Source organism: Salvelinus fontinalis, chromosome 19, assembly GCF_029448725.1.
Source record: "Salvelinus fontinalis isolate EN_2023a chromosome 19, ASM2944872v1, whole genome shotgun sequence".
Taxonomy (NCBI): Eukaryota; Metazoa; Chordata; class Actinopteri; order Salmoniformes; family Salmonidae; genus Salvelinus; species Salvelinus fontinalis.
The window spans coordinates 7,669,491-7,915,475 of record NC_074683.1 but is presented as its reverse complement, the minus strand read 5'-3'; the positions used below and the strand labels follow the sequence as shown (position 1 = coordinate 7,915,475).

The window sequence follows — 245,985 nt, the reverse complement described above, 5'->3', positions numbered from 1 at the left end:
ACAATTGTCTGGGGAAAAAACTCAATGTGTCACAAAGCTTCGTATCCCAATCACTACCGCTGTTCCCTAACACACTGCCGCCATTGGTTCGTTAAGTAGTCGTTCCTCATCGTCCGTTGTCATCAAGCTTGTGTGGCACCCAGCACATGGTCCAGGTCGAGTGCAGAAACCGGCATGAGCAGGGAGCAGTTCAGAACTGTAAGGGCTGTCGTTCTCCTCATCCTCAGACGAGGAGAGGAGAGAAGGATCATCAGACCAAAATGCAGCATTCGGGAAATAAACCATCTTTTTATTTAACACGACGATGGCAACACGAAACAAAACACTTTCAAATATAAAAAACAAGAAAACGACGTTGACGAAACCTGAACATAAACTTACATAACTAAACGTAAACTCACGGACAGGAAACAGACGACATCAAAATAAACGAACAGCCAAACAGTCCCGTATGGTACATACATACGACGACACAGGAGACAATCACCCACAAACAAACAGTGAGAACACCCTACCTAAATATGACTCTTAATTAGAGGAGAACGCAAAACACCTGCCTCTAATTAAGAGCCATACCAGGCAACCAAAACAAACATAGAAACAGATAACATAGACTGCCCACCCAAAACACATGCCCTGACCTAAACACATACAAAAAACAACATAAAACAGGTCAGGACCGTTACAGAACCCCCCCCTCAAGGTGCGAACGCCGGGCGCACCAGCACAAAGTCCAGGGGAGGGTCTGGGTGGGCAGTTGACCACGGTGGTGGCTCCGGCTCTGGACGCTGTCCCCACACCACCATAGTCACTCCCCGCTTCTGTCTTCCCCTCCCAATGACCACCCTAAAACTAACATCCCCTAAATGAATGGCCAGCACCGGGAGAAGGGGCAGCACCGGGACAAGGGGCAGCACCGGGACAAGGGGCAGCACCGGGACAAGGGGCAGCACCGGGACAAGGGGCAGCACCGGGACAAGGGGCAGCACCGGGACAAGGGGCAGCACCGGGACAAGGGGCAGCACCGGGATAAAGACCAGCACCAGGATAAAGACCAGCACCGGGATAAAGACCAGCACCGGGATAAAGACCAGCACCGGGATAAGGGGCAGCACCGGGACAAGGGGCAGCACCGGGACAAGGGGCAGCACCGGGACAAGGGGCAGCACCGGGACAAGGGGCAGCACCGGGACAAGGGGCAGCACCGGTACAAGGGGCAGCACCGGTACAAGGGGCAGCACCGGGACAAGGGGCAACACCGGGACAAGGGGCAGGTCCCGGCTGATATACTCAGGCAGATCCTGACTGAACGGCTCTCGACGCTCATGGCTGGCTGACGGCTCTCGACGCTCATGGCGGGCTGACGGCTCTCGACGCTCATGGCGGGCTGACGGCTCTCGACGCTCATGGCGGGCTGACGGCTCTCGACGCTCATGGCGGGCTGACGGCTCTCGACGCTCATGGCGGGCTGACGGCTCTCGACGCTCATGGCGGGCTGACGGCTCTCGACGCTCATGGCGGGCTGACGGCTCTCGACGCTCATGGCGGGCTGACGGCTCTCGACGCTCATGGCGGGCTGACGGCTCTCGACGCTCATGGCGGGCTGACGGCTCTCGACGCTCATGGCGGGCTGACGGCTCTCGACGCTCATGGCGGGCTGACGGCTCTCGACGCTCATGGCGGGCTGACGGCTCTCGACGCTCATGGCGGGCTGACGGCTCTCGACGCTCATGGCGGGCTGACGGCTCTCGACGCTCATGGCGGGCTGACGGCTCTCGACGCTCATGGCGGGCTGACGGCTCTCGACGCTCATGGCGGGCTGGCGGCTCTCGACGCTCATGGCTCGCTGGCGGCTCTGGCTGCTCATGGCTCGCTGGCGGCTCTGGCAGATCCTGTCTGGTTGGCGGCTCTGGCAGATCCTGTCTGGTTGGCGGCTCTGGCAGATCCTGTCTGGTTGGCGGCTCTGGCAGATCCTGTCTGGTTGGCGGCTCTGGCAGATCCTGTCTGGTTGGCGGCTCTGGCAGATCCTGTCTGGTTGGCGGCTCTGGCAGATCCTGTCTGGCGGGCGGCTCTAGCGGCTCCTGTCTGGCGGGCGGCTCTAGCGGCTCCTGTCTGGCGGACGGCTCTGTAGGCTCATGGCAGACGGACGGCTCTGTAGGCTCATGGCAGACGGGCGGCTTTGCAGGCTCATGGCAGACGGGCGGCTTTGCAGGCTCATGGCAGACGGACGGCTCAGACGGCGCTGGGGAGACGGATGGCTCAGATGGCGCTGGGGAGACGGATGGCTCAGATGGCGCTGGGGAGACGGATGGCTCAGATGGCGCTGGGGAGACGGATGGCTCTGGCCGGATACGGCGCACTGTAGACCTGGTGCGTGGTGCCGGAACTGGAGGCACCGGGCTAAGGATAAGCACCTTCCTACTAGTGCGGGGAGCAGGAACAGGGCACACTGTACTCTCAAAGCCCACTCTATACCTGATGCGAGGTACCGGCACTGGTGACACCGGGCTGAGGACAAGCACATCAGGATTAGTAGGGGGAGAAGATACAGTGTGTACAGGGCTCTGGAGACGCACAGGAGGCTTTGTGCGTGGTGCCGGAACTGGAGGCACCGAACTGGATACACGCACTACAGAGAGAGTGCGTGGAGGAGGAACTGGGCTCAGGAGACGCACTGGTAGCCTAGTGCGTAGTATAGGCACTGTAGGTACTAGGCTGGGGCGGGGAGGTGGCGCCGGAAATACCGGACCGTGGAGGCGTACTGGCACTCTTGAGCATTGAGCCTGCCCAACCCTACCTGGTTGAATGCTCCCGGTCACCCGACCAGTGCGGGGAGGTGGAATACCCCGCACCGGCCTATGTAGGCGAACCGGGGAAACCATGCGTAAGGCAGGTGCCATGTATGGAGACGCACTGGAGACCAGACGCGTTGAGCCGGCCTCATGACACCTGGCTCAATACCCCATCTAGCCCTGCCAGTGCGGGGAGGTGGAATAACCTGCACTGGGCTATGCACTCGTACAGGAGACACCGTGCGCTCTACTGCGTAACACGGCGCCTGCCCGTACTCCCGCTCTCCACGGTAAGCCTGGGAAGTGGGCGCAGGTCTCCTACCTGCCGTTGGCCCACTACCTCTTTGCCTCCCCCCCCCCCCCCCCCCCCCCAAGAAATTTTTGGGTGTTACTTACGGGCTTTTTGGGCTTCCGTGCCAGACGCGTTCCCTCATAACTCCGGTTCCTCTCTCCGGTAGCCTCTACTCTCCTCAGTGCCTCCAGCTCAGCTTTCGGACGGCGATATTCTCCCGGCTGTGCCCAGGACCTCTCCTGTCCAATATTTCGTCCCAAGTCCAGGAGTCCTTGTTGCCCTGTCGAGCTTTCCCTTGCCGCTTGGTCCTAATTTGGTGGGTGATTCTGTAAGGGCTGTCGTTCTCCTCATCCTCAGACGAGGAGAGGAGAGAAGGATCATCAGACCAAAATGCAGCATTCGGGAAATAAGCCATCTTTTTATTTAACACGACGATGGCAACACGAAACAAAACACTTTCAAATATACAAAACAAAAAAACGACGTTGACGAAACCTGAACATAAACTTACATAACTAAACGTAAACTCACGGACAGGAAACAGACGACATCAAAATAAACGAACAGCCAAACAGTCCCGTATGGTACATACATACGATGACACAGGAGACAATCACCCACAAACAAACAGTGAGAACACCCTACCTAAATATGACTCTTAATTAGAGGAGAACGCAAAACACCTGCCTCTAATTAAGAGCCATACCAGGCAACCAAAACCAACATAGAAACAGATAACATAGACTGCCCACCCAAAACACATGCCCTGACCTAAACACATACAAAAAACAACATAAAACAGGTCAGGACCGTTACAAGAACAGATGTATTCAACCACATATGTTCGGTCTTCATTGGTGGGTTGGTGGCTGCCTGTGACGTGGCGGCGGCAGCGGTAGCAGCAAAAGTCCAGTGGTAGTCTTTCTCCTCCAGCAGCAGCCCAGAAGTGAGCTGGATGCTGCACTATAACCAGGCAGGTAGCTTGTTAGGTCAATGAGGCACAGGTGTGTTAAACTTGGGCCAATACTCGTCTCCAAAGAGTCCAGCCATGGAGGATGGGGTCTACAATAAATCAATTAAGAAAACAAGGAAGAGAAACACAAATTGCAACTTTAAAAGCCACTCCAAACTCAAAATACAGTACATTAAATACACACAAAAAGGGCTGGTCTCCAAATAGGGGAAAAACAAGGGAGGGAAAATGTGACATCTACATGTGAGTCTTCTGCATTTCGGATCGAATATAACCCTTCAATCGAATAAGAGGCATTTTGTGGTTAGCTTGTGAGACATGTAGCTTCATGTTTAGTAGTTGTGCAATATTCAGGGACATTTCTACTTAAGTGAAACTTATGTAAATGTAATATCAGCAGTTTAAGAGTGAGTTCAACTAAGACAGAGCATTTGAGCAAGCCTATACTCAGTGATGATCCTAAAGAACAAAGTATGGGGGTTCAAAGGACCTCCTGGCCTGTCCACTGGACCGCCTGGCGTGTCTTCACAGTCGTCCAATGTCCCTCACATACCATAGAAGCAAGTTTGTAACATCTACACAGTCCAGTATTTTTCCCATCATTAATACCTACGCAACTAACAACAAACGTTCTAACAACTTTAGAAAACGTTCCCTTAAGAGTCTCATTAGGTCATTAACTAACGTTTTCATAGGAATGTTACTATTATATGCAAGCAATGTTTCCAAGAGACCATTCCCCTAATGTAAAATAGAACTTACCCAGAACGTGGTTACCATGTTTTCAGAACTTAAGATATTAATGTTCTAGACACGCTTCATGGGAACTTGGCAAAAACATGAATGTGTCCAGTTTTCTGTGGGTTAGGAGAATATTCCATCAACTATACACAGACAATGGTTTGCCATGTTCGCAGAACATAAGATATTAATGTTCTAGACATGTTTCATGGGAATGTTGCAAGAACATTTAGAAAAACGTATTGCACATCAAGTCTTGTTGTCGAGCCACTGATTGGTAAACCACTGATCTACTCATAGCTCTTTGTCTGTTGGCAAGGTTAGGGATAATCACACACACACAGTGCTTTTAACATAGTGTTTTCAATTAACATATTTGACATATATGATTACATTGTGCATGTTCATTTATACAGTAATCATTATTCAACATGTCCTCACCTGGGATTTGAACTCTCTTGGTTCACGGTACTCTGATCTTCCTGCAACGCCACCATGTCCGTGTCAGTTAATCTGTTAATCTGACTATTCTCATCATTGATTTTATTTACTTATTTCAGCAATTAAAGTGTTTTCTGTAGAGTTGTTGAATGTTGCTGGGGCATATTAATCTGTGTTAATGATAATCCTGAATCACTATGAGCAATAAAATATTTTCTTGAGTGTACTTTGAAAAGAGCAAAAATTTACTTCAAAGTGCAGCCACCATATTGCTTACACCTATCAAGTTGTTTCAGACCTACACAAGTGTCACGATCGTGTGGGGGATTGACGGACCAAAACGCAGCAGTTGGAAAATAAGCCATCTTCTTTTATTTTAAAAGATGACAAAAAATAAACACGAAACACTTTAACAAAACGAACGTGAAGCTACAAACGTTGTGCACATACATACAGGCTACAAACGTTCTACATAGACAATTACTCACAACCAATGAGAGCCTATGGCTACCCTAAATAAGGCTCCCAATCAGAGACAACCGAAATCAGCTGTCTCTAATTGGGAACTCATTCAGGTAACCATAGACTCTCCTAGATAACTAAACATACATAGACAACGCTAGACATCTACACTCAACACAAACCCATATACTACACCCCATAACCCCTTTACCATATAAACACCCAAAACCAACAAAACATAAACATTCCCCATGTCACACCCTGACCTAACTAAAATAATAAAGAAAACAAAGAATACTAAGGCCAGGGCGTGACAACAAGTGCCTAGGGAGGATGGTTTATGGTTTCTTCTGGACAGGGATTAACTACTGTATTCTGGCCCAATAAACACAAACCCTATAGATATCCCTTATTTGGGCAATGGTCTCTCCCCCTTCCATAGACTTACAGAGTAATTATGATAACTTCCGGAGGATGTCCTCCAACCTACCAGAGCTCTTGCAGCATGAACTGACATGTTGTCCACCCAATCAAAAGATCAGAGAATGAAACTAGTACTGAAATCATAAGCTACAGCAAGCTAGCACTGCAGTGCATCAAATGTGGCGAGTAGTTGACTCAAAGAGAAAGACTAGTTGAACAGTTTTCAACAAATTAATTTCTTCAAAAATGAAGGAGAGGCAAGAGCGAGAGAGAGTAATTTTTTCACTTTCAGTTTCACTTACTTAGCTAGCAAATGCAGCTGGTTAGTTTAGTTACTCAAACAGAGGGATACTATGTTAGCTAGCTGGCTATGATTATCCAACACAACACTGGAACTCTTCCAAATCAAGGTAAGCTTTTGGTTTTATTAATTTATTGCCACTGGGGCCTGCTGGTTTAACTGCTTACTGACCATACACTGTAATGTTACTGCATGATTGTAGCAGGTTTACTAACACATTAGTTCTACTGGCTATGTTGACTAGGATATTACTTTAGGGGACAACGATGTACGCTGTGTGTAGCGGTTATGATATGGTTTGGCTTGGAACTGTTTTTTTTCCTGGTTACATATAGCTGATGTGTTGTTCATTGAAGTCCACATACGAAGGGAAAAGGTGAAAGGAGAAGAGTGCAAAGAGGCTAGAATGAATACAACGTGGCTGCTATGAAAGTGAACTGTGTTTATGTGTGATCAGGGGTGTATTAATTCTGCCGATTCTGTTGAAAAACGTTTCTTAAACAGAAGCAAACGAAACAGGGATAAAAACAGCTACATTTATCCAATAGAAACTCTTGTTTGCAACTGTTGGATTAATTATTACAACCTATATAGGATTTGAGTATCATGTAGTAGCCTAAACCTATCGATGTTACGTTGAACTGGGTGAATGGAATATGAATGACAGTCATCCAACATGCTGTACTAGAAATAAGGCCATGCTCATGAAAAAAAAGAAGTGTCCTCCCTCATCATAAATGGCACTGACCGCCACTGGTATACAACTATGCATTTTTCTGCCAAAGTATTCTGGAAAACGTGTTGGTTGGAAATTGCACATCACTGTTGATGAAAAAGCTAACTTTGAAATAAATCACCACATTTTTAGTTGACTGGTTTTGATGATAATGTTTTGTATTTGTTTTTATTCTAACGTTGAATGTGGTGTTTGTTTCTTTATTTCTTTATTAATTCCCTCTCAGATGAACACGTAATGTTGCCAAATTAACATTCTGTGTTTGTTATGCTGATGACACACGTTGACCTTGAAAATAATTATTATAAGCAAGGTGAACTGTGCTTGCTATCTACCAAGAAGAAACGCGGTTTGCTTTTCTATTAAGTCCCTTGTGCTTACCGTAGTAATGTTGCCAGGGCAACAGGAAGGAGGAAGAAGCGTAATCTTTGGCTGGCCATCTTGTCAGGAGAAGATTAGTAATAATGATTTAGATAATTTAGCTACCTGTTGTTCTAATATCATGGCGTCTATGTTGGATGTTCTCTGGGAGGATAGAGATGTTAGATTCGATATAACCGCACAGTAAGTTATTTAATTGCTCACCAGCAATGCTAAATTAGCATAAAGATATGCAGCAGCAGAGTGCAAAGAAAAGGGGGACCTAGCCGCAGCCGTTTGCTAGCTGGCTAGATTGCTGCTTTTCAACGCGGGTGTATTTACATACACTAGCGTTTATTCCTATTGTATTGGGCTGCACAAAAATAGTCCGCGGGAAGCCAGAAGTTAAACGAAATGTACATTTACTGTGCCGGTGGGCAGGACAGTTAGTTATGATGACGGGGGGATTTGAGACAAAATATCTAAAGGAAATCATTATCATATAGGAAGAGGCGAAGCAAGAGTTTTAATTATACGTGTCATAATGGTTACGTTGTTAGGAATGGACTGATATAAGTGGGTGCACGTGCCATTTCGGCAAATTACTCCTAAATGACTTTATATCGGAGTTGTGCCTGTTGTCATATGTTAGTAGATAAAAGACTCCTCATGGATATAACCCGTTTAGCATGGGCATCGCTATTGAGGACATCCACCATTTTAAAATAATCAACTGGGTGGGGAAGCAATCAGCCGATGAGGAAGAAGAAAATGTACTACTTTAAAATGGAGATACAAAGATGAGTCCTCTTATCTATATTTATGGCCTGTTCACACGTGTATCTGCTCTCATTGACTTCAATGGCCTCACCTGATCTCGCCTCCTCCTGTCTGGCTTCCATCATTGAGGACATGTATTTCCATTGTTAGAGCAGTCATGCTAATATCTTAATATAATAGAGAATCTTTAGTATTATTAAACAAACATGCTGTAGACCCACTTCCTCTTTGCTTACCTCATGTCAAAATAAAAGACCCCCACAAGTTATTCAGTTGTTTGTCCACATAGGGCACATGTGTGCAGGTAGCCTAGTGGGGCGGCAGGTAGCCTAGTGGTTGAGCGTTGGGCCAGTGACCTAAAGGTTGCTAGATCGAATCCCCAAGCTGTCGTTCTGCCCCTGAACAAGGCAGTTAACCCACTGTTCCTAGGATTTCATTGTAAATAAGAATTTGTTCTTAACTGACTTGCCTAGTTTTTAAAAAATAATGCAGAAATAACTTATTTTGACGAGGGAAGCAGAGAGGAAATGGACCCACGTTTGGGAAGTGTGTTTATAAATACATTCCTTTAGATATTTTGTTTCGAATTACCCTCGTCATAATGACCAACTGTCCTGCCCACTGGCACAATAAGTTGAAATGTAATGTTATTTAACTTCTGGCTTCCCGCTGACTGTTTTTGTGCAGCCAAATACAATGGGGAGCAACGCTAGTATATGTCAATACACTCACGTTACTAAAAGCAGCTACTGGCAAGAATTAATCTAGCTGGCTAGATAGTTACATAGGAAAACACTGACTAGCTACAACTGTTTTTATTTACAGGCAAATGAAAATGCGACCTGGCGAGGTCTTGATAGACTGCCTTGATTCCATTGAAGACACCAAAGGAAACAATGGGGATCGAGGTAACATAAATGTAGCAGGTCTATCCCACTACTGGCTATGTGGGACTTGACCCAGCAACCATCTGATTATGGGCGTTTGCACTAATTATACAATACTTGCTCCTTACTTGCAGGGAGGCTCCTGGTAACAAATCTGAGGATCATCTGGCATTCTTTGGCTCTGCCAAGAGTCAATTTGTGTGAGTACACCTAGACCTAGCTAGCTATGTACATTTATTTATCTTGCCTTGACATTGCTAGAGGAGCAACCACTCTGCAAAGGGAAAACATTATTATTCTCATCTCAATTCATTTAGCCTGCTTTTGAATAATGATGGTACTACAGTGGGCCACAAAGATTCCGTGCCTTTTGAGAAGTATAACTTGATCATCTCAAGAGGTTTTAAATACAATTACTTTAGTAAGTGCCAAATAAAGTAACAGGGTTGACCGTAACCGGGTTGAGGATTTCTTCTTAAATGAGACATAAATCCCCTTCTGACAGGGGGAATGGAAGCTTGTAGGGTGCAACGGAGTGGCAATTTAATGCAAGCTTAACAAAACATGTTTTATTGTTTAAACATTTCTAGCCTGTCTATCTATGGGTACAGGGTTGTTATGCCCGACCCACTCATGTTCCACCAGAAAATTGCCAAAAAGAGTAGAACCAGCTTACCTGGTTTTACAATATGATTTGACTATTACAGTTGAAGTCGGAAGTTTACATACACTTAGGTTGGAGTCATTAAAACTAGTTTTTCAACCACTCCACAAATTTCTTGTTAACAAACTATTGTTTTGGCAAGTCGGTTAGGACATCTACTTTGTGCACGACACAAGTCATTTTTCCAACAATTGTTTACAGACAGATTATTCCACTTATAATTCACTGTATCACAATTCCAGTGGGTCAGAAGTTTACATACACTAAATTGACTGTGCCTTCAAACAGTTCGGAAAATTCAAGAAAATGATGTCATGGCTTTAGACGCTTCTGATAGGCTAATTGACATAATATGAGTCAATTGGAGGTGTATTTGTGAATGTATTTTAAAGCCTACCTTCAAACTCAGTGCCTCTTTGCTTGACATCATGGGAAAATGTAAAGAAATCAGCTAAGACTTCAGAAAAACAATTGTAGACCTCCATAAGTCTGGTTCATCGTTGAGAGCAATTTCCAAACGCCTGAAGGTACCACGTTCATCTGTACAAACAATAGTACGCAAGTATAAACACCATGGGACCATGCAGCCGTCATACCGCTCAGGAAGGAGATGCGTTCTGTCTCCTAGAGATGAACGTACTTTGGTGCGAAAAGTGCAAATCAATCCCAGAACAACAGCAAAGGACCTTGTGAAGATACTGGAGGAAACAGGTACAAAAGTATCTATATCCACAGTAAAACGAGCCCTATATCGACATAACTTGAAAGGCCGCTCAGCAAGGAAGAAGCCACTGCTCCAAAACCGCCATAAAAAAGCCAGACTACGGTTTGCAACTGCACATGGGGACAAAGATTGTACTTTTCGGAGAAATGTCCTCTGGTCTGATGAAACAAAAATAGAACTGCCATAATGACCATTGTTATGTTTAAAGGAAAAAGAGGGATGCTTGCAAGCCAAAGAACACCATCCCAACCGTGAAGCACAGGGGTGGCAACATCATGTTGTGGGGGTGCTTTGCAGCAGGAGGGACTGGTGCACTTCACAAAATAGATGGCATCATGAGGCAGGAAAATTATGTGGATATATTGAAGCAACATCTCAAGACATCAGTCAGGAAGTTAAAGCTTGGTCGCAAATGGATCTTCCAAATGGACAATGACCCCAAGCATACTTCCAAAGTTGTGGCAAAATGGCTTAAGGACAACAAAGTCAAGTTATTGGAGTGGCCATCACAAAGCCCTGACCTCAATCCTTTAGAAATATTGTGGGCAGAACTGAAAAAGAGTGTGCGAGCAAGGAGGCCTACAAACTTGACTCAGTTACACCAGCTCTGTCAAGAGGAATGGGCCAAAATTCACCCAACTTATTGTGGGAAGCTTGTGGAAGGTTACCCGAAACGTTTGACCCAAGTTAAACAATTTAAAGGCAATGCTACTAAATACTAATTGAGTGTATGTAAACTTCTGACCCACTGGGAATGTGATGAAAGAAATAAAAGCTGAAATTAATCATTCTCTCTGTTATTCTGATATTTCACATTCTTAAAATAGAGTGGTGATGGTAACTGACCAAAAACAGGGAATTGTTACTATGATTAAATGTTAGGAATTGTGAAAAACTGAGTTTAAATGTATTTGGCTAAGGTGTATGTAAACTTCCGATTTCAACTGTAGATGTCCAATGTTTATTTAGGAAAAAACATTTTTTAAAGAATAGTTTCACCATATTAAAACGAGAGTTCAGGTCACGTAGCAGGGTTGACCTTAATTAAAATAAGAGACCGATGTAAATTAATCACATTAAATCAGTAATAATCTTCAGAAATGACTTTGTCAAGGCAACAAAAATAACTAGGGCATTACTGTGATGATGAAAACTTTAAGAAATGTTGAGGTTGAGTGGGCTAAAATCTTCATAGAAGTCGCAGAGGGTGCACCGTGTGCAGAGGGACATGTCAAAATACTGACTTTTGGCACTTTAGCAAGTCTCAGATTTTTTAAAATCTCCATATATATTAAATGGCACTTCATTCAATATAACAGGCTTTTAAAATTCTATATTGGTGCACAATTTCAACTTAAAATATCAAAACGTAAAAGACACTCATTTTGTGGAAAAATCCAGCTAGTATGGTTTCTCAAAAAAAATGGGGTGACATTCATATTCTTTGTTTCACAGCTGTTGGATACAATTCCATTATTAACATCACAACAAGGACAGCTAACTCTGTAAGTATACTGTATAGGACTGTCTATCAATTTACTTTATGGGTAGACTTGCCAAGATGTCACCACCATTTATACTAAGAATGTTCTTTTTCAGAAATTGAGAGGCCAGACTGAAGCACTGTATATCTTGACAAAGTCTAACAATACAAGATTTGAGTTCATTTTCACCAATGTGGTTCCAGGGAGTCCAAGACTATTTACATCTGTCATTGCTGTTCACAGGTATTTGTGCCTAGAAAACAATAAATTACCCTTGTGGAAGTTGTTACACTTTTCCAGATGATGTTATGAGATATGATTCAGTCAAGTCACTGCTGAGTTGAATGTCTCGTCAACTAATTGTCCATATCCCTCTGCTATAGGGCTTATGAGACCTCTAAAATGTACCGTGACCTGAAGCTGAGAGGAGCTCTTATTCAAAATAAACAACTGAGGCTTTTGCCTCGAGAGGAAGTGTATGACAAAATCAATGGGGTGTGGAATTTATCCAGTGACCAGGTACACATCAACTAGCTAATCCTTCAGGAAGTATTTCAAATAAAAACGTGTTTCATGCTCTTTCAATAAAACTTACTGTTCTGAATTGTATATTGTAGGGTAATCTAGGGACCTTTTTCATCACTAATGTTCGGATCGTGTGGCATGCCAATATGAACGAGAGCTTCAACGTCAGCATTCCCTATCTTCAAATTGTAAGTGCCGTAAACAAAATAATAAAAAATCTGCTGTCATGTCCAGCTTAACAAATTGACACCTTTTAGGGTATTGAAAGTGATCATCTATTGTCCTTATTGTCACCTCTCTTCCCCGTAGCGTTCCATCAGAATAAGAGACTCAAAGTTTGGCCTAGCTTTGGTGATAGAAAGCTCTCAGCAGGTAATTGTGATCATTATTGTCACTTTCTTTCCCAAAGTGTTCCATCAGAATAAGAGACTCAAAGTTTGGTCTGGCTTTGGTGATAGAAAGCTTTCATCAGGTAATTGTGATCATTTGAGATGTATCCAATGTAGTATTTGACTTATTGTGTACCATAGAATAACATATGGAACTAGTAATTTAATAGGATATGTAGAATATCTGTGTTGTAGTATCAGCTTTAACATGTAATAAAATACAGAGCGAAGAACTTGTCTCTTGCATGCCATTGACATACTCCTGAGTACATACGTCTTTGTTTATAGACTGGAGGATATGTGCTTGGATTTAAGATCGACCCAATGGATAAGCTTCAAGATGCAGTTAAAGAGATCAACTCGCTGCACAAAGTCTACTCTGCCAACCCCATCTTTGGAGTGGACTATGAGATGGAGGAAAAGGTACTCCTACATTATACAAGTGACCACAAGTGATGAAAATATCACAATTAATGCAGTTCGATGTGTAATGGCTTTGCCATGTTTCAACAAGAAGTATTCTCTCCCAACAATGATTCCAGCCTCAGCCACTGGAGGAGCTGACAGTGGACCAGCCCCCTGATGATGTGGAAATTGAGCCCGATGAGCAGACTGATGCTTTCACTGTGAGTGTGCTTAGCCAAACTGTCAACTTCCTTTGGGAGTCTGTGATTTGTTTTCACAATCTGAAAATAGCAGATTGCTAAAATCATGTTACACAACATACTGCAAACCTGGCTTTGGTGTTGCCTAGTGCTATCGTGTTTATACAGACTGAGGTTTACTTTGTAAGATGGTTCAAACACTTAACCTCCTACTTAATGCCATTGTGATAACTGATTTCTATTTGTTTGCTTTTAAGGCTTACTTTGCTGATGGCAATAAGCAACAAGACCGGGAACCTATGTTTTCTGAGGAGCTGGGAATTGCAGTTGAAAAGTTGAAGGAGGGGTTCACACTTCAAGGACTCTGGGAAGTCATGGGCTGAAGCGTGAACACTGATAGGCGAGTTAGATTAACCTAGTTCCTGAAATCTTCCCTTTCAAATGGCACAATTGACACACTATGGTTGTTTAGAACCATCTGTAAATGCACAACGTATTTTGTCTATTTATAGGTCTTGATGTATATAGTAAAGATGTAGACCTGGTCGGTGTATGAGTGATGTGAATTTTAAGAATGATTTTTAAATAAAAACAATTATATATAACAGTGTAGTTTTGGTGTTAATGTTTATATGTACAATTTAAATAGATATTGCAAATGTTAATCATTGAATTGTATTTTTTAGATTGAAGAAATAAAGTATTTCAGTATATAATACATTTGGTCTGACCTTTCTTAGTTGTGACAATGTCTCCTTAAATGTGTTTTTGAAATGAGTAATTTTGCTTTGTGTACAATGATCTGCAGGCTATTTACAAGTGTGACAGAGGAGCTTTAGTATTTTACAAATTGTTCATGAGGACAGACTGTCCCTGTTGTAGCTGCAGCTGCTCATTGACCCTTCCTACGAGGAAGGTCAGTCCCTTGGAAATGTACTCACATTTAAATACAAAACATGCTCAATGAGTCGCGTACAATGAATCACCAAAGATTTTCAGGACTAAAAGGGATGATATTCATGTCTATCAAAGATGTGATTACAGCGTCAGAGGACTTTAAAGTCCACTTCATCTTTATTTTCAGTCTTACATACTTTTAATGACGCAATAACTGGTTATACATCAAGGATTTGTCATAAGTGATAAACGGGCGAACCCTTATGATCTAGGATGTTCTTTCCTAAAACGTGACTCTGAATATGAGGATGTTTTCTCATCACTACACAAAACTGCACCAGTCACTGTTACAAATGTTGTCCTATGACATTACTAACAGCTAACTATCACAGTGACAAAAGTGCACAGTTGTTCCTCTCACTCTGTGACAGCTGTGTGAAGCAGACTGCTTTCCGATTTGGCCAACCTGAATGCTTCCTGAAAGGGGAGGTTGGCTATATTTAGAGGGCCAAAGTTATATTGAAGGGTCTTCCGATCTGGGGCTCAATACTGCTTAGTCCAGCTGGTACAGTGTGTTGAGAGTTGCATCCACATCCTTTGTCAAGTCACGTTTCTTACAGCATGGATCCAAAAGCCATAAGGGAAGATCTGCGCCTGTTTCAGAGCACCCTGCTCCAGGATGGCCTGAAAGAGCTTCTGAACGAGAACAAGCTTATTGACTGTATTCTGAAAGTGGGAGACAGAAGCTTGCCCTGTCATAGACTCATTTTGGCAGCCTGTAGTCCTTATTTCCGAGAGCTTTACTTCTCAGGCGACAATAAGGAAATGGATAAGGAGGTCGTTCTGGAGAATTTGGATCCCACAATCATGGAGATGATTGTGAATTACATGTATTCGGCAGAGATTGACATCACAGACGACAATGTGCAGGATATCTTTGCTGTGGCAAACCGTTTCCAGATCCCCTCAGTGTTCACTGTGTGTGCAAATTTCCTACAGAAGAAACTCTCCCCGGGTAACTGTATGGTCATATTCAGAATGGCACTGGTGCTCAACTGTCCTATACTGGCATTTGCAAGTCGAGACTATATTGCAGATCGTTTTGAAACCCTGGCCAAGGATGAGGACTTCTTAGAGCTTGCTTCTCATGAGGTTTTTGCCATCATAGGAGCAGACTCTCTCAATGTAGAAAAGGAGGAGGTGGTGTTTGAATCCCTGATGAAATGGATTCGAAAAGATAAGGAGAACCGTGTCAAGACTCTGGATGAGGCCTTTGACTGCGTCCGTTTCCGTTTACTCCCAGAGAAGTACTTCAATGAGAAAGTGGAAAAGGATGACATCATCAAGTCTGACCCTGAGCTCCTCAAAAAAGTCAAAGTAATCAAAGATTCCTTTTCTGGGAAACTCCCTGAAAAGAAGACAGGAGAGTCAGGGAAGGATGCATCTAATGGTGAAGTAGAAGAGGATAACAGATTACCTGGTTACCTGAATGATATCAAGAGAGTTGGTATGTATTCCAAGGATCTTGTGTTGATGATCAACGACACTGCTGCAGTGGCCTATGATGGCGTTGAGAACGAATGCTTCCTTGCTGCATTGACTGAGCAGATACCAAACAACCATGTCAGCCTGACATCAGAGAAGAATGATCTCTTTATCCTGGGAGGATTGTTTGTCGATGAAGAGGATAAAGAAGCTCCATTACAGTGCTACTTTTATCAGGTAATAAGCCATGTTTTTTCACTTCCTAAGGACATTCACTACCAAAGGAATGAATTAATTTGAATGACATTTTATTTTTGTGTCAAATCGCCAATTGGCAACCCATCCCTTATGGGGTTAATTCATTGACACAAACAAACATTACAATAATGTTAACTGTGGTAATTCAGTGATATTTCTTCAGTTCTGTGCAGTACACACCACATAAGGAGTGAAAAATAAATCAATACATAATAGTAAATAATGTTATCAAAGCAATAACTATAACCCTAGAGCAATAAAATAATCAAATATACAGATAAATAAATACAGAAAAATTAAACGGAAGGCATCTGAACCCAGTCAAGCACAAAGAGAAGATTCAAGTGGGAGACAGGCCTACACACAATCTATATACAGTACATACGTGCCATTTGCTATATAGAAGCTAAATATTTTTATACCAATGATATATGTTTAAACTAGCACCATGTGTAATGCTATGAGCAAGGAACGTTCTCTGACCATCAGAAAATGAAAAGCATTCATAGATGGCTTCATGACTGGAATATTCTAATATCAGGGTCTTTTTTCAGCTGGACATCCTTGCTGCTGATTGGATAGCTCTGCCCCCTATGCCCTCTCCCAGATGTCTGTTCAGTATGGGAGAATTTGGCAATAAAATCTTTGCTGTAGCTGGTAAAGATCTACAGTCCAACGTGTCTCTTGACTCTGTAATGTGCTATGATGTTGAGTAAGTATTAACCACTTGGCTGAGTTCATTTATTCCCACACTTAATACCTGTCACTAAATGAGTAAGGAGCCTTAAACACATGTTTTGTCCTTACTATCTGCTGCCCAGGACAATGAAGTGGGCTGAGACCAAAAAGCTGCCTCTGAAAATCCATGGTCATAGTGTTGTCTCCCAGAATGGGTTGGTGTACTGTATCGGAGGGAAGACAGATGACAAGTAAGCTTGGAAAAAAAACACTTCTTAAATATTTGATACTTTTACTAATACAGTGTGCTGCTAACAATTTAGCTTCCTCCCCTGTCCGACTGCCCCATACTGGGCTAGAAGCAAGTGATCCTATGCTTCGCAACACAAGTGACCGCACTCCTTAACAACATTCCAACTGGTTGTGCCACCCAAAAATGACCGATTGTATAGCTCCATCCGCGACATTTCAAGCTGACTGGTGTAGTGAGCTTATGGCACGTTCTTAACTTCGTTACAAAAGGTTTAAAGTAGATGCTTGATGTAAAACAAATGAGTTTGTGTCGTTTTATAATCCTCAATGAGACGATGGTTTATCCCTGTGTTCCTAAATGTGATTTCCCATCCTTTTTTTTAATGAAAGCAAAGCAACCAATAAGATGTTTGCGTACAACCACAAGAAGTCAGAATGGAAGGAGCTGCCTGCTATGAAAATGGCAAGATCCATGTTTGGGGCAGTCGTTCACAATGGGAAGATTGTGGTGACTGGAGGGGTCAATGAAGATGGTCTCACCGCTGCATCTGAAGCATTTGACTTTGGAACCAACAAGTATGTGCCTTGACGTTGTAGTCTGTAGGCTATGATTAGCAACAATCTAACAACAGAGCCATTCAGTTAACAATGATTCCCTTCCCAGGTGGGTGCCCTTCACAGATTTCCCCCAGGAGAGGAGCTCAGTGAACCTGGTCAGTAGTGGAGGATTGCTGTATGCCGTTGGAGGCTTTACCATTGTGGCGACGGAGGACGACAAAGTTGCCCCTACGGAAATCATTGACGTCTGGCAGTAAGTGATTAACTAGCACGCAAACTTCATCCAATCCCATATACAGTACATTCAGAAAGTATTCAGACCCCTTGAATGTTTAACAATTTAGTTACATTACAGCCTTATTCTAAAATAGATTAAAACAAAAAAAATCCCCTGATGACAAAGTAAAAACAGGTTTTTAGACATTTTTGCACATGTATTAAAAATAAAAATCTGAAATATCACATTTACATACTGTAAGTATTCAGACCCTTTACTCAGTACTTTGTTGAAGCACCTGTGGCAGTGATTACAGGCTCAACTCTTCTTGGGTATGGCGCTACAAGTGTAACGGATGTGAAATGGCTAGCTAGTTAGCGGTGGTGCGCGCTAATAGCGTTTCAATCGGTGACGTCACTTGCTCTGAGACCTTGAAGTAGTTGTTCCCCTTGCTCTGCAAGGGCCGCGGCTTTTGTGGAGTGATGGGTAACGATGCTTCGTGGGTGTCAGTTGTTGATGTGTGCAGAGGGTCCCTGGTTCGAGGCGAGGAGAGGGACGGAAACTATACTGTTACACAAGCTTGTCACACCTGTATTTGGGGAGTTTCTCCCATTCTCTGCAGATCCTCTCAGGCTCTGTCAGGTTGGATGGGGAGTGTCGCTGCACAGCTATTTTCAGGTCTCCAGAGATATAAGCTTGCAAAAAATACTTCTTAAATATTTGATACTTTTACTCAGTGTGCTGCTAACGATTTAGCTTCCTCCACTGTCCCATACTGGTCTCGAACCTGTATCGGGTTCAAGTCCGGGCTCTGGCTGGGCCACAAGCACATTTAGAGACTTGTCCCGAAGTCATTCCTGCGTTGTCTTGGCCGTGGGCTTAGGGTCATTGTCCTGTTGGAAGGTAAACCTTCGACCCAGTCTGAGGTCCTGAGCACTCTGGAGCAGGTTTTCATCAAAGATCTCTCTGTACTTTGCCCATTCATCTTTCCCTCGATCCCGACTCGTCTCCCAGTTCCTGCTGCTGAAAAACATTGCCACAGCATGATGCTTCCACCACCATGATTCACCGTAAGAATGGTGCCAGGTTTCCTCCAGACGTGGCAGGCTGTCATGTGCCTTTTACTGAGGAGTGGCTTCTGTCTGGCCACTCTACCATAAAGGCCTGATTGGTAGAGTGCTGCAGAGATGGCTGTCCTTCTGGAAGGTTCTCCCATCTCCACAGAGGAACTCTGAAGCTCTGTCAGAGTGACCATATGGTTCTTGGTCATCTCCCTGGCTAAGGCCCTTCTCCCCCGATTGGATCAGTTTGGCCGAGTGGTCAAGCTCTAGGAAGAGTCTTGGTGGTTCCAAACTTCTTCCATTTAAATCAAATCAAATCAAATATATTTATATAGCCCTTCTTACATCAGCTGATATCTCAAAGTGCTGTACAGAAACCCAGCCTAAAACCCCAAACAGCAATCAATGCAGGTGTAGAAGCACGGTAGCTAGGAAAAACTCCCTCCCGGGTGGCGCAGTGGTCTAGGGCACTGCATCGCAGTGCTAGCTGCGCCACCAGAGTCTCTGGGTTTGCGCCTAGGCTCTGTCGCAGCCGGCCGCGATCGGGAGGTCCGTGGGGCGACGCACAATTGGCATAGCGTCGTCCGGGTTAGGGAGGGTTTGGCCGGTAGGGATATCCTTGTCTCATCGCGCTCCAGCGACTCCTGTGGTGGGCCGGGCGCAGTGCGTGCTAACCAAGAGGGCCAGGTACACGGTGTTTCTTCCGACACATTGGTGCGGCTGTCTTCCGGGTTGGAGGCGCGCTGTGTTAAGAAGCAGTGCGGCTTGGTTGGGTTGTGCTTCGGAGGGCGCATGGCTTTCGACCTTCGTCTCTCCCGAGCCCGTACAGGAGTTGTATCGATGAGACAAGATAGTAATTACTAGCGATTGGATCCCATGAAAATTGGGGAGAAAATGGGCATTTATTTTTATTTTTTATAAAATTAAAAAATAACAATAATCACAGTAGTTGTCGAGGGTGCAGCAAGTCAGCACCTCAGGAGTAAATGTCAGTTGGCTTTTCATAGCCGATCATTAAGAGTATCTCTACCGCTCCTGCTGTCTCTAGAGAGTTGAAAACAGCAGGTCTGGGACAGGTAGCACGTCCGATGAACAGGTCAGGGATCCATAGCCGCAGGCAGAACAGTTGAAACTGGAGCAGCAGCACGGCCAGGTGGACTGGGGACAGCAAGGAGTCATCATGCCAGGTAGTCCTGAGGCATGGTCCTAGGGCTCAGGTCCTCCGAGAGAGAGAAAGAGAGAATTAGAGAGAGCATACTTAAATTCACACAGGACACCGGATAAGACAGGATAAGTACTCCAGATATAACAAACTGACCCTAGCCCCCCGACACATAAACTACTGCAGCATAAATACTGGAGGCTGAGACAGGAGGGGTCAGGAGACACTGTGGCCCCATCCGATGATACCCCCGGACAGGGCCAAACAGGAAGGATATAATCCCACCCACTTTGCCAAAGCACAGCCCCCACACCACTAGAGGGATATCTTCAACCAGCAACGTACCATCCTGAGACAAGGCCGAGTATAGCCCACAAAGATCTCCGCCACGGCACAACCCAAGGGGGGGGGCGCCAAACGGAAGATCAGGAAGATCACGTTAGTGACTCAACCCACTCAAGTGACGCACCCCTCCTAGGGATGGCATGAAAGAGCACCAGTAAGCCAGTGACTCAGCTCCTGTAATAGAGTTAGAGGCAGAGAATCCCAGTGGAGAGAGGGGAACCGGCCAGGCAGAGACAGCAAGGGCGGTTCGTTGCTCCAGAGCCTTTCCGTTCACCTTCACACTCCTGGGCCAGACTACACTCAATCATATGACTCACTGAAGAGATGAGTCTTCAGTAAAGACTTAAAGGTTGAGACCGAGTCTGCGTCTCTCACATGGGTAGGCAGACCATTCCATAAAAATGGAGCTCTATAGGAGAAAGCCCTGCCTCCAGCTGTTTGCTTAGAAATTCTAGGGACAATTAGTAGGCCTGCGTCTTGTGACCGTAGCGTATGTGTAGGTATGTACGGCAGGACCAAATCGGAAAGCTAGGTAGAGCAAGCCCCTGAAATGCTTTGTAGGTTAGCAGTAAAACCTTGAAATCAGCCCTTGCCTTAACAGGAAGCCAGTGTAGGGAGGCTAGCACTGAAGTAATATGATCAATTTTTTGTGTTCTAGTCAGGATTCTAGCAGCCGTATTTAGCACTAACTGAAGTTTATTTAGTGCTTTATCCGGGTAGCCGGAAAGTAGAGCATTGCAGTAGTCTAACCTAGAAGTAACAAAAGCATGGATTCATTTTTCTGCATCATTTTTGGACAGAAAGTTTCAGATTTTTGCAATGTTACGTAGATGGAAAAAAGCTGTCCTTGAAACAGTCTTGATATGTTCGTCAAAAGAGAGATCAGGGTCCAGAGTAACGCCGAGGTCCTTCACAGTTTTATTTGAGATGACTTTACAACCATCAAGATTAATTGTCAGATTCAACAGAAGATATCTTTGTTTCTTGGGACCTAGAACAAGCATCTCTGTTTTATCCGAGATTAAGAATGATGGATGCGATTGTGTCTTGGGAACCTTCAATGCTTCAAAAAAAATTGCGAAACCTTCCCCAGATCTGTGCATCAACACAATCCTGTCTCAGAGCTCTCCGGACAAGTTTTCCTCTGACATGCACTTTCAACTGTGTGTGCCTTTCCAAATTATGTTCAATAAATTGAATTTACCACAGGTGGACTCCAAGTTGTAGAAACATCTCAAGGATGATCAATGGAAACAGGATGCACCTGAGCTCAATTTCGAGTCTCATAGCAAAGGGTCTGAATACTTATGTAAATAAGGTATTTGTTTTTTAATTGTAATACCTGTTTTCGCTTTGTCATTGTGTGTAGCTTGAGAAAAAAAATATATTTAATACATTTTAGAATAAGGCTGTAACGTAACAAAATGTGGAAAAGGAAAGGGGTCTGAATACTTTCCGAATGCACTGTACTCTGCCATCTTTAGAGATGCTCTATATTAAAATGTCCTTGATAAGTTGATCATTTCTGATGTACAAATGGCTTCACTGACACTTACTGTATGCTCAGTACCAAAGGTATAACCAGGGTTGCCAGGTCTACTTACAATTTCTAGACCAATGACCTCTGAAAACCCGCTCCCCCCCAAAAAATTGCAGCGAGAGAGGAGTTGCCACATATAAACCAATTAACCCTTTTGCCATAACATTATTAAGCAAATTAAGAAGGAATATCTATCACGATCATCTTCTGGTGAAAGAGTGGACCAAGTCGCAGCGTGATATGAATACATCTTCCCTTTTATTTATAACGAAGATGAACACGAAACAAAACACTTTTACAAACTATACAAAACAACAAACAACCGTGAAGCTACAAAACGAAAGTGCACACACAAGCTACTAACGTTTAGTCATAGACAATTACCCACAATCACCTAAAGCCTATGGCTGCCTTAAATATGGCTCCCAATCAGAGACAACAATAAACAGCTGTCTCTGATTGAGAACCAAACCAGGCAACCATAGACTTTCCTAAACCTCTATACTGAACACAACACCATACACTATACACAACCCCCTAAACAATACACACAAACATCCCCCATGTCACACCCTGACCTAACTAAACTAATGAAGAAAATCAATATAACAGAGGCCAGGGTGTGACAGTACCTCCCCCCCAAAGGTGCGGACTCCGGCCGCAAAACCTGACACAGAAGGGGAGGGTCCGGGTGGGCCTTCCTATGGTGGCGGCTCGGGTGCGGGACGTGGACCCCCCTCCACCATAGTCACTAACCGCTTTGGTGGCGCCTCTCGAACGGCGAGTCCCGGACTGAATACCATCCCAGAGGGCGCCACTGGACGGAGGGGCAGCTCCGGACTGAGGGGCAGCTCCGGACTGAGGGGCAGCTCCGGACTGAGGGGCGGATCCTGGCTGGCTGGCGGCTCTGGCGGATCCTGGCTGGCTGACGGCTCTGGCGGATCCTGGCTGGCTGACGGCTCTGGCGGATCCTGGCTGGCTGACGGCTCTGGCGGATCCTGGCTGGCTGACGGCTCTGGCGGATCCTGGCTGGCTGACGGCTATGGCGGATCCTGGCTGGCTGACGGCTATGGCGGATCCTGGCTGGCTGACGGCTCTGGCGGATCCTGGCTGGCTGACGGCTCTGGCGGATCCTGGCTGGCTGGCGGCTCTGGCGGATCCTGGCTGGCTGGCGGCTCTGGCGGATCCTGGCTGGCTGACGGCTCTGGCGGATCCTGGCTGGCTGACGGCTCTGGCGGATCCTGGCTGGCTGACGGCTCTGGCGGATCCTGGCTGGCTGACGGCTATGGCGGATCCTGGCTGGCTGACGGCTATGGCGGATCCTGGCTGGCTGACGGCTCTGGCGGATCCTGGCTGGCTGACGGCTCTGGCGGATCCTGGCTGGCTGACGGCTCTGGCGGATCCTGGCTGGCTGACGGCTCTGGCGGATCCTGGCTCGCTGACGGCTCTGGCGGATCCTGGCTGGCTGACGGCTATGGCGGATCCTGGCTGGCTGACGGCTCTGGCGGATCCTGGCTGGCTGACGGCTCTGGCGGATCCTGGCTGGCTGACGGCTCTGGCGGGTCCTGGCTGGCTGACGGCTCTGGCGGGTCCTGGCTGGCTGTCGGCTCTGGCGGGTCCTGGCTGGCTGACGGCTCTGGCGGGTCCTGGCTGGCTGACGGCTCTGGCTGGTCATGGCTGGCTGACGGCTCTGGCTGGTCATGGCTGGCTGACGGCTCTGGCGGATCCTGGCTGGCTGACGGCTATGGCGGATCCTGGCTGGCTGACGGCTATGGCGGATCCTGGCTGGCTGACGGCTATGGCGGATCCTGGCTGGCTGACGGCTCTGGCGGATCCTGGCTGGCTGACGGCTCTGGCGGGTCCTGGCTGGCTGACGGCTCTGGCGGGTCCTGGCTGGCTGACGGCTCTGGCGGGTCATGGCTGGCTGACGGCTCTGGCGGGTCCTGGCTGGCTGACGGCTCTGGCGGGTCATGGCTGGCTGACGGCTCTGGCTGGTCATGGCTGGCTGACGGCTCTGGCTGGTCATGGCTGGCTGACGGCTCTAGCGGCTCCTGTCTGGCTGACGGCTCTAGCGGCTCAGGACAGATAGCGGCTTTGAAGGCTCAGTACAGACGGGCGGCTTTGAAAGCTCAGTACAGACGGGCGCCTTTGAAAGCTCAGTACAGACGGGCGGCTTTGAAGGCTCAGTACAGACAGGCAGTTCATGCAGCGCTTGGCAGACGGACAGTTCATGCAGCGCTTGGCAGACGGACAGTTCAGACGGCGTTGGGCAGACGGGCAGTTCAGGCGCCGTTGGGCAGACGGGCAGTTCAGGCGCCGTTGGGCAGACGGGCAGTTCCGGCGCCGCTGGGCAGACGGGCAGTTCAGGCACCGCTGGGCAGACGGGCAGTTCAGGCGCCGCTGGGCAGACGGGCAGTTCAGGCGCCATTGGGCAGACGGGCAGTTCAGGCGCCGTTGGGCAGACGGGCAGTTCAGGCGCCGCTGGGCAGACGGGCAGTTCAGGCGCCGCTGGGCAGACGGCAGACTCTGGCCGGCTGAGGCGCACTGTAGGCCTGGTGCGTGGTGCCGGAACTGGTGGTACCGGACTGGAGACACGCACCTCAAGGCTAGTGCAGGGAGAAGGAACAGGGCATACTGGACCCTGGAGACGCACATTAAGCCTAGTGCGTGGTGCCGGAACTGGTGGTACCGGGCTGGGGACACGCATCTTAGGGCTAGTGCGGGGAGCAGGAACAGGGCACACTGGTCTCTCAAAGCGTACTATAGGCCTGGTGCATGGTGCCGGAACTGGTGGTACCGGACTAAGGGCACGCACCTCAGGGCGCGTGCAGGGAGACGGAACAGTGCGTACAGGGCTCTGGAGACGCACATTTGGCCTAGTGCGTGGTGCCGGAACTGGTGGTACCGGGCTGGGGACAAGCATCTCAGGGCTAGTGCGGGGAGCAGTAACAGGACACACAGGACTCTGGAGACGCACAGGAGACTTGGTGCGTGGTGTAGGCACTGTCTTAACCAGACGGCTAGCACGCACCTCAGGACGAGTATGGAGAGCTGTTCCCGGTGACATCAAATCCCGCACACTCTCCTTCAAGCGGATGCGGTGCTTTATGCTCCACAACAGCAAATCCCTCTTCTCTCTCTCCTCCAATTTCCCCATTAATTCATCCACAGTCTCAGCTTCATTCCCATTGCTCACCTCCAATATCAGCCCGACGTTCTTTCTTCGGCTCCTCACGAGAAGCACGGGGAGCTGGATCAAGTCTCCTACTTGACCCAGCTACACTCCCAGAGAGCCCCCTCCCAATAAATTTTTGGGGTTGCCAGCCGTTCTGCCGTGCTAGCTTCTCATACCGGCGCCTCTCTGCTTTCGCTGCCTCCAGCTCTGCCTTGGGGCGGCGATATTCCCCTGGTTGTGCCCAGGGTCCTCCGCCGTCTAATATTTCCTCCCAATTCCCATAGTCCTGCGATCGCTGCTGCTGCCTTGTATCACGCTGCTTGGTCCTGGTATGGTGGGTAATTCTGTCACGATCATCTTCTGGTGAAAGAGTGGACCAAGTCGCAGCGTGATATGAATACATCTTCCCTTTTATTTATAACGAAGATGAACACAAAACGAAACACTTTTACAAACTGTACAAAACAACAAACGACCGTGAAGCTACAAAACGAAAGTGCACACACAAGCTACTAACGTTTAGACATAGACAATTACCCACAATCACCTAAAGCCTATGGCTGCCTTAAATATGGCTCCCAATCAGAGACAACAATAAACAGCTGTCTCTAAATGAGAACCAAACCAGGCAACCATAGACTTTCCTAAACCTCTATACTGAACACAACCCCATACAATATACACAACCCCCTAAACAATACACACAAACATCCCCCATGTCACACCCTGACCTAACTAAACTAATAAAGAAAATCAATATAACAGAGGCCAGGGTGTGACAATATCGATGTCGTTAACATAGGCTAAGAAGCTAAATTTGGTTTAACCTCAAATTATAATTATTGCGAGTTTAAGAATATATGGCAAGAAAAAAGATAAATTGTTCTTATTAAACTCTCCAGATCATTTTCCATCAATGGATGTCGATTTAACTAGTTTTGACTGCTATGATTAAGCAACAAGGACCGAGGAGGTGTGGTATATGGCCAATATACCACGGCTAAGGGCTGTTCTTAGGACACAGCCCTTAGCCGTGGTATATTGGCTATATACCACAAACCCCTGAGGTGCCTTATTGCTATTACAGTGGCTTGCGAAAGTATTCAACCCCCTTGGGATTTTTCCTATTTTGTTGCCTTACAACCTGGAAATAAAATGGATTTTGGAGGGGTTTGTATCATTTGATTTACACAACATGCCTACCACTTTGAAGATGCAAAATATATTTTCTTGTGAAACAAACAAGAAATAAGACCAAAAAACAGAACTTGAGCGTGCTTAACTATTCACCCCCCCAAAGTCAATACTTTGTAGAGCAAACTTTTGCAGCAACTACAGATGCAAGTCTCTGGGAGTATGTCTCTATAAGCTTGGCACATCTAGCCACTGGGATTTTTGCCCATTCTTCAAGGCAAAACTGCTCCAGCTCCTTCAAGTTGGATGGGTTCCGCTGGTGTACAGCAATCTTTAAGACATACCGCAGATTCTCAATTGGATTGAAGTCTGGGCTTTGACTAGGCCATTCCAAGACATTTAAATGTTTCCCGTTAAACCACTCGAGTGATGCTTTAGCAGTATGCTTAGGGTCATTGTCCTGCTGGAAGGTGAACCTCCATCCCGGTCTCAAATCTCTGGAAGACTGAAACAGGTTTCCCTCAAGAATTTCCCTGTATTTAGCGCCATCCATCATTCCTTAAATTCTGACCAGTTTTCCAGTCCCTGCCGATGAAAAACATCCCCACAGCATGATGCTGCCACCACCATGCTTTATTGTGGGGATGATGTTCTTGGTGTGATGAGCGGTGTTGGGTTTGCACCAGACATAGCATTTTCATTGATGGTCAAAGAGCTCAATTTTAGAACTTATTAAAACAAGTAATTGTTTAAATTTCACATGCACATTTGTGGCCTGCTGGAGGTCATTTTGCAGGGCGCTGGCAGTGCACCTCCTTGCACAAAGGCGGAGCTAGCGGTCCTGCTGCTGGGTTGTTGCCTTCCTACGGCCTCCTCCATGTCTCCTGATGTACTGGCCTGTCTCCTGGTAGCGCCTCCATGCTCTGGACACTACGCTGACAGACACAGCAAACCTTTTTGCCACAGCTCGCATTGATGCGCCATCCTGGATGAACTGCACTACCTGAGCCACTTGTGTGGGTTGTAGACTCCGTCTCATGCTACCACTAGAGTGAGAGCACCGCCAGCATTCAAAAGTGACCAAAACATCAGCCAGGAAGCATAGGAACTGAGAAGTGGTCTGTGATCACCACCTGCAGAACCACTCCTTTTTTGGGGGTGTCTTGCTAATTGCCTATAATTTCCACCTTTTGTCTATTCCATTTGCACAACAGCATGTGAAATTTATTGTCAATCAGTGTTGCTTCCTAAGTGGACAGTTTGATTTCACAGAAGTGTGATTGACTTGGAGTTACATTGTGTTGTTTAAGTGTTCCCTTTATTTTTTTGAGCAGTGTATATACACACAGTACCAGTCCAAAGTTTGGACACACCTACTCATTCCAGGGTTTTTCTTTATTTTTCTACACAGGGTTGCATAGGTTACTTTGTAAATGTAATCCATTACAGTTATTAGTTACCTGTCCAAAATTGTAATCAGTCATATAACTTTTGGGTTACCTGAACTCAGTAACGTAATCTGATTACATTCAGTTACTTTTAGATTACTTTCCCCTTAAGAGTTATTAGAAGACAAAAATGCGTGTGCCAAGCTGTCAAGGCAAAGGGTGGCTACTTTGAAGAATCTCAAAAAGAAAATATATTTTGATTTGTTTTACACGTTTTTGGTTACTACATGATTCCGTGTGTTATTTCATTGTTTTGATGTCTTCACTATTATTCTATAATGTAGAAAATAGTACAAATAAACCCTTGAATGAGTAGGTGTGTCCAAACTTTTGACTAGAACTGTATATTTAAGAGAAATGCCATGACAGTAGTAGCCCAAAACTCACCACCCATTCATTTTCACCCACAACATAATTTCCAAAGTAGCCCAATTTAGCAGAAAAAACACAAATATAGCAACACTGGGTATAACATCTAACTTCTCTTTTCTCCTGTGGCAGATATGAGGAGGATAACAATGAGTGGACCGGAATGCTCAAAGAGATGCGTTATGCAGCAGGGGCCTCCTGTGTGTCTATGCACCTCAATGCAGCCAAAATGCCCAAATTGTGAATAAGAACACAATATGTACAGTCTAGGTGTAACATGGAGGACTGCGAAAACTATTTAAAGTGACTTTCATCCAGACCCTTCAGGATTGTAACCCACCATAATATTGTATTCTGTTGCCCATCTTTATAAAGTGTATTTTATTTAACCTAACTAGGCAAGTCAGTTGAGAACAAATTATTATCTACAACCTACCAAAGGGCTAAAGACCTCCTGCAGGGACGGGGGCTGCAGCAAAAATAAAAATAGGACAATAGCACATCACGACAAGAGAGACAACAAAACACTACATAAAGAGAGACCTAAGACAACATAGCATGGTAGCAACACAACATAGGGTACAAACAAGGGCAAGAAAGTAAAGTTTGTACCTTAAAAGTTTGTCTACATACATGTCTTTCTGCTCAATGTATATTTATGTGGAACAGATTCATTGGAGGAATCAAAACCACAAAAACAAAGCATTTTTTAAAATTTTATTACAAAAATTATTATTTGACAAATGCTACAGTTCATATAAAAAGCCTGATACAATTTTTCTTGGCAGGAGATGAGGTAGCTCCATGTCCACTTTAGGCTTTGGAGTAGGCAATAAGGAGCACTTGATAAACATCTGATGCTTAAAAACAATTGTCAATGACCTGCCTGCAAATATACATTTCTAAAAAGGCAGACCTTTTCTCTCACGGTTCAGTAGCAAAAGCAATATAACACGTGTCCTTCATTCAACATCTAGGTGCTTGAGGGAAGCCCAGTAAATATCTTCTTCCTAAGGTATTCCTTCCATGCATCCTGTGTGGAGAGCTCCATAGAGTTCCATTCAAAATGAGGGATCTGTTTAAATGACATTACCATTAATCAGTGATGTACAATTTTACATACACAGTAATACCACTTAAAGGACAGACAGATGATATTTCACACACATACCTGGACAACATGATATCCCAGAATCTCCAGATGTCTCTTTCTCATCATTGCTTCCCCTTTCATGTGACGAGAGTTTTTGCAGAAGGATTTGAAATCCAAGAAGTCCACAGCAACACTGAGCATGTGGAAAAATGAAAAACGTCAATACCCATGAACTCCATTTCAATGTGTTTACCCATGATAACAGTACATCAGCAAAACGTTTTTCAACCAAAAGTTCTGAAATCTACCAATAAAGCTTCCTACCGTTGTGCCCCTGGAGGGACCTCACTCCGATCCTTCCCTACAGAGTCAGAACCCCAGCGGACCTTCCCATCTCCAGATATCTGCAGCTGACTTTGCTCACTGTAGGCCACCGCCTGGTGGTGTCTGTCCAGAACACATTCAAAGTCTAGGGAGATAAGATGAAATATAGACCACAACTAGAACAGGTGACAGAGACATTTGATTAACTTTTTAGTGTAATACCAATCTACTAACACAACACATGGTCAGGACTCAGCCCTTACAAAAAAAGATTGCCAGTTTGAAACTGCAGTAAAAGTGCAGAAACTGCAGTCGACTGTGGTATTCTGGACGCAATGACTGCAGAATAAATGCAGCGTACTGTAGTTGAACTGCACTATAACTAGTTACACTGTAGTGTACACAGCAAAATTACTGCAGCAATTTTTATTTATTTTGGACGCAGTATTTGCAGCATACTGTAGTTATACTGTACCCTGGCTGCAATCTTTTTTGTAAGGGAGGAGCCAACTGCTGTCAAACATGCTGCAATCGAATCCTGTGTATTACCCACCTACTGTGTAGAAATAAGTAGTGAGCAATGCCACTCTGGCACAATTAATCCCTCCAAGAACTTCCCCAAGCATTTTGTGGATTTGTTGTTGGACAGGACTGATGGAACCATTCCCTGACAAAAGTAAGCATGAAATTAGACCCTCAACATTTGTGAAGTAGGAACTGGGGCAATCCACAAATATGAATACATCAGTATTGGCTCACCTTTCTTCTGTAACTGTAGGCAGTAACGCTCGTGGAACCAGGGAACCTGGGACTCTGGACACTCTAGACACACAGCCCGATTTAGCTCCATGAGACGCAGGCGGACACGCTTGTTGAGGGCGTCAGGCAGGGCTATCACAAAAGAGAGTTTAGCTTATCCCACCAGCCTTATCTCATAATAATCAACCTTTTTATGCTACACACTAGTTTATTCGGTACACCACCCCGTTCACGAAAATGGTTAGCTCCTACAAACAGTGAGTCATGTGGCCATGGCTTGCTATATAAAGCAGGCAGACAGGCATTATCGAGGCATTCAGTTACTGTTCGATTGAATGTTAGAATGGGCAAAACTGTGAGCGTGGCATGATCGCCAGAGCCAGGCGCGCAGGTTCCAGTATCTCAGAAATGGCCGACCTCCTGGGCTTTTCACACACGACAGTGTTAAGTTCATGTTTTAAGTATCCCTATATTTCTGTTATTACGGTGCTATCACTCTGTTATTAGTGTGCCTGCGCAGGAGTCTCGTTGCTGATGAACCTGGCCTGAGTGCAATGGCAACCATGTATTGTGCTAATAGGGCTGAGTAAACGTTGTTAAAAACTGGAACCTTGTTGTGGTGTAATTTTGAGTTAACAGTGTCTAGGGTTTGCCGAGAATGATGCGACAAACAAAAAACATCCAGTCAGCAGCAGTCCTGTTGGAGAAACAGCTCGATAAGAGGTCGAAGGAGAATGGCAAGAATGGTGCAAGCTAACAGGCAGGCTACAAACAGGAAAATAACGGCGCAGTACAACGGTGTGCAGAACGGCATCTCGGAACGCACAACTCGTCAGTCCTTGTCATGTATGGGCTATTGCAGCCTCACTGGGTTCCACTCCTATGAGATAAAAACAAGAATAAGCAGCTCCAGTGAGCACGCGATCACCAACACTGGACAACTAAAGAGTGGAAAAACGTTGCCTGGTCCGACGAATCCTGGTTCCTGTTGCGTCATACCGATGGCAGAGTCAGGATTTGGCGTAAGTAGCACGAGTCCATGGCTCCATCCTGCCTGGTGTCAACGATACAGGCTGGTGGCAGTGGTGTAATGGTAATGGCAAAGGGGGGGGGGGTCCGACCCATTACTAGGTTGGTATACCTAATAAACTGGCCAATGAATGTATATTGTTTTGCATTTGTATACAATTCTTTTTTTGATAGTAAGGGAAACAGGATACAAGTTTGTATTCATTCACACATTTCTAATATAATTCGATAACATACTTTCTAACTGGGAATCCAGCTTGGCAAGGAAATTCACATTGAAGATTTCTCGAACCAGGTCCTCCGGGAAGCAGTCAGCCACAGCCAGGGCATATGCAAGAAGTACAAGCAGATGGGGGTCAAAGGAACCTGGAGGAAGAAGAACAATATATTTGGCTGGTCCTTTTGATGAGTTCCAAACACAAAAATGTAGCATAATCCACAATCACTTACTGATGTGAGGTATGACGCGCTGAATGCAGATGTCAAACAGCTCATCCACCCTTGGTGGATCATAATTCAGTACAGCAAAGGGCAGCAAGGTGGCATAAGTCGCTGAGTAGTGGATCTTCAGGAAAGAGGGGATTTTTTTTGTTATAGTACGGACTTACATTCTGTCTCTACATATTTACAGACAATATAATAGTATTGCCTAATGTGAAATAAAAGATAATGTGCATGTCTCAAAGTACCTTGTTGATATTCTCCATGGCCACGCTAGCGATGCGGTCCATTAATGGAGTACAGAGGTGATTAGTCCTGGTCAGGAAAAGGGCCATCTCAGGCACATTGGTCCAGGATATCTGGTCCTCCAACCTCTGTAGTGTAACCATGGTCTCCTCCAGCAGCATCTCCTCAAACCATTCCCCTGACATGTACTTGAGCTCCTCCAACACCAAGTCCAGGCGATCAGCCTTGCGCAGGCGTTCATGCCCGCAGCGGTTCAGTGTCTGTAGCAGACGCACATACTTGCTGGGCGTGCTGTGTCGGTAGGACGGGTCATTTCGCACCCACTTAGCGACGGCCATTGCAAAGGTGTTCAGGTCATTCAGATTACACTGGGGCAGCACTGCCTCCACCCGTGAAATGACGCTTTCGTCGAGTCGAGGTGAAGGCAGCATGGAGAGAACACGAGTCAGCATGGTCACTTCATATGGGTAGACACTGTCCAGCAAGAACCTGTGAGAAGAAGTTGTATTAGCTTACTCATACTGTATAGTATGCAATAAGAGTGACCTGTCTACAAACAAAGGAGCTTAGTGGGCAAATAATTATTTCGAATAATTACTCACTGAACCAGAATGTTCCTTAATTTATTGAAGAGCTCTGGACTCTGGTAATGCAGCAGGATCAGGGCTTGTGTGATCCTGGCTATCTCCATGGGCTTGTAGACATGCAGGTTCTTGTGGACTACTGATGCAATCCTGTAAAGAGACAACGTTACATTATGACTATAACTACTGTTCCCTGAAGGAGGGGAAACGAGGTACAACATACTATGTATGGGGAGTCGCACTCTCGCAACTTCGGTTGAAGGATCTACAATCACACCTGACAAGGCCAATGTAATCTGCAACTCGCTGGAAGCCACGCCTTCCACAGGTGATAAGCGTGAGGCTCGGATTCATTCCTTCAATTTAATACCACTCGTCACCGAGCCCAGCAACGGGCGGTGCGGGACCAAACAGGTTTTGCACCACGTTTCCCTCCTTCAGGGAACGAACATAAATTAAAGTTATATGTTCCCTTTCAGTCAGTCAACTTCGGTACAACATACTATAGGGAAATATATCATGCCACAAGCTGACCCGTACGGATACTGCACTGAACAAAAATATATGAACAAAAATAAATGTCTCATTTTTGGCACAAATTTGTTTACATCCCTGTTAGTGAGCATTTCTCCTTTGCATATCAAGAAGCTGATTAAACACCATGATCATTACACAGCTGCACTTTGTGCTGGGGACAATAAAAGGCCACTAAAATGTGCAGTTGTCACACAACACAATGCCGCAGATGTCTCAAGTTTTGAGTGTGCAATTGGCATGCTGACTGCAGGAATAACCACCAGAGCTGTCGCCAGAGAATTTCATGTTCATTTCTCTACCATAAGTCGCCTCCAACATCGTTTTAGAGAATTTGGCAATACGTCCAATCGGCCTCACAACTGCAGACCAAGTGTATGGCATCGTGTGGTTGAGCGGTTTGCTGATGTCATCGTTGTGAACCGAGTGCCCCATGGTGGCAGTGGGGTTATGGTATGGGCAGGCATAAGCTACAGGCGACAATGAACACAATTGCATTTTATCGATGGCAATTTGAATGAACAGAGATACCGTGACGAGATCCTGTGGCCCATTTTCGTGCCATTCATCCGCCGGTTTCACCTCATGTTTCACCATGATAATACACGGCCCCATGTCGCAGGGAGCTATACAAAATTCCTGTAAGCTGAAAATGTCCCAGTTCTTCATGGCCTGCATACTCAGACAGGTCACCCATTGAGCATGTTTGGGATGCGCCAGACTGACGTGTACGACAGCGTGTTCCAGTTCCCACCAGTATCCAACAACTTCCACAGCCATTGAAGAGGAGTGGGTCAACATTCCACAATCAACAGTCTGATCAACTCTATGTGAAGGAGATGTGTCATGCTGCATGAGACAAATGGTGGACACACCAGATACTGACTAGTTTTCTGATCCACGTCCCTACCTTTTTTTAAGGTATCTCTGACCAACAGATGCATATCTGTATTCCCAGTCATGTGAAATCCATAGATTAGGGCCTAATGAATTGATTTCAATGGACTAACTCAGCAAAATCGTTGAAATTGTTGCATGTCAGGTTTATATTCTTGTTCAGTATAAATGAAACGGTCCATGGCAGACCACCCAGACCCCGCCAGATGCGGCTGTCTGGATTTTGCGCAGCACGTCACGCTGCCTAGCGACTTTCCCCTCCCCCAGCTGTAAGCACACAGTGTGCAATACTGAGAGCAGTGACATCCAATGGATAAAACCTAACAAAAAGTGTGTGGTGATGGCCAACTCCCCGCAGCACAAATATCTCCATAGTCAACCTTTTAAACGACGCACAAGATTCTGCCAGACCCCTGGTGGAGTGGGCGCGTACACCACTAGGTAACCCTTGCTGCTATATGCCAGGGAGATAGCCTCCACAAACAGTGGGAGAGATGCTGCTTAGAGAGCACCCTGCCGCTAGCTGGATTAGCAAAACAGACAAAAAGTTAGTCACATAACTGGATATCCACGGTCTGTTCAATGTACGTGCGTAAAGCTCACACCGGACACATGAATAGTAACCTCTGTTGCGCTTTAGAAGCAAAAGAAGGAGACGAAAAGGGAAATAGCTCAATAGCTAAGGACCTCTAGGACACAGCCATGATCTTAGGACCGAAGGCAGCATTTGGATGAAACGTCACCTTATTAAGAGCCGCCCCGGTCAAACTGAGTACAGGAAGGGTGTACAGATAACTTGGAGGTCACCAACACGTTTATCTGAGGCCAAAGCCATGATCAGGGAGGTTTTGTAGGAGAGGATCTTCAGATCCACCAACTGTAGAGGCTCAAAGGGGGGAGGAGGGGGGTCGCACACATTGCCTCCAAAACCAGCGCCAAGTCCCATGCAGGCGCAATAGGTTTAGAGACCGGTCTGAAACGACGTATACCTTTCAGGAACTGCACCACCCTTGCAGACTGAATGGTAGCAATAATTGTCCATCTTAGGGGCCAGGCCCATAGGAACCAAATCTCGGGCCTCGCTTGCCAAACCTGCCTGTTCATCTGGAACAACAAGTTTCCACGAGTCCTCGTCTAAAAAGGCGAATGATCGCCACGCCTGCCTGGGCAAATAAGGAGCCACAAGAATCAATGGTAAGCTCTCCCGGTGCACCCACTCCAACGTGGGCTGAATCAGAACCAGTGGTGGAACTGCGTGAAGGAGGGTACGAGGCCAATGGTGCGCCAGTTCCTAACGGGGAACTCGGGTCCCCTATCGAGAAAAATAGGTGACACTGTGCGTTTCCTCGTGATGCATAAAAATGCGTCGGCCCTGACAAAATTGTCTCATACCTGGCAGAGCCTCCATCCCTGAGGGACAGGGTCCCATCTGGATAAAAAATCTGCACCTGAGTTGAAGCAACCGGGGACATGCGTTGCCCAAAGCATGTGCGCACTACTCCCCAGCAATAGGGAGGAATCCAAGGTTAGGAGGGAGAGAGAGACTCTCCCCATTTGTTGATGCACGCCACCACTGACATAGTCGGTTCTGACCAGCACAAGCCAGCCAGATGAAAACAAGAAGAAGCGCCAGTGCCCCAGATACTCCGGGTAATTGACATGCAGTGTGTTCTGCACCAGTGTCCATACCCCCCGAATCGAGCTGTCTTCGTACAGAGCACCCCACCCTCGGAGGAATGCTTCTGTCGTAATCACCTTGCAGGATATAACTCAGCCCATGGGAGCCACCTGACAATAGCAGAGGGTCCCACCACTTGGCCATGGCCTGGAGGCCTGACAGGGACACCCAAAGCAACTGGCGTAGGCTGCGAGACATGTCCAGGTGAGTGGCTAGCACTCAACGCTGGAAGGGCCTTATCAACAATAGCCCTACGGGAACGACTTCTCTCACAGAAGCCATTATCCCCTGTAGGCATAGGGACTGGCAAAAACGCACTGTGTGACCCAGCCAAAATGTGGCTATGCAGAGTTCGAACTCAAGACACCCTCTGTGGGGATAGAAAAGCGTGATAGACAAGTGAGTCTAGCTCGAGACCCAGAAACAGAATGCGCTGAGATGGAGTCAGACAGCTCTTTTTCTGGTTTCTTATGAAGCCTAGAGACTGAATACGGGCCAGTAGCATGGATGTGTGGAACACTGCTTGCCCTCTAGACTCCGCCACCAGCCAATCGCTGTAATAGCCGGCAGCTCATGAGCATTCTGAGTAGACTGAGGTGCTTGCTGAGGGCACGTAGGTCTAAATTGGGAAGTAATGTCCCGTCCATCCCTTTTCGTAACCAGGAATACCGGATCTTCGACATAGGAACCACTCAGATTGCCTGCGCCTGGAAGGGGAGGATATTTTGTTCCTCAAAACGGACATGGAGGCCTCGGAAACAGTCGACGAGATGATGCTGCAGAAGCGTGGGGGAGACATACACACAGGTAGCCTAGTGGTTAGAGCGTTGGACTAGTAACCGGAAGGTTGCAAGAACGAATCCCCGAGCTGACAAGGTAAAAATCTGCCGTTCTGCCCCTGAACAAGGCAGTTAACCCACTGTTCCTAGGCCGTCATTGAAAATAAGAATTTGTTCTTAACTGACTTGCCTAGTTAAATAAAGGTCAAATAAAAAATATTGTAGCCTGTACCCTGACGTCACCATTCGCATGATCAAGGGCGACACTGCATATGCGCGCCATTGATCGGAGAAGATAACGAGACTACCATGATATGCCATCTGAAGGTGCGGGACGCCACCTTGTGGACAGGGAGAGATTGGTTATTCCATTTCCACCACTCTTGATAACTGTGTCTCTGAACATGGAGAAGGAACACTTTTCATCGAATTTGCATACGGAAGACAAGACTTAACACCTGTGAACTCCGGGAATTGAAAATAGCAATAGGGAAAGCTAATAACTTACAGTCAAGGGAAGTTAAGCATGCTAGCCAACGTTAGCCAGGAGGCTTTTTAGCCTATGCTTGGCTAGCTAAAATCTTTGACCACAACACGTTCCGTTTAGAATAACCAAGTGACGTAACGCTACGTATACTAAACAAGTGAGCTACCCCTACAACTTCACCATTGGGACCGGACACTTCATCAACAAGTCTGGGAAGAGAGGCCGAGACAGACCCAGGCGGCAACCACCGAACCTGGCCGCCCTCCCTCTTCGAGTAGCCTCCCTTTGTCGGCGACAGAGCATACAGGAGACGGGTTGGGCACGGGCAACCATCCATCGCATACCCCACGCAGACATTTGTACCAACCATCCAACCCAGCTCTGCTTCCTGGCATCCAGGAAAGGAAAGTAGCCATCTGTAATTCCAAGCTTCCTCAAGAATGCTACACGTCTTTCCAGGGAGCTTGTACACAGTACGTAAAAATGCGCACACGCACTGGTTCGAGTGAGGGCCGCCTGAGCAGGCTCTAAGCCGAGACAAACTACACATGGATCATGAGTATCTTTCAGAGAAATGCTATAACCGCATGACTGGGGGCATGATCGACCCCGGCTTAGCCATTGTCGTCTCGGTCGTTTTCTTAGCCATCTTACTCATTGCACCAGCAAATTGAAGAATAACAAATTGTCTGTGATCAGAAAACGTATGATAACATGTACAAACTTCAGCACACAACATCCAGGGGGTGAGCACGCTCTACGACCTTGGGACAGTTAGTAGTATGTATATACAACATAGTATGTTGTACTGAAGTTGACTGACTGAAAAGGAACTTGCCTAAGTTCTACATGCAACTTTCAGACATGGCTGCAACAGAGAATGAACTTACTTTTGGATCAGATTCAGGTTTCTACACTGAATCTCCTCTAGTGTCTCTGCCACAGCTAGGGCCTGCTGGGCATTAAGATCTTCTGCCAGTAGCAGTGCTGTACTCTCCAACCTGAAAGAGAAGTGGTTAGTGCCTTCAGAAAGTATTCACACCCCTCAACTTTTTCCACATTTTGTTCTGTTTCAGCCAGTACTTTAAATGGATAAAGTGTAGATGTGTCACTGATCTACGCACAATACCCCATAAACTCAAAGTGGAATTATGTTTACAAATTAAGAAAAAATGAAAACCTGAAATGTCTAGATTCAACCCCTTTATTATTTCAAGACTAAATAACTTCAGGAATAAAAATGAGCTTAATCAATCAATCAAGTTTATTTTATATAGCCCTTCGTACATCAGCTAATATCTCGAAGTGCTGTACAGAGACCCAGCCTAAAACCCCAAACAGCTAGAATGCAGGTGTAGAAGCACGGTGGCTAGGAAAAACTCCCTAGAAAGGCCAAAACCCAGGAAGAAACCTAGAGAGGAACCAGGCTATGAGGGGTGGCCAGTCCTCTTCTGGCTGTGCCGGGTGGAGATTATAACAGAACTATGCCAAGATGTTCAAAAATGTTCATAAGTGACAAGCATGCTTAACAAGTCAGATAATAAGTTGCATGGACTAACTGTGTGCCATACATGGTGTTTAACATGGTTTTTGAATGACTACCCCACCTCTGTACCACACATTTACAATTATCGGTATAATCCCTCAGTCAAGTAGTGAATTTCAAGCAGATACAACGCCAAAGACCCGGGAGGTTTTCCAATGTCATGCAAAGAAGGTCATTGACTATCCCTTTGAGCATGGTGAAGTCATTACACTTTGGATGGTGTATCAATACACCCAGTCACAACAAAGATACAGGTGTCCTTTTAACTCAGTTGACAGAGAGGAAGGAAACCACTCAGGAATTTCACTGTGAGGCCAATGGTGATTTTAAACCATTTACAGAGTTAAATGGCTGTGATAGAAAATGGAGGATGAATCAACAACATTGTAGTTACTCCACAATACTAACCTAAATGACAGCTAAGGTAATACTGCACAACATGTGACAAAGAAATGTTTTGTCCTGAATACAAAGTATTATGTTTGGGGCAAATCTAACAACACTGAGTACCACTCTTCTTATTTTCAAAAATGGTGGTGGCTACATCATGTTATGTGTATGCTTGTCATCGACAAGGACTAGGGAGTTTGTTTTAGGATACAAAGAAAATAAATAGAGCTAAGTGGAGGCAAATTCCTAGAGGAAAACCTGGTTCACTCTGCTTTCCAACAGACACCGGGAGACAAATCCACCTTTCAGCAGGACAATAACCTAAAACGCAAGGCCAAATATACACTGGAGTTACTTACCAAGATGACATTGAATGTTCCTGAGTGGCCTAGTTACAGTCTTGACTTCAAACTTGAAAATGGCTGTCTAGCAATGATCAACAACCAATTTGACAGAGCTCGAATCATTTTAAAAAGAAAAACAGGCAAATATTGTATAATCCAGGTTTGCAAAGCTCTTAGAGATCTTAACCCAGAAAGACTCACAGATGTAATCGCTGCCAAAGGAGATTCTAACATGTATTGACTCAGAGGATTGAATACTTATCTAAATCAACATTTTAGTGTTTTATTTGCCATTAATAAAAAATAAATGACATTTCTTCCACTTTCACAGAGTATTTTGTGTAGATCGTTGACAAAAAGAATAACAATTAAATTCATTTAAATTAATTAAATTAAATAATTCCACTTTGTAACAACAAATTGTGAAAAAAGTCAAGGGGTTTGAATACTTTCTGAAGGCAATGTAAAAGAGTTGAAAAATGGTCTGAATCGAACTTGCATCAGGATTCAAAGTTGATTAATAGTTGTAAAACTATACAGTTATTGAAACAGATTATGGTCATGGCATACTAAAATGTTCAATCTACCTCTCTTTGGTGTCCTCCCCTGCCATAGGCCCAAGAGCAACAAACAGCTTGGTGAAGGAGAAAGGGTCTGCGCTCGAATCCACGAGTTCCATTAGCCTCTGCTTTGCAGCCAGACGGAAGTCACAGTTGTTGAACTGCATTGACTGGTAGAGCCCCAGGATGATGCTTATGTTCTCTGCATTTAGGTGGGGAACATTGCGCAGGAGAATGTGGTTGCACTTCTCCAGCAGGGGACGGTAATTATACTTGATGTTGCGCAGGAACTGCACCATCCTCCTGGGGTTGTTGTAGTGTGAGGGATCCATGGTGTCAAGGAGATGATCTGCCTTATTGATGAGTTTATCCCGCAGATGAGGGGACACCAAAGATGACACGCTGACCATGAGGGTTGTCAGGATCCTGCAGAGAAGTTCAGAAATTTGAAAAATTAAGTAGTATCAAGAACTTACCAGTACTGATTATGTTTTTTTTTGTACCTGGCATCATCAATTGAGGAGAGTTTCTGATCCAAAATGTCAGTGATTTGACCCATTGGAGGACTGTGCTGCAGATGTTGATCACTTAGGCAGACAGCAAACTTGGACAGTGATGGCATTGGAAATCTGAAAAACAGTGAATCAACCCACATCTGTACATCAGCTCACACCACCATGTTAAAAGATAATGGTTCTGCTTTAGGTACGTAGTATTCAATAGCAAAATAATATGTTTTTGATTTACCTGTATAATCTGAGCCAGGCCTCTGAGACCAATTGCTGAGCAAGAGAATCATATGGTTCCACATTGAGCCTTCAAATGAGAAAATACAACATTGATGTGAAAATGTAAACAAACATTTAAAGACTAAGTATATATGCTTATCCACCACTTAGCCAACATCTGTACCTGAGAACATTGTAGAGCATGTCCACCAACATGACATCATCCATGAGCTCAATTTTGTTCTCAGCCAGCACCCGGAGAGTCAGGAACTCTGGGTGGCTTTTGATGTACTCAACCGTTCTCAGCATCTGTGGCTTCTCCTTCTGGAAATGCCAGAGCATGCCTATGGCACAGCCAACATGGTTCACAGTCAGCTTGGCCTTGTTCTTGCCCACCACCTCCAACACTTGGTCTTCACCAGAGCAGATGCCAAGCTGCTCCAGAACATAGTCCCGGTTCGCTGCTCCCCCATGCAAAAACCTGCGCAGGTAGCGGCTCCCAGTCACAGCTCGGAGCCGAAACATGGACATGGAGGACCCGGCCTAGTTCAAGTGACAATGGAAGTCCACATATTTAGAAGGTAAACTAACCAGTGCCAAGATCAGGTCCACAGAGAGCTGCCTGCATATTCCTTAAGTGAAACATCTGTCGACGATATGAATTTAGAGCGAAGATATCTCCACAAAATGAATAATGTGAAATTAAGGTACATGCTGAATCAATTAATTCATGCATCCAGTAACAACGTCAGCAACAACACAGCTGACTGACACGGATGACATCCTTTTATATTCCTAATGATATCTAATAAGCATGCCTATACAGTATTATTAGATTACGAAATAACATACTTGGGAAATTATTATCATAACGGGTAAAGTAGTAAATTACTATACCTAATCATTGGAAAATCTGGGACTTGACTTTCAAGCATTAGCTGTGACAATTACAACTATTATAAAAGCGTGTGCTACTCACGTGGGGACAGGACAGTGCCCAAGTCAATCCCGTTCCCAACACATCTTGCAGTTTAAGCGTTTACCGGTGTAAGTCTATTTTTGTTTGTAATTTCAAATAATGAATTAGAGTGAAATCGACCTACCAAACAAACTAGTATGATTTATCTATTTTACTTCTCCAACTAGCTAAATGGCTACATCAGTTTGTGACTTGAGTCTGTTGGCTGTGTTAGGCTACCGTACTTTATATTCTTCTTCGATGAGGTTTAAAGGCGGTTGGCATCCAATAAATGTTGCATTACCGCCACCTACTAGACTGGAGTATAACTCCCGTATACATTGATTTAAAAAAAACAATCCTCAAAAAATATATATTTTTCAAATAAAAAAAAAACACAACAAATACCTTACCATCTAACACTAGACTCAAATAATAAATACCACACTCCACTATTTGAATATATTTATTCCTATTTTAGGCCAACAGCCTGAAAGGATGGAACACCACCACTTAACACACCCTGTAACTCTTCTGATGTCAAGTCTCGCACACCCAAATACCTCTCTGCAGCTGTCACAACAACCTCTAATTTCTGCGACTTACGTTCCATCCCTGCAGTACAGTTGATAACCATTACTATAAATGCCAAAAATCCAATCTTACTGAAACATGTATCACTTGTTGGCCTATCCCTCTGTACTGGTACAGATCTACTACTACACCACTCCTCTCAGGATCCCTCCCCCTTGACCCATCTTCCTCTACTTTCTTCACTACCTCACCATATGACAACTTCTGCACTACTCTAACCCTGGAAACCTCAACCTGCCTCTCTCGCACAGGACATTTCTGATACCCAGCCCCTTGGGCACCCCTACAATTAACACATATCAATACTTTCCCCAATGCTGCACACTTCTTTGTCTCATGCTCTTCTGCACACTTCTTACATCTAGGAACCTCACTCCTACACACTGCTGCCACATGCCCATAAGCTTGACACCTGTCACAACATAATGTAGTCGGCACAAAAGCTCATACTGGATAACTTATATATCCTAACATAAAAACTCAAAAGAACAGACAATGAATCTTCTGTTTCTCCACTCACGCCACCCTGTCTGCTTTGCACCAAACAACCCCAGTAATCACACCTTTCAATGGCGCCCTATTCTTGAGAGCATATATTCTTGCCCCCATTTATTTATTTAACCTTTATTTAACTAGGCAAGTCAGTTAAGAACACATTCTTTTACAATGATGGCCTACCAAAATGTTTAACACGGCGCTCTCTATGACCAGCAGAAACACATACAATTATCACAAGACCACTTCTGGTTACCCTCAGCGATTCCACAACACCCAACTCTGTTTTCACCCACCCTGAAACCTCAAATGGATCAAAGGGGTCCACTTTTTCAAAAAACTTCACTCCTACAGTGACAGATTCATCTTTATTCTGACCCTCAGTGCAAGCCTCGGGGTCCGAGAACTTCACCACACCTACCACCTCCGATACTTCGCTCTCAATTACTTCCATTTCTCCTCCCATCTTCAACTCACTCTGTTACACTTTCTACCATTCTTCTTTAACAATCTAAATTTTTCCCGCCATTTTAACCGACTCAAGCTCACCCTCTTCCTCTCTCTCTCCTAGACCTCCTCTGCCTCTTTTTCTCTCCGTTCATCCTCCGTATTCCAAGTATAACTATACTTATGATAATACTCCACTTCTTCTGACATACATATTGTTCTTGCCTTGTCAAGGGACGCCATTTAACCGGCTGTCACAAGCAGAACGAACCCCTCGGGATGTAGCGCTCAAAAGTGCATCCAACTTGTAAAGCAGCTGCTTCGTCTTGATGTTCTTCTTTATCACTATAGTAGCTACCACGACGCTTTTCAATTTCAAACAAGTGCGCTCTCTTTCTCCCTGTTTTCTCGATTTCCTGGAGCGTGACCACTACCGTACTTTTTTCAATATACTGTCCCTTTTACCATAATCCATGAGCAAGTCCCTAATGTAAATAACATGTAAAACCTGTGTCCCTTAGTTTATGTACTCCACACAAGCAGCAGGTAAACAATAACGGAACACATTTAAAAAATATATTTTATAAAAAAATGTTTGTTTGCATTATGAGCGATCATCATAATATCAGTCAAAACCAGCCAGACTTACCAGGGACCGCACGTGTGAAAGGCCGTCTTCTGCGCGCTGACTGGCGCATATTTTTACCCAAAATGCACTGACTTTTCCTGTCGCGCCATCTTTAGAAAACATTGTGGAGGAAGCGCTGAATGAAACTCGATTTCACCTTGTTGAGGAGAACTACCGTGAGATATTGGCCTCAGTTGACCAACTGAGCTAATTTGTAGGTCAACTCTATAATATTTCCGCTATTGTAAGTTATGTCAATTTGAAATAGCATTGAATCCGAAAGAAAAACGGAGATGTATCATTGCATTATGTACCTGCTAACGTTAACAGCAAGCTAGTAGTTTTAGCAGCGTAACTACTTGCAGGCCATAATCCGCAAAACGACTAACTAGAATGAAAACGTCGTTTTAGTTTACATTGTTTCGTCTAGATATTAACGTTATTTAATTCATGTTGATAAAGCGTGTTTTTAAATCATCTAACCTTAACTATCTAGTCATGTTTTTGATACACCATGGTCCTAATGCCAATGAATGAATACGCTATATTAGCCTCCGCTTGTAGTTCGAGATGGGTGTTGTGTTTGTATTTGTAAACAACTAACGTTAGCTAGCTATCGAGCTATATTACGCTCGCTAACTAACAGCAAAACACGTTGGTTTCAGCTACAGAAGTTTGATAATGGGAATAAAAGTTCAGCGTCCACGCTGCTTTTTTGACATTGGCATCAGTAACGTGCTGGGTAAGAATGCAATGTTTTTCCATTTTGATCTTACCATCAAGTTAATCATATCGGAAATTTAGAGATGCTTTACTAAAATGTACACAAACTTGGTTTCTCTTGCAGTTGGCAGAGTTGTGGTAGAATTGTTTTCTGATGTCTGCCCCAAAACCTGTGAGAACTTTCGATGCCTCTGCACAGGTAATTGACATTATCGTGTCTTGGTACACTAATTTCAGACCATCTTTAGATGATGCACATATTGTCTTCTCTGTTTTGACTAAACATTTACTTTCATTGTAGGTGAGAAAGGAATTGGAAAAGGTACACAAAAACCTCTGCATTACAAAGGATGCCTATTCCACAGAATTGTGAAGGACTTCATGATTCAAGGAGGAGACTTCAGTGAAGGTATATGAAATACGTGTTTGCCTCAAACAACCAAAACATAGAAATGTTTTATTTGCAGATTCTCATTTCTATATTCCTTCTGTAAATTAGGCAATGGAAAAGGAGGGGAATCTATCTATGGAGGATTCTTTGAAGGTAGGACTCCACCGGTTTTGTTTAATATTCTAATCAAAACCAGCCTCAAGGACTAACTAATGGCCTGTCTGTATCTCAGATGAAAGCTTCTCTGTCAAACATAACAAGGAGTACCTCCTGTCAATGGCAAACAGGGGTAAAGATACCAATGGATCACAGTTTTTCATGTAAGTCTATCAATGTTTTAAGGGCCTTGCTATTATCAAATTGATTGGTCACATACACATGTTTAGCAGATGTTATTGCGGGTGTAGCGAAAAACTTGTGTTTCTAGCTCCAACAGTGCAGTAATATCTAACAAGTAATATCTAACTATTTCACAACAATACACATCTAAAGTAAAGGAATGGAATTAAGAATATATACATATTTGGTATGAGTAATGTCGGAGTGATATAGACTAAAATACAGCAAAATTGAATAGAATACATTATATACATATGAGATGAGTAATGCAACATTTATTAGTTTGTCATTCATAAATCTAGCATCTTGAGTGAATCAAAACCTACAAAATTATGTTTGACTCATTTTAATTTTCTGCTCCATTTTTTTATCCTGGTCTACAGAACAACAAAACCCACACCGCACTTGGATGGGTAATTATAATATTCTGACAAGCATTGCAACTTAGTTCGATAATCTGTATCTGATTGAATGGTCTTTTGATAATAAGAGCATGTTAAATAAATAGCGATCTGTTCTTAATTATCACTTGTTATAACTTGCTGATTTTTATTCTAGTGTCCATGTGGTTTTTGGCCAAGTGATCTCTGGCCAAGAGGTCGTTCAGACAATGGAGAGTCAAAAGACAGATACTGGCAGTAGACCATACTCTGAAGTGAAAGTTATGAACTGTGGAGAGCTCATTCCAAAATCAAAAGGTTTGTAGGATTCCAAAAAATTGGCAAGGTGTTTTAAACTTGTTATTGCTTTAGCTTGGAGATCTTGGACTGTGTTATCGTCAGGATCATAGCTTTGGGAGGTATCCTTAGCACGTACAGTACCAGTCAAAAGTTTGGACACGCCTACTCATTCAAGGGTTTTCTTTATTTTTACTATTTTCTACATTGTAGAATAATAGAGAAGACATCAAAACAATGAAATAACACATGGAATCATGTAGTAACCAAAACAGGTGTTAAACAAATCTAAATATATTTGAAATTCTTACAAGTAGCCACCTTTTGCCTCGATGACAGCTTTGCACTCTCGGCTTTTTCTCAACCAGCTTCATTTACCTGGAATGCTTTTCCAAAAGTCTTGAAGGAGTTCCCACATATGCTGAGCACTTGTTGGCTGCTTTTCCTTCACTCTGTTGTCCAATTCATCCCAAACCATCTCTATTAGGTTGAGGTCGGGTGATTGTGGAGGCCAGGTCATCTGATGCAACACTCATCACTCCTTATTGGTCAAATAGCCCTTACAAAGCCTGGAAGTGTGTTTGTGGTCATTGTCCTGTTGAAAAACAAATGATAGTCCCACTAAGCGCAAACCAGATAGGATGGTGTATTGCTGCAGAATGCTGTGGTAGCCATGCTGGTTAAGTGTGCCTTGAATTCTAAATAAATCACAGACAGTGTCACCAGCAAAGCACCCACTCACCATCATACCTCCTCTTCCATGCTTCACTGTGGGAACCTCACATGCAGAGATTATCCGTTCACCTACTCTGTGTCTCAAAGACTCAGCGTTTGGAACCAAAAATCTCAAATTTAGACTCATCAGACCAAAGGACAGATTTCCACCGGTCCATTGCTTGTGTTTCTTGGCCCAAGCAAGTCTCTTCTTCTCATTGGTGTCCTTTAGTAGTGGATTCTTTGCAGCAATTCGACCATGAAGGCCTGATTCACGCAATCTCCTCTGAACAGTTGATGTTGAGATGTCTGTTACTTGAACTCTGTGAAGCATTTATTTGGGATGCAATTTCTGAGGCTGGTAACTAGTGATCTTATTCTCTGCAGCAGAGGTAACTCTGGGTCTTCCTTTCCTGTGGTGGTCTTCATGAGAACCAGTTTCATCATAGTGTTGGATTGTTTTTGCGACTGCACTTGAAAAAGCTTTCTTAGTAATTAATTTTCCTCATTGACTGACCTTCATGTCTTAAAGTAACAATGGACTGTCGCTTCGCTTTGCTTATTTGAGCTGGTTGAGCATGCAAGCTGTCAAGGCAAAGGGTGGCTACTTTGAATAATCTAAAATAGAAAATATATTTTGATTTGTTTAACACTTTTGTGGTTACTACATGATTCCATGTGTTATTTCATCGTGTTGATGTCTTCACTATTATTCTACAATGTAGAAAATAGTCAAAATAAAGAAAAACCAAGGGCCTGCCGGTTGACGCAGTGGTCTAGGGCACTGCTGCGCCACCAGAGACTCTGGGTTCGCACCCAGGCTCTGTCGCAGCCGGCCACGACCGGGAGGGAGCCGGGTGCACGGTGTTTCCTCCGACACATTGGTGCGGCTGGCTTCCAGGTTGGAGGCGCGCTGTGTTAAGAAGCAGTGCGGCTTGGTTGGGTTGTGTTTCAGAGGGCGCATGGCTTTCGACCTTCGTCTCTCCCGAGCCCGTACGGGAGTTGTAGCAATGAGACAAGATAGTAATTACTAGCAATTGGATACCACGGAAATTGGGGAGAAAGGGGGTAAAATTTAAAACATAATAATAATGAAAAACCCTTGAATGAGTAGGTGTGTCCAAACTTTTGGCTGGTGCTGTATGTTAACTGTCCTCTACTATTTTACAGCAAAAAAAGAAGAGAAGAAAAGACTTAAGGCCGTCTCCAGTGGCAGCGACAGCTCAAGTGACTCTGACAGTTCTGACGACGACTCTTCTGAATCTGAGGGTGACTCTGATAAAGAATCCAAGAAACGGAAGAAGAGGCACAAGAAAGAGTCCAAGAAAAAGAAGGACAAGAAACAGAAGAAGAAGAAAGATAAAAAAAGGTTTGTAGTGAATGTGTTTCGTAGCATGTGAACTCTAACAACCGCCTTCATTAGAGCATAGGTTTTAAGTCTGGTCTGTAATGTCTGTAGGTCTGAGCCCAGCAGTCGTGATGAGAAAGAGGAAGAGGTTACGTCTACGGTACGACCAGAGGAAATCCCTGTTATCCCAGAAAATAGTTTCCTTATGAGGAGAAGTCCGCAGCAAAATGAAGAATCTGGAAAGGAGAGGGAAAAAAAGAGGGAGAGGGAAAAGCCTAGGGAGAGGTGAGGTTATGGACAAGACGGAACAACATTCCAGTTCATTCTGAACCGTTACAACTGGGAACAACAGTATATTCATGTAAATGCGTTTTTGTTTTGTTGCAGAATGTTTCATTGTCAGTCAGCATATCAGAGGAGCCTTCTGATGACAAGATCAGGCAGGACGATTAAAGGCAGAGGTCCAAGAGTAAGTGCACTGTCAAGCAAGTACAGTACTATCAGCATACAGTTTCTGCAAAACAAGGGTCTAGAAAGTTATTGGTAATTTATTCTCTTTCTTGCAGCGGTACCGAACTCCGTCACACTCCAGGTCAAGGTCAAGGGACCGTTTCCAGCGTAGTGAGACTCCTCCACACTGGCGCCATGAGATGCAGCGTGCACAAAGGGCACCAAGAGCATCCAGCGGAGACCGTTGGATAAAGGGTGACAAGTAAGTCTTACTTTTTTAGTATTTTAACTGCCGGTGCTGGATTGATCAGGCTGTTGAAGTATAAAGCAGCTTATTATTATCTAGTTAAGGAGCTTCTCAAGTATTGGCTAATTTATTCTATTGCCAAAAGTTATCATCAGCCAAGGGCCAGTTATTTTAAGGTTTCTTCAATGTCTCAACTTGGATTCTGTGTTTGCTGTGAGGGTGATTTTACTCTGTATTTATATTTGTAGGGGTGACATGACAGAGGACAAGAATGAGAGTGGCATAGCTCCAAGAGGAAGAGAGAGGAAGACCTCTGAAAACAAGCATGAACACGTTGCTGAAAACCCTAGTAAAAACCGAGAGGAGAAGAAAGGTCGCTCCCATAGATCCAAGAGCAAAGAAAAGGACACTTCTAAAACTGAAGACAAGCACAACAAACACAAGGCAAAAAAGGCCAAATCTCGAAGCCGCAGTAAGAGCAAAGAGAAAAGTGGTAGGTCCAAAAGCAGAGAGAGGGATCAGAAACATAGCAAAGGGGATGATAAGAGGGGCCGCCAAAGAAGCAAGGACAGAAACCTCAAAGAAAAAGCCACAGAGTCTGGAACTCAAGACCGTGTTAGAAGTAAAGAACGCTCTAAACCCACTGAGGCTGACAAGAACCGAGAGGAGACCAAAGGAAGAAATGGTGAGAAGCTTAAGGCAAAGTCTAGAAGCAAGGAGAGGAACTCTGGAAAGGACAGAAACCGATCTCTCAGCAGAAGCAAGGACAGTGGGAGACATGCCTCATCTCGAGACAAAGAGCAAGGACGGGACAGAGAGCGAGGTAGGGAGCGCAGTAAGAGCAATGAAAGACGGCGCCACAGAGAGAGGGAGGACAAAAGGAGAGGTAGATCCAAGAGCCGAGACCGGACAAGGAGTCCAGACAAGATTAAGAGCAGAGACTCCCGTAGAGGCAGGCGCTCCAGGAGTAAGAGCAACAATCAAGACCATAGCAAAGACGGTTCATCTCATCAGAGGAAGAACAGAGACGGCGAAGACACTCACAGACGAAGGAGGTCCAAGAGCAGCAACTCTGAGAGTGAAGGGGAGGGCAAAGGGAAGGACAGGGGTAGAAAGAGCCCCATCTCCAAGAAGAAAAGGGAGGGAAGCACAGAAAAGGAGTCCTCTCACAAGTCCAAAGACACAGGGAAAAGCCCTGAGCGGAGTCAAAAGTCAAAGAGCCAAGAGAAGGATAAAAACCACAGCAAGAAAAAGAAGTACAGCTCAAGTTCTGATGACCGTGATTAGTCCAGAAAATGTTCACTCTTGTCCATCATTGAATTGAAAAATTCACACGTTTATACCTAATAATGTGTGTGGTTGGTTCTGCTGTAGAACGATTTTAGACAAATACTGCAACCGATCCAATTCTGGAATATTTGTACACTTTAAGATTTCATAAGTTTTGACAGCTAGGAGACATTTTGGTTTTTTTTGGGGGGGGGGGGGGTTAAGTCAGACAAATTTTTACAAATGTTGGAAATGTAATGATACTTACTAATTGAGGGTTAGTGGTGAAATGACTGAACATGTGACTGTTGGAAGGAACATTTGTGTTTATATATATATATTTTGTCTGGTACTGAGGGGACATGTTATTCCAGTGTGATAATTGTAATGGAAGGGATGAGTTTGATGTCCTGTGTTCTTTCTGTGCTTAATGCCTGACTTAACTAATATTACATGGATACATCACCAGTATGACTAATATGGCTATTTTTTTTAAATGTTAAGTGTTTGTATTACCAACTGTCGCATTATTTGTCACTGAACATACTGTAAGTGCTACATACAAAACTGTCTGACTTAAGTGTATATGTCAGTAGAGAAGGCTCAATTTGATTTGAAGGGCTGATTTTGTAAAATGATTGGTGTTACAGATACAAAAACTTTTAAATTGTTTGTTACCTGGCTGTTTCAGGGAATTCTAACTTTTTCCTGACCTCAGTCTCAAATGAATTAGAAACGGACACATTGCTTTTTGTATTATTGTATGCATTTTTTTTTTTAGATGGGCTTATGTTCAGATTTCCCCCGTACATCTTTTAAAATGTAGATGTAAATGCATTGCTGTGATGTTCCACCATGTTAGTTCATACTGGTGTTACATTCCTCGCCATGACTTTCCTTTGAACAAAAAATGAAAACCACTGGCTTTGTGTAAACAGTCAGAATTCAATATTCCCTAATGAAACATCTGTTTTGAAATAAAATTATATGGTTCAAATGTTTGTTTTATTGCCTATAGATTGTTTATCATGTTTAATAGAAGAGTGGTAATTGATACAATAGATATAGAGAACATTGATGCATCACATTTTAATCTGTTGGAGTAGTTCATGGGAGAGAGGGGGAAGGGGGGATGAATGAGCAAATTGGAAGCTGTATTAAAATGAAACTACTCTGGTCACAGATCTGTGCTTTATCCAACTCTGACTATTGTTATGCAGGTACAGATCTAGGACCAGGCTATCAGTATTGTTTCCCAATTTGTGCACTAGTTTTAATTGAACTGTGTATATTCTGTAGTGTAAAGTACTTAGGTAGTTTTTGGGGGTATCTGTACTTTACTATTTATATGTTTGACACCTTTTGCTTTTACTCTGCTACATTCCTAAAGAAAATAATGTACTTTCTACTCCAAACATTTTCCCTGACACCCAAAAGTATTCGTTACATTTTGAATGCTTAACGGGACAGGAGAATTGTTCAATTTATGCACTTAAATAGAAAATTCCTTCTCATCCCTACTGCATCTGATCTGGTGGACTCACTAAACACAAATGTTTTGTTTGTAAATTATGTTTGAGTTTTAGTGTGCCCCTGGCTATCCGTAAACAAAAATAAACAAGAAATCGTGCCGTCTGGTTTGCTTAATATAATGAATTTGAAATAATTGTTACTTTTGATACTTAAGTATATTTTAGCAATTACATTTACTTTTGATACTTAAGTATATTTAAAACCAAATAAATTTAGACTTTTACTCAAGTAGTATTTTAATGGGTTTTTACTTGAGTCCTTTTACTCAAGTTTTACAATTTGTTACTTTTTCCACCACTGTGTATATTCTCAAAACTTAACAAAAAAATATAATTTCAGAGACATTGGTTACTATCACTATCTCTACATTCCCATAATTCTGAGATGAATCATCTTGGAGCACTGAAAAAGACAGCAATCATCACACTATGTCAGTCAACAACCTGCCTATCAAGTTTCTTTTTTGTATGTGCAATAAATTACTAAATGGTGGTATATCATAAATGCTTATGACATTTTTTTTTTTAAACTCCATTGGTTTATTTTTCTAATGCTTTACCTGACCATGGCTGCGTTCACACAGGCAGCCCAATTCTGAGATTTTTTCTACTAATTGTTCTTTTGACCAATTACATCAGATCTTTCAGAGCTGATCTGATTGGTCAAAAGACCAATTAGTGAAAAAAAAGATATGTGTAAATGCAGCCCATGTTGCTATTTTCAACAGATCTTTACCATGTGAATCCAAGTGTTTTCTTGGATTGCTGAATATACCACGTCTCGTTCAGCGCCTTGATGTCCTGAGATCTGCTGACTAATTGGGCATCTGGACACCAATGTCATCTTGAACCAAGTAACTTGGTCTCACTCCTCCAAAGATGGGGCCAAGACCACCTCCAATTCCCTCCCTGGCAGCTTTGTGGTGTAAGTATTGTCTTGATCACATTCTTTGCATACTGCTGGATCTGCTTCTCCACAGCAATGTGCTCTGCATTTTTGGTCTCAAAATCCTGTTTTCTTATGTGGCATTTTCAACCTAAAAATAAATATTTCAATTGTTAAATTAAATCTTATGTTGCTCAATTATAAGTGCAACAGTTGCTGACACATCTTATAATTTTCTGTGTTTTTGTGTGTTGTTTTTCAATAAATATTCTGTCTGCCTCTTTCGTGGCAGAAAGCATAGGGCTCCTGAGTGGCGCAGTGGTCTAAGGCACTGCATCTCAGTGCAAGAGGTGTCACTACAGTCCCTGGTTCGATTCCAGGCTGTATCACATCCGGCCGTGATCGGGAGTACCATAGGGCGGCGCACAATTGGCCCAGCATCATCCGGGTTTGGCCAGGGTAGGCTGTCATTGTAAATAAGACTTTGTTCTTAACTGACTTATCTGTCAAGGGCTTTCTGGTTCTTTCCTTCTGCTCCTGTTCTTGTCTCTGAAATAACAAATACAGTGTCATTATGATAATGGAATACGTTGTTAGTAACTTACAGACTTATTCCTTGAAAAATATGAATTTTTTGGTGAGAATAATATTTTGAGCTTCCGATTGACCCCTTGCTTGTGGTAGGGTGCACATGCCATACCATGGCTTCACTGTGTGAGGCAACGGAGTCCAGCATAGCCATCTCCTTCTGCTGCTGTGCCATTGAGCAATAATAGCCTTGGCAATGAGCCATTGTCCGTCTGCCCCTGCTGTTGTGGAGCCAATTTCTTCATGATCCTCTCCCTGTGCATATGGACCTCTCTTAGCAGGGAGAAGAGGCTTAGCAAATCTATGCCCATGAGACTTTCAGAATTGTAAGACAACTGTTGACTAGTGATGCCACAGATGTATATTTCTTATTGTGGTACTTCAAATGTTTTCTTATGTGATTTCCTTTTTCAATCATTTTCTACTCACCTGAACATCACTTCCTCTGTCTTTCCTTAACGTCACAATTTTCTGTTATGCATTTGCAAAAAGCCTCCTGCGCTCCCCCGCCATCTCTTGCTTTTGTGCCTATATTGCTCTAATGATATCTCTGTTCGAGAGATGCTTCTTTAAATAGAAATGCAGGATTCATTAATACACCTCCATGAATCTTGTGTAATATTGCTCTAGCGAGTATGACATTTGAACATTGATTACATCCTAATACCTTAACATGTGAGCTTTCATGGTAGAGTATTTGGTAGTCTATGACATAGATATTCAATTTAATAACTGCTGCCAGGTTGTTAGGCTTCAATGAGACTTACTAGAGATGGGTCGTTCGCGAACGAGTTGGCTCTAAGAGCCGGCTCTTGTAGGTGAATGTTGGGAGCCGGCTCGCATATCAGAAGAGCCAAATCTATTTATAAAAATAGAAAAAAAAATCAGATATGAAAAATGAAAAGATTTAAATGAGTAGAATTAACTAATTCAAAGAACGAAAAAATATATATAATAATATAGGCCTAAATGCTCAAGCGCACACATTCGTTCTGACTGTCTGCTTAGACTAACCTGTTACCTTTACCTTACCTGTTACCTTACCTGTTGTTCCTGTCAATCAGACACGCAGTGTGAACCAAAGATGCGTGAGGGAGGGCCGAGCCAACTCACTCAGTCACACACTTAGCAGCCAATGAGTCGGAAGCACAGTAGCATTTGGATGCATTTTAATAATGTAGACAATGTTAGAGCACAATGTAGAATTTTCCAAAATAGAATCTCATATAAAGCCGGTTCTGCACTCAACCTACACGGCATATGCGAACTGTGCACCCAACTGTGAAGCTAGCTACAGCGGAGCTTCGAGAAACTAGCAGGCCTTTTAGTGATAGTGGTGGAGCCAGCACCTCCACACGTGGAGATGTATCCACTCAGTCAAGTAGGCCTACTCTGCGAAACACAGCAACACAGTCTTCTATGGACCAGTTTATGCCAAAGTCTATGTCTGTAGCAAAACAAGGCCAAATTGATATTGCATTGGCTAAAATGATTGTCACCGATTTCCAGCCATTTTCGATCGTGGAGAACAGAGGTTTTAGAAATTATAGCAAAAGTCTAACTCCAATGTACACAATTCCAAGAAGGAGAACCCTTTCAAAATCACTTATTCCACAACTGTACGAGAGCACGCAGGCTTCAGTGTGGGAAAGAGTCCAAAAAGCTACTGCAGTTTGCCTTACCACTGACTACTGGACATCAAGGGTAACCACTTACATGTCGGTTACATGTCACTTCTTTGAAGATTTGTCGATGTCTAGCTGTCTTCTGGACTGCTTTGAGTTCAGTGACAGACACACCTCAGAGAACTTGGCAGAGGAACTGTTGAGAGTGGCAAGTAGATGGAAAAGTGGTCTGTTGTGTTAGCGATAATGCAGCTAACATAATCAAACCCAGTAACATTTTAAAATGGACCCATCATCCATGTCTTCCCCACACAATCAACCTGATTGTAGGAGATGCTCTGAAGCCCACTGTGGACAAAGTGAAAGCAGCTGTGGAATACTTCCACATGAGCACAGTAGGTGTTTGTCACGCCCTGGCCTTAGTATTCTTTGTTTTCTTTATTATTTTAGTTAGGTCAGGGTGTGACATGGGGAATGTTTTGTGTTTTTGTTGGTTTTGGGTGTTTTTATGGTAAAGGGGTTGTTGGGTATAGTATATGGGTTTGTGTGGAGTACATGTGTCTAGTGTTGTCTATGTATGTTTAGTGTTCTAGGAGAGTCTATGGTTACCTGAATGAGTTCCCAATTAGAGACAGCTGATTTCGGTTGTCTCTGATTGGGAGCCTTATTTAGGGTAGCCATAGGCTTTCATTGGTTGTGAGTAATTGTCTATGTAGAACGTTTGTAGCCTGTATGTATGTGCACAACGTTTGTAGCTTCACGGTCGTTTTGTTATTTTGTTAAAGTGTTTCGTGTTTATTGTTTGTCATCTTTTAAAATAAAAGAAGATGGCTTATTTTCCAACTGCTGCATTTTGGTCCGTCAATCCGCCACACGATCGTGACAGAATTACTCACCATTATAGGACCAAGCGGCATGGAAAGCGGCAACAGGACCTACCTACACAGGATTCATGGACATGGGAGGAGATACTGGATGGTAAGGGGCCGTGGGCTCAACCGGGAGAATATCGCCTTCCTCGTGAAGAGCTGGAGGCAGCTAAAGCCGAGAGGAGGCGATATGAGGAGGCAGCACGGAGACAAGGCTGGAAACCCGTGAGTACAACCCAAAAATTTCTTGGGGGGGGGCCTTAAAGGGAGTGTGGCGAAGTCAGGTAGGAAACCTGCGCCTACTCCCTGTACTTACCGTGGAGAGCGAGAGTACGGGCAGACACCGTGTTACGCAGTAGAGCGCATGGTGTCTCCTGTACGCGTGCATAGCCCGGTTCGGTACATTTCAGCTCCACGTATCGGCCGGGCTAGACTGAGCGTTGAGCCGTATGTCATGAAGCCGGCCCAACGCATCTGGTCACCAGTGCGTCTCCTCGGGCCGGCGTACATGGCACCAGCCTTACGCATGGTGTCCCCGGTTCGCCTACATAGGCCGGTGCGGGTTATTCCACCTCCCCGCACTGGTCAGGCGACGGGGAGCATACAACCAGGTAAGGTTGGGCAGGCTCGGCATTCAAGGGAGCCAGTACGCCTGCACGGTCCGGTATTTCCGGCGCCACCTCCCCGCCCCAACCCAGTACCACCAGTGCCTCCTCCACGCACTAGCTATATGGTGCGTGTCTCCAGCCCTTTACCACCAGTGTCTAAACCACGCACCAAGCCTCCTGTGTGTCCCCAGAGTCCTGTGCGTCCTGTTGCTGCTCCCCGCACTAGCCCTGAGATGCGTGTCCCCAGCCCGGTGCCACCAGTCCCGGCACCACGCACCAGGCCTACAGTGCGCCTCAGCTGGCAGGAGTCTGCCGTCTGCACAGCGATGACTGAACTGCCCGTCTGCCAAGCGCCATCTGAGCCATCCGTCTCCCCAGCGCCATCTGAGCCATCCGTCTCCCCAGCGCCATCTGAGCCATCCGTCTGCAATGAGCCTGCAAAGCCGCCCGTCTGCCATGAGCCTGCAAAGCCGCCCGTCTGCCATGAGCCCACTGAGCCGTCCGCCAGACAGGAGCCGCTAGAGCCGCCAGCCAGACAGGAGCCGCTAGAGCCGTCCGTCAGACAGGATCTGCCAGAGCCGCCAACCAGACAGGATCTGCCAGAGCCGCCAACCAGACAGGATCTGCCAGAGCCGCCAATCAGACAGGAGCAGCCAGATCAGTCAGCCAGCCATGAGCAGCCAGATCCGTCAGCTAGCCATGAGCAGCCAGATCCGTCAGCTAGCCATGAGCAGCCAGATCCGTCAGCTAGCCATGAGCAGCCAGATCCGTCAGCTAGCCATGAGCAGCCAGATCCGTCAGCTAGCCATGAGCAGCCAGATCCGTCAGCTAGCCATGAGCAGCCAGATCCGTCAGCTAGCCATGAGCAGCCAGATCCGTCAGCCAGCCATGAGCAGCCAGATCCGTCAGCCAGCCATGAGCAGCCAGATCCGTCAGCCAGCCATGAGCAGCCAGATCCGTCAGCCAGCCATGAGCAGCCAGATCCGTCAGCCAGCCATGAGCAGCCAGATCCGTCAGCCAGCCATGAGCAGCCAGATCCGTCAGCCAGCCATGAGCAGCCAGATCCGTCAGCTAGCCATGAGCAGCCAGATCCGTCAGCTAGCCATGAGCAGCCAGATCCGTCAGCTAGCCATGAGCAGCCAGATCCGTCAGCTAGCCATGAGCAGCCAGATCCGTCAGCTAGCCATGAGCAGCCAGATCCGTCAGCCAGCCATGAGCAGCCAGATCCGTCAGCCAGCCATGGGCCGTCCCTCAGTCCGGAGCTGCAGTCCCTCAGTCCGGAGCTGCAGTCCCTCAGTCCGGAGCTGCCATTCCTCAGTCCGGAGCTGCCCCTTACCCTGGTGCTGCCCCTTACCCTGGTGCTGCCCCTTACCCTGGTGCTGCCCCTTACCCTGGTGCTGCCCCTTACCCTGGTGCTGCCCCTTACCCTGGTACTGCCCCTTACCCTGGTGCTGCCCCTTACCCTGGTACTGCCCCTTACCCTGGTACTGCCCCTTAGTCCGGAACTGCCCCTTAATGCAGTGTGGTTAATGTGGAGGGGGGTCATTTGGAGGAAGTTAAGGAGGCGGTTAGGGACTGTGGTGACGTGGGGACTACGACCAGAGCCGGAGCCGCCACCATGGATGGAAGCCCACCCAGACCCTCCCCTAGACTGTGTAATGGTGCGCCCGGAGTTCGCACCTTAAGGGGGGGGTTATGTCACGCCCTGGCCTTAGTATTCTTTGTTTTCTTTATTATTTTAGTTAGGTCAGGGTGTGACATGGGGAATGTTTTGTGTTTTGTTGGTTTTGGGTGTTTTTATGGTAAAGGGGTTGTTGGGTATAGTATATGGGTTTGTGTGGAGTACATGTGTCTAGTGTTGTCTATGTATGTTTAGTGTTCTAGGAGAGTCTATGGTTACCTGAATGAGTTCCCAATTAGAGACAGCTGATTTCGGTTGTCTCTGATTGGGAGCCTTATTTAGGGTAGCCATAGGCTTTCATTGGTTGTGAGTAATTGTCTATGTAGAACGTTTGTAGCCTGTATGTATGTGCACAACGTTTGTAGCTTCACGGTCGTTTTGTTATTTTGTTAAAGTGTTTCGTGTTTATTGTTTGTCATCTTTTAAAATAAAAGAAGATGGCTTATTTTCCAACTGCTGCATTTTGGTCCGTCAATCCGCCACACGATCGTGACAGTGTTGAAAAACTAAAGTCTACACAACGCCAGATGGGGATGCCTGAGCTGAGGCTTTAACAAGATTGCACTACAAGGTGGAATTTTACATTTTACCCTGGCCATTGTCAATGCACCTGTTGATGCTCTGACCCACAAAGAATGGGAGGTGGTGGAGGAGGTGTGCAGAGTCCTGGAACCATTTGAGCAGGTCACTGTGGAGATCAGTGGAGAGAGGTACAGTAAGCAGTTATTACTACATCATTATTTAATCCAGTATTATATATGTATATGAGCAGTAGACTAGAATGTAGTATCAGTAGACAAAACATGAACCTGAACTAATAAGTTACTGTTCTCTCTTTTCAGCTATGTGACAGCTTCAAAAATGATACTCCTGTGTAAGGGTCTGCAGAGAATCACAGCCAGCTGCCAGAGAGAAGCAAATGTAACTACAGGACATGTGACAGATTTGATGGACACCCTTCATCAATGGACAGAAAGTTCCACAGAATGGAATATAATTTTTATTTAACTAGGCAAGTCAGTTAATTAAGAACAAATTCTTATTTTCAATGAAGGCCTAAGAATAGTAATCACGTGCTATCAGAAACCGCTGCACTTGACCTCAGGTTTAAGAAGTTAGCCTTCAGTGATGCCAGAGCGATTGATGAGGCTCTTCAAAGAATAACCTCAGCAGCAAGGAGGGACAGCCCCAGCAGTCAGCTGGCTCAGGCACCAGGGCAACAGGAAGAAGAGGGAGCAGAAGCACCAGCAGTAGTCTGCTGTTTGGATGCTGTTTGACTAGAGAGCAACTGGGGATGCAGTTCGAAGGAATCCCTCTGCAGATGCCATAATGGAGGTCCGATCATTTGGAGGAGCCCCTCCTCCAAAGATCTGCAGATCCTCTGAGCTGGTGGAAGAACAAGGCCTCTGTTTACCCACGGCTTACTGAAGTCATGACAGGGAGACTCTGCATAGTGGCCACACCTGTTCCCTCTGAGAGGGTCTTCTCGAAAACGGGACAAATAATTACTGAGAGTAGAAATCACATCAGCCCCTCGAAAGTGAGGCAGCTTGCATTCCTGAATGCAAATCTCTCATAAAAGCAAAATGTGGTCAGCATTGCTGTGTGCTGCTGGTTATAACATGGCAATAAAGAAGAGAGAGAAAAGAGGGACGAGTTTAATGTTTTAAGTGGGATGCTGCAGTTTTGCACATTGTTATTTATTTTTCTTTGATATGGTGCAATATTATATATTATATTACATTTATATGCACTTTGTTTATATACATTAAAAAGTTATACTTTAAATGCATATGTTTAATAGCATTCTTTTTCATAATAAACCAATGCATTTTTAAATACATTGTGGTTAAGGTAGAGTATGATTTCATTTAATAATTTAATTAGAATTGTTTTAACACCATTCCTAGTCAAACTATCGCAAAATACAAAACATATTTTTTTTAAAGAGCCGTTTGGAAGCCAAAAGAGCCGTCTCTTTTTGGTGAGCTGAGCCGAACGAGCCGGCTCACTGGAATGCCCATCACTAATTCCTGTTATGTGCGGATGCAGAATAAATAGTGAAATGGTTTTTAACTAAATGTATTTGAGTGTTTACCAGCATTTGTAACTTTAATCTGATAATTATATGTACAAAAAAGTTAATATTGCTTGATATGTTTCTTGAAATACTTTGCAAATGCAGCTTATTCGATGTGAACACTGAAATGGTCTATTCATTCATTTTCAGTAGACTCTTATCTAGAGCAACTTCTAGTAGTGAGTGTATACATTTTTGTACTAGTTCCCCTGTGGGAATCAAACCCACAACCCTAGTATTTCAAATGCTATGCTCTACCAACTGAGCCACATCCTCACAAACTACTTGACGTCTAGGTGTACTCAATTACTGTGTTGTGCATTGTTTTTCTTCACGGTGATGGAATGTCTACAGGTGACCTCAGGTGCATAGCCTCTCATTATCTGGACGCTTCCTTTACACTCTCCTTGTATTTATTCCCCTGGTTCAAACTACTTGAATTCGGAGCCATTCGGCTTTGGGAAAAACAGTGACTTGTCGAGATCTGGTGGTTGCATCTCTACATTTTCCCCATCAACTGCATGCACTGGAAGAAACTAAAAAACAACAACAGTGTTATGGTCATGGTATAACAAGGATGTTATGCTGTGGTATGCTATGCATAGTTATTGCTTTAATATTTGTACGTTTATGTTTCTAGAGCCATACTGCAATTGAGCTTCGATTCACGTTTAGCTGGAGTATTTGGCTGTTTTGGCTTCCAGAGCCAATTCGCCATCAAACAGAACATGTAAAATCCTTAGACTTTAAGGAGTGTCCATAATTAGCCTAGTGCTTGCCCAGCTACATGTATAGACAATACAATTAGGTAAACTAGATATCTATTCAAGATAATACACAGACCACTAGATACATAATGTTGCATTTTTAAAAGGGAGACATGATAGATCAGTTAACTGCATGACCATAGAAAGACTGGGTAAAGTTAGGGGTGGCGTTTGACACTACAACTTCAACGAACAGAGACAGGCCTGTCGTGTGATAGTCTAATTGAGGTGCTTAAGTCTGTGCTTGACTTAGGAAGCCTATCACAGACTTTGAAAGCTGTCTCACTAAGTTTGAACTGATGTTATTGAGAAATCAGCTACAAATGTATAATGTTTAAGGGAGGGAGTGGCTTGCACTCAAATACACCTTTTCTTCAGTTTTGAAAATTGTAATTAAAAAAAAATCATCAGTCTTTAAAACAAATAATCAGCAGAATTGTATTACTATTGTACAACATTGCCAGGTGATTATTGCATAGTATTTCTGGTCCAACAAGTTATAGCAAATATAATTTATGTGGTTCCAGCTACAGTATATATTGCCTCTCCCTGTTTCAGCATCACGTCAGAAAACTGGAGATGAGAAGAGGCGGGTTTACTTTGAAAGGGGCAGTCCTTAGCCGAGTATTTTATTCAAAACCAACTGAACTGAGAGCTTTTCAGCGTGTCCATCAGTTTACGTAAAAGGGTTCACCCATTCAAGTGTGAAATTTTACCCAACTGTTGAGAGAACAGCAAAATGGCCCCAATATCCATCAAACGCATTTTAATCAGTGAAAGTGTTGATCCTTGTTGTAAGAAGATCCTGCAAGAAAATGGAATCCAAGTTACAGAGAAGCAAAATATGAGTAAGGATGACTTGATTGCGGAGATCAAGGTAAGGGTTGACATATTTTTTCTCATTTGCATGTATTCCTCGTATTAAACATTTAAGGCATGACATGCATTTTTGTTCCACGATGTCTTTCTAAAATTTGAAAACAATTCACAGTTGGTATCAAATGTCTAATATGGAAAAAGTATGTCGCGTTTGGTCATTGGTTGAATAACCTCATCAAAAGTCCCTCTGACGAAAAAAACGATGATTTCTGCGTTTCAGACAACTGGATTTTACTTGGCGGGTGATTTACAGCAGTTGCAGTTTAGTGGATTCTTGCATGTGCGATCTTGTCCTCCTCTCTTTGGTGTCGCGCTATAGTTGTACAGCCTTCTTGGAAATATGATGCAACTGCAACAAGTCTTTACTGATTTCCCTCGTTTAGACGACTATAGTCTATAAACACTATAGAATTACATTTAGACTGGGGCTTTCTTCCCTTTCTAGTACTTTCAAAATGTAGACTATACATAGTTTGATCAATTACACCCGAGGCAACTCATCTAATATTTAACTTGTCTTCCTCATGACACCATGTGATGCCAAATCAATAACGAATGTGTTTGATTAATGCAAGAATTCCAACTATATAAGCTCATTCCTTATCTCATCAAATTACTCCAATGAACAATAGATCATTTTGTCATGCACTGACATCACTATGCATATCATCTTTTTTCCATTTCTATCCACCTCCAGGACTATGATGGCCTGGTGGTTCGATCTGCAACAAAGGTGACAGCTAATGTCATCAATGCTGCTGGTAACCTCAAAATCATTGGAAGAGCTGGGACAGGCGTTGACAATGTGGATGTGGATGCTGCCACTATAAAGGGCATAATTGTTATGAAGTAAGTTTGCAAAATAATAGTGTCCTTCGAAATAAGTTCTAAGTCGTTGATACGTGTATCATTTTAAGGAAACTCCTACAGCTGAAGTCAGAAGTTTACATACACCTTAGCCAAATATATTTAAACTCAATTTTTCACAATTCCTGACATTTAATCCTAGTAACAATTCCCTGTTTTAGGTCAGTTAGGATCACCACTTCATTTTAAGAATGTGAAATGTCAGAATAAATGTAGAGAGAATTATTTATTTCAGCTTTTATTTCTTTCATTACATTCCCAGTGTGTCTGAAGTTTACATACACTCAATTAGTATTTGGTAGCATTGCCTTTAAATTGTTTAACTTGGGTCAAACGTTTCGGGTAACCTTCCACAAGCTTCCCACAATAAGTTGGGTGAATCTTGGCCCATTCCTCCTGACAGAGCTGGTGTATCTGAGTCAGTTTGTAGGCCTCCTTGCTCGCACACGCTTTTTCAGTTCTTCCCACAAAGTTTCTATAGGATTGAGGTCAGGGCTTTGTGATGGCCACTCCAATACCTTGACTTTGTTGTCCTTAAGCCATTTTGCCACAACTTTGGAAGTATGCTTGGGGTCATTGTCCATTTGGAAGATCCATTTGCGACCAAGCTTTAACTTCCTGACTGATGTCTTGAGATGTTGCTTTAATATATCCACATAATTTTCCTCCCTCATGATGCCATCTATTTTGTGAAGTGCACCAGTCCCTCCTGCAGCAAAGCACCCCCACAACATGATGCTGCCACCCCTGTGCTTCACGGTTGGGATGGTGTTCTTCGGCTTGCAAGCCTCCCCCTTTTTCTCCAAACATAACGATGGTCATTATGGCAAAACAGTTCTATTTTTGTTTCATCAGACCAGGTGACATTTCTCCAAAAAGTACGATCTTTGTCCCCATGTGCAGTTGCAAACCGTAGTCTGGCTTTTTTTATGGCGGTTTTGTAGCAGTGGCTTCTTCCTTGCTGAGCGGCCTTTCAGGTTATGTCGATATAGGACTCGTTTTACTGTGGATATAGATACTTGTGTACCTGTTTCCTCCAGCATCTTCACAAGGTCCTTTGCTTTTGTTCTGGGATTGATATGTACTTTTCGCACCAAAGTACGTTCATCTGTAGGAGACAGAACGCGTCTCCTTCCTGCGCGGTATGACAGCTGCGTGGTCCCATGGTGTTTAAACTTGCGTAGTATTGTTTGTACAGATGAACGTGGTACCTTCAGACGTTTGGAAATTGCTTCCAAGGATGAACCAGACTTGTGGAGGTCTACAATTTATTTTTTCTGAGGTCTTGGCTGATTTCATTTAAATTTCCCAAGATGTCAAGCAAAGATGCACTGAGTTTGAAGGTATGCCAGTACATCCACACTCCAATTGACTCATATTATGTCGATTAGCCTATCAGACACTTCCAAAGCCATGCCATAATTTTCTGGAATTTTCCAAGCTGTTTAAAGGCACAGTCAACTTAGTGCATGTAATCTTCTGACCCACTGGAACTGTGATACAGTGAAATAATCTGCCTGTAAACAATTGTTGGAAAAATTACTTGTGTCATGCACAAAGGAGATGTCCTAACCGACTTGCCAAAACAATAGTTTGTTAACAAGAAATTTGTGGAGTGGTTGAAAAACAAATTTTAATGACTCCAACCTAAGTGTATGTAAACTTCCGACTTCAACTGTAGGTCTAAATCAAATCCTCACAGATCAGTCTTTTCCCTGAATATTAGACTATTGTATGTGTCATTACCCTCTTCTAGCACACCAAGTGGCAACACCATCAGTGCTGCAGAGCTGACATGCACCCTGTTGATGAGCCTCTCAAGGTAAGACACTACAACAGATAATACAGAATACCTCTCGGCATAGCTCATGGCATTGGTTAGACATTGCTTTGCACTATACACCCCCATCTGTCCTTTTCATCCTACTTTTACAGGAAAGTTTGATATAACTTAATTCAAAATCATTCTCTTCCTAGACATGTGCCCCAAGCAGCCATGTCCATGAAAGCAGGGAACTGGGATCGTAAAAAGGTACAGAGTGTTTTGGCTTCCCTTTTATTTTGACACAAAAAGCAATTACTGTCACGTGGTCTGCCCCAGTGTCCATTCAATCATCAATAATTCAATCTGATTTGTAAATCTATGGTGTCTCAAACTCTTCAGGGACCTGGGTCAAAGTTGTGTTAATGATTTTTCAGTTCATGGGCGCAGAGATGTACGGCAAAATACTTGGAATAGTTGGACTTGGAAGAATTGGAAAGGAAGTCGCCACCAGAATGCAGTCCTTTGGCATGAAGGTTGGTTCATAATCCTCTGAAAAGTCAAACGACCTTTAAAAGCTGCCTACTGTAGCACGATAGTGGTAACTGAATTTGCTTTCGACAGACCATCGGCTATGATCCAATCACCCCTCCTGAGGTGACTGCTACCTGGGGGGTCGAGCAGATGTCCCTGGAGCAGCTGTTGCCCAAGTGTGATTACATCACCGTCCACACTCCCCTCATGCCTTCTACAGCTGGTGAGTTTTATAGAGGTGGTATAGTTGTAGTACTGGAGGGTAGAAAGTTATTACATCGATTATCAAACAAAAACCATTATTTTCCACTTGAGGTTAAATTGTTGTTTCTCCTAGGACTACTGAACGACACGTCATTTGCTAAGTGCAAGAAAGGTGTAAAGGTCGTGAACTGTGCACGTGGGGGCATCATCGATGAGGATGCTCTCCTCAGAGCTTTGGAGTCTGGACAGTGTGGAGGGGCTGGCCTCGATGTTTTTCTCGAGGCAAGAATACCACATCCCATAATTTGTAAAACAAGCCATAGAAAGTTGGTTGCAATTTCAGTTTATCAACCAGAAAAGACAAATATTACAACAAATAATATGGTTAAACTCAAATATACTAATTCATAGAAAAAATAACTTTATTTTGGGAATCAAAAAAAGGTATAATCTTTGTAAATTATATCATGGAGTTATGTCACACATGCAGCTAACAAAAATATATGGAAATGTCTGCTCTATCCAAAATTACAACCAACTAATTGGAGCATTACCGCAAAAGTGGTAGGGGGAGAAAGTAAGGAACTTGTCTGTGCATTAAAAAAATAATAATAATAATAACAAAGCAAAAACAGGTGTTTAGACATTTTTGAAAATGGATTAAAAAAATAACAAAACTGAAATATCACTTTTTATGTAAGTATTCAGACCCTTTACTCAGTACTTTGATCAAATCCATATCAAATTGATTGGTCACATACACATGTTTAGCAGATGTTATTGCGGGTGTAGCGAAATACTTGTGTTTCTACCTCAGACAGTGCAGTAACATCTAACAAGTAATATCAAAAAATTTCACAACATATACCCAATACACACAAATCTAAGTAAAGGAATGGAATTAAGAATATATTAATATATGGACGAGCAATGTCAGAGCGGCATAGACTAAGATATGTATATACTGTATTATATTATAAGAGATGTGTAATGCAAAATATGTAAACATTATAAAGTGACTAGTGTTCCATTTATTAAAGTGGCCAGGGATTTCAAGTCTATGTATATAGTCAGCAGCCTCTGATGTGCTAGTGATGGCTATTTAACAGTCTGATGGCCTTGGGATAGAAGCTGTTTTTCAGTCTCTGTCCGATGCACCTGTACTGACCTCGACTTCTGGATGATAGCGGGGTGAACCGGCAGTGGCTTGGGTGGTTGTCCTTCAGCTTTTTGGCCTTCCTGCGACATCGGGTATTGTAGGTGTCCTGGAGGGCAGGTAGTTTGCCCCCGGTGATTCATTGGGCAGACAGCACCACCCCCTGGAGAGCCCTGAGGTTGCAGGCTGTGCAGATGCCGTACCAGGTGGTGATACAGCCCAACAGGATGCTCTCAATTGTGCATCTGTAAGAGATTGAGGGTTTTAGGTGCCAAGCCAAAAAAAAATCAGCCTCCTGAGGTTGAAGAGAGTGTGGGTGGACCATTGCAGTTTGTCAGTGATGTTTACGTCGAGGAACTTGAGGCTTTCCACCTTTTCCTGGCACCACACTCCCAGAGCCCTCACTTCCTTTTGTAGGCTGTTTCGTCATGTTGGTAATCAAGCCTACTATTGTTGTCGCCTGCAAACTTGATGATTGAGCTGAAGGCGTGCTTGGCCACACAGTCATAGGACAACAGAGAGCACAGGAGGGGGCTGAGCACGCACCCTTGTGGGGCCCCAGTGTTGAGGATCAGCGAATGTGTGGTTTCCTACCTGAACCACCTGGGGGTGGCCTGTCAAGGCCCAGTTGCACAGGGCGGGGTTCAGACCCAGGGCCTCGAGCTTAATGATGAGCTTGGAAGGTACTATGGTGTTGAATGCTGAGCTATAGTCAATGAACAGCATTCTTACATAGGTATTCCACTTGTCCAGATGGGTCGAAGCACCTTTGACGCGATTACAGTCTCAAGTCTTCTTGGGTATGAAGCTTGGCACACCTGTATTTGAAGAGTTTCTCCCATTCTTCTCTGCAGATCCTCTCAAGCTCTGTCAGGTTGGATGGGGAGCGTCGCCGCACAGCTATTTTCAGGTCTCTTCAGAGATGTTTGACCGGGTTCAAGTCCGGGCTCCAGCTGGGCCACTCAAGGACATTCAGAGACTTGTCCCGAAGCCACTCCTGCGTTGTCTTGGCTGTGTACTTAGGGTCGTTGTCCTGTTGGAAGATGAACCTTCGCCCCAGTCAGAGGTCTTGAGCAGGTTTTCATCAAGAATCTCTGTTTATTTTTATTTATTTGACCAGGCAAGTCAGTAAAGAACAAAGGCCGTCATTGTAAATATGAATTTGTGAGGATGGCGCTGACAGAGAGGGCTGCCTCGTTTCTAGTCCTTAGGAAACTTTGCAGTATTTAGTTTTTTTTACAAGCATTTCACTATACTCGAAATAACATCTGCATGTGACCAATGAAATTTGATTTGGCCTACACCGGCCAAACCCGGACAACGCTGGACCAATTGTGCACTGCCCTATGGGACTCCGTATCACGGCCGGTTGTGATACAGCCTGGATTCGAACCAGGGTGTCTGTAGTGACGCCTCTAGCACTGGGATGCAGTGCCTTAGACCGCTGCGCCACTCGGGAGTCCGTTCATCTTTCCCTTGATCCTGACTAGTCTCCCATTCCCTGCTGCTGAGAAACATCCCCAGAGCATGATGCTGCAACCACCATGCTTCAACCTGGGGATGGTGCCAGGTTTCTTCCAGACATAACGCTTGGCATTCAGGCCAAAGAGTTCAATCTTGGTTTCATCAGACCAGAGAATCTTGTTTCTCATGGTCTGAGTGTCCTTTAGCTGCCTTATGACAAACTCCAAGTGGGCTGTTACTGAGGAGTGGCTTCCATCTGACCACTCTACCTGATTGGTGGAGTGCTGCAGAGATGGTTGTCCTTCTGGAAGGTTCTCCCATCTCCACAGAGGCACTCTGGAACTCTGTCCGAGTGACCATCGGATTCTTGGTCACCTCCATGACCAAGGCCCTTCTCCAATTGCTCAATTTGCTGTAGGAAGAATCTTGATGGTTCCAAACTTCTTCCATTTTAAAATGATGGTGGCCACTGTGTTTTAGGGGACCTTCAATGCTGCAGAATTTTTTGGATACCCTTCCCTTGATCTGTGCCTTGACACAATCCTATCTCGGAGCTCTATGGACAATTCCTTCGACCTCATGGCTTTGTTTTTGCTCTGAAATGCACTGTCAACTGTGGGACCTTATATAAACAGGTGTGTGCCTTTCCACATGTCCCATCAATTGAATTTACCACAGGTGGACTCCAAACAGGTTGTTGAAACATTTCAAAGGGTCTGAATACTTATGTAAATAAGATGTTTTAGTTTTTTTTTAATTTACAAAAATGTCTAAACTTGTTTTCGCTTTGTCATAGGGTATTGTGTGTAGATTGAAGAGGGAATTTATTTAATTTAATCGATTTTAGCTGTAACGTGATAAAATGTGGGAAAAGTTAAGTGGTCTGAATACTTTCCGTATGTACAGTACATGTCAAAAGTTTGGACACATCTACTCATTCAAGGGTTTTTCTTTATTTTTACTGTTTTCTACATTGAAATAACACATGGAATCGTGTAGTAACCAAAAAAGTGTATTTTAGATTCTTCAAAGTAGCCACCCGTTGCCTTGATGACAGCTTTGCACATTCTTGGCTTTTTCTCAACCAGCTTCACCTGGAATGATGCGGTCCTTCACTCTGCGGTCCAACTCATCCCAAACCATCTCACTTGGGTTGAGGCCAGGTCATCTGATGCAGCACCATCACTCTCCTTGGTCAAATAGCCCTTACACAGCCCGGAGGTGTGTTTTGGGTCATTGTCCTGTTGAAAAACAAATGATAGTCCCAATAAGCGCAAGCCAGATGGGATGGCGTATCGCTGCAGAATGCTGTGGTAGCCATGCTGGTTAATTGTGCCTTGAATTCTAAATATATCACAGACAGTGTCACCAGCAAAGCACTATCACACCTCCTCCATGCTTCATGGTGGGAACCACACATGCAGAGATCATCTGTTCACCTACTCTGCGTCTCACAAAGACACGGCGGTTGTAACCAAGAATCTCACATTTGAACCCATCAGACTAAAGGACAGATTTCCACCGGTCTAATGTCTATTGCTCGTGTTTCTTGGTCCAAGCAAGTCTCTTTTTCTTATTGGTGTCCTTTAGTAGTGGTTTCTTTGCAGCAATTCGACCATGAAGGCCTGATTCAAACAGTCTCTTCTGAACAGTTGATGTTGAGATGTGTCTGTTACTTGAACTCTGTGAAGCATTTATTTGGGATACAATTTCTGAGGCTGGTAACTCTAATGAACTTATCCTCTGCAGCAGAGGTAACTGGGTATTCCTTTCCTGTGGCAGTCCTCATAAGAGCCAGTTTCATCATAGCGCTTGATGGTTTTTGAAGAAACTTTCAAAGTTCTTAATTGTCCATATTGACTGACCTTAATGTCTTAAAGTAATGATGGACTGTTGTTTTTCTTTGCTTATTTGAGCTGTTCTTGCCATAATATGGACTTGATATTTTACCAAATAAGGCTATCTTCTGTATTTCCCCCCCTACCTTGTTACAACACAACTGATTGGCTCAAACGCATTAAGAAGGAAAGACATTCCACAAATTCAGTTTTAACAAGGCACACCTGTTAATTGAAATGCATTCCAGGTAACTACCTCATGAAGCTGGTTGAGAGAATGCCAAGAGTGCAAACCTGTCATCAAGGCAAAGGCTGGTTACTTTGAAGAATATAAAATATATTTTGATTTGTTTAATACTTTTGGTTACTGCATGATTCCATATGTGTTATTTCATAGGTTTGAGGTCTTAACTATTATTCTACAATATAGTAAAAATAAAGAAAAACCCTTGAATGAGTAGCGGTGTCCAAACTTTCGACTAGTACTGTATATGGGGATACAACCATCCCAGTTCCGCAGATTTCAGTAGATAATTTGTTTTGGGACTGTCCATCTGTAGATTTGTTTTTGATTGCAGGTTCAAGAATGGCTGAAGAAATGCAACATTTACCTGAAGCTAACTCTGCAAATAGCAATGTTCGGTGATTTGAAAAGTCATAGTCAATCGATTTAATAACACTCAGCAAAAATTATCTTTAATTTACAATCTGTAGAAACTATGAGAACAAGGTTCAGAACTTTTGTGAAACAGGAGAGTTGAACAATATATGGCAAATAGAAATCAAAACCGGATGGTCTTCAGAGATGGATGGGAGGGGTTGAGGGTAGCTGAAGGATGGGACTAAAAACAAACAAGATAACTAATGAAAAATATTCTGTCTGTAAAATGTATGTAGAAGCCAAAGTGTTGTTGACCATTAGTTTACTCCAATTAGGGGGGAGGGTTAGGGGGAAAATAATAAAGAAAAAATATATATACACTACCGTTCAAAAGTTTGGGGTAACTTAGAAATGTCCTTGTTTTTGAAAGAAAAGCACCTTTTTTTGTCCATTAAAATAACATCAAATTGATCAGAAATACAGTGTAGGCATTGTTAATGTTGTAAATGACTATTGTAGCTGGAAACGGCTGAATTTTAATGGAATATCTACATAGGTGTACAGAGGCCCATTATCAGCAGGCATCACTCCTGTTACCTAATCCAAGTTTATCATTTTAAAAGGCTAATTGATCATTAGAAAACCCTTTTGCAGTTATGTTAGCACAGCTGAAAACTGTTCTAATTAAAGAAGCCACAAAACTGGCCTTTAGACTAGTTGAGTATCTGAAGCATCAGCATTTGTGGGTTCTATTACAGGTTCAAAATGGCCAGAAACAAAAAACTTTCTTCTGAAACTCGTCAGTCTATTCGTGTTCTGAGAAATGAAGGCTATTCCATGCGAGAAATTGCCAAGAAACTAAAGATTTCGTACAGCGCTGTGTACTACTCCCTTCACAGAACAGCGCAAACTGGCTCTAACCAGAATAGAAAGAGGAGTGGGAGGCCCCGGTGCACAACTGAACAAGAGGACAAGTACATTACAGTGTCTAATTTGAGAAACAGATGCCTCACAAGTCCTCAACTGGCAGCTTCATTAAATAGTACCCGCAAAACACCAGTCTCAACGTCAACAGTGAAGAGGCAACTCTGGGATGCTGGCCTTTTAGGCAGAGTTCCTCTGTCCAGTGTCTATGTTCTTTTGCCCATCTTAATCTTTTATTTTTATTGGCCAGTCTGAGATGTGGCATTTTCTTTGCAACTCTGCCTAGAAGGCCAACATTCCGGAGTTGCCTCTTCACTGTTGACGGACAAAAAATGTGCTTTTCTTTCAAAAACAAGAATTTCTAAGTGACCCCAAACGGTAGTGTATGTATTTATTTATTTACAAAAATATATGGGGGATTGGAAATTATACAGACAATTACATTGATAGAAGCCACAATATATCTGCAATATTAAATCTAATTTACCCGCTAAAAAAATTATCGCTTAAACCACAAATATTTTATTAATTTATATTTTATTTTACTTGTCTTCCCTTCAATATTGCCAGTCTCACTTACATCATGGCGTTTCATTCTTTCTCAGGAACCCCCAAAGAACCGTGCCCTGGTGAACCATCCCAATGTGATCAGCTGTCCTCACCTGGGTGCCAGTACAAAGGAGGCCCAGGCGCGCTGTGGGCAGGACATCGCTCTGCAGATTGTGGACATGGTGATGGGCAAGAGCTTGGTTGGAGCAGTGAGTTCTTCTCTCCTATTACAGTCAAGCAAAAGCCTATAGGTGCCCGATTCTAATAGGTTTTTCTTTGATTGTTTCAGTGTTGCTATGGTTAGAAAAACTGTTCCCTTCAGACCTTGAAACTTTCACGAATTGAACGTGTTACTAACAATGTAACACAAAATGTAACCCTCAAGGTTGTTCACAAAGGATTCTAATCATAGTTTCGTTGCAAGAATGTATCTTCAATATTGAGTCATACTTTGCAATTAAGACAGTTCAAATCGCATTTTATTTGTCACATGCTTCGTAAACAGGTGACTACCAGTGAAATGCTTTCTTACGGATCCTTCCCAACAATGCAGAGAGAAAAAGTGGGAAATAATATAAAAATAATAACACGGAATAAATACACAATAAGTAACGAAAACGTGTCTATATACACAGACTACCAGTACCAAGTCGATGTGCAAGGGTACAAGGTAATTGAGGTAGATATGTACATATAGGTAGGGATAAAGTGACTAGACAACAGGATAGATGATAAACAGTAGCAGCAGCGTATGTGATGAGTCAGAAGAGTTAGTGCAAAAGGGGTCAATGCAGATTGTCCGGGAAGGTTTTTGGTTAACTATTTAGCAGTCTTATGGCTTGGGGGTAGAAGCTGTTCAGGGTCCGGTTGGTTGTTTGGTTAGTTCGTTTTACACACGAAGTGTAGTAAAACCGCTTGGGCAAAAACAATGCATCTCAATGCAATAGAGCTTCTTGAAACACTTTTCAGTTCCTCATTCCAAATTATAAACCGGGTGGTTCGAGCACTGAATGCTGATTGGCTGAAAGCCGTGGTATATTTAAGTGAAAATGCCTGAGAAGCCGGTGTTTGGAGGACATTGGGACAGGTGTTAGGCCCAAGACGAAGACCATGTCAATATATCCTCAACAGCGGTTTTGAAGGCATTATCACTTTTTTATACCATGGGTTACCAATATATTCAAATAAGGATTTACATGTATTCATTAAAAATGTTATTTGGATGAATTGATTCATACAATTTCATCCTTCCACAAGGTATAGTCCCGACACATCTAGCAACCCAAGCCGGCTCATCTTTATTTCTATCGGTTCTTTTGCCAGAGACGCGACCCAGTCGTTCAGTCTTTTTGTTCTGTATCTATGGAAGCGACCTAGTCGTTCAGTCTTTTTGTTCTGTATCTATGGAAGCGACCTAGTCGTTCGTTCTAAATGTTATATTGCCATACTGACTGGCAACGTTCTTATCCCTTGCTTGCTAGCAGGCCAAATATAGCAGGTAGCCTAGTGGTTAGAGTAGAGGTGGACAAACTTTTTGGCTCGAGGGTCACATTGGGATTTTGAAATTCAACAGAGGGACGCATTTTTTGGGGGACCAATTGTTTGTAAAAATCTATTTGCTGGGGCCTCCCGAGTGACACAGTGGTCTAAGGCAGTGCTTGAAGCATCATTACAGACCCGTGTTCGATCCCAGGCTGTGTCACAGCTGGCCATGACTAGGGTACCCATGAGGCGACGCACATTTGGCCCCGTCCGGGTTAGGAGAGGGTTTGGCAGACCGAGATTTCCTTGTCCCATCGAGCTCTAGCGACACTTGTGGCGGGCCGGGCGCATGCACGCTGACACGGTCGCCAGGTGTACGGTGTTTCCTCCGACACATTGGTGCGGCTGGCTTCCGGTGAAGCGGGCATTGTGTCAAGAAGCAGTGCGGCTTGGATGGGTCGTGTTTCGGAGGACGCACGGCTCTCGACCTTAACCTCTCCCGAGTCCATACGGGAGTTGCAGCAATGGGACAAGGCTGTACCTACCAATTGGATACCAAATTAAAAATAAATTAAAAACATTTTTATGTCTCGCGTGCCGGATTGAAGTGCCCGGCGGGCCGGACAACAGACTAGGTATCCCCCTTTCCCTAACTTACAGTCATGTCAAACAGTGTAGCCAGAATAACAACAAAGTAGCTGCATTTGCAGTTGTATAAGCTGTTTTTTTGTGACATTTATTTGGATACATCCATAACAATGAGCTAATGAGGTGAGATTTCGCCTGGCATAGAAGTGCTCTTTGTTTAAGACACTGTTCAGAAGAGCTAGCCAATAACACATCTAACACAATCTCTCCAAACTGAAGCAGGAAAGACAGCAAACTAGCTGCACTTCGTTTTACCTGTTTTGTGTGTGTATATACAGTCAAAGGTTTGGACACACCTACTCATTACAAGGTTTTTCTTTATTTTTACTATTTTCAAAACTTTGAAATAACACACATTGAATCATGTAGTAACCCCCCAAAAAATGTGGGATGTGTTGGACCACAGAGTGAAGGAAAAACAGCCAACAAGTGCTCAGCATATGTGGGAACTCCTTCAAGACTGTTGGAAAAGCATTCCAGGTGAAGCTGGTTGAGAGAATGCTAAAAGTGTGCAAAGCTGTCATCAAGGCAAAGGGTAGCTACTTTGAAGAATCTCAAATATAAAATATATTTTGATTTGTTTAACACTTTTTTTTGGTTACTACATGACTTAATATGTTATTTCATAGTTTTGATGTCTTCACTATTATTCTACAATGTAGAAAACGGTAAAAAATAAAGAAAAACCCTTGAATGAATAGGTGTTCTCAACGGTTGTGTGTGTATATGTGTGTATATATATATATATATATATCTCTCTAGAGGTCGACCGATTATGATTTTTCAACGCCAATACCGATTTATTGGAGGACCAAAAAGTGCCGATACCGATTAATCGGACGATTTATTATTATTTTTTGTTGTAATAATGACAATTACAACAATACTGAAGGAACACTTATTTTAACTTAATATAATACATCAATAAAATCAATTTAGCCTCAAATAAATAATGAAACATGTTCAATTTGGTTTGAATAATACAAAAACAAAGTGTTATAGAAGAAAGTAAAAGTGCAATATGTGCCATGTAAAAAAGCTAACGTTTAAGTTCCTTGCTCAGAACATGAGAACATATGAAAGCTGGTGGTTCCTTTTTAACATGAGTCTTCAATATTCCCAGGTAAGAAGTTTTATGTTGTAGTTATTATAGGAATTATAGTACTATTTCTCTCTATACGATTTGTATTTCATAAACCTTTGACTATTGGATGTTTTTATAGGCACTTAAGTATTGCCAGTGTGTAACAGTATAGCTTCCGTCCCTCTCCTCAATCCTACCTGGGCTCGAACCAGGAACACATCGACAACAGCCACCCTCGAAGCAGCGTTACCCATGCAGAGCAAGGGGAACAACTACTCCAAATCTCAGAGCGAGTGACGTTTGGAACGCTATTAGTGCGCACCCCGCTAACTAGCTAGCCATTTCACATCGGTTACACCAGCCTAATCTCGGGAGTTGATATGCTTGAAGTCATAAACAGCGCAATGCTTCAAGCTGCTGGCAAACACACGAAAGTGCTGTTTGAATGAATGCTTACAAGCCTGCTGTTGCCTACCATCACTCAGTCAGACTGCTCTATCATATCATAGACTTAATTATAACATAACAAACATAAATACGAGCCTTTGGTCATTAAAATGGTCGATTCCGGAAACTATCATTTCGAAAACAAAACGCTTATTCTTTCAGTGAAATACGGAACCATTCCGTATTTTATCTAATGGATGGCATCCCTAAGTCTAAATATTGTTGTTACATTGTACAACCTTCAATGTTATGTCATAATTATGTACAATTCTGGCAAATTAATTACGGCCTTTGTTAAGAATAAATGGACTTCACACAGTTCGCAATGAGCCAGGCGGCCCAAACTGCTGCATATACCCTGACTGCTTGCACGTAATGCAAGAGAAGTGACACAATTTCCCTATTTATAAGAAATTCATGTTAGCAGGCAATATTAACTAAATATACAGGTTTGAAAAATATATACTTGTGTATTGATTTTAAGAAAGGCATTGATGTTTATGGTTAGGTACATTGGTGCAACGACAGTGCTTTTTTCGCAAATGTGCTTGTTAAATCATCACCCGTTTGTCGAAGTAGGCTGTGATTCAATGATAAATTAACAGGCACCGCATCGATTATATGCAACGCAGGACACGCTAGATAAACTAGTAATATCATCAACCATGTGTAGTTAACTAGTGATTATGTTAAGATTGATTGTTTTTTATAAGATAAGTTTAATGCTAGCTAGCAACTTACCTTGGCTTCTTGCTGCCCTCGCGTAACAGGTACGCAGGTTACAGCGCGATCAAGACCACCTTCCTCAACGTTGGTCTCATTGTTGAAAGAGCCTACTCTGCCTATCTTGACTATTTATTATTGCATTTCGCTCCAAAACTGCATTTGAGGGAAATTATATTATAGGCTCTCACAGTTAATTTGAGGATGTCATCGAATAAATAATATACTTGGCAAATAAATAAATAAAAAATGTAAAGAAATGATGCAATCAAACTGTTTTTATGTAATCCCAAATTTGTACTGAATGTGTGCAAAAATAAAATCTACATTCATATTTTGCTACTTTCTGTCAAGTCCACTCATACAATTTGATGCATACGTTCGATTTATCGAACGTATGCACCACACAGAACGTACTGCAACTGCCTCTGCAACGCAATGCTGCAAGGCAAATGCAGCGTTCCATTGGAAATGAATGTACTTCTGGTGTATCGAAACGCAATGACGCAGTCGGTGTGTTCGAAGCGTAACAGGCAGGTGGTTAGAGCGTTGGACTAGTAACCGGAAGGTTGCAAAAACGAATCCCCGAGCTGACAAGGTAAAAATCTGTCGTTCTGCCCCTGAACAAGGCAGTTAACCCACCGTTCCTAGGCCGTCATTGAAAATAAGAATGTGTTCTTAACTGACTTGCCTAGTTAAATAAAGGTGTAAAAAAATATATATATATAATAATAATTTGGCAAATCGGTCTCCAAAAATACAGATTACCGATTGTTATGAAAACTTGAAATCGGCCATTCCGATTAATCGGTCGACCTCTAATATATAAACGCTGATTCATGATTTCGACTCACTGAGAAAAGCTGCCTGCCTGTCTCATCCTGACTCCCAACACGTTCATTACTATGCGACAGCTGGAGATCGAATTTGACTATTGAAACAATGTTGCAGGCTCCACTTGTTTACGAACAGGGAAAAGCTTACTTACGGCCCTTCCCAACAATGCAGAGAGAAAGAAAATAGAAAAGTAAAACACGTAATAATAAATACACAATGAGTAACAATAACTTAGCTATATACAAGGGGTACCAGTACCGAGTCGATGTGCAGGTGTCCGAGGTAGATGGGTACATGTAATTAGGAATAAACAGTAGCAGCAGCGTATGTGATGAGTTTTTTTTTGCAAAAAAATTGTGCAAAAAGGGTCAATGTAGATAGTCTGGGAAGCTATATGGTTAGATATTTCAATAACCTTTTAGCAGTCTTATGGCATGCGGGTAGAAGCTGTTCAGGGTCCTGTTGGTTCCAGACTTGGTGAATCAGTACCGCTTTCTGTGTGGTAGCAGAGAGAACAGTCTGACTTGGGTGGCTGGAGTCTGACCAATTTTAGGGCCTTCCTCGGACTCGGCCTGGTATAGAAGACCTGGATGGCACCTGGTATAGAAGCTTCTGTAGCACCTTGCGGTCGGATGCCAAGCAGTTGTCATACCAAGCGGTGATGCAACCCGTCAAGATGCTCTCAATGGTGCAGATGTATTACTTTTTTTGATAGTTTACATGTTGTGCAATTTGGTGTGTGCAGGTGAATGCCCAGGTTTTGGCAAGCACATTCACCCCCGAGTCTCACCAGTGGATCAAACTTGGAGAGGCCATAGGAGCTGCGCTAAAATCATGCACCACCTCTAAACAACCCTTCAGCCAAGTCCAAATCATAACTCAAGGTAAGCACTGCAAGGCATTAGACTGTGTCCTAATATCCTTCAGTTGCTTACTTTTCTCTGAAACTGCTGATCAGGCTTGATAGGTGAAAAGATGTGTTAACATTACATGACCACTGTTCTCAGATCAGTGATCAAACGGTAAAGGAGACGATTGATGCCATTTTTGGATGCCATTCAAGCACACATGTATTAGTGGAAGATTTTGTTGTGCTTTGGTTTGTCTACCCCTGGTGGTATAAGGGTGTAAATCACGAAAGTGTGGGCTCTGGCCATGCAAACTGAAGATGGTCTGTTGTTTTTATCACAATCTAGGAGACTGCTTGAAAGATTCCTCCGCTTACATGACCTCAGCAGTAATGGTTGGATTACTTAGTGATGGGTCCCAGAGTTGCCCCAACCTGGTCAATTCACTGACCCTGGCCAAGGAATCTGGAATCACGGTAAAATGGCCCCCATTGACACTTGGCTAAAGGTCATATTTTATTAATGACCCATCTTGTGTAATATAAATAAGTAATCTTATTTGAGATGGATAACGTTCTTTTTAAATCTCAGGTAATCAGAAACCACAGTGAGGGTCTGACTCGAGGTGCATGTGAGGTGGAGATCTCTGTCAACGGCTCCAGCTACAGAGCTACTGGTTCAGTACAGGGAGGAGTACCAGTCTTGTTGGAGCTGAACCGCAGCGTGTTCCGACAGCCGGTCTCTCTCACTGGCAACCTGCTGTTCTTCAAGGCCGTGGCGTCTCCTCCGCTCCTGCCCTCTGTGACTGGTGAGAGAGCTATTTTTCACATTGCAACCTCACTATTGACTAATTGAGCCATTCTGTCTTTTCAGCACAAGATTAGCAAGGTATACCGCCTTTTTTTGCTACTTATTTGACATAATCAAACTTGAATGATTTCTCTTTTCAGTCTGCATTCTTAACTCTTACTTTTTCTGCCTTTTCCCATCAGGATGTGTTTACACCAAGCTAGCACTTGACAGCAAGCTTCTCACGGCTGTAAATGTAAGATGACCAGAATAACTGTTGACACGTATTTTACCTTGACTGTCTCCCACTCTTTCCTCAGGTTTGCTGGCCACGGCGGGAGTGGAAATGGAGTCATTCAGTGCCCCTGCAGCTCGTAGTGGAGATCAGTGGTATTGTGTGGGGTTATCCTCTCTCTTGGGGGACCTTGGTGCCTTAAAACCTTTAGTGAAAGCAGCAGCACAGGTCTCTGTGTAAATGGCAGTGAGAGCGTATTGTTACAATGCTGAAGGACCAGTAGAGCATTCCAATGTCTAAAAATCTAACCACTGAAGATTTGACTAATCTAAACGGTTTCTTTTGGCCTTTTAGCGTTTCAATACTTAGTTTACAACATGTAGAAAGTGTTTGTTATATTTAACATTACACATCTAGAATAAATACTAAAAATGTAATTTCTATTGTAGAGATGCGGACTGTGTAGAATTTAATAAATACCTGTTACATTATTACAATTGTTTTATATTTTCTTGTATTCTCTACTTGCCGATTTTGCTAAATTTTCTCAATGTCAACACACCAGGAGGAAGGTAGCTGAAATGGGAAACAAAAAAACAATCCATCTCATCTGACCAATAAACTCATATGCATTTGCTGTGCACCCTAGGTTTCTATGGTGACTAGCCTATTTCTAGTATAAAATATTCCCTTGGGTGCAATAGAGATGAAATATGCAATGTTAGTTTACCAGCCTTTAGTATACTGTATATTTAATAAATGTAATGTCCTGTTATTTCAACAGCGAAGCTTAAAGTACAATGTCCATCACTTAGATTATTTTACTTAGCAGTTAGCAGTGAGGTTGTGAACCACAAAATCAGTGTTGGTAATAAGGTTTGATGTGGCGCTTGTTCATGGCACCACACTACAATCTCTCTTTAGATTATGCAATCGTAATCCTTATTAGGATTTGGCTAAAACTGCCATGGCAACGAAAGAGACTGAATGGGAAGTGGCTTTGCAGTGGGGGAATTCCTCAATTAAATTAAAATAGGCTACCAAGCATACCGTTTTTTTGTTCACTTTGGGGTAGGATTGTCCTTGTGCGTAGCGATGCTGTCTCGACTCAACCATTGCCGTGGTTGGAGAATGTGTGTCCAGGGAATAACGGGAACGGTGATTCGCTAAAGCGTCTATTTGGCAGGTTGTATGTAGCCTATTATCTGGGAAGCAGGCTGGAGTATATGGAGCAGGGTGACAGCCGGCGCCTCTCCAACTATACACAGATACCAAAATAGGACAGCGGTGTGCTGCAAAGGTCCTGAGAGCTAATTTGAGGTTAGTGTCTGCGAGCGCCTGTTTCAGTCCAGAAAGCGCAATTCATGCCATTAGACGGTGGAAAGGTAAGCGTGAATGAGGGAATATGGATTTGAAGATTAATGGTTGGTACAATGTTGTGAATAATGTTTAGTAGTAGAGAATCCAGTGGTGTGAGAGTAGAAATTCATGTCCTGTGCTGATTACTTGAGAGCCTTTATTGCACTCTCAGATCGTAGCCTACTGATGTGTGTATAGATATAAATAGCCCTAATATTGTAGTAGCCTATGTTGTGGTAAAGATGGAAGCCAATATGTAAAGAAAGCCATTAAAAGCTATCCGATTTTAGTTGTTTCTAGGCCTATAGTAAATAAAATGGCACAAGAAATGAATGCCACAAATTATGAATGATATGTTCTATCTTCTCTTCATTTTCTAGCCACTATGTCAGACAAAGGAAAAGGAAGCTACATTTATGACTTTTGTGACGTCGCCCATCCAAATGAACTATTGGATGCTCTGAGAGAGTTCTACCTAGGTGGCATATTCACCGACATCACCCTACAATGTGCCACGGGACAGGTATTTTACTGTCACAAGGCAGCATTGTCAGCCCGCAGCTCTTATTTCAAAGTCATGTTCACAGCCGACATGAAAGAGCGGTCAAACAACCTCATCAAACTGACAGGGATTGATTATGACGTTCTGAGTGCTTTGGTGAACTACGTATACACTTCCAGGGTGAACATCACTGAGACAAATGTACAGAGCCTGCTGGAGGCAGCAGACCTCTTACAGTTCAGCTCAGTGAAGAAGGCTTGCGAAGACTTCCTTATACGCTTCCTGGATGTGGACAACTGCCTGGGTATGCACTCTTTTGCTGAGCTGCACATCTGCCCTGAGCTGGAGCGGGAGGCACGAAGGGTAATGCTCAGCAGGTTTGAGGAACTTCTACAGCAGGAGGAATTCTTGGAGGTGGACTACGACAAGCTGAGTTCCGTCATGTCTCTTAAGAACATCAACGTATGGAAGGATGAAGTTCTCTTGGATGCGGTGGTCAAATGGGTCACCTATGACATTGTTAACCGTATTGATCACGTTCAGGGCCTACTCTGTTGTGTCCATCTTGAGCTGGATGAGGTGCACTTCAAGACTGCCCTGGATGGACAGAGGCAATGCTTACTGGGCAATGAGGGAAAAGTAAGGTCATTGATTATCAACGCTTTGAAGTCCAACTGCAAAGAGACTTCAGCGAGCAGAAAGAAACTGTCCTCAAGCATGTATGTTATTGGAGGGTACTACTGGCATCCGCTCTGTGAAGTCCACATATGGGATCCAATAAGCAACACATGGGTGCAAGGAAAAGATATGCCTGACCAGACAAGAGAGAGCTATAGTGTATCTTTACTGGGGGCAAATATTTATGTGACTGGGGGTTATATGACTGAGACTATTGAAGCCCTGGACACAGTTTGGATTTATAATGGTGATTGTGATGAGTGGACTGAGGGATGCCCCATGATCACTGCCAGATACTACCACTGTTCTGTGGCTTTACACGGCTGTATCTATGCCATAGGAGGGTACAGAGGGGGAGCTATACAACTTGACACTGAATTCTATGACCCCTTAAAAAAGAAATGGTTCCCTACAGCCAACATGATACAAGGTATGAAAACATAAACAGAACCACTATACAGAGGAGTTAGTTACAATGAGTAGACACCTAAGCAAACATGCAGGTCTGTGTTGCTCTAGTATTGCCCTTGAATTTGTCCGTTTCACATGGTTGGGCCAAAGGCTATCTTGGTCACTCATTCACTATTTGATTCTTAGCCATTGACCTGAAAATAATTACTTTCAAGTTATTCTGCATATTAAAATAACATGCAAATTATTTTACTGAGTAGCACTACTGAAATCAGTATTGCTTTGGCTGTTCACTGTTTTTGATCAAATGCTTCCTCTTTCAAAGGTGTAGGAAATGCCACTGCGTGTGTCATGAATGACACAATCTATGTGACCGGTGGCCACTATGGATCCAGAGGAAGCAGCACCTATGAAAAAGTTCAGGCCTACAGGCCAGACATAAATGAGTGGAACATTGTAACAATCAGTCCTCATCCAGGTATGACAGATTTTGAAGGAAGTGGGCATTTTATTTTAATTTGTATTCAGTAATATTTAGTAAGGAAATCATTGTATTCATGCTTTCAGAGTATGGCCTGTGCTCTGTTTCTCTGAACAACAAGCTGTACTTGGTGGGAGGACAGACTACAATCACAGACTGCTACGATCCAGAGAGAGATGAGTGGAGGCAGTTGTCAGTGATGAAGGAGAGGAGGATGGAGTGTGGTGCTGTAGTGATCAATGGCTGCATCTATGTGACCGGGGGATATTCCTATTCAAAGGGGACGTATCTGCAGAGCATTGAGAAGTATGACCCAGAGCTGGACACCTGGGAGGTTGTGGGAAGCCTCCCCAGCCCAGCAAGAACACACGGATGCATTTGCATTTACAGTGTGTAGTGTCTTTTAATGTACTTTTACAACAAACATCCACTGAATCCCATGGATGCAGTTCCTTCGTGCCATACGGCCCGTGAGTGGTCGGGGCTGTGTATGTGTGACAGGTGCTAAGAATCTTTTTACAAAAAGTTACATTATTTATAATATCTTTTATACCCAGTTGCCCAAAAATGAATGTTCAGTGGCAAATGATTGCTGCTGGTTTAATATTACAAAAAGAGCACATCATTTTCAATCCACTTACATCTAACACTGGTTCTCATGCACTTAACATTACCAGTTGTGTAATTTTGGCTTAGACAGGTTAACTTGGTAGAGCTCTACATATGCACGCAGTTTTTAGACAAATCTCTACATTTGAAGCACAAATGTCATCAACCATACATCTGAATCTTGGGGTTTGGAGGATGCACAATTATTCCGGTTTCCTTTGTTTAGACCTCTGATTCTGAATGTAAAAAGAATGAACTACAACAGCTGTCGGTAAAAACCAAACTGATGATTATGAATGCAAAGATGTATAGGCAGAAGCAGACCACTGCCTAAACATTGCAACAGTCTGGGGTTGTTTGATTCAGTGTGCACCTGATTTTACTTGATAAATGTAACTTTAAAGATGCAATATGCAGAAATTGCTTCGCCATTTCCTGGTTGCTGAAATTGTAATAGTTCGCCTAATTTCAGTTTATGTGACAAAACAAGGAAGTATAGTGTAGAGAATCATTGTACCATCTAAACCACTGTGAACCTTTTCAATTAACAAAAATATTGTATTTTCAGCTGTTTGAAGGTAAAATATGAGGGTGGGTAAAAACAGAGTTGGGTGCTGTGGAATTAGTGAGGGTAACCAGAAGTGGTCTTGTGAAAGTTGTTTGTGTTTCTGCTGGTCAGAGCGAGCAGGCGCTCCGTGTTAAACGAATGTGGGCAAGAGATGTAAATTGTTTTGCTCTCAAGAAAAGGGAGCAATTGAAAGGAGTGATTACTGGGATAGCGGTAATTGTGAAAGCTGGCAGGTTGAGTTTTCCAGGATTAGAGTAGTACAGAAGTTGTCATATGGTGAGGCAGTGACGAAAGTAGAAGAAGATGGGTCAAGGGGGAGGGATCCTGAGAGGAGTGTTGTGAGTAGTAGATATGTACCAGTACATAGGGATGAACCAACAAGTGATATATGTTTCAGTAAGATTGGATTTTTGGCATTTATAGTAATGGTTATGAACTGTACTGCAGGGATGGAACATATGTCACTGAAAATAGAGGTTGTGGTGGCAGCTGCAGTGCGGTATTTGAGTGTGTGTGACTTGACATCAGAAGAGTTACAGGGTGTGTTAAGTGGTGGTGTCCCATCATTTCAGACTGTTGGCCTGAAGTAGGACTAAATATATTTAAATAGGGGAGTATGGTATTTTTATTTATACAATTTAAAAAAAGTGAGTTTAGCGTTAGATGGTAGGGTATTTGTTGTATTTCTACATTTTAGTATAATTGAGTTATACTCCAGTCTAATAGGTGGCGGTAATGCAACATTTATTGGATGCCAACCACCGTTAAACCTCATCGAATGAGAATTTAGACGGCGCTGCACAGTAGTCTAGGCTGCAGTGCAGAACGTAAAACCACAGTACAATGAGACAGATATTTCACTGGATGTATAAATGTGAAGCATCCGCTTTGGCATTTCCACTCACTGCCAAATATGGTAGTGAGAGGAAGCCCACTGGCGGGCACTGAGAGAAGATGGAACCAGATGGATTTTGGCCAACATTCTGCAAATTTTCTCATCGATGAAACAGTTGCTCTCAATACAGATTTCTGTTCCAAAAACGAAAATCTACTATGAACAGAGTGGACTAAGTTTAGTAGACTTTACCCTTCGCAAAAGTTTTTAAAAATCGCGCTGTGTAGAAGGAGTGCAAAGGCGAATTGAGTTGTTGAACACAAGCGCTTCACAGAGTAGGCGTTCCCTAACGGACATATGCAGAATTATTCTAGAACGCGCCAATAAGATCTCGCTAGCGTGTGCTTGGCTCTGCCCACGTCCTTGCTTGTTCTGCCCACTGTGACTAATTTGTTCCATTGGAAATGACAGGCAGTGGTCTTACTTGGTTTAGTTATACATCTTTGGTAAAACAGCACACCAAGGCAGTTTTGGCCCTCAACGATCTCCGTAGCACGCAGGACAACCCACTTGCTTGCCAACGTGATTTAGCGTGTGTGGAAGAAAGCCTTCTGATCAACCTGAATTTCTACAGGTAGCAAGTCAATATATCACAGTAAGTAAATATATTACAATTAACCAGCGTTTAATCTTCCAATGCAAGTCATCTTATTTGGTATAGAATTGTCCTATCTTGTATTTTAGAGGCCCGTGGAGAAAGAAACAGTTGCACGCTAGCTAACTAGCAAGCTAACGTAAAGAGTTAGCAGACAGCGAGGCATTTCATGTACGTGCTGGACACGCTGTAAACTGCCCGTTAGGCCTTGTCTTCGTTTGAATTTAGAGGCTGTGTTACTGTAACCACTAGTGAAAGCAATTAATTCACATGGGCTTTCTATAGTACTATGTAGCTTGCTAGGCTGGGTAACATGACTGTCTTCAGTCAGTAGTGAAAACGTGGGTAAGCAAATGCTTTTCCACACGCAAACTTCATGCGCTTGTCCGTTGTGTAATTAGCGGTCACTGTTAGTGCATGTCCCTAAAGCATTTTCCATTTCGTATGTGTTGCTTATAAATCAATAATATTGATTTGTCACATTTTGATCTAATAAATACTCCATTGACTTATTCTTTTCAGACTCATCATGGCAGAAATTAAAGAAATGACTGAACTTGAGAAGAAGGTGTCTCAACAGCTTGAGGTATTATACTGTAACTGTATATTCAAATATGGTGGTATATACTGTCAACTAACCTGGATAATGCTGATTTTCCCTGATTGACACGTTTTTATTCATCTTCAAAGTACTACTTCGGTGATCACAACCTTCCAAGAGACAAGTTCCTCAAAGAACAGTTGCAGCTCGATGATGGCTGGGTGACTCTGGAAACCATGCTCAAGTTTAACAGGTTTGTGCAATTTAATTTTATTAGTTGAAGCTTTTGACTTGGTAAGGCCTACATACATGTTTATTGTTTGCTCTAACATAATTCCTAACTTTCCCCTCATTTTCAGGCTGAAATGCTTGACAACCAATCACAGTGTAATTGTTGAGTCTCTGAAGAAATCCCAGACTGGCCTTTTGGAATTGAGTGAGGATAAGACAAAAATCAGGAGAATTTCAAGCAAGCCCTTACCAGAACTGGACGACAAGTACAAAGAGACCCTCAAACACAAATCTGTGTACATTGTACGTTGAATTTTCCAAGATTCGAGATGCACCTAATTACAGCTGTTTGGAGCCCTGTGTTTGTATGTTAAACATTTTCTATGATCTTCCAGAAAGGTTTCCCATTGGAGACAACCCTTGATGAAATCGAGGGGTGGCTGAAAGGGAAAGGCGTCATAGAAAACATTCAGATGAGACGTGATATCCAAAAGAATTTCAAGGTGATTCAGATCAACTTTATTATCCCACCAGGGGGAAATTTATTTGGTCATGTGCTTAAAAGACGGTACATGAAAACACAATGTGTGTAATACAAAACACTCAGCATCTCCATCCATTTTCAGGGCTCAGTATTCCTGGTTTTTGACACTGAAGAAGCATCAAAGCAGTTCCTAGCACGCACAGACACCAAATCATTCAAAGAAAATGAAATGATTGTACTTTCAAGGTAGGTGGAGGCTAAGTTACCGCTACCAAGTCTAATAGGACCTATTGATACTGGTGAAAAGGCTATGAATAGAATTAACTCTGCTCTTCTGTTTTCAGAGAGGACTACCATGCAAAGAAAACAGAGGATAGAAAACTGTTAAAAGCAGAGTCAAAGGCTAAGGCTAAACAGTGAGCACATTACTGACCTTTTAATCATGTTTTTTTTTCTGGAGGGTATTTTTATGGTAAAGTAAATTGTTCCAAATTTGTTTTACAGTGACAAGGACGAAAAACAAAAACAAGCAGAGGAAGAGGAAATGGTAAGATCTCTGGAAGTGCTATCACACATCCTTAAATGAGATTGTTTTGAAAGGGTTGTTTACATTTTGAAAGTAGCATTTGTTATTGGACAAGTTTGTGTAGCACCACCACCAATTTAAGCCATGTTTCTCCTGTTTGCTTCTATTGAACAGGACCCTATTTGTATATTTCTTTCCAAAACAGGGAGGTTTAAAGTTGTTCTAATGGTCCGCTGCTTTATTTTACACTGTAGAAATCTCTGGACGAGCAGACCGGATGCCTGTTGAAGTTCTCAGGCAATCTTGACAGTGTTTCAAGAGAGGATTTTCACGAGGTGTTCTCAGGTTATGGTCAAATCAAATGGATTGATTTCACCAGGGGTGCCAAAGAGGTAGTAATTGCAGTGTAATAAACATTTTGAACCACCCCTCAATTACAAATGAATGTCATAGGAAATAATTATTTTCTATCTTAAAGGGTACCATCCTCTTCAGAGTGAGTGCCAAGGAAGCTCTTGATAAGGCCAAGGAAGCAAGTGGAGGAAACTTGAAAATTAAAGGCGAAGACGTTACGTGGGAGGTGATGGAGGGAGATGCTGAGAGGGAAGGTCTGAAAAAGATAATTGAAGACCAACAGGAATCTCTCAACAGACGTCGAGGTGGTAGAGGTAACTGATTTCAAGGCGCTTATTTTTCTCTTCATAATGTCATTTCTGATCTGATGGTGCATTTCCTCTCTTTACAGGTAGCCGAAAATCAGGTGGTAGAGGGGGGAGAGGAGGACGAAGGGACAGGGGTGGACGTGATGGCAAATCACACTACCAAGGCAGAAAGACCAAATTTGATGATAGTGATAATGATGGTAAGAGTACTTATGTTAATCACGCAATATAATAATAGGATTCTGCTGAGACATGTCTGTCAATTATAAACTTTGGAACAATTGAGTATCTAATCTTTTCCTTCTAACTTCCATTTCTCCAATAGCACCTCCTAGCCCGAAGAAGCGAGCCCTGGAAGGAGTGTGCAAAGATGCTGATGCTCCAGCTGCAAAAGTTGTCAAAACTGAAAATGGGTCTTAGAAATGTACTAGCACGTCTCGTTGAAGCATTTTATTTGAAAAGAAACCCATTGAAAACAACTTTATTCCATTCCAGTGGACGCTTCATGTTGTGGAAAACCGTAGAAAGTCCACCTTGATGTCAACCTAGAAAACAATTTAGAATGGAAAGTGTTCAGCCTTATCAGTAATGTGGTGTGCTTCTTACATTGTCAATACCTATCAATTTCAACCCTGAACATTATGGGACTTCTTATTTAATATGGATTTCATTAGTTGTGTTGACTGCATCTAAACAAATAATTTAATTTCAGCAGGAGCATATTACGCCTGTTTTAGTCACCTCCATACAAGATGTGCATGTTACAAGAAACTTGTTAATCAGTGCCATTCTTTTTTTCCCTCAGTTTTAATCAAGTGTATACGGTTGAGTCCTAAATCATAGATCTTGTTCCTTTTACTTGTGAATAGGCATTAAAGTTTTTTGATTTTAAGTCAGATTCTCAGAAGCATATGTTCAAAGCACTTGGCAAAACAATTTACAGACTTAACATTTTTCTTACCGATTTCTTCTTGTGGAACTTGTAGGACGCTGGCAAGTCATATCTTAGCTCTGTCAAGGAGAGAAACACTGTCAGGTTTGAGTTAGGTGTACTTGTTCATCACCTCCACTGCAGTGTTGTAGTTGAGTCCCTCTAGCTAAGTCAGTCACCGGTGGTAGAGTTCCTATGGCTGACTATCGAGTCCAAGTGCTCAAATCTGAGTCACTGGGTCGGAGTTAAACAAAAAATACATGAACATTGGTTTGCGCACAAAGTGAAAGCAAAATGAATGATTTGGGGGTCTTTAGACATTTTGGTTAGTGCTGGTTGTTTGCCTCTTTATATGGTAGATATCTGCCCAGCAGAAATGTGGTGGGCTGATGGGAAGATTTGTGAGCATTGAAGTAACGCAAAGATTTTTCTCCTGTTACCCAATGGTGATAATTGCCTGCAATAGCCTATGAAACATGTCCTTCATACGCAGGCTCTCACAATTTAATGTTCAACATTTGTCAAATCAATGTTTTGAAGGGATAAATTCTCTAGACAGTATTGGCTATTGCTCCTGTCAGATTGATGAGATTATTGTCAATAATAAACATGCTCTCAGCTCAAATGTTTGGTCTTCACCCACTGATATGTAATGTGACATGTTTTTTTTGCAGAGTGAAAAGTAAAAGGAGACTTGTCAGAACCTGGCTATGGGATGCTGTGGGGAAAGAAAGTGAGCGAGATGACAAATTCAAACAGCCAACCTTTCTATACTCAAGGGGAAAGAATGAAATTGCTAGACTGTTTTAAAAACTTAATATCAATTTTGTTAACCAGGCAAAGCTAAATAGTAGACTGGTGTTTACGAGGAAGCAAGAATTGCTTGAGAGGTGTGTAGCCTATGATTGGAGGCGGAGCCTTCCCACTGCTAGAGAACAACCCTCGTTGCTCTGCTCACCCAGTGCTACTAATAGCTTGCCTATCAAGTACAAGTCACAGTAGTAAGGTGAGTCAGAAGTAATAAATCGAGACTCGAGTACTACAACTCCATTGTGACATTTCTGTTACCTGCTATTACTTCCATTTTTACTCCCCAGTCACTTGCTTTTTTCTGTATGTGCTGCAATTAGGCAAAAAGAGGAATTAGACAACACTTATGACAGAGGTTGATGAAAGAGTAGTACACCATGGAGTGTTCTGACAACTTACGCCTCGTGTTGATGTTTTGTGAAGGGAATATACTGCTGTTGTTGCCATAGTTAAAGCGGTCCTCAGAAACTGCATGTCCATACCTTTATTTTTGAGAAAGCAATCAAGGTTTATAACACATCAATTGGTTGTTTTATTACCTTAAAATGTGATCTCACCTTGGTTGTGTTTGGTACCAAATGGAGGATTCATGATCACAGTGTCAAATTTCTTGGCATATGCATGGGATCTCAGGGAGCACATGTCACACTGGATCAGGTCTACGTTGGTCAACTCAAATTCCTCAGAGTTCCTTTTGAATATCTCCAGTGCGTCTTCATCAATGTCAAACCCAACACACAAACTGTAAGAGAAGAAGGTGAGTGGTTAAATACTCCAGTACAATAACTTTTATTCAGACAGTTGGTGTTATTTTCTTACCCTGCATCAAGCATTGCTGCTCCAATGCTAAGAACGCCACATCCGCATCCCAAATCTGCAACCAATTTGCCCTCGATGTCATCAAATGTGTTGTGGATTGTATAAAGCATACATGCTGAAAAGACACATGTTTAAATTGCTAAAATTAGACTCAGCAATTTCAATTACAACAAAATTCAAATTGGCATGCAAACAAATCGTGAAGAGCCAGTAGGAGGTTTTGGCAGATTGTTGTAGTTGACATCTACGTGATGTCATATGGATGAGTCTACCGTTAACAACAAACACACGTTTGTAATGTTATAGCTTTATTGGGCCACCTATATTGATTATTGTGGAGTAGTCTTACCTGCAATGTGAGGGCTGGTTGGATATTGTTCAAGAAGAATCTTGGGTTCTTCAAAGGCGTCCACTTGTTGAAGACAACTTTCCAACTCTTTCAGCTTCATATTGGCTGTATAGCAAACCTTGACCTGCTACAGCTAACGGTACATACACTCAACGCCGAGAGCCCTATCGGGAAGATCACGGATATCAAGGAAGCTAGATTGTACTCGATAGCTGCTCCCTGTAAATGCAATCCAAGACTTGGTTTTATTGTTTACCTTCTGCTGGCCACATTTGAGCTAGAATATGGCATAGAAAGCTAAATTTCGCAGCACACACCTCTTCAGAGCCCCGGGGATGGTGTACAGAGTGACACTTCCGCATTAGTGGGGTCTCAATGAAAACAATCCGAAGTGGAACAGACGCTAAGAAAAGTAGTACAGCTCTATGATCATGGTGTTTTTGCAATACAAAACATGCATAACATTTTCTGATTCCGCTAGTTACTGTCACCACTGGCATTGTCATTTCATATTTAGGGATTAGCTAGGTTAATGTAATCGTGGGTTGTGATGGTTTGTCTATATAACTTTTGGTGTACAAAATTGCATGGTCACGGTTGATCAGCTGCCTACTGGACAGCAGTAGCCGAAACTACTACACAGCTTGATCACCTGCCAAACTGGATGTGGATTTGCAATGAAGCCAGGTCAGTGTGTTTGAACCAATGATTTATATACGTCATTGGTTTAACACAATAGACGCGGAACACTAACAGTGAACACAATAACCAGATGTATCGCGAGAAATCACGAGAACATAGCAACAGGACAACAAAAATACATTTGTGTACAAGCCAGAGTTTATGATGGCGGCGTTGCTGCTACGCCGGGACAAGAAATCTACTGCTGCTCATTTAAAGTCAGACCTTAATCGGACTGACAACAGCTCTGGTGTCCGACAACTTCAAGAGCTGCTTGATTCTGTTCTTAATCCAGAAAAGCCAGCGGCAGACACCGAGGCTCTTGACTGGTGTAAATGTCTAATAGCAGGAGGAGAAGGTTTCGAGGAATTCTGCAAAACGGTCCGGTCCTATGACAATGCTACTCTATGTGGCTTGGTTTGGACAGCCAATTTTGTGGCATACCGCTGTCGGACTTGTGGCATTTCTCCTTGCATGTCACTCTGCGCAGAGTGTTTTAACAACGGCGATCACACAGGCCATGATTTCAATATGTTCAGGAGCCAGGCTGGTGGGGCCTGTGACTGTGGAGATAGTAATGTCATGCGAGAAACTGGGTAAGTCCTTAGCATAAGAGCGCTAGCTAGCTAACGCCAACTGGCTAGCTAGATTGTAGTGACATTTTCTAATGAATTGATAATACTTAATAACTGACATAATCAAACAATTTTAAAAAATGTATGGGGCCTAGTATGGGTCATAATGCCTAGTTTGCTGGCAAACAGCTAGCTCGTCATGATAATGCCTAGTTTGCTGGCTAACAGCTATTTCGCAAAGTTCTACCTAGTTGGGAGTATGCTGCCTTACTGAGTCTAGTTTATATAGCAACTGTGCCGTTTTGACAGGTCATTTTAATTTTACTCACATCTGTCACTGAACATGCTATTGATTGAAAAAAACATTAGTCTTTTGATTTAGCTATACAAAACCCAAACATGTTATTTTTATGGGGGCACTAGTTAGCCTGCGTTTAGACAGGCATCCCAATTCGGATATTTTTTTTCACGAATTGGAGCTCTGAAAAAGCTCTGATTATTGAAAATACAAATTATTTGGAAAAAATAAATGAATTGGGCGTTAGCTAGCTAACAAAACACCAGAGGCTAGTTCACGTCCCTGTCATAGGACCCAACCCCAGCAATCTAGTCAAGTACACACAGCTTTGAACAATGGCTATAAACACAGCAGAGGTGTATTTATTACGTCTCGCAACAGAAACAGTTTACCTTTAAGAATCAAATTGAACAACTTAATACTTGCATTTTATATGTTTGCATTTTATATTCTTAATGCAAATACTGTGCTATTGAAATGAACTAATCCTACAAGGTTTCTAGGATAATACAACAACAACAAAAATCCCTGCAGAATAACTCGATCACATGTAACAAATCAGCTCATGTTTAGATTTAAAGGGCGACTGCACTTCCTGATTTGGCCTCTTTAAAAAAAAAATATTTGGTTAATTAAGAAATGTTAGAGGCCATGGTTCAATTAAAACGTGAGTTGGTTTTGGGGTGTGGTTTGATGTGGGTGTGTGTTTGCAGGTGGGAAGTTATTATTCTGCCAATTAGCTTCAGTCTGGTGTGCGCCCTTTGCAAAGTTGGATTGACTTTGGATAGCCTATCTCTGGGGCTATTTAGGGACCACCAATAAACAAGACAATATTTTCATTTTGTGCACCTTTTAGTTTTCTTATTAAATATTTCAATATTGGGGCCTCCCGGGTGGCGCAGTGGTCTAGGGCACTGCATCGCAGTGCTAGCTGCGCCACCAGAGTCTCTGGGTTCGCGCCCAGGCTCTGTCGCAGCCGGCCGCGACCGTGAGGTCGGTGGGGCGGCGCACAATTGGGCTAGCGTCGTCCGGGTTAGGGAGGGTTTGGCCGGTAGGGATATCCTTGTCTCATCGCGCTCCAGCGACTGCTGTGGCGGGCCGGGCACAGTACGCGCTAACCAAGGGGGCCAGGTGCACGGTGTTTCCTCCGACACATTGGTGTGGCTGGCTTTCGGGTTGGAGGCGCGCTGTGTTAAGAAGCAGTGCGGCTTGGTTGGGTTGTGCTTCGGAGGACGCGTGGCTTTCGACCTTTCGTCTCTCCCAAGCCCGTACGGGAGTTGTAGCGATGAGACAAGATAGTAATTACTAGCGATTGGATACCACGAAAATTGGGGAGAAAAGGGGATAAAATAAAAATAAATAAAGTATTTCATATACAAATATTGAATTTTTAACTCAAAATACATTAAGTCATTGAAATTTGGATTATTGGAATTTTATAATTGTCCTATGTACATGGTGTAATTTAGATGGTCTGTAACTAGCCCCATAGGGATTACCAAAGTCAACCCACATTTACCATGGGCATTACGATTGGGTCTTGCAGCTGCACTCCGAATTGATGATTACTTGTGGGCAGAATTGAAACGAACCAAACCTTCAATTGTGTTCTGACGCAAGTCACGACCACAAGTCCCACAACTCAGTTTTGGATGACAATGACTTTATGACACTATTTACACTTTAGTCAATTTTGACAGAATAAATGCTTCTGACTCGTATCGTTGCCACATAGGTTCTTTTCTAAATGAGAATTCGTTTTTTAGGGGCAGTTGCTCTTTAACATATCTTTTTTGCAGCTTACTCCCCACCATTCCTTTAAGTTATTAGTTTACTCTTCTGCAGTTATTTTTTTCTGATGGATGACATTGCATGACATTTTATTAAAGGCAGTAAGATATACTACTAGCCTAACTTAAAATGCACATCTTGCACTATCAAAGGAAGAGAAAATACACTGCTTGTGTCCATTAGATAGGTTGTCCTGTAATTGTTCCCAAATACTTCCACAATTTATTTTAGGTACTTCTCTTGGTTATGAAATAAACTTTTTTTTTTCTTTTCTTTTTTTTTTAATTTTATCCCATTTTCTCCCCAATTTTCGTGGTATCCAATCGCTAGTAATTACTACCTTGTCTCATCGCTACAACTCCCGTACGGGCACGGGAGAGACGAAGGTCTAAAGCCATGCGTCCTCCGAAGCACAACCCAACCAGCCGTACTGCTTCTTAACACAGCGCGCCTCCAACCCGGAAGCCAGCCGCACCAATGTGTCGGAGGAAACACCGTGTACCTGGCCCCCCTTGGTTGGCGCGCACTGCGCCCGGCCCGCCACAGGAGTCGCTGGAGCGCGATGAGACAAGGATATCCCTACCGGCCAAACCCTCCCTACCCCGGACGACGCTATGCCAATTGTGCGTCGCCCCACGGACCTCCCGGTCGCGGCCGGCTGCGACAGAGGCTGGGCGCGAACCCAGAGACTCTGGTGGCGCAGTTAGCACTGCGATGCAGTGCCCTAGACCACTGCGCCACCCGGGAGGCCCTTTATGAAATAAACTTATATGGATGTTGTTCTGTCAGGTTTTGCAGACGGCATCGGTTAAGAACCGGGGAGAATGTTCCTTCAGTGCCCCGAGACTTACTACTGATGTCAGAGATGGTCCTCTCTCGCTTCATCATCTGTATCATACAGTACCTAAGGGATGGATACACTGAACCAGGTGGGAGAAACAGCATCGCACTATGTCTACAGAATACCCTAAAAGCACCTGATTGCAATTAAACAGCCCTCTGAGAACAAAACATGGTGGAGAAAGTTGTAAAATAACTATCTTATGTAGGTCATTCTGCTTGTTTTCATGAGCCCTTCTGACACATTTTAATTTCACAACTTTTATCATACCTTGCTCTCACAGACACATCAACTGAGAGGGACCTACAGAAGGTCTTACAGCAGCTGGAGCCCCAGATCTCCTTCCTAGAAGAACTGACGAAGATGGGCGGAGCAATGAGAACTGTGCTGACAAAGATCCTAACGAATCAGCAAACATTCAAGGACCTGAGCATGGGTAAATATGTCTGTTTCCACTTACTCATAGTGCCATTGAGTGATTTGTTGTTCTGACCGGGAGGGAGAGAAACTATCAAAAGGTGACATGATACGAATCAATATTGCCAAACTATAATAATTCAATGCTCCACACAGGCTAATGAATGTCTGATAGTTTAATACATATCTCATATGTAAATATGCCCTTTAGGTCAAGAAGAGAATGTATTTGCAAAAAAGAACTACGAGAACTACCTGTCAGCACTGAAGAACTCAGGCCTGGTGTCTGTGGAGGAGAAGGCCCAGACTGGGGCTGCAGAGCCCACACGAGGGTCTGAGACAGGGGCTCTGGGCTTACTGGGTAAGACCTCATCCACTCTTTAGGAGTTGGAACTCAAAATAAGAGTCCCTGATAGCATGCCATTTGTTGTAGTATGGAAACATAATGGAAGTAGTGTTTCTCAATGACTCATTAATCAAGGGAAAAAATGAAGTAATGGCTGCTGTCTGTCTCTGCTCTGTTTTCGTTAGGAGCCGCAGCACCATCCAGCTCTGGGTCCAATAAAGAGGTATGTGAATACTGTTTTAGAATAGTTAGTCTTTCTTCTCAGTATTGAAATATAGATACAGTAGTTATAATACTTCCCATGTTTTTCTTAAAGGAGGATCAAGATGGGGGGCAATCTATTGGACAGAGAAAGAGGGTGAAACTTAGTAGCACAACCAAAGGTAATTTACATAACATGCATTACATTCTATGTAATGATGAATGATACACTGATTTATAAAAAAATAAAAAATGTATATTCTGTCCTTAGATCCATCCATTATGGACTCCCTGAAACACAAATGTTTTCTGGAGGAGTTGCTGTTTTGGACAATAAAGTACGAGTTTCCTCAGAAGATGGTTACTTTTCTACTGAACATGCTGCCAGATCAAGACTACAAGGTATGTATTTCATGTTGTAGCTAAGTGTAGTGGCTCTGCTGCATTTATTTTTTATTTTTAGAGAAGCTGTTATGACTGCAGAATGTAGTCAATTATTACCTGTTTGATTGTTGTGCTTTTTTGTTGTTGTTTTGTAGATCACCTTCACGAAAACATTTGTTCAACATTATGCATTCATCATGAAAACTCTGATGAAAAGCCAGGAGTCGGATACCATGTCCAACCGCATCGTACATATCAGTGTACAGCTGTTCAGCAATGAGGACTTAGCACGTCACGTGACAGAGGAGTGTCAACTACTAGACATCATGGTCACTGTCCTCCTCTACATGATGGAGAGTTGCCTTATCAAAAGTGAACTTCAAGGTGAGCTGTGTTTGAATGACCATACTGATGATTGTTTGAGTGACTTTGTGAATCTAAACTGCTTCCCACACTACCAACCCTCATTGTGTTCGGTCACTCTTTTTTTTGTTATTTTCAGATGAAGAGAACAGCCGCCACGTTGTGGTCAACTGCAGCGAGGCTCTGCTGAAGAACAACACTTACTGGCCTTTAGTTAGCGACTTTATTAATATTCTCTCACACCAAAGTGTAGCTAAGAAATTCCTGGAGGACCACTCACTGCTCATGCTGTGGATGAGCTTTGTGTCCTTCTTTCAAGGTAATTGCCTGTGGATTTAAGAATCTGAATGGTAGTGGTAGCTGGGACTGTGATATGTGTCAGTATTTGCCTCAAGGATGACTAATCGTTATTCCCTGGTAGCGTAGCTGGTGTGATTTTAGTCTGATCTATTGGAGTCATGTCCTATCATCTGTCTCTGTTAAAGGCCCAGTGCAGTCAAAAATGTGATTTTTCTGTGTTTTTATATATTTATTCACTGAGGTTGGAATAATACCATGACATTATGAAAACGATAATGCCCTTTTAGTGTAAGAGCTGTTTGAAAAGACCGCCAGAAATGTCAGCCTGTTTTGGTGGGATGGAGTTTTGGCCTGCCTAGTTGCATCACCAGGCGATAAATTGGTTAATAGACCAATAAGAGTTACAAACCTCTGCCCATAATGGCTAGTTTTCCATTTTTCCACTCCCCACTCAGACCACTCCTAAGAAAATTCTTGCTTGGGGAAATTGCTCTTTGCTAAGATGCTCTTTTTTTGTAAGGTAACCAGACATTTTTTTGATATTGAGAGAAAAACGTCTGCATTTGCCCGTTAGTATCTGCTTAATCATATGACGCAATATTAGTCCTCTGTAATTCCCTTCCATTGGTGGTAGTCACTGCTTATTTAGCTGGTCACTATTTGTTGTAGCTGAGCAAGGTGTCCAGCAAAACAGATGTTATGGTACATTGAAGGCAACTTTTATTTTACTCTAATAGGAATTTAACCTGACAAAGACAATTACGGAGCATGTTATTCCTTGTGCTCGTTCAACATTGTAGCAGGTGGTGCAAGCAACTGCCAACTGACTGCGTCATAAATAACTACTCATTATTATTTGTAGATCAGTCAGTCACCATTTACCCACAATACCTCATGGATTTGATGCTATCAAACACGGACCTTGTCTCTATTAGAATTGTCTGTGCAGCACTCCTGCTATGTGGCCACCATAACCCTAAAAATAACCCCTAGCCGCAGATACTGTTGGCTGGAGTATCTACTTACTTAGGCAAGATGCAGAGAGCATAGTGCCACTATGTTATGGTATGAGTGTAGGCTGCCCTTACATACATGGGATTCCCCCCCATTCTTAGACTTATCTAGATGTCAACAAATATGCTTTCCCGGGTTAACACTGTGTTGTCTTTGTGAATGAGACCACTGTAATGCTATCTGTTACGTGATGACTCACCCTGAAAGCTCTTGCCTGGTCCTGTAGGTATGAACTTGAATAAGCGGGAGTTGAGTGAGCACGTGGAGTTTGAGTCCCAGACGTACTATGCAGCATTTGCGGCCGAGTTGGAGGCCTGCGCACAACCAATGTGGGGTCTCCTCACACACTGCAAAGTCAAAGTGAGTCCAATATCCCTCTTAAATGTAATGCAGATCACGTTACGGCTATTTGACATTCAGGTGTTAAGCACAGAAACCGAAAATGATTATACCACAAATCGTTGTTTATTCGCAGGAGACACAGGAATACACCAAGACGGTGGTGCGCTACTGCTTGGAGACTCTTCAGATCTGGTTTGATGCCATTGGCTTTGTGGACGAGGTAACTCTGCAAATATGCACAACAGTCAGGAAGCATTTTGTAGACCGACGTTTCCTTTAGTGTTTATCTGGTCTCTGTTTCTCTGTAGCTTGCTCCAAATCAGGTGACGTTTCACCTGCCACTGCACCGTTACTACGCCATGTTCCTAAGCAAGGTATGGCAGATCTACAACACTAAGTTCTGTTCCTGGTGCTTAAGCCCTCTTTGTAGTGAGTTGACTGTGTCTATTATCTCACAGGCAGTGAAGTGCCAGGGGCTTGACCTGGAGAGTCTCCTCCCAGACCAAGAGATGCTCATGAGGATCATGGTCCATCCACTCCAGATTCAGGTATTGCACCAATAAAGGACCATTACACATGCCATTTCAATGCCTTGATAATGCCTGACATATCAGAAGAAGTTGTGGGTGAATAAGGTCCCGCAATGTCTAAAAAGGAAAGGCTGACTTCCCCCGTATACCCAAACAGTTGTTAGTCTCTTACACACATAGAGTGCATTCGGAAAGTATTCAGACCTGAGAACAGGTTTTTAGATAAAAAAATTTAGCAAATGTGTAAAAAATGAACATACCTTATTTGCATAAGTATTCAGACCCTTTGCTATGCTGCTTGAAATTAAGCTCAGGTGAATCCTGTGTCCATTGATCACCCTTGATGTTGCTACTACTTGATTGGAGTCCACCTATGGTAAATTCAATTGATTGGACATGATTTAGAAAGGCACACACCTGTCTATACAAGGTCCCACAGTTGACAGTGCATGTCAGAGCAAAAACCAAGCCTTGAGATCGAAGGAATTGTCAGTCGAGTTCTGAGACAGGATTGTGTCGAGGCACAGATCTTGGGAAGGGTACCAAAAAATGTCTGCAGCATTGAAGGTCCCCATGAACACAGTGGCCTCCATCATTCTTAAATGGAAAACGTTTGAAACCACCAAGACTCTTCCTAGAGCTGGCCTCACAGCCAAACTGAGCAATTGGTGGAGAAAGGCCTTGGTCAGGGAAGTGACCAAGAACCCGATGGTCATTCTGACAGAGGTCCAGGGTTCCTTTGTGGAGATGGGAGACACTTCCAGAGGGATAACAATCTCTGTAGCACTCCACCAATCAGGCCTTTATGGTAGTGTTCAGACGGAAGCCACTCCTCAGGGACTGGGAGACTAGTCAAGATCGAGGCATAGATGAAGGGAGCAAAGCACAGAGAGATCCTTGAGGAAAACCTGCTCCAGAGCACTCAGGTCCTCAGACTGGGGCGAAGGTTCACCTTCCAACAGGACAATGACCCTAAGCACACAGCCAAGACAATGCAGGACTGGCTGCGGGACAAGTCTCTGAATGTCCTTGAGTGGCCCAGCCAGAACCCGGATTTGAACCTGATCAAACATATCTGGAGAGACCTGAAAATGCTGTGCAGCGACGCTCCGCATCCAACCTGACAGAGCTTGAGAGGATCTGCAGAGAAGAATGGGAGAAACTCATCAAATACAGGTGTGCCAAGCTTTTAGCGTCATACCCAGGACTCGAGGCTGTAATCGCTGCCGAAGGTGCTTCAACGAAGAGTAAAGGGTCTGAATACTTAAGGAAATTTTATTTTTAATTATTTAGATGTTTTTACTGTCATTATGGGGTATTGTGTGTAGATGAGGACAAACTATTTAATCAATTTTAGAATAAGGCTGTAACATAACAATGTGGAAAAAGTCTAGGGGTCTGAATACTTTCCGAATGCGCTGTACATGAGTAGGAGTCGTCGACTGACTGTTTAAGGGGTTCCTGTGTGACTGTGTACTCTGGAGGTTCCTTAATATTTGTTCAGTGGAATGTATACAGTAGGTGCAAAGCAGTTTATGTTAATGTCCCTTGTGTTTTCTTGTAGGCAAGCCTGTCGGAGATCCACAGTAACATGTGGGTCAGAAATGGTCTGCAGATCAAAGGACAGGCTATGACCTACGTGCAGTCTCACTTCTGCAACTCTATGATCGATCCAGACATCTTTCTGCTCCAGGTATATACTACCTCAAGGTGATTACAACATTAGGATTGTTAGGTCCTAAACAACATTCAATAATTGTTCTTCCCAATCTTTCGACAGGTGTGTGCCTCAAGGCTAGATCCAGACTACTTCATCTCTTCAGTGTTCGAGAGGTACGGTCGACCCTTTTGGGAAAAGTCCTTTTGACTTGTCATTTTTCGCCGAACTTCATTGACCTTGTTTATCATCACCTGTTGAATAATCCCATTTTGAGTAACTAGATGACGAGTAGCCCGGAGGTTTTACTGGCAGTAACATGTATTTCATATCCAGATTCAAAGTGGTGGACCTGTTGACCATGGCCTCTGTACACCAGAATACTGTACTTGACGGTGAGCAGGAGAGGCCAATGCTGGAGGGAGCCTTGACGTTTCTCGTCATCTTGTCCAGTCTTCGCATCCACTTGGGTAAGTGCAGATGCAACAAGGGAGAAGGAAATTCTACCTGAACAACAATTGGAATGTTTGCATATCATCTTGACTATATTAGCGTTATTCATCGATTTTTATACATTTGTACTGAATATTTCTCCCTTTCATTGATAGGCATGGCAGATGATGAGATTCTCAGAGCCGAGATGGTCTCCCAACTGTGCATGAATGACCGTACCCACAGTTCACTGTTGGACCTCGTATCCTCACTGTTTTATCAGCCTCACAATTCACAGTATAATTAATTGAACGTCCTTACCCGTGGTCAGTATGTTCTCACTTTGATTCTCATAATGAGTTGTTGGTAGCTGGATATTTGGTCTCCAGATTTTCTGTTGTCAGTAACTTTTTCTGAAGAGCTAGTTTTTTATTTTCTTGTTAACATGTGTAATTGAGATGTCCCTGTTCTACAAAATGGAAAACCCACCAAAACACCTTGTTTTCATCTGACCTCCCCATGTTGGTACATGTGACTTTGATTGTGACTAGTTTAATCAATGTAAAATTGCATCATGTAACACGCATCAGTCTTGCCATTTTCATTTGGGATTATTTTTTATTATGCTGCACATTTGCCCGGGTACATACTTTCCTGAAGTGAATATTCAGATTCCTGAGAATCCCAACCCCAAGAGTGGGATTGTGCCGGGAAGTTGCAGCTTTGAGGAGATGCTGTCTGCCGTGGCTGACTTCAAAGCCCCCGTGTTTGAACTAGGGGGTTCCATGCAGCAGGGCATGTACACACCTAAAGGTAAGTTGTCTATTGTAGTTCCTGGCTTGGGATGTGTTCACTAGGTAAAGAACGGAACTAAACTGTGAGGGACCAGGATTTGTGCAATAGAAACTAGTTTTCACTTCAAAACATTTTACAACGGTGCAAAAGTTTTTGCTACGGTGTGTGACTAATGAATAGATGCTGTCCGAAAGCTTTGTTGGATCAACACCAAGCATATTGTTTTCATTCAACATAATCACTGGGGCTTTTTCCCCAGTCTACCTTGAGAGGGCACTCATGCACCACAATTGACTCTAGTTCTACCCATGCAGAAGCCTAGGGACTTGCACAATTCACAAGTCTCAATCAAGACGAGGTCCCTCTTGAAGACTTCGTTATTGTCCTGTATACGTTTGAAATTTTAATGCCCTTCAGGCAGTTACATCACTACCTGTTTGTCTCCCCTATTACCTAATATAGGGCAATGCCTCAGCTGCTGAGAGAAGTGCATTTTTAAGTCCATGGCTGTTATAAAGTATTGTGCCTTTTTTTTTTTTTTTTTACAGATCAGGATTTGGCTCATTAGGTGACCTATCCTAATGTCAGCCTTGTGCTTTTGTTTTAACTTGAAATTGGCCCAATTTCCAGTCTAAATGTTTTTTTGTGATGGAGACCTGATATACTCTGTATAATGTTTTGAGGCCATTCTGTGCTGATATGATTGTTTTGTTGGTGGTTTTATTAACCCTTATTTTACCAGGTGTGTTCTCAGTCAACTTATTCTCATTTACAGCAACGACCTGGGGAATAGTTACAGGGGGATGAATGAGCCAATTGGAGCTGGGGATGATTAAGTGGACATGATGTTATGAGGGCCAGATTGGGAATTTAGCCAGGACACCGGGGTTAACACCCCTACTATTACGATAAGTGCCATGGGATCTTTAGTGACCACCGTGTCAGGACACTTGTTTAACGTCCCATACAAAAGACTGATGTTGTGTGGGATGGGGGGGTGCATGGAGACATTGGAAAGGTTTGTGTGTAGAGATGGTAACAGGCAGAACCGCATTAGGTTTGTGTCATTGGAGGTGTCAGATTGTCATTGCAATTCCACATTCCCTGTCGTTGCACATTCCACTTGGGGGCAGTCTAACTCCACTTTCTGAGGCCCCACGAGAAGAGAAAAAAAGAATTGTATGGCAATGTGACTTTTTAGCAGCCGTTCCTCAAGGATTGATCTTTCTGTTTTCCAGCGGAGGTGTGGGAGAAGGAGTTTGACCCCATCATGGTTATTCTCAGAACAGTCTATCGTCGTGATGTCCAGTCAGCAATGGACCGATACTCAGCATTGTAAGTTAAGTCACTAAGCTCATCTTCTCCAGCAAGAAATGAATGGTCTATTTTACAAAAAAATGTGTGAAAGAATTTTTATGTTTTGTATGACTATATATGAGTACATAGTTATTTTAACAGTACATTCAGTATGTCTTGTTATGTAGTTCTGGTTCGTTCAGTTCTACAGTTGGGATGGTCATGTTTGAAACCGAGAGGGTGGGTGCCATGCCCTGCATAATGATAATAATTTAATTTGTAAAGTGCTTTTCTCAGACCCAAGATGCAATATTAAAATAAAAAATACTAATAACAATCAAAGCTGTCATCAGACCCGGAGGACATGAGAACAGAATTAGCAGAGGTTCTTGAAAGCTTTTCTGAACAGCACGGTCTTGAGCTATGCCTTTTTTAAAAGCAGGACCGACACTGCAGCCCTAATAGTGTCTGGAAGAATGTTCCAGAGCCGCGTAGTCGCGCAACTGAAAGCCCTGTCACCCATAGTTTTTAGTCTGTTAGAGGGCTGCTGAAGGGAGACTGACCAGGAGGAGTGAAGGGTGCGTGTAGGGCAGGAGAGTAGAATGAGGACGGACAGGTACTTGGGTCCAGAGTTGGGGATAGCTTGGTAGATGTGAACCAGGATTTTGTAGTCGACGCATGAGCATGTGGGGAGCTAGTGGAGGTTGAACAGCACTGGAGTAATGTGGTTGAGGACATGTGCAGCACATTTCTGGACATTGTAGCCTGTTTAGGCACTTGACGGATGCGCCAACAAAAAGGGTGTTACAGTAGTCCAGACAGGTTGAAATAAAGTCACGGATGAGTCGCTCAGCTGCAAGATGTGATGGCGTAGGTTGTGAACTGGCAATATTCTGTAGATGGAAAAATTTGACTTATTGGCTCGCTGTTCCCACCTGTCCTTGAAGAGGGGTTAGGCCAAAGTGGTGAAGAGGGCGGGGTTGGTTCCAATATTTTAATTGCGAACTGTAATAGTCTTGAGAATCCTTCCTTGTGAGATTTAGGTTGGACGTCTCTGAAGACAAATGTGATGGTTGGGGTGGAAGAGAGATGGTGTTAGGTTCATTTCCTGAAGATCTCTTTAAGATGTGAAGTGACTAAATATACTGAAGTGTCCTCTCCTGGCAGCCCTTCTTAATTTGAATTAGCAGTTTAAGGGCAAGGAAAGATTACATGGGTATTGGATAAAACGTTTTTCTTGCTCTATGATTTCTTCAATACCAAATGTAGGCTATATTGAACAAAGGCAATTTTAGAAATCCAAGCTATTCAATCCACGTTGAACAAGAAATAAGAATGATTTTCATTTATTTTTGCTATTTGTAGATCATCACGTCATCACATGTTGAAAAAGACGTTCTAGTACGGCCCGTAGTAACCCTGTCATGACACCACATGATCATATTTCCCCCTTGAAGCATGTTGAAGCTGCTATTTCCCCACCTCAAGTCTGTGACAGAAGGCTTATGTTACTTGTTCACATTGTTGGAATATGATGGATGGCCTGTCAACCAGGCCACGTTGTTATATAACCACGATCCTGTCATCGCTTATAGCTTGAGTCTTTTCAGCCGATCGGCTGTTCCTTTGCGTAGACTGGAAGGTTCCGTGTGGAAAATTCCTCAGGAGATTATTTAATGTTACATTATTACCGATGTGTTTGTGATGTTGGATTGAGCTCTATTGATTATTGCTTGGAATTGACCTGATTTGTTGTTGTATCCAGCTTGAAACAGTCCGGGATGCACACGGCAGGGAATCCATGGCCTCCGTACAAAGAGCGGACTCCTCTGCACCCATGTTACAAAGGCCTGGACAGGCTGTTACACTGCAAGACACTGCACATTGTCATCTTCACACTGCTTTACAAGGTGACCCTTCCAAACCCGTCTTCACTCATATTATTCATCGCTTCATTTGTCCCTGAAAGAAACACCTGTGCATAGGAATTTCATTGTCTTTGATAAAAGCTGATGGAGGGATTGCACTATGGTTGAATTTGGCAGAACTATAATGAAATGTTTTGTTTTAGATCTGGCTGGATCACTCCAACATGTCTGAGCACGTTCTCTGCATGGTGCTCTACCTGATTGAGCTGGGCTTGGACAACCAGGTTGAAGAGGACAAGGAGGATGAGGTTAGACCTTCAGCCACTCAAAGACAACGTTTGTTAGTTTCTTCCTATGTGCTCTTCACATTAACCCCCTTTCTCATGTTCTGTGTTTAGGAGCCTTGCATTGAGGAGCACTGCCATGACAGCTGGTTCCCAGGCACCAACCTCTTGTCCAACCTGCACCATGTCATCAACTACGTGAGGGTGAGGGTGCCTGAGACTGCCCCCGAGGTGAAGAGGGAGCCCCCTGCCAGCACCAGCGCCGAGGCATCCAACTTTGGCCAGGTCAGTTAACACCCTGCCAGCACACTGGGTGGTACTGCCTTGACTCATGTATTCATGCTACTGTGCTCAGAATTGTTTACCTCTGGGAAGATGAGATATAATGTTCCTTCAGTATGCTCGGTATACTGGGTATTTTTGTATTATGTAGCCTGTTATATCTTTTGATGTGGAGAGGTTGCTCTTTGCCAGGGTCATATGTGTTAAAAGCACTTACGTAATGTTGTTTTTGCCGTACTTCTGCTCCACAGAATTCCAGGCGTCTGACAGGGAATTGGAGAGAGGTAGCTGTTTGCGTTTTGAGTGTTTCTTTGGTCTTACTAGGAAGACCTGGATGATGTCCTCAGGGCCTTGCAGTGTGTTCTCTTCTGACTGTTGTGTAAAACCTCCATGACAACGTTATTCTCTTGTTCATGTCTTACGATTTGTAGCCATATTTAGGTCGTTTTGAGTGGGTGGTGTTGTGCTCTGATGGGGTTGAAACTAAGTGTATAATGTGAGTCTGGGTAAACGCTTTTTAACTGCATGTCACCTTGATTGATGGCGCTCCGACAGGGCTGTGTGATGTATGTATATTTAACAGTGCTCCCATCCATTGTCAGGGCAAGTCATTGCAATTGTTCCAATGTTTTTCACGTTCAAGGGGGGGGGGTTGAATTTCTCTCATATGAACTAGAACTCTGAGGTTTCTCTTAAAGTCAACAGAATTAGGGGTATTTAATGTGACTTCGATATGTGTGCTGTGCCCATCTGCTGATTGCAAGGTGGCCTCCTTCTAATGTAGGGATGCGGGATCCATCATGCCAAAATGGATTTCTGTGATGTTGTAATTTGAGCAGGCATTTGTGTCGTGCATATAAACACTCCATTGAAAGACAGCGTTTCGACAAGGACCGGCTGAATTGGAAGGAAAGGTGGTCACATGGGTGTCTCTCTTGCTCTCCCTCATCTGCATGTGTTTATTGAGAGGGCCATGGTTTGTGCTGCATGTTTGGAAAGCAGATGTATGTGTGTAGGAGAGATCTGACGTGTGCCTCTGCTATTGGTAGAATGTGCGGGAGGCGCAGGTGTTCAGCTTGGTGGCGGAGCGCCGGAGGAAGTTCCAGGAGATCATCAACCGCAGCAGCACAGAGGCTAGCCAGGCGGTGCGGCCCAAGAGCAGCTCCACTCGCTGGGTCCCGCCCGGCACGCCTCCCCAGCTGGTCACCGAGATCCTGGAGATCCACGAGAGCATGCTCTCCCTGCTCATCAAGCTGCACCAGAAGCTGTCGGCCAAGCAGAACTCTCTGTCGGCCACCTGGCTGGAGGACATGGACGCCAACCCAAACCGCCACATCCACGGGGACGGCATCACCGCCATCGAGCGCATCCTCACCAAGGCGGCCACGCGTAGCCACCAGAGCAAGCGCAGCATCCAGGAGATCTGTGGGAAGGTCTTTCCTCCTGTCGCTCCCAAGAAGAACAGCCCCGCTGCCAAGAAGACCATGGATAAGGAGGAGAGGTTTGTTACAGGCTCCCACTCCGTTTGCAAAACCATCATCAACTTATGTGGTGTCACTTTTATTTTACGTCTCTTAAAATGAATACAATAATCAACGTTAAACTGTTTCAATGTGAGGACTTTATTAGCTTTTGAAATGAGAAACTTTTTTTGAAGTTGGTCAAAGGGCATCTGCAGAGTATGAATTTGTAAAGAAAAAAAATTCAATCAGCGTAGAGCCTTGTTCTCGGGCTGTTGCCAGGGCGACTGTGGGCCAGCCAATGGCAGAGGAAGCTGAATGGGGGTGCTTCACATTTCTCAGACGGGCTGTCTGCCCCTGAAGCTGTCAGTGGGAATTACTGAGCTGTGACGCTCCTGTCACCATTTGTTTATGTCCTCTTATTAGGGGTCTCTATTTACAGTCAACCCTGTTCCCTGGAAGTCTGCACAGGATCTACAGCCAGCCACATTAGGGAAATAATCACCTTCACAGCCCAGCACCCAGTCACATACTGTAGCCTTGCTCAAAATAGGCTCTTACATTCTAGTTTGTATGTATCAGTGTCCAATGCCACAAAGCCAATCTCACATGATCTAGTATGCCTTTGTGACGGCGTCTGAGGAAAAACAAGCATTTGTGTAACGGGCAGACCAGTCACTGTCTGGAAATGGTAATGCACTGGTTGGTGAGTGGTGGTGATTTTAATGGCTAGCCATTGAAAGAAGGGCTTTCAGTGCATTATTAAAACTAAGCATTTCCACTTACACATGGAAGCTGTTGCTATGGCGATGGGTTAACCCAATCAGTGAAGAGAATGGGCATTACTCCTGCATCAAAAAAATGGAAGCCTGGGCCACATGCCTCAGCACTCTATTTTAAGTATACATTTTGATTAGAATAACTCTGTAGGATTTTTGGTTTGTTTTATGTGTGGTGGTGTCACCACAAGTCTCCGACTATTTCCAAGCTATGCAACACTTTGACACTTATGTAAAATGGTATGACTGACTTTTTGCATTGATGGCAGTTTTTATATGGAAGTAGTCTTCTGTGATTTTGAAGCTTTGTTTTCCGTTCAGACGCCAGAGGGCTCGAGAGAGACAGCAGAAACTCCTGGCTGAGTTTGCCTCCAGACAGAAGAGTTTCATGGAAACAGCCATGGATGTTGGTAAGGCAGTGACTCATTTGGTCCCGCAGCATTTCTCATTCTCAAAGCGCATTCCTATTGTTTCCCCATCTATGAGTTATTGTGAATGTTGGGTCAGTCTTCTCAGAAACCTTCCCGAGCTTCTAGCTGTACTTATGTATTGACAGATTTATTCGATGGTGCAATATATATGCTAGGACTTCTTGGATATGGGGCCCGGTTCGCTATAACATTGAAGTGGACTCCACGCCACTCATGCTGAGGACATTTTTATGGACTCGTTCCATTATAGTCTTTGAAGGAAAGAAAGCTTAGCTTCCCCCCCCCCCCCCCACTGTGGCAAGGTGACACTGGCCACAGCCCTCGGCCCTCCCATGGACTACCTACACTTGTTAGGCGCAATGAGAGGAAAGCACTCCCCTGGGGTTGGAGCCGTGCTGGTCGAGTACACAGCGGATCAAAGCACTAATAGTGGTATGGACTCCCAGGGACGACCCTGACACAGCGTGTTTAGTGGATGAATAATGGTCTCTGTGATCAGAGGGAACACTTAGGCAGGGTTTAACACTGTAAATGGAGTTTGCCTATTTGCACAGATTTTGAATTGTTTGAGTAGTAATTTCGCCATCTTTTTGCAGGTGTCCCTGCTGACAATGCCCCACATTTATTGAATGGATTAGCTTGCGTGTCCATCTCATCAGTATAAAGATTGGTCATTGGCTTCTCATGAGCTTTGTTTGTTTCACAGATTGAATCAAAGGTCACAAAGGATATGAATATTTGTGCTGGGATTTTGACAAGGCAAATGGGTCCAATGGTGAAAGCATCTGTTCAAACAGGAATCTCCCAGTGCGCTTGGCCGCAGGGGTTATGGGCTTTGTGGAAAACTAAAGCCAAGATAAGACCAACATCCGGGTACTATGATGTCTTGTGTTTTTATGCACAAAGACAAAATCCCCTTTTTGAATTCCCGTTTACGGTGTTGCATTTTTGTTCTCCCTCCTAGCTGTGTGCCACATGAAAGATGACCATTTTGAATACGGTGAGGCTCATGCGTTTCAAGATATGATCCTATTGTTTCTGAGCATTCATGCGTTTGACTCGGGCAACAGATGTTGCGAGCATCTGCTTTTTAAATGGATTTTGTAGCATGACTTATTATGGACTCTAAATTGGAAGGTTTATGATCTAGATTTTCGTATGTAAATGACTGGACAGTGATTTGTTTACGATTGAGCAGTTGTAGGCTATGCCGTTGGAGGGCTAAAAATACCACCGCATCCTTCATAGGATGCCATCTGAAAGCATTCAATTTGTCACAACTATCCTCACTCAATCATGCTACAGTGTTGACTGCAAAGATTTTACACGTATGTTGTTCAGGAGCGAAAAATAGCATAGCCAGGCAGTCGTCCTCCATTGCAACACCAGTGTCCTTGTCTCCAGCTCAGCGTGCACTGATGGCCTGAGGCCTGAGCTGTTCCGTCTAATGCAAACTGTTTTCATTTCCCTTGGAACACACGGACCTCTCCCGAGATCAGTCCACCTGACGCAATAAATCAATTCCAACACGGGTTGACATTTCTATGCCATGTTTGCTGTTCAAATTGAAATCGTAACGTTTTTTTTTAAAGAAATTCACATCCGTAATTAATCTCTAGCGCCACGCCAATCACTTGGCCAGAGCAAGCAGAGAGCTGAAGTGTTGACGCGAGGCACTGTCCTTTCCACTACAGTACAGTGAGTGGTGGACCAGTATGTCTGAACGCTACCTGTGCTTTTGTCCATGCTTATCCTCTTTTAACCACCCCTTCTCATCTTGTAATTGAGAAAATGCAATTGTATAAGAAAATACATGCTATTTCACTGAAGTGGAACTTTTGAGACCCGTGTCCAACCTAATAGAACCTGTCATTGATTTGCTCTGAATTATGAAAGAACAAAGTAATTGAGCGTGGTATTATTTCTAGGAAGGAACGCAAGCTTATCTGGCACCTCCTCAAATGGCGTTTTATTAACTGCCTGTTTTACCTGGCCCCAAAGACAGCCGTTTCACACCACGTTACCGCCAAATGTTTTAGTTGTTTTACACATGGCTTGCCAAGATCTTCCCCGAGCTCCAAGCACTTATTCCAATATGTTTGTCTCCTCGTTTAATGTCAATTGCTCAGAAAATCTGTTTTTAGAATGCAAAATTGCTATCCAGCTCCAAATGGGACCTATTCTTGATGATTTCTCCAGCATTTCTGATGAAGCCTTTTTAATGTGGTATTAATAAAGTGTTGACGTTAGGAACTAAAAGTAACCCTTTTGTGTTGTCGTGTGTCTGTTAGAATCCCCGGACACTGAAGCAGCCATGGACCTGGGTGCCTCTGAAGTAAAGGAGTCTGAGGTCCTCTATGACTGTGTGATCTGTGGCCAGAGTGGCCCTTCCACTGAGGACCGGCCCACTGGCCTGGTCGTTCTCCTCCAGGCATCCTCCGGTACTACTGCACTACATCCCCCAGTAGCCCCCTCACTGTTTCACATCACTAAATTAATGGCCTACACAATCTGCTTTTGTCTCACCACCGTCCTGATTTTGTAGTTCAATTTCAACCACCTACTAATGAAATGGCAATACGGAGTCATTTGAACAGGTAGTGTATTTCATAGATAAGAACATCTACTTCCCTTAGCACGGTCCTTGACGATTTAAACCAAAACAGTTATTCATGGCAGCTTGGCTCCACCATATTGGAAATCTAACTTTTTAATAGGTAGTTTAGCTGTTTTAATTGGCTCATTTATCATTCACGTTGATCCCTGGCTGCGTTTTCATACAGCCTCTCTCCGCTAAGGGTTCATTTCGAAGCCATCCTGCCCAGACAGAGGAGGATCATTCACTGTCATGAAAATAAACGGCATGTTTTATTAGTAATTAGTTGCGGTTTGGGAACACTTGCAGCCTCAAGGTCAAAAGAACACCTTATATGATCTGCCAACTGCTATTTCATATTATGCCTATCAAAAGACAATGTAAACGCTAAGTTAATTATCTCTCTGATCATTATTGCACACGGTCGTATTGTCCTTAGATTGGAAGCCATAATCATTGGAAGCGGGATATTTTTCCAGACTGCCGCTGATTACTGAGAGGATGTGTGGGAGACTAGCTGTCATTATCGACTGATTTATCACTCACTATTCTCTGTTCCTGATGTGGAAAGGGAAAAAACGTCTGTTTTTGACTACAGGCATTCCTTAAACGTGACATGTTTTCCACACAACCGCTGCCCTTGATTGTTCTATGTAAATGTTATGCAGACTTATAAATGGGAATCTGAGAGCTCCTTATGCATAGTAATACATTATCACTCACTACGAGCCCCCGTGCTCTGACTATTTCAGTGCTGGGACACCGATGCAAGAGCGACGAGGCGAAGAAACTGCCAACCACTGACGACGAGCGCATCTACCCAGCGGACACGTGCGGGGCTGCTCACGACGTCAGGCTCGCTCTCATGCAGAGCTTCTTCAAAGATGTAGGTGTCTGACTCACTCACTTGGTTACTTTGCACACATTTTATATACTGTATATCTCATGTGTCTTTGGTTTTGGTCTATCAAGTAAAAGGCTCACTGTAACACACAGGTAAACATTCCTGTTTGTTTTTTTACATTTTGTGTACTTTTTCCCCCTTTTCCTTCCCAATTGTTGTGGTATCCAATTGGTAGTTAGTCTTGTCCCATTGCTGCAAGTCCTGTAGGGACTCGGGGGAGGCAAAGGTCGAGAGCCATGCGTCCTGCGAAACACGACTCATCCAAGCCGCACTGCTTCTTGACACAATGCTCGCTTAACCCGGAAGCCAGCAGCACCAATGTGTTGGAGGAAACACCGTACAGCTGGTGACTGAAGTCGGCATGGATTGCACCCGGTTGCAACAAGGAGTCGCTAGAGCGCGGCTGGCTGCGACACAGCCCGGGATTGAACCTGGATCTCTAGTGTCGCCTCTAGCACTGCAATGCAGTGCCTTAGACTGCTGCGCCACTCGGGAGGCCAGCATTCCTTTTTTTTTCTTTTTTTTTTCTTTTTTTTAAGTCTCTCATGCACATGAGGATTCCCATCATAGATGTTGAACCATTTCTGCCTGAGTGGGTTTCCGGTGATTCAACAGCCTAGTCCCAGCCCCCGGCGAAGTGTGCCTGTCTGTCAGTCAGTAGCCAACTCAACTAGACTGAGTCGAGCGGCTACTACTGCGGGATATTTGTGTGCTGGAATCATTCGGGTTTTTTTTTTACTGAAACTTCATTTTATGTCATGACCGAGCTCCAGTCGCCACTCAAATCATTCGTAAATCACGGAGTTGCGCTTAATCGGCTAGTCTGTCAGTAACTCCAGCAGCCTGAGAGCGGAGATAATGAGGCATGGAGGATTTAGACCTCCCGACAGACCTTCTCCTCCACCTTTTTATTTTCCCCCTCTCTCTGACTGGGAGCACTGAGGCAGTTAGTCTGGGACTAAGAAACACTGCCACTGTCTTTCAGTTTTAGCTGCGCTGCTATTCTTTTGTTCTTTCTCCAGAGAATGTTACTGCCTTACTGGCACATAGAAATGTAAATTCAGGTTTTAAAACTGCCACTTGCATTTGCAACCCTTTTGACTTGGCAGTGCGACACCTAATTTGAATTGGTTGGTTGGGTGCCAGTAATTTTTTATTTTTTTTTATTATTTTAAATTTTTGCTGGTCACATTTAGTTTTTGGTTCACAATTGGCTTTACAATAAATGATCAAGATTTATTCAAACAACAATGGCTATGCAGACCATTCAAAAAGTTTGGTCTGAAGTTTTTGCGATGCGTAATTGTCATCATGCTCTGTTTTTTTAATTAACATTTCGAAAGGCTTTCCTAACAAATCTTCCCAATAAAAAGTTGGTTGCAAAGTAGGCCTACCTGGCAGACTATCAATCGCGGGGCATTTGTTTTGCTAACTCTAACATCACATGTAGCCTATATTGACAGTACAAAAACACAGCCAGTCAAACGGTCTCTTGCTAGTCGCTCAATTGACTTTTTTTTTTGTTTAGTTTTTTTGAACCTCAAAAGTAGTCTACGGATGTGGTTTCAGCATTATGGACTTGTTTTCCCCCTGCAAACAATCAATGTAATTATTTGTGTATGGAGGGTGGGTCATTATAGGCTACTTGCTCAGCCCGCAAATTAAACAGTTAAATGATGCACGCATCATCCACTTTCCCGGGCCCAGTGTTCTTTGCTAAAGCTACTGGCCCGGTGTGCCACTGGCAAAATTACCTGAATGTCAAGCCCTGCAAATGCATGCTAATTAAAATATGGCTAGTCGTTTTTAACCTGGTTCTGTATAAAATGCAGTTACAATATGGGACACAGGTCAGAAACAATTGGTGTGACCAAATCATGTGCAGGTGCCATCAACTGAAAAAGTGGGAAAAAGTTAGTCTAGAGCCTTGTAATTCATTAGAAATGTAGTTAAATTAATCTATTGTAAACTCAGCAAAAAAAGAAACGTCCTCTCACTCTCAACTGCGTTTATTTTCAGCAAATTTAACATGTTGAATCTTATGTTCATACAAATATTTATACAACTGAGACATAAACTGAACAAGTTCCACAGACATGTGACTAACACATGGAATAATATGTCCCTGTCAAAAGTAACAGTCAGTATCTGGTGTGGCCACCAGCTGCATTAAGTACTGCAGTTCATCTCCTCATGGACTGCACCAGATTTGCCAGTTCTTGCTGTGAGATGTTACCCCCCTTCTTCCACCAAGGCACCTGCAAGTTCCCGGACATTTCTGGGGGGGAATGGCCCTAGCCCTCACCCTCCGATCCAACAGGTCCCAGACGTGCTCAATGGGATTGAGATCCGGGCTCTTCGCTGGCCATGGCAGAACACTGACATTCCTGTCTTGCAGGAAATCACCCACAGAACGAGCAGTATAGCTGGTGGCATTGTCATGCTGGAGGGTCATGTCAGGATGAGCCTGCAGGAAGGGTACCACATGAGGGAGGAGGATGTCCTCCCTGTAACGCACAGCGTTGAGATTGCCTGCAATGACAACAAGCTCAGTCCGATGATGCTGTGACACACCGCCCCAGACCATGACGGACCCTCCACCTCCAAATCGATCCCGCTCCAGAGTACAGGCCTCGGTGTAACGCTCATTCCTTCGACGATAAACGTGAATCCGACCATCACCCCTGGTGAGACAAAACCGCGACTCGTCAGTGAAGAGCACATTTTGCCAGTCCTGTCTGGTCCAGCGACATTGAGTTTGTGCCCATAGGCGATGTTGTTGCCGGTGATGTCTGTTGAGGAACTGCCTTACAACAGGCCTACAAGCCCTCAGTCCGGCCTCTCTCAGCCTATTGCGGACAGCCTGAGCACTGATGGAGGGATTGTGCGTTCCTGGTGTAACCCAGGCAGTTGTTGTTGCCGTCCTGTCCCGCAGGTGTGATGTTCGGATGTACCAATCCTGTGCAGGTGTTGTTACACGTGGTCTGCCACTGCGAGGACGATCAGCTGTCCGTCCTCTCTCCCTGTAGCGCTGTCTTATGCGTCTCACAGTACGGACATTGCAATTTATTGCCCTGGTCACATCTGCAGTCCTCATGCCTCCTTGCAGCATGCGTAATGCACGTTCACGCAGATGAGCAGAGACCCTGGGCATCTTTCTTTTGGTGTTTTTCAGAGTCAGTAGAAAGGATTCTTTAGTGTCCTAAGTTTTAATAACTGTGACCTTAATTGCCTACCGTCTGTAAGCTGTTAGTGTCTTAATGACCGTTCCACAGGTGCATGTTCATGAATTGTTTATGGTTCATTGAACAAGCATGGGAAACTGTGTTTAAACCCTTTTACAGTTTTATTTTATTTTTTATTTTATTTTACCGTTATTTTACCAGGTAAGTTGACTGAGAACACGTTCTCATTTGCAGCAACGACCTGGGGAATAGTTACAGGGGAGAGGAGGGGGATGAATGAGCCAACAGTGAAGATCTGAAGTTATTTTGGTTTTTACGAATTATCTTTGAAAGACAGGGTCCTGGAAAAAGAGACGTTATTTTCTTTGCTGAGTCTATATATTTCATTTCTACCGTTATGGAACCTCAAAGGGAATAGACTCTTACCTGTCTTGTGCTGTTCTCTTGTCTGTTTCGCAGAGTTCCTGTCTGCAGTCAGTCTCAATAGGCTGGGATGGAGGTGTGTATGTGCAGACCTGTGGACACACCCTGCACATAGACTGCCACAAGTCCTACATGGAGTCTCTGCGGGTAAGAGAGTATCTATATGAAAGTATGGATTGACGTAAGGGACGTAACATGAGGCAGTCCTACCCTGCCTCTGCAATAATCCCAAGTGCATTTTTACACAGAATGACCAGGTGATGCAGGGCTTCTCTGTGGATAAGGGAGAGTTCACCTGCCCGCTGTGCAGACAGTTTGCTAACAGCGTGCTGCCCTGCCGCCCGGGCCGGAGCACCGAGGTGGTCAGCTGGCACATGCCCAGCAACAACAAGACCTCCGTGCTGGTGAAGGAGGTGGAGGACCTGCAAGAGCAGCTGGGACTTTTCCCAGTAAGCACCACTGTAAGGCAGAGAGGTCTATACAGCTTCACCCCAGTTTGTTCCCCTGATCACTCCATCTTAACGCATCACTAGCTGACAAATGAGACTAACGATATTGCAGCTTTTTTAGTGTTACCCCAGTTTGGTCTCCGGTCATCTCCTGGCAAACCTTTGCAGTGGTTTGTTTCCCGTACCATACCAATGATTTGCAAATGCATACCAGTGGGTGACCCTTATGTCGAAATTACCATTGTTGTCAAAATGGAGATGCTATGAAGTTACTGTGTAAGTTTTCCCCTTCAGACGGAGTCCAACCTCAGTAAGGAGATGGAGTTGGTGATCAAGGACATCAAGAACACCACCCAGAGGAAGTACATGGACTATGGCAAGAACCCTGGTTCCCCTGACAACGACTTCCTCTTCATGTACTCTGTGGCCAGGTGAGGGACACCGCAGTCTGCTCTGAAACTCTTCAAAATAATACCATTTTAGAGACTCCATTTGTCACAGTCATACAGAGAATTCTTAATTTCAAGCTAGACTAAGTGAAAGTGCACCCCGCTGACAGGCCTTGGAGATGTGGGATAGACTGGTCACTGCAGGCTATCTTTCAGTGAGACTGTGTTCCTGTGGCTAGTGACCCCCTACCCTTGCTCCAGTCAGACAGGGAGGCTCTTATTATGCACACCACTGACTATTGTCTGGTGGCCGCCGGCTGCCTGTCCTGTCTGCTCCTTTGTGCTTAAAGCCAGCTCCCTGCCTGATATTAGCCTACAACAACTGGGAACAGAAAGAGAACTGCAACCTTTCCTGACTTTAGCCTAGTTGTATTTTTGTTTTGTTGTTTTTTTCCATTGAGTGCGTTTCTTCGATTTGAGAAGGGCTGCTTGAAAAGGCTTTTGTACAATAACCTTGGTGTACAGTCGAAGCGTATCGAATTTTTGTCTTTGTACCTGCACCGGATATAGTATTTTGAAGAAGACAAAAATGAAGTTGCTCGGAACCTGTGAAGGTTTTCTTGATTGCCTTTATTCATACCTCTGATTGTACTGCAGTGTGGGGCTGGAAGTGCTGCTTCTAAGCAGCTTTGTCAGTTACGGCTGCAGTAAAATGGTATTGACTCTGGTTGGTTCCACCATCCTTTGCCTAGTCTTTTATTACCTCTGACTGTATGGATTTATCACTCTGCCTCCCTTTGACTGATTTGAAGAGCTCTTTTTCTCCTGAGTGCTTATTCACAGTTTTGTTGCGCCTTGTGTTAGAGCCCAAATTGTCCTTCCTTGAACAACACACTCCTCTGTAAAATCTGGAGGTAGCAGGCGCTCTGCAGTGCTTTTATCATAACCTGAAATTGATCATGCGTTACAGGGAGTAGAGAATGCAACCGTCATTCTATTCTTTCACCAGAGTGTTGTGGGAAGGCCTTGGTCCCTCCCCGACCTCTCCCCCTCCCCATGACACGGTCCACTCAACCAGTTCCTCACCCTGTGCCCGGCAGAAAGAAATCCCTGCTTCCTGTGTCTGGGTTCCTGTTGGCTTTTACAAGTTCAGTGAACAGCGCAAATTGCCTGAGGAATGGACAATTCCTCTGTCACAGGGCCGCTCTTATCAGTAGCAGACAGATGGAGCTTGATGCAGCTGCATTATCTATGTGAAATTGCTTTTTCATACTGGGAGCCCAAGGATTTGCCCCCACCTTCCCAGCCTTTGGGAGGAAACGGCCAGTGGCAGGATCAAAACAACTCCAGTTCAGTCTAATTTTAGCAACACCTACTGTATCTGCTTTTAATATCAATTTATTCTGTTACGGCTTTTATTTCATTATTTGGTGGCAAAATGTTTATATTAAATGTTTATATTAAATGTTTGGATATGCATTGGGAATTCACAAACTGGGATTATACACGGAAACTGTGGATGAAACAGCTTTTATGCTAACAGCCTAGCTTGTGCAAACCCGGAACCATTAAAGTTCTGTAATTTGTTGATAGGGAATAACTGGTCCAAAACAAACACAACAAATGTCTGCTACATCTTATAAATCTAATGGGTTTTTATAAAAAGGGGGAAAAGCCAGTCACGCATATATTGAGGATAATTCTGCTAGGTGATGCGTTTAGGTTTGCCCACTAGCCCTACTGTTTTAGGTTGCTAATAGAGCCCAACCGATATGGGATTTTTCGGTCTGATACTGATTTTTATGGAGGCAAAAGTCAGATATATCTGCCAATATCTTTTTTTTTTTAACACATTGTGCTCCAAAGGATCAACGTATTCTGTAAATTATGATTTCTTAACACAATATTAAAATTAATGTTATTTAAGGACATTTTATTTGTGGATTACAGGATATCCACCAAAAAGCAACTATATCGTGTATAAATATGGCAGTAAATTATACCTTTAGTTTACTTTCTTAGGTAGAACTTAGATGTCTATGGCAGTGGATAAGAAGTATGCAAAAGTGTTTGTGCTAAACCACCACAAAGGGTGGCTGGTTGAATTAAACTGTCAAGTAAATCTGAAACTGCACTGTTCACAAATAAGCGTTGAAATGCAGTAACATGCCGTTTGTAATGTTACCACTAGGTGTCAGCTTCAGCATTTGTCTTGAGTTGATTTACTACAGTGTTTACAACAGTCACAGGTCATGTAAACAAACACGTAAATGGCAACTTTTGACAAACACAAGTTTACATTACAACAATGTTTTGTTATAGAAACCATATGTACCTTACACTGTTATTAAATAGAACATGTACTGGCTATACATTTCAACTGCAAATGGCTTGCGCTGATGACGGTTTTATGCAGGCAAATTCTTGCCGCACTGGTTTTGGTCACGTTTTAATTTAGTTCGCTAACTAGCCTTAGCTACTTAGCTACTTATCTCATTATGAATGCAACCACATGAACTGAATGATAAATCTGTGACAACGGTCTTGCTTTTTGCAGATTGCATATTTCGCAAAATGAACTAAGCCTATTAGATAACATAATAGGTCCAGACACTATAACGGTGTTATTTTTGTGTCATGGACGAGTATTCACTTCGGCGCCAGTCCAGTGTTCGCACTAAAGTAGCACAGATTGCTAGCTGGCTAAGCCTACGTTGCTGGCTACCTAGCCAGCTAATGTTAACTAAGTGAGAATGTGGTGAGGGCAAGGCTGCTTGCTTGGTGAAGGTTATTCTTGTTTATTTACTTATTTAAAAAAATATTTTTTATTTTTATTTAACCAGGTAGGCAAGTTGAGAACAAGTTCTCATTTACAATTGCGACCTGGCCAAGATAAAGCAAAGCAGTTCGACACATACAACAGCACAGAGTTACACATGGAGTAAAACAAACATACAGGCAATCATACAGTAGAAAAATAAGTCTATATACAATGTGAGCTATATACAATGTGAGCAAATGAGGTAAGATAAGGGAGGTAAAGGCAAAAAAAGGCCATGGTGGCGAGATAAATGCAATATAGCAAGTAAAACACTGGAATGGTACATTTGCAGTGGAAGAATATGTAAAGTAGAAATAATAAATACGGTGGATGTGGCTGGTTACTCTCCGTCAAACCACCATGCCTACTATCTATCACGTTGTGACCTAGCCTAGGTCTGAATGATGTTCCCTCTTCAGGTATCATTACCATTTTTTTTTAAATTATGACATAAAATTAGCAGACTTGTTTATTATATGTGTATAATGTCGGCGCTTTATATGTGGGATAAAAACCCAATACAAATATTTATGTGAAAGGCTAATATCAGCCGCTAAAATAGTTCAACTGATTAATCGGTCAACTGATTAATCGGTCTGCTCGAGTGGCTACTGCCATAGCCGGTAGACAACAAGAAGAAATGTTAATACAGTAATCCACTTTTTTTTGGTTGTCCTGTTTCTGAATGGGGGGGGAACTCAGTCAGAATGCCTGAGCTAACAATGGCTGTGAAAATGCCTTAATCTTCCTCTTGTCCCTCTAAGCCCTGCCAGTTGACAGTATGCTTAGTAATGGTTGTGTTTCCGCAGGACAAACCTGGAGCTGGAGCTGGTGCACCGTGGAGGTAACCTGTGTTCTGGAGGAGCCAGTGGTGCAGCCAAGCGCTCCTGTCTCAGTGAGTACACCACACCATTCTTCTGGCCTTGCTTCCCACTAGATTAACATGAGTGAACCCTCGTCCATCCATCTACTCTGTGCTATACGAAGTGTGTTGCCCCCTGCTTGACCACGTAGCTATTGTGTACATCTGAAGAATACCGTCAACCCATGTTTCATATCATCGCATTTATAAAATAATAATAATTTTGTAAATGAGCATTAAGTATTTGTATGTTTACTTTGTTATTTTATGATGAGGTTCATTGGTATTTAGGCTGACGAATATGGTGACTTGTGGGTGGCGGGACGCCTTGTCTCATCGACCTTTGTGTAATGAAGTGTCAGACTTGAGATTGGATTGATGTAACCGTTGGACCATTTGTAAAGATTGTCGATTAGCAGGGAAGGAGAGCTGGTATCCCAGGTGAGCTGTTGCCGTTGTGTTTTCTGGACATGGATCAAGTGCTGTTGTAGTTGATTGTGTGGCAAGGGCGTCCTGCTCTGGGGGGACTGGGAATGAAGACTGAGTGATGTTGTCCTGAGCTGTGACTGGGCCCACTGTGACAATGTCAAAGACAAAGCCTCAGAGAATGGTATCCAATGGGAAGACAAAGCACAGTTGTGCTCAAAGAGATGCAGACCGTGTAAAGTTTGATTTTGGATGGGCGACTCGTTTTTAGATCCCCAAGGTGTTTCTCCTTTATTGTACTTTGTCATTTGAATTTGACCTTTTAATATGTTAAACATGACTTTCTCCTAGTCAGAACTGAGCCTGTGGATGAGGGCATCCCATTTCCCTGCTCTGTTTTAATTAGTCTGTTTAGTGGTGATGCATTTTAGCCGCTTGCTGCACTAGTGAGAGGCCTGTCATCCTTGATTGGGGCAAAATACATTTCACGCTAGAGGACTGCGATTTTCTGAGCTACATTAACTTGTGTAGCTGCGCTGGCGGGCAAGTAGCAATACATTAGTGATTTGTCTTCGTAGGGAATGGGATATGGAGGGGAACGTGGGACATGCGATAACAACTATAACCCAAGTGAGTTCCTAAGCCATTTCCCACAAGGCACTTACAGTGCCAAGAAAAAAGTATGTGAAGCCTTTGGAATTACTTGGATTTCTGCATAAATTGGTCATCAAATTTAATCTGATCTTAATCTAGGTTACAACAATAAACACAGTGTGCTTAAATTAATAACACACAAATTATTGTATTTTTCTTGTATATATTAAATACATAATTTAAACATTCACAGTGTAGGTTGGAAAAAGTATGTGAACCCCAAGGCTAATGACTTCTCCAAGCTAATTGGAGTCAGGAGTCAGCTAAACTGGAGTCTAATCAATGAGACGAGATTGGAGATGTTGGTTAGAGCTGCCCTATAAAAAACAGTAAAAAAATGTGAGTTTGCTATTCACAAGAAGCATTACCCAATGTGAACCATGCCTCGAACAAAATAAATCTCAGAAGACCTAAGATTAAGAATTGTTGACTTGCATAAAGCTGGAAAGAGTTACAAAAGTCTCTAAAAGCCTTGATGTTCATTAGTCCATGGTAAGACAAATTGTCTATAAATGGAGAAAGTTCAGCACTGTTGCTACTCTCCCTAGGAGTGGCCGTCCTGCAAAGATGACTGCAAGAGCACAGCGCAGAATGCTCAATGAGGTTAAGCAGAATCATAGTGTCAGCTGAAGACTTAAAGAAATCTCTGGAACATGCTAACGTCTCTGTTGACGAGTCTACGATACGTAAAACACAAAACAAGAATGGTGTTCATGGGAGGACACCACGGAAGAAGCCACTGCTGTCCCCAAAAAACATTGCTGCACGTCTGAAGTTTGCAAAAGAGCACCTGGTTGTTCCACAGCGCTTCTGGCAAAATATTTTGTGGACAGATGAAACTACAGTTGAGTTGTTTGGAAGGAACACGCATTGTGTGGAGAAAAAAAGGCACAGCACACCAACATCAAAACTTCATCCCAACTGTAAAGTATGGTGGAGGTATCATCATGGTTTGTAGCTGGTTTGCTGCCTCAGGGTCTGGACAGCTTGCTATCATCGACGGAAAAATGAATTCCCAAGTTTATCAAGACATTTTGCAGGGGAGTGTTAGGCTATCTGTCCCCCAATTGAAGCTCAAAAGAAGTTTGGTGATGCAACATGACAACGACCCAAAACACAGAAGTAAATCAACTACAGAATGGCTTCAACAGAAGAAAATACATCTTCTGGAGTGGCCCAGTCAGAGTCCTGACCTCAACCCAATTTAGATGCTGTGGCATGACCTCGAGCAGTTCACAGCAGACATCCCAAGAATATTGCTGAACTGAAACAGTTTGGTAAAGAGGAATTGTCCAAAATTCCTCCTGACCGTTGTGCAGGTCTGATCCGCAACTATAGAAAACGTTTGGTTAAGGTTATTGCTGGCGGTCAACCAATTATTAAATCCAAGGGTTCACATACTTTTCCCACCCTGCACTGTGAATGTTTACACAGTGTGTTCAATAAAGACAGGAACACGTATAATTGTTTGTAAGTTTAAGCAGACTGTCTATTGTTGTGACTTTGATGAAGATTAGATCAAATGTTATGACCAATTTATCCAGAAATCCAGGTATTTCCAAAGGGTTCACATACTTGCCACTGTATATTGTTCAGCTCATGAGGATGTCATGGGCTAGAGAGGGGAGCAGGAAATCCCTTGCATTAAATCAACTGGAGAGACCACCTTTCAAATAGCTCGCATCTGGTTTATCAGCCAGAGAGAAGGTGTAGCTTGCACAGAGAAGACTGCCTTGAACATCCAATACAATACTGTTATGGTGGGTGTCAGCCTATCACAATGAGATGATCAATTCCCATGGGCACATTTCAAAGTGTTTGTACACTGGGGGGGTAAAAGTAATCTAGGCCAACTATAGGTCACACAGGCATGACTAATCTAGATTAGAGGCATGGCGGGGGTAAAGATCATGGCAAATAGCATGAGCTTTGATAGAAGGCAAGGCCAGATCAATATCTGAAGGCATCTCTATTGATGTTGTCAGACCGTGTGGCTGTGGGGGGAGCAGAGAAGAGCAGCAGGCTGAGGGGGGAGCAGAGAAGAGCAGCAGGCTGAGGCGGGAGCAGAGAAGAGCAGCAGGCTGAGGCGGGAGCAGAGAAGAGCAGCAGGCTGAGGCGGGAGCAGAGAAGAGCAGCAGGCTGAGGCGGGAGCAGAGAAGAGCAGCAGGCTGAGGCGGGAGCAGAGAAGAGCAGCAGGCTGAGGCGGGAGCAGAGAAGAGCAGCAGGCTGAGGCGGGAGCAGAGAAGAGCAGCAGGCTGAGGCGGGAGCAGAGAAGAGCAGCAGGCTGAGGGGGGAGCAGAGAAGAGCAGCAGGCTGAGGGGGGAGCAGAGAAGAGCAGCAGGCTGAGGGGGGAGCAGAGAAGAGCAGCAGGCTGAGGGGGGAGCAGAGAAGAGCAGCAGGCTGAGGGGGGAGCAGAGAAGAGCAGCAGGCTGAGGGGGGAGCAGAGAAGAGCAGCAGGCTGAGGGGGGAGCAGAGAAGAGCAGCAGGCTGAGGGGGGAGCAGAGAAGAGCAGCAGGCTGAGGGGGGAGCAGAGAAGAGCAGCAGGCTGAGGGGGAAGCAGAGAAGAGCAGCAGGCTGAGGGGGAAGCAGAGAAGAGCAGCAGGCTGAGGGGGAAGCATGCAGATGGAAGAGGTGGTAGCCATGTGAGCCGCAATTTGAAGCCCGGTTCCCTGCCAGCTTGAAGGGCATTGGCTGGCGTTCCTTCCTCCACAGTGTCACTCCTCGCATGTTGTACTCTAGTGGAGGGACTCGAACCCCATCTGACAGACGGAGGGACTGAATCGGAGTCACTCACCTCCCTCAGCCTCTGGTTTGTATCCTGCTGCTGTCGTGTTTCAACTGTAGAGGGCGGTGTTGCGCTAGTTTGACAGCCATGTTGACAAACTCCTGAAAGTCCATATTGCAGCAGAGGAATTCAATGTTTTGCTGCATTACAGCTGTCATAACTCTCTGGGGGGGGGGGGGATTACGTCAAATATATTGAGCTATAGGTCTGTTGACAAGTTTGCATGTAAAAATATATATATATAATTTTGTTACCACTGGGTGAGAGAGAAAGTAGTCTACACGAGCGCAGGTGGTATATAGCGTTCGCCTGCTTGTAAACCGAAAAAACAGAAATTAGTTACCTCTGGTTCATTTAGCCATTCCGCCATTCGTATGTGGAAAGAATAGGGTTTTGCTATAAATGTAAAAAATGTGCTTAAAATGAACTTAGGAGATCTTATAGATTTTGTTCTATGAGATACAGTATCAGTCAGTTATCACAACCTTTATATGCTTCAAAATTCACTAATATCTTCTAGAACAAAACATTTAAGATCTCCTAAGCCTGTGTTTACCGCATACCTTATTTTTGGCATTAAGACAAAATCTAAATTTTCCCATAGACTTTGTCCAACGAACCATGGCGCAGTTGGTGCATACAAAAAGACGCCATTACAATTGCTATATTCCTTTCGGGTACAATTTTCTGATTTCCAATATCCTTTTAACTATGGCCCTAATGAACACTAACTTTCAGGGCCATTGTGTGAGGCCACTATAAGAAGTAGGTTAATTTGTTTTTGGGCTAATAAAATAAGAGGACACTGTTCCAGAAGGTGATTAAAAAAAAATGGTGTGTGTGTGCACCTTGGGGTGGCAGGTAGCCTAGTGGTTAGAGCGTTGGACTAGTAACCGAAAGGTAGCAAGATCGAGCTGACGATGTAAAAATCTGTCATTCTGCCCCTGAACAAGGCAGTTAACCCACTGTTCCTAGGCCGTCATTGTAAATAAGAATTTGTTCTTAACTGACTTGCCGAGTTAAATAAAACAAGTGTGAGAAAGGTGTGACTCCTGACCAGAGGATAGCTGGGAGCAGAGTAGTGCCATCTATCCATCTGGCCTGCTTTCTCCCAGCCAAACCATTACGCTCAGTGCATTCAAGTCAACTGTATTTGTCATTTGATTCACTGATGGTGTGATATTGGGCACTGGCCTACTGACATGCAGGTGGACAGTTTTACAGTAGCTGTCATTTCTGTGCCAGTGTTCTGCTCTATCTCGCTGACTATTTTAAAAATGTCTGTCTTTCAGATCAGCTGTTCCATGTGCTTGCCATGCACATGCGTCTGTACAGCATTGATTCTGCTTACAACCCCTGGACCAGGTTGACCCAGGTGGCTCCGAGCAGAGACGAGTGAGTAACGGCTACCCTGACGCTACACCACACAGACCTTTTCATCTACTTTGGCCTCCTCGTCCTGCAATCCCACTACACATACGGCTGTCTTATCACAAACTCCGCCACACTCACTGCATCAGCCAAACACACTGAACCTCTCTCCCCCCGAATCCTGTAGCTCCACCTCACCTGACATCCATATAGCCCTCTCCTGATCCCAGTTTATCCTAACAGCATCCTAGCACAGCCTGTAATCAGTGGCACTTTCCCCTCACCCTCAACACCACCACATCCTGCATGCCCTGACAGCTTTTCCTCCAGACAAAAAGGAGTTAAAAACAGAGAAGGAACCATGTGTGGTTGCCATAGATGCCAATAATTGCTGCATCTGGCAAATTACCGGGTGCTCCACAGAGAGCGAAACGACCCCTTCAGTCGCTGCGCCGAGAAACAACTGCCCCACACATCTCAGCACTCCCCCACCCAGCGTCATCTTTCACAGCATCGTAGAAACCGAGACATTTAACAAGGCAGTCTTCTTCATACGCTCTCTCTCTCCACACTGCTTGTTTGTGATGCGTCAGGTGTGTTCTCGGGCGTCTGTTTGCCTTCCGAGGTTTACAGCCTTGAGAGCAATCAGCATCCCACTCGTATAACACTTCGCACTATTAGATAAGCTAACGACCTCTCTCCCTCCCAAGACGGCTTTTACACCTGTTACTATTTAAATGCTTCGAGCCATGCAGGCGTCTCAGTGGAGCAATTTTGTGTTAAAAATACCTTGTTAGGGATTCGGGAGGCAGCTATGTCACTGACACCTTCAGGCAACCGTGTAGCTCTATTTAAATGGGACAAGGGAATGACGACGCTCATGCCTTCCAGACAGTGACCTAGACATTCACTTTTTTCATATCCTTTCTCATATGTCAATTTTTGTGGATGCGTTTCACTTTTTTTTGTTTTCAAAAGACTGCGTTGCTCATTGAATGTATTGGTCAACTGGATTTGACTGCAATTTAGCTGCGAGTGCTATATGCTGTAGTTTAGTCTTTTGCATGAGAGGGAATTAAAAGCAGATTGCTGCGTCAGTTTTTCCTGTTGTACGCTAGAATGAATAGTCTCCAGTGCCTTTCTAAAATGGAATGCATTGTTGTGTAAGTGTGGCCCCTTTCAGTCGAAATCCCTGGACGTCTCCTTAAGGTAGAGTGGAGATTAGAGGCTCTCTCTATGGGCAGCCAGGAGAAAACAAGCCATTTTTTAAATGGAGACGGCAACAACAATCTTCAGTATGAGGCTCCAGCTGCATTATAGCAGTGAGTCACGGGATATAAAGGAAATATGCTTTGCTTTCCCCCACTGCATTAAAGTGGAGGGCAATTAGAAAGTGTGTCGTCAATGTTTTTTTTAAGCAACGTTTAAGTGCAGCGTATATATTCAAGGGAGGACTTTGCTCTTGTCCCTGACAAGATAAAAAGCATTAGGATATGTATAGTGTGATAAAAAGCATTAGGATATGTATAGTGTGTACATAACCTCACTCCAATTATGGTTTCTCTAACATTCCCCTACCAATGCTAAGTTATTGAGAATAGTCAGGGGTTGAAATGGCCAGGATTGATTTTGGGAAATTTGGTTCAACCTTTATACAGAATCATTTGATTTGCGTTCTACCATTCAATGGTATAAATGAGTACTTTTCCACATAAGGTCTGCAGTGCAATACAAGTATTGAGGAATTATCTCTCTAAGGAAAAGCAATATATATATTTTTTTATTCCACAAATAAAAATAATTCACCTTGGGGATCGAACTTGATCATAACAAACACATTTTAGAGCCCACAACGGCAGTCCATTTATGGGGGGTTTGTTTACGTAGTCTTTCTAGGGCAGACCAGGGCTTTTGGCACCGGTAGGTTGCTACACAGTAGCCGACCAGCAGAGCTTGTGACTTCACACTCCAGACCGGACACAGGATTCACCCAGGCCACGATCGTATTCAAATTGAACGTGCGTTCCTGGGACGGGCTTCCGGTGTGTTACGGCCCATTTCCACCCCTGCGAATAATAAAACCTTTACGGGTACCCACAGTTTCTTGTTTAACTGCATACTTTACTCTTAATGAGCGTGCTGTATGTTTTTCAACATGTCTTTAAAAATCCTTACCCTGAGCTTGTATTCGTAAAAGGTTCCATGTGTTGTTCCCTACAGCTGCCTGGATGACGAGAGGCCAGAAGTCCCCATGCTGTTCAGAGACTGCCCATCCCTGCTGATCATCTTTGTGTTGACCATGCCACAGCCGCTACGCAAAGGTGCTGTCACTGTTCTTACTATCCTGACTGTTTCCCCATCAGCCCAAGGGGACAGGGAGGGGAAGGTGGGTTAATAAGGCTACAGAGGGAGGTTTTTCAGTGGCTGGGTCAGAACAGCAAACCGTTATCAGTCCTAATCATGACTGAATGTAGGGAGGGTTCTTATCTGTTCCCTTTTTTTGTATTTGACTGTGAGGAGCAGAATGACATGGATCGCTTTATGGAGGCTGCCCGCTTCACATGCCCTTCATCTCCAGCTGAGCGCTTCCTGTTTGAGCTCCTCCAGGCTCAGCACCGTGCGCGAGGGGAGGGCCACCACATTGGAGGCCAAGTTGCAGCAATCATAGGCCTACTTAATGAGTGCCATGCCACACAAAGCTGATCATTTCAGTGATTACTGAACTGACTGAACCCATGGACACTGAGGTGGTTTGAGGCCTGAAGATCTCTCCTAGCATCAGAACAGGGGAGAGATAATCAACTCTGTTAAACCAATATACAAGTTATAAAGAGCATTGGTTCTGTGAGGGGATATGTCTGTGACATGTTTTTTCCCTCAAACGAAAGCCATTTCACAGCTATAAGAGCTTTCCTCCATATCGACTGAATAACACTTCCTTACATTGCCCTAAAGAGTCTGCCGGGGAAAAGGACATTCAATGTCTTATTATGGTCTCTTGTATATTTTTTCAATTCCACATTGATTAAGCCAAAATAAGCATGACGGTCCTCATTGTGAGATGGAGAATTGATTGTAACACATCACGATGAGAGATGGGTGTGAATTAAGTATTTCATTAAAGTCGGGGCATGGAGGTCAGGACGTGCCTGGGTTTTTGTCATGTTTAGAGTGGATAGGTGGGAGGGGTTGGGAGTTCCTAACAGCTTGTGTGTCCTTCATGGCAGTAAAGGTGTTGTCTTTTTAATGTGCTGACGCAACACAATGGACCTGTCACCAGCACCACTCTCCTGAGGAGGGCAAATAATGGCGCTCATTGTATTTCTGTCACTTCAAATCCAACGCCTATTTCCACCTGGCGGCCTGGGTGCTGGCTGCCTCCTGCTAATTACCAGTCTATTTGATGAGCCTTTATCAACACGGGAGACGAGAGAGCCACTCCTCTGGAGACCAAACCCAACCTATTGACTTGTCTTCTAGCCCAATAAAAATGGTGTCAATCTCTTTTGTAGGCACCCTGATTGCCCAGCTTACAGAGCATTCTAGGCCTCTTAAGTCATTCCTTTTATTCCGGTTGCTCATAAATGAAACTGCTTTCTATTTCACAAGCTGTTCTAAATAGCAATTGGGAAGAGAGAAAATGGCAACAACTTAGTTATAAATCTGTTATGATTCTCAAAACAATGAGACAGTCGGCCGAGTGTCTGACCAAGAATATGTATGTGCGACACGATATATTTGTTCCTCCAATGTTAGTGCGCCTAACCTGGGTCTGTGCATCGCCTCTCTCTCTGTCCCTGTCCCTGTAGAACACTTCATCTGTCTGGTGAGGATGCTGTACAACCTGCAGTACACCCAGGCCCTGGCTGCTCTCTCAGCCAAGTTCAGCCCCGAGGAGAGGCAGGCCTGGAGCACGTCTGGAGCTCTCAAGAAGGTAATGGAGATATCACCCTCCTCGCCGTACTGCTGCGTTGTACTCTACCAAGGGCCTTAGGATGCACTGGCTTCACAACATATCTATACTTTCTACTTGTTATCCCCGGGACCTGTTTACATCCCTGGCAAATGAAGGTGTGACGCAAAATGCAAATTAAGATTTAGACCTGGCCCGAGTTCCGTTAAGCAGTTTGGGCTGTAGATATATCGATCATCGTTATCAAGGAGAGAGTGATTACCGGAGCTGGGTGGCATTAATTGGCTATTCATCTTCAGTCTATTAAATCTGTATTAGCGAGTGGCTGGTTGGAATGTAAATGGGCCAACAGCAAAATGCCTCCCCTTTAGGGTGTTTTCTATCTATTGTGGCGCAGCTGAATATCTTACCCCACTTTGTCACGAACAGTGCAGCACTCGCTCACAAGCTGTCATTAAGACGGCTTAGAAATCGTCATTGTTAACACAGACCACATTTGGAGGGATGTCATTGTATTTAAATTGCTGTAGATAAAAAGACTGTCTCAACCGAGATCCCGAGCCCAGAGGAAGGATATCCGAAGACATTAAATTCCTCCCGCTATAAATCTGACAGAGAACGCCAGGCTAGATAAGACTGGCTGCTGTTTTCTATTCCCCCCACTGTGAGCTTGATAAATGCTATCAGATTATTATTTCAATCAGTTGAATTTGATCAGAACACGCATTCAGTAATTTATTGGTGCTTATCAACGTTGCCTTTTTTTTTATTGTATAAAAATAATTATTTATTATTCTGCATACGTTATTATTTTATACAGTGCACATTTTAAAGGGAGGTACGGGGGTTGGAGACACTGCAGCACACTTGACAATGGACTTGCTTGAGTATCATATGAAGCTGGTACAGTGGCATGAGACTCCTGAGAGCCTAATACTACTGTTGTACTATAGTATTATGTACTCTCAATGTGTCACCTCTCCACTGCTTTTGGACTATCTCCCACAGAATGCTTTCAATGCCGAGAAGTCCTATGAAGCTCTTCTCAGCCATGTCATCACTGAGCTGTCCAAGGTGAAGACTGTGTATGACGTGAACACCGAAGAGCCATCCATGGTAAGTCCTATCAAGTTTCGTAAAAAGATATTAAACCATTTCAAAGCTGCCAAGCTCCCAGTACTTGGCTAGCCCCCCCCCCCCCCACACTCAATTTTCTTTCTTTTTTTACATGATAAATTGCCCATTTAACACCATCTGTGCTCTCTCTGAAGGAGATCTATATCACCCCATTATCTGTTGAGAGGTTATTGATGAGGCATTACTCCTGTGCTTCCTTCCCCAGCTGAGCACCAGTGTGTGGTCCCCACAGTCCATAGAGTACAGCCTCCAGCAGTTCTGCCTGCCTTACCTTCGCCTCTCCTGTCTCCTGCAGCACCATCTTTATGGGGACAACCTGTCAGGCTGCCCGGTACGGTTACTGCTACTGTTCCACACCTCACCACCTCTCTGCCTGCCTGTGTCTCTGTTCCATAGCTGCTCCAACCTCACAGCTTTAACTCATACTGACCATTTGTTCTGTTTCAGGAGGAAGAAGAGTTCTCAGGCCTGGCTGGCTGTTTAGGGCTCCTTGACCCAGTCCCTCAACCATCTAACCCCATGAACAGTGCCTCATGTCTGGACTGGACGGTCAGTGCTTTCGACCTGATGTCTCAATGGTGCTCTGAGGTCACAGGGCTCACCAACACTCAGGCTGAGAAATCAATGGTAGGTTTGAGGCTGAGCACTTCCCTCCACCAATCGTTCTCCAGTATATCGTCTCCGAAACACCAATGGTGCCATCATTCTTTCTCCTTGTTCTTTTGGTACTAGTGACACCATGTGTTAGCTGTGGCGCTGAATATAACCCCTCTTCACCTCCTAGGAGTGATGGTTTTTCACACACTGCCTTTGTCATTCGGCACTGGCCTTTTCTGTCATACATCACACAATGAAACCTCCCATCGCTTCACACGGCCATTCTCGATGATTCCCGCAGACCTTTCAACTGTGGACATTGTTTATTATCGCACCCTGGAGCTGAAGGGCATACAGAAAATGTGGCATATAGGAACTTTGAAGGATTTTTTCAGTAGAAGGCTTAAAACAGGCCAACTTTTATTTCCTATATTTCTAAATCCTTTTTAGTAGCAAGTGGAGAGACTCGATGCCCAAACTGAAATGAATGTACAGTAACCTCAGTGTTTCTTGGGCTGATGCTTAGAGGAGCAGGAAACAAAGTGCTGTGGTATTTTCTTCGATGTCTAATGGCTGCCGGGCCGATGAGTCCGCTTATTAAGAGTCTATTGACAGGAGGTTAGAGAGCGAGTGGACGAGCACATGGTTAAATGAAAGGGACTTCGGATTCAGCTCTCGAGTGATTGGATTGGCTTTCTTAAGTTATGGGCGGTTGAAGTTTAGGCCTGCCATGGACACAGCACAATAGTGAGCCAGATAAGCCCCCAGCTCCCATTGTCTAAAAAGCCTGCACAATGCGGCCCAAGCTGTTACAAAGGAGTGCCTAGCGCACACAGTTGGGGTTCATAATTGGAATAATGTTGTGACTGACGTGGTTAATTTCCCTCCATCCAGACTTTGCTTGTCCAGGATCTGCAGTGGGCATCCCCCCACCTACTCCACTTACCTGACAACTACAACACCATCTTCCAGTACTACCACAAGAAGGCCTGCACTGCCTGCAAAAAAGTGCCAAAGGACCCGGCGCTTTGCCTCATCTGTGGCACCTTCGTCTGCCTCAAAGGGCTGTGCTGCAAGCAGCAAGGGATCTGTGAATGCGTTTGGGTGAGTGGCCCTGCTTTTCAAAGGCCATATTAGACTATATCTGAAAAAACAGCATGATTTTTATATTGTCTTCAAAAATATTTCTTATTCAGCGAGTGGTTTAATTTTTAGGTCATTGATGGATATTATTACTCTATTGTACAAAATAAGAACTTGCATGCTTGGGTGGTGCTGCTGGGTGCAGATGACAATGTGATTTGGTTGTACGTGTCTGTCTTTAGCACTCTCAACACTGTGGCGCCGCCACAGGCATCTTCCTATTGATCAACGCCTCGGTCATCATCATCATCCGAGGACACCGCTTCTGCCTGTGGGGCTCCGTTTACCTGGATGCCCATGGAGAGGAGGACCGCGATCTACGGTACAAATACACGCCATAGACCCTTTGCATTACACTTCAGTTTCATCTCACACGATCATCTTGTCAGGTTCTCACTAGAATGGTTGATGGGGGGGGGGGGGGACACTATGCTGAAACCTGTAAGAAAACATTGTTTGAAATCACATTTTCTATTCCGGTTCTTACAGCCGTGGAAAGCCCCTGTTTCTATGTGTGGAGAGGTATAGAGTGCTGGCGCAACAGTGGGTCTCGCACACCTTCGATCACATCAACAAGCGCTGGGGGCCTCACTACAACGGACTGTAAGGTCACCTGAACCCCACTCCCTGATGGGAAAGAATCTCTTTGGTTTATGTGTCTGCCTCTGTAAAACATATGGGGAATCTTATCATGTGATATAAACAAACATGCAGTGAGGGTGTTACTGCCACAGCCTTGGTTTATGTGTAGTTTTGTGAACAATCATGCCTAAAGACTAACAGTGTGTGTGTAAAGTGATTTACTGTGTGGATTTTAACTGGGAGAAAGCACAACTTTGGTTCTGAAGTGGTTTAGAAGCCAGAAATAATTTTTTTTTTGGGGGGGGGGGGGGGGGGGGGGCTCAGTTTGGTGAGTATTTGTACACTGATTGGCTAAGTGTGAGCTTGAGCTACTGGCTATTTCTTAGATATACAAATAGACAAATTTGCCCCTGGTAATGTTAATGATAAGCATATTGTCACAATGTATGGGTCGGTGCATATTCCTCATTTTTCAGACTTTGTACTGCTGGCATGGGTTTAAAGCTCTTGATAAGTATAGCGATGTTATTGCAAATTGTGTTCTCGTTGTGTTTGTTGGGACATTATGGTAGGCGACAAGTCCACTCAACAGAGTTTATTGCGGTCGAGCACAGGCTCTTCTTTTTTACAGTGTAGTTGCAATTCATCCTCAGGTATTTTTTTTTTTTTTTGCTGTAGTTTAGAATACAACATTTTTAATATTTAAATAAATGCTGGTGCTCATTGTTCAAATAAGTAATTTTACTTTTTGTAAAGATTTTTATTTTCTAAAGAAATAAATGCTTTACGTTTATGGTAGATGACTGGCAACCATGGTCGTCATCGCTATTGGTCTTTGCAGTCCTGTCTTTACTTAGGCTCCGGCCAGGTCCCTGAGGAAACTCAATGACCACTCACCAGTCTGGCCACAGTAGAGTACACATAAGACTGGTGTGGAGTATCTGTCTACTGTAATTGGCATGCTCTTTTTCCAAAACTTCCATTGCGCAGAATCATTTCAAGTGCATTGGGATTTTTTGCTAGAGTTGAAATATTTGAATTTGGGGACTCAATGCATAAGTTATTCTACTGATATGGCATTCTGTAAGGGAATGGTTATAGTTTCATCCTTTTATGCTTATGAAGACTTTTGCAGTTTTAGATAGTACAGTTAAATAATTTTTTGTTAGTACTTGGGTAATACTGTTTTGGCCTTTCACATTTCCTTTGAGTTGCTCTGTGAAGTTATAGTAAATGTATATGGGCGCATAATGCAAAACCCTATCTTTTAATAAGTAAAGGAAATAGTTCAAGATAGCTTTTGGTCTCTTCAAATTGTTATCTTTGAAACTCCATAAGATGTCATTTAGTTGGTTTTGAGAAGTGTAATAGTGTTAACCTTAACATAACAAATGGATGTCATTCACCTAATCCACACTTGTGGTACAATATATTATTTTTTATACTGTCAAATAACCAATCTGTTTATTTGTTTTTGGTCGCCAAAAGTTAGAATTAAAGTAGCTATATTTACAGTGCCTAAGGAAAGTATTCAGACCCCTTGACTTTTCCACATTTTGTTACATTACAGGCTTATTCTGAAATGTTTTTTTTTGTCCTCAATTTACACACAATACCCCATAATGATAAAGCAAAAAAATATATATATTTTTTTAAATTAACAAAAAATGAAATATCACATTTACATAAGTATTCAGACCCTTTACTCAACACTTTGTTGAAGCACCTTTGGCAGCAATTACAGCATCGAGTCTTCTTGGGTATGACGTTACAAGCTTGGCACACCTGTATTTGTGGAGTTTCTCCCATTCTTCTCTGCAGATCCTCTCAAGCTCTGTCAGGTTGGATGGGGAGTGTTGCTGCACAGCTATTTTCAGGTCTCCAGAGATGTTCGATCGGTTTCAAGTCCGGGCTCTGGCTGGGCCACTCAAGGACGTGTGCTTAGCCGTTGTCCTGTTGGAACGTGAACCTTCGCCCCAGGTCCTGAGCTCTCTGGAGCTTGTTTTCAAGGATCTCTGTTCATCTTTGCCTCAATCCTGACTAGTCTCCCAGTCCCTGATAAACCTCCCCACAGGATGATGCTGCCACCACTATGCTTCACCGTGATGGTGGCAGGTTTTCTCCAGATGTGATGCTTGGCATTCAGGCCAAAGCGTTCAATCTTGGTTTCATCAGACCAGAGAGTCTTTAGGTGCCTTTTAACAAACTCCAAGCAGGCTGTCGAGCCTTCAGTTTGGCCAGGGGGCCAGCTCTAGGAAGTCTTGGTGGTTCCAAACTTCCATTTAAGAATGATGGATGCCACTGTGTTCTTGGGGACCTGCAGAAACATTTTTGTACCCTTCCCCAAACCTGTGCCCCGACACAATCCTATCTCGGAGCTATACAGACAATTCCTTTGACCTCATGGCTTGGTTTTTGCTCTGACATGTACTGTCAATTGTGGGACCTTGTATAGACGTGTGTGCCTTTCCAAATCATGTCCAATCAATTGAATTTACCACAGGTTGACTCCAATCAAGTAGTAGAAACTTTTCTTTTTTTTCCTTTTTTTTTTAATAAATTTGCGAACTTTTTGAAACTGGTTTTTGCTTTGTCATTATGGGTTATTGTGGTTAGATTGCTGAGGATGTATTTCTTTTTAAATCCATTTTAGAATAAGCCTGTAACCTAACAAATTGTGGAACAAGTCAAGGGGTCTGAATACTTTCCGAAGGCACTGTATAAGGAAGACATTCCCCTATGCCTAAATTTCTCCAAGATTAAATTAAGATATGTCCTTGGGTCTTAGATCCATTCCAACATTAGACATCAGACTTCAATACCCATAATATACAATGGTCATGAGATTGTTTAATCACAGTTTTTGAGTTTGGTGTCTTAAATGCTTAGTTTCAATTACTACGTCTCCAACCGGAAGAGTAGATCATTCTCAAGTTGTGCCTGAAAGAGTAATATTACCTTGTTTAGTGAGAGACACATTCAAATCCCTGGGTAATTTATTCTGGTGAAAAGATTTGGTGAATTGCTGGTCCACATCATGCTCAAAGGAGTAATATTTTAAGGGGAAAAAACACGCATGCTGCTTATGTGTACTGTCAGTTTCCCTTCCCTCTTTTTAAAAAATTTTTTTTTTTTTTTTTTGCAGTCCCCACTTTGTACATGACTGCAACAGAAAATCTGAGTGTACATGCTAATTGAAAGCTTTTTGTGTGTTCACCTGTATGAATGAAAATAAGAAAACACAGTACATTACTGTAGGTGCTGATTCAGACTTTCTGAGTTGGATCAGAAAGTGTGACTTAGACATTTATTGCAAAATGTAACATATGTGAATAAAATATAAACAAACTCTGACACGTTTATCGTCATTGTCCATTCTAACGTATTTCAGATTTCCCTATGGACCAAATAATTTTATTCTCATTTGCTTTGTTTTTTCCCCTGTCCCATTCAGTGTAGTTAATTAACATAATTGGCCTGCAGCAAAGCCCCTTGTGCTTCCTGTGTCTACTCTGGCTATGATTTCTCAGGACATCAAGTTCAAAATTGCGGTTAGCTCCATGGTAACCCTTAATAGTAGGTCTCTTAGCACTAACATGTACTTCCTGTTCTTACAGTCAACTGTTCAGTCCAGTTGGGAAAATAAGAAACTGAATGGTTCAAATGGAAAATAATTCTACACAAATATTCAGCCACAAGTTACAGGTAACCACCCTCCCCACATATTGTTTCTCCCAGACACTCGGTCAATATTCTGCTCTCAGCTCTGGTCATATGGAAAAAGCCCATCTCCCTTTCTACACCAACATTATAAGCAGCCTCTCTTCTGTGCTCTTGTCAAATTTGTATTATTGCATATAGGAAATGTATTGGTACAGTGCTTACACCATGAGAAGCCCCCCCAAAAAACATACTATAATTGAAAGACACATTAATTACATAATTGATTCAGATTGATCAACTTGTTGCAGCTAGAGGATCTCAGGGCATTGTTGCAGAAAGGTGCAGATAGAACAGATCATTGCTCTGGGACTGGGAGTGCTATGGATCATTTATTAATTGGCTGCTTGGACTGAACATAGGAGCCAGATTTAATTTTACAGATTGTACATTTTACAGGAAGAGCTATCATTTCAACTTTAGCCCATAACTTCAGTGGCTTTGTCTTTGTAGTTAGGAATAAAGGATGCTGTGCAATTTGGTTGTTCAATTCAAACATTTTAAAGGAGAAACATTTTGGCAGATAGGCCAATCACAATGCGTTGTTGCAGGGCAATAAGGGCATCTCATGCCAACTTTGACAGCAACAGATTTGTGCACTGAAGTAAAATTGAGTTGAAGTTGCAAAGACAAAAGTCCTCTCCAACGTAATGACCAATACCTGACAAAGCCTCTGTCATGGCATCTCCAGTTAGTGAAATTTGTCAGACATCCAGAAGATACCAGCAGGGAATCCTAAGAGTTTCAACATTGATGAAATAGTTAGCTAGGCCAAGGCCTTATTCTGAGATTGACGCTTATTATCACACGAGCACGGAAATATCCGCCATAGGCGTCATCGCTAAATTTAATGGGGTTTGTTGGTTCTGTGCTTTGGTAAAAACCTTCATTTAACAATTGTATGTATTTGTAAGACCTTATATGCTATGTTCTATATTAAATTATCCTAAATAAAAAATATAGAGTGCAGCAGTAGCCTGAAGAGCAACTATCTAAGGGAATGTTACATCCTCTCAATTGCTTATCAAGTTCCTCTTAATAATTAAATCCTTGACGGGTTAGTGACGGTCACTGCTATCCGGAATCCTTGGGACGTCCCTACCATAAACCCTAATCCCTATTTACCTAACCTTAATACTTACCTTAACTATTTTACATATCAACTTCAATGGGGTAGGGATAGCAAGGACAAGTTGGTGACCGTGGTTAGTGAGAAAACGGAGAAAATCAGTTTGGAAATGTCTCTATGGAAGGTAAAATACATTTAAAAAATGTAGCCTATTAATTGGATGATACAGCGTGTCTGCATTATGCTAAAAACTTTAGTCATGGTATGGTTACAAACGTCGGAATTTCGTTCATGTTTTCCACATTCCTTAGATAGGGATACAGAAATGAGTCATCTGAAAGAGTTGAGAAACATGTCAACTGGCCATGTTATGTAGTGAAAATTGCGCTGTTCCTGCCATAATATGGACTTGGTCTTTTACCAAATAGTGCTATCTTCTGTATATCATCCCTACCTTGTCACAACACAACTGATTGTCTGAAACACATTAAGAAGGAAAGAAATTCCACAAATGAACTTTTAACAAGGCACACCTGTTAATTGAAATGCATTCCAGGTGACTACCTCGAAGCTGGTTGAGAGAATGCCAAGAGTGTGGAACGCTGTCATCAAGGCAAAGGGTGACTACTTTGAAAAATCTCAAATATGAATTATCTTTTGATTTGTTTAACACTTTTTCTGGTTACTACATGATTCCATGGCACCTGAATGTTTAGAACTAGATCGCATTGCTGATTTACCACTGCATGAATAACTTATCACGGCTGATTAGCATGATTTGGTCAGGGACATGTTGCTAGGGTAGACACAGAGACACACTTAGCAGGATGTGATGGGGAATCAACTGTTACAAACAAGGTACAAGGTATGCAAGAATCTCAAATATAAAATGTATTTTGATTTGTTTAACACTTTTTTGGTTTCTACATGATTCCATGTGTGTTATTTCATAGTTTTGATGTATTCACTATTATTCTACGATGTAGAAAATAGTACAAATATAGAAAAGGCCTTGAATGAGTAGGTGTGTTAACTTTTGACTGGTACTGTATATATTTTCATTTTAGCCATCAATTGAGTACTTTCCTGAGAGCAATAGCAGCTGGACTAGCAATATCCTACTAATTCAGAGGCTTGAGCACCAGGAGAAAGTTGATATTGTAGAGTGGGTGTCTGATGCTGCCAGACACATATTGGCCACACAGCTGCTCTCTAACAATATCAACTTACTGTTGTTACAATAGCCTGTCATAGATGTCTGGGCAACAGGAGAATCAATATGTATGCAATGCACTGAGTAGACTCACAGATGCTTAGAAACAAAATAGTTCCATTCGTTAAGAGTAAATCAATGGCTCCAAAAAAAAATGTTTCACCTTATTGATGCACGAGGCGTGTGATTTACTGTATTTGAACGGGACTGAGCTGGTAAAATTAATTTCCGGTTGATAAATGATGATAGCGTTGTCTTTTATCTGAAGTCTTACAGGGAGGAGAATGATTGGGCGGTCTCGTCTAGAGTTACACGTGCAGACTTATAAAGGCTATTCTCTCCCCCTTGTCCCACGTTAGGTTTGCTTTCTTTGAGGAAGGACACATTGAAGGACATCAGTCACCACTTTGCGCTGCATGTTTCAGATCAGTTATATCCACCTCGTGTCAAGCCATCACTCACCCTGCTCCTACGCCAATTCATAAATCTATCCACGCTGGTGCAGTGACAGAGAGTGACCTGGTGGTCCAAACATCGTTTACCTTTTTTTCACGTCAACCGGTGCTCAAAATAAACGCTCCCCCATCTCCCACAGGGTCAGTCAACCTCTGTGATACATTGCACTTATGTGACAAACTGAAGAGATGTGAGAATTGAACTCCTCTCATTGAGAATATTCATCATTCAGGGAATATGGAGTACATACATATGTAAAAAAAAAATCTGATCCATCACATCGCACTACTACTCACTCAGGTGAATGTTTAGGCACCTCTTACTTTGCACCTTTGAACCATCAGGTTGTTTATGGCCTCACTTTATACAGACTGTATTATTACAGGCCTAACCCATCTGCTTTGATAATAGTGATTTATCCTTAATTTATGATACTATGGGGCAGTTTCCCGGACACAGATTAAACCTATTCCTGGACTAAAAAGCAAACTCACTGGAGAATTACAATTGAAAAGGCTGAATCTGTGTCCAAGAAACTACCCCTCATTATGTGATTACTTAATATGACTTAATATCCCACCTGTCATTGTAACGTTCATCGTCGGAATGAGACCAAAACACAGCGTTCATGATTTAATGTTCACAAAAACACTCAAACAAAATGGCAAAAGGAGAAAACGAAAGCACATAGTTCTGTCAGGGCAACAACCTAAACAGAAAACAACACCCCACAAAACCCAAACGGAAAATGACAACTTATATATGATCCACAATGAGAGACAACGATAGACAGCTGCCTCTGATTGGCAACCACACTCGGCAAAACAACAAAGAAATAGAAAACATAGATTTTCCCACCCGAGTCACACGCTGACCTAACCAAACATAGAGAGTAAATAAGGATCTCTAAGGTCAGGGCGTGACAGTCATTGGATAAAGACACCAAAGTCAGATAAATTATATTTAAAAAAAGAAGGAATTGTATTAGTAAGCTCTTTCAGTTTGATTTGTGTGGGGCCTGGGGTTGGGGTAGAGAAAAGCACCAGTCAAGGTAATCCCAGGCCAATCTAATTGATGCTGAAGACATTGAAGGGTTGTTAGTGGTGTCTCGCTGGACATCGACAGGGTCCCTGTGGTGCGTGCTAATCCAGATTCTCAGTGCAATGCTACTTGTTACATGTCCCCTCGGGTATAAGCAAGCGTCATCTGTATGGGTCTTGTTTTACTATGAGACACTTTAGTCATTTGTCTGCACTGTCCAAGGCTTAATGAGTCACAGAATAATACTCCCGATGTAAGTATCGTCGTTTGGTTTGAATTTAGCTTTCTCTTCGGCTGCTTTAAACCTGTTAAGTGCCTCCCTTGGCCAAGTAGATGTGTCATTGAGCTCAATCAGGGGTTTAGTGGTCTACTGTATAACATAATATATAGCAAGCTGTTAATATCTTTAGTGTTGATATAGCGGTAATGAGAAAGTGTGTTTTGGTGAAGCATTGCATGTAGATCAGTGTAGTCAAAGCCATATGCAGGATGTTTTGAAGCTAAACTACTGACACGTTGCCTGTTATCTTTCCTTGATTAGCAAAGCTTCCCGAGAGAGGAGAAAGTGTTGGCAGGGATACACATTTCATTTAGTTCCAACATGTGTGTACATGAATGAAGCATGAATGAAATAAATGAAACTGACCATCCTACCAATCCTCGACTTCGGTGATGTCATTTACAAAATAGCCTCTAATACCCTACTCAATAAATTGGATGCAGTCTATCACAGTGCCATCCGTTTTGTCACCAAAGCCCCATATACTATCCACCTGTATGTACGCTCTCGTTGGCTGGCCCTCGCTTCAAACTCGTTGCCAAACCCACTGGCTCCAGGTCATCTAAAAGACCCTGCTAGGAAAAGTCCCCCCTTATCTCAGCTCGCTGGTGACCATAGCAGCACCCACCTGTAGCACGCGCTCCAGCAGGTATATCTCTCTGGTCACCCCCAAAACCAATTCTTCCTTTGGCCACCTCTCTTTCCAATTCTCTGCTGCCAATGACTGGAATGAACTACAAAAATCTCTGAAACTGGAAACACTTATCTCCCTCACTAGCTTTAAGCACCAGCTGTCAGAGCAGCTCCCCAGATTACTGCACCTGTACATAGCCCATCTATAATTTAGCCCAAACCTCTTTCCCTACTGTATTTATTTCTTTATTTTTTTGCTCCTTTGCACCCCATTATTTCTATCTCTAATTTGCACATTCTTCCACTGCAAATCTATTTTTTTTTGCCTTCACCTCCCTTCTCTCACCTCATTTGCTCACATTGTATATAGACATATTTTTCTACTGTATTATTGACTGTATGTTTGTTTTACTCCATGTGTAACTCTGTGTTGTTGTATGTGTCGAACTGCTTTGCTTTATCTTGGCCAGGTCGCAATTGTAAATGAGAACTTGTTCTCAACTTGCCTACCTGGTTAAATAAAGGTGAAATAAAATGTAAATACAATTTAAAAAATCACTTGGAGCTCTATAATTCAATGTAGGAGGTTGCTGTATGGTCTGGAGAGCCTGGCGGATCCATTGGCTGACTGCAGGGACCATTGGTAAAGGAACCTGTGGAAAAGTCTAGAGTGAACAACAGGAAGGATGGGAGTCAGGCATCATTCAAAGTCCTGCACCCAATTAATGTAAGTTAAACGTGATTGGGAGTCCCATAGGGCAGTGCACAATTGGCCTAGCTTCGTTAGGGTTTGGCCGGGGTAGGCTGTCATTGTAATAAGAATTTGTTCTTAACTGACTTGCCTGGTTAAATAAAGGTTCAATTAAAATTAAATAAAAATGCAAAAGAGACACAATCAATTGATATGTCTCTTTAGAAAGTTTAGGTGCTCTTGCTCATTTTCGCCAGTAATGTCAACCCTTACCAGTGATAACGCTAAACCAAACAAATTAATAAAGGAAATCATCTCTGTTTTTCTTGACTATTGTTTGCCTTGTCTCAGTATACCAAGCATACAAACAGAATAAGTTCCTTCGCTTATTTCCGTATACCTGCCTCCCCATTAAATCAAATCAAATTGTATTTGTCACATGCTCCGAAAATAACAGGTGTAGACCTTACTGTGAAACGCTTACTTTCAAGCCCTTAACCAACAATGCAGTTCAAGAAAGAGTGAAGGAAATATTTACTGAATAAACTAAAGTAAAAAAATAATAAAAAGTACCACAATAAAATAACAATAATGAGGCTATATACAGGGGGTACGGGTACCGAGTCAATGTGCGGGGGTACAGGTCAGTCAAGGTAATTTGTACTTGTAGGTAGGGGTAAAGTGACTATGAATAGATATTAAACAGCACGTAGCAGCAGTGTACAAAACAAATGGGGGGGTGGTGTCAATGTAAATAGTCCGGGTGGCCATTGGATGAATTGTTCAGCAGTCCTATGGCTTGGAGGTAGAAGCTGTGGATGGAGCCTTTTGGTCCTAGACTTGGTGCTCCGGTATCACTTACCGTGCGGTAGCTGAGAGAACAGTCTATGAATTGGGTGACTGGAGTCTTTGACGATTTTTTGGCCCTTCCTCTGACACCACCTAATATATAGGTCCTGGATGGCAGGAAGCTTGGCTCCAGTGATGTACTGTGCCGTACTCGCTACCCTCTGTAGCGCCTTATGGTCAGATGCCGAGCAGTTGCCATAGCAGGTGGTGATGCAACCGGTCAGGATGCTCTTGATGGTGCAGCTGTAGAACTTTTTGAGCATCTGGGGACCCATGCCAAATCTTTTCGGTCTCCTGAGGGGGAAAAGGTGTTGTCGTGCCCTCTTCACGACTGTCTTTGTGTGTTTGGACCATGATAGTTTGTTGGTGATGTGGACCCGCTCCACCACAGTCCGATGTTAATGGGGGCCTGTTCGGCACGCCTTTTCCTGTAGTCCACGATCAGCTCCTTTGTCTTGCTGACATTGAGGAAGAGGATGTTGTCCTTGCATCACACTGCCAGGTCTCTGACCTCCTCCCTTTAGTCTGTCTCATCGTTGTCGGTGATCAGGCCTACCACTGTTGTGTCGTCATCAAACTTAATAATGGTGTTTGAGTCGTGTTTGGCCACGCAGTCGTGGGTGAGGGGACTAAACACGCAGATGTGTTGTTGCCTACCCTTACTACCTGGGGTTGGCCCATCAGGAAGTCCCGGATCCAGTTGCAGAGGGAGGTGTTTAGTCCCAGGGTCCTTAGCTTAGTGATGAGCTTTGTGGGCACTATGGTGTTGAACGCTGAGGTGTAGTCAATGTACAGCATTCTCACGCAGGTGTTCCTTTTGTCCAGGTGGGAAAGGGCAGTGTGGAGTACGATTGAGATTGCTTCGTCTGTGGTTCTGTTGGAGCGGTATGTGATTTGGAGTGGGTCTAGTGATGATGCTGTTGATGTAAGCCAGCACCAGCCTTTCAAAGCACTTCATGGATACTGATGTGAGTGGTACGGGGCGGTAATCATTTAGGCAGGTTACCTTCGCTTCCTTGTGCACAGGGACAATGGTGGTCTGCTTGAAACATGTTGGTATTACAGACTTTGTCAGGGAGAGGTTGAAAATGTCAGGGAAGACACTTGCCAGTTGGTCCGTGCATGCTTTGAGTACCCGTCCTGGTAATCCGTCTGGCCCTGCGGCTTTGTGAATGTTGACCTGTTTAAAGGTCTTGCTCACATCGGCTACCGAGAGCGTGATCACACAGTCGTCCGGAACATCTGGTACTCTCATGCATGCTTCAGTGTTGCTTGTGTCGAAGCGAGCATAAAAGGCATTTAGCTCATCTGGTATGCTCGCGTCACTGGGCAGCTCGCGGCTGTGTTTCCCTTTGTAGCCTGTAATCGTTTTCAAGGCCTGCTACATCCGACGAGCATCAGAGCCGGTGTAGTAGGATTCAATCTTAATCCTGTATTGACGCTGTGCCTGTTTGATGGCTCGTCTGAGGGTGTAGCGAAATTTCTTATAAGCGTCCGGATTAGTGTCCCGCTCCTTGAAAGCGGCAGCTCTAGCAGATGTTGCCTGTAATCCATGGCTTCTGGTTGGGATATGTATGTACGGTCACTGTGGGGACGACGTCGTCGTTGCATTTATTGATGAAGCCGATGACTGAGGTGGTATACTCCTCAATGCCATTGGATGAATCCCGGAAGATTTTCCAGTCTGTGCTAGCAGAACAGTCCTGTAGCGTAGCATCCGCGTCCTCTGACCACTTCCGTATTGAGTGAGCCGCTGGTACTCCCATGTACCTGTCCCTGTATTTACTGTTCCCAAGTAGATTCACTACCTGTCTCCTTTTCATCCATTTCCACTCCATTTCTACACCCACTCTCCACAGTCGTCCTTACCATCTCCCTCCGCCTTTCTGTATGTCACGACCTTAGTGATGTGCAGCTAGCTGCCAGACCTGTCTGTGGCGCTGAGGCCAGGGGGGCCTTCAGTGGCGCCATGTTGTGTTTGTGAGATTCAAGCTGAGTGCTTGCCTGTGATTGTGTCAGTGCTTCAATCCCTCTTGCGCCTCTCGCTAGCCCCCTGCTGCAGCTCGCCAGCTGGGTATGAAGATGTAGCTGCTTCCCTGCTCATCCCTCTCCTTGATTAGACCGCTGACAGTATCGTTCACGTATCCAGGAAGAGGAATTCTGCCTCTGTGACGCTTTCTCTTCACTTCCACTGAGATTTAAACTGATATAGAAGAAGCTTCATTGGTACTTCTAACCAAGAGTTAGTTTCCCTGTGTTTAATGGTTCCGGGCTCTGATTGAGGGGGTTTTAGTTCCCTTAAATTTTATTTCAACATCCATCTTTTTTAGAAATGTAAGTAGTTGTCTACACGTTGTTTTGTCTTCTGGTGTGTTGGTGTTCTGTCAACATGTTGTGTGACTGATGTTAATGTGTCCTCCTTGTCAAAGGATGTTGATGAGGAGATTGAGGCTGAGTACAACATCCTGAGGACCCTGTCCAATCACCCCAAAGTGGTCAAGTTCTACGGCATGTTCTACAAGTCAGACGACCTCTCAGTCGGACAGCTCTGGATGGTTCTAGAAGTGAGATCCCGTGGGCTTATAAAGTCGGACTTTGCCCAGCTTTACAATCCAGTCAAATATTATATACTGTATCTACTGTACATCTTCAGTACAACATGCAGTTAATCATTTAAGGGATCATACAGTAGCACTTTGTCATTTGAGGCAATATAACCCAGTGGTGTGAGCTTGATAAACAAGACAGTGTCTGATTGTGCTCATTATAGGTAGCTGCACTTTATCTCCTGTGTTACATTTCCACCAATATGATCAACACAGTCTTACAGTAGACTACAGCCCATCTTTGTTGTTGTCTGTTTGAGCAGTAGAAAGATCACAAACAGTAGATTTACTTTAAATGATGGGAGTGAAATCCATCGCCGAGCTGAGAGGAGGTCACCCTCCTACACTGGGAAAAATCTGAAGTTTAAAAGCTCTGGAAGGAGTTGTGACTCCAGTCTAGTTGTATGTGTGGGAGGGATGGCTCTTGTAATTAATCATAATCTAGAGTGGTGAGTATTGGAGGAGCCACTGTTGTTTCTCTCTCTCTCTCTCTCTCTCTCTTTCTCTTTTTCTTTCTCTTTCTCTTTTTCTTTCTCTTTCTCTTTCTCTCTCTTTCCTTCTCTCTCACACACACACACACACACAGCTGTGGGGGCTCAGTCACAGATCTCATCAAAGACCTGCTCATGCGGGGCCAGCAACTGCTGGAGCCCGTTATCGCATACATTTTATATGGCGCCCTCTTGGTGAGATGGCCAACTGCAAAATGTCTAATGACAGAAGGGTGTGGCATCCACACACAGAGGGTAGGGGATTGACTCAGGAGGTGGCAGGGTGTGGGTGTAATACACATGGCGGTAGACAGCTTTATTATTAACGAACAGTTAATAATGGCATTACGGACGCTTATTAAGCCCCTCCTCCCGCCTGCCAGGGTCTCCAGCATTTACACATCAACCAGATTATCCATTGTGACGTCAAAGGAAACAACATGCTTCTGACCACCGAGGGAGGAGTCAAGCTTGTTGACTTTGGTAACGGCTTTGATTTTCTGTTGTGGAGGCACTTCACTTCTGTCTGGGCCTTCATTTAAAGGTCCAGTGCAGCCTTTTTTTAAATCTCAATATCAAATCATTTCTGGGATTGTTTTAAATTAAAATGGTCAAAAATAAACAAAAATAACTTCTTAGCAAAGAACAATATCTCAAGTAAGAGTTTTGCTAGGAATGTCTGGGAGTGGCCAGAGTGGGAAGGGATAAACTGAAAACTAGCAGAGAGGTTTGGAAATCTCTTTCTTATTGGTTTATTAAATCATTTAACACCTGGTGATGTCATCAGGCAGGCCAAAACTTCATCACACCAAAACGGGCTGAAATGTCTGGGGGACTTTTCAAAACAACTCTTACACTTAAAGCGCATTATCATAATTTTCACAATTTCACATTATTATTCCAACCTCATAGAGTGGAAATATACACTCACCGGACAGTTTAATAGGTACACCCATCTGGTACCGTCGAACCCCCTTTTGACTCCAGAACAGACTGAATTCTTTGGGGCATTCTATAAGGTGTCAGAAATGTTACACAAGGATGTTGGTCCATGCTGACGCAATGGCATCACGAGATACTGAATCCAGTGTGCCTAGCACCGATGATAATACCACTCTCAAAGTTGCTTAAGTCACTCGTTTTGCCCGTTCTAACATTTAATCGAACAGTAACTGAATGCCTCGATGCCTGTCTACCTGCTTTATATAGAAAGCCACGTGACTCACTGTTTGTAGGAGCGATCCATTTGGTGTACATAATAAACTGGCTGGTGAGTGTATATAAAACACAGGACTATCACATTTTTGAGCGCATTGGGCCTTTAACAGATAACTCATCATTGATAGTTCACGGTTAATCCATTTTCTAAAATTTGTTCACATAAAAGCCTGTGATATTATTGGTAAATGCTAACATATGGGCATCAATGCTGTGATGCAGTCCTCTTTCCATGTCTTTGTTCCTGACCCTATGTAACATCTTTGTATTTCATGGACCATAGCTTAACCTAAGGCTATTATTGCCAATTTAAATTGCATTATTTGATCCTTTGCATATAAAAAGAAAGCTGTTCTGGCAAATGACTTTGAGTTACCCCAGGCATGTTTATGTCCTCTGTGTGCTGAGAATGAAGTGGAATCCTGCTGATAAAAATCTGTCCCACTTAATTAGAAATGATTATGGTGGTATGGCAGGTTAACACACCAAGTGATATGCCATATCGCTATTGATTGATTCACACACTTTCCCTCTGTTTATGTAATTCACATTCATGTAATATGTACACAAATATACAGTACCAGTCAAAAGTTTGGACACACCTACTCATTCAGAAGTTTTTATTTATTTGTACTATTTTCTACATTGTAGAATAATAGGGAAAACATCAAAACGATTAAATAACAAATATGGAATCATTAAGTAAACAAAACAGTATTAAACAAATATTTTAGATTTTAGATTATTTAAAGTAGCCACCCTTTGCCTTGACAGCTTTGCACACTCTTGGCATTCTCTCAACCAGCTTCATGAGGAATGCTTTTCCAACAGTCTTGAAGGAGTTCACACATATGCTGAGCACTTGTTGGCTGCTTTTCCTTCACCCTGCGGTCCAAATCATCCCAAACCATCTCAATTTGGTTGAGGTCGGGTGATTGTGGAGGCCAGGTCATCTGATTACATTTTTTGATGTCCCCACAAAATCTCTGAAGCTGGAGTCTTTTTCTCCCTCTCTAACTTTAAGCATAAGCTGTCAGAGTAGCTTACCGATCACTGTACCTGTACACAGCCAACTTGTAAATAGCACCACCGACTACCTCATCCCCATATTATTACTTACCCTCTTGCTCTTTTGCACCCCAGTATCTCTACTTGCACATCATCATCTGCACATCTATCACTCCAGTATTATTGCTAAGTTGTAATTATTTTCACCTCTATGGCCTATTTATTGCTTACCTCACTACTCTTCTACATTTGCACACACTGTACATAGATTCTTTCTATTTTTCTTTTCTTTTGTGTTATTAACTGTATGTTTGTTTATGTGTAACACCGTGTTGTTGTTTTTGTCGCACTGCTATGCTTTATCTTGGCCAGGTCGCAGTTGTAAATGAGAACTTGTTCTCAGCTGGCCTACCTGGTTAAATAAAGGTGAAATAAAAGAAAAAATAAATGCAGCACCATCACTCTCCTTCTTGGACAAATAGCCTTTACACAGCCTGGAAGTGTATTTGGGGTCATTGTCATGTTGAAAAGCAAATGATAGTCCCACTGCTTTTTTCTGCTTTTTTCTAAAGTATTTTTCTTTACCTCTGAACCGGAATCCCCCAACAGAAGCTAGCCAGCTAACTAGCTACTAGCTAGTAGTCAGCTAACCACTGCTAGCGGCCATTGGCTACCTTTAACTTGGAAAGCTCTTGCCAGTTTGTACAACGCGATTCAAAGCAGAGCATACCGGACCAATTTTCTCTCCATATCCCCAGATTCCGACCGCAAGCTCTGAACCCACCTGGATCATCGCAGCTAGCTAGCTGCAATCCGAGTGACTACTCCTGGCTAACGTCTCTGTCCCGAAGCAAGCACCAATTAGCCTGAAGCTAGCCCATGCTAGGCCCATCTCCAGGCTAGCTGAAGAGGTCCATCAGCCACGCATGGGCTACAATACTTAATTTGCCAAATGGCCTGTACCCCTTTTACTGCTGGTACGAGGTACGGAACCTTGCCGATCCTTCACGACTGGGCTACCAACGTAATCTGCTCGAGGGGGTTATTCAACTGGCTCCTATGTTGCGACGTCCCCGGAATGGCCATCTGCTTGCCGCGGCCCACTAGCTGTCTAGAGCATATCGGACTGTTAGCTGAATAGATCCATTTGCCAATTGGACTGGACCCCTCTGCTACATGGAACCCTACTAATCCATCACGACTGGTCTATCGATGGAACCGCACAAGGAGGCTAAAACAGACTTTCCTCCGTCGCAACGTCCCCCTAAGGCCCTTCTGCTAGCTTGCTAGCCCCGGCCTGCTAACTGAATCGCCGTGTCTCCAGCCAGCCCAAACACTCACTGGACCCCTATGATCCCTCGGCAACGCATGCCTCTCCCTAATGTCAATATGCCTTGTCCATTACTGTTCTGGTTAGTGATTATTATTTTATTTCACTGTAGAGCCTCTAGCCCTGCTCAATATGCCTTAACCAACCATTTAGTTCCACCTCCCACATATGCAATGACATCACCTGGTTTAAATGTTTCTAGAGACAGTATCTCTCTCATCATCACACAATGCCTAGGTTTACCTCCAATGTACTCACATCCTACCATACCTTTGTCTGTACATTATGCCTTGAATCTATTCTATCACGCCCAGAAACCTGCTCCTTTAAAAAACTTTTTTTTTTTAAACTAAGCGCAAACCAGATGGGATGGCGTATTGCTGCAGAATGCTGTGGTAGCCATGCTGGTTAAGTGTGCCTTGAATTCTAAATAAATCACTGACAGTGTCACCAGCAAAGCACCCCCACACCTCCTCCTCCATGCTTCACGGTGGGAACCACACATGCGGAGGTCATCTGTTCACCTACTCTGTGTCTCACAAAGACACGGCGGTTGGAACCAAAAATCTAAAATTTGGGCTCGTCAGACCAAAGGACAGATTTCCACCACTAATGTCCATTGCTCATGTTTCTTGGCCCAAGCAAGTTTCTTCTTATTAGCTGTGTCCTTTAGTAGTGGTTTCTTTGCAGCAATTTGACTATGAAGGCCCATTCACGCAGCCTCCTGCGTGTTGAGATGTGTCTGTTACTTGAACTCTGTGAAGCATTTATTTGGGCTGCAATTTCTGAAGCTGGTAACTCTAATGAATTTATCCTCTGCAAAAAAGCTAACTCTGGGTCTTCCTTTCCTGTGGCGTTCCTCTTGAGAGCCAGTTTCATCATGGCGCTTGATGGGCGCATCATAGCGCTTTTGCGACTTCACTTGAAGAAACTTTCGAAGTTCTTGAAATGTTCCTGATTGACTGACTTTCATGTCTTAAAGTAATGATGGACTGTTGTTTCTCTTTGCTTATTAGAGCTGTTCTTGCCATAATATGGACTTGGTCTTTTACCAAATAGTGCTATCTTCTGTATTCCACCCCTACCTTGTCATAACACAACTGATTGGCTCAAATGCATTACGAATGAAAGAAATTCCACAAATGAACTTTTAACAAGGCACACCTGTTAATTGAAATGCCTTCCAGGTGACTGCTTCATGAAGCTGGATGAGAGAATGCCAAGTGTGCAAAGCTGTCAAGGCAAGGATGGCTGCTTTGAAGAATCTCAAATACAAAATATATTTTGATTTGTTTAACACTTTTTGCTTACTACATGATTCCATATGTGTTATTTCATAGAAAATAGTACAAATAAAGAAAAAGCCTTGAATGAGTAGGTGTGTCCAAACTTTTGACTGGTACTGTACATTCTAAAGCATATTAAACAACTGTGAATATGTCATTATAGCAGGTATGTGATATAAAACATCAAATCTTGATTTTGCATCAAACACTGATTCACTGAGGATGTTGTGTTTTATATTAAATCTTAAATCACCTAAATTCTATCCAGGTGTGTCTGCTCAGCTGACGAGGGCACTTTTGCGAAGAAACACCTCCGTTGGCACTCCCTTTTGGATGGCGCCTGAGGTTAGCCTTTTTTACATGCGCCACTAAACCCCTTTACTTGCAGTTGCATGAGAACACAAAGACTTCTCAGCACAGAAATATCCTACATGATGACACCATTGAATTGCATTTGATGTGCTATATGGACTGTAGAGAGTGATAGACGAGTGAGTATGTACTCACCTGATGAATGAATTGAACTGTAACCTTTTTAAATCAACATTACAATGTGTATTTTAAACACAGACAATTTTTAAATGACCTGATCTTCTTCTGCATTGTTGTTTCATGTTACTTCAGCTTCAGAATCAATGAAAGCCTTTTGGTGCCCATACGAAGTTACTCCCTCACTATTGCTAATACATTCTCTTCATATCATCATCTACAGTAAGAAACAGCAACTTGCATGAGAAGTGTTCACCTACTTGTGTCATGTTTGTCCTGCCTGTGTCATCCCAGGTCATCGCCTGTGAGCAGCAGTATGACTCCACGTATGACGCCCGCTGTGACGTGTGGTCACTGGGCATCACAGCCATAGAGCTGGCTGATAGAGACCCCCCCCATCAAAGCCCTCTTCAAGATCCCACGGTAAGGCACTAGAGGGCTCCATCTGCACACAGCTGGCTGGGACAGATCAGGCACACAGCGGAGTATACTTTCATAAAAAGCCTTTGATTTTTGGCTGGATTAAAATGGCAAACTGAATTTAGGAGTGGATCATCGCAGAGCCCTTTCTCTGAAAATAATAAAATGCCAAATATGCCAAGAAATTGTAAAGATGTTAATGTTATTTTGTGTGCTCATGAAATGCAGGATAGACCTGGTAGAAATGCATTAAATCAGGAAAATGATTAGCGCGCTACAATGCGTGTTTCCAAGCTAAAACGCTGGGTTGTAAATTCAATTGAAAATTCCAGAATGATAAACTGATCAGAAACTTAATCAAGAGTAAATGGAACAATATTTGGCCTTACCCTTAAAACTGTTATTTAATCAGAAAAATCTCTAACGTAAACACAATTTCTAATGAATAATTACTTGAAAGCTTTGATACTACAAGTGACTGACCTTTTGCTATCGGCACAGTCGCACAATTATCTCCCACTTTGGTGAGGATGAGCCCTTTTGATTGCAATTTGCATTGGTGATTAGCTCCATTCACATTGAGATGAGGCTGTCACCAGCCACCCATCACAATGTTATCTCCACCCCACCAAACTTGATGAGAAACAAGCATGTGTCGTGTCGCAGGAGTTATGGTAGCCACAACAGCGGTTGATCACACCAAACTCAAGGGAATGTAAAACAGGTCACAACAATTAAAGGCTATAGGAAAGCTGTCCTGGTCAAACGAACGCTCCCAAATCACAGAGCCTGGAATAACACTCTGCCGGGTCTGGGATGTGGCATGCATTCAGTCATCTGAGTTGATAGGATGGAACCATTTCAGTGGGATGTACAAATGGTTAGCTCCTAAATTCTGTATAGTGCTGAAATGGTGATTGGCCTGTTTTTGGTAGAAAGATGTAAACAACAGACAACACCTTAAAGAGATGAAGCTATTGACACAGTCCCAGAGCAGGTTTTGCATTTTGTGTTAAGGATGTTAATTTCCTTTAGATACCATTCACTACAGGTCATGATAAACAAAGGAAGAGTGTGTACATTTCTTTTTTTTTTTTTAAACATTCATCCCTTTTTCTTCACCTTTTTCTGAAATCGTTTGACTTTCTGAGTGATTTGGAATACGAAGAGTTAGACGTGTGCAGCAACCTACCTTTGTTGAGACTGGGGTTTCTTTTTCTAAATAAAAATAGATACTTGGCCCTGGCCCATAAATCTTTTGAATTGGGACCTTTGGCTGGGCGGCTCCAGGATAAATCAAAGTGTGAGCACTCTGAACCATGAAATGATTCTGTTCAAATATATTTCTCCATCAATGCAGCACGGCGGTCACAATTATAAGGGGAGGTTGCCTGACATTGTCTGTCTGTCGTATGTGGATTCTATTCGAAACAGAAGACTTGTGTTACGAAATTGTGTATCTGTGTGCTGCACTTTTATTCTGCACATTGATGAGCACAGAAATGATAATGATACACTATAAATGACCTTAATGATTGTAAAGAGGTAGATTTAATGATTGTGGGGTGTTGTTTCCTACGAGTGTTTCACATGCTTCAGGACCTCTTTAAATGGACTATCTCATAAGCCGTAATCGGGGCGGCTTCTCCTGATTAAGCATTGTCCTTGGGAATAACAGGTTTCATAAAAATCGCACTCGCACTCAAACATGCTAGATTTTCTTATGACATTAGATCGTATGTCCTTGCACACGTTCCTGTAATTCCATCTCACAGTCCACTCAATGGGACAGTATAGTAATCTACTGTGTAAATCCCAAGATTATTCCTAGGAGGAGGACATAAGCATTAAGAAAAACACATTGGATGTGTCTATGAAATATGGTATAACTGCATATTCAGTGACACTGTCTAAATCTAATTGATGCATCTCTCTCTGGCTCCATCTATTTCCTGTGGTTTTGTGATGTCGCTGGCAGTATGTAATCCTTGGGTTGAGATCTGAGAGGGTTCTGGTTGTTTGGCTGGCTGAGGTCTATGCCCCTCGGTGTACTGCAGCATCTCCTCCACGTCGTACAGCAGATGGAGTTGCCGTAGGGTGTGGACTGTGCAGATAAAACAACAGCACCATTAACGTAGCCAGGCCTCTGGGGGCAGGGACACTGGGGCTGAACACAGGCAGGACTACTGCAAGCCATGTGATAGAGCTGTGGATTTGTGGTTGGAACTTGCACAGATGGTATCCCTTTCACAGCGACCAGTGTGAAGTGCTGAAAGGAGTTCAGATCACTGTCAGGGAAGCTGCTCTGCTCCTCCACTCCATTTATACCTGCTGCTTGGTAAACCTGTCCACAGATAGCATCAGATACAAAGAATTTTATTGATTCCACCACTATTGTAAATCAGTATTACAGATGTAGGATCTTAATTAGAGCCAGTTTGCTACAGAAGGAGCAACAGGAAATGTGAATTATTATGTGGATTATAATTAATGGGCATTTTTGTAGGGGTTGATACATTTTTCATAAGGGAAAGGACAAACTTCAGAAGTCTGTTAAACCTCAAATACACTACAAGTTTGACATGTCCTGCATTGCAGGAAAGGTCTGATGCAACAGGGTGATCAAATTAAGATCCTACATCTGTAACAGTAAACTAAGGCGGGCCCAGGATTCATTCAGTTGCAGATAGACCTCCAAGAGCCAAGCACAGATCCTCCACTACGGAAACAGATTATATGCCCATTTTAAAATGGGCTGGATGTAATTTTGTCTGCTATATAGTATGTAATATATGTGGGGCCCATGGTTATTATCAATGTGGGTAATGGTGCATAAAAAAGGGTAAAGCTGTAAAACGGTTAACTGCAGAATTAATTATGGATACTTGAGACGATGCTCTCAGATATTCAATATGTGGGAAGGTTAATTGCTTGAGCCAATATTCTCCATGCTGTATTAGCCAAACCCTGACTAAAGTCCTGTGTAAAGTCATAGGGAGAAGGTTGTGAAGGTTAACAGTAATTGGCAAAGAAGTCCAAAGCTGTGTTGATCCACCCAGATCCCAGTGGATATTAGCAATATATATAACTGGGCTTGTATCTGTCGGAAGGGAGGCGAGAACTGAGGAAGATGATGGGAGTAAATGATGGCTTGTCAGAGGCAATAAAGGCAAATGAAATCATAGGGCAAGTGAGCGGAATCCCAACCAGTGTTCTGGTGGGAGGTAATACACCAGCCAAAAGCCACAGGTAATGTAAAGGCTACAGAGCAGAACAGTCGTGGGTGAAAGACATCCATACAATGTTTACTGTTTTCTTTTACCAATACTCATCATCCATTTTCAGGGCTCAGATTGTGAAATTGACACCTGACTATCAGTTCAATGTGAACAGAATTCTTAGCAGACTGTAAACTGTGATTCTTGTGTTGTGATCTTGACATTCAAGATTACATTCACTGATTTTTACTAAATCCCGTGTGGCTTAGTCAGTAGAGCATGGCGCTTGGAATGACAAGGTTTGTGGGTTTGATTCCTGCTTGGGCCACCCATATGAAAGTGTTATGCATGCTTAACTATGGTGTACATATGCATTCAGCCCATGTAACATTTTGGTGATTTGAATAAAAGGCTGGGATTAGGGTTGAGGTTAAGATGTATTCTTGCTCTTCTACAAACAGTGAGACTTTTTGATTGAGAAGTTAGTTTCAGTGTTAACTCACAGCTTCTGGCACAGACGTTTCACATGTTGGGCATTTTGGAATGTATGTGGCAGATAATTACTATTGACTACATGTCAACTGGCCGATCCATCGTAGATTGATAGTGTCTATGAATGTTGCTGATCTTGTACTGTACTCGTCCCATGTTTGTCTCTCTCTTCTGTAGGTCTTTTAAACACAAATAATCAGGAATAGTTTTTCAAAGGAGGCTGAAATGATTTAGCATGGGCACTTAGATCTTCAAAATGTTCTACATCTGCACCATCGAAAGCATCTTGACTGGCTGCATCACCGCTTGGTATAGCAAACGCTCTGCCCTCGACCGCAAAGCACTACAGAGGGTGGTGCAGAAAGCCCAGTACATCACTGGGGCTGAGCTCCCAGCCATCCAGGACCTCTATATCAGATGATGTCAGAGGAATGCTTGTAAAATTGCCAAAGACTCCAGCCACCCAAGCCATCAATTGTTCACTCTGCTACCATCCGGCAAACGGTACAGGAGCATCGGCTCTCGGTCCAACAGGCCCCGAGACAGCTTCTACCCCCAAGCCATAAGACTGGTAAATAGTAAATTAATAGTTACAAGGACTATCTGCACTGACCCTACCTTGCACTGACCCTACTATGCACACTCACTAGACACTGAGTGTACAAAACATTAGGAACACCTGCTCTTTCCATGACATTGACTGACCAGGTGAATCCAGGTGAAAGCTATGATCCCTTATTGATGTCACCTGTTGAATCCACTTCAATCAGTGTAGATGAAGGGAAGTCAGGTTAAAGAAGGATTGTTAAGCCTTGAGACAATTGAGACATGGATTGTGTATGTGTGCGATTCAGAGGGTGAATGGGCAAGACAAAATATTTATGTGTCTTTGAACAGGGTATGGTAGTAGATGCCAGGCGCACAGGTTTGAGTGTGTCAAGAACTGCAACACTGCTGGGTTTGTCACGCTCAACAGTTTCCCGTGTGTATCAAGAATGATCCACCAGCCAAAGGACATCCAGCCAATTTGACACAACTGTGGGAAGCAATGGCGTCAACATAGGCCAGCATCCCTGAGGCGTCACTACAGACCCTGGTTCAATTCCAGGCTGTATCACAACCGGCCGCTATTGGGAGTCCTATAGGGCGGCGCATAATGGGCCCAGCGTCGTCTGGGTTTGGCCGGTGTAGGCCGTCATTGTAAATAAGAATTTGTTCTTAAATGACTTGCCTAGTTATATAAAGGTTAAAAAAAATAAAAAAATAAGTGGATTTAACATCAAGGAAAGAGTCGGTGTTCCTAATGTTTTGTACACTCAATGTACATACTGTACACACCAAAACGCACACACATACACACACACTTTTACACTCATAATTTGCAGCTGCTACTCTGTTCTTTATTTTACTCATATTATTATTCATCTTGACAGGCAGGATAACATAGTCATGTTATCCTGCCTTCATGTGCATACAGTGCCTACTGAAAGTATTCAGACCCCTTGAGTTTTTCCACATTTTGTTACATTACAGACTTATTCTAAAATTGATTAAATAAATATAAATCCTCAGCAATCTACACACAATACCCCATAATAACGAAGTGAAAACAGGTTTCTAGAAATTTTAGCAAATGTATAAAAAGAAAATAACTGAAATACCTTATTTGCATAAGTATTCAGACACTTTGCTAAGAGACTCAAAATTGAGCTCAGGTGCATCCTGTTTCCATTGATCATCCTTGAGATGTTTCTACAACTTGATTGGAGTCCACCTGTGGTAAATTTAATTGATTGGACATTATTTGGAAAGGCACACACCTGTCTATATAAGGTCCCACAGTTGACAGTGCATGTCAGAGCAAAAACCATGCCTTGAGGTCGAAGGAATTGTCCATAGAACTCAGAGACAGGATTGTGTCGAGGCACAGATCTGAGGAAGGGTACCAAAAAATGTCTGCAGCATTGAAGGTCCCCAAGAACACAGTGGCCTCCATCATTCCTAAATGGAAGAAGTTTGAAACCACCAAGACTCTTCCTAGAGGACAACCATCTCTGCAGCACTCCACCAATCAGGGTTTTATGCTAGAGTGGCCAGACGGCAGACACTCCTCAGTAAAAGGCACATGACAGCCCGCTTGGAGTTTGCCAAAAGGCACATAAAGACTCCAAGACCATGAGTAACAAGATTCTCTGGTCTGATGAAACCAAGATTGAACTATTTGGCCTGAATGCCAAACGTCACATCTGGAGGAAACCTGGCACCATCCCTACGGTGAAGCATCATTCTGTGGGGATGTTTTTCAGCCGCAGGGACTGGGAGACTAGTCAAGATCGAGGCAAAGATGAAGGGAGCAAAGTACAGAGAGATCCATGATGGTAATCTGCTCCAGAGTGCTCAGGACCCCAGACTGGGGTGAAGGTTCACCTTCCAACAGGACAATGACCCTAAGCACACAGCCAAGATAATGCAGGAGTGGCTTCGGGACAAGTCTCTGAATGTCCTTGAGTGGCCCAGCCAGAGTCCGGACTTGAACCCGATTGAACATCTCCGGAGAGTCCTGAAAATAGCTGTGCAGCAACGCTCCCCATCCAACCTGACAGAGCTTGAGAGGATCTGCCGAGAAGAATGGGAGACGCTCCCCCAAATACAGGTGTACCAAGCTTGTAGCATCATACTCAAGAAGACTCGATGCTGTAATCAATTACAAAAGGTGCTTCAACAAAGTACTGCGTAAAGTGTCTGAATACTTATGTGAATGTAATATTTCAGTTTTTTATATAAATTAGCAAAAATGTATAAAAACCTGTTTTTGCTTTGTCATTATGGGGTATTGTGTGTAGATTGATGAGGGGGGAAACTATTTAATCAATTTTAGAGTAAGGAGAAACAAAATGTGGAGAAACTACTTGTTCTCCTTCATCATGTAGCTTTTAAGACCATCTAATGCACATCTGCTATTTTGGCAGTTTCAACCTCTGAGGAGAAGGATATTGGTTGTGTGACAGTCCAATCATGAGCAGAACAGTCAGTGTTAAGAATATTATGCATCTATCTTTCTACAATGTAGTTATTCTATGCAGGCACACTGATACCCCCTCCCAGTCCATCCTACAATACCCTGTGTTGGTGGCGAGCCTGAAGACAGCAGAGAAAAATGTTGCAGCACTTCTCCTTGTTCACTCATGTGTGCTCAACAGAACTGTTGGCTCTCTCAGATGATAGATGAGCTGGAGTTTGAGCAGGTGGCTCACAGACGAAGTCTTTATTATGTTTTCCCATTCTGCTGCACTTTACCCCTTTAAAGGCCACCAGGCTCGCTTTGTTTTCATGCTGTTGCCCCTTGAAGTTCAAAGGCTGCCAGTGTCTTTACTTTTCCACAGTTTAATGATGAACTGTGTATTCCCATATTCTATAGCTCTATCACTGTATGACTTTGGCTGTCAGGATTCATGTACATTTTCCAACCGTTTTTTAAATGTCTATTAGGAAGGAAAATAGGAAGAATTATGAGCTCTGCATACAAAGTATCATACCCCCCCCAAATAATACAAAATATATGATATTCATGTGGGTCACAGCAATGATTTTTTTTGTCTTTCTTCTGAGCTTAGTAGCAGACTTAAGGCTTTAAAAGTGGTGCTGACAACCACTGATTTTGCCTCAATCCACTGTGACACACATTTGACAGGAGGAGTGCCCAGGCCTAGATTTAAATAAGCCAATTGTGTTTACAATATGAGTCAGTGCTCCCACAAATACTGGAAGAAAAAAAGATGCCTGAATTTGCTAAGCACAATGAGGGTACTTGACAGTGTTATCACCAACGTGCTGGTGTATTGACTTTGTAATATATAAGCAGTGCAGCAGTACAACATCAAGGCAAGAGTATAGCTGCAGGCTCATATTATAGTTTGTATTGAAGCAGTCAGTTAGTAAGCTTTGATCTGCACTTCAGAAAGGACTGTCTGTCTGAATCTCTATCACAGACCCGAGCGACTTAGTGCTGGAAAGAATGACACATTTTCTCTGAAAAATAAAGATGTTTAATAGGCTCTCGTTTATGTGTAGCCTATAGCTTTGTTCTTGATTATGTTTTCTTGTCAAAGAAATTAGAACCATTTGTTCTTGGTTGTTTTTTCATGGCATAAATGTACATAGCTTTTCTTCAGTCGCTGTCTCCATTTAATAAATTAGTCAATGATACGTTGAAGATTAAGTTTGAAAGCTTAAAGGGATAATCCACCCCCCAAAATACAAATCATGAAACTCCTGTCAATTTGGTGAAAGCCTATGTTCTATCGGTGGGTAAAATAAAACATTTCCCCACGATTTAACTTCTAAGTGGTCCTTCTGTGAAATCAGGAAATCGTGTAGGAACTCGTCATAGCTACATGGTTCTCGTCACACGAGATGGGTGATAAAACATAATCACATTTCATAATTTTTTTTAAACAATTACCTGCACACCAAATAAGCCAATAGATGGTATGGGCATACTTGTCTAGAACACATTCGTCAATTTCTATCATCATGACAAAGTATATATTTTACTTAGATGTGCTCATTCTAAACTGTGTACCAAATGTTTCAGTTCTCCTTCTAGTACAATCTTGCAATGCTCCCTGCAAGTCTGTTGGAAACGTGCGAAAGGGCAATTGTTGCCATAGCAACGTACTCTGCACACGCTCTGGACAGACACGACCGGCAAGTTGGAAGTCAGTGAGATATACTCCTAAATGGATTGTGCAGTTTGTTTAGGCGATTGTACCGCTAGCTAGCTACTTCACATAATGACATTGACTTTGGTATTATTGTGTGTAGCTACGTTTGCTAGCTAGCTAGCCAGCCAGCCGAGAGGCATTGCATTGTGGGTCGACTTGAGCTGCAACAGATTTCCACAACGATTTTCACATGTTGCTACCAACATTGTTATAACGACAAAATGAAACGTTTGTTCACCAAAAAATATTATCTTCACATGTCATAGGAATTAGTGGTTTGGGGTGGATTATTCTTTTAAGTGTATAAATGCACCCTATCCAATATTACATTATCACTCATGAGCGAAATCATATTGTTGATTATAATATGCGTGTAAACATAACTAATCACAATTTTCCCCATTACATAATTTCTTTAATTTCTTTGGTGAGCATGCTGTGAACTTTGTATAGTGTAGACATGATAATGCCCTGTATTTGAGCCCTCTTACTGCCCTGGCTCCTTTCTGATACATGCATCAACCACTGAACTAATCTTGAGGTACTCGTTATAGATGGTCTCTTTAAATGCTGCTGACAGAGGTATTACCGAGTCCCATAATTTTGCCTCCCGCTGGCAGATGCTTCCTACCAGACAGTAAGGAGCTGTTATCATTTGTCACTTTTCTCTTGCTGCCTGCCGTGGCCCTGGCTTGGCTGGCTCTCCACCAGCCTGTACTCCAAATTGTGTAACTCTCAGGTCCTATGACTATTGTAGCGACCCGCACAGACAGCTGTGTGTTATGTGTTAGGCTAGTAGATGGTTGTGTTGTACCTACCAGTACCCAGTGTTCGCGGGGTCCAACATGTCAATCAACCTGCTATCTGCCAATCACGGGAATGCCTGGAATGTTCTGATGCCGGGCATCGTGGTGGTTGGCGGAGTGGCGTGGAGGGGGGTTGGGCAGGGAGACGGAGCATTGGAAGTTAAGACCAGGTTTAGCCTTTGTTCTCTCTCTTTTACGTCTGGCCTTCACAAGAGAAGGTCACGATTGGCTTGTGGGTTATCTTTCATTTATTTGGCGTGGGCTACGGCCAAACAGTAGCCTGTGTAAAGTTGGTTTAATAAACCGTCCATTCGTAAACTCAATCCTCTGTCTGGACAGTTGTTCTTTTATGATCTAGTCAGGTCATTACACTATAATCAGCACTCAAGATTATACTCAACCATGCTGCTGCTCCGTCTCATGAGAACGATCGTGTTTATGCCAATGACAACAACATCAATAACTCAAACATTTCTAGTTCAATATTTAAAAAAATAACTTCATATCCAGGAATGATGATTTTTGTGTTGTGTGTGTTTGTTTCAGAAACCCTTCCCCTACATTACGCAATCGAGAGGAGAGGAGCAGAAGCTTCAGTCACTTCTTTGCCCGGTGAGTATCCTTCATAGCCGAGTGCTTCCTGCTAAATAGTGTTCCTCTAATGAGGATGCTGGGTACGATAGTGGGAGGATATTCTAGTGGGAGAATTTAACTACTACTGCAGCTTTTATTTAGATCACTTTTTTATTATTGTGCATGTTTATTTGTCTTCATTACTTTTTGAAGCAACCAACTGGCCCCCAATGCAGCTAGTTAATGGTGATAAGAACAACATATATGACTTGTTACTTTCTAACCAACTGGCCCCAATGCAGCTAGTTAATGGTGATAAGAGCAACATATATGACTTGTTACTTTCTAACCAACTGGCCCCAATGCAGCTAGTTAATGGTGATAAGAGCAACATATATGAATTGTTACTTTCTAACCAACTGGCCCCAATGCAGCTAGTTAATGGTGATAAGAGCAACATATATGACTTGTTACTTTCTAACCAACTGGCCCCAATGCAGCTAGTTAATGGTGATAAGAACAACATATATGACTTGTTACTTTCTAACCAACTGGCCCCAATGCAGCTAGTTAATGGCGATAAGAGCAACATATATGAATTGTTACTTTCTAACCAACTGGCCCCAATGCAGTTAGTTAATGGTGACAAGAACAACATATATGACTTGTTACTTTCTAACCAACTGGCACCAATGCAGTTAGTTAATGGCGATGACAACAAAATATACGATTGTGTTACTTTCTAACCAACACAAGGCTATACAATGCAAAAGTAGAGTACACATTTACATCTGACTTTTAAAAATGTAATGGGTTTCAATGGCGATACTTCAGTGTTTTCCCATTTGACCAAAGGAGCAGAATGCACTGGTTACACATTTGGTTCTGGGCATCCTTTGATCACTGGAAATGGAAGGACTTGAAATTTATATTTTTTAAGCTAGATTGTATCAACCCTTTTATCTTCCTCATATTTCATCACTTTTCATTTCCATAAATCTGTCGCGGAGGAAAAACGAATTCTACTGAATTATCAGTTTTATCTTTAGGACGAGATAAGTAATCAGTCCCTTCAGTGTGGAAAACAAATAATGTCAACATTGGCCCATAATAGTCTCGCTGAATAAACAACCTCAATAGCTAGCATGCAGTGCAAATTGGAGCAGAGAGCGAGGCATAAATGAGAGAGAAAATTCAATTTCTTCAGGGGTTATTTATGGGTGAGGATTTTTGTCTTCCTTCTGTGTTGTTATTGGTGGAATAGATTGAAAGGCAGTGGTTATTCATTCATTATTAATAATGAAAACATCAAACAGCACAGCTGTGAACCCATAACCATTAGTGGTAACAGACTCATTTATTTGTGTTAGTCATGCATTCCTCAGAGCACCAGGTCTGTCAGAGTTGGATTAGAAGCTGAAGCTAAGTCCAATCTATAGTTGGTGCTACACTACTGCCTTAAAATACTAGTAAGGCTTTGCTTGAACCCATCTATCAAAAGGCCTATCATACAGACTTTTTGTTTCATAATGCACATTAAACACTGTTTTAATGATGTTATACCAAGCACCTTTTGTGTGCCTCGTTATTTATTAATTTGGTGTAGCTGGAGAGCTGAAAGAGACGTTCAAGGCCCACGTGAACAGGAACAAATAGATGGTGCTGTTGTGTTATAGGTACCTATAGCAGTTGATTTCTATGCCATTTGTGTCATTTATTGGGAATGCTGACATCTTTATTGAATCTCTTAAAAAGCTCAATTATTCTCTCTCGTTCTGAGAGAACACAACTCATACAACCATTACTTGATTCTTACAATACAATGTTTATAAAACATCTTACTGTAATGTTTAATAAAAAATAAAAAACAAACACATTTTTATTTCACTTTGCATATTCAGATGCAATGCATTTTTATTGGGTGGTTTTTTGAATCGTGCTCTCTCTCAGTAGCATGAGGTAATGAATTCTGTGATATCAGATCAGAATAATCTCCTCAAACAAAGCCCACCAGGCTACAATGTGTGGAGGGTGGACAATGTTATCAGGCCTGGCACAATGTTTGTGAGGACTCTCCAGCTCTCAGCCAGACCAAATCAAATTTTATGTGCCACATACGTGGTAAACAACAGGTGTAGACTAACAGTGAAATGCTTACTTTGTTGGGCCCTTCCCAACAATGCAGAGTGAAAGAAAATGAGAAATAATAGAAAAGTAATAATAAATACATAATGAGTAATGATAACTTGGCTATATACACCAGGGTGTGTGTGTGTGTGTGTCTACTATCGCTGTTCTGGATAATAAATGCATCATCAGTGTCTGTCCCCGTGCAGCCGTCTTTTGAAACAAAGTGACCTGATGTTTAGCATCCCGGCTGCGCATCTCGGCTAATGGCTGCAACCTCTGCTTAATGTCCTGACACTAATGAATTCGAGGAATGAATTTCCAGAGCAGACTGATAGAAAACTGATAGAAAGAGGAAGCAGAGTTACAGCCCAGATTAGGTAGCAGGAGTCAGATTGGTATTGTTCTCTTATCTCTTTGCTGTCTGCCTGCAGAGTTGTGTCGCAGTACTATAAAATATATTTAGGCGTTTAAGTGTTTAGATGAATTAAAGAATGATGGATGTTTTGAATGGAAGGGATATATACAGTATGGCTATAGGTAACGTCTTTTCAGAATAAAAGCGGGATAACAAAAAAAATACTAATTTCAAAAGAAAGTACTTGGCAGACGGATTAAATACCCTCGCCATTTGAAACGGTATCACACCATGTCCATGGACTTTTTACCCGTGTAAAAAAAAATATAAATAATTTGAACAACATTATATTGCCTCTGGATTGAAAATATTTATATCGTACATCATAGATGTGAAGGCAGTGGTATATTGATATATATGGCCACCATGACAAAGAGTGGTCTCTAATTAAACACGGCACATAGCAGATAGAGGCCATCCATGGCTGTGCCAAAAACAGACCTGTTTGCACTGGGGGGCCATGGTGATGACCAGACCATATGGTGCTCACAGAGGGGACAGTGTTCAGACACAGAAGCATTGATGAGAAGCTCCATAGAAGCACCCTACTGAGAACACCCTCGTCAGATAATCCAGAGAAATCAGCTTTGTAAGATGTTCAGGTCACCGTACTCTTTGTCTATTTAGTTTTTGTTCATGTGTTGACGTCGACTCAAATGTAAAGATCCACCAGGTGAATTAGTTATCAGAGGTTTTGTTTTAAACCAAGGAAAAGGTTGCACCAGGGTTGGTTTTCTATCTCCTTCATCATGTATTGCGATGTTGTAATTGCATTCTGTCGCTACACAGGTGTCTGATAAAAGATTTTGAGACTCGTCTGTCTGCCTTTTGGAACACCCATTCATTAAACAGGCCCATGGCAAAGGCTCTCGGTCAACAGCTGTCCACACTCATCTTCTGGCATCAAGACCTGGGCTCCAAACTTAAGACCAAAAGTGTATTGTCACCTCAAAGAAATCCTAACATTTTCAGCTGAAAACTTCCCGAGGCGACTAGGTGAAACATCTGTCGATGTGCCCTTGAGCAAGGCACTTAACCCTAATTACTCCTGTAAATCGCTCTGGATTAGAGCATCTGCTAAATGACAACCCCAAAAAATGATCTAAAAGAATCTCCACTGCAGAACTCATTAATGAATTGATGAGCTGAGATGTGTTTTCTCACCAGTGGGTGGCAGAGTTTTATTTCCTTTCACTGTCCCTTCAAACCAGTGGAACAGATATGATGTGTAGTCAAAGTAATGAGAAGTATGTGATTAAAGAGAAGTTAGGGGGGTGAAACTAATTTGATAGGACTCCGAGTTGGATTAATAAAAGCGTTTTTCTCCCAATGGATCCTTTTTAACAGTGTGACGACGACGAACATTTAGGACAGAGCACTCCTCCACCCATATGATTAAACCAATTATCCATGGAATAAAACACTTCAGTCTCATATTGATTTACTTGTAAAAAATACTAACTGTTCAACCTTGCATTATCACTGAATTAGGAATTATGCAATGATGTATATCTGGCCTACGGTGAGCTTTTATTCAAGAACAGTTGATTGTGATTGGGAAAGGATTCTGTTGGCTGCTTATCAAGTTTATTTTAGGACACAGACCGACTGGGGTTAGTAGACTAGAACTAATCACACGTGTGCCAATTGTATAAGTCTGACTTACTCTGCTGTACAGTATGTGCTGGTTGGATGTATCTTACTGCTGGTGCTGTTATTAAACACACTCTAGTTTTCTGCAATTCTACACATGTTTGGGCCCATGCCATGGCATTTTTAGGATTTTACATTGTCCCTGACTGTCTAGTTTTTATTTTACTGATTGTTAGATCTCAAAGATTATGTTATTAAAGAATATGTTCCTCCATTATATTTTCTGCATACTTTATATCTGGTTTCAGTCGTTTAAGTTTACACTGAAACATTTTACAATCCTGAACAACAAAAAATATATATGTATATATGTTTTTATATATTTTTGGTTAACATTTTGCAGTGGTGGCCACTAAATGCATATAGGGGAAACACTGCACTTTGTGAATGAGATCTTGCCCATTTCATTGTTCATATTAGGTTTAGTATCTGAACTTGACTGGAATTTCTTTGTGCAATATTTTCGTGTTGATAACAGTTTTATTTTAGAGCTTGTTGTTTTTGTCAAAAGTGCTGATTAATCTAGCTAATCTCGATTACATGTCTATTTGCACGCACGCACACACACACACACACACACACACACACACACACACACATCCCTCCAATTATCTCAATGCGCCAGCTGCCTCTGTGCTGACCTCTTGCCAGCAGGCCCCATTGTAGAGTGAAAGGTCAAACAGAGATAAAGTGCAATCACAGCCTGTAATAATGGTGGAGATCTCCCTGGGGAACACCCTTATGGGCCACCAATAACCCATCTAAATGAATGGGGTTTATATCCAGGCTATCCAGACAGATTATTAGTCATTTAGCTGTACTCTTTAGTCACGATAATGCTTTCTTCACCATTATTTTGTCCTTTTTCTCCAACAGACATAAAATAATCAATACTCCTAAAACAGTCATAGTAGAGAGCAGTCCTGATGATGATCTGGTGAACCTGGAGGTTTTAGATGAGGTAAGATTGGATACTGTATGTTGACTTCATTGTTGTTGGACTAGAGGACGGTATATGTACACTACCGTTCAAATGTTTGGGGTCACTTAGAAATGTCCTTGTTTTCCACGAAAACATACATGAAATGAGTTGCAAAATGAATAGGAAATATAGTCAAGATGTTGACAAGGTTATAAATAATGCTTTTTAATTTAAATAATAATTCTGTCCTTCAAACTTTGCTTTCGTCAAAGAATCCTTGCAACAATTACAGCTTTGCAGTCCTTTGGCATTCTAGTTGTCAATTTGTTGAGGTAATCTGAAAAGATTTCACCCCATGCTTCCTGAAGCACCTCCCACAAATTGGATTGGCTTGATGGGCACTTCCTACGTACCACACGGTCAAGCTGCTCTCACAACAGCTCAATAGGGTTGAGATTCGGTGACTGTGTTGGTCACTCCATTATAGACAGAATACCAGCTGACTGCCTAAATAGTTCTTACATAGTTTGGAGCTGTGCTTTGGGTCATTGTCCTGTTGTAGGAGGAAATTGGCTCCAATTAAGCGCCGTCCACATGGTATGGCATGGCGTTGCAAAATGGAGTGATAGCCTTCCTTCTTCAAGATCCCTTTTACCCTGTACAAATCTCCCACTTTACCACCACCAAAGCACCCCCAGACCATCACATTGCCTCGACCATGCTTGACAGATGGCGTCAAGCACTCATCCAGCAACTTTTCATTTTTTCTGTCTCACGAATGTTCTTCTTTGTGATCCGAACACCTCAAACTTAGATTCTTCTGTCCAAAACACTTTTTTCCAATCTTCCTCTGTCCAGTGTCTGTGTTCTTTTGCCCATCTTAATATTTTCTTTTTATTGGCCAATCTGAGATGTGGCTTTTTCTTTGCAACTCTGCCTAGAAGGCCAGCATCCCAGAGTTGCCTCTTCACTGTTGATGTTGAGACTGGTGTTTGCGGGTACTATTTAATGAAGCTGCCAGTTGAGTACTTGTGAGGCATCTGTTTCTCAAACTAGACACTCTAATGTACTTGTCCTCTTGCTCAGTTGTGCACCGGGGCCTCCCACTCCTCTTTCTATTCTGGTTAGAGCCAGTTTGCACTGTTCTGTGAAGGGAGTAGTACACAGCGTTGTACGAGATCTTCAGTTACTTGGCAATTTCTCGCATGGAATAGCCTTAATCTCTCAGAACAAGACTAGACTGACGAGTTTCAGAGAAATTCTCGGGCCGACTCTTTTCTCTGTATATATCAATGATGTTGCTCTTGCTGCTGGTAATTCTCTGATCCACCTCTACGCAGATGACACCAATCTGTATACTTCTGGCCCTTCTTTGGGCACTGTGTTAACAAACCTCCAGACGAGCTTCAATGATATACAACACTCCTTCCGTGGCCTCCAACTGCTCTTAAATGCTAGTAAAACTAAATGCATGATCTTCAACCGATCGCTGCCCGCACCCGCCCACCCGACTAGCATCACTACTCTGGACGGTTCTGACTTAGAATATGTGGACAACTACAAATACCTAGGTGTCTGGATAGACTGTAAACTCTCCTTCCAGACTCACATTAAGCATCTCCAATCCAAAATTAAATCTAGAATTGGCTTCCTATTTCGCAACAAAGCCTCCTTCACTCATGCTGCTAAACATACCCTCGTAAAACTGACTATCCTACCGATCCTTGACTTTGTCGATGTCATTTACAAAACAGCTTCCAGCACTCTACTCAGCAAATTGGATGTAGTCTATCACAGTGCCATCTGTTTTGTCACCAAAGCCCCATATACTACCCACCACTGCTACCTGTATGCACTCGTTGCTTCATATTCGTCAAACCCACTGGCTCTAGGTCATCTATAAGTCTTTGCTAGGTAAAGCCCCACCTTATCTCAGCTCACTGGTCACCATAGCAACACCCACCCGCAGCGCGCTCCAACAGGTATAATTCACTAGTCATCCCCAAAGCCAACTCCTCCTTTGGCCGCCTTTTCTTCCAGTTCTCTGCTGCCAATGACTGGAATGAATTGCAAAAATCACTGAAGCTGGAGAATTATATCTCCCTCACTAACTTTAAGCATCAGCTGTCAGAGCAGCTTACCGATCACTGCACCTGTGCACAGCCCACCTATAAATAGCCCACCCAACTACCTCATCCCCATATTGTTATTTATTTTTGATATTTTGCACCCCAGTATCTCTACTCGCACATTTATCATTCCAGTGTCAATGCTAAATTGTAATTATTTCGCCACTATGGCCTATTTATTGCATTACCTCCCTAATCTTACTACATTTGCACACCCTGTATATAGATTGTTCTATTGTGTTATTGACTGTACGTTTGTTTATCCCATGTGTAACTCTGTGTAGTTGTTTTTGTCGAACTGCTTTGCTTTATCTTGGCCAGGTCGCAGTTGTAAATGAGAACTTGTTCTCAACTGGCCTACCTGGTTAAATAAAGGTGAAATTAAAAATACTTTAAATAACGTTATTTGTTTCTGGCCATTTTGAGCCTGTAATCGAACCCACTACATTTAAAAAAGTTATTTGTTTCTGGCCATTTTGAGCCTGTAATCGAACCCACAAATGCTGATGCTCCAGATACTCAACTAGTCTAAAGAAGGCCAGTTCTATTGCTTCTTTAATCAGGACAACAGTTTTCAGCTGTACTAACATAATTGAAAAAGTGTTTTCTAATGATCAATTAGCCTTTTAAAATTATAAACGTGGATTAGCGAACACAGCGTGCCATTGGAACACAGGAGTGATGGTTGCTGATAATGAGCTACTGTAAGCCTATGTAGCTATTCCATAAAAAAATCTGCCGTTTCCAGCTACAATAGTCATTTACAACATTAGCAATGTCTACACTGTATTTCGGATCAATTTGATGTTATTTTAATTTGTCAAATTTTTTGCTGTTCTTTCAAAAACAAGGACATTTCTAAGTGACCCCAAACTTTTGAACGGTAGTGTAGGTATTTTGCACAGTACACAATGTGTGTTCTCCTTCTTCTCTGCAGGAGACCCTCATCAAACACCTCTCGAAGAGGTATTACGAGCTTCAGATATACACGTACGTTGGAGACATCCTTATCGCTCTCAATCCTTTTCAAACTCTAAGCATCTACTCGGCACAGGTTAGTTTATGACAGCAGTGTCATTGTGTGTCATAATTCCTGTGAATACCTCTGTAAAGACAGAACGGTATTGATATTCTAATAGGGTGTGTTTGTTCACAGTTCTCTAAGCTGTACCATGGGGTGAAGCGAGCAGACAATCCTCCACACATCTTTGCTGCTGCTGATGCAGCATACCAGGGCATGATGACCTTCTGCAAAGACCAGGCACCTTGTGTGTGGAAGTCATATTTAGTGATATGCAGTTTTATAGGGATAATGTTATCATTGGCATTTTTTTGTGAAATTATCTTGTTTAGAGATCTAGTGATGCGTTTGTTTGAGACATCCCGGTGACAAAGTTGTTGTTGATGTGTCCCTGTGTTTCAGTGCATCGTCATCAGTGGAGAGAGTGGAACTGGGAAGACAGAGAGTGCCCATCTGATTGTCCAACATCTCACCTGCCTGGGAAAGGTACAGCTTGTGTGCTAAAACCCCATGAATCCGTTTTTCACATATTCTACTACATCATGTTCACAAATATTGAACTAAGTTTTCCACCCCAATGGAATTCATTATTCAATGGACAGATTAAGACACTGATATATTTAGTCCTACATATTTCGTTTGTATTGTTGTGTAAAAACAATTGCTTTACTGAGATCCCAGGCAAACAATCGGGACGCTGCAGGAGAAGATCCTCCAGGTGAATCTCCTGGTGGAGGCAGTTGGGAACACGTGTACGGCCATTAATGACAATTCCAGTCTCTTTGCGAAGTACCTGGAGATTAAGAATTCACTGCAATTACTTCCCAACACCCGACAGATAAAAGTGAAGTGCCTAATGCTGAGGCCTTAGAAAATGGTAAGACAACAGTACTTCAGTATTATTAGCAAAAGCAATTTTTTCTTGCTCAGTTTGATTTAATAATAGATGGTAACATTCCAACCTATTGGTGCATACACAGTATTGCTAAATGGTTTCTTCCTTGCTGCTGAATGTGACAGGGGCCTGCTCTGTCCCTCAGCTTCGGCCTTGCTCTGCATCGGCCCTGAGGTGCTCATGGAGGCCCTGACATCCCACTGTGTGGTAACCCGGGGAGAGACCATCATCCACACCAGTACTGTAGACAAAGCCGGGACGCCATGTCCAAGTCCGGGACGCCATGTCCAAAGCTCTGTACGGACACCTCTTCAGCTGGATAGTCAACCGCATCAATGCCCTCCTGCAGCCTGATATGAATAACTAGTAAGTGTAAGGCACTGGTTCTCTCTCTCTCTGGTCCCTCTGTCTTTGGTTGTTGCACTCTGCTTCAGATGTGTGTGTGTTGCTGTATATTATTAAGCTCTAGTGACCCTTACATCTGGGTAGAGAACCGAACACGGAGAGTAGAATATTAATGGACAGCACGAGACAAGAAAGGGCGCAAAAGAAGTTGAATACATTTTAGTTGCGTGCTGAGAAAATAATATTCAGTTGATTAAAATAACTTCAGAGAGACTGTAAAGGGTTGTTCATTGATCCAAAATAATTCCCTCATAAATGTGAGCGTAGACTGTCATGGAGTCATCTGCTGTCTCTGAGCTGCAGAAGGCCCACTGGGTCTGTTTCCACTTCAATAATCTGTACACTCTGTTATTGCCATTAATAACCTTTTAACCAAGACAAAAGGTGACCTCTGATGTCTTGGTAATTGAAGGGATTATGGGAAATGGTGTCTCTCCATCTTAGCAATACCGGAGTGAAATCACTCTGTTGTAAGATCTGTGTTTAGTGTAGACCTAAAGACTTGTCTAGATCACGGTTAAATACAGACTCTTGTACAATCCTTGTTAATCATAACATGTTATGATTCATTGATTGTAGTCAGAGAGCTCTGAACTTTCATAATTGTTGGGTGAACCTTTCCTTTAAATATCCAGATGCAGTATGCCAGCTTGTTCATCAATCACAGGAGAAGCGTCTCCCGTAACAGTAGAATTGGCCATTCAGATCAAAATATTCTCTATTTGGGTTGAACTTGGTTCATCATTAAAGTTTCATAAGTCAATGTGGTTGCTTGGGATTTGCTCAGACAGTTCCACACAAGAATGATTTTGTTCGTCTGTCCTGTTTTTCCCCTTTGAAGTGCTGCAGAAAGTGGCATGAATGTGGGAATCCTGGACATCTTTGGATTCGAGAACTTCAAGGAGAACTCCTTTGAGCCACTCTGCATCAACATTGCAAATGAACAGATTCAGTTTGACTTTAACCAGCACATTTTTTCAAATCAAGTCAAGTTTATTTGTCACGTGCGCTGCATACAACAGGTGTAGACCTTACAGTGAAATGCTTACTTACAGTGCAAAAAAGGTATTTGGTGAACAATAGGTAGGTAAAGAAATAAAACAACAGTAAAAAGAAAGGGTATATACAGTAGCGAGGCTATAAAAGTAGCAAGGCTACATACAGACCGGTTAGTCAGGCTGATTGAGGTAGTATGTACATGTAGATGATGGTTAAAGTGACTATGCACATATGATGAACAGAGAGTAGCAGTAGCGTAAAAGAGGGGTTGGCGGGTGGTGGGTGGGAATCAATGCAGATAGCCCGGTTAGCCAATGTGCGGGAGCACTGGTTGGTCGGCCCATTTTTTGCCCTGGAACAGGTGAGCCGGCAGCTAGGGTGGCTCGTGTTCTGGAATCGAGGTGTGCGTAACAAAGGGAACTACTTTGGACTGTAGTCATAGGGAATAGGATGCCATTTGGGACAAAGCCTGAATTGATTGCTTCTCTAACTCCAGTAAGAGTCCATTAACAGTGACAAATGAAGATAGACTGGATTATGCTGAAGATGTCCTTTTATTGCAGCACATATTTAAACATTTTGTTGAGCATCATTTTGTATATTAAAGGAAAAATCCACCCAAAACCACACATTCCTTTAATTTACTATTTTTTGTAGTAAAGTTGGTAACAACATGGGAAATGATTGGGGGAATCTGTTGCAGCTCAAGTCGAGTACAAAATCCACAATGCAATGCTCTCTCTATGGGCTGGCTAGGTAACTAGCTAGCAAACGTAGCTACACACAATAATACCTAAGACAATCGTCCAGTATTGAAATCGGACATGCATGATAGACGTTTTCGCTATCTAAAAGTCGTATTCCTTTATCACGGTACTACGTCATACCTGACGTATTTCTGCCTGCTTGAAGGCCAATAATTAAGATAAACATGAAAACATGAAATGACACAGGGAATCGATAGAACATCCCTCAGAGATGCACAAAAACAATATAACATTCAAAATGGGTGAACCTTTCCTTTAAATGTCCAGATGCAGTATGCCAGCTTGTTCATCGATCACAGGAGAAGCTTCTCTTAATGAAACACTGCAATTCAGTGTTATCTTCTTCATAGCTTTATATGACGTTAAAATTATTATTTCTCTTCTCCCTCAACTACTAGATATTATTCTCTTAATTGATTTACTGAAGCTGTTTACCCTGGAGTGTGGGAGTTTATTGTTTTCGCTGACGACGCTGTATAGAAATGAATCAAGAGCACTTTTTGCTGTATTGTCCTTTTATCTCAATGTTTGCTCTCTAGCAATTCCTTTCAAGGGAATTAGAGAGAAAGCTGAAAGTATTCATGAAGTGATCACTTTATTCAGTATAATGAATAGACAAGAATTGAAGTGTAAGAATGAGGTTGTGTTCTTAAACGGTACTCTACAGTATATGTGCTGGATGTGTCCTTTTGGAAACATTTGTATACCAAGGCTTAACTAGGCATATTTAATTCCCGGATCATAACTAGGCAGCTTTCCTGCATGATTTGTCATATTACATGGAATATATTTTAGTTGACTTCAATGTAGGGTTAGTGGTTAGCTGAAAAGTGATTTTTATCATGTGAAAATGTCTTCAACCCGGTGGTACACAGAAACGGATTATTCTGAGTTAATGGTTTAAACAAGGGGACGGTTTAGATCCGTTACTTCCACTTTATTGGTCAAATATAGATTTAAAATAACTTTTTGATCTAAATTAAGCAGATGCAATAATGTGATATGCCTCTGGGTTATTTGCTAATGGAACTAAATTATGAATTAGTAAGTGGCTTCATTTGTTATTTCAGAACAGTTCTGTATAATTTCAGCAACTGACTTTGTTATACATTTCAGGCGAAGAATTAGAACTGGAGTGGTGATGTTGATTAAGAACTTTTTTTAAACATGCAAAAATCCTATTTAGCCTAGATTGTTTAATTGGGTTATTTAGTGAAAACATTAACTGTGGACTGTTCTATATTCTGTGTGTTTTAATTAGATGGAGTACCAGAGTACCTCTCCCCTGTAACTATTCCCCAGGTCGTTGCTGCAAATGAGAACGTGTTCTCAGTCAACTTACCTGGTAAAATAACGGTAAAATAAAATAAAATAAAGAGCGAGGGGTTGAGGACAACCATCCCATCCTGGACATGTTCCTCCAGAAGCCCATGGGCCTGCTCTCTCTGATGAATGAGGAGAGCCGGTTCCCCCAGGCCACCGACCAGACCCTAGTGGGTAAGACAAGGCCTCACCAGCAGACACGGTCAAGTCCATGTGTACTTAAACAACCCTGCTCTGAAAACAACTATGTTTAATCAAGATTAGTCTTTTTTTCAATGTTATCTTCAGATACATTTGAGGACAATCTGTACTACAAGTACTTCTGGAGACCAAAACATATTGAGCTCTGCTTTGAGATTCACCAATATGCTGGCAAGGTATAGATCAGGGCCTTGTTGCCCAGTTGCGAATAAACTTAAGCATTACAACGATCGTACCAGATGCATCGTTATTTACGAGCCAATTTTTTAAGAGTGTTTCCCAAACAAGCACATTTATTTGCATCCCCATTAGCTTTTACAGTACCAGCAGCTACTCTTCCTGGGGTCCACAAAAAACACCAAACATGACAAGTAACAAAACACTGATACACACTCTAACCGCTAGGCTATCTGCTGCCCATCATTCTAACGATGATCTTTAACGCTACGAAGGCTCTGGGAATTGAGGCCCAGTGCAGTATGTATGGATTAGTATCCAATGTATCATTGGTGTTTGCACGCTAATACAGTTGGATAGGTCGTTTTTTTTAATCAGGTATGGTTTGAGTTGATTATCCCTTTGCTGTCATGTAGGTCTTGTACAACGTGAACGGGTTTCTGGAAAAGAACCGAGACGCTCTCCCTGCAGACATTGTTGTGGTTCTGAGAACATCAGACAACAAACTTCTGCAGCAGCTGTTTTCAAGTCCATTAACAAAAACAGGTAGGTCGCAAGACTTTCAATAAAAATGTTTTAGAATTCATTATCATTCATTATCACTCCTTTGGAGTGTTATTATGCTACTGCCCCAAATTCCATACAGGAAGTTGGAAACCTCACTTTTTGTTTAAACAACTAAATCATCTTAATTCTGTTTACACTGTGGTAGAAATGTATTGGGGTCCCGATGAGTGTACAAAACATTAGGAACACGTACTCTTTCCATGACATAGACTGACCAGGTGAATCCAGGTGAAAGCTATGATCCCTTATTGATGTCACCTGTTAAATCAACTTCAATCAGTGTAGATAAAGGGGTGGAGACAGGTTAAAGAAGGATTGTTAAGCCTTGAGACAATTGAGACATGGATTGTGTATGTGTGCCATTCAGAGAGTGAATGGGTAAGACAAAATATTTAAGTACTTTGAACGGGGTATGGTAGTAGGTGTCAGGCACACGCGGTTTGAGTGTCAAGAACTGCAACGCTGGTGGGTTTTTCATGCTCAACAATTTCCTGTGTGTATCAAGAATGGTCCACCACCCAAATAATATCCAGCCAAATTGACACAATTGTGGGAAGCATTGGAGTCAACATGGGCCAGCGTCACCGTGGAATGCTTTCGACACCTTGCAGAGTCCATGCCCCCAACGATTTGAGCCTGTTCTGTGGGCAGAAGGTGGTTCAACTCAATAGGAGGAAGGTGTTCCTAATGTTTTGGACACTGTATGATTGCATGTTTGTTTCTAGTATTGTTCATGTCTCAAACTTTCAGGTAAGGAGATTTTCTTTTTTTAAGACGCCTCTCCAGACACAGTGGCATCCTGGTCCTCCTCCATTCAAAGCCCCTCTCTCTGCGACGCGATACTGTGTGTGGATAAATCTCCAGTCTCCATTATCTCCTGAGAGGCTCAGCTCCCCATGGAGGGCTCTGTTTTTATTTTCACTAAGCTGCCACGTTTGGTTTCATGATGCTTGCTGCTATCTACAGATTGTGCAGCAGCGGGATATTTTTGTGATAAGGTTTCCAAATACCCAGGAGATGAAGAAATGGTATTTAGAGATCATATTAGCAACTCTTCTTCCCAGTCTTTTCTGTGCAGTTAAATAAAGGTGGTAATATCCTCATCATTAGCCGTGGCTGGGGCCCGTGGTCACTTGGCTGAGCCGGCATGCTAATGGATGTGTTCAATTACCAGATACAGCACTTCATACTTTCCTCCAGTTAAGCCATATTATGTGCTTCGCTTCCTTTTGAGCCACCTGTAAATGACTGCTTTCAGATATAGTCGAATTAAGAGCAGCTCCAATTTACGATGGGTACTTTGGTTTAGCCTCCATTAGAAATCCATGTGCAATGTCTATAGGCTAAATTGGGATGTAGTGCATGAGGTGAGCCCACAGCCACCCTCCTCTTTACTTGATTGACGAAAAATACACTAGCATGAAAAAGTAAATTCAGTATAATGTGAATGGGTGGAGAATTCACTGCACTTTGGTACTTCGAAGTATTGAGTAACAGCAGAGATGTGGTTCACCATTCATGGCTACAGACATGGTGTCAATTAGGCCTAAAAGCCTCTCTAATTTGGTTCAGCTCGTCCAACGGCTTTCTTATTTTCAGCATAAACACACAAAGGGATATACACTACATAACCAAAAGTATGTGGACACCTTCTCGTCGAACATTTCATTCCAAAATCCTGGGCATTAATATGAAGTTCGTACCCCCCCTTTACTGCTATAACAGCCTCAACTCTTCAGGGAAGGCTTTCCAGTAGATATTGGAACATTGCTGCGGGGACTTTATTCCATTCAGCCACAAGAGCATTAGTGAGGTTGGGCGATTAGGCCTGGCTCGCAGTCTGCGTTCCAATTCATCTCAAAGGTGTTTTATGGAGTTGAGGTCAGGGCTCTGTGCAGGCCAGTCAAGTTCTTCCACACCTTTAAAAAAAAAATACATGTACCCCTTTTTCTCCCCAATTTTGTGGTATCCAATTGGTAGTTACACTCTTGTCTCATCGCTGCAACTCCCGTACAGACTCGGCAGAGGCGAAGGTCGAGAGCCGTGCGTCCTCGAAAACACAACCCAGCCTAGCCACACTGCTTCTTGACACAATGTGTCGTAGGAAACACCTTTGTTTTTTCCCTAGCACTACACACCTGATTCAAATCATCAAAGCCTTTTGATGAGTTGATCATTTGAATCAGCTGTGTAGTGCTAGAGCAAAAACTAAAATGTGCCCCCCTTTGGGTCCCCAGAATTGAGAACCAGTGCCTTAGACCACTGTGCCACTTGGGAGGCTTTCCACACCAATCTCAACAAACCATTTCAGTATGGACCTTGCTTTGTGCACAGGGGCATTGTCATGCTGAAACTGGAAAGGGCCGTCCCCAAACTATTGCCACAAAGTTGGAAGCACAGAATCATCTACAATATCATTGTATGCTGTAGCGTTGATATTTCCCTTTACTGGAACTAAGGGGCCTAGCTCGAACCATGAAAAACAGCCCCAGACCATTATTCCTCCTCCACCAAACTTTACAGTTGGCACTATGCATTCAGGCAGGTAGCATTCTCCTGGCATCCACCAAACCCAGATTCGTCAATCAGACTGCCAGATGGTGAAGCGTGATTCATCATTCCAGAGAACACGTTTCCACTGCTCCAGAGAGCTTTTCACCACTCCAGCCGACACTTGGCATTGCGCATGGTGATCTTAGGCTTGTGTGCGGCTGCTTGGCAATAGAAACCCATTTCATGACGCTCCCGACTAACAGTTCTTGTGTTGACATTTCTTCCAAAGGCAGTTTGGAACTCAATAGTGAGTGTTGCAACCAAGGACAGACGATTTTTATGCGCTTCAGCACTCAGCGATCCCGTTCTGTGAGCTTGTGTGGCCTACCACTTCGCGGCTGGGGCAGTTGCTCCTAGACATTTCCACTTCACAATAACAGCAATTACAGTTGGCCGGGACAGCTCTAGCATGGCAGAAATTTGACGAACTGACTTGTTGGAAAGGTGGCATCCTATGACAGTGCCACGTTAAATGTTACTGAGCTCTTCCGTAAGACCATTCTACTGACAATGTTTGTCTATGGAGATTGCATGGCTGTGCTTGATTTTATACACCTGTCAGCAACCGGTGTGGCTGAAAACCATGAATCCATTCATTTGAACGGTTGTCCACATACTTTTGTATATATAGTGTATTTGCAGCAATGTCATTGGGGGTCAAGTGCACAGTAGGTAATAGGCATCAAGTAGAGATTTTCATGATTGACTGCAGTAAAAGTGTTATATTGCTGTTTAGTTGTAATCTAGTTATTGTTGTTATTAGTGTGTCAGTCATGGAATCTTACTCTGTATCTCGTCTCTCGTTCTCACTGGTTTTGAGATTGTCCACAGGGTGCCCTCACACAATCTTCAACACCCCTCTGATATAGAGGTCCTGTCTTCTTATGACACTTCATGAAAGTTTAGATAATCACGTAAGATAAGAGCTTTGAGACAATCTACTTCTGCTTATCAAGTGGGAAAAGCTTGAGTTCCCTTTTAAGTGACAAATAGCAGAGGAAAATTATAATTCTATTCTTCAGGGTAAAATCTGGAGGAATGTAATTTGCATTTTAGTTCATATTATAGATTCAGTGTTATCTATGAAATTACTGCTATCTGTGGGATCAGATGAAAATCTATTTTAACCGGGTTGGTTTAGTTTTATGCTGCCAGAGTTGTGAATACAAACCGGATGGCTCTAGTTGTGACCACTAGGTGTCACCCTTGTTGACATTTGAGATGAAAGGACATTGGTGGATCCGGAACAAATAGAGATTCATTGAATATACTTTTATCTGTCTTATCAAATGTGAATATCAAATTGAAATAACCAAAGCATGTAACACTTACTGTTCTTCAAATGATGTCTCAGATTTAAAATGAGTGAAGATACTGTGAACACTTGACTGCCTGGAACATTTCAGTGCTGTCAGTGAATAATTCTAATTGGGAATGGACTGGTCTAGAAATGTTCAAATAAATTGAAATGTTGCATATTGATAAGTAAGATGTGATTACACGTAGAGTGTCTTGGGGAACCATCAAAGCCCCAGAAAGTAAAAAGATTTCCTGACCTGAATAGTGGGACCACTTGAGTCCAGCAGAATCTCATCAGGCAGGGTCCTTGAGGCTTGGCCATGTGGTGGTGTTTTGTCAGAGGAAATTGGATGTATTTGCATCGACAAATTCCTCCAAGCCAGGGTCTTTCCCAGATCCCTCAGATCAGAGTGTTTGAATTGGTTGAGCTGTGTATGGTCCGGTGGGGCCTAGGAGGCCTGCGGTCAGAGGAGTTGTACGTATCCTTAGGGTTGGTGTCAGCAGAGCACATCTGCACACAGGCATGGCACCGTATGACAGCCCTCACTCTGCCAGAGCAGACTGCAGGGCATAGGGGTCTAATTCAATTTTTATGGTGCATGGCTCCTCATATAGATTTACAGTATACTTACTGTATGTGTGCAGAATGGAGCTGGAGGGAATATCAGTTGTTTTATGGGCTCCTGACCAATTGTGCTATTTTGTGTTTTTTTGAGCTGATGTTAAAACGTTTTTTTTACATAATGTTTCCGCCATCGTTTCCTATGACCGAATAGAGCTTCTGGACATCAGAACAGTGATTACTAACATCGATTTGGATAAGGATTTCTATCTGCTCCTTTTATTCTCTGTCCCCAACGCAGTAGACGACCAGTTTTGATAGCCCTTAGCCGTACCCTCATCCTACTGCTCCTCTGTTCCTCGGATGATGTGGAGGTTAACCCAGGCCCTGCGTGTCCCCAGGCACTCTCATTTGTTGACTTCTGTAATCGAAAAAGCCTTGTTTTCATGCATGTTAACATCAGAAGCCTCCTCCCTAAGTTTGTTTTACTCACTGCTTTAGCACACTCCGCCAACCCTGATGTCCTTGCCCTGTCTGAATCCTGGCTTAGGAAGGCCACCAAAAATTCTGAGATTTCCATACCCAAATACAACATCTCCCGTCAAGATAGAACTGCCAAAGGGAGAGGAGTTGCAATCTACTGCAGAGATAGCCTGCAAAGTTCTGTCATACTTTCCAGGCCTATGCCCAAACAGTTCGAGCTTCTAATTTAAAAAATGAATCTCTCCAGAAATAAGTCTCTGACTGTTGCCGCCTGTTATAGACCCCCCTCAGCTCAGCTGTGCCCTGGACACCATATGTGAATTGATTGCCCTCATCTATCTTCAGAGTTCATTTTGTTAGGTGACCTAAACTGGGATATGCTTAACACCCCGGCAGTCCTACAATCTATGCTAGATGCCCTCAATCTCACACAAATCATCAAGGAACCCACCAGGTATAACCCTAAATCCGTAAACATGGGCACCCTCATAGATATTATTCTGACCAACTTGCCCTCCAAATACACCTCTGCTGTTTTCAACCAGGATCTCAGCGATCACTGCCTCATTGCCTGCATCCGCTATGGGTCCGCGGTCAAACGACCACCCCTCATCACTGTCAAACGCTCATTAAAATCCTTCTGCAAGCAGGCCTTTCTAAATGACCTGGCCATGGGATCCTGGAAGGCTATTGACCTCATCCCATCAGTCGAGGATGCCTGGTCGTTCTTTAAAAGTAATTTCCTCACCATCTTAAAAAAGCATGCCCCTTTCAAAAAATGTAGAACTAAGAACAGATATAGCCCTTGGTTCACTCCAGACCTGACTGCCCTTGACCAGCACAAAAACATCCTGTGGCTGACTGCAATAGCATCGAATAGTCCCCGTGATATGCAACTGTTCAGGGAAGTCAGGAACCAATACACGCAGTCTGTAAAGCAAAGGCTAGCTTTTTCAAACAGAAATTTGCATCCTGTAGCTCTAACTCCCAAAAGTTTTGGGACACTGTAAAGTCCATGGAGAAAAAGAGCATCACCTCCCAGCTTCCCACTGCACTGAGGCTAGATAACACGTACACCACCGATAAATCCAAGAAAATCGAAAATTTCAATAATCATTTCTCAGCTGGCCATGCTTTCCTCCTGGCTACCCCAACCCCGGCCAACAGCTCCGCCCCCTTCCGCAGCTACTTGCCCGAGCCTCCCCAGCTTCTCCTTCACCTAAATCCAGATAGCAGATGTTCTGAAAAAGCTGCAAAACCTGGTCCCGTACAAATCAGCTGGGTTAGACAATCTGGACCCTCTCTTTCTAAAATGATCCACCGCCGTTGTTGCAACCCCTATTACCAATCTGTTCAACCTCTCTTTCATATCGTCCGAGATCCCTGAAGATTGGAAAGCTGCCGCGGTCATCCCCCTCTTCAAAGGGGGTGACACTCTAGACCCAAACTGTTATAGACCTATATCCATTCTGCCCTGCCTCTCTAAAGTCTTCGAAAGCCAAGTTAATAAACAGATCACTGACCATTTCGAATCCCACCGTACCTTCTCCGCTGTGCAACCCGGTTTCCGACCTGGTCACGGATGCACCTCAGCCACGCTCAAGGTACTAAACGATATCATAACCGCCATCGATAAAAGACAGTACTGTGCAGCTGTCTTCATCGACCTGGTCATGGCTTTCGACTCTGTCAATCGCCGTATTCTTATCGGCAGACTCAATAGCCTTGGTTTCTCAAATGACTGCCTCGCCTGGTTCACCAACTACTTTGCAGACAGAGTTCAGTGTGTCAAATCGGAGGACCTGTTGTCCGGACCTCTGGCAGTCTCTATGGGGGTACCACAGGGTTAAATTCTCGGGCCGACTCTTTTCTCTGTATATATCAATGATGTTCGCTCTTGATGCGGGGGATTCCCTGATCCACCTCTACGCAGACGACACCATTTTGTATACATCTGCCCCTTCTTTGGACACTGTGTTAACTAACCTCCAAACGAGCTTCAATGCCATACAACACTCATTGCTTTTCCTTCCAGTTCTCTGCTGCCAGTGACTGGAACGAATTGCAAAAATCACTGAAGCTGGAGACTTATATTTCCCTCACTAACTTTAAACATCAGCTAACTGAGCAGCTAACCAATCGCTGCAGCTGTACATAGTCCATCTGTAAATGGCCCACGCAATCTACCTACCCCATCCCCATATTGTTTTTATTTACTTTTCTGCTCTTTTGCACACCAGTATCTCTACTTGCACATCATCATCTGCTCATTTATCACTCCAGTGTTAATCTGCTAAATTGTGATTACTTCGCTACTATGGCCTATTTATTGCCTACCTCCTCACGCCATTTGCACACACTGTATATAGACTTTCTTTTTTTCTATTGTGTTATTGACTGTACACTTGTTTATTCCATGTGTAACTCTGTGTTGTTTGTGTTGCACTGTTTTGGTTTATCTTGGCCAGGTCGCAGTTGTAAATGAGAACTTGTTCTCAACTAACTTACCTGGTTAAATAAAGGTGAAATAAAAAAAAATCTATGAGTTGGTGGCGAAGGACATACGGCTCATTCCGGGCTAGGCCCAAATCCCGAAAAAGGAAGAGGCAACGTTATTGAAGCCGGCGTGCGGGATACCTGACAAGACTACGTTGGCTACGCCCTCCAAAGAATCATCAAACCGGCAAAGCGTCAGTACAAGACTAAGATTGAATCCTACTACACTGGCTCTGACGCTCGTCGGATGTGGCAGGGCTTGCAAACTATCACAGATTACAAAGGGAAACCCGGCCAAAATGCCTAAATGCCTTCTATGCTCACTTAGAGGCAACACGGAACCATGCATGAGAGCACTAACTGTTCCAGACGACTGTGTGATCATGTTCTCCATAGCCAATGTGAGTAAGACCTTTAAACAGGTTAACATTCAGACTGATTACCAGGGCACTTACTGAGAGTATGTGCTGACAAGATGGCAAATTCTGCCTGACCCAGTCTGTAATACCTACATGTTTGAAGCAGACCACCATAGTCCCTGTGCCCAAGAACACCAAGGTAACCTGTCTAAATTATTATTTCCCCGTAGCACTCACATCTGTAGACATGAAATCCTTTGAAAGGCTGGTCATGGCTCACATCAACACCATCATCTCAGACACCCTGGACCCACTCCAATTCGCATACCGCCCCAACAGGTCCACAGATGATGCAATCTCTACTGCACTCCACACTGCTCTTTCCCACCTGGACAAAAGGAACACCTGCGTGGGAATGCTGTTCATTGACTACAGCTCAGTTTTCAACCCCATAGTGCCCAGAGACTGAACACCTCCCTCTGTAACTGGATCCTGGACTTCCTGACGGGCCGCGCGCAGGTGTTGAGGGTAGGTAACATATCCGCCACACTGACCCTTAACACGGGGGGTCCTAGGGGATGTGTGCTTAGTCCTCTCCTATACTCCCTGTTCACCCACGACTGTGTGGCCATACACAACTTCAACACTATCATTAAGTTTGCAGACGACACAACGGTGGTAGGCCTGTACAGCCTATAGGGAGGAGGTTAGAGACTGCCAGGACAACAACCTCTCCCTCAATGTCAGCAAGACAAAGGAGCTGATCGTGGACTAAAGGAAACGGAGTGCCGAGCACACCCCCATTCACATCCACAGTGCTGTAGTGGAGCGGGTCGAGGAAGTTCCTTGGTGTCCACATCACTAAAGACCTATTATAATCTAGACACACCAACACAGTCGTGATGAGCCTCTTCCCCCTCAGGAGGCAGAAACGATTTGGCAAGGGCCCTCAGATCCTCAAAAAGTTATACAGCGGCACCATTGAGAGCATCTGACTGTTTGCATCACCTCTTAGTATGGCAACTGCTTAGCATCCGACCGTAAGAAACGACAGAGGGTAGTGCGTACAGCCCAGTACATCACTGGGGCCGATCTCCCTGCCTAGAGGTACCGGAGCACCAAGTTTGGGACCAAAAGACTCCCGAATTGCTTCTACCCCCAAGCCATAAGACTGCTGAACAGTTAATCAAATGGCCACCTGGACTATTTGCATTGACACACTTTTTTTTGTTGCTCTGACTTTCTTCCACTGGCTCTATGCACACTCACTGGACTCTACCCACACACTCAAATATACTAAACTGACACATCAACACATACACACACACACTACATACAGCTGAAGTCGGAAGTTTACATACACCTTAGCCAAATACATTTAAACGCAGTTTTTCACAATTACCAACATTTAATCCTAGTAAAAATTCCCTGTTTTAGGTCAGTTAAGATCACCACTTTATTTTAAGAATGTGAAATTTCAGAATAATAGTGGAGAGAAGAATTTATTTAAGCTTTTATGTCTTTCACCACATTCCCAGTGGGTCAGAACTTTACATACACTCAATGAGTATTTGGTAGCATTGCCTTTAAATTGTTTAACTTGGGTCGCACACGCTTTTTCAGTTCTGCCCACAAATTTTCTATAGGATTGAGGTCAAGGCTTTGTGATGGCCACTCCAATACCTTGACTTTGTTGTCCTTAAGCCATTTTGCCACAACTTTGGAAGTATGCTTGGGGTCATTGTCCATTTGGAAGACCCATTTGCGACCAAGCTTTAACTTTCTGACTGATGTCTTGAGATGTTGTTTCAATATATCCACATCATTTTCCTGCCTCATGATGCCATCTATTTTGTGAAGTGCACCAGTCCCTCCTGCAGCAAAACACCCCCACAACATGATGCTGTCACCCCCGTGCTTCATGGTTGGGATGGTGTTCTTCGGCTTGCAAGCCTCCCCACTTTTTCTTCCAAACATAACGATGGTCATTACGGCTAAACAGTTCTATTTTTGTTTCATCAGACTAGAGGACATTTCTCCAAAATGTACGGTCTTTGTGCAGTTGCAAACCGTAGTCTCTTTTTTTATGGCGGATTTGGAGCAGTGGCTTCTTCATTGCTGAGCAGCCTTTCAGGTTATGTTGATATAGAACTTGTTTTACTGTGGATATAGATACTTTTGTACATGTGTCCTCCAGCATCTTCACAAGGTCCTTTGTTGTTGTTCTGGGATGTATTTGCACTTTTCGCACCAAGGTACATTCATCTCTAGGATACAGAACGCGTCTCCTTCCTGAGTGGTATGATGACTGCATGGTCCCATGGTGTTTATACTTGCATACTATTGTTTGTACAGATGAACGTGGTACCTTCAGGCGTTTGGAAATTGCTCCCAAGGATGAACCAGACTTGTGGATGGCTACAATTTGTTTTCTGAGGTCTTGGCTGATTTATTTTGATTTTCCCATGATGTCAAGCAAAGAGGCACTGAGTTTGAAGGTAGGCCTTGAAATACATCCACAGGTACACCTCCAATTTACTCAAATGATGTCAATTAGCCTATCAGAAGCTTCTAAAGCCATGACATAATTTTCTGGAGTTTTCCAAGCTTTTTAAAGGCTCAGTCAATTTAATGTATGTAAACTTCGGACCCACTGGAATTGTGATACAGTGAAATAATCTGTCTCTAAACAATTTTTGGAAAAATTACTTCTTTTCATGCAGAAAGTAGATGTCTTAACCGACTTGCCAAAACTATAGTTTGTTAACAAGAAATTTGTGGAGTGGTTGAAAAACGAGTTTTAATGACTCCAACCTAAGTGTATGTAAACTTCCGACTTCAACTGTACATATTATCTCAATTACTTTAACTACATCGTTCCCCTGCTATTTCCTTTTTTTTATTTTGCAAATGTTCTTACTTTTTAACTGTATTGTTGTCGGAAGTAAGCATTTCACGGTAAAATCCACCTGTTGTGTTTGTGACAAAGAAAATTGTATTTGATGTACTGTACTTCCTCAGCAATCAGTATATTTATTGTGTCCCACACTATATAAATATGAATTATGTATTTCTCTGGGCTTTTAGTATGTATGTATGTACATCAAACAAGTTGTATTTACATTAATAACCAGGAAGTATAAACACGACTAGTGTCAGGATAGTTTGTGTATGTTTTGAATTATTAGGTATCCTCGGGTTATTGGTGAAAACATGCAAGTAAAAGTGTGTGTTGTGGGTTTGTAATATTTATGTGTATTAACTTAAACACTTGCAAATGAACGTACATACATTTTATAATGCCTATTTTGCAAATTTGTATTAGATGGGAGACTAGTATCTAATAAACCCAGCAAAAAAAGAAACGTCCTCTCACTGCCAACAGAGTTTATTTTCAGCAAACTTGACATGTGTATAACACATAACAACGTAACAAGATTAAACAACTGAGACATAAACTGAACAAGTTCCACAGACATGTGACTAACAGAAATGGAATAATGTGTCCCTGAAGAAAGGGGGGGTCAAAATCAAAAGTAACAGTCAGTATCTAGTGTGGCCACCAGCTGCATTAAGTACTGTAGTGCATCTCCTCATGGACTGCACCAGATGTGCCAGTTCTTGCTGTGAGATGTTACCCCACTCTTCCACCAAGGCACCTGCAAGTTCCCGGACATTTCTGGGGGGAATGGCCCTAGCCCTCACCCTCCGATCCAACAGGTCCCAGACGTGTTCAATGGGATTGAGATCCGGGCTCTTCGCTGGCCATGGCAGAACACTGACATTCCTGTCTTGCAGGAAATCATGCACAGAACGAGCAGTTTGGCTGGTGGCATTGTCATGCTGGAGGGTCATGTCAGGATGAGCCTGCAGGAAGGGTACCACATGAGGGAGGAGGATGTCTTCCCTGTAATGCACAGCGTTGAGATTGCCTGCAATGACAACAAGCTCAGTCCGATGATGCTGTGACACACTGCCCCAGACCATGACGGACCCTCCACCTCCAAATCGCTCCCGCTCCAGAGTACAGGCCTCGGTGTAACGCTCATTCCTTTGACGATACACGCGAATCCGACAATCACCCCTGGTGAGACAAAACCGCAACTCGTCATTGAAGAGCACTTTTTGCTAGTCCTTTCTGCTCCAGTGACTGTGGGTTTGTTGGTGAGGACCTGCCTTACAACAGGCCTACAAGCCCTCAGTCCAGCTGGGATTGTGCGTTCCTGGTGTAACTCAGGCAGTTGTTGTTGCCATCCTGTACCTGTCCCGCAGGTGTGATGTTTGGAAGTACCGATCCTGTGCAGGTGGTGTTACACATGGTCTGCCACTGCGAGGACGATCAGCTGTCCATCCTGTCTCCCTGTAGCGCTGTCTTCGGTGTCTCACAGTACGGACATTGCAATTTATTGCCCTGGCCACATCTGCAATCCTCATGCCTCCTTGCAGCATGCCTAAGGCATGTTCACGCAGATGAGCAGTGCCTCACCTGTGAAAAACATTGTTTTTTATCTCTCTGTACAGTATGTATACTTAGAATAACAACACATTGACTCTTCACAGGTGAGGCCCTGGACATTTACCAAATCAGACATCCCCAAAGGCTCTCTGACCCTGGGCATCTTTCTTTTGGTGTTTTTCAGAGTCAGTAGAAAGGCCTCTTTAGTGTCCTAAGTTTTCATTACTGTGACCTTAATTGCCTCCGTCTGTAAGCTGTTAGTGTCTTAACGACCGTTCCACAGGTGCATGTTCATTAATTGTTTATGGTTCATTGAACAAGCATGGGAAACAGTGTTTAAACCCTTTACACTGAAGATCTGTGAAGTTATTTGGATTTTTGCGAATTATCTTTGAAAGACAGGGTCCTGAAAAAGGGACTTTTCTTTTTTTGCTGAGTTTATATAGATGGGCAAGGATATTAAAACACTATTAACATACTATATATTTATCTATAGTTCTGTGGTATGAGCCATGTGTCCTTGTAGTCATCTATTTGTAGTGACAACCTTATTTTACTGCAGAGAAAATGCCAATACTGTATGTAGGCCTTTCATTGTAAATACACAAGTTTACATTTCAAACATACAAGAAGTGGTCACAGACGGATTTTAATACATTACAAATGATTTCTATTTGTGTACTATTACAAGTCTGTATGTTCCGAGTTAGTGCATACTCTGCATCAACCAGTACAGTACATTTAACCCCATAGAGTTTTCTGCACGTAATTCCACTGTGATGTTTGAAATGCTACATATTGGTTCAACATATTTCACAACTCCAAGACAGTACAATGTTCCTCTCTTCATGTTAAGACATTCTCTTAAGAATTGACATGTTCCTTCAGCCGTGCAGCAGGATGACACAACGTGCCCTTTGTTCTCTTTTAGTAGTCTTCCTTTCATCCAACTGGGTTGCATTCCTCTATGCTTCGTCAGGGTGCCAACCTAGTCTTCCATCTACAGTGCATTCGGAAAGTATTCAGATCCCTTGACTTTTTCCCTATTTTGCTACGGTACAGCCTTATTCGAAAATGGATTTTTAAAAATGTAACTCATCAATCTACACACAATACCCCATAATGACAAAGCAAAACCAGATTTTTGGAGATTTTTGCACATTTCTAAATTATAAAAAACTGAAATATTACATTTACATAATTATTCAGACCCTTTACTCAGTACTTTGTTGAGGCACCTTTGGCAGCGATTACTGCCTCGAGTCTTCTTGGGTATGACGCTACAAGCTTGGCACAACTGTATTTGAGGAGTTTCTCCCATTCTGCTCTGCAGATCCTCTCAAGCTCTGTCAGGTTGGATGGGTAGCGTCGCTGCACAGTTATTTTCAGGTCTCTCCAGATATGTTTGATTGGGTTCAAGTCCGGGCTCTGGCTGGGCCACTCAAGGACATTCAGAGACTTGTCCCGAAGCCACTCCTGCATTGTCTTGGCTGTGTGCTTAGGGTCATTGTCCTGCTGGAAGGTGAACCTTCGCCCCAGTCTGAGGTCCTGAGCGCTCTGGAGCAGGTTTCCATCAAGGTTCTCTCTGTACTTTGTTCCATTCATCTTTCCCTCGATCCTGACTAGTCTCCCAGTCCCTGCTGCTGAAAAACATCCCCACAGCATGATGCTGCTGCCACCTCCAGACGTGACGCTTGGCATTCAGGCCAAAGAGTTCAAACTTGGTTTCATCAGACCAGAGAATCTTGTTTCTCATGGTTTGAGATTCCTTTAGGTGCCTTTTGGCAAACTCCAAGTGGGCTGTCATTTACTGAGGAGTGGCTTCCATCTGGCCACTCTACCAGAAAGGCCTGATTGGTGGAGTGCTGCAGAGATGCTTGTCCTTCTGGAAGGTTCTCCCATTTCCACAGAGAAACACTGGAGCTCTGGCAGAGTGACCATCGGGTTCTTGGTCACATCCTTGACCAAGGCACTTCTCCCCCAATTGCTCAGTTTGGCCGGGCGGCCCACTCTAGGAAGAGTCTTGGTGGTTCCAACCTTCTTCCATTTAAGAATGATGGAGGCCATTGTGTTCTTGGGGACCTTCAATGCTAGAGAACATTTTTGGTACCCTTTCCACGATCTGTGCTTCGACACAATCTTGTCACTGAGATCTACGGACAATTCCTTCGACCTCATGGCTTGGTTCTGACATGCACTGTCAACTCTAGGACATTATATAGACAGGTGTATACCTTTTCCTAAGTCCTGTCCAATCAATTGAATTTACCACAGGTGGCTCCAATCAAGTTGTCGAAACATCTCAAGGACGATCAATGGAAACAGGATGCACCTGAGCTCAATTTCAAGTCTCAATCAAAGGGTCTGAATACTTATGTAAATAAGGTATTTCTGTTTTTTACAATAAGGCTGTAACGTAACAAAATGTGAAAAAGGGAAGGGGTCTGAATACTTTCTGAATGCGCTGTATATGTCTATGCATGCACTCCATGCAGAGAAACTTAAGTAATACTTTTGTATAGTTTCTCGAATCACAGGGAATGTTTTGAGTCAGCAGTCAGATTCTGATGCCCCTTTACTTCGATACCATAAGTCACATAAGGATATTCTTTGATAATGCAACACTATGTTGTGTCACTAAAAGCCAATTATGCCATGGTTTTGATGATTGATCTGCTTTGACAGTAGTGGATGGCATTTAACATTAACTGGCTCTGGATTAGTCTCTGGGCGTAAATGGTGCTGGTTATGGGGGGGCGGGGGTTATGGCTGCCATAATCTCATTTGCTTGGTTGCTGACTTGAGTTTCCAGATCACATTTATTCAAAAACGAGAGCGGGAGAGCAGGAGAGATATCCACCAAGTCTCTGCAAACTCAGCTTTGCGAGGCTGCTCTCTTACAACTTTGATTGTTCCCTGTGTCGACAGCTCGATCCACAGCATTTGAAGGACAAGGCGCGCACTGGCACTCATAAAAGAATGTAGGGAGGTGTCATATTGAACGTGGGATTGCTTTTTAATCCTGGGTACATTGACTATTCTTGTCAATAGAAACCCAATACAACTGCCAGCTTGAGCTTTTTTTCTATAGGATTCTTGCTGGGCTTAATTTTCAAAGTGAACGCACAGATGCCAGGGAAGGCTTTTTCTCATTTTCTCCCTCTGTGTATCTGTGGTGACAGCCCATGCCAAGAGCAACACGCATGAAGCAGAAACGATCAGTGTGATCCTCCAACACCGCCTGTTCCCTAAGACAGGATGACCTGATAGGAGATGGACCCCTTCACTTCCTCCTATCCACTTACAACACCCCTACAGCCTCCCGTGATTAACCCTCTGGTGAATACACACCGTTTTGTACAGTTGTGATGATGACTCCGAATATTGAGAATAGCCACGGTTGGGTTTTCAGTAAGTATCTGGTTTTAAAAAGGAAGATTTAGTGGAAAGGTGCAGGCTTAGTCAGAGAGGTGATTTACCTGAGCGATTGACAAAACGTTTTGCTGATGGCCCATGCACGCTGTAAGGCATACATTGCACTATACACTACATACTTGACTCAAAAACAGATTCCATTGCCTTTAAAGTGCAGCGGTGATTCCTTCCCACTTCGTATGTGCTCACTGTCAATGCTACACTAGTATTACCAACAGACAGAAACCGACTGTTTCATCTCAATCTGCCATTGACTTTACTACAGTCTTGTGATTTAAGGTTTGCTTTTATGCTGGACATCTCAGGTGCTGGTATGTTTCAAGAAAGGAAATCTTTGAGCGGAGTGACTGTTAAACCATGCACTAATCATGTAATCATAAGGGAATAGGGAATCACAAGGAGAATTCATTAATAAGAGCTGCTGAGGAATACATGTAGAAAGAAGGGAGAGTGTCCGTTGCGAGGCTTAGGTACAACTGTCATAGCGTCCCTCATCATCAAAACACAGCCCCTTCATCTCCCCTTGGTGGTGTCATGGCAGTAAGAGGCGTGAAAGCACAGCGACACTTGATGGGCCCGTTCGACACTCAGCCGCTAATTCATCATGACAAATGTGCTCAGATGATCTGGCCCAGCAGCACTAATGGGGAGAGGAGAGACCGACTCCAATTAATCCATCCAGCTTTATTTTGGGCTAATTGGAGCGCGTCCCTGCTTCTGCACTGGCCTAGCAGCTACCTGACACCATTTATCTGTGGGCACCATTTTGAGAGATCCATTTTTGTGTGTTATAGGATGTTTCTCTTTTATTTTTCCACCTTAGAGCTCTTCTCAAATTTGACTGACTGCCTCAATTCGGTCTTACGTATTCGGCCTTACGTTTGTTTTGTTTTTTACATTGGATAAAAGTAGAGACTCAGAGCTAGAAAATGGTATATCATGCACTGCAGTTGTGAACAATGGGAAAGTAAATCTGCTTTGAAAGTTGATAAACCTGTAACCACACTTTTGAGAAAATGGCCCTAGAATGTTTTAGTACACCTACTGGAGAGCTCTACTTTGTCTACACCCATTCAGCATCGTTCACACCCTCTTAAGCCTTAGCCCCACCCATCACTTTAAGGATTCACAAGTGAGGCCATGTGCTAAACAGAGTGAGTAGCTTAGTAAACAACGAAAGATTTCAAGACTAAAAGTGGTAAAAGTAGTAGCCTACAATAAGGAAAAACTCCAGGTAAAAATTCACTATCTAGTCCTTAGCCTGTACACTAATCTGTGACAACCCTCCCACTCTGTCTGCCGAATTCTTTCTCTTTGCTTTTGTTTTCCTTAATAGGATGTCGGTGGGCAGAGCCAGGAGGGTCTTCAGCAAAATGGGACACACATGAGCTCGGGTGTGTCCCGGGGATAAATATACCTTTCCCCCATACATTGAGGAGACTCTCCACACAGACACACTGTTGTTTTTTGTTGTGGCAATTTTGGGGCCTCTTTTTGTTCATTTGTTTTGGCTCTTCTCAACACCCCTCATTATCACCATCTATGCACGCATCCACTCACTCATGCAGACACAGGAGGCAGATGGTTTGAGTCTCTGATATTTATTGTACAACAAGGGGCAGGCAAGAGGCAGGTCGAGGACAGGCAAAAGTTCACAAACCAGGTTGGAGTCCAAGCGGTACAGAGCGGCAAGCAGGCTCGAGGTCAGGGCAGGCTGAATGGTCAGGCAGGCGGGCTTAGTGTCAGGGCAGGCAAGAGGTCAACACCGGGAGGACAAGAAAAAACAGACTAGGAAAACAGGAACTCGGAAAACAAGCTGGTAAGCTTGACAAGACGAACTGGCAACAGACAAACAGAGAACACAGATATACATACACTGAGGGTAATAGGGAAGATGGGTGACTCCTGGAGGGGGGTGGAGACAATCACAAGGACAGGTGAAACAGATCAGGGTGTGACAACACTACTGACTACACACACACCATTGTTATTTAATAAATATGTTTGTCATTTCGGTACCTTCGTGTTGTCTCCCTCTTTGTTACGGGCTACGAGCTGGCTCGTAACATATCTGACTTTGGTACAGGTCATGTTCTTCACATTACTGTCTCTGGTAAACACACACTATATCAAATAAAATCTAAGTTTATTTGTCACATGCACAGAATACAGAAGGTATAAACGGTACAGTTAAATGGTTACTTGCGTAGTAGTAATATCAAAAACAGGAAGTGAGAAGATAAATAATATTTGCATTTGGTTTTACTAGCATTTAAGAGACGTTGGAGGCCACGGAAGGAGTGTTGTATGGCATTGAAGCTTGTTTGAAGGTTTGTTAACACAGTGTCCAAAGAAGGGACAGAAGTATACAGAATGGTGTTGTCTGCGTAGAGAATCACCAGCAGCAAGAGTGACATCAATAATATATACAGAGAAAAGAGTCATCCCGAGAATTGAACCCTGTGACACCCCCATAGAGACTGCCAGAGGTCCGGACAACAAGCCCTACGATTTGACACACTGAACCCAATTTGAGAAATAGTTGGTGAACCAGGTGAGGCAGTCATTTGAGAAACCAAGGCTGTTGAGTCTGCCGATAAGAATGTGGTGATTGACAGAGTCGAAATCCTTGGCCAGGTCGATGAAGACGGCTGCACAGTACTGTCTTTTATCGATGGCGGTTATGATATCGTTTAGTACCTTGAGCGTGGCCGAGGTGCACCCATGACCAGCTCAGAAACCAGATTGCATAGCGGAGATGGTACTGTGGGATTCAAAATGGTCAGTGATCTGTTTGTGAACTTGGCTTTCGAAGACTTTAGAAGCCAGTTTACGTTCAAATGCCTCTCCTGTGACATATGCTTAATTTCCTGAAACGAGTATGTTATGGATTCTAACTCAATTTTATTTGTCACATATTCCAAATTAAACAAGTGTAGACTACCCGTGAAATGCTTACTTGCGAGAAACAAGCAACTTTGTCTGAAACTCATCAGTCTATTATTGTTTTGAGAAATGAAAGCTATTCCATTCGAGAACTTGCCAAGAAAGATCTCGTTCAAATCTGTGTACTACTCCCTTCACAGAACAGAACATGGAATAGCCTTCATTTCTCAGAACAAGAATAGACTGACGAGTTTCAGAATAAAGTTATTTGTTTCTGGCCATTTTGAGCCTGTAATTGAACCCACGAATGCTGACGCTCCAGATACTCAACTAGTCTAAAAAAGGCCAGCTTTTTTTTTTGACTGTTTAATTAAGAAAAATACAAATACCTTTTTGTTTTGAACTAAATCCAAGGACCGCCCTGAGCCCAGTATGGGTCAGAGACCATGGGACAGCCCCTCTCTGCTATCTGAATAAAAGCCAACTCTAAGAAATTACCATTAGACCATGTTTATCCTCAATGGGGAGAACGAAGGTTAATGTAACATTGCTGAATCTTTAACCATACCACGTGGTTAAAACTCTTATACCAATAATAACAAGTCTTTGATATTGACTACTAGTCTGCAGCTAGGAATTCGGAATCATTGAACGCGAAGAAAGACAACCGCCGAAACATCCATTCTATAACGAATGTCACTGAACTCTCCACAATAACTACGACAGAAGGAACTCCAACAAAAACAAACTTCTCTCCAACGATCAAGACGACACACAATGAGCGTAAATATATATATATTGAATGCAATTGTTCCCGAATGAGTGAGCGTTCATGTGTAAGGATTAGCATGTCAATTGTTATAATTATTGACTCTGTAGTGAATTCTTAGTCGAACGCCATTTTCCCTTTGTCTAACAGCCGCCATGCCGGTTCAGCCCACTAGGGCATATTTTCTCCTATCATTTCATGTAACTATTTTAAGTTTGTTTATGCATTTCTGTGAATTAATTAGTTAGTAATAAATAAATGATTTAAGACAATTGATGTATGGATGACTCATAGTGAAGACTGGGTTCGTGCAGATAATCAACAATTTACGACGTTTGGAATGAGACTAACGTCAGGTAAAAATAAATAAATCATTAATCAGAAGACTATTGATCAGATATGAAAATATCTGAAAGGTTATATTGGGAAATTATAACTTTGTAATCTAATAACTTTCCCTGGTGCCCTCGAATTCATAGTTAATTAGTTACGTTATTACTCAAGTGATCGCGTAATCCCTAACTACAGGAATCTTTGATAAAAACTATAAGTCTTCAATTTAACGATAGCAAAGACACGACATCAGTATATATATATATATATATATACACTGCTCAAAAAAATAAAGGGAACACTTAAACAACACAATGTAACTCCAAGTCAATCACACTTCTGTGAAATCAAACTGTCCACTTAGGAAGCAACACTGATTGACAATAAATTCCACATGCTGTTGTGCAAATGGAATAGACAAAAGGTAGAAATTATAGGCAATTAGCAAGACACCCCCCAAAACAGGAGTGATTCTGCAGGTGGTGACCACAGACCACTTCTCAGTTCCTATGCTTCCTGGCTGATGTTTTGGTCACTTTTGAATGCTGGCGGTGCTCTCACTCTAGTGGTAGCATGAGACGGAGTCTATAACCCACACAAGTGGCTCAGGTAGTGCAGTTCATCCAGGATGGCACATCAATGCGAACTGTGGCAAAAAGGTTTGCTGTGTCTGTCAGCGTAGTGTCCAGAGCATGCAGGCGCTACCAGGAGACAGGCCAGTACATCAGGAGACGTGGAGGAGGCCGTAGGAGGGCAACAACCCAGCAGCAGGACCACTACCTCCGCCTTTGTGCAAGGAGGTGCACTGCCAGCGCCCTGCAAAATGACCTCCAGCAGGCCACAAATGTGCATGTGTCTGCTCAAACGGTCAGAAACAGACTCCATGAGGGTGGTATGAGGGCCCGACGTCCACAGGTGGGGGTTGTGCTTACAGCCCAACACCGTGCAGGACGTTTGGCATTTGCCAGAGAACACCAAGATTGGCAAATTCGCCACTGGCGCCCTGTGCTCTTCACAGATGAAAGCAGGTTCACACTGAGCACTTGAGCACATGTGACAGACGTAAAAGAGTCTGGAGACGCCGTGGAAAATGTTCTGCTGCCTGCAACATCCTCCAGCATGACCGGTTTGGCGATGGGTCAGTCATGGTGTGGGGTGGCATTTCTTTGTGGGGCCGCACAGCCCTCCATGTGCTCGCCAGAGGTAGCCTGACTGCCATTAGGTACCGAGATGAGATCCTCAGACCCCTTGTGAGACCATATGCTGACACATGCTCATTTGTGGCCTGCTGGAGGTCATTTTGCAGGGCTCTGGCAGTGCACCTCCTTGCACAAAGGCGGAGGTAGTGGTCCTGCTGCTGGGTTGTTGCCCTCCTACGGCCTCCTCCACGTCTCCTGATGTACTGGCCTGTCTCCTGGTAGCGCCTGCATGCTCTGGACACTACGCTGACAGACACAGCAAACCTTTTTGCCACAGTTCGCATTGATGTGCCATCCTGGATGAGCTGCACTACCTGAGCCACTTGTGTGGGTTGTAGACTCCGTCTCATGCTACCACTAGAGTGAGAGCACCGCCAGCATTCAAAAGTGACCAAAACATCAGCCAGGAAGCATAGGAATGAGAAGTGGTCTGTGGTCACCACCTGCAGAATCACTCCTGTTTTGGGGGGTGTCTTGCTAATTGCCTATAATTTCCACCTTTTGTCTATTCCATTTGCACAACAGCATGTGAAATGTATTGTCAATCAGTGTTGCTTCCTAAGTGGACAGTTTGATTTCACAGAAGTGTGATTGACTTGGAGTTACATTGTGTTGTTTAAGTGTTCCCTTTATTTTTTTGAGCAGTGTATATATATATATATATATATATATATATATATATATATATACATAAAATCAATCAATCCAAATTGTGCAGTGGTCATTTGGTGAAACAAAACACCAAAAAAGCTGAATGACATTCAGAGATTGTCAAGCCATGCCTTCAATACTGGGTAGGCCTACAAAGTAGGGATGGATGTATTTTCTGTTTGTCTAGATTGACACAGTCTATTTATTGTAGTGTTGAAAACACAAACCATGATATTGAAGCTCCCGATGTTGGTATGCTTTGTTTCTTGGTTGTGTGGTGTATTGGCACAGAGACCAGTTGGTGGAAAATTTGTTGCATATATTTAACCCTTTATAACTATTAATATGACATCCACATGTAGAAAATCTGATTTCCCCGTAGCTGATCATTGTCTGCAGCCGGCTCTCATTGTAGTGTAAATGAAACAGGCAGGGAGAGTGAGCTTGTCCCTGGTGCTCGGCGAACCCTCAACCTTCTGGCCCATAGCTCTGCTGGAGATTAACTGTGCCAGTAAAACAAGTGACAAAGGCACGTTTATAAACACAGGGTTGCTACAGTTATTGTTATTTGCGGCCGTAAACATTATTTTGAGTTCATGTGAAGGGGGAGGTTGTGTATTTTTTTTACAGAGTCAGTGCCAGCCCCCACCCCCCAGTAAATGTCAAATTGTCCCTTAAGTGTTTTGTCAGACATAAATTGTAATTTCTGTCATTCAATTTCTTAGCCCTGTTTACAATGAGAATTATATTGTTTTTTATTTTTCCCAGGTAAGTTGACTGAGAACAAATTCCCATTTACATCAACGACCTGGGGCATAGTTACAGGGGAGAAGAATGAGCCAATTGGAAGCTGGGGATTATTAGGTGACCATGATGGTTTGAGGGCCAGATTGGGAATTTAGCCAGGACACCGGGGTTAACACCCCTACTCTTACGATAAGTGCCATTGGATCTTTAGAGACCACAGAGAGTCTGCCCTGGGGCATTGGGATATAGATATTTTGACCAGAGGAAACAGTGCTTCCTACTGGCCCTAAAACACTACTTCCAGCAACATCTGGTCTCCCATCCAGGACCAACCCTGCTTAGCTTCAGAGGCAAGCCAGCAGTGGGATGCAGGGTGGTATGCTGCTGCATGATTTTATAATTTATGCAATAGTATGCTTCTGTGCATTTTCTGTTTGTTTGCGGTAGCGGTGTGTGGGTAAAATCACTGGGGAAGCCAAGCCAGGGGAAAAAATACATATTATGACCTATGTGTTGTGATAATTGTGTTGTTTGCTCTATAACCTGTTAGTTCATATGCCTCTACTCACCTAATCACCTATGCTTAGTAATACAGTGACAACTAAAAGATACCAAAAACTATTTAGTCAAATCAACGTAAGCTATATAAATATGATGTGGCTGTCCATGGTACTGATGTCTGTGTGTGTGTGCGTGTGCGTGCTTGCAAGTAGAATAAAACATGTTAACTCACCCTACTTTTAGAGGAACGGCAGAAATGCCATCCTCTTCTTTTTCATGTTGATGATACTGTCTATGACTGTCATACAGTATACAGTAAATGCGGAAGACACATTTCAGTTGAATGCATTCAGTTGTACAACTGACTAGGTATCCCCATTTCCTTTGCTTTTAGTTTTTGTTGTCCTAGGCTACCTGGCTAAAATGCTTGCTTGCTAGCCTAACTTCCTTTCATGGGCAATGATGCACCAGCCTACTACATCTAGCTGCATGTTTAATATCCATCCTCTCAGGCTAGGGACACAATGTACACGTTTATGATTGGATCAGAATCGTTGTTATAATCATTGGCCAGTACGAAGAATTAAGTAAAACCATAAGTCCAAATCCCTATCTCCATCCATGGCTAATTTAGGAATGGGACGATTTTAGCTAGCTAGCTAGCCACCGGAAGACCAACACAACGAGATGCAACAATTCAATTTTTTTCTGTCCATGACATTTGGATTCAGATGATGTCATTGGTTTGAAGCCAAATCCAACCTGGCTTCCCTTTACACTTTTTTTGGGTGTGCCAGGACCATTCACAACTGTGCTCACTCAGTTTAGCTCAACCCTGATTGGCTATTATTTTATATATAAAAAATGATCAGGGAGACCAAATGCTCGCTAGCTTCCCTTGCATTCAATGCTAGCTAAACTCAGCAAAAAAAGAAATGTCCTCTCACTGTCAACTGCGTTTATTTTCAGTAAACTTAACATGTGTAAATATTTGTATGAACATAAGATTCAACAACGGAGACATAAACTGAACAAGTTCCACAGACATGTGACTAACAGAAATGGAATAATGTGTTCCTGAACAAAGGGGGGGTCAAAATCAAAAGTAACAGTGGCCACCAGCTGCATTAAGTACTGCAGTGCATTTCCTCCTCATGGACTGCACCAGATTTGCCAGTTCTTGCTGTGAGATGTTACCCCACTCTTCCACCAAGGCACCTGCAAGTTCCCGGACATTTCTGGTGGGAATGGCCCTAGCCCTCACCCTCCGATCCAACAGGTCCCAGACGTGCTCAATGGGATTGAGATCCAGGCTCTTCGCTGGCCATGGCAGAACACTGACATTCCTGTCTTGCAGAAAATCACGCACAGAACGAGCAGTATGGCTGGTGGCATTGTCATGCTGGAGGGTCATGTCAGGATGAGCCTACAGGAGGGTACTACATGAGGGAGGAGGATGTCTTCCCTGTTTCGCACAGCATTGAGATTGCCTGTAATGACAACAAGCTCAGTCCGATGATGCTGTGACACACCACTCCAGACCATGACGGACCCTCCACCTCCAAATCGCTCCCGCTCCAGAGTACAGGCCTCTGTGTAACGCTCATTCCTTCGACGATAAACGCGAATCCGACCATCACCCCCGGTGATGTTACACGTGGTCTGCCACTGTGAGGACGATCAGCTGTCCGTCCTGTCTCCCTCTAGCTGTCTTAGGCATCTCACAGTACAGACATTGCAATTTATTGCCCTGGCCACATCTGCAGTCCTCATGCCTCCTTGCAGCATACCTAAGGCACGTTCACGCAGATGAGCAGGGACCTTGGGCATCTTTCTTTTAGTGTTTTTCAGATTCAGTAGAAAGGCCTCTTTAGTGTCCTAAGTTTTCATAACTGTGACCTTAATTGCCTACCATCTGTAAGCTGTTAGTGTCTTAACGACCGTTCCACAGTTGCATGTTCATTAATTGTTTATGGTTCATTCTACAAGCATGGAAAACAGTGTTTAAACCCTTTACGATGAAGATCTGTAAAGTTATTTGGGATTTTTACGAATTATCTTTGAAAGACAGGGTCCTGAAAAGGGACGTTTCTTTTTCTGCTGAGTTTATATGTCATTCTCTTTCTGACCAAAATGTGTGACTGTCAGACCCTAAACACAATGTCATTGTTATTACCGTTGAATAAATTACTATATGCTGTTTCAAATCATATGTTGTGGGCTGTCTTGACCACAGCTGTGTGTGATGTGACAACACATTCCTTTGGCATGAAGTGAAGCCTTTTGGCAAGAGCAGGACGTTCCTGTTCTAAAGTTAGACTTGATCTGACTTTTAATTAATCCATGGCAAATGGATTTCTATCACTCCAGAGATGTAAAACTGTATGAGTCATACTGTAGAATATGAACGGATTGTTTGTCCGTTGGAACAAGAAAGTGTCGTTTCCGGCCATAGTTCTTTTAGGTGAATCATTCTCATCTATTAGTCCTTGAGAGCTGACCTAAAGTGTTGTAATTATCATGAAAGGAATGACCTCATCTTGGTCCATTGAAGTACGGGTCTATGAAATCCAGGATGATTTTTTTTGTCTGTCAATTCAGCTTTTGCTTCAAGAAAAACAAAGGTTTTCCTCGGAGTGTGCACTGCAGCCTGGTTAATGCTGCCTCCTGTTTCTGGAGCCGTATTTTTCTAAGGTGTGTGTGGCACATCTGTGCAGCTATTGTTTATTCATGGCGTAAACCCTTTGAAATGTGTTAAGATACTTCCCACTCATTATAAAAATCCTGCCACCCATGGATTAGGACTTTGATGTCACCAATCCTGCTTCAAAGGCTTATTTCGCTGCTATTAATCACAGTTTAGCCTCTGAAGATATAGCCAGAGAAAACATTTGGACATCTTGTGCAGAAACTTTGAAATGTTTCAGACTGTCTTGCATATGCTCGGTTCATATCCTCTCGTCCGTGTGCAGGAGGGACTGTAGCACCACTGTGCAGACAGCTGTACTGCTGAATCCATCAAATCCAGCTCAGACTGGTCCTGAACTGCCCTTTCTGTCTACCTGAAGGATTACCCAACACACTGGTCCACAATGGAACTGGCCTACTCTCAGAGTCATGCTTGTTGAAAGCAGGAGTTAACTTGATTTTCCTCTCTATGGCAACTGTAATACTCTGGGTACAGTAGTTGACTTTTTCTATTGAAAGGATTGCTCTGTATAATAGAAAGTATACTGTAAATACAGGTAACTGCCAAAATAAAGGAAACACCAACATAAAGTGTCTTCATAGGGTGTTGGGCCACCACGAGTCAGAACAGATTCAATGCATAGATTCTACAAGTGTCTGGGACTCTATTGCAGGGATACAACAGGATTCTTCCACGAGAAATTCCATCATTTTGTGTTTTGTTGATGGTGGTGGAAAACTCTGTCTCAAGCACCGCTCCAGAATCTCCCGTAAGTGTTCAATTGGGTTGACTGGTTACTGAGACGGACATGGCATTTGGTTTACATTATGTTCATGCTCATCAAACCATTCAGTGACCACTCGTGCCCTGTGGATGGGGGCATTGTCATCCTATAGGGGGCATAGCCATGCTATCCAAAAAATGGCCTGCCCAGCAGTTTTATACATGACCCTAAGCATGATGGGATGTTATTTGCTTAATTAACTCAGGAACCACACCTGTGAGGAAGCACCTGCTTTCAATATACTTTATGTCCCTCATTTACTCAAGTTTCCGTCACCTGTGTGTGGTATTGTATTGACGTGTTGCTTTGCTGTGTTGGTTTGAACAGGTAATCTGGCCGCTTCCAGGGCGAGAGTCACTGCTGCCTCAATGTCACTGTCACCCCAGCTCAGCTCAGGACACCACAAGGTGGGCTCTTTCTCCCTTAACCCTTTATACAACTCAAAAACATCATGGTGGTGGCTATTATTTCATCCAAGTTGAGGCCATATCACTCCTTATATAAGATGACAGGCATTACATCAAAAACAAACCGTAGAAATCAAACACAACATAGCATTCGCTTGTGACTTCCATTTCCATTAAAGCAGATAAATTTGAATCATTTGAACATTGAGAACCATTTGAGTCCATTTGCACCATGCTCTACCTTTAACTGCGATCCCTCTGGCACTACAAGGATGAATTGTCAAAGGGGGCATATCTCAGTGGTCCCTTCTGTCAACAGCTGGTGAGGAAGGAGGCTTTAAATGCTGACTGCTGATACAGCTTGCTCTTACAATTCCTGTTGTAAAGAACAACATGTTGAATTGTAGACGTTTGATGGATGTAGAAGGCCTCTAGACAGCGTGAGGCCACAGTTAGGCCATAAACAATTACTTCCTGCTACAGCACTCTGAAAAGGCTATCTGGGGTTATACCTCACCTATAAACTAGTGTAGTAAGCCTGAGTTTTGCACGTTCCCCCTCACTGTTGCTCTTAGTGTACCATAAAAGTAATTGTCAGCGATTTATACAAATAGTACTCTGCTGCTCTATTCATCTCTCACTGTCTGAACTGACCTCCTTTAAGGAGAACCATTCAGTAAATCATAATGTCCAGTTAAGATTTTGTCCATTGTCAAATATTGTATTTTAAGAAAATACTTCTCACGTTAGGATTTTTGTTGTACCCCTTAAAGGGGATGTCAGATTATTTACTTCTGTACAGCACTTTGAGATATCAGCTGATGTAAAGGCTATATAAATACATGTGATTTGATTTGTCTATACTCTTGTATTTTCCTTTCTTTCCATGTTTCTCAACAACACCTTCCTGTATTCAGTCTCCCAAATACCTATTGAAGGTAAGAACAGCCTATGGTTTACTGTGCATTCGGAAAGTATTCAGACCCCTTGAATTTTACCACATTTTGTTACGTTACCATGAAGAATCTTCGTGGTTCCAAACTTCTTCCTTTTAAGAATGATTGAGGCCACTGTGTTATTGGGGACCTTCAATGCTGCAGACATTTTTTAGTACCCTTCCCCTGGTCTGTGCCTCGACACAATCCTGTCTCTGAGCTCTACCGACAATTCCTTCGACCTCATGGTTTGGTTTTTGTTCTGACATCCACTGTCAACTGTGGGACCTTTATATAGACAGGTGTGTGCCTTTCCAAATCATGTCCAATTAATTGAATTTACCACAGGTAGACTCCAATAAATTTGTAGAAACATCTCAAGGATGATCAATGGAAACAGGATGCACCTGAGCTCAATTTCGAGTCTCATAGCGAAGGGTCTGAATAGTTATGTAAATAAGGTACTTTTGTTTTTTTTATACATTTGCACATAAAAAATACAACCTGTTTTCGCTTTGTCATTATCATCAATGTTTAAAAAAAAACAATTTTAGAATAAGGATGTAACGTAACAAAATGTAGAACAAGTCAAGGGACTGAATACTTTCCAAATTCACTGTATCTTCTACCTCATCTTTCTTGAGTCTAATGATAGACTAAAGGTAACATGTGGCGGGTTCACTTACGCTGTGGTTTGACATTGTGACATTTTAATGCAGTCTTTGGAAAAGCATCAAACCACCTTATGAGCTACACCAGTGGTTCCCAACCAGGGGTACTCGGACCCCTGGGGGTACTTGAGAAGACTCATGAGACCATTGTCCTACTGGTAAAATACACATGGGGGGGGGGGGGGGGTACTCATGTTAGAGCAAAATTGACTTGGTGGTACAGTAACAGAGAAAGGAACCCCTCAGCTACACTGTACCTGCTCTGTGAGAAGAAAGTACATGGTAAAAGTTAGTCAAACTCTGAAATATGACTGATGTAAAATGCATGTTCGCTTTAGCTCAATCAAAGTCGGTGGAAAGTTCAAAACAGTTAACCGATGAGAAGCTCATAAAAGTTATCATTGCAAACAAATGGTTGAACTAGTGCAGACGTGTGGACGGCCCTTGTTAAAATACATGGGCAGAAGTAGTTGAACAGACAGGGGATAATTGCTGGTACTTCTATCTGAACAGCATTCAACATAGTAAACTGTCAGAACATCCAATTACTCCATGAAGTTATTCAGAAAATGTTTGACATACCTTTCCCCCTGTGCTAAGATGAAATAAAGTATTAAGATATGCACTTTGCTGTGTAGACTTACTATGAAATATAGATTGAGTCATACATTTTGATGAAGCCATGATGTGCGAGGACCATTAAAATGCTTATATTGCATCCTCGTTAACCCGTTGTTAGAAGGACTATCTGGTTTGGGATGGCAAGCCTCATTATACAGAGCAGCGTTAGCTGCAATTCTCCCATGGCCCTATACTGTTGGCTTTAAGTGTTTATGGTGCTGCTGCCCTACAGAGACAACATCGAACAAGCAACAATGTACTGTTTTCCATCCCATTATGAGGACGGAATTATGGTGACAGCTTGTGTTTAGGTGGACACCATGGAGATGATGCGGCACCCTGAGGAAACCACCAACATGAGGAGACAGACAGTGGCCTCCTACTTCCGGGTATACATCTCCCTCACCATCATCATCATCATCACTATACCCAATCATTCCATTTCAGCAATGTTTTTCATTTAACTCTAATACAGTACAGAAATAGAAAAGGGTTTTCATTTTTGGGTCGATTTATATCCACCCGTGAATAAGAATGTCAGTAAGAAGATTGTTTTGCTGACACAATGACAAAACAGCATCAGCGCGATATCTGGGAATTCCACAATGACCCTAGGAAATAATGCATAATGCAAATAATAATCCCTGTTTTCTTGTTTGCTCCGCCCCCGTCACCTTGCTTCGTCTCCTCACTGCGTTGGCAGTACTCCCTGATGGATCTGTTGTCTAAGATAGTGGTGGGTCGGCCCCACTTTGTGCGCTGCATAAAGCCCAACGATGACAGACAGGCGCTGGATTCCTGTAAGGGGAGGGTGATGGTGCAGCTGCGTTACACTGGGGTCCTGGAGACAGTGAACATCCACCACCAGGGCTACTCCCACCGCATCCTGTTTGAAGAGTTTGTTAACAGGTAACAACCGCGCTGTACTGGGCGCCGGGGCGCTAGCTGTGCACTCACGCTGAGTGCTGACACAACCCCAGAGTTAGAGCAGAACAAGTGCACGGCGTGTGCTACATCACACAAAACACGGCTTCCTTAATTGGAAAGGAGTCAAAACTTGAGCAGAGCAAGCGGCTCACTAATTGGCAGTCATTAGTGATAGCATAAGACTACATCTCTTAACTGGGTGGGTTCACTTCACGGAACTGGGAAATAAGGGCAGAATTCAAACAGAGAGGAACTCAGGCTGAGGATAGACATTTTAATTGATTTCTTTACTATTCATGAAGGGTTTGTTTTTGTGCTCCATGTCCTGGATAGTGTCTATATCTGATATAGGAGCACATTATTCCCTGGGTGATTATCATGAATGATGAAATTGGGTTACGGACTTTTTTCTATTAGATACAGGATATTAGATAAGGTTTTTATTTGTTTTCCCAATGTCTGGCAACATCTGCCAATGTGAGAGGATTTCTTCCATTGAAACGGCCTAATAAAATATTAAGCTTAGATTTGATTTTATCCACACCAAAAAATCCAAAAGCAGGTATTTAAACCTTCTTGAATCCTGTCAAGAATAAAAGACCTGCTCAGACTCAGTCCTTGGGGAAATGTAGGAAACCTAGGTTTGATCAATTATCCTTTGAAAAATATTCCAGGCACCTCCAATGGGGAGCTTTAATACGATATCAAATGTAATTAGCTTGGGCTTGTGGCCTGTGTAAAAAGCAGTGAGACGGCTGGTTAGTTCCGCTGCTCCAGGGGAGCTTTTAAAAGATTGTGTTTAATTTAGCCTGATTTCTTGCAGAAAACCCTCAATGACCATATGCTGATCTTCTGCCTGTCCCAATTCTAGGACGGTGTTGGTGAGGCTATTTTCACAGTGTTAAAGGTGACAATTCATCACCTGACAATGGGCTGTTAACCCTCAAATAGAGTGTGTGTGTGTTTGTGTGCGTGCGTGCGTGCGTGCGTGCGTGCATGAGTTAAAGGGGGGCTAGATTCTCAAACGTTCAAACGCTGCCGTCCTATTGTGTTACTGGATGGAATGAACCCATATATTGTTTGGAATATAGGAGACCGTATCTTAGCAAGTCCATGACTTTCTGTCCTCCGTCGGGACTGCAACCTCGCGATTGAGTCCACCCCATCCCATCCAAGTCAGGCAGAAATAATACTGACAGACTGAGTAGTTAAACTGCACCTGAAGTGAAAAACTGATTTAAATGTGTGCTCTCATATCAAAGGCTTGTCTGATGTTACCAAGGAGTGTGCTTTGTATTTGCCATCAAAGAAATAACAGGTATCAACAGGAATTAGAATGAAAGGCTGTGGAATGGGGGTGTTCAAATATGTTTTTCTTCCAACTCGATTGTTTCTTTGACCAACACCAGAACACAAGGAATGAACCAGCAGTTTGGGAGCCTTGATGTCCCTGAACAAACAGTTATATCAGCTCTGTCCTATGCAGGTGTTTTGTAAACTGTGACAGGCAGGACAGTCAAGGCCTTAGACAATGAAGTAGAGGCATTCCATGGAGTTGATTTACACAGATTGGCCCTGATGGGCATCATCTGTGTAGTGATTGAAATAAGAGAGCGTAGTCCATTCAAAAAGAGCTCAGACAGTAGGCCTCTGTTAGCGGCTCATGGCTCAGTGAGTCTCGTTTTCTTTGTGCACTGTGGGTGGACCCATGCCTCAGATCCATGCATGGTAATTCATTTAATTTAGATTTAAATAAAAATTAAATAAACTTGTATGAAGGAAAAGTCTCTGAACGGTCTGAAAACATAAATTCACAGCAAAACATATGATTACGATATACACTATATAAACAAAAGTATGTGGACAGCCCTTCAAATTAGTGGATACTGCTATTTCAGCCACACCCATTGCTGACAGGTGTATAATATCTAGCACACAGCCATGTAATCTCCATAGACAAACGTTGGCAGTAGAATGGCCTTACTGAAGAGCTCAGTGACTTTGAACATGGCACTGTCATAGGATGCCACCTTTCCAAAAAGTCAGTTTGTCAAATTTCTTCCCTGCTCGAGTTGCCCCGGTCAACTGTAAGTGCTGTTATTGTGAAGTGGAAACGTCTAGAAGCAGCCAGGCTCAGCCACACAATCTCACAGAACAGGACCGGCGAGTGCTGAAGCACATAGTGCATAAAAATTGTCCGTCCTCGGTTGCAACACTCACTACCGAGTTGAAACTGCCTCTGGAAGCAAAGTCAGCACAAGAATTGTTCGTCTGGAGCTTCCTGAAATGGGTTTCCATGGCCGAGCAGCCACACTCAAGCCTAAAATCTCCATGCGAAATGCCAAACGCCGGCTGGAGTGGTGTAAAGCTCGCCACCATTGGACTCTGGGCAGTGGAAAAGTGTTCTCTGGAGTGATGAATCACACTTCACCATCTGGGTTTGGCGTATTCCAGGAGAACGCTACCTGCCCGAATGCATAGTTCCAACTGTAAGGTTTGGTGGATGTGGAATAATGGTTGGGGCTGTTTTTAATGGTTCGTGCTAAGCCCCTTAGTTCCAGTGAAGGGAAATCTTAACGCTACAGCATACAATGACATTCTAGACGATTCTGTGCTTCCAACTTTCTGGCATCAGTTTGGGGAAGACCCTTTCCTGTTTTAGCCTGATGGTGCCCCATGCAGAAAGCAAGGTCCGTACAGAAATGGTTTGTCGAGATCGGTGTGGAATAACTTCACTGGCCTGCACAGAGCCCTGACCTCAACCCCATCGAACACCTTTGGGATGAATTGGAACGCAAACTGCGAGCCAGGCCTAATCGCCCAACACCAGTGCCTGACTTCACTAATGCTCTTATGGCTGAATGGAAGTCCCCTCAGCAATGTTCCAACATCAAGTGGAAAGCCTTCCCAGAAGAGTGTTATGGCAGCAAAGGTGGGACCAACTCCATATTAATGCCCATGATTTTGGAATGAAATGTTCGACGAGCAGGTGTCCACATACTTTTGGTCATGGAGTGTATGATAAAGGTCAGACAGTAAAAGGTCAGATATCTTTCCCTCGCCCCTTTTTCATAGGTATTACTACCTTGCTTTCTGGGCTCACCAGGTTCCTGACACCAGCAAAGAGAATGCCGTTGCCATACTGGAGCGGGCCAAACTAGAGAACTGGGTCTTAGGGAAGACGAAGGTAAAGTGATGATGACTGTCCAGATACATTATGGTAATGTTTGTTTCCAAACCTATGGCTGGCATCTCAACTCTGTCCATGGATTGAGGTGCTTCAATGTTAAGCTCCCTGGGTGTACTGTGTGTCAGTTGTTCCTGAAGTACTACCATGTGGAGCAGCTGAACCTGCTGCTGAGAGAGGTGATAGCACGGGTGGTGGTGATGCAGTCCTACATGAAGGGCTGGCTGGGGGGCGAGGTGCTACCGCAGAGAGGAGGAGAAGAGAAACCACGAAGCCATCATCCAGTCAGGGATACCTCCACCTGGCATAATCTGGACTAGTTTTCGTTAAAGAGATTAGTTTGATAACCACAGTGTGAACTATAGGGGCCAAAAGAGCTACGCTTCAGAGAGTAGACAATAAGAGCTCTGAGAGTTCAAAGGGATCTAGCTCATTGCCACCTGGTTGTGGTGTGTTTTGAAGTGGGATCTCATGTTGTAGGTGCTGTCTATGTTGTTTCACTGAGGTTGATCAGTAGCTTTTTTCTCTCTGTAGCCTGAAGGGGCCACACTGCCGACAGAATCTCAAGCAAACCAAGAAGGAGTGGGAAGCTGCAGCTGTTTGCATAAAATCAGGTAAAGCACTGGAGATATTGTTGTATTGTTCTCAGAAGTTCTCAACACACTCGGTAGGGCACTTCTGGAATTTATGTCCAGTTTATGTGCTTGGGGGGGTTTTCTTTCAATATTTTGAAGAGAAATTAATAAAAGCCAGAAAATCGTAAGGTTTGATAAAATACCTTATTGATCTCAATAAGCATTCCATGAAACAGTAATCATTCATTAATAATGTATAAAGAAAGGCTTTTGAAAGTTTGGGCAGCATTTGGTCTCCATGTTTCAGAAGAACAGTGCACATTGAGATCATTTTTTCCTTTCATCTATTTCCCAGTAAAGGCAAGAGAGAGGCTTATCCCTTCTGTTTCCTCACAACTTCCTCTCTCAAATTCCCAGTCTATTACACTGCTCTCACATACCAGAAACAAGATGCCTTTTTGTACTGTCAACCTTTTCATCTGAAATGTAAATTAATTCTTACTCAGTGTGCCTTGACGAAGATCAAAGTGAGCACATTAACCTTTTCGGGCCTCCCCCACTCCTTTGAGCCTCTCGCTGGAGGACAAGGGAGGGTGCCAAGAGGGGGAGGGTTGAGGAGGGAAGAGGAGGGCTGGGGGAGGAGACTTGGCGTTGTTTTATGTGGCTCCTAAGGGCTGCCCTCATCTGGCACACGGAGCATCTCAGTCGCCTGCTCACCTTGTGTAATTGTCCTCCATTAAAACACTTGTATATAACATTGTGGAATGGGTAAAGAGGTTTTTTTGTGGGAGAAAAGCTACACTGTCGGCTCTCGCTCGCTATCTCTTTGTAGAAGTGCACATTGATGTGTTTGTGTGTGGGCAGGAGGGCTGTGGAAAGGGCCCGACCTTACATAAGTGGGGCCTCAGCCCCCCGACGGAACACTCCAACACGCTCACATTGTGTGTTTGACTGCAGTTTATAGCCTTTGAGGTGGGCCTGCATTTGCATTATTTAAATAAACAGATGCCTTTCAAATGTATGAGCCTGGTGGCTCCTCAGATCTCGACAGGGCCTGGGGGGGGGCTGCTAACCATCGATCAGATTAGACCATGGAAAATAGAGCTGCTTAACAATGTACTGCAACATGCTTTTCCACTGTGTCAAATTTTACAACTAAAACACTAAGCCCTTTGACTGAATAATGTGAATTGCCCTAATTTGATACATCCAAAAGAGCTGAGGTTGCCCTTTTTAATCACATATTGTTTTGAAAATGAAACCCTCCTTTTAGTACTGGATAACATCTTTGTTTACAGAAATTGTCAAAGACTCCAGTCACCCGAGTCATAGACTGTTCTCTCTGCTACCACACGGCAAGTGGTACCGGAGTGCCAATTTCTAGGACCAAAAGGCTCCTTAACATCTTCTACCCCCAACCCATAAGACTGTTGAACAATTAATCAAATGGCCACCCGGACTATTTACATTGACCCCTCCCCCCCTTGTTTTTCCACTGCTGCTACTCGCTGTTTATTACCCATGCATAGTCGATCTTCACCCAGGGGCAAGAGGCTACACCACCGAGGACATGCATTATTGGGTCAGTTTCAGTTATCTCTGTCTCTGTTTGTGTTTATGTATCCGTCAGGCCCGAATGATTAGGATGCTCCAAAGTTCAGCCATACAGACAGCAGGGTCCTCCACAATGCCGCTAATAGGGGATGATATTCTGTCTTTGAAGGTCATTCGATCTGAGCCTGGTGTGCACCCCTGTCAAGCTCTTTCTCAAGTTCTTACAAAAGGACCTCCGGTAGAGACCACAGTCATGGGGCAAAGGGGTTTGCATACCAGTCACTCAACCGGAGTTCTACTAGGCAGATTTATTTCCTCCCCTCTTTAATGTATTGTTGTTTCAACCACCAGGAAGCTCCTCCTCTTGCACCACATCTCCTTTTTATAAGTCTAATAAATATCTTTCCACCAAGATAGCGCACTTGTCTGACCGCTAACGGGCTGGGCTCTGAACTGGTCTCCAGATGTAAGCGCTGAACGCCGTTTGTGTTTACTCAGCATATGGCAGACTAGTCATTAAGGAAGTATGTGCAAGGCAGGAGAGCAGCAACTGAATTGCAGTATACATGGTGTCTGGCCAGTGCTGCTCGCAAATCCAACCTAGCTGACTCTCACACTCTCCTTTAACACTTGTTCTTTCATTCAAGTCCCCTATTTGCTCTCTCTTGTCTTAGTATTTAGAATAGTATTGGTTTATTCCATAATCTTTAAATGTTAAAGGTTCAATGCAGCTGTTTTTATCTCAATATTAAAATAATTTCAGGGTAACAGTTAAGTACCTTACTGTGATTGTTTTCAATTTAAATTGTAAAAAAAAAGGAGCAAAAATAGCAATTTCTCAAGCAATAATTTTGCTAGGACTGTCTGGGAGTGGTCTGAGTGGGGAGGGGGAAACTGAAAACTAGCTGTTATTGGCAGAGAGGTTTGGAACTATCTTTGTTACTGGTCTATTAACGGATTTACTGCCTGGTGATGCCACCAGACAGGCCCAAACCCCATCCCACCAAAACAGGCTGAAATTTCAGGCAGTCTTTTCAAACGGCTCTTACACAATTTTTAAAAATTCTTTTTTATTTAACTTTTATTTAACTAGGCAAGTCAGTTAACAAATTCTTATTTACAATGACGGCCTACCCTACTATAAGGGCATTATCATAATTTTCACAATTTCACAGGATCATTCCAACCTCATCGTGTAGAAATATATATAAAATACACGAAAATGATGTTTTTGACTGCATTGGACCTTTAAGGGTCTGAACTGACAGGTTTAAAATGCTATTTTTTTTATGTAAATACATAGAAAATCCTTCCCTGGGCACAAACTGGTTGAATCAATGTTGTTTCTACGTGATGTGTCAACATATTGTGATATGGAATCTATGTGGTGTTACAGTTCTGTTTTTTCAATTTCTGTTTTTAGGTTGGACTTTAGCACGTATAGCTCGTTAGCACATAGGGCGCACCGTTTGGTGTCACCTCGTTAGTCAGTATGTGTTACACCAGTGCTGGCTTGTCATCTCGTTAGTGGGAAGGTGTTTCCCCTATGCTCCAGTTGTCTTGATAGATGCGGAGGGTTAACACCTTAAGTTGGCTCTCCCTATTTAGATTTCTAGACAAACAATCCTTTATCCGACTTCCCCGATTTTCGTTTTGCTCCACCCTTTTGGTTTACTTCCTGTCTTAAAAGCTTGGTGTGGGTTTTTCTTTTGTTTGCCCCTTAGTGGGAAAATTTTGCGGGCTTTCATGGTGGGTGTTTTTTAGGTCCCAGTTCTTGTTGTAAAGCAACTTTCAGTGGACACCCCACATGAGTGTCTTTTAGAACCCCTCCTAAAACCCCACCTGTTTCCTTTTGGTTGTTGTCACTGACTCTTTGTTAGTTCCCCCTTCTGTTTGAGCGACATTTTTCGTTTTCTTGCTGGGGAACTTAACAGTGGAAAATACATTGAACTTTTGGAATACAGTAAATCGCCTATTAACTTGTCGACAAGTTAACACATATGTTGGATTCACGTCTCCAACTAAACCAAAAAGAAAAGTTAAAGAATAGGATTGAGCCAGAGGCTCAAATTAAACTATCCAACCATTAGATACATCTCTTTATATGTTGATATTTGGTTGCATTATCAACCAAACACAATTCAATATTACTTTTTTAACACAGTAAATAGCCTAAAGTAAAGGCTATCTTACAAACTAATGTAACAGTATTTATTCAACCTTCAAATGAGTAACACATAGATGGCCACATTTTGAGGTTACTATAACTACAGTATAAATGTCATACATAATCATAGAAAGAGTGCATGCTCAACATAGCATGCAAAGGTTGCAGGACTTTGGAAATCCTCACAATAATCTGTGCAGAATCTCATACGCATTGATCACTTGCACCTTTTAATGTAATATTAAGGGTAAACGGGGCTACCTAGTCAGTTGTATAACTGAATGCATTCAACTGAAATGTGTCTTCCACATTTAACCCAATCCCTCTGAATCAGAGAGGTGCAGGGGGCTGCCTTAATTACATCCATGGCACCCAGGGAACAGTGCCTTGCTCAGGGTTGCAGAACAACAGATTTTTACCTTGTCAGCTCAGGGATTCGATCCAGCAACTTCTCAGTTACTAACCACTAGGCTACCCGCTTTAACCACTAGGCTACCAGCAAGCAGGCAGTTACCTGCAATCCAGGTCATTTGATTGTGCTATTAGATAAAGCACAGTGATACGACATTAAGTTGTTGTATAAATACAAAATATCTGACATTGTATTCTAACTTTGTTGTGCTTTTAAAATGGTTGAAAGCGCAGTGATAACACATTTAGATGACAAATAAACCAAACATCGGACATTGTTTTTCCATTGGAATTTAGTTGTGCTTTTAGATGGTTGAAAGGATAGTTGTAACACATTGGGAATTCAACAAACTTCTGTCTTTCCTTTTTGAGTGGTTGAATAAATGTTGAAATCTCATTGATCAACGTCTCAACCAAATATTACCCAAATGTCCACGTTGAAATGATGTGGTGAACCCAGTGGGTTGGGTTTGGCACTATATTGCCAACTGATGCACAGATCCTCCATTTTGATGGAGGAGATGAAATCTTTATTCATTTCAACTTTTGTTGACTTTGTCGGTCAAGGCAATGCATCTCTCCAGACTCTTACTAGATTTTTACATCTGAAAATGTTATGCTTGTTGTATACCCGGGCTGAGTTTTTCTTCTGGGAATTTTTCTCCATGTTTACAATCATATTCCCTGGTGAGACAACTTCAAAACTCAACTTAACAATTCTGTTTAATCAGTGTTGGAATCGCTCCATATAGATTTATTTTGACTTGATCTGGCACATTCTCTCCTTTCAAGATCTGCGTGTTCTTACCTAGACACTGTTACTTTCCCCTTTTATATCCCTCAGTGCACACGGTCTATGTTTGTGTCCATCTCCTAAGGTTTCTATTGCATCATACTTCCAAATGTGAATAATATTCTCTGCCTTTGTTCTATTGCTCCTGTGTAGTGTGTCTTTGAATTTTGATTATATCTACTGTAGCACATTAAATCTATTGTGATAGGTGGTTTAGGGTCAGTCCTCTCAACTATCCTTTTCACCTTTTGTAGATATGATGGCAGACACATTTTCAGTGATGATAGAGAGAAGGTAAGTTTATATCAGAGAAATTAATATTTTCAGCATGCGGCTCTAGCTTCAGCTATGCATTCATAATACTGTACTTCTACAAAGCCCCTTGAACATAGATTATTCGTGAGAGTTTTTTTTAAGTCCTTGAGACAAAAGACTTCTCTTGCTCCAAACTCCATCTCAGAGGAGAGACAGGGTGGTACGGGAATGGAAGAATCAAAAGGCTGGAAATTCACTGCTGAGAATAAATGCTCGCTGTTCCCTGAGGTGATTTGTCTTTGCGCTTCTCTTTCTACAGATGTAAGAGCCCTTTTTTAGTAAAGACCTGAGGTTCTTTGGTAGCACTTTGATATCCTGCTCGAATTCAATATGTGAAATAGAAGAGCCACTCCGTGACTTGGAGCACATCATAGTCTTTGAAGTCTGATCCAATTTTTGCTGCTCACCATTTGATGTTGAAAGGATGAAATGAGGAAAACGTAGAGTTTTTGCCAGTAACTCTGCTGAGCATATGTAAGATTAAAAAAGCGAAATCCTTTGGAGGATGTACTTAGAAATGTTAAGCAGATTAATACTTTCCTATAGCTCTTTTATTTAAAGATAAAATTAAATATGAGAGGATGTCTGTGTGTGCTGTTATTTTCACCCTCACAATTAAGTCAGTGTGCTGCTATTTGCAGGAAGGTAGGGGTAATAGAGGGGCCAATGCGATTGCATTAGCATGTGATTAACATTGCAAAACACATTCATGGGTTCTAGTAAATGCGTCTGCCAAAACAGTAAATTCTAAATAAATGAATTTGAATCCAGTGACTGAGTAAGAAACAATAATAAGACATGACAATAAGACATGACTATGAACCAATAATAAATAGGCAGCCTGCTTTTACTTGTCAGTCTGTCTGTCTGTCAGTCTATGTATTTTCTGTTTCCATTGACAGTATTCTTCAAGCTGTGTTTATGCCTCTTCTTTAAAGGTTGCCTCCGACAACCATGATAGACAAGTGAGAGACGACAGCAGAGACAAAGGGATAGAAGACACAGTAGTGAAGCCTTGCAGGGAGACAGGCAGTCTGCGAGACACACAGTGTAAACAAGGTAAGCCCAAGCACACAGCTGGCGGGTGCAGGTAATTACAAAAGGAGACAGGAGAAATCCTGCTTTAATGGATAAAGTGCCATTTTTAATACAGAACCCCTTTCAACCTTTCATCCCTACCAATCCTTCCTGACATTTTTTTGTTGACAACAAAGGGATGGTGTATTATGAGTAATCATTTCTGTGGTATTTTAATAACCTAGGTCAGTTCATCATAAACGATGTCTCATCGCGAGGGTTTTAGAAGCACCGAGCACTTCAAAGCCTCATTCCCCCACACGCCGAGCCCTTCACTAAAGATCCCATCAATGTCTCTAATAGACCCACATAGTAATGGTGACAGGAAAAAACACAAACCCTGATTTGTTGAACATATGTTTGGTTTGCTTTTTGCCCAAGGCGCTGAATTCCATTAATTCATGCTGCCTGGGAGGCTGAGTGGGTGGTTGAGTAGGGGGTTGCTGATTACGGCCGTCACCCAGCCCACCACTAGCCTGCCTGGATAATGGGGGCTCGGCCCTTCATTAATGTTATTAGGAGTCTGAGGTAAGAGACAGAGGTGGAATACCGTTTAGCAGCGTGGCCAGGAGATTACGTGGATTAGACATAATAATATAACACAGACAGGGCTCTCCAGCGGGCGCGGGATTAGTGTCAGCACGCCACAGCAGGTCTGGGTTAGATAGCGGCTAATCCGGTAATGCCAGATACAGGTGACCCCCGCTCTGAAGAATCACTGACGCTGACGAGGGACTGCTTTTAAGAATGAATGACATGTGATGTGAATATAAAGGGAAATGCTGGAAGGAGTAGTAGTTCCCTGCTTTATAGCAAAACTAATTAAGCAGTCATGCCATTATGAATTGGGAACAGTGTTTGGGAAAATATTCATTATTAATAGCTAGGTTCATTCATGAAGTTTGAAACTCCCCTCTCCTAAGAGCAGGGGAATCGTTTTTGGGCAAAATGCTAAATGCTGTGATAAAAATTTTTCATTTTCAATAAGCCATGGGCTTTCCTAATGCTTTACTTCTGTTGTGTGCAGAGAACACACAGACTTTCAGGTATCCATTATCCCTTTCCTCCCCGTTTGTGTTCTGAGGTCTGCTTGTGGCTCCAGTTGCTTTCAGGAAACCATATTTGAATATGTTGAGGGAGGCCACGGTGACTCAGAAACCCAGGGCACACTTTGATCCCTGCAGATCTGAGACCTTTTTTTATCCTGAGGTTGAGCGAGTGATGGAAGCCTGGCCCTGCCAGATGTTTGGAGATCAGGCTTCTTCCTGTATCTCATCCTGCTGACGCCCCTGGTGATCGCTTATATTCTGAGGTGAAACTGGAGTGTTTCAGGACACCAACAGAGAAAGTTCAAAATCAGGCCAGGAAATTCAAATCCGCTTTTGCGTTTGGCCAAAACCGCTTTGGCACGACCCGGAACCTCCCCTTGAGTTTGATGGACTCTAAGTCCCTTCTACAGTAAGTAATTTGACTGAGCCCAGCTCTGCTGTGTGGGCCAGGCCATCCATCCCCCTTTGTGCTTCAAAACAAAGAAAGCAAGACAGGAGGAGATTACCCCCAGTTTAAAATATGTCTGTTTCAGTGTATGTTTAACACAGGGCTAAGGGACTAACCCCCAGCTTTAGCCAGATAGCCGCAGTGCTGTCTTTTATGGAGGGAAGGAGGGAAGAGAGCATTAAAGCACTCCACAGTCACAGCCCTTTCCTCGCATGTCTGAAGTGTCAACCTTTGATTTGCAACATTTTGTCACCGAGAAAGTTCAGCGAGGCGCAGTCAGGTAAACAGAACACTTACAGCACGTAACTCCTCTCTACCTGTCTCACCGGCCTGAATATGAATACAATATGAATAATATTTCAAAACGAGTCACGCAGTCGAAAGGCTCTGCGAGTAACGTGGCGATATGATCAGAGTGCTGTTTACGCTCCTCAGTGTGGTAAACAGGCTGGTGCCGAGGATCAGTCAGAGGCTGACTTTATGGTTTATGAAAGCTGAGCTACTTATGTTAACAGGCTTTTTGAAGATTATAGTGCTGGTAAACATACATGTCAGGAGTGAGACGGCGATAAAGAGGAGTCACAACACAGAGACCAATTACCACTGCGTCTGGGAAGACTCTTAACCTGGTCTTTTGAATAGTAGGGAAGAAAATGGCAAGGAAAAGAGGAAGGATCAGTACTTTTGAGGTTTTCTATTACTTATTGGTTGTGGTTCTGTACTTTGAACTACAGTATATAGCACGTACTAGTCAATGTGCATTGATCTGGTTGGCACTCTGAGCTGTGCTGCAACTTTAAGTGACCAATGGGAACCCGGTATTAGGCCATGGTATTACCCAACTGTGCTAAAACCCACATTCACTGATCCATCCCACTTTCCTACCATTCAACTACCCCATTACCAACAACTCTTGACACCACTAACCACACGTCCTCTCACTAGCTGTGCAACCACGACGCCCCACTCCCCCAGCCCAGCGCCTACCCTCACCACCACCGCCGTATCAACATACATCTGCGAGACAAATGATCCACCCTCTCCGTGTTCGTCAGACAATCGCTCTCCCTCCCTCTCACAGTCTCTCAGCCTTTTGATTTATCTGTCTGTCTCCACACATCATAGAGGCTGAACCGGATGCCTAACACATTTCTTCAGTTTTAGGCAAATTACAGGCACGTAGCAGAGATTTGGAGTGGATAGGAAGGCTCAATTTAACGGAAGGAAGAAAGAACTCCTCCTGTCTGCCACTACCTAGCATAATCCTCTTAATGTCAGTGAGAGTAGTTAACAGAATGTACTTCCAAACTACTCATCACATTTTCTACAGAATAATCTTTTTAAACGTGCCCGTAGTATAGCAAGGTATAAGATTATATTCAAACTTTGTGGCTTGGGTTATTTTGAAAGTTTTTTCGTAATCAGAACTTTTAGGATATCCAGATTGTTGAAGTTGTTGTCCTTTAGAAATGGTTATTAGAATGTGTGTTACCCAACACAGTGCATTTCCATTACCTTGGTTCATCACTTTGCGGGATGGTTTCTCGATGACTGTGCGACTTCTCCTGTGCAACATACCAACATGCACTCACTGCTTAACCTGGAGGGCTGCACTGATACATCATACAGAAGTCTGGCAAATGATTGACAAATGATTTTCCCGGCACATGAAGATTTCTTCGGGAGTCAAGCCCCAAATCTCCCGTCAGTGGAAAATGATTGATTTCAGTGTTAAAAATTGGTTGTAAGTAACAACATCCTCTGCCTGCGTTAGTAAAAAACAGATGCAGGAACTGCCCTTCGGAGGATAATCTAGAGAACCCTGTGATTTTCCTAGTGTGCCTTTATAATTTACAACACATGGGTTACCATTTAAGTACGATGTCCCAAATGAAGACATTGGTAATAAATTACAGGAGTCCTGGAAAGCTCTGGAACTCCCCTTGAAGTTTGACTAGAGCTAGCTGTCTATTCAGGGACTTTCTGTTAGCAATAAACAGTGTGTGTGTGTGTGTGTGTGTGTGCGTGCATGTGTGTGTGAGGGGGTTTGCAGGGGAAAGAGAGGGGTCTGGGCTACACATGCCTCATTTAGACATCAAAGGACTCCATTGATGATTTTTCCTTATAATCCATGCCTTTTGCAGATCCGGCTCTCTCCATCTGAATAAACAAAGCCCAAGTGGTTAACTGTGGTCTGGGAGAAGTCAGGTGATCCCAACACGCGAATCAGGAAGTAAATCGATACATCTCCTAATTTATTAGTCTAAAATCCCTTTTAGCAGCTCATTTATGTTGGTATTGAGGAGTATTCTGATTTTCAAGGGATTTATAACTGGTATGTAGAGATCAGAACCTCTGAAAATGAAAGAAGTACCTATCTCAAAAATTATTCTCATCCTTTTTATCTGTCGATGCGAGCATGTACAATATGTAAGTATGCTGATAAGAACAGCAAACTCTGCTGGGGGAAAAAATCTGAAAAAGAAAATCAATGTTGTATGAATTGCAGCGCTTGATTGACCATTGATCCACCCCACCCCAGACATCAGATGGTGCCCACCATCATTTAACAGGCCTGGTGTAAGCCACTCTCTGACCTCTTCCCAGACCTACCTGGTTCCAAAGTGCTCTCATGCCTAAAGTCCATTTGGCAGCCTCAGTGCCTGTAAGGTATCTGCAGAAACAGCATTCCTCTGGGACTGGCCTGGATCAAATGGCAGTGATTTTCCAAACAGAGGCGGAGATGGGAAGCCTGACCCATCCTCTGATCTACTATATGCTTTAATCACTGCGGGTCAGGCTGGATAAATGGGGATGTTGGAACTGGGAGTTTTTGACTCCTGGACTGCACACTCACACAGGGATCCAGCTGTATACAAGTTACAGCTGTTCACTCAGGATGGAGGGTCTAAAGTGAATAGAGAATGCATCTCAACTCAGACCCCAAACATAATTATCCTCCATTCAGGCATCTAATGCTATAATGAATCATTCCTTTGCCATAAACATTCATGATGTCATTCGTTTCTTTGTTTTAAAGGAAAGGGCAATGTCTTACTGAACAGAACTTGGTTGGAATTTTGATTAGAAAATGAATGTCAACTATCAAGATTGCATGTCAGCTACCAAGCTAACTAGCTTTGTTTTTCTTAACATGTTCTGTTCCAGTGATGAACAGTGCTTGTGTCACGACTTCCGCAGAAGTCGGTCCCTCTCCTTGTTTGGGCGGCGTTCGGCGGTCGATGTCACCAGCCTTCTAGCCATCGCCGATCCACTTTTAATTTTCCATTTGTTTTGTCTTTGTCTTACACACATGTTTGTTTGTGAGTGATTGTTTCTATGTAAGAAGGTCCATTATTGTGGGCTCTGTTTTTGTATTGCATTTATTATATGTTGAGTAATATACGTTTATTCACTCATATCTGCTGTCCTGCGCCTGACCCCTATACACCAGCTACACACAGACTTCCTTACAGAATCACTCACCAGAAAGAATGGGAGTCAGCAGGAGCAGACGCCCTCCCTTCAGAGATAGAGGAGTGTGTCCAGCAGCGCGCGACCATATTTCAACATCTGGGCACCGCCATGGATCGCGTGCTGCAGAAGAGGGATCGTTGGGAGAGAGGAGGTGGTTTTCCAGCGCCTCCACCAGCCCCACTACAACAGGTCCCACTGTCCACCCCTCTTCCACGGCTGCCGGAGGCCAGGGGTTTCTACTACAGCTGAAGCTCTACCTGGCGACCGTCCACCCGGCTCCTTCGGGGTGTGAGAGTGTGTCCACCCTCGTCTCCTGCCTCTCTTTTAAAGCCCTGGAGTGGGCCAACGCCGTATGGAGTGAGGGAGAAGCGGCGTTGGACCATTACGCAGAGTTCCACCTGAGGCAGGGGACGAGGAGCGCGCAGGATTTCGCCTTGGACTTCCGGACCTTGGCCGCCAGCGCGGGATGGAACGACAGGGCCCTGATCGATCACTACAGGTGCAGTCTGCGCGAGGACGTCCGTCGGGAGTTGGCCTGCCGAGACACCACCTTCACATTGGACCAGCTGGTGGACATTTCCATCCGGCTGGACAACCTGCTGACTGCCCGCGGACGTCCGGATTGGGACCTGTCAGTTCCAACCCCAGCACCTCCGCTCCGATGCCCATGGAGCTGGGAGGTGCTGCAGTTAGGGCGACCGGAGGAGGGGCCATTCCCTGCACCATCTGTGGCCGCAGAGGGCTCACTGCTGGTAGGTGCTGAGGGGGTTCCTCAGGGAGTCGAGGCAGCAGGCAGGGCACTATCGTGTCACCCCAGGTGAGTCGGCACCAGGCTCACCCAGAGCCCCCTGTTGCTCACATTTATGTGTTTATTTAATTTCCTGAGTTTTCCCCGCATTCCCAGCATAAGGCGCTAGTAGATTCAGGTGCAGCTGGGAATTTTATTGATCGTTCATTTGCTCATAATTTAGGGATTCCCCTTGTTCCTGTGGATATGCCTTTCCCTGTGCATGCCCTAGAGAGTCGACTATTAGGGTCAGGGCTGATTAGGGAGGCCACCGCTCCACTTGACATGGTTACGCAGGAGGGTCATAAAGAGAGAATCAGTCTCTTCCTTATTGATTCTCCTGCTTTTCCCGTGGTGCTGGGCTTACCCTGGTTGGCCTGTCATGACCCCACTATTTCGTGGCAACAGAGGGCTCTCAAGGGGTGGTCACGAGAGTGCTCAGGGAGGTGTGTGGGGGTTTCCATCGGTGAGACTACGGTAGAAAGTCCAGACCAGGCCTCCACCGTGCGCATCCCCTCAGAATATGGCGATTTGGCTCTCGCCTTCTGTAAGAAGAGGGCGACTAAATTACCACCTCATCGCCGGGGGGATGGTGCGATAAATCTCCTGGTAGACGCAGCACTTCCCAGGAGTCACGTGTATCCTCTGTCACAGGAGGAGACGGTGGCTATGGAAACATATGCCTCCGAATCCCTGGGGCAGGGAAACATTCGGCCCCCCACTTCACCTGCCTCCTCGAGTTTATTTTTTGTGAAGAAGAAGGATGGGGGTCTGCGCCTGTGTATTGACTATCGAGGGATCAATCAGATCACTGTGAGGTACAGCTACCCGCTGCCTCTCATCGCCAGTGCGATCGAGTCAATGCACGGGGCGCGCTTCTTCACAAGATTGGATCTCAGGAGCGCTTACAACCTGGTGTGTATCCGGGAGGGTGACGAGTGGAAGACGGCATTTAGTACCACCTCAGGCCACTATGAGTACCTCGTCATGCCTTACGGGTGATGAATGCTCCATCAGTCTTCCAGGCCTTTGTTGACAAGATTTTCCGGGACCTGCACGGGCAGGGTGTAGTGGTGTATATCGACGACATTCTGTAATACTCCGCTACACGCGCCGAGCATGTGTCCCTGGTGCGCAGGGTGCTTGGTTGACTGTTGGAGCATGACCTGTACATCAAGGCTAAGAAATGTCTGTACTTCCAACAGTTCGTCTCCTTCCTAGGCTACCGCATTTCCACTTCAGGGGTGGAGATGGAGAGTGACCGCATTTCAGCCGTGCGTAATTGGCCGACTCCCACCACGGTAAGGGAAGTGCAGCGGTTTCTAGGGTTTGCCAACTACTACTGGAGGTTTATCCGTGGTTTTGGTCAGGTAGCAGCTCCCTTTACCTCACTGCTTAAGGGGGGACCGGTGCGGCTGCAGTGGTTGGCTGAGGCGGACAGGGCTTTTGGTCACCTGAAGGCTCTGTTTACCTCAGCTCCCATGCTGGCTCATCCGGATCCCTCTTTGGCGTTCATAGTGGAGGTGGACGCGTCCAAGGCAGGGATAGGAGCTGTGCTCTCTCAGCTCTCTGGCACGCCACCAAAGCTCCGCCCCTGTGCTTTCTTTTCGAAGAAGCTCAGCCTGGCGTAGCGAAACTTTAATGTGGGGGACCGAGAGCTGTTGGCTGTTGTCAAGGTTCTGAAGGCGTGGAGACATTGGCTTGAGGGGGCTAAACACCCTTTTCTCATCTGGACTGATCACCTCAATCTGGAGTACATCCGGGCGGCGAGGAGACTGAACCCTCGTCAGGCAAGGTGGGCCATGTTCTTTACCCTTTCTTTTTTCCCTCTGTCTTACAGACCAGGTTCCCAGAACGCTAAGGCAGACGCACTATCCCGGATGTATGACACAGAGGAGCGGTCCATGGATCACACTCCCATAATTCTGGCCTCTTGCCTGGTGGCACCGGTGGTGTGGGAGTTGGACGCGGACATAGAGCGGGCATTACGCACGGAGCCCACTCCCCCCCAGTGTCCAGCAGGGCGCCTGTACGTTCCGTCTACTGTCCGCGACCGTTTGATCTATTGGGCCCACACGTCACCCTCCTCTGGTCACCCTGGCATCGGTCGGACGGTGCGTTGCCTTAGTGGGAAGTACTGGTGGTCCACCTCGGCCAAGGACGTGAGGGTTTATGTTGCCTCCTGCTCGGTGTGCGCCCAGTGCAAGGCTCCCAAGCACCTGCCCAGAGGGAAGTTACAACCCCTACCCGTTCCACAATGGCCATGGTCGCACCTGTCGGTGGACTTCCTGACAGATCTTCCTCCATCACAGGGAAACACCACGATCCTGGTCGTTGTGGATCGGTTTTCTAAGTCCTGCCATCTCCTCCCTTTGCCCGGTCTCCCTACGGCCCTACAGACTGCGGAGGCCTTGTTCACTCACGTCTTCCGGCACTATGGGGTGCCTGAGGATGTAGTTTCTGATCGGGGTCCCCAGTTCACGTCCAGGGTCTGGAGAGCGTTTATGGAACGTCTGGGGGTCTCGGTCAGCCTTACCTCAGGTTTTCACCCAGAGAGTAACGGGCAGGTGGAGAGAGTAAATCAGGATGTGGGTAGGTTTCTGCAGTTATATTGTCAGGACCGGCCATGGGCGGCGTTCATCCCCTGGGCAGAGATGGCCCAAAACTCTGCCACTCCTCCACTAACCTCTCTCCTTTCCAGTGCGTACTGGGGTATCAGCCGGTTCTGGCAACGTGGCTCAGAGCCAGATCGAAGCTCTTGCAGTGGACGAATGGTTTAAGCGCTCAGAGGTGACCTGGGACGCCGCCCATGTGCACCTGCAACGGGCCGTGAGGCGGCAGAAGGCGAGCGCCAACCGCCACCGCAGTGAGGCCCCAGTGTTCGCACCGGGGGGCCGGGTCTGGCTCTCGACCTGAAACCTGCCCCTCCGCCTGCCCTGCCGGAAGCTGGGTCCGCAGTTTGTGGGGCCATTCAAAGTCCTGAGGAGACTGAACGAGGTATGGTACAGGTTACACCTTCCCACAGATTACCGTATTAATCCCTCGTTCCATGTATCTCTCCTCAGGCCGGTGGTGGCTGGTCCACTCCAGGAGTGTGAGGTGCGCGAGGTTCCTCAGCCCCCTTTGGTAATCGAGGGGGCCCCGGCGTATGCTGTTCGAGCCATCCTGGACTCGAGGCGTCGGGCGAGGGGCCATCAGTATCTCGTGGAGTGGGAGGGGTACGGTCCGGAGGAGAGATGCTGGGTGCCGGTGGAGGACGTCTTGGACCCTTCGTTGCTGCGGGAGTTCCACCGTCTCCATCCGGATCGCCCTGCGCCTCGTCCTCTGGGTCGTCCCCGAGGTCGGTGTCGGCACGCACGTCAAGGGGGGGGTACTGTCACGACTTCCGCTGAAGTCGGTCCCTCTCCTTGTTCGGGCGGCGGTCGACGTCACAGGCCTTCTAGCCATCACCGATCCACTTTTCATTTTCCTTTTGTTTTGTTTTTGTCTTACACACCTGGTTTCAATCGCCCAATTACCTGTTCATTATTTAACCCTCTGTTCCCCCATGTTTGTTTGTGAGTGATTGTTTCTATGTAGGAAGGTCCGTTATTGTGGGCTCTGTTTTTGTATTGCATTTATTAAATATTGAGTAATATACGTTTATTTACTCATATCTGCTGTCCTGCGCCTGAGTCCTATACACCAGCTACACACAGACTTCCTTACAGCATGCTGCTATGTACTGTAGTTGCAATATTCTGCAGTATGATTACATTATGACACTTTGTTCAAGGCCATCAGGATTCATTATTCTTAATTGAGTGCTTTGATTCGGTTTCAGGGAAATTTAAATTTGCTTATCAAACCCATTTCAAACGTCATTAGCAGAATAATGTCCCACACACAATATTTTTGTAAAAACCTTCAACCGATTGAAGCTTACATCAATTGGCCATGCTCCCAGCAAGCTTTGTGGTGCCATTGGGAAAAGATGAGCATCAACCCATTGGTGCTTACGTCTTACATTGCATTCAATGGGAAAAGATGAGTGTCAACCAATTGAAGCTTCTGTCAATACATTGCATTAAAAAAAAAAGTTAAATAAGCCTTTCGCGAACTAGTACTCACACTTGACCTTTTTCCCCCTTACTAGCTCTGACTTTGCTGACAGCTACGTTATTGAGGAAAAATGTATTTACTATGACTGTCCTATGTGGTTGTCCCACCTAGCTATCTTAAGAGGAATGCACTAACTGTAAGTCACTCTGGATAAGTCTGCTAAATGACTAAAATGTAAATGAGTGTCAACCAATTGAAGCTTATGTCACTATATTCTAGTCAATGGGAAAAGATGAAAAGGTGAGACTTACAGACAGAAATACAGACCTCTCTCTCTGTCTCTTTCTCTCTACCTCCTCTTCTCTCTCCTCCCCCTTCTTTCACCCTTCCACCCTTTCTCACCCCCCTCTCTCTTTCTCCCTCCTATCTCCCTCTATCGCTCTCCCTCCCTACTCTCCCTCTCCCCTCCCCCCTTCACCTTCTCTCTCCCCCTTCCTCCCACCATCTCCCCCTTATCTCCCTCCCCCCTCCATTCACTCACCCTCCTTCTTCCCCTCCTCCTCCCTCCTCTCATCTCTCTCAATTCAATTTAAGGGCTTTATTGGCATTGGAAACATGTTAACATTGCCAAAGCAAGTGAAATAGATAATAAACAAAAGTGAAATAAACAATAAAAATGAACAGTAAACTTTACACTCACAGAAGTTCCAAAAGAATATATATATATTTTTTCAATTTCAAATGTCATATTATGTCTATATACACTGTTGTATATACAGCTCTGTATGTCTTTACCCCCCTCCCCTCTCTCCTTCACTCTGTCCCTTTCTCTCTTCCCTCCTTCTTCTCTCTCTCCCTCCTCCCCCTCCATTCTCTCCCTCCTTTGCCTCCCCTCCGCCTTTTCTCATCTTCTTCTCCCTCCTCTCCCACCTCCACAGACAGGACATTGATGCTGAAAGACAGGCAGGCAGGCAGACGAAGGCAGACACACAGACAGTTTCTAGACCTGCAAGACCATTGTGTCCAATTGAGGTAAACATTATTTTGGGTCGATTGACTTTCAATTTCATATGCCGGGACATGACGGTACCCCGGTCACAAGTATATATAATTTGGAAGATTCAACCTTTTTAAGCCTTCAAACCAGCCCCTATGACTCCGAATTAAGTCACTTACTGTAATTGCAGGAAGTAGAAATTCAATGTATGGCCTCCTGGGGACACTCTTTATCAATGCCCTGAGCTTCAAGTCTTTACGTTAAGAATGGACCGTTCTACAGAGGATGGAAGACAGTGTTTTTTTGTAACAGGGAGAGGATGAAGCCCCATGTTGAGGATGAATTAACCCATTTCATGTTGCCACAGTAAGCTGAACCTCAACACAGGGCATCCCTATAAGGCCACGATGAGTTGTGTGGAAGCGCGGTTAGCTGGTTCAATTACAGTCCACGGGTGGGTAATGGTTATGTGAGGGCTATAGGTAATGCTTTTCTATGCAAGAAAGGCCTTGTTCTCTGTGGGACCAAGTTTTCACTGAGAAGAGTCAGGTTGTAGGCTTGCGTTCATCGGGAGCATCTGTTGAACTCTCCCATACCTGGATTTTGTTTCCATTCTGCATATGTCACTCAAAAGCTGTTCACTCCTTTACTGTCGGGTAGACTGTATTTGATCATGAGGTCTGATACCAACTTCAAGTCATGTCTACTTTTCTGTAATGTAGTGGGGGGTGGGGCGAATTAATTAGGGTTATTTCTAGAATTGTTTCCTTTAAAAATATATATATTTCAACTCTATTTAACCAGGTAGGCTAGTTGACACATACAACAACACAGAGTTACACATGGAATAAACAAACATACAGTCAATAATACAGTAGAAAAAAAGGATATATACAGTGTGTGCAAATGAGGTAAGATAAGGGAGGTAATGCAATAAAATAGGCCATAGTGGCGAGGTAATACGATATAGCAATTAAACACTGGAGTGACAGATGTGCAGAAGATGAATGTGCAAGTAGAGATACTGGGGTGCAAAGGAGCAAAATAAATAAATACAGTATGGGGATGAGGTTGTTGGATGGGCTATTTACAGATGGGCTATGTACAGGTTCAATCTTCTGTGAGGTGCTCTGACAGCTGGTGCTTAAAGTTAGTGAGGGAGATAAGAGTCTCCAGCTTCAGCGATTTTTGCAGTTCGTTCCAGTCATTGGCAGCAGAGAACTGGAAGGAAAGGCGGCCAAAGTAGGAATTGGCTTTGGGGGTGACCAGTGAAATATACCTGCTGGAGCGCGTGCTGTGGGTGAGTGCTGCTATGGTGACCAGTGAACTGAGATAAGGCGGGGCTTTACCTAGCAAAGACTTGTAGATGACCTGGAGCCAGTGGGTTTGGTGACGAATATGAAGCGAGGGCCAGTCAACAAGAGCGTACAGGTCGCAGTGGTGGGTAGTATATGGGGCTTTGGTGACAAAATGGATGGTACTGTGATAGACTGCATCCAATTTGTTGAGTAGGGTGTTGGAGGCTATTTTGTAAATGACATCGCTGAAGTCGAGGATCGGTAGGATAGTCAGTTTTACGAGGGTACGTTTGGCAGCATGAGTGGAGGATGCTTTGTTGCGAAATAGGAAGCCGATTCTAGATTTAATTTTGGATTGGAGATGCTTAATGTGGGTCTGGAAGGAGAGTTTACAGTCTAACCAGACACCTAGGTATTTCTAGTCCACATATTCTAGGTCAGAACCGTCCAGAGTAGTGATGCTGGACGGGCGGGCAGGTGCGGGCAGTGATCGGTTGAAGAGCATGCATTTAGTTTTACTTGCATTTAAGAGCAGTTGGAGGCCACGGAATGAGAGTTGTATGGCATTGAAGCTCGTCTGGAAGTTAGTTAACACAGTGTCCAAAGAAGGGCCAGAAGTATACAGAATGGTGTCGTCTGCGTAGAGGTGGATCAGGGAATCACCAGCAGCAAGAGCGACATCATTGATGTATACAGAGAAGAGAGTCGGCCCGAGAATTGAACCATGTGGCACGCCCATAGAGATTGCCAGAGGTCCGGACAACAGGCCCTCTGATTTGACACACTGAACTCTATCAGATAAATAGTTGTTGAACCAGGCGAGGCAGTCATTTGAGGAACCAAGGCTGTTGAGTCTGCCGATAAGAATGTGGTGATTGACAGAGTCAAAAGCCTTGGCCAGGTCGATGAATACGGCTGCACAGGACCTTGAGCGTGGCCGAGGTGCACCCATGACCAGCTCGGAAGCCAAATTGCATAGCCGAGATGGGATTCGATATGGTCGGTGATCTGTTTGTTAACTTGGCTCTCGAAGACATTAGAAAGGCAGGGTTGGATAGATATAGGTCTGTAGCAGTTTAGCTCTAGACTGTCTCCCCCTTTGAAGAGGGGGATGACCGCGGCAGCTTTCCAATCTTTGGGGATCTCAGACGATATGAAAGAGAGGTTGAACAGGCTAGTAATAGGGGTTGCAACAATTTATTTCGGCAGATCATTTTAGAAAGAGAGGGTCCAGATTGTCTAGCCCGGCTGATTTGTAGGGGTCTAGATTTTGCAGCTCTTTCAGAACATCAGCTATCTGGATTTGGATGAAGGAGAAATGGGGGAGGCTTGGGCGAGTTGCTGTGGGGGGTGCAGGGCAGTTGACTGGGGTAGGGGTAGCCAGGTGGAAAGCATGTCCAGACGTTAAAAAAAATGCTTATAGAAATTCTCAATTATCGTGGATTTATCGGTGGTGACAGTGTTTCCTAGCCTCAGTGCAGTGGGCAGCTGGGAGGAGGTGCTCTTTTTCTCCATGGACTTCAGTGTCCCAGAACTTTTTAGAGTTTGTGCTACAAGATGCAAATTTCTGTTTGAAAAAGCTAGCCTTAGCTTTCCTAACTGCTTGCGTATATTGGTTCCTAACTTCCCTGAAAAGTTGCATATCACGGGGGCTATTTGATGCTAATGCAGTACACCACAGGATGTTTTTGTGCTGGTCAAGGGCAGTCAGGTCTGGAGTGAACCACGGGCTATGTCTGTTCCTAGTTTTAAATTGTTTGAATGGGGTATGCCTATTTAAGATGGTGAGGAAGGCACTTTTAAAGAATAACCAGGCATCCTTTACTGACGGGATGAGGTCAATATCCTTCCAGGATACCCGGGCCAGATCGACTAGAAAGGCCTGCTCGCTGAAGTGTTTTAGGGAGCGTTTGACAGTGATGAGGGGTGGTCGTTTGACCGCAGACCCATTACGGATGCAGGCAATGAAGCAGTGATCGCTGAGATCTTGGTTGAAGACAGCAGAGGTGTATTTGGAGGGCAAGTTGGTTAGGATGATATCTATGAGGGTGCCCGTGTTTACGGATTTGGGGTTGTACCTGGTAGGTTCATTGATCATTTGCGTGAGATTGAGGCCATCAAGCTTAGATTGTAGGATGGCCGGGGTGTTAAGCATGTCCCAGTTTAACACCCCGGCCATCCTAGCATGAGCTCTGAAGATAGATAGGGGACAATCAATTCACATATGGTGTCCAGGGCCCTAACCATAAAGGGGTCTACACATAATACGCATACAAAGCTGACAGAGCGTAGTGCAATGTTGCAATGTCAATTTTTGTCACAAAAGCGGCAGCTCCTTGTAGTGCGCTCCGACATTCAACGTACTCCCGTGCCACTTGAAAATTTGAATGCGCCATATCATCCCTTTTGTAGCCGTGGGGGCAGTGTTGTGTAGGTAATGAAGCTTGCTTGGTTCCTTGATCGGATCGATAAGCTATAGGCTAGGCATCAAAGTAGACTATTTTGCATTGATACGCTAATATAATCTCATTGACTGTTCAAACAATAAACCAAACAACATTGTAGCCTGATTAGAATCCCCCCAAAATGTATTTTGTTTTAAAGTAATAACTAATGATTCCGGGCTATTGGTGAAAACAGCTGCGAGATGTGTGCTTTTTCTCTACAACCAAAACATGATGACATTCTATTTTTAGCTGATGTGGGAGTGAATACATTCAAGCAGCATATCAAATAAAATAAATTTTATTTGTCAAATGCTTCGTAAACAACAGGTGTGTACTAACAGTGAAATGCTTACTTACCAACAATGCCTGAGAGAAAGAAAATAGAGAAATATTAGAAAAGTAAAGCACGTAATAATAAAATTATAGATACACGTCCTCCCAAGTGGCGCAGCGGTCTAAGGCACTGCATCGCAGTGTTGCGGCGTCACTACAGCCTGGGGTTCGAGCTGTGTCATTACCGGCTGTAACCGGAAGTCGGTGCACAATTGGCCTGGGTTTGGCTGAGGAGACTTTATTTGGCTCATCGTGCTCTTGTGGCCTGCATGCTGACTTCAGTCGTCAGTTGAACAGTGTTTCCTCTGACACATTGGTGCAGCTGGCTTCCGGGTTAAGCGAGCGGTTGTTAAGAGCATAGTTTAGCGGGTCATGTTTCGGAAGGACTCATGACTCAACATTCACCTCTCCCGAGCCAATGAAAAGTTGCAGCAATGAGACAAGATTGTAATCATGAAATTGGGGAGAAAAAGGGGGTAAGAAAATGTAAAGAAATAAAAAGTATAGATACACAATGAGTAAGGATAACTTGGCTATATGCAAGAGGTACCAGTACGGAGTTGATGTGCAGGGGTACGAGGTTATTAAGGTCGATATGTACATATAACTAGGAATAAAGAGACTAGGCAAAAAGATAGATAATAAACAGTAGCAGAAGCATATTTGATGAGTCAACAGAGTTAGTGCGAAGGAGGTCAATGCAGATTGTCTGGGTAGTTATAGTTAACTATTTAGTAGTCTTATGGCTTGGGGGTAGAAGCTGTTCAGGGTCCTCTTGGTTCCAGACTTGGTGCATCGGTACCCCTTGCCATGTGGTAGCAGAGAGAACAGTCTATGACTTGGGCAGCTGGAGTCTTTGACAATTTTTCGTGTCTTCCTCTGACAATGCCTGGTGTATAGAGATCCTGGATGGCAGGGAGCTCGACCCCAGTGATGTGCCGGGCCGTACTCACTTCACTCTGTAGTGCCTTGCGGACGAATACCAAGCAGTTGCCATACGAAGCGGTGAAGCAATCAGTCAAGATGCTCTCAATGGTGTAGCTGTATAACATTTTGAAGATCTGAGGGCCCAAATCTTTTCAGCCTCCTCGGACGGAAGAGAAGCGTTGTCGTACCCTTTTCACGACTGTGTTGATGTGTGGACCATGATAGATCCTTAGTGATGTGGACACTGAGGTACTTAAAGCTTGACCTGCAGTTACTCCCCTGTACACTCTCTCTCTCTCCCTCTCTGTGTGATTGTGTGGTTGGAGACAGGTGTGCTGGAGTCAGAGCAGATCCCTACCAGCTGCAACTCGTTCCATAATCAAGACCTCTACAAATACTCAGTCCTGCCACTTCCACTCTGCCAGATCGTAATCTCTGCTCATTTACCGCTCTGTCTCTGGCTCCTGTCTCCCATTCCACATCTCACCACCCTACTACCCTGTTCTGGATTTAGCTCACCACCACTACCTTGGATTCCCCTCCAGACCTGTTTACCCGGTTCTACCCAGTTCGCTCCAACCTCAGTCTCCACATCTGGTTTTCTACAACTCATCCGAGCTTCCCCGGATCTGCACTCCATATCTCCCTGTGTTACAATAAATATCTTGGTTCATTCATCCCTGTTTCCTCATCTGAGTCTGCTCTTGGGTTCCCCTGTGTCGCTCCGCCTAACAGTTTCCAGTGGTCCACGATCAGCTCCTTTGTCTTGCTGATGTTGCAGAAGAGGTTTTTGACCTGGCACCACACTGCCAGGTCTCTGACCTCCTCCCTATAAGGCTGTCTCATCGTCGTCGGTGATCTACCACCATCGTGTCGTCGGCAAACTTAATGATAGTGTTTGAGGTGTGCGGGGCCATGCAATCTTGAATGAACAGGGAGTAAAGGAGGGGACAAAACACGCACCCCTGAGGGGCCCCCGTGTTGAGGATCAGCATGGGGGATATGTTGTTGCCTACCTTCACCACATGGGTGCGTCCTGTCAGGAAGTCCAGAATCCAGTTGCAGAGGGAGGTGTTCAGTCCCAGGGTCCTTAGCTTAGTGATGAGCTTGGAGGGCACTATGGTGTTGAACACTGAGCTGTAGTCAATGAACACTATTCTCACATAGGTGTTCCTTTTGTCCAAGTGGTAAAGGGCAGCGTGGAGCGCAATTGAGATTGTGTCATCTGTGGATCTGTTAGGACGGTATGCAAATTGAAGTGGGTCCAATGTGTCTGTGATGAATGGTGTTAATGTGAGCCTTGACCAGGTTTTCAAAGAATTTCATGTCTACAGATGTGAGTGCTATGGGGAAATAGTCATTTAGACAGGTTACATTGGTGTTTTTGGGCACAGGGACTATGGTGGTCAGCATGAAACATGTACTGTTGGTATTACAGACTGGGCCAGGGAGAGGTTGAAAATGTCAGTGGACACTTTCCAGCTGGTCAGTGCATTCTCTGAGTAAATGTCTGTGTAATCCATCTGGCCCTGCGGCTTTATGAATGTTAACCTGTTTAAAGGTCTTACTCACATCAGCTATGGAGATCGTGATCAGATGTCCGTAGCCACGTCAGTGTTGCTTGCCTCGAAGCGAGCATAGAAGGCATTTAGCTTGTCTGGTAGGCTCGCGTCACTGGTCAGCTCGCGACTGGATTTCCCTTTGTAATCCGGGATAGTTTACAATTCCTGCGACATCAGATAAGCGTCAGAGCCGATGTAGTAGGATTCGATCTTAGTCCGGTATTGTCGCTTTGCCTGTTTGATGGTTTGTCGAAGAGCGTAGAGGGATTTCTTATAAGTGTCCGGGTTAGTGTCCTGCTTCTTGAAAGCGACAGCTATAGCCTTTAGCTCAGTGCAGATGTTGCCTGTAATCTATGACTTCTGATTGGAATATGTACGTACAGTCACTGTGGGGACGACTTCATTGATGCACTTGTTAATGAAGCCAGTTACTGATGTGGTTAACATCTCAATGCCACCGGATGAGTCCCAGAATATATTCCAGTATGTGCTATCGGAACAGTCCTGTAGCTTAGCATTTGCTTCATCGGACCACTTCTGTATTGAGCCTGTCACTGATACTTCCTGTTTGTCAAACTGGGAGTACACCGGCAGGTATAAGAATATTTGGCAGGGCGTATTATTTAATTCTAAATCAGATTATTTCACATAGCGATGTGGGAAGCTTAAAGGCTAGCTAGCTGGCAGTATTTAGCCAACTTGCTAGCAAGGGAAGACAAGACAAGAGACTCTTAGAAAGAGGAGGAAGGGAAGCGCTACTAAGGTACACTATAGTATATTGGTAAATAGAAGGTGCTCTTTGGTAAAAGGTGGCCTTCGGTAAAAGGTGGCCTTCGTCAGGCCATGCAGCCGTTACTCCCTGACGAAGGCCATGCAGCCGAAACGCGCCGGTTTTTAAACAACTTTGTTTCTATTGAACATGCCATACTAATAAAGGCATTTTAATTAATTATATGAAGAGTTCCTTGGTCCTCCTTTCTTTTTGATGACAAGAGACTCTTCTTTTGCTTGCCCAACAAATGAGAAGACAGCAAGAACCCAATAATCCACCCCAAAAGTTATTTTGTTTACAAATAATAACTTGTGATTACAGGCTATTGAGAAATGGTAGAACCTGCTGTCGCCAACTTGCTAGTCATGTGCCTTTTTTCTCTGTGACCAAAACATGACGTTCTGTTTTTAGATGATATGGGAATGAATATACAAGCAGCATATCAACCTGGGATAATGTTTTAGGTTACACCAGTAAATATACAAATATTTGGCAGGCATATTTTTACATTATAAATCTGATTATTTCACATGGAGATGTCAGAACCTAAAAAGGCTAGCTAACTTGCTATCCTTTTAGCAAGGCTAAAGCCAGCTAGCCAGGCTGCCAGAGAGCTACTACTAGCAAGCGCAGGTGACTCTTCCTTGTTTTCACAAAATGAAAAGACAAAATGAAAAGATTTTGTTATGAATGGGAGTGCGACCGGTAAGGATATTATGTTACCCAAAGTGGTCCGCTACTCCAAAAACCCTCTCCACCCATGTGCACGCACGCACGTAGATCAACAGAGTGGAGCTTGTAGTAACATTAACCCTAAACTCTAGCTTCATGTCAACATCCCGGCTCAACCATAAACCTAGCCTCAAAACTAACCCTAGCTTCATATCCACTTCCGGCTCAACCCTAACGCTAACCCTAAATCTAGCTTCATGTGTACGTCCCTGCTCAACCCTAAACCTCAGCCCCACCCTCTGCTGGGTTTGAAGAAAACGGAAACATCTGGTTTTCAGGGATACAGTATCTTCAACCTAGCTTCCCTTTCCCTCGGATAAACCTAACCCTATCTTGATATCCACTTCGGGCTCAACCTTTACGCTAATCCTAACCATAACCCAGATTAATGTCCACATCCCAGCTCAACCCTAAACCTAGCCTCAATCCTAACCCTCGCTTCATCTCAACATCTCGGCTCAATCCTAGACATAACCCTAACTTCTGTCCACTAACCCTAAAAAATAACCCTAATTAACATTTAATTAACCCCACCTCCCACTATATTGCAGAAATTTAGGCCTCATTTGAAGCCTGACCTAGAGTTAATGTGCTTTTGAGTAACATCGGCAGAATGGTTGGGCTAGAAACAAAATATGGGTATGGGATCGTTCAACAGATGTTCCCGATGAACGCAAGCCTACACCTGACCATGTGAAATGAATTGAAACTTGGTCCCACAGAGAACAAGGCCTTTCCTCCATAGAAAAGCATTACCTATAGCCCTCACATAACCATGACGCATCTGTGGACTGCAATTGAGCTAGCTAACCGCGCTTCCACACAACCCATCATGAGTTTATAGGGATGCCCTGAGTTGAAGTTCAGATTATTGTGCAAATGGCTTAATTAATCCTCAACATGGTTCCTCATTCTCTCCCTGTAGTTACATAAAAACTCTGCCTTTCATCCGCTGTAAAATGGTAAATTCTTACGTAAAGACTTGAAACTCTGGGTATTGTTAAAGAGTGTCCCCATGAGGCCGTACATTGTATTTCAGCTTCCTGTGTTAACAGAAAGTGACTTAATTGGGGGTCATGTGGGCTGATTTGAAGAGTTATAAAGGTTGAATCTTCCCAAATTGTACATATTTGTGACCCAGGGTCCATCATGACCCGGCATATGAAATTGGAAGTCAATCGATCCAAAAGCAGTTTTTTCCTCCATTGGACACAATGGTGTTGCAGTTCTAGAAGCTAAGAGGCTTGTGAGAATTCATTCTGAAGAGAATATTGGTTGGGAAAAAAATATTTACTTGAAACGGTCTGTCTCTTCCTGTCTGTCTGTCAGCCTGTCTCTCTCTGCCGGTGTGTCTTTCTGTTTGCCTGTCTGCCTGAGTCTTTCACCAATTTATTGTAGCTGTATCACCAACTTTCTTGCCTTGAATGCAATGTATTGACTTGTGTCAATGCCATTGATGCATATTTATATATCAATATATTGTCTGTGGAGGTGGGAGAGAGGAAGGAGAGGGAAATAGATGAGAAGAAGGGGAGGAGGGAGGGAAAGAAGAAGGGAGAGAGAATGGGGGGAGGATTGAGAGAAAGAAGGGGGAGAGTGAGGGAGGGGGGAGCGAGTGGGGGGGTCTGTGAGTCACATCTTTTCCCATTGAATGCAATGTTTTGACATAAACATCAACACTGTGACACTCATCGTTTCCCATTGACTGCCATGTATTGACATAAACCTCAATTTGTTAACACTCATCTTCTCCCATTGAACGCAATGTATTGACATAAGCGTCAACCCTTTGACACTCATCTTTTCCCATTGAATGCAATGTATTGACATAAACCTCAATTTGTTAACACTCATCTTCTCCCATTGAACGCAATGTATTGACATAAGCGTCAACCCTTTGACACATCTTTTCCCATTGAATACAATAGAATACATTGTGTGCCCTGACACTGGGACAAGAAATCTTTCTGACTGCTCCTGATAAATAAAATGTCCACGTTAGAAGTGCAGATATATAAGAATGACAGCATCTCCATGGGCATTTTCGAAGTTCTGTGAATTTAGTAAATCGACGCTGGTTTGAATAACATCAAGAAAGCAGAATGAGAGGAGGAAAAAACTCTTGAGCTTTGATGTATAGGATTGAGATGTGATGAGGTCTGTTCAAAGTGAGTACAAAGTAGTGTTAAGCTGCAAAAAAGTAAATGCAGCTTAAGTCAAGGTTGGGAAGCTGAAGTAATAGGAGATGATGAAGGAATGTCCTGTCTCACCCAAAACGAAGGCTAGAAGATGAAACGCTATGTGGCATAAAAAATAGATGCTTCGTTGTAAAGGTGTCTTGAGTTTTAAAACGCATTTTTGTAACTGCTAAATCTTGAAACTTGGATGTACAGTTTTAGAAAAGATCTACTGTGATCTAAATGGTCTCATGTTTGATTAATCAGGTGATCATGTAAACCTGCTCATTATCTATTGCAAAAACCTACCATGTTGTATCCCCATCTATTGTGTTTATGAATATTGAATAGCTACAACCATGTGGCTTTGAAAATGAAAAGAAAACAACATGAAATTGGCAATGCTACAGACGTCTGCTCTCAGAAGTGGATCTGAGTTTGAGTCATTGATCTGCTGGTGCCGTATTGCCACAGTTAGCGCTGAGAGCTTGGCTTTCCTCTTGGGTCTCATAGAGGGGGAAAAAACCCATTGACATAACTGTGGGAATATTTGCTTTTCACCCTGTCCCTTACAGCTTTTAATGCCTTCATGATTTTTCTGTGAGGTTTTATTACCTCATTTGTGTTTTTTTTTTCAATTTAATTTAACTAGGCAAGTCAATTAAGAACAAATTCTTATTTTCAATGATGGCCTAGGAACAGTGGGTTAACTGCCTTGTTCAGGGGCAGAACGACCGATTTGTACCATGTCAGCTTGGGGATTCGATCCAACTCTCTAACCACTAGACTACCTGCCGCCCAGTGCAATTTGAATGCATCTCATTACGTAGTGGTTATCCATTGGGGCTGTTACAGCACTGCGTATCTGTGTGGAATTTTGTTGTTGTTTGTTTTGGTTGTTGTTGTTGTTGTGAGAGGATCCGACTGGGTGCCATGTCTCTGTGCTGTGTCTCAGTGATTTGTCTCTGTGCTGTGTCTGAGTGATTTGTCTCTGTTGCAGGTCCAGTGCTCAAGCTGCAGCAGCGAACCCCTCCCCGGCGGGGCAAGCAGCCCATACTGCTGAACAGCCCTGAAGACAGTCTCTATTACAACCAGCTAAATGTGAGTTCAAAGTGGCGATAAAGCCCTTTGTCTGACTTTGGTTCCAGATGATAATACAATTAAATCTACCTGTGCCAGACCCTCGAGCCCCACCCCCACGCTTCTCTGCCTCTTGTCTTGAACATGTGCTTATGCTCTTTATCTGTTGCTTTCATGTCAGGATGTCTGCCTTCACGGTGAATAATTGATGTGGTTTATCAAAGCTGAGCAAGATGCATGCTTCATCAGGCTCACTTGAGCCCTTTGATAAAAAAATATAAAAAATATGCTGTGACTTCTGATACTATCAGCATCTGCTCTCATTCAACACAAAATCACTTTGAATTAAAAATGTATGACTCTCTGCTCATCTTTTGACTGTGTGCTCTTGGCCCTTTCCACAGAGAAATCTGGATTACCAGGGGAGCAAGAGGAAGCTGAGAAAACTTGGGTAAATAACTGCTTTCCTTCCTACAGCAACTCTAAACAGAGCAGGCCCTTTGTGGAATAGTAGAATCCAGGAATGGATTTTGTTTTCCTATCATGTAAATTGAGAGCTGAAAATAACCACGTTTTTTTACAAGCTCCTTTGCGTCATTAGAGAGGGCGACGTATTAAGGCTTTGTCAGCATGCTAATTTTAATTGTTGACAATTTGACTATTTGTAAACCAGGTTTATAGGCTACCAAGTCAATGTCATATAGAAGAGGCTTAACTCCTCTCTGCCTTATCTATGTTAGATATCATTGCTTTTATTAACGGGATTAAACTGACTACATTTTCTGTTTGAAATGTTTTAAAGGAGCAGTCTTAACATTTTCCCTCTCATAATCATCCTATCTTGAACATCACAGCCAAATCAAAGTGCTGGACAGAGAGGGTTAATACTACAAATTACTGTCAATGGTGGAGTCAATCCCTGAGGAAGACTCCTCGACTGGGGCCCCTCCCACCCTGTCAAGAGGGCCAGTCTTCAGTCAGAACTGAGCTACAACCCCTGTCAACTGGTAAGAGTCAAAGAGCACTAGCCAGACACACACTGAAAGAACATTTTCTCCATATGCACCATGTATTACAAGTACCAGTGATGTACAACAAGAGACCAAAGCAAATGTCTATTCTTTTTAAGAATGACTGATGATGCTCCCCCTCTACAGGAATGTGTGTATTTGGCTGAACATGGACTCCACAATCAAGGTTTGTCTCATGAATATAGTTCCGCTGTCATGTTTTACATCAGCAGTTCCTTGTACATTGACACCTCCCCCACACACCTCTCAATTTAGTCAGATAGGCTCCAGTAGTGTAGGGATTAGTTATGGTGTCGTTCATTCCTCTTCTGGCTTGTTTTGAAAAAATCTGGTTCACACAAGAGACTCATGTTAAAAGAAATATTTGTCTTTCAAAATCATGACATGTTACAGAGGTTGCATCCATAATTTGAAAGTCAATGACAAAGGCACGTTTGTGGAAAGAAAATGACACAGTGCTGTTTAGCGGAAGAGGAAAAGACTAATTAAATCTTTTTTTTTCTTTCTATAAAGTTTCATTGTCAGGGAATATTGTACAATAGACCCCGACTAAGACTCCCCTAACAGCAAGCTTGAGCCAAAGTAGATACTGTAGGAAAACTGCTCTATTTAGAGAGTACGGGTGGAAATCTGTCATGGAAGCAGACTCTGAGAACTAGACATTTGCCCATCATCCTCAGTCTGTGAAGACCAGGGCTGCGTTCGAAAGGACTAATAGGGTCATGGTCAGTTTATTCTCTGTTCACTGTGGTATACTAAATTAAGTGTAACAATTCTGTTATCAAGTCTTCTTCCTGAAAAGCTGTATTAAGAATATAGAGGTATACTGTAATGTGAATAGTCAATGTTATTATTTAACCCTTTGCAGTTAATTATTCAACCCCGTGCAGTGAATTATTCAATAATGATTGTAATATGTTATTTTTTTAGCATTATACCAAGAGTGATCTATAGTTCGATGCTGTGTACTAGAATCTCCAAAAATGGTCTTTCACTGACACAGAGCTAGTCGTAACTCTGAATTTCCCCCAAAGTGTAGGAATTTCCTTTTAAGATGTGTCGGAAATGCGGGGCTGGCAAGTTGATTTGTAGTGGGGGGTTTTAATTTGCATATCATTTACTGCATCTCCTTTTGTTGACACCCCAGGGCCCAAGCCAAGATTTTGATCTTAATAGGAAGAGTAGGGGGTATGACTAGTTAAATAAAGGTTAAATAAATAAAAATGACGGAAGATCCCTTCCTCCTTATTCTTACTCAGTGAGAAACACATTAGAGCTCTGCCTAGATAGCAGGACCAGCCACAATCAGTCCAGGTTCTACTCTGATTCCTTTGGGTTTTCAGAAGCCCTAGGTGGCCATCAGAGAGCAAGACTACATACAATACGGGTCAGGACTAGGTCAAGTTGCATTCAGGTTTTGTGGGACTTTAAACGGTTAGCTAACATGTTGTATGGCTTTTTTCACATTGTGAGACATACAGTACTAATATGTACAAATAATGTTATTCATACCTGCGTACATTTTATTTGCCATATCTTCGATCTAAGCCTACTAGAAAGTCTGTGCCCTCAAGCCTGGAGTGAAGTAAAAGTAATTCCGCTACCCAAGAATAGTAAAGCCCCCTTTACTGGTTCAAATAGCCGACCAATCAACCTGATACCAACCCTTCGTAAACTTTTGGAAAAAATTGTGTTTGACTAGATACAATGCAATTTTACTGTAAACAAATTGGCAACAGACTTTCAGCATGCTTATAGGGAAGGACATTCAACAAGCACAGCACTTACACAAATTACTGATGATTAGCTGAGTGAAATTGATGATAAAAAGATTTTGGGAGCTGTTTCGTTAGACTTCAGTGCGGCTTTTGACATCGATCATAGTCTGCTGATGGAAAAACGTATGTGTTATGGCTTTACACCCCCTGCTATATTGTGGATAAAGAGTTACCTGTCTAACAGGACACAGAAGGTGTTCTTTGATGGAAGCCTCTCCAACATAATCCAGGTAGAATCAAGAATTCCTCAGGGCAGCTGTCTAGGCCCCTTACTTTTTTCAATCTTTACTAATGACATGCCACTGGTCTTGAGTAAAGCCAGTGTGTCTATGTATGTGGATGACTCAACGCTTTACACGTCAGCTACTACAGCGAGTGAAATCACTGCAACACTTAACAAAGAGCTGCAGTTCGTTTCGGAACGGGTGGCAAGGAATAAGTTAGTCCTAAATATTTCATAACTAAAAGCATTGTATTTGTGACAAATAATTCACTAAACCCTAAACCTCAACTAAATCTTGTAATAAATTATGTGGAAATTGAGCAAGTTGAGGTGACTAAACTCCTTGGAGTAATCCTGGATTATAAACTGTCATGGTCAAAACATGTTGATACAACAGTAGCTAAAATGGGGAAAAGTCTGTCCATAATAAAGCGCTGCTCTGCCTTTTTAACAACACTATCAACAAGGCAGGTCCTACAGGCTCTAGTTTTGTCGCACCTGGACTACTGTTTAGTTGTGTGGTCATGTGCCACAAAGAGAGACCTCAGAAAAGGGCAGCACAGCTGGCCCTTAAAAGTACACGGAGAGCTAACATTAATAATATACATGTAAATTTCTCATGGCTCAAAGTGGAGGAGAGATTGACTTCATCACTTGTTTTTATAAGAAGTGTTGACATGCTGAATTCACCGATGTTTCTGTTTAAACTACCTTGGACACCCATGCATACCCCACAAGACAGGCCACCAAAGGTCTCTTCAAAATCCCCAAGTCCAGAACAGACTATGGGAGGTGCACATTAGTACATAGAGTCATGACTACATGGAACTCTATTCCACATCAGGTAACTGATGCAAGCAGTAGAATCTGATTATTTTTTTAAAGATAAAAATACACCTTATGTAACAGCGAGGACTGTGAAGAGACACACGCAGACACACATATACATGATAAGAAACACACTCTACACACGTACACATGGATGTTGTATTGTAATGTGTGATAGTAAAGTGTTATGGGTAAAGTGTTATGAAATGTAATGTCATGTAATATTTTTAATTGTTTATAACTGCCTTAATGTTGCTGGACTCCAGGAAGAGCAGCTGCTGCCTTGGCAACAGCAAATGGGGATCCTTAATAAATACAAATAGTGAATTGAAAGATTATTGGTGGTTGATAAGGCAGAATCCAGTCTTGATTTGGAAAAGCTCTTCTGTTGTTTAGGGGCAGCATCAGAAATGAGTATACCCAAATCGGATCAAATTTCAAGGACCAATAAGGTCTGTTTAGTTCCTCTGTCAAAGCTAGAAGCATATTTTTGTATTCAAATTGTAAACCTTTTCTACCAGAGAGGATTATAAATGAAATGCCCTTTGAGATTGAAACTTTGGCTGAAGAAAGTCAAACTAAGGGAATCTATATGAGTGTACTAAGAGACTCAATCTCTGATATAATTTTACAGCAGACAGTGACATTAAAATGAATAGTTGAGTATTAGTTATTGAACCTCACCAAATATTTATTTAAGACATATATGTAAATTGTGTTGCAGTATTTTACATTTCAACACTGCACAGAGGGATTCATATGGAAATTGCAAGGAAAAAAGGGGCCTATATAGTGGTGTTGGCGATTGTGCAGTTAGTTCAAAAGCCCTTCACCTCCGGTTGTACAGCGGCGGATCCAGCAGTAATTACAATACTGCTTGTGCATTACTCCCTTACTGGGGATATTTCGTTCCACTGAAGAGCCGGCTGAAATAGGTCACCACAGCACCCTGTAGTGCGTCTTAAAAGTACAGTGAATCAATTAAGTGTGATCATGCTCCCTTGATTATTTTGGCCCTGTTTTACCATGGAAAGGAATTTGAAATAGGCTTACTTAGTTTTAATAACAAGGTTAGACTATGGTGATATATGGTGCTGTAAGTGGTTGTTACTTTCCCTCTTCCTCTCTCTGCCAAATGAAGTCCCTGGCTGACTGCCTGCCTGAGCATATGAAAGGAGGTGACCTGTGGATGTAACAACCTTGGGTACTTGATTATGTATCCGGTAAACAATGTTACACTGTTTGTTCTAAGCTTAGAATATGCTTGCGATGGTATGGATGGGAAAAGTAGTCATAGTGGTGTTGGGCGGACAGGTGGACACCAACCAGGCAGAGCAGATCTCAGTGTGTGTCTGTTAAGTAAAGGATTGAGGCCTGTCACCTGTTTTGTTTAATACCTCTTCATAAACCCCAGCTGCCTCTTGTTTTTCCCTCATTAAATCTGTCTGAATCTGGGGCAACAGAGGACTCCTTTAATGTGGTTAAATCACCACTGATGCTATCCTCGCCATTTTAACTAGTTCCTGCAAACACTGTGTTTTCATTAAACCTACAGCCAGCCTAAAAACATTCATATCAACCACATTTCATACTACCGCTTTCTTTCTGATATCTCGAGCTCCAGCCTTTACAAATTATGAAAAGCTTTTATTTTCCACAGGAGCACATTTACCTTTTTTCACCTAATAGTGATGTCTTACTTCAAAGAGTGAACACAATTAGGGCAACATTGTCCTGTTTCTATATCCTTTGAGTTCAAAGGAGAGTTTTTGAATATCAATGTTTCTTGAGCAGTATTTGCAGACACACTCTGTTTTAATGCAGTTTATGTCCTTTTGAGATACAGATGTTCAGCTTTGCATTAAAGAATTTCAGCAGAGACTCTCGTAGACTGTCCTCATAGGCCTTACCCTATGATGCTCTTAGCAAGCTAATGATTGATGCCAAAGAAATGGACAGGCATGAACGTCAAACAGATGTCAGATGTGTTGAGGGTTCTGTCCAAAAGAACATTCCCTAAAAAGTTTATTAATAAAGAAACTGTTTGAGCAGGGGATGGAGAGGGAGAGGGAGAGGGAGAGGGAGAGGGAGAGGGAGAGGGAGAGGGAGAGGGAGAGGGAGAGGGAGAGGGAGAGAGAAGTGTAAAGAGGATAGAGGAAGAAGGAGATAAAAGGGTGTGTTGAATATGCACATCAAAGGACTTTTAATGACAAGGGATGCCATTAGAGTTACAGTGGCTTTTGTTTCAGCTTCCTCACACCTGCAATTTGTTGAGGGCATTCTATGCACAGTTGAGTTGCTCACATTTGCATGAAGAGAAAATGTTTGCATGAAGGGATTTCCTTGAAACTTTTCCCCTGTAATTTGGGTAGCTAATGACTGGTTTTCCTCCAAAGATTTGTATTTGAGAAACGAGCATTCAACAATCAGGTCACTTACCCATGCAATAACATAGTAAGCTAGCAAAAGACTAGATACGAAACAAGGTAAGGAAACAACATTCATCCTATGTCCTACAAAATTTGTTTAGCTAAAAAGTTTGAATGCCTATGGTGTTGGAATGAGGTTTGACAAATCAGAGCGTGAAATTCTGATTAGCCTCTCTCCGTTTGTGGAATGAACGGGGCACTAGCAGACTGGGCATGGCCAAAGGTGTAACCTGTTCTGTTTTGTCTCGGCACTGCTCGCCCAGATGGTGGGACCAGCTGCCATAGAATAAACGCTGGGCGGGTAACAGTGTGAGAATCACTGTGGCCTTGCTGTAGTTTGGGAGACTAAATGGGGAAATCTGTCTCTGTCTTTCTGCCACTGCTAAGAGGAACAGGATCATATCACCTAGGGCTTCATTAAATAATCTCCTTTACTGTAGGGCACAGGCCCCTAACATGCATCCATGACAATTATACATTTATACTTCTTATGAAACAAGATAGACTATATATGCAAAAGTCTGTGGACACCCCTTCAAATTAGTGGATTTGGCTATTTCAACAACACCCGTTGCTGATAGGTGTATAAAATCGAACACACAGCCATGCAATCTCCATAGAAAAACATTGTCAGTAGAATGGCCTTACTGAAGAGCTCAGTGACTTTCAATGTGGCACCAACATAGGATGTCACCTTTCCAAAAAGTCAGTTCGTCAAATTTCGGCCCTGCTAGAGCTGTCCCAGTTAACTGTAAGTGCTGTTATTGGGGCTATCTGCCCCACTGCATAGTGCCAAATGTAAACTTTGGTGGAGGAGGAATAATGGTCTAGGACTGTTTTTCATGGTTCGGGCTAGACCCCTTAGTTCCGCTGAAGGGAAATCGTAACGCTACAGCAGATTCTGTGCTTTCAACTTTGTGGAAACAGTTTGGAGAAGGCCCTTTCCTGTTTCAGCATGACAATGCCCCCGTGCACAAAGCGAAGTCCAAACAGAAATGGTTTGTCGAGATCGGTGTGGAAGAACTTGCCTGGCCTGCACAGACCACTGACTTCAACCCCATCGAACACCTTTGGGATGAATTGGAACTCCGACTGCGAGCCAGGCCTTATTGCCCAACATCAGTGCCCGACCTCACTAATGCTCTTGTGACTGAATAGAACAAGTCTCCGCAGCAATGTTCCAACATCTAGTGGAAAGCCTTCCCAGAAGAGTGGAGGCTGTTATAGCAGTAAAGGGGGAACCAACTCCTTATTAATGCCCATGATTTTGAAATGAGATGTTCGACGAGCAGGTGTCCACATACTTTTGGTCATGTAGTGTAAAGTATAACACAGAATATGTAAATAAGAGAACATGAGTAGTGAGAACTTTTACATGCAGTTAGTTAGTCTACGACAGGTGCTTTTGTCCCCGGCTGGCTTCTCCGACAGCGTAATTACTTGATATGATATGTCCGTTCCTCATCTTTCCTGGCAGAGCAGGTTTTGACGCTGAGAATTATTGTGGGAAGGCTGAATTACCACACACAGGGTGGGCTGAGAGAATGTGAAATTACTTTTCCCTCCTTCCTTGACCTTGAGCCAGCCTGCACATTGCCGTGGCTTTTCTCTTGAATATGCAGAGATCCCCTCCTTCATAGGTTGAGGGAGAAAAATGTGTTTTATCGCATTGCAGGACAAATCTTGAAAATTAGAGAGACCAAAGTTGGAGTTCTTCTAAGTTGGAGGCTGTGAACAATGGCAGCTTTCTGTCAGAGAGCAACTTCAAAGGTCTGCTGAGTGACTGCTCTGAGTTATACTTTCTTGTAGATCACTGAGGAAATTCACAGATGTTTTCTCATACGAGACACCATTATAGCGGCTCAAGTACCCAGTAGCCTCGAGCACCTCTCTTCTCGCGCTCCCCCACTCCCTCTCTCACTCAGCCCCCCTCTCTCTCATGGCTCTTGTGTGAGACAGATGTGGAACCTGCTTTCTCTCCAACTGTCCAGAGAATATGAAAAGTTAAAAAAGGGTCCATGTTGTTGCATTGCCCCCCAACTAACTCAAAGCTGCACTTCTCACTGTCAATGTATTTAATGTTATAAGACCGGATGCAACGCCACTTTCACTTACTCCACAGACACTATATGCAATTTTCAGGGAAATAATTGATACTGAAATGTGAAACATGCCATATTAATGCACGTAAATAGTCAAATGCTTTTTATATAGATGGAATATGCCATTGTGCCTGGAATTGGAGACATGTTATCCTCTGTATTTCAATGTTTAATTCTCTGGACTTGTAGTCAACTATGTTTAAGTAATACAAAAGGAATGAATGATATATTATAAATGGACTTTGTCTCTCTTTGTTCTACAGATTGCCTTCTTTGACTCTGATCTCAACCAAAAATAACTGTATATTTTGATGGTCTGACTTGAATTGTACTGTATATTTTATTGACCAGGTTTATTATTTATTTTCCTGTAAGTGGATGTAAAAGATTTTTTTTTAGATGAGTTGAAGTGATTGCATGTTTACGTCTCATTATTTTGCACTATTATTTGTCCAAGCAAAGTGATTGAGAAGACTATGATCAATAGTCTTCATTGAGATCACTTATCCAAAAACATCACATTTATATTGAACAAAAATATAAACGCACCATGCGATTATTTCAAATATTTTACTGAGTTACAGTCCTATATAGGCCCACCCATTTGGGAGCCAGGCCCACCCACTGGGGAGTCAGGCCCAGCCAATCAGAATTCGTTTTTCCCCAGAAAAGGGCTTTATTTGAGACAGAAATACTCCTCGGTTTCATCAGCTGTCACAGGTGAAGAAGACGGATCTGGAGGTCCTGGGCTGGCGTGGTTACACGTGGTCTGCGGTTGTGAGGCCGGTTGGACATACTGCCAAATTCTCTAAAACAACATTGGAGGTGGCTTATGGTAGAGAAATGAACATTCAATACCGTGACAACAGCTTTGGTGGATATTCCTGCAGTCATCATGTCAATTGCACTCTCCCTCAAAACTTAAGACATCTGTGGCATTGGGTTGTGTGACAAAACTGCACATTTTAGAGTGGCCTTTTATTGTCCCCAGCACAAGGTGCACCTGTGTAATGATAATGCTTTTTAATCAACTTCTTGATATGCCACACCTGTCAGGTGGATGGATTATCTTGGTAAAGGAGAAATGCTCACTAACAGGGTTCTAAACACATTTGTGCACGATATTTGAGAGAAATATGTTTTTTTTTGTGCATATGGAACATTTCTGGGATCTTTTATTTCAGCTCATGAAACATAGGATCAACACTTTACATGTGTTTATATTTTTGTTCAGTGTATATAAAAGTGTAAATAGCATGGCTTATCATACTAGTAATGATAAATGGTTTATAAGTCACCTTTGGTGGAACGGCTTGAATTGCTGTTATTTTTTATATCCATGTATTTCACTCTAAACAGTATAATGTCAAACAGCAATTTATTGCAGAATTGTCATTCACCCCATGTGAGATCAGAGTTGTAGTCAGTAGTACATGCAGGTTGATGTTTTTTGATGCACTTGCACCATGCTGCTTTTAACATTTACGCTTTCTCACTGTCTTCATTTGTATCAACATTGTTTTACAACGTTCTAATAAAGTGAGTAAAATAAATCTAATAACATTACTCAAAGCTTTGACTGGTGTTTGAACTGCCAGTTAGACTACCACACATCATCTACAAGATGCATTCAAAGTTATACAAATATATGTTTCTAGTGCGAATTGAATATATATGACTCTTGTAAAAAATGGATTGTTTCTGAAAAACAGTAATGAGTTGCTATTCCTCAAGCCATGTTCTAACTGTATACCAGCAAGCGCCACTCATATACGGCCCCTTTTGTATTTCATAGAGCGCAGTGGATTAGAGGTAAAGTTATTGGAGCATAACGATTGCTATACACTACCTTTTATTATGCAGCAATAACATGCATAGGAACTTAGATCTTTATTGACCATTTGTGATACTTGGTATTCATTGACCATAGTTGTAAATAATATGTATTAAGGCACAGGCAAGCAAGCAGCCTGTTTATTGCTTTGGAGA

General features: G+C 43.3%; 9 protein-coding genes and 1 pseudogene across 18 annotated transcripts; 8 read left to right on the top strand and 2 right to left on the bottom strand.

Annotated features, from left to right (window-relative positions):
• Positions 1–7,546: 7,546 nt before the first annotated feature.
• LOC129816297 (Bardet-Biedl syndrome 5 protein homolog) lies at positions 7,547–14,297 on the top strand. Of its 2 annotated transcripts, none has more exons than XM_055870598.1 (11): positions 7,547–7,725; positions 9,127–9,209; positions 9,323–9,388; positions 12,032–12,081; positions 12,176–12,303; positions 12,444–12,579; positions 12,678–12,773; positions 12,995–13,057; positions 13,263–13,397; positions 13,517–13,600; positions 13,837–14,297. In XM_055870598.1, exons 1-11 carry the CDS (start codon positions 7,550–7,552, stop codon positions 13,960–13,962), a joined length of 1,143 nt encoding a protein of 380 aa, XP_055726573.1. In that variant the 5' UTR covers positions 7,547–7,549; the 3' UTR covers positions 13,963–14,297. The 2 variants fall into 2 exon arrangements, with proteins under 2 accessions (XP_055726573.1, XP_055726572.1); XM_055870597.1 differs by lacking the exon at positions 12,995–13,057 and adding an exon at positions 12,895–12,957.
• Positions 14,298–15,044: 747 nt separating this feature from the next.
• Positions 15,045–28,776, top strand: klhl41a (kelch-like family member 41a). Its single transcript, XM_055870596.1, has 6 exons — positions 15,045–16,198; positions 16,774–16,931; positions 17,041–17,148; positions 17,540–17,725; positions 17,814–17,960; positions 28,291–28,776. The coding sequence occupies exons 1-6, from the start codon at positions 15,098–15,100 to the stop codon at positions 28,400–28,402; spliced, it is 1,812 nt and encodes a 603-aa protein (XP_055726571.1). The 5' UTR covers positions 15,045–15,097; the 3' UTR covers positions 28,403–28,776.
• Positions 28,777–28,861: 85 nt separating this feature from the next.
• Positions 28,862–43,838, bottom strand: fastkd1 (FAST kinase domains 1). 5 transcript variants are annotated; one of them, XM_055870589.1, is made up of 15 exons: positions 43,721–43,838; positions 40,762–41,120; positions 40,597–40,665; positions 40,353–40,478; positions 39,877–40,275; positions 37,900–38,010; positions 32,653–32,784; positions 32,053–32,539; positions 31,814–31,928; positions 31,601–31,729; positions 30,335–30,466; positions 30,129–30,242; positions 29,576–29,720; positions 29,330–29,444; positions 28,862–29,233 (listed from the first exon to the last, which is right to left on the bottom strand). In XM_055870589.1, the coding sequence occupies exons 1-15, from the start codon at positions 43,820–43,822 to the stop codon at positions 29,132–29,134; spliced, it is 2,637 nt and encodes an 878-aa protein (XP_055726564.1). In that variant the 5' UTR covers positions 43,823–43,838; the 3' UTR covers positions 28,862–29,131. The 5 variants fall into 5 exon arrangements, with proteins under 5 accessions (XP_055726564.1, XP_055726567.1, XP_055726565.1 ...); XM_055870592.1 differs by having other exon boundaries at positions 40,762–40,921; positions 43,721–43,806; XM_055870590.1 differs by lacking the exon at positions 43,721–43,838 and adding an exon at positions 41,557–43,696.
• LOC129816294 (peptidyl-prolyl cis-trans isomerase G-like) lies at positions 43,811–50,854 on the top strand. 2 transcript variants are annotated; one of them, XM_055870594.1, is made up of 13 exons: positions 43,811–43,913; positions 44,365–44,441; positions 44,547–44,621; positions 44,724–44,831; positions 44,922–44,966; positions 45,046–45,133; positions 45,536–45,565; positions 45,711–45,850; positions 47,714–47,912; positions 48,003–48,176; positions 48,279–48,360; positions 48,458–48,603; positions 48,837–50,854. In XM_055870594.1, exons 2-13 carry the CDS (start codon positions 44,381–44,383, stop codon positions 49,873–49,875), a joined length of 2,187 nt encoding a protein of 728 aa, XP_055726569.1. In that variant the 5' UTR covers positions 43,811–43,913; positions 44,365–44,380; the 3' UTR covers positions 49,876–50,854. The 2 variants fall into 2 exon arrangements, with proteins under 2 accessions (XP_055726569.1, XP_055726570.1); XM_055870595.1 differs by having other exon boundaries at positions 43,838–43,943.
• Positions 50,855–61,135: 10,281 nt separating this feature from the next.
• On the top strand, positions 61,136–78,855 carry phgdh (phosphoglycerate dehydrogenase). Its single transcript, XM_055870586.1, has 12 exons — positions 61,136–61,370; positions 62,070–62,221; positions 63,996–64,061; positions 64,217–64,271; positions 64,439–64,537; positions 64,626–64,758; positions 64,873–65,021; positions 71,328–71,480; positions 77,238–77,376; positions 77,689–77,816; positions 77,932–78,148; positions 78,450–78,855. The coding sequence occupies exons 1-12, from the start codon at positions 61,233–61,235 to the stop codon at positions 78,602–78,604; spliced, it is 1,584 nt and encodes a 527-aa protein (XP_055726561.1). The 5' UTR covers positions 61,136–61,232; the 3' UTR covers positions 78,605–78,855.
• A 100-nt stretch (positions 78,856–78,955) lies between these two features.
• On the top strand, positions 78,956–82,814 carry klhl23 (kelch-like family member 23). 3 transcript variants are annotated; one of them, XM_055870584.1, is made up of 4 exons: positions 78,956–79,684; positions 80,104–81,333; positions 81,640–81,792; positions 81,882–82,814. In XM_055870584.1, exons 2-4 carry the CDS (start codon positions 80,109–80,111, stop codon positions 82,190–82,192), a joined length of 1,689 nt encoding a protein of 562 aa, XP_055726559.1. In that variant the 5' UTR covers positions 78,956–79,684; positions 80,104–80,108; the 3' UTR covers positions 82,193–82,814. The 3 variants fall into 3 exon arrangements, with proteins under 3 accessions (XP_055726559.1, XP_055726558.1, XP_055726560.1); XM_055870583.1 differs by having other exon boundaries at positions 78,956–79,749; XM_055870585.1 differs by having other exon boundaries at positions 78,956–79,749; positions 81,917–82,072.
• A 1,465-nt stretch (positions 82,815–84,279) lies between these two features.
• LOC129816291 (lupus La protein homolog B-like) lies at positions 84,280–87,798 on the top strand. Its single transcript, XM_055870587.1, has 12 exons — positions 84,280–84,462; positions 84,985–85,048; positions 85,153–85,256; positions 85,363–85,537; positions 85,630–85,737; positions 85,861–85,964; positions 86,063–86,134; positions 86,223–86,265; positions 86,499–86,636; positions 86,723–86,912; positions 86,990–87,106; positions 87,232–87,798. Exons 2-12 carry the CDS (start codon positions 84,992–84,994, stop codon positions 87,324–87,326), a joined length of 1,203 nt encoding a protein of 400 aa, XP_055726562.1. The 5' UTR covers positions 84,280–84,462; positions 84,985–84,991; the 3' UTR covers positions 87,327–87,798.
• On the bottom strand, positions 85,748–90,195 carry mettl5 (methyltransferase 5, N6-adenosine). The gene is made up of 7 exons (XM_055870588.1): positions 89,816–90,195; positions 89,467–89,581; positions 89,205–89,389; positions 89,047–89,129; positions 88,906–88,957; positions 87,868–87,917; positions 85,748–87,451 (listed from the first exon to the last, which is right to left on the bottom strand). The coding sequence occupies exons 1-7, from the start codon at positions 89,913–89,915 to the stop codon at positions 87,410–87,412; spliced, it is 627 nt and encodes a 208-aa protein (XP_055726563.1). The 5' UTR covers positions 89,916–90,195; the 3' UTR covers positions 85,748–87,409.
• Positions 90,196–90,244: 49 nt separating this feature from the next.
• LOC129816288 (E3 ubiquitin-protein ligase ubr3-like) lies at positions 90,245–134,773 on the top strand. Of its 2 annotated transcripts, none has more exons than XM_055870582.1 (39): positions 90,245–91,092; positions 93,950–94,089; positions 94,285–94,437; positions 94,630–94,779; positions 94,950–94,987; positions 95,081–95,147; positions 95,237–95,367; positions 95,505–95,733; positions 95,852–96,031; positions 97,253–97,386; positions 97,502–97,588; positions 97,677–97,742; positions 97,827–97,916; positions 99,463–99,591; positions 99,679–99,731; positions 99,892–100,025; positions 100,164–100,249; positions 100,659–100,800; positions 102,021–102,117; positions 103,844–103,988; positions 104,150–104,254; positions 104,345–104,515; positions 105,562–106,013; positions 107,073–107,161; positions 109,474–109,623; positions 110,531–110,664; positions 114,327–114,437; positions 114,539–114,739; positions 115,034–115,170; positions 118,759–118,844; positions 123,969–124,071; positions 126,268–126,368; positions 127,857–127,981; positions 128,969–129,076; positions 129,303–129,428; positions 129,545–129,724; positions 130,589–130,798; positions 131,020–131,159; positions 131,327–134,773. In XM_055870582.1, exons 1-39 carry the CDS (start codon positions 90,659–90,661, stop codon positions 131,442–131,444), a joined length of 5,532 nt encoding a protein of 1,843 aa, XP_055726557.1. In that variant the 5' UTR covers positions 90,245–90,658; the 3' UTR covers positions 131,445–134,773. The 2 variants fall into 2 exon arrangements, with proteins under 2 accessions (XP_055726557.1, XP_055726556.1); XM_055870581.1 differs by having other exon boundaries at positions 114,539–114,751.
• Positions 134,774–139,145: 4,372 nt separating this feature from the next.
• LOC129817000 (myosin-IIIb-like) lies at positions 139,146–245,530 on the top strand (annotated as a pseudogene).
• The last annotated feature ends 455 nt before the right edge of the window (positions 245,531–245,985 follow it).

Bases quoted from the DNA above. Each gene is read 5' to 3' on its own strand.
- klhl23 (XM_055870584.1), top strand. From the start codon at position 80,109: ATGTCAGACAAAGGAAAAGGAAGCTACATTTATGACTTTTGTGACGTC. The intron at 81,334-81,639 runs GTATGAAAACAT...CCTCTTTCAAAG, and splicing joins TACAGCCAACATGATACAAG to GTGTAGGAAATGCCACTGCG. The intron at 81,793-81,881 runs GTATGACAGATT...TCATGCTTTCAG, and splicing joins AACAATCAGTCCTCATCCAG to AGTATGGCCTGTGCTCTGTT.
- phgdh (XM_055870586.1), top strand. From the start codon at position 61,233: ATGGCCCCAATATCCATCAAACGCATTTTAATCAGTGAAAGTGTTGAT. The intron at 61,371-62,069 runs GTAAGGGTTGAC...ATCCACCTCCAG, and splicing joins ACTTGATTGCGGAGATCAAG to GACTATGATGGCCTGGTGGT. The intron at 77,377-77,688 runs GTAAGCACTGCA...ATCACAATCTAG, and splicing joins AGTCCAAATCATAACTCAAG to GAGACTGCTTGAAAGATTCC.
- fastkd1 (XM_055870589.1), bottom strand. From the start codon at position 43,822: ATGTTTTCTAAAGATGGCGCGACAGGAAAAGTCAGTGCATTTTGGGTA. The intron at 31,730-31,813 runs GTAAGTGATTGT...TTCTTCCTCCAG, and splicing joins GCGCGTCATACCTCACATCA to GTTCCTTTGACCCCCATCTG. The intron at 29,445-29,575 runs GTAGGAAGCTTT...CCACATGCTCAG, and splicing joins GTCCCTCCAGGGGCACAACG to TGTTGCTGTGGACTTCTTGG.
- LOC129816291 (XM_055870587.1), top strand. From the start codon at position 84,992: ATGGCAGAAATTAAAGAAATGACTGAACTTGAGAAGAAGGTGTCTCAA. The intron at 86,135-86,222 runs GTGAGCACATTA...TTTGTTTTACAG, and splicing joins TCAAAGGCTAAGGCTAAACA to TGACAAGGACGAAAAACAAA. The intron at 86,913-86,989 runs GTAACTGATTTC...CTCTCTTTACAG, and splicing joins CAGACGTCGAGGTGGTAGAG to GTAGCCGAAAATCAGGTGGT.
- LOC129816297 (XM_055870598.1), top strand. From the start codon at position 7,550: ATGTTGCCAGGGCAACAGGAAGGAGGAAGAAGCGTAATCTTTGGCTGG. The intron at 12,082-12,175 runs GTAAGTATACTG...GTTCTTTTTCAG, and splicing joins CAACAAGGACAGCTAACTCT to AAATTGAGAGGCCAGACTGA. The intron at 13,398-13,516 runs GTACTCCTACAT...CAATGATTCCAG, and splicing joins ACTATGAGATGGAGGAAAAG to CCTCAGCCACTGGAGGAGCT.
- LOC129816288 (XM_055870581.1), top strand. From the start codon at position 90,659: ATGATGGCGGCGTTGCTGCTACGCCGGGACAAGAAATCTACTGCTGCT. The intron at 102,118-103,843 runs GTAAGTTAAGTC...TGTTGTATCCAG, and splicing joins ATGGACCGATACTCAGCATT to CTTGAAACAGTCCGGGATGC. The intron at 107,162-109,473 runs GTAAGGCAGTGA...TGTGTCTGTTAG, and splicing joins GGAAACAGCCATGGATGTTG to AATCCCCGGACACTGAAGCA.
- mettl5 (XM_055870588.1), bottom strand. From the start codon at position 89,915: ATGAAGCTGAAAGAGTTGGAAAGTTGTCTTCAACAAGTGGACGCCTTT. The intron at 89,130-89,204 runs GTGAGATCACAT...TCAAAAATAAAG, and splicing joins TGGTACCAAACACAACCAAG to GTATGGACATGCAGTTTCTG. The intron at 87,918-88,905 runs GTAACAGAAATG...TCTCCTTGACAG, and splicing joins AAAAATGGAAGTAATAGCAG to AGCTAAGATATGACTTGCCA.
- LOC129816294 (XM_055870594.1), top strand. From the start codon at position 44,381: ATGGGAATAAAAGTTCAGCGTCCACGCTGCTTTTTTGACATTGGCATC. The intron at 45,134-45,535 runs GTAAGTCTATCA...CCTGGTCTACAG, and splicing joins AATGGATCACAGTTTTTCAT to AACAACAAAACCCACACCGC. The intron at 45,566-45,710 runs GTAATTATAATA...TTTTTATTCTAG, and splicing joins CCCACACCGCACTTGGATGG to TGTCCATGTGGTTTTTGGCC.
- klhl41a (XM_055870596.1), top strand. From the start codon at position 15,098: ATGGATCCAAAAGCCATAAGGGAAGATCTGCGCCTGTTTCAGAGCACC. The intron at 16,932-17,040 runs GTAAGTATTAAC...TCTGCTGCCCAG, and splicing joins GTAATGTGCTATGATGTTGA to GACAATGAAGTGGGCTGAGA. The intron at 17,726-17,813 runs GTATGTGCCTTG...TTCCCTTCCCAG, and splicing joins TTTGACTTTGGAACCAACAA to GTGGGTGCCCTTCACAGATT.